Source organism: Microtus pennsylvanicus, chromosome 1, assembly GCF_037038515.1.
Source record: "Microtus pennsylvanicus isolate mMicPen1 chromosome 1, mMicPen1.hap1, whole genome shotgun sequence".
Lineage (NCBI taxonomy): Eukaryota > Metazoa > Chordata > Mammalia > Rodentia > Cricetidae > Microtus > Microtus pennsylvanicus.
This window is the reverse complement of record NC_134579.1, coordinates 24,213,867-24,502,224: the sequence shown is the minus strand read 5'-3', so window position 1 is coordinate 24,502,224 and position 288,358 is coordinate 24,213,867. Positions and strand designations below refer to the sequence as shown.

Here is a 288,358-nt window from a genome sequence, read left to right as displayed (position 1 = left end):
AGGAAGTTAATGAAATTTACAGGACCCAGGAAACTCAGGAAGCTCTAAAATCCACAAGGCACCCCCCCTTGGTTATAAATGAGTAGCAACATTTGGAAAAAAGAGACTCTCTTTAAAATTGGGCAGAATCTCCTTAGATGCAGCATTGATGATTCATTACCACATGCATCTGGGCTTTTTAGTAAGTCTGTGAACTTTGAGTCATTTGTCTATTCTCTTTTCAGTAACCCCAGTGCTTTTCAGTAGCATCAGTAAACTCATTGTTTCATCATCTAGTCTTTAGTGGGATCATTTCTTTAAGCTATTGTCAATGCCCTGCCTGGGGTGAATAGACTCTTGTTCATGTCTCTCCAATAAAAGCGACAGAACAAGAATAGACAATATAGAAAGTCAGCACTTTCTCAGAATGGCATTGTAGGCTGTGTGGGGTTCTGAATTTATATCTTGAGAACTTACTTAAGAATAGTCACCAAGGCCAGATGGCCTGGGTCTGATAAAGTATGGTATAAACCAGACTCGCTGAACATAGCGGGCAATGAGGACCACTGAGAAGTCAAGAGCAATGGCACTGGGTTTTTGATCCTACTGCACATACTGGCTTTGTGGGAGCCTAGGCAGTTTGGATGCTCACCTAACTAGACCTGGATGGAGGTGGGTGGTCCTTGGATTTCCCACAGGGCAGGGAACCGTGATTGCTCTTTGGGCTGATGAGGGAGGGGGACTTGATTGGGGGAGGGGCAGGGAAATGGGAGGCAGTGGCGGGGAGGAGGCAGAAATCTGAAAGAAAGAAAGAAAGAAAGAAAGAAAGAAAGAAAGAAAGAAAGAAAGAAAAGAAAAGAAAAGAAAAGAAAAGAAAAGAATAGAAGAATAGCCAGACATGGTGGTACATGTCTATAATCACATCACGGAGAAGTGACAGGCAGATCCTTGGAGTTCATTGACTACAAATTGTGCTGAACTGATGAGATTTCGTTTCAGTGAGAGATGCTGATCAAAAATTAAGGTGAAAAGCAATTAAAGAATAGCCTCCAAACCATAGTAACATACACGCACACCCACCCACACACACACGCATTTGTGACACATATGTAAACACACACACACACAAACCTGTGATTTGTCAATTTTTAACAGCAAATACATTGGGAACAAATTGTTTCCCCAAATGAATTGTCAGTATCCACATTGTACTAAGCTTCCCTGAATGATGGTAAATACATTGAAGCCAAACTATCACAGAGGAAGAAGAAAATAAATGGACTATTATATCCAGAGCTTTCTTAAATTTCCTTAAAAAAGACATTAAAATACAGCTTTCAACTCCAGGCCTTCAGTCACTCCTCTTTCTTTGTTTCCTAGGAAGTAAGAATCTTTGTCTCTTTTCTGGACTGTGGCATTCATTTTGCTCAAAGTGACAAATCCCAACTTGTTTCTGAGTTAGTTCCTGAGGGTAGTGTGGCCAAAACAGAGTTTTGGAGGGCTATTTTCATCTTCATTGGCCTCACCGTGACTGATCACAGAAAGAAGGACTAAGTAGCCTTTCCTTTCTTTCCCTTTCCTGTTTCCAGTTTGCTGTTTTGTTTTGGTTGGGGTAGGGTGGGGATGGTGGCATTCATCATTATCAAGACTGAAGAGATGACAAGAGGGAATATGTCCTGTTTTGAGCGCTCACTGTGAAGTAAGAATGGTTTTCTTCTGATGGAAATAAAATACCATCCTCTTTCTTTCTTCAGCTCCTTGTCTATCCTGTAAAATATTTTAGAAAAGGTTCATAACTGCAACTCAGAAACTTTTGTCGTGTCTGAGCAATGTCTACATATAAACTGGTTCTACTGAACCATGGATCATATCACAAGCTTGTGTGTAGAGTGGGAAAAGTAACTGGATCAAAAATTCCTCCAATGAACAGGAAACCTTGTCCTATATGTTTCCAACTAAACCACTGACAGTTTGGTAAGTTTATGTTACAGATGTGATGAAAAGTTTTACGCCCATAACTAAACTTAATACCATACTGAGAATAGCCAAACATTCTTTTTTTTACAGAATACTAAAACTTCTTAATTTCCTACACAAATATATACAAATTGCTGAATTATTTTATTTCAGGATGACCCTATGTTTACATAATATACTAAGTCTGAATTAATTGTCATGATCAGATGCAAACTGAATAAGGTAAACTAAAAAAGTAAAGTAAAAGTGATATCTCCATGATAATATCTTTATGTTTCAGTGACAATTGAAAGGACTATATTTGAACAGAATGTTTATGTTAGAATTTCTAAGGGATAAAGTAGGAGAATGTTTGTTCATTTCCTGGCCACCCAGACTCCCAAAATAACCACACAGTAATAGTATTAATTAAATCACTGCTTGGCCCATTAGCTCTAGCTTCTTATTGGCTTCCTCTTACATATTAACTTAACCCATTTCTATTAATCTGTGAATCACTACGTGGCTGTGGCTTACCAGGTGAAGTTCCTTCTGGCATCTGTCTCTGGCAGGGCTACATGACTTCTCCTTAAACTCCACCTTCCTTCTCCCAGCATTCAGTTTAGTTTTCCTTGCCTCTGTCCTGCCTTGATGTGCTATAGGCTCAAAGCAGTTTCTTTATTCACCAATGGTATTCACAGCATACAGAGGGGAATCCCACATCAAAGGAATGCTAAGGTTGATTGATTTTCAAATACATTAAATCCAAGGCTTTTAATAATTCAAAACCAAGCCTAAGTCTTGTAAAATATGTGGAAATTATTTATCAACACATATTTATTAAATATCCATGAAGTATCTGTGTTGGTCATTGTACTTATAGCTTTCCTCAAGAGAAGGGCTTAGGAGACTGAATTAAGATCACCATGCAGGACCTCCTAAGCTTTTGAGTAGGTTTCACTCTATCATATCCATTATAGAAGGCTTGGCCATACATTATCACAGAAATGGGGAAAGAAAGGTCTTTCAGAATATCAATAGTGGGTCATTGCCAAATATTACTGAGTATTCACAAGTCAGGAAGAATCATCAGTCAGGAAGAAAAAAAGTATAGATATGTATTTTAGAACAGTGCTTCAGTAAACATCTCTTCACTGGTCCAGCCGTACTGCTCACACCTTGGGTTGTTTTAACACTTCCTTGTTTCTTCATCAATTCTACTTAATGTCTCAGGAGCAGAAATAGATATGTTGACAAGGTTAGGTGAGAAATCTTCTGAAAAGATATGAGTAAGACTGACAAATTACTTATATTTGCATTGCTACTATTTTCTGTTCTCTGGACATTGGGATGCTAGGGTCAGAAATAGAAAGATGCACAACTTTCTAGCCATGTGTGCTGGAACAAATTACAGAAGTGTGGAGGAGACATGGACTCATGAGAAATGAATCTGTGTTCTTGGTTTTCCAAAATCCTAAAGTACTTGATAGAAGCCACTTACCTGGCTCTAGAATTATATGTTTTAATCTATTCTACATGATATATGATTTTTAAAATACAATACTTGATCGAAATATAATTAAAAATGCATGTAATATTTTGATTAAGAAAAATCTCTCAATTTGGTTTCAAGAAATTATTCTAAGAGCTACATTACTACTGCTCATCAAACATGAGCAAACCTGGACTATCAGTTGGCAAGAAAACACCAGGTAATAGAAATAAGAAGATCTTGGTTTGAATAATAAGTTTACCTTAAGGAAATATTTCCATTACAGTTAGACTATTTATTCAATCCTATGAATAAGATGCCAGGAAATATAATTCATAGATTATTACAAAATTTACAATGACTAGATATTATACAGTAAAAGTGTTGCTAAACTCAACTGATAGCCTATTTACTTACCAATACTTTTAATAATTTACAGAATATTTGACTAATTAGATTTCTTTATTATTTCTTAAATATATTAGAGATTGCAAGTGAATTCAAAAATTTTAATTAGTCAATTTGCATGCAATCTAGAAAGATAAATAAACATGCTACACACATGACATCTACATACTTTTAGCTGTATGAAATAGATCATAGCACTCTGCTTTCAAATTTTCTGTATTTGATGGATACAAAACTATTATATAGCATTCTAACTTTTAATTTTAATAATTTTGGTTTCACAAAAATTAATCTGTCTTTCTTTAAATAGAAAAGAGTTCAACCAACAAAGTATTTCTATTATAAAGGAAAAGATGGACCCAAAAAATTTGACAGGTGGCAGTTACTCTTAGATGAGACTGAATTAGCCCCAGCTGCTTTCCATAGAATCAAAGCCACATGCTCAGTAAAGAGGAAGATTAGTTTCCATCATATAGTCATGATGGGTAATAATATTTAAGGAGCCATGCTAATGCAAGCTAACCCCATTTGTTTCTGGTGCACTAAAAGCTCAACACAGAAAATATGCAGCATCTGTGAAAGACTTAGGAATTATGAGCCTGACCACTCTATGCTGAAAGAAAAGGAATGGTTGGTAGACCACTAATACTTTCTACAAATACTAATATTTCTTCTCATTTCTTTATGCCCTTTGCATAATTACATCTGAGAACTTGAACATTAACTAGTAATTGATTCAAATATCACTCTGTTTCATTACAAGATTTGGAGATCCTCATTGTAAATTGAGGGATCGCTGTAAACCCATGGTATCCACAGTAACTGGTAGAAGTATGTGCTTTTGGCATGGCACATTTTTCCCATTGTTTCTCAAACATTCATAATTATCTCAGCTATTAGTTTTGTTTAATCAGAAAGTGTTTTAAAGAATTATTATTTGCCATGTGTTTTACGGTGAAAGTATTACCTGTATGTTTATAAGGAAAAACAGTACAAATCTATAAGTTACAGACAAAATTTGGCTACCCTTATATAATATCACTGCAGAATTGACTTAGAACAAATAGAACATGGTTTTACTTGAGTTACCAGAAAGGAAAAATGAGCTACCTTTATAACAAGACTAACCTACATTAAAATGAGAACTTGCCTGATCCATGATTTCCACTTGAGCCAAAGTCTTAGAACAGCAAAGGGGCACTCAATCTAACTAAAGAAGCCAATTATATTTCACTTTCAAATAGTGTTGTGTTGATAAACAAATAAATAATAATGAAGCTGAATGGAAAATGAGCATCCTTTTCTCAAGAAGTCAAAACACACTGCCTTTTGTTTCAGAAGCTTCTAGGCTGTTTGGGGCAGTTGTATTTCTTCAGCAGTACCCATAGCTCTTATTGTCACATCTAGGAGCCCACAACTGAAAGTATTATCAAGTGTCCTACACTGAAAAATTAGTCAAAATACTCCTTTTTCCAAAGCTTTGCTGGTATCCTGAAGTCTTAGAGCTGATATTGTTTACTGCTACAGTATGAATCTAACAATAAAAACACTAAACACTAACTTAAGTAGTTTATTTTTATAGAAAACATTATCTGATTCTGGTAGACATTTGAGGAGAAAGTAAATATGGCCTTATCTGTAGTGAATCGTTTCAGCCCTAAACGTTCTCACACAAATATGCTTATTATGCTAATGGTACAGGAAGTGGATTCCAAATCTCAGAATAATCTCCTAGTCTATATTTTCCTTGATACTATTTATTCATTCTGGGAATATAATTAAAACTTTACTACCCTAATGACTAAAGAATGAATCAGGACCACAGAATTCTTGATCCTTTTTTCTCTACCATGGAGAACATTATATACAAAGGAACACATACAAAAATAACCACATTCTTTCTACATATGTTCTCTTTCAAGAATAATTTTCCAAATATTTTTGTTAAGATCAGTTTTAAAAGCTAAGAGAATAAAATACCTTCTTAGGTGTTTATGCTTGATGAGAATTTTATAAATTTTTTTCCATATAATTAAACTAAAACTTTAGCTGAAGATCTTTTTATCATATAAAGCACATATATATACACACATGCATATTCAACATACATTGATAGTATCCACTTCAATACTGTTAGGAGGACAACTTCCAAAAATAGAAATAAATCTAACTTTTAGCTTCTAAGGTTTATGCAGGAAAAAAGTAAAGAAAAGAAAAAAGAAACACCAAGGCCAATTCAGAGATAGGCAACAAACTTTTAATAATCTGTGTTTCAAGGCTGCATAAGTGTTTCCTACCACACCCATGGCAATGCTATTTCATTCCTCCTGGACATAAAAAGGCCCATTCAAACTTAGGGATTTAATGGAACTGGTGTAGATCTTATTTAGAAACTTGATGGAGGCCCCCTGATGTGTGAAACAGATGTACTGCTCTTTACTTTCTATACCGATATCCAAAATTGTTGAGTGATGAGTGTTTGTCTATTTTTTTCATGAAGCAAGTGGAAAACTAGAGACGAAGTGAAAGTCTATGAACAGAATTTGTGTTATGAACAATAAGACATAGTGAGAACACTGAGGAATTTTGTTAACAAATTTCTCATAATGCTTTCAAATATATACATTAATGAGGGATTCAAAAGAAACAAAGGTTATAACAATTCTACACTTCATGCCATGAAAAAGCTTTGCAATATCACCAGGAGACTTTCAATGACTTTTCTTCAAAATTCGGTGACACAAGAAAGTGAAAACAAAACAAAACAAAAACTTCTTTCTGTTTTTAATACAGAAAACAAAAGGATGGTGATCAGGGGACATCTGAAATCATAAAAGTCGGTATCAGCAGCTGAGTATTAGGGCAAACTATTAGGAATAGTTATCTATCGTTTCATAAAACATATGAGAAATCAGCTAATCCATGTGTTCCTTCATGCGCCTGAGGGACAGGGCATGCTTTTTAAAGGTCAGTATGGAAGAAGAGTCTGCTTCTCTTGGTTTAGCGTGGTTTCATGGTCAATGAAAGTTCAAGTTCTCCACTAGAGACATCTCTGTTTGGAGGACAATAGGAAGGATATGCTTAGTAAAAACTAGGTTCCTGGTTTTATTGGTACTGAGTCAGGTCTGCAGAATAAGGAAAACAAAGGAGTCTCATAGTTTCTTTGGATGTTGTGGACTTCCAATGACCTTAAGAGTTCCTATTAGGTACTGTTTTTTAATGATTCCACCACCTTTTAACAGACACAGCCGATAGCTCACTTGAAAATGTGAGATGCTCACATCCAAACTACAGTACCAGTCATGAGCTGGAATGTCCCTCCCAGAAGACCTAAGGGAGGTAACAGCTGGGAGAACAGTACAACCAGAGGATTGAGGTCTTAGAACTAGTGGATGGCATACCCTTTTCATATGGTTTTAGGTCCCTTAGCTGTACAATAGACACTAGTACCTCCTACACTCGTGTGTGACTGACTCTGTGTGTGTGTTGTACATGTACACATATATGCTTCTGTCACTTGCGTTGAGTTCGGAGAAGAAGAGTGGTTTATTTTTCTCTGGCTTATTTCCTTGAGACAGGACCTCTTATGAACCAGGGCTATACCATCACTTCAGGTAGAACCAGTGAGTCAGCAAGTCTTAGTGACTCTCCTGTCTCCACTTTCACAGTGCTGAATCCATGTTTGCCCCTGTGGCTGGATTTTTCTAGGGGAATATTATGCACAGCACAGTGCATTGGTGATATGATAGTGAGCATGGCTGTTTCACAAGTCTTAATTTTCATGTAATGCCAATTCCTTCCCAAGATCTTGTCCAAAAAGGCCACACTGCATTTAAATGTCATGCCTTCTTGGGCCTCTCTCATCTGTGATGATTTATTGCTGAGCACTTTTAATAAACAAGTTTCTTATTAAGTAAAGGCAGAAGTTTATAAACTTTTGTCAAATAAATGTGATTAAACCAAATGAATTGTAGCTGTGTGTAGCTTATGTGAAAATCATGTTTGTGGGAGAAAGGTGTGTCATGAATGTCCTTTATTTAGAAAACCTAATGGCTAAACCAAGGGTTTTGATAATATTTGATAAAAGTTGATATTCATATTGTTCAAAACTACCAAAAATGTGTTACTAAGCTTAGTGTGATCTTGAGTATATGCCTGGTAGCATCCTTGACAGAGCTCATTTTAAATCTTTGAAAGAGTCCCCAAAAGAATTCAGATAGGGAACACAGCTCTTCTAGGGTCATTTTCCTTAGTATATCTGCAATAAAGTGCTCACATGCTCACACAATGACATATAAATATGCTTTGCATGCAACATATGCATCGGCACACACACCCATCTACACACTCACACGCACACACATATTTTAGAGTACTATACTCTGGATAATTGAATCTTTAGGCAGTAGCCAAGAGTATTGTTTTCTTCAGAGAGTGAAAAGATTTTCACTTTGTTTCAACTGGTATAATCTTTTGTTCCTTAACCTCCTTTCACATCTACAAAGTTGCTTTACAACTTTTAAATAAGTAAGCAAACACATGAGTAAATAAACCACCTTTTCTTGAAGCAGAGGACAGTATTCTTATAAAATATTTTCCAGGAGATTATCCATGCTTTATCACATAACTCATTCGTCCTTTACTTTCAAAGAGTTGCTCTTATCATGGAGTTTCATGAAGAGATTCCCTACTCCTTAGACAGAAGCAAATCTATGGCCCAGTGAAAAAGCATTAGGCAATTTTGTTGAGCAAATGTTTCAGCTGAGTGTTAAGGGTTCATAATTATTGGAATAAAAACAGTCAAAATAATGTTTACAGGATGAAAAGAAGTCGTGTGAGGTAAGAAAAAAAGAGGTAGCCAGAATCAGCAACAGAAACACTTCAGCTATTCTCTCACATCATGACCTGGGACAGAAAACAGGACAGAGAGAGGACATGGACCATATCAAAAAAGACAGAGAAACAACAGACGTGCTGGTGGACTAGTGGGAGACAGTGGTTCATTAGAAGCCTCTGGCATCAAGGTAGAACCATGACTAAGATTAACGATGTCACCAAGGCAGCACAGAATAAAATCTTAGTTTTACGTGAAGAGCAATCCTCATTTTTAAGTTTAGTACTCACATCAGTCAAAAGTTTGACCTTTTGGCTACAAGTGAACAGATGATCTCTTTGATGTCACTCTTTTATACACACAAAGGAAGCAAAAAACATATATGATAATGAATGTAATTCCAAAATTACCTGAGGAAAATTAGTACACACATCATCTTAATAAAATGGCTATTACTGTTACTAATAAAATTAAAATATGAAAATGGAGAAAGGTATGAATATGGAAAGGGACTAAATTATGGTCAGTCCTCTGATAAGTGTTTTGAGTGGCATTAATACATTTCAAAAGACTTTCTAAAAGTAAGTGTGCACTAAGCATTAACAACTCTTAAAATTTCTCTTGAGATGATCTCCTGTTAAAAAGAGACATGCAGTTAATTCCAATCCTCTGAGCAGAAACTTTGTTTATAGAACAACTTATTTATTGCATATTGACATTTGGCCATACATGCTTGGTTTTTAAATGTGTTTTTTTCCTACTATGAGATATATCTTAAAATTCCTTTACTAAAACAGAATAGCTCTGATTTCTGACAATGTATTTGAGATAATAAGGAGCAAACAAGACACAGCTAAAGATGATTACTTTATAGATATTTCTCAAACTCTGTACATGAAAAAGTACATCATCTGTAGGCAGATGATGCTTGTTCATTTCCTGACTGCCCAGACCTGAAATAATCATACAGAAACTATTAATTAAAATATTACTCAGCCTATTAGCTCAGGCTTCATATTAACTAGCTCTTATGTCATACATTAACCCATTCTTATCATTTTGTATTTTACCACAAGGTTAGTGGTTTACAGATAAAGTTCCAGGACATTTGTCTCCTTTGGCAGCTACATGGAGTCTTCCTGACTCTGCCTTCTTTCTCCCAGCATTCAGTTTAGTTTTCCCACCTAGATTTATTCTGCCCTGCCACAGTCCAAAGAAGCTTCTTTATTAACCAATGGTAATAAAACATATTCACAGCATACAGAGAAGAATTCCACATTATACTACAAACATAAAATATCTGGTGTTGGAAATTATTCAAACTTGAGCTTATGCCTGTGACATAAAAGGAGTTAAGATACCTCAAAGCAAGACATCTAGGGCCATATTGACTGGAATATATAAATCTCTAAACTGGAATTCCAGTGTATACTTGGTGACTTACTTAGTTCATGTAGACTCTTGTGTGGGTGGGTTTCTTGTCTTGGGCTGGGGTGTGCTATGATCTATATTATACTAGATAATCTGTAGGTGCTTGCCAGTTTTCTAGCTGTCCATATGGCCATAGTGTCATAATGTCATGTTAGTTATACTTAAGCTAGAAACTACCTGTGTTTTCTTAATTCTAACTGCATATTAGCTGTGGAAATACCACTGAAGAAAATGTGTTTTGATGGACATCCTAAGATTAGAATGTACTCAAGCACAGTCAAGCCTTCCTCCCCATGCCTAAGGAATATATCTCCAACGAACCATGGAGGTGCTATGTGATTGGAGCTCTTCAGGCATGAAACATAATTTTAGGGTTCACATAATAGGATTAGCCAGATAGGATGTGCAAGCCTGTATCTTTGGATACAATTCAGAAAAAGCAAATGGGGATGAACCCTAGGAAATAACCAACCATTTCAGAGAGCTCATGCTCTTGGTCTAACAGTCATGAAATGTCACCTCAGATTTCAGGTGAAATCCATTTCAGTTGGAACCTTACATTCCTTCCTTGTAGACTCCATATGCATTCCTTGTTTTTTTTGTTTGTTTTTTGTTTTTTTGTCCTCTACAGTTATTTTCCTTCAGACTGAATTAAGCACCAATATAAGTGAAGGAAAAGTTCTCCACCCTCATGGCTTCTGCCAGATAAGGGGTTCACCCTACCTGCCAATGAACTCCCAAGTAAATAAATCATGTTGAGTCAAAACCTTGGATTTCTACAAACATTTCTAATGCACAGCTATCAACCTGTCACAAGTGTGGAGGCAAGTAGCCCTTGCTGTCTGGCAAGCGTTAAAGAGTGCTTGCTGAATTGGTTTTGCTACCAGTGTATCTCACAGGAGAATTGCGGGTTAATAGGCAAAAGCTTTATTGGCAGGGAATTTCTGAGATATTCCACTACATACTCCCTAAGTTTATATTATGCTGGAGATGTCTAATATGGTTTTGAAATCCATTATTCAGGAATGGAGGGGAAAAAGTCTACATCTTTTATGTGCCAGGCTGTGAAAGAAAGTAATCATTGAACAAAATACAAGCAGTCTTTGTCTGAGGTATGTTTCACATAAAATTCTAAATACAGGAATTTGGAATTGTTTTGGGCCTGGGCCAGACACCAACAAGCCATGGGGTGACAGGAGACAATAAAGAAGGCAATGCACTGTGAGAACTCAGTATGTTCATGCATGCTTCTTAAATGGATCCTACCTAAAGCCAATCTAAATACATGACCATCCCTTCATCTCCAAACAATTTTGAATAATATTTATATTTATTCAACAGAAAATAATTCTAGCTTAGTATGACATACGCTGCATTTCACAAAGCAAACTATTAGGTTGTAAACATTACAGCTAAGCAAAGAGAACTAAAATCTTCCTTATATTATTACATTATCATAAAATACATAGGCATTTAATTATTCTGGACATATTGAACAACTGATTGATATTTCTGAAACAGTTCTCTCATTCATTTATTTGTTTATTTATTAATTCATACAACAGTATTATTAAATGTGTGAATACAGAAATAAATAATCTTTAAGTTCAGCCAATTTATAATCCAATTTATTTTATGTTCCTTAAGTTAATGTTCTCAGTATGATTCATAAAAGTCAGAAATATACCCAGTCTTCAGAATTTATCTAAAGCACAACTCTAGCCTAGGAAGAGAGATTTACCATAAAAACATATACATATTCCATGAGAATTTTTATTGTAGTTTTATTTTGCCAAATATATGTTTCTTCTGATATTAATTTTTTAGTTGGTACTGTAAATGCCTGAGGTAAATAAGAGAGCTAAAAGAAAGGATCATTATATAATGAAGGTTTATAGTCTATGCATATCAGATGTGCTTATTTTTCCCGAAGTTGGAAATGTACTAGTCACACTTGGCTTCTTTCTGCTCCTTGGTAGCCCTTTAGTCACTTAACATGTAACCAATCCAACTGCTTTATTTACACACTTCACAAACATCAAATCCAGTCTCAACCTTTAGCTATTCTGATTATCTTAAAGCCATACTAATGTCATTGCACTAAATTAATCATCATTGTATATATGTATTGTTCTTTCTCTGAATATACTATACACACGGTCATTTGCAGAAACTAAAATTTCAGTTAGATTTTCCCCATATCTTTCCTGTGTTTTCATAGGAGACACAAATTCTGTGGCATAATATTCCAGAACATGTCTGTTCCATTCTTGTATAAAACAAGTACTAGGGTGTCACTGCCCCACTGAAATCCATTTACTGTGCATATTCCTTTATCCAGTGCTCACTGAAAGATGTGATAAAGAAACATTTCCTTGTCCCCAAAACTTTACTCCATTTTTAAATTAGTATTGTGTTTTGCCTACTAATAACTGGAGGAAAATTGGTATTTTAAAATTTTTAAATATTTTGGTTTTTTAAGATCTGAAAAAGAAATAAAGTATTTTTCAAATATATTTTATTTAATCTAAGTAAATTTTTTGGTTTATTAGTATATGCGTCCTTTACATTTTGCTTTAATTCCCCAGGTGCATTTTATATTTTAATGTTACTCTGACCTTTTTATTTTGGTTATGAGACATTCCTCTGTTGTTCATCGAAAGTTTTAATAGGTATTACCTCTGAGAGGTTTTGGCAATATGAAGATTCCTCTCTCATAAATAGGTTAATGTCATTGTTTCAAAATTAGATCAATATAAAGGGAGATAAACTTCTTCCCATTTCCTCATAACCCACTTCTCACTCTTTTTCTCCCACTCCCTCTTTCCCCCTTCTCTTCTTCCTCCCTCTCTCCCCAACTCTTGCCCTTTCTCTCTCTCCTTCTTCCCCTTCCCTTCCTCCATCCTACACTGCAACATGCAGTAAAGAAGCCAGCGTTAAGTGTTGGAAGATGCTATACCTTGATATTGGTATTGGGTTTCTTAGCCTCCAAAACTGTGAGTTAACAAGTTAATGTATGATGGAGATGGACAGACAGCCTGTGGTATTCTATTATAGCATTGCAAAATAGACTGAGACATTCTAATTTAAATTAATTCCATTCCTAGGTATTTTTTTTCTGTTCTGAAATTTCATCTAATTCAATAATTACCCAAAAGAGAATTTTTAAATATTTTCCCAATATTAAAATGTTTTTCAATGTTTTTATTGATTTCTTTTTTTTTAATTTCACCATATTCAGGAAATAAGATTTTAAGTTCACACAATCAAATTATAGACCGGCAAATTATTTCATGCTTGAAAATTCAGAGACTTGTTTAGGACGTGTAGTATAGCCTATTTTGGTCAATTCTGTATGCTCATTTGAGACAAACAAGTATTATAAACACAATTCTTAATTAATGCAATCAAGATGAACCATTAGGGTGTTAAATACCTTAACACTTCAGAGTAATTAATACTCTGTTACAGAGGAGCAATCCTCAATATGTCTCAAAATTGAAACCATTCATTTCTTTCCTGCTGCTTTGCCCAAAGGCAAGCACTCATGGGAAACAACATCACAGTCTTTGCAATTTAGATTAAAAATGAGATAGATTAAAAAAAAGAAACAGTGAGAGACAGACAGAAATATGATGAAAAGTTGAAAGTGGTAGAATAGTTGCACAATTGGCTGCTTTCCCTAAATGCCATTTTTTCTATATAGGATTTTAGTGCACACAAAACTCATAGAAAAATGAGCACTTAAGAATTTCCATCCTTAGCTGGGAAAATAGTGGTACACACCTTTAATCCCAGTGTTGGGGCAGAGTGGGCAGAGGCAAGAGGATCTCTATGAATTCAAGTCCAGCCTGGTTTGCAGAGTTCGTTCCAGGACAGTCACAGGTACACAGAGAAACCCAATCTCAAAAGACAAAAAACAAAAACAGAACAAAACAATTATTTCCATTCTTACCAAGAAACTAAAATAGATGTCTTCTCTTTTGACATTTAAAAAGATTGCCTCCCCAGAAAATATCAAAAAATCAGCAGAGTATACAGAACCATATAGTTAATCATTTATTTTTTTGAATCAGTGAAAACATAGCAGAAACAATACCACTGTTTCATGTTTTCTAATAATGAGTTCAAGATGTCTTAACCACACATTACAGAATTGTTACAAGTTCAGGGTTGTCCGTGGGACAGCAGACATCCACACTCAAAGTATGTTTTTCTTCAAGAACCCTCCAAATGCTGAAATTTTTCCCCACCCTTCATGAAGCTCACCAAGGAATGAGTCACTGTGGGTGGGGAGTGTGGACAGTGCTTCTCGTGAGCCCACCAATGTATTCTTGGCAGTCATTTGAATCTACGACAGAGAAAGGTCATCACTTTATATTTCTTGTCACATCAGAAATGGGCTTGCTGGAAATATTGTCCTGATACAGAATGACTTGGAAATGTACAAAATACTATTTTGATGTTTCTGCTTTAAGAAGATTTATGTGGATAGTGGGGATTTGTCAGTAATGAGCATCTTCTTGGAAGTCAGAAGTGTTCTTTAAGATACTAACCCAAACATTCACATTTTAAGATAATTAATCACATTTTAAATCTTGTCAAATCAATTTATTATACATGAGGGGAAGAGCCACTTTTCTGAATATTCTAGAAAGGAAAATTACAACATGGCCCTTCACTGACCGTCCTCACTCTTTGGTTTAATCAATGACTAGTCTTTTCTTATGCTGTGGCAACAAATGATGAAACTATGGTAATAACAGCATTTCCATATTCCCTTAAACCATACGTGGAAACATCGATTGAACCACTGGTATCTAAGTATATTTGATGTCATTGATAATTGGCTAAATGTGAAATTTCAGGTTGTTCTTTTAAAGAGTTTTTATAGATTTCTATAAAATTTGCTAGATATTTACATTATGCTCATTTAGTAACTTTTGAAGCCTTGAATGAAATGAAAGAAAATTATTACCGGTTTTGATTATTTTAGATTTTTAATAATAATTTTATTTGTTTCTAATAAAGTATTAACATACATCAATGTGCACAAAGATCAATATCAATTTTTTGTAGGTCAGGGCTTTGTATGTAGCTCTTTTAATAGAGTGCTTTCCATCACGCAGGAAGTCCTGGAACAGCTCTGCATAAAACCCGAGTGTGACAGTTCATGCATCATAGTCCATATACTCATTTACCTCCTCTCTGCATCTTCTGGCTTCTCTCAGAGGGAAGTGATGTCCATTAAGAGATTGAATGTATGAAGACAGATTTCAGAAGAGACTAAACTTACTATATTTGCTTTACTGTAGTTCAGCATCTTAGCATTCCTTTTGCCTCATCTTACCAGAATAAATAAATAATTATGATGATTTTAAAATTTCAAAGCATTTGCATTTTAAAATTTTGTGTGTGTATGTGATATATACTGTGTGTGTGTGTGATTTGTGAATGTTCTTTGTGACTGTTAGCGCATAAATACCTTGACAATTATGGAAATCAGAACACAACTTCATGTGTAGGTCCCCACTTTCCACTTGTTTCAGTGCAGGATCTCTTGTTCATCACTGTTATGTAATGCTAAATTTTAAAGCCACTGGGGATTGTCCTTTCTTAACGTCTCATCTCCTTATAGGAGCATTCTCAACGTAGAAGCCAGCTTTGTATCAATCTTTAAATTGACTTTTGGAATTCAAAGCTGTCGTCAATGCTTATGTAGCAAATGTTTTATATCTTTCCACTCTTAAGACAGTTGTAATTTCAGCATGAAACTCCTCTTTCTCTATCATAAGGAGATCATACAAGGTTGAAACTGATTGTAATTTATTGCCCTTCTATAAAGAGAAACATATATCAAAAGTCTAATTCTACATTTTTATGAGTAAAAGGAATCAAGTTTTGTAGTTAGGAATTTTAAGTAATATCAAATACAAAATTCTCTAAGCATAAGGTGAAGAAACCTAAGAAGCCATAGTGTGGTGCCTGACTTCCTTGAGCTCTGAGGAGCAGCAGTGGCCTTGAAACCCTGGCCTCTTGGGACACATATCTTACCTCCACCCCCACTAATTTATTCATTATGTGAAAAAGAGACATTCCTGTGGTTTTTGAATAATGTCTTAGTTGAGTTGATCTATGATGGGCCATATTTCTTTATATCCACAGTGTGTTCACTCTACAGAGTTCCAACAGGCTGTTTTGCAGAGTGCTAGAAACTCAGGCCAATGGGACTTATAAAAGTGGCTGCTCTTAATGGCCACTTCCAAGAGAGCTTCAGGCCATTAAAATTCACCTATTGTGCTTTACTGGGCACATAGCCAAACAGTTCCAAAGTCAGTGTAGCATCAAAACCCAGGAGCAAGGTAATACATTAAGCAATTCTCTGGAATTTATAGACAAATTTTAAAGAAACCAATAATTAGAAAATTAATTTCAGTGACAACAGTTTTTTGCATGATAATTTACTAATCTTGAATTTATTTAAGAAAACTGAGGTTTTAAACACAAAAACTACTTCTTATAGCTATGTAAAGGGTGTGTGTGTGTGTATCTGTGCATGTCTGTATCTGTATTTGTGCACGTGTGTGTTGTGTGATATGTCTAAACAGCATTGTATCACTAAATACCAGAGCAAATAAAAGGTAAGCTGTTTTTTAAGGCTCTGGCAAAGAATAGACCATAGACCCATCTGGCCATAGGTACAAAGAGTAGGCGATAGATAGACTCATGAGTCTGTGTTCTATGTTCACTTGGGCAACAATTTGGGGTAAATTGATTTTACTGTGATTATTCAGATGTCCCATTCCACTCCCACTTAAACTTCACCCCACTTCATCCTGCAGAATACTGTCTTAGAGACTGCCAGAAAGCTAAAATCCAGTGGAGGAAGCTTAATAAGGCTTATATTTTGTTTTAGTTGAGTGGTCTCACATACCTCCTTATCTATCTGTTATACTATCAAGTTTGTGCTAGCAGAGTTATAGTCTAGTAGATAAATGAACTAAAATACTAACCCAGACTTTTCTGAAATCAACAGCAAGTATCTTAAGTTCTATAGGTAAGGATATAAAGATTCTTTTTTAAAAAAAGAAAAGGATAGAAACTACTCTAGGCTTTCTGGACCACATCTGGGTATCATATAAATATTTTTCTTATTTTATGTAATCTTTAAAATCTGTACGTCATGATTATCTTGCAACTTTCCTATACTCATTGCCCCTACCCTGATGTTTGTTTCATCCTTGTGACAATTCTGAAAAGCAGTGTGCCCCATAGGCTTTGGAATAAAACCCCTGAAACCAAAATTTATCTTTCTTGTTTAGTCTGTGTTTTTTCATAGTGGTGGTGGGGGAAGCTGGTATAGGTTAGAAGAAATGAGGCCTTTTCTCTATGCTTGCCCACAAAAATCAATAGCGGTATCTGTGAAAACAGGCAGTATCAACAAATAAATATACACTTACCAGATATGAGACTATATGTATTGCTGAAAGGTAGCCAGTTAAAGACTTTATTTTCTTCTATTCCTTTTTTTTTTAATTGATTCTTTTTATTAGGCTGTGCCACAGGTCTCATAGAGAGCAGAATGGCCTCAAACTCACTGTGTCGCAGAAGGTGACTATCAAACTCTACATCCCCGTTTTCATCCGCCATCTGGTGTTATGGATGGAAACCTTTGGGCCTTGCATATGTGGTGCTAGGGGAATTTGTTATGAAGCCAGGGCATTCTTGTATGCCAGAAAGGTGCTCTGCCAAATGATGTGAATCCCTCATGCAGGCTCAGAAAGTGTAATTCATTGTTTCTGGGTACTGTTTGCTTTTTCCCTATGGCTACATGTCTTTCAATTTTCACCAATTTACATCTGTTATTTTGTTTTCAGAATCACCAAGTAGTAGACGAAAAGAACTTGAGGTTAGAGACACTTATCTCACATCATAATTTCAGAGAGATTGCCGTTCATAATGACAGAGAAGACAGAGCAGATTTGTTCTTCACATGGTGGTAGGAAGAATCTCACATCTATGCAGACCCAGAGGCAGAAGTGGAGTTTGACAACCTACAAACGCCCACCCCTTGTAATCCCAATAGAGTCCACTTTTTAAAGACTCCATGGTCTTCAACATAAAACTATTAAATAAATACTAAATATCAAAACATGAACCTGTGAGAAAGATTTCAACACTGTAACACAGAACACTTACTTTGGATATGTAATTGGTCTTAAAAATTCATACTGTATACTTCCAATCTTTTCTTGGAAATTCTTGATATTTGAAATTTATCTTTTTTGTATTTTACTTAATGATGAGAAATGTATAGATAATATATAATAATTGTCATTGTTATTACAAAAAGTCATCTTCAGTGTTGAATCCAGGGAATGAGATATATATATATCTTTTCTAATTGACTTTACCTTTTTATTTATTTGTGGTGGAGGGGACAGGATCTCCTGTATCTTTATTAGGATTGAACTGATTGTGGAGTTAATAACAGCTCTGAAATTCTGGTCTCCCCGACTTCACTCCCCAATCCTGAGATTGCAGGGCTTATAACCACGTCATATGATGCAGTGCTGAAGGATGCTGAAGACTGAACATGAGGCTGCATGCATTCTAAATAAGCCCTCTACCAACTGAGCCAAGCCTCCAGAACTCTGAATGATTCCAATATGGCTTTGTACTTTTTATTTAGAAATATTGTTTATCATTTATTAGATGTATGTTAGGTATCTAATGTTCTAATTTTATTTCCTTTCAGTGTGTGATCATTGTTAGTTTATACAAGTAGAAATTATTTAAATGTTGATATTATATTCTACCATACTGTTAAATTCACTCATCAATTCTAATCTAACTTGGAATAATTGTGAATTTTCCAGGTACGCATATTATTGTCTGAAACTATGATTCATACCTCATTGATAAATCATTCCCTTTCACTGTCATCGCTCATCTGACAGAAAGATCTCTGGAGAAATGCTGGGAATGGGTAGCAAAGATATCTTCTTGTTTGTTTTTCTATTTGCATTCTTTCTGCAGTTGTTGTAAAAAATTTGTCACTGAATTGCTCTCTGAATCCTGTATTCTTTTTGCAGCAAGGATTTTAGTGGGAAATACAATTTCTTAAATATATGAGAAAATTTTAATTTAAACTCCCTTTGGAATTAGTAGTAGGTTTTTATTTTAGAAGGATTTATTTTTTATTTAGTTGTTAATCTACTAATTCAAAGTTTCGAAACATTTTTTATTTGTATTTTTACAAATTAACTTTGATCTATTTCATACATATATACAGTGCCTTGTATCTGTGTCACCTGTCTTCTACCTTCTTATCTGTCTTCCGCTCCTGCTGACTTCCTCCTGTTTTTTTTTAAATATCTGTAAGTTACTTGTATTACCAATATTGGTAACATGATTCTGTCGTCTTTCGTATATGAAGATCACTTTGGATGAAACTTCAGTATACACCACAAATGAAAAGCCTAGCATCCCAGGGACATTCAGAAACAGCTCCCTAGGGAAGAGGTAGGCTCTGACACAGGCTCTGCATTTCTATGTGTGTTACATGCATATGTTGCCTCACATTTTCCTTCTTTAAAATAAACGATTGACCATAAGAAAACATTAAGGACTGAGAGACGGCTCAGCTGGCAATAGCACTTAACGCCAATCAGGATGACCTGGAACTTATGTGGTAGAAGGAGAGAACCAGCTCCTGCAAGTGTCCTTTGACCTTATTCTTGTAGTATGGTATACACTATGTATGTCCATATACACAGGCACACACCACAGCCACCCACCTTCCCCTCACAAATACGCTGCACATGTGCACATACACATATTTACATACACACATATATAAATATAAAAAATAAGCAAAAAAGAGATAGATATAAGAGTGATGCTTTCAGAATTAAATAGGCTAATATATGAAAAAGATATAAAATGCTTTCTTCATGATTATTGCTCTCCAAAAAAAGAGAAAAAGACACAAAATTTCAAGCATCAGTGATTCCTACAGGTTTTAGAACCTGGGTTCCTCACGTATCAGTTCTCAGTAAGATAATTTTTTGGTTCTATTCTATTATTCTGATGTACCCAACTTCATTTTAATTCATAGTGAAGGGAATCAAAATTGAGGAAAGCTGATGCTAAGTGCATTTGTGGGCAGCTCTTGGAAGAAGCTTCTTGTGAGTATTCTGTTTATAATGTGATCCAGATTCCTGGTGGGGCTCACAGACATTTACTAGTGCACTATGATCAAAGAAACATGCTCAGATGTAATCTCTAATAGTACTCAGTGTGTGTAACAATATGTCAAGAGAGAAAGTATACAGACACAGCTCTACCGAGGATGAATGGTTGGAAAACACTCTGTGCACTTGTGTATACATATCTGCAATCATGTCCACACACACAGAATCACACATACAACAGAGCAACCAATCAATAGACAGAACTGCGTGGACTCTTGGCAGTGCCAGACATTTAGAATTTTTAAAATTATGTAACTCTTTTCTCAATCTTGACTTTTCCTGTGAAATATGTAACATCAGCCCTCATATGATGAACACATATGAGACATGGCTTCTGAATGTTCACTTCTTATGTTCAGGCAGTGATGTGGGATTACCCTCTATATGCTGTGAATACAGTTGGTTAATAAAGAAGCTGCTTTGGGCCTATTGAAACACAGAATAGGGCAAGTCAGGAATTTCAAGAAGATAGAGGAGCAGAGATTATGTGGAGTCAAAGAGAAACCGTGTAACCACCCACAGGAGACAGACGCCTCCACTAGAGCCCACGGGAATCTTGCCAGTAAGTCACAGCCATGTAGTAATACACAGATTAATAGAAATGGGTTATTGTAAGATATAAAAATTAGCCAGAAATATGCTTACGTTATTGGCCAAACAGTATTGTAATTAATACAGACTTCTATGTGATTATTTCGGGTCTAAGTGGCCGGAAACGAATGAGCCACCTTCACCAACAAGGCAGAGTCCAGTCTTTTGGTGGAATATGAACAATTGTAGAAATTAAACCTTCCAAGCAAAAGCATGTGTTTGTAAATCCTTGAAGAAGGAAAAACAAGATGACTCTTGGGATGAAGGAAGATCTCGTGGTCTCAGGTCAAAATGGAATTTCATCCAAGTAAGTGTAGAGAGTTACATCTCCTATTAAACTATTTTGGTCTTTGATTATTTTCCCCTGAGACTGCCAATTACAATGTTCAACGTTCTGTGTCAATTGCAGAACTGAAGATAGACCAGATAGCTGAAAATGCATTCTTTCTGGCTGTCTCTGTGAGGATGATGCCAGAAGAGATTAGCATTTGAATCAGTAGACTGAGTAAAGAAGACTTACCTTCACCAATATAGGTTCTCATCAACAAATCCACTGAAGACCAGAGAGAAGAAAAGAGAGAAAGTAAGTGAACTTCCTGCTCATTCTGTTCCATTTTTTCCTGCTCTGCCATCAGATGTTGGTGCCCACAATTCTCATGACTTGTTCATAACTCCATGCACAGGCCACAGCCTGCTGAGGGAGGGTGCACATCAAGCCGAGTGCAATCCGAGCTGGCAGCAGGCAGCAGAGCCAGGGGATTATAAAACCAAACGTTGGACGCCAATTGATGCCTTAAAACAATCCCACACCAGTTCAGAATTAGGATAATGAAATGGTTATTTATTTAAGGGGAAAAACTGACAGATCTCCATCCTAAACAGCAGTCCTCTGAGTGCAAACAGGAACAGAATCCAGAAACCGGGAACAGGAGCCAGAAGCAAGAGAGCAGACACAAGGTTCCTGATGCTTTTTAAACTATAAAAGACCATGACCAAGTGGGCTGGTATCTTAAAGGCTATTGACTGAAGGATCAGAATGTGCTCCCTCAGCAATAGACTGAATCATTACACCCGCTCGCTGGATCTCCAGTTGGTGGGTGATAAAACAGAATGTATTACTCTCCATATTCACTTCTTCTAATTTGAGAATCCTGACTAATACAATTTAAAAATATGCAAAATGATTATTTTATATAGAATGCCAAATCTTCACAATTGCTACTCATATGTTATAGGAGTATATAAACATGTTGTAGACCCTCAAAAAATCAAGAGCAAAGAGTCAGATGATAGTCATGTGTGCCAATGTGATTCTCATGACTAAATCAAGAGAAGCACATGAACAAAGAATCTGTGTCAGGATGGGGATTGGATGCTGATTGTATAATTGCATGTATGAGAGGATATTAGAGATGTCTGCTTCTTGGCCAAATATCATCATATTCACAGCAAAAGGAAACCCTGTACTATAAGGCACCAAGTTTCATAGTGGTGATCCATGAGCTCAAATTTAGACCTACTTAGGCTTCTAGTTCCCAAAGGACCTGAATAAAGAATGAAGAGAGTTTTATTCCCTTCTGATATGAGACTATATAAGCTACATCATATAAAATGTTTAAGAATTATCTGAATATTTTACTTATAAATTCCTGGAAATAGGTAAAATAAAGAAGACTCATGAAGAGAGAACAGCAAAGCACAGTTGCACTTAGACTGTGTAGGATACAGGCATCATCACTGCAGACGACCTGCCAGGAGCATGAAGTAGGGGAAATTTTTTTCAGTGTGACATACCACCTTGAGTATTGTTTAGATATTTGACTGTGAGTATGTGTCCATTTCAGTAAAATGAAATTTTCCTGGACATGGATGCAGTAATAAAAGAGATTTAGGAAGAAAGAGAGGGAGAGAGAGAGAGAGAGAGAGAGAGAGAGAGAGAGAGAGAGAGAGAGAGAGAGAGAAACAAGTAATATGTATCTGATTTGACAGTCAATTCTCTGTATACATCACTTTTCTCTACCTTGTGGCTTTACTATTTATACTACACAGCACTGTTAGTACTTCCCTCCCTGCACTTTAGCTGATACTAAAGTCCCAGCAATGTGGTCTTCAAATATTACAGTCAAAATGCCACTAATCCTGCATGCTGTGATTTGTTTCCTCTGAGAATATTCATATATTTTAGTAAATGCACATTGTATTTAATTCACTGTTCTTTTTACATAAAAGAAATTTCTTTAATATAAACCCTAATAGACAAAAGCAACCTCCCCCCCTTTAATTCTTTGAATCCATTGTTCTGGAAATGGAAGAAGCTTCTTCTTCCTAGGTAAGGAAATAGAAAACACTTTATCTTCTCTTCATTGTTAATATTTTTGTTGTTGTTGGTGGTGGTGGTATTAAACATATGCATAAATATTCAGTAATACTTCTCTTATAAGAGAAAATCTCATTTAAATTTTTTGTTCTTTCTCTTTGACCATAATTAAATAAAAAACACAGAGCAAGTGTTTGCACAAACAAAAGATCAGATACCACAAAAAACAAGGAAAACTCTCTCTCTCTCTCTCTCTCTCTCTCTCTCTCTCTCTCTCTCTCTCTCTCTCTGTCACACACACAATGACAAAGAAATAAGTACTTGTAAGCATAGCTAGAAAGGTCTGACCATACTTGCTGACTCAACCACATAAGATGGGTCTCTTTTTCAAAGGTTATCTACTGTAAAGCAATCCTTGTTTTAAGCCCATAAGCTCATGTCACTTGGATGATTAATATGCCTTTGTCTAGACTACATTCCCTTCATCCTTCTTACATAAAAAGAAATGTGTGGAATTGATTCATAATTTATTTTCTCTACATGCAGCAAAGAAAAGGGGGCAGGGTGCAAAGACACTTATATCTTCTTTGTCTCTGTAGTCACACAAAGAAGAGCAGCAAAAGGCAAAGAGATATATAACCAACAGCTATCTAAATTGTCTTAAGTTCCATTTAATAAGAGGGAATTCATGCCTATCATTATAAACCCTTCCAATTTTCCTAAAACAGTATAATTCTAAATGCCTGTCTCATATATATTTAAAATATATATAATTCTAAATATGTGTCCTATAGCTTTTACCCCTCATCAAAAATGCTTATTTTGTCACATATAGAAATTCTTACAGATATCCGCAACTGGTCAAAAAGTGGAGAACCAATGGCCTGGTTATTCAGTGACAATTGCTGCATCTACAATGTAACTTCTATATGCAAGCATCACTGATCACAAAACATGAGCCCATGATAATAAGAGCCAGAGGATGGGGAAACCTGCTGCTGATGTCATGTACTGGTTTACACTTTACTCAAAAATACCTTATAACATGTGTAAGTGTATGGAAATATTTAATTTACATATATGACAGATAACTACACCATAAAATCTCAACAGCATGGGTGCCTAAGCAAGCCCCACATAATGGTAATACCAGTTGACATGTCAATGTGGATTAGGGAAATCTCACAAGACTCTACCAATAGATGAAGTGTATAGGCAATCAATGAACACAGAGAGGGAGAATCAGACTCCTCCAGGAAACCCTTTTATAATCTATCCAATTCCAATCGCTCATCTGAAAACACGTATTCATATGAATAGCAAAAAAAATGGATCAATAGCTTGTGTGTGTATCTGTGTGTGTAAAAGTAGTAATTGAAGAAGTAGAGATCAAGAATTTTAGAGGGAAGCAGTGGAAATAGAAGAAACTGGACGGGGGTGTGTGTGGAGAGAATATAAACACACTGCTCATGTTTGAAATGAACAATTAAATTTAAAATGTCTATACTTTCAGAAATATATATTTTGAAGTAATTTCTTAGAAAGAGTATAAAAGAATAGTTGACATCTTAGTTTTAGGCAAAACACTAAAGGATCATGTGGCAGGAAGAAAAGAATGAAATGCAAACAGATTGTTTTACAGATAACTGTTGAGTGAATGATTTTCTAGAATTTTATCAGACAAGTGGCCTGCATAAAAGACTCAAAAGTGCAATTATTCTTTCAGGGCACCAGAAAATGAAGTTTCTGTCGATCAAGATAAGTGCATATTTAATTTCACACTGAAAGAGAAACTCTTAGAGAAAATGCATGTTGGTCAAAAACAATGAAACAAACATGAAAAATTTAGCAAACCTTACATAAAAGTTCAGTTTTCTTCATTTTGTTTACCATAGAAGTTAGAAGATTCTTGAACATGGAATCTAGGGATTATTCTGATCTCTTAGAAGAAAATTCATTATTAATCTTACTAATTATTTCTTATATTGAGAAGCTTCTTGTTGTGAATTTTATATATTCATTTAATTTTTAGTGTTTTTATCAGGTAAGCATTAGTATTTTATGAAATTGTCATACATAATACAGTATAGGCTAATGTATAATGAATTCGTGATTTCAAGATAGAAAAACTAGGACTCTTGAACATTTAAGAATTGTGAATGAAGCTATTTAGAATTGTCAATAGTTATTATTATTCAGACTAAACAGCTTCTGTTCTTCCTTATTATGCCAATGGTATGTAAGCGAATATAAGGAACTAAATATAAAGAGTATATACATAATAACTGTATTTGTTTGAGACCACATATGGTGATGTAGTTAATTACATTTTATTTTATATTACTTTCAGCAGTGGTAGTATTAATTTTGTTTTATTTAGAGATAGTGCCGTACTGATCTGCTTAAGGTGGGCTGGAACTTGCGATGTCATCTAGGCTGGCCCCAATCACAAGAATCCTCCTGCTAGAGAGGTAACACAAGATAGAAATGGAAACTGGGATGAACAAATAACACTAAATACTTTTCAAAAAGATTCCCAAGAAACCTACTACTATAGACTATCTTAAAATATCTATGCGAACACATATGAAAAGTTGGAATTACTCTATAATGGGACAACAATGCCTCTACTAGATACTAGAGTCTAACAAATAAAAGGCCAGTCTCCAGAGTAGGTTACTTCTTTTGGAGTGGCTGGCCAATGAGTTCTCAACGACCCCCAAACAGTATAGCTATTACCAGTGCTTTTTGTTACTTTTAGAACTTGATTATAGGACCCTTTTACTGAAGATACCACATACTTGAGTCATAGAACATGGAAAACTCATTCTGGTAGAGACTTGGATGCTTCATCCCTACCGTTTAGCATTCATAGCAAAGGAAGGTTTTTTTTAATTTATTTATTTATTAAAGATTTCTGTCTCTTCCCCGCCACCGCCTCCCATTCCTCCGTCCCCCAATCAAGTCCCCCTCCCTCATCAGCCTAAAGAGCAATCAGGGTTCCCTGCCCTGTGGGAAGTCCAAGGACCACCCACCTCCATCCAGGTCTAGTAAGGTGAGCATCCAAACTGCCTAGGCTCCCACAAAGCCAGTACGTGCAGTAGGATCAAAAACCCATTGCCATTGTTCTTGAGTTCTCAGTAGTCCTCATTGTCCGGTTTTATCCCAGGCTTTTTCAGACCCAGGCCAGCTGGCTTTGGTGAGTTCCTGATAGAACATCCCCATTGTCTCAGTGTGTGGGTGCACCCCTCGCGGTCCTGAGTTCCTTGCTCGTGCTCTCTCTCCTTCTGCTGCTGATTTGGACCTTGCACAGAAAGGTTTTTTATTAACAGAATTAAAACATTCAAGGCTGCTTCTTCACCATGTTACATAAAATCTTCCCACATAAATAACCCATTTCATTCCTTGTTCATCTTCATTTTCAAACAAATTATGCATAGAATTCAAATACCAAAGTACCATTCTCAAGCAAGAATAAGCCTCACTCTTGTTTCTTCTAACATGTTCCTTGGTTTTTGTCTTACCTTGGGTTTCTGTTGCTGTGATATAAACCATGACAGCAAGCACAATGAATATTGTAGTCTATCATCAAGAAAAGTGGGACAAGCAAGGACAGCGAGTGGGAACCTGTATGCTAGTCTTGGATCAGACACCACAGATGAATGCTGCTTACTTTCCAGTTTCTCATTGGTTACTTAGGCTGCTTTCTTACACAATCCAGTGCCACACAGCAAAGGGTGGTCCCATCCCTTGTAATATAGGACCACCCAATCTGTGACAAACCAGGAAATTTACTACAAACTTGCCCACTACCAATCGGTTGGAAACATTGATTCTTAATTGAGGTTCCCTCTTCCAAAGTAACTCTAACCTTTGTAAAGCTGACATAAAGCTAGCTTGTATACCTTTGGAGCATGATCCAAAAATGTTGTAAGAACAGATAGAGATGCATGCTACCAAATGAGAAGAAAGCCTCAAGCTCATCCAGGTGTAAAAGTTACAAACTACAATAACTGACCTCGGGAAATATGCCCATTGGTACAATAGTGGAATGAATATTATGAAAGTAACCAATCATTTTAAAGTTGGGCTTAAGGCTGGATCTACAAGATGAAATCCATACCTGACACGATCATTATCAGGTTAAGAATCTCTGTTTTAAAATGGTGTAGACTCTGGGAAATAATCCAATATGCTTATTCAGTTACATATACATAGTATTAAATCAATCCTTTGTTGGGTTTTTGTTTGTTTGATTTTTAAGACAGGGTTTCTCTGTGTAGCTTTGGAGCATGCCCTGGAACTTGCTCTGTAGGCCAGCCTGGCCTTGAACTCAAAGAGATTCACCTGCCTCTGACTCTGATTGCTGGGATTAAAGACATGCACCACCACCTGGCTAAACCAATTCTCAATGACTTATCATTGCATCCATAGATTAAGATATCTCTTAATCCTCATTAGAGAAGCTTCCCTTTGCAGTAGGTAATGATCAACACAGAGCTTCACAACTGTCCAAAGTGCAGACAATAAAATATCACTGAATGTCCATTTCTCAATGGGAGATATATATATATATATATATATATATATATATATATATATATATATATATATATCTCCTGCCTTCCTCTCATGTCTAATGGATAATTGAGAAAAAGACTGCAAAAGGGTGTAGGAGCCAGAGTACATAAGTTACTACAAGAAATCAGTGTCATATAGACATTGTACATGGTAACTCACACATGGCCTATGAAAATCCAAGAGAGGCAAAAGTCCCGGGATGGAGAAGGGACTAAGGCATGTTATGTGGGGCTACTGGCAAATGTAAAGGTCTGGGAGAAGGAGAGTCATTTCCTGTAAAGACAGAGCTCCTGATAAGTCAACTATGCATGCTAAAGAAAACCATATAAAACAAGTCTATTTGGGCAGCTCAAATTGGCCTTGAAGTTGAAAGGGGAAAAGAAGCAAAGTTGGATGGCTAGGGAATGGGGCAGATCTGGAAAGAGCTGGGGATAGAGGTTGAATATAATCAAAACATACTATATAATGTTATCAAAGAAATAGTTTTAAAACTTTGAAGATTAAAATAAAGTGACTTTAAGACAAAACAAACAAGCAAACAAAATCTTCTGCTCTAACCTCCAAGTTAGGAGATTGTGGGTATAAGCCAATATATCTGACTTATAATTAATTAAACCATTTACCAGTTTTTTCTAATTCTGTATAACAGGAAGTACACATGCATAGCATAATTTACCATATTTATATCATTGTTACCTAAAAGAAAAAAGCCATACCTGATTTTGAAGAAAATCAGCTGTTTCATTTATGAAAATGATTTTATTTAAAATAATGAATGATAAACTATTTTTATCAATACAGAATATTCAAGATATTTTCACAAAACTACATTGAGACTTCAATTAAAATTAAAATAGCAGGTGGTGTTTACTAAAATGCAGTATTTCAAATGAAATTTAGAACTTTTGTAAATTTGATTATTGGTTAGCTCAATGCTTTCCAAATATCTGACTTTTCAAGTGACAGCATCAGCATGACTGTCAGTAATTGCTGGGTTTTGATAGTATGAAACAACGATCTACACGTGGAAATTTTGCCCGTCTCAGTGGATTAGTATTGTTTATGTAACTAATGTATGATGAGGCAAAGATAAACTTAAAAAATGGGCAATTTACCATGCCACAAAAGCCACTGGTTTTGAAAACAAACATAAAATGTTCGCAGATATCCTGGCATTTCTCTCTGTGTTTATCCTCTATCATCTATCAAGTATCTATTGTCTATCATCTATCTATGTCTATTGTCTACCATCTATCCATCTTTACCTATCATCTATATATACCATCTATCATCTATCTTTTTCTTTCTTTTTTTTTAAGACAGGGTTTCTCTATAGCTTTGGAGCCTGTCCTGGAACTAGCTCTTGTAGACCAAACTGGCCTCAAACTCACAGAGATCCACCTGCCTCTGCCTCCCAAGTACTGGGATTAAAAGCGTGCACCACCACTGCCTAGCCATCTATCATCTATCTTTATCTATACCTATCCTCTATCCCCTACCATCTTTATATCATATATGTATATTTATTTATTGTGTATAACTATGTGTGAACATATGTGTCTACTTACAGGTTGGTGGACACATATGTGTATACATGTCAAGGCCAGAGTTAATGGCCAGTGTCTTTTTTCATAACCTTTCACTTTGCTAATTGAGGCAGGATTTCTCACTGAACTCAGTCTTAAAAATATAGCTAGTTTCCCAAGTGCTGGAATTGCAATTAGCTGTCACACCTACCCAGTAGTAGTATTTGGCAACTATGAACCCTACTCCTCACACTTTGACAATTGCTCTACCCATGTACCCATAGCCTGCCCTAGGAGTAATGTTTAACAATCTACAACTTATCTAAATTGTGATATCAAAAAATAGTATCATCTTTATTAGAAAGTATAACCTAAAATTGCTTGTTTTTCCAGATATATGATGGTATGATACTGAGTTTTCTTTTCATGCATGAATAAAAATAGAAAATTAATACAGTAAGTGTACCAGAAATTGAAGCCTCCAGTTCTCTTCCATTAAATTCATTCACAACTTCTTCAGATATAGAATATAACTCTTTTCACTCTTTTCACTAATACTTTTGAAGAATAGTTTTCATGAAAACATATAATGCAATTCTTCAGTTAATATTTGTTACACTGTTTTCAAATAAGGAAACATGCATATCTCAAACCCCTTGTTTTAATTTCTTATATGCTTCACCTTGACACAATGTTTATGAACATGAAATATTATGCAGGTCTAAGAAAGTAATAAAAGAGTATAAAATTTATTAAAAGCATTTTTATATAAATAACCTAATAAAATGTTTAGTGTTAAATCCAAACCATAAATGCAAATGCTTGTGTGGAGTGGCTCTGTTCTGCCTTGGGGAAATTAGCAAAGTTAAGGTGAGTTTAAGTGTTGTTCCAAAGCTGTCAGATCTTGAGCTTGAGTCTTCTTTAAAGGATAATGATGTTTGAAGCTAATACACTTTGCATTTAACTCTGTGTATACATCTGGGAAGGGAGAGTTGAAAACCCAGCATAGACATATAAAGCATGTATAGTAGTTAAAACTCAGGTATATTTCAGTTTTTTTTTTAATCTTTCAAATGTGTGAGTTAGCCGCACTTTCATCTTACTACAGAGTGTTGTCAAACATCTTGGCCTGTCACCTCAGCTTGGACAGCTCTCTTCAGAGTAGCTGTGATGTTACCAGTTGCAGCTGGTAAGTGAAATGCTCAAACCCCAAATCCTAGCAAATGAAATCTGGACTTAGTGATGTTATGAAATATGTCAGTGGCCACATCACCCAAACTAATACCCGGAATTCTTTTCATTTTTAAGCAAATTTCTTAAAGTTTAAGCGTTTTAAAAATATGATTTTTGAATTATTTTTTCTTTTTTTTCTTTTTATTAATAATTTCCATCTCCTCCAATTTCCTTCCCCTTCCTCCCTCCCCCTTCCCCTCCTTCTCCAGTCCAAAGAGCAGTCAGGGTTCCCTGCCCTGTGGCCTCCCTCCATCCAGGTCTAGGAAGGTGAGCATCCAAACAGACAAGGCTCCCACAAAGCCAGTACGTGCAGTAGAATCAAAACCCAGTGCCATTGTCCTTGGCTTTTCAGTCAGCCCTCATTGTCAGCCATATTCAGAGAGTCCAGTTTGATCACATGCTCCATCAGTCCCAGTCCAGCTGGCCTTGGTGAGTTCCCATTAGATCAGCCCCACCATCTCAGTGGGTGGGCACGCCCCTGGCGGTTCTGACTTCCTTGCTCATGTTCTCCCTCCTTCTACTCCTCATTTGGACCTTGGGAGTTCAGTCCAGTGCTCCAGTGTGGGTCTCTGTGTCTATATCCATCCATCTATCGCCAGATGAAGGTTCTATGGTGATATGCAAGATATTCATCAGTGTGGCTATAGGATAGGGCCATTTCAGGCTCCCTCTCCTCATCTGCCCAAGGAACAAGCTGGGGACATCTCCTTGGACACCTGGGAACCCCTCTAGAGTCAAGTCTCTTCCAACCCTAAAATGGCTCCCTTAATTAAGATATATACTTTCCTGCTCCCATATCCACCCTTCCTTTATCCCAACCATCCCATTCCCCCAAGCTCTCCCCATCCTCCCCTTCTCACTTTTCTCTCCCCATCTCCCCTTTGCCCCACCCCACCCCTACCCCCAAGTTCCCAATTTTTGCCTGGCAATCTTGTCTACTTCCAATATCCAGGAGGATAACTATATGTTTTTCTTTGGGTTCACCTTCTTATTTAGCTTCTCTATGATCCCGAACTATAGGCTCAATGTCCTTTATTTATGGCTAGAACCCACTAATGAGTAAGGCCCAACTTCTTAAATAAGTGTTGTTAATTTAATAAGAAGACTTCAGAGACAAAAATATGAAATTGACAGTCTTTTAGGAATTTCATTAAAAAGACAGACAACAATAAAATATAAATGAATAACACTTAAAAGAATGTACTCATTAAAAGTTGGCCAAGCTTAATTTCTAGAAATAAGCACAGGGTTTTTTTTTCTTTTTTTCTTTTTTTGGGTTTTTCGAGACAGGTTTCTCTGTGGTTTTGGAGCCTGTCCTGGAACTAGCTCTTGTAGACCAGGCTGGTCTCGAACTCACAGAGATCCGCCTGCCTCTGCCTCCCGAGTGCTGGGATTAAAGGCGTACGCCACCACCGCCCGGCAATTTCTAGAAATAAATACTGCATTTTTCAAAAGAAATGGCTCTCAGTTCTAGCTATAATTATGTGACTTAGTTATACTTAAAATTACCAAAAAACGGTTCTTTAAAAAAATATTAAGACACAATCTCACAGATAGCTCTTTGATCCTCTTGCACTTATGATCTTTCTTTACCCTGTTCCAAAATGTTCCCTGAGCCTTTTATTCAGGCTTTGTTTGCAGAATTATTTGTGGGGACAGGGTTCCACAACACTGCATTTTGATTGGTTGTGGTTTTCTGTAATAGTCTCTGCCAGTTGCAAAGAGACTTTTCATTGATGAGGAGAAAAGACTTCATTTATCTTTGGCTTTAAGGATGGAAGTTTAGATTGTTAATAGGAGTTATGCTGATTTAGTAAAGTGGTGGTTATAGGTTCTCATCTAAAATCTGAGAATTCACTAGCCTTAGGTAAGCTAGGTTTGCAGTACCAGTGAGAGGGTCTTAAGTTCAATCAGAACTGTTGGTTATCATCAAGGTATGTATGCCACTACTGCAATCTTGGGATGTATAGATGTACACACACAAACATGAAACAAAATAATTTAAAAATAGAAAATGAATTTGAAAGAAAGCAAGACATGGTTTTGGGGAGCATTTAGAAGGAGGAAAGGGAAGGAGAAATGCTACAATTACAAGCTCACAAAATAAAAGAACTATATGAAAAATATTATTTCTGATTCCCAAATTTTCCAAGATATTTTCATTTCCTTACAAACATAACTTCATGCTCTCCCTCCCTCTCTCTCTCTTTCTCTCTCTCCAAACAAAAAATAAAATAAAAAAAAACTTAAAAAACCCAATAAGGTGAAAACAAAACAAAGTAGAACAAAATGGTTGAAATGTTATGGAATATTACTTTAAATATGTAAAGGTATGTTGCATTTGCTTACGTTGCTTTAGTTTAACTATGTAAAGATGTGTTTTCTTGCCTACCTAAGACTTATTGATCTAATAAAAAGCTCAATGGCCAGTAGCTAGGCAGTAGAAGGATAGGCGGGGCTGATGGGCAGAAAGAATAAGTAGGTGGAGAAATCAAGACTCCAGAAAGGGGAAGAGAGATCAAGAGAGAAAGAGAAGGAGATGCCAGACTTCAGCCAGGCAGGCAAACACCAGACAGACAGACACAGAAGAATTGGGAAAGTAAGACATGCAAAAGGAGAGAAAGGAAAAAAAAATCCTGAGGCAAAATGAAGAAAGACAGGTTAAATTAAGTTACAAGAGCTGCTGGGATAAGCACAAGATGAGTTTGAGCTTTCATAACTATTAAGAAGCCTCTGTGTCATGATTGGGGGGCTGGTGTTTGAAAAAAAACTGCTACACACATTTACAAAAAGACAGTCTTCCAGACACAGCAGGACTGGCGTACATATAAACTCACAGAGACTGTGGCAACACAAACATGACCCTCATTATTTAAGACGACAGAGAAGGTGTGTACCTTCGATCTCTAAAAGGGGGAGCTGACATGGGGTCCCACTCCTAACCAAAAAGCTACCTGCAATTAATTCCTTCTGCCAAAAGGAAATTTTGTTTTCTCATTGGAGTCTCACTGGCTATATCAACCACAGACAAGAGCAGGCCCTATGTGAAGGGATCGCTGACCAGCACCAAACTAACACAGTGGTATTTTTTTGTGAATTGATTGCTTAGTTTTTGCCTTATTTGGGCATTTCTTGACTTATTGGCCTTGTGCTTGTTCAGTTTTTATTTTGGGGGGATTTTTACTTGTTACCTGATTTTATATACAGTTTTTTTTTTAATTTTTAAAATTTGATTCAGTTTGGTTTTATTTCTGAAGAGAGAGAGAGGAAAAGAACATAGAGTTGGGTGGGTATGAAGGTGAAGAGGATCTGGAAGGAGTTGGGGGAGGGAAAAAACAATATATATTTTAAATAAATACTTTAAAAATAAACCATGAGGAAAAAATGACTTTTCATTTGAGACTTTTGTATTTTGTATCCCTATGAATTTTGAATACATTGTGATTCAAACTAAAATTATGTTTATTTGCCCTAGTGAGTTCATCCATATTAAAACTGTCAAATTTTGAAAAAGTAAAAGCTTTGAGAATTAAAATTAGATTAAGTATTTGCACTGTTTCTCTCTTACAACTACCAAGTTTGTTACAGCAGTTTGCTGCTGTAAGAATTCCTACCACCAGTAGCCTTTAAGTACCTGACCACTTGGACGTGGCCTCTTATACTATTTATGCCAATTTAAAGTGCACGTCTGGCCTCTTTTCCCGCTGTGGGATTCAGTTGCTATTCTCTGTTCCAGCAAATGGTTGTGATTTGTGAGTCTACCCCTAAATAAATAGACCTCTATTATTCTCAATTCTGAGCTAGTGTAGGATTTCTTTTAAGTATCCTTCTACAGTTTGCTACTGTGAAGCCATAATATTATACATAGGGCTTTCACTGATATGTGTAAGATCCTTAAATAAAAAATTAATGTAAAAGATTAGGGAGGCATGGTGGCATGCAACTTACTCCCAACACTTGAAGGTAGAGGATGATGAGCAGCTCAAGTTCATCCTCAGCTGTGTAAACATTAGAGGCCAGCCTGGTTACTCGATAAACTGTAAAACATAAAAATAAAAGCAGAAGACACTCAAATTTAGTACCTGTGTCAGTCAGTTTGTGGCTGACTGTGAGTCCAGATTCAGAGCATCCTACATCTCCTTTCCTTTCTATGAAGCTTTAAGCATACAGCCCACACTCATACAGATACATACATATAAATTTTAAAAATAAAAAATAAAAATTGCAATAGAAACAAAGAAGATAAAATGATTCTGTACCTACATATGCTTTCAATTTTTTCTGTGTATTCAAAAAAGTCAAAAAAAAAATGTTCATCTAATAGTGTGCAATGAGTTTGGAGATATAGGTCAGCAGTTGCATAGACATTTTCTATGCACCAACACAGTGTTTGATCCCTGCCAAACACACAGAAAATCTTATGAATGATATGGGAGTTCCCTCTGTGTGCTATGATTACCATTAACGAGTAGATAAATGGCTTTGGACCTACTGCAAGGCAGAACTTAGGTAGGCAGGGAAAGCTAGGCTGAATGCTGGGAGAAAGAAGGCCAGAATTAGAGAGAAGCCATGGAGCTGCAGCCAGAGTTAGACATGCAGAAACTTTGTTGGTAAGCCACTGCCATGTGGCAATACACAGATTAATAGAAATGGGTTAAGTTAATATGTAAAAGTTAGTCATTGAGAAGCTAGAGCTAATGGGCCAAGGAGTGATTTAAATAATACAGTTTCTGTGTGATTATTTCAAGCCTAAGCTTTCTGGGCCGCCAAAAAGAACAAGTGACTCTTTCCTCCCAGCAGAAGAATTTGGATCTTTTAGATTGTTTTTAAATGCTTTAAATTTTATTACATGAATAACATATTTCTATAATAACATATTAAAGATGTTTTTACTTTTCAATATTTAATAATTTTAACAAGCATGAGAAACAGAAGGAAATCTGAAAATGCTACTGGCATGGAAATGGGGCTCTTTCTCAGCTTTACAGCACGTTAAACACTTGGGATCACAGGTGCAAATACATTCACACTGCTGAAGTTAGAGGTTTATTTCGCTTGTTTTTAGTCTACTTTTATCAAAGCACATGCTTACTGTTTTAATGCAAGACCACCCCTACCCCTGCTGCCAAGACTTATGTGTTTGAACACTCAGTTTCCAGAGGATAATAAACTTCTGGGAGCTGGAGAGTTGGGTCATAGGAATTAGATAATGGAAACAAATTCCTTGGAGGCATCCTATCCCTAACTCTTTCCTGTCCCACTCTCCTTGCTTCCTGAACCTGCAGTCATGTGAGAAGTTATCTTGGACACACAATTCTGTCATTTTGGGTGTACCTTCTTGTACAATTATGTCACCACGAGTAGATATGCTGGTATATCTTTGGCTTCTCAGGCCTGATGAAGTACATTGTCTAAATCCACGAATCAAAGTATGTCTTTCCTCTTTTGTTTCTGCCAAGGTAGTTTGGTTAAAACAATGAAAAAATTGTAATAATTAGTATATTATATTTTATAAATTCTTTTCTTTTGACTTCATATTAAAGAATAAAATACATTTAAAATACATTATTCTGTATTTCCAACTTAATGACATTTAAGACATCATTAAAATACTATGCCTCTCAGTTACTGTCTGTTGAAGTCTTAAATAACTTAATTCTGTTTATTTAATGAAGTAGTTTAGAAGAAACAGGCAAAAAGATGGAAATTAATCTTAAACTAATCTAAATTATTTTGAACCAAATTTGCATCCGATAAACTTTTTCAAGTAAGTATAGCCTTTTTAACACATTTAAATAAAATTTGATATGTGTATAGAAGCATCAAGAAAATAACTCTAATGGAGTATTGGCTATAATTTTAATAATGATAGGATATGAAGTTTTGCTTGAGTAATATCTTTATAATAAAATTAATTTCTTCTTAGTACCTTGCCAATATATGCTTGAATCATGTTATGTCAAGATTCACTCTTACACACAAATACACACTGAGTGTCTTTCTGGGTTGCCTTCATACCCCAGGCTTCAGGGAGGAAGATAGTTGTGCAGGGAGGAGAAGGACACTGCAGACTACACCCTCCTCAATTGTGCAATGTAGAGCTTGTCACCCGGATTTTCTGCCCTTTGGTTCTCACAAGTGTGAGATGCAGCTGAGCAATGCTCTTAACGACCTCATACAGCTGTCAGAAGAAATAAAAAGCATTATGTACGGCTCACTTTACCCATGTTTCTATTTTGTTCTCCAAAGAGCAGTAACTGTACTCATAAAAGCACTCTATGGAGTCAGTCCTGTGACTAAAATTCTGTAATTACTATTTAATAAAAAGGCATTAAGCTAGAGATTTTAAATTTCTCTCATGTTATTTTCCCAAAGTGGACTCTTTTTTAAAGGAAATGGCTAATATTGTTGGTGTAGTTGACAAGGTCAGTCTTCTTAGCTCATTGTGATCTTGATCAGATGTTTGCCAATAAAAAAATCATGACAAAGCTATTTCATGGGTGGGAACCACGAGAAACTACTTCAGTATCAACTTTTTTTCTTTGACTTGTCACTTTCCATAGTTCTTTTTATTTATTTTTTGTTTTCAAATTCAATAACATTTTTACTGAATAATCAGGCCTCCTACGTAATCATTTCTTTTAGTAAATATCATGGGCTGACTGTTGATGCTTTTACCCCTACAAAATGATCAATATTTCAGTTTTAAAACATCCTTTGGTATCACAGTAACTAAACGTAGTGTTCCCTACTTCCCTTCATTTGCACCATACATATTTTGTTTAATAGATGTTCAATAAACTACTTTGAACAAAAATAATTTGTGTAGAGATAAACAGTACTACCCTTGTAACCTGGAAATAGAATTTTTGTTTTAACATGAAGAAAAAGTATTTAAAACCATAGTAAAAAGCTCAATTATTTTTTATGTAAATTCCATTCAAAATAACAGGGTGCTGATGAAAATTTATATAGTGTTAAAAAAGCTGACAATTTTTCTCTCCGTGTGTGGCAGGGTCAGGATGCTCTCATGTTTGAGCTCTAGTAAATATCAGCTATGCAACATTAATACAGATTTCAGTGCAGCTTAGAATAAAACTCCCATGTACAGGCAAGGTGTCTACTCCGTGATTCATTTTCAGTATGAAGACAGGTATTTAGCAGAATTCTTAAGGAAAACAATAATACAAAGCTTTTTCCAAAGGGTAAATACAGATTATTTCAAGCAGGAAAACTAACTTTCATCCTAAAATTAAACACCTTCTCAAATTTAATTTTTTTCTTAGTATAGTTTTTCTTTGCTCCTAAGTATAAACCAATGTAATTAACTGCACTTGCATGATAATACTTAATTTTATATCTTTATTTATTTTAAAATCACAAGAACTCAGGATTCATGTTTCATTTTGTAATGTTGAGTGTAGTACAGAGGAAAATCTCATGTTCCCTCATCTCAGAGATCATAACCAAAATAATTCAGTATAAGAAAATACCCAGAGTTATCCTTGTCAATCAAGTCAGATGTCTAAGTTATTTAAATATTGTGGTTTTTTTTAAATTTAATTTCTATCCAGTCTCACTTTTTAGAAGGTAATGGCAAAACTTAGCAGTATTACAACCCCAGAATCTTAGCTATGTGGTAAGAGCGAAGCCAAAAGTGATGAGTAACAGCATAACCAGGCCAAAATCCATAACTGATGAACCTAAAAGAAAAAATTCAAGTCTTTCAGTGAAACCTTCCGCACTGGCTCTGCTCTCAAACACAAACTTAAGGGTGTGGACAGTCATTATTTTTATTAGCTGTTATGTATTTAGATTTAATATTAATTAATGTTGAAATATAATACACAAACTCTTGTATTGCGTGTAGTTTGGAAAGAAGGAATTAACCCAATATGCATCGAGGTGGTTATTATCAAACTCATTTAAAAACAAGATTTTTTTTCCAGGCTGAAGAAATAATTAACATTTTACTACAAATAACTACTTAATTTTTTAAAATGTTCGATATTGTATTTTTCTCTAGTGCAGTGAAGAGACCTCATGATAAAATCTCCATGACCATGGCAATTCTTAAAATGGAAAATATTTAATTGAAGTGACTCACTTACAATTCAGAGATCTAGTCCACTATTCTCACGGTGGGACATGGTAGCATGTGAGCGAACATGGTGTTTGAGAAGGAGCTGAGAGTTCTTACAGCTTGATCCAAAGGCAGCAGGAAGTGAACTAAGACACGGGTTGTCTGAGACACTTGAGCATATATGAGAACTCAAAGCCCACCCCCATAGTGACATACTCCAACAAGGATATTCCAGCAAAGCCACACTTTTTAATTGTGCCTCTCCCTATGAGCTGATGAGGGACAATTACATTCAAACTACCAAAATAGTATAATGAAATCAGCAGAATGACCATTACTTCTTTTGTGTTGGGGTCACTAGTTAATAAAATAATTGTTACAATAGCACAAACACTGAGGTGCTGCAGAAGCCAATCTGATATCTCTGACAGCCACTAACACAGAGACACCATAGCCAGAGGAATTTGGATGAAAGAAAAATAAATGTTAGGAGATTTTATCAAGCTACTGAGAACAGGACATGATTTAAAATTTACATATTACTGGTTTGTGCAATTTTCCATTTACTATCTCAACTAGAAGTATATTATTCTAGTTTCCATGTGTATAATGAAATGCCAGAGCTGGATATGCTTATAAGTAAAAGAGGTCACATACAGTTTTGGGATCTGGAAGTCCAAAATTGGCCAGTTCCATGTGTTTGACCTGTAAAAAGGCTCCCATGGTAAATTCCCTCATGGCAGGAGCAAGCATGGGACAAAGTGATTCTATATAACAACACCAAAGGGAAGGGAGTGTTCTCTCATAACCCTGCCAGGGACAAATTCCCAGTTGACCTAAAGATCTTTAATTAGTTGCACTTCTTAAAGATTTGACACTACTTTCTAATACTGTTAAGCCAAGCAGCAGGTTTTCAACACACAAATCCTTCAGCACAATCCACATAAATCTAAGCCACAAAGTTCAGGTGGAAGTGGGTATATTACGTGCAGAAAACCAAATTTTAGACAAGGGGAGGTGACAGTAGAGCTTAATTTTAATCCTGTAGACTCTTCACCTGTGAAAACATCTCCCTGGAGTAGTTCTAGAGCCTGTAACAGATAGACTAATATGAGAGAAAAAGAAATGAACAAAAGCGCTTATCCAACAAGAGGGTTATAAGATATGCTGGATTTTGATGATGTCACAGCTTTGCTGCCGACTTAGAAACCTTCAATTTTATCATGAGGCTATTTTTATTTTATTTAATGAAGACTTAAAGATATGTCCTAATATAAAAACTGGCTGTGAAACACTTAGGAGAGAGAAGCCTATAGTCAGAAACATTTTTTTTAAAGAACACTAAAACTTTAAACCTCTCAGAGATGTTTTCTTTTGTAGAACAGTTACCCAAGAAGCTGCTGCAAGAGCTAGACACAAGGACCATGATGTAACTGGGATTGGGCAGGAACCAGAGAGCATTGATGGAGAAGGAATTCAGACCACAAGAATTCCACAACATGTTTTAAAATGAATTTTAAAAGTAAATCTCAGTGCTATGTTTATACTTTTGCCAGTGACCAGGTTGTAATACACAAATGAAAGATGTTAAAATAAAGTGTGGATTCCAGTTCTCCTCTCACAAGCTAGTGGAACATTCTATTTCCCAGCAGCTGTGATTTGAGTACATAAACAAGTTGAAAAATGAACTAAGTCAGAAAGGCAACATACTTCACTTCCTCTTGCTTTTTAGGTGAGAATTGTAGAAGATAAATTCAAAACATATTTAGGGAGAAAATACATGCATTTTGTTTTATGAATGTACGTGTGTGTAAATCAAATACATGGAAAGATACGTGGATAAATTGATTTAAAATAGACACTACAAATGAATGAATGAAGTTTCACAAGTGTCTATTTAACAGAAAAAATACGCCCTTATGTACAAGAACTCTGCTCTCACCCACTACACATGTGGGAAAAAATTCTCTTAGGAAACAGCTACTACTATGTCTGTGGGCCTCTGAAGTCCAGTAAATCAGATTCCTTAGGAAAGGGGCTCCATGCTAAAATCCAGGGAAGAAAACAGTTGCCCTAGTTTTCAGCCTCTGCGATATCTTAGGAAGAGACTGGGTGTGTTCGAATACTTTTGGGTATGGTTTTGAGTACATAGACACCCAAAACTGAAATCTGGCCAATCATAGCAGTTTCCTACCCACACATGCAATCATGGCATCTTGGAGTTCAGTTTGATGGTTTGACTGTATGCTTATAATGAAAATACACAATTTTTGTTCTCAGGATGAAGAAATTTAAGTGACGAGGTGGCCTTTTTTCCAAGCTGCCAATTATCTCTAGAATCTAACATCACTTTTTAATAGTAATAATTGCAAACAATTCAAGTAGAGCTCACAGATCCTCACCCCTCAGTATTTCCACTTGAAAAGATGAAAGTTACAACTTTATTGAAAAGTCTTTCATCAAAATCTTAGCTATTTGCTAAATCAAATCAAGCACAATCTTCCTTTTAAGAATCCCATGATGGCCACCATCTCACAATTTGCTCTAATGCAAAACGTCTTACAGGCATAACCAAACATAGTCAGAGTCCATGACATGGTCCTCCTGATGATTTCCAGAGGCCTGCTATTCTCCTCATACATGATTCTTATATCCTGTATTCAGCACATACTTACAACATTTGAGAAGTCAATGGACAGGTTACTCATGATAGTTTCCTAGTCCTCAAAGCATTTGTAATGTATGAGGAAAAGCATGCTTGCAAATTTTTGTAGACAAAAATAGACGCTCATGTGTGCATGCTTAAATGAAACAGATGTGTTGTTTTCCTGGTTATGGCTGCTAGGGTCTGAAATATTTCTATCTCTTTAAAAAGTCTTATGCTTAAATTTGATCCCCCAGGTCAGGGTATTAAGCAGTAAGGCCTTTGAAAGTTGACTATGTCAGAGGAAAGCAGCTCCCTTAGGGGAAAAAGTGCTTGATGTGGTTTGGCTTTGGTTTTAGTGCATCCTCTGAAAAGTCTATGTGGCTGAAGATCAGTCAATGTTATGGTAGTGTTAAGATGAGGGAGAGGTTTTACTGGAGAGATCCTAGTGAAAGGTAATGAGAAAAGTGGTGACTCTACTCTAGAGAGTGATTAATAAACACTTTTAAACAAAGAGGGTTTGAACTAAACAGGTCAAATAAAGCATAACATTTTTGTTTGCCTGTTTTTATTTAGTATAATTTGATTTAAAAAGTGAGAATCTATATCCAAATGTATGTTTCAGAAGCTCATTTTGTCAAAGTGCCTTCTTAATATTTATATTTACATCCAGAGATTGGGCCCGATCCAAACCTTGATCAGAGAAGTTTCTTCATGCAAAAGATGCAGAAGGCACACTACTGTTATAGGACTGAGAAAGCAACAGTGAGTAGCCATCTGTAGATGGGGCATCCACATATACACATCTCAGGATAAGGGATGTGAGATGACCCCAACTTTAGCTGAGGAAATACTAGGAATTGATACCTGGTGGGATTGTTGGTATCTCCCACATTCTCTCTCTCTCTCTCTCTCTCTCTCTCTCTCTCTCTCTCTCTTTCTCTCTCTCTCTCTCTCTCTCCTTTTCTTTTTAGTAGGGTGGCCAGTGGTAGGTTCCCCATACCACAAAGGATGACCCTATGTCCAAGGACATATAGATAACACTAACTGGACACCTTCTCCCCTCCTCCTATTTCCCTCCTACTCCCCCCCACTACCCCTCCCTCTCCAGTCCATAGAGCAGTCAGGGTTCCCTGCCTTGTGGGAAGTCCAAGGTCCTCCTCCCTCCATCCAGGTCTAGGAAGGTGAGCATTCAAACAGACTAGGCTCCCACAAATCCAGTACATGCAGTAGAATCAAAATCCAGTGCCATTGTCCTTGGCTTCTCAGTCAGCCCTCATTGTCAGCCACATTCAGATAGTTGGGTTTGATCACATACTCGTTCAGTCCCAGTCCAGCTGGCCTTAGTGAGCTTCCATTAGATCAGTCCTGCCTTCTCAGTGGATGGATGCACCTCTCATGGTCTTGACTTCCTTGCTCATGTTCTCCCTCCTTCTGCTCTTCATTTGGAATTAACCAGCTTCACAGCCTTTATAATGCACCATATGTATTTCAATTAAACTGATATTTCAAAGGCCATGTTTTACCTCTTCATTATGCTATAACCCATACCAAATGATGGAAAGTAGGCAGCTGGAAATCTAGGTAGACTTTTGCATTTTGTAAACAATTCCTACCATGATTGGTAAAGAGTTTTATTCCACACAGTGGGTGAAGGAGAGTACTGTCAGCTTTTAATGTGTCCCATAGCTGGGTATGTATACAAAATGTGGGGCTATGATACAAGTAATTCTACCTCTACTCAAATTACTTTGCAGACCCCAAGTTGCAGGAGGTATTTTTGGTAGGTAAAAACAATACATTTAGTCTCTGATGAAGCACAGATAAGAACACAGCACAAACTTAGAAAGTAGAACAAAGCAATATTTTTAAAAAAATCAAAGCAACAAAACATACTGCCTTTTAAAATTCAGTTTCCTATATACTATTGTGATCTACGAGAGATGGAGGATCAAACATAAATTACAGTGTGATGAGGTGTCCATAAACATCTCCATACCCCTAAAACTACCAAACATAGTTAAGGTCTGACACAGTGTAGTCTGTTATGCAGTGGAAATTGCATTTAAATTTAACTTAACAAGTTCTAGAAGATATAAATGTTAAATACATACTTAGCCAAGATGTTGTGTCACCTACATATATTTTCTGACATCAATTTTTATCTTTTTTTCATATCTTAGAAGGTAAAAATTTACTGCCACAGGTTAAAAATGGTCAAAACAAAGCATTCAGAGATACCTCCTTGGTGTGGGAAGTCCTTCTATATATGTATTGCTTTTATTGGCTAATGAATAAGGAATCTGCCTTGGCCTGTGATAGGGTAGAGTAGAACTAGTCAAGGAAAACTAAACTGAATGCTGGGAGAAAAAGGGTGGAGTCAGGAGAAGCCATGTGACCCCGCCAGAGACAAACACTACACAGAACTTTACAGCCAAGTGGCAATACACAGATAAATAGAAATGGATTGAATTAAGATGTAAGAGCTAGCCAATAAAAAACTATAGCTAATAGACCAAACAGTGACTTAATGTGTACATTTTCTGTGTAATGATTTCAGAAATGAACAAGCAGCTTCCTGCAACTCCTCTTAAAAGATATTTGAGTGTGGACTGAATGCTTACAATATATTGTTTATCACCACAACATAGTTTCACTTCATTCCAACTCCTCAGACAAAGGTGAGTCTTTAACTAGATATTGTAGTACATGGCATTGGATGATCTTACTTCTATACGCAGTGTATCTACTTAGAACAAAGATCTATGTCAATGTATATATCATGATCCTAATAACAAGTTTTTAGGCTTGGAAACCAATGAGGACAAGAAAGATCTTATACCTTCATTTTCGGTTGTCAATTAGTAGAAGAATACCTCCCTTTGCAAAAGTGAGAGTTTCGCCTGAAATATAAATACTATTGTTTAGGTGCGGAAGAGGCACAGGGGCAATGAGTACTTTTCTCTCAGAAGAAATGTTTTAATATAAAAGAAAATCAATTACTTCTACTTGATCATTTTAAAGTCCTGATTCTTGTGCCTCTTGAGTGAGGGGAAACTAGGGAAATGCATGGAGAATGGGGATGAACAGAAGCCCCCTTGCCTTTAGAGTTCCTAGCATGAACACAACCTTTAGAGAGACTCTCTCGTTTTATGATATGCAACCTCCATATGTTGTAAATAGTAAGGTAATATTTCTGTATGTGAGATCGTTACCAATTAAGTGGCATTAAGCAACATAGAGTTACTTAATTGGTAGCAATCTCATTCAGCAGCAGTAAGGAACAAATAGAAAATCCGTATAAGAGCCAAATCCACAGTGTGGTTTGAGGAAGGAAGAGGGTTTTAAAGAGGTACTTTGGAGAATTCAGCTTCTAAAGAGCCAAGGAAAGGCAGCAAAGCAAATATGCCGTTAATAGCTTCATAAATTAACCCAAGTATTAACACACACACTTCAAACTCAAATTTGACATGGAAGGAAAGAGTTGGCAGAGCAATTTAGTTATTCTTTGTGTGACCTTTTTCATGAAGATTCGGTGAGCGTTACTTCTCATGGTTACGAAAAGTCACACTGAAAAATACTTACAATGAAGATCAAGTCTCTTGAATGACAGAAAGGATGAAAAATTGTAGATAATAAAAATTACGTGGAAAGAAAAGCAAATTAAAAATCTACAAAGCAAAGCTGGGAAGAACCGGATAGGCAGTTTCAGGTTATCATGGACTGTGCTACGAATTTCCTCATTGGGAAAGCACTAGAAAGGCAGGTTACCCCAAGGACAGCCAAATGAGTTCTTGGTGCACTGTGTCCTTGCCCAGATCTATATTTAAAAACATTCTCTCTGAAGTTAATGTCAGAAGTCTGTGGTTGTAGCTGTGACATTAAAGTTTGCTTGTCCCAACTTAGAATGCCATGTCAAAGGAAATTAAGGACATCAAGATTTCTCAATCTCATATTTTCTTGTTTACTTCAAGTTGAATGCAAAATTTTCACGATTTTCTCTCAGCACAAGACTCACACATATAGTACTAGAGCCTGAAGGAAAAAAATCAAAAAAGTCAAGGAATATTTCCCAGTACTTTGTAAATTTGCCTCTGGGAAAGGGAGGTTCAGCCAGGCAGGCAGAGATTGAGAAACTGGTTTCAGAAAGAGCCTGAAAAGAAAAATCAGAGAGACATTTCCTTAAAATTCACATTTTCACTTTGATGATTTGATTTTTCTGGAACACCAATAAAGAAAAAGAACTTTAATTAATGCTTCCCCACCTCCTATAGAGGATAGGGTCGTGCCAAAGGGAGAAAATTAAACACCATGGGTATGGTAGTAATGAAGGGGTTTTAGAATGGGAGCTACTTGGGTCTAAGGTAGCAAGCAAGGCTCTACAAAGTTTCTCTCTCATTGATGCTCCTCACAGTTTGTCCTTGAGATACCTTACACATTTCCTGTCCTAATTTGAGAGTTCCTGCTTCAGTGAGTGGCATAGCTAATCTCAGTGTCATCTTGACAGGATTTAGAATCACCATGGAAACAAAAGCATGTCAGAATTTCAACTTCCCAATAGATAAAACATGACCCCAGTTGTGTAATATTGTCATGAATTTGGGTGGGGTCCTTAACCAACTACTCAGATACTCTGATTAGACTCTGAGACTTATTAGACTCCACAATAGGGAATCCATGCCTAGTACTGTAATTCCAGTCCGAAGTCTAAACCTGGTGAGGACATAGCTACTAAGAGCAAACTTACAACACTTGTATAGCTAAATGACATAATGTTAGGTTACCTTATAAATATTAATGTTTGTACACATATACTCAGAGAACTCATAGAAACAAGATTGCCATAGTTAGGTTTCCATTGCTTGGTAAACATAATGACCAAATGCTATTTGAGAAAGAAAGGGTTTAATTCATCTTACACCCCAGTTCATTATTAAGGGATATCAGAATAGGAGCTCAAGGATCCTAGAGGCAGGAACTGAAACAGAGGTCATAGAGGAATAGTGCTTATTGGTTTATATCTCATGGTTTGTTCAGCTCACCTTACTAAATAACCCAGTACCAGTGCCCATGAGTAGCCCCATCCATAGTGTGCTTGGATGCCCACATCAATCTTTAATCAGAAAAATACCACATAGAGTTGTCTATAGGTAATCTCATAGAGATATGTTCTCAGCTGAGATTCTTCTTTTCAGATAACTCTAGCTTGTGTCAAGTTGAATCAAGCAAACATAAACAAAATGAAGAAAAGCCATAACAGTTAAGTTTAAAAAAATGATTAAGAACTCACAGACCTATTAAGGCCTAAATGTCCTTTAAAATCATTCACCAGAATCTGTATTAGCGAAATCGCAAGGTGGACCTTTGGAGTAAGGTGCTTTGTGCACCTGGAGGCCTTATTTCAATATCTGTGATTCACATGGTGAGAGGAGAGAGGAAATTGTCCTCTTGCTTCCACATATATGCCATGGCCCACACATTGCAGGGGGAGGAGGCTTGTTTGCTCGTTCCCGGCCACCGGACTAGTTTAGACCTGAAATAACCACAAAGAAATTGTATTAATTAAATTACTGCTTGGCCCATTAGCTCTAGCTTCTTACTTATTATTGGCTAACTTTTATATTAATTTAACCCATTTTTATTTACCTGCATATTGCCATGTGGCGGTGACTTACCGGAAATGTTTCGGCATGTCCAACTCTGGCCATGGCTTCATGGTGTTTCTCTGGCTCTGCCTTCCTCCTCCCATGCTATAGGCCAAGCTAGTTATTTATTCACTAACCAATAAAAGCAACACATAGACAGAAAGACTTCCCACACCAACAAATGTTTATATGATCGCATACACACACACATACACATTCACACAAAATAGAAAACAAATAAGTATAATAATAATTTAATCTTTGAAAAAAACATTACTATATTACATAAAACTGTCCCAGTAAGTAACATGTTTACTGACAAATGCCTTAGGTTCCTAGAATTGACTTTTGCATGAAGGAGGCTATAAAGAAGCTATTTTAATTAATCCATTAATTAATTAGTGACAAGTGAGGCGAAGGTTTTTAATACAGGCTTTGTCTTCCAGAAGTTGAAAAGTACAGAGTACATGGTGAAATCAAGGTAGACTCTTGTATGCTTGTGTGACCTCTCTCAGGTCAGTGAAACATGGTTTACCAAATCACTATTCCAGATGCTTAGTTGTATTTCAACAAATTGAAAGGGTACGTACATTTATTAATAACTTATTAGTAGCTTATTTAAATGACAACCACATAACACAAACCAAGTTTTCAGTACATTTAGTTACTGGAATCAAGTGCTTGGAACATCAAGATCATTTTTTTGTTTTTTTTAGGAAAATAAAAATTCTGACGATGATGACAACGCACTCATTTCGTTGCTCCTCACAGCCAGGTTGGAACTGCTACTTTGTAATTGCATCTAGTTACTTACGATGTTTATTATGACTTCACCTTCAGTAGATTTCTCATTGAGGAAACTGAATTTAAGAAAATGATAGGTTTCTAGAACACGCCACTTCCATGGCTGGATAATGAACCAGAACTCTGTCTGCATCATCCACACATAGAACTTTGGAACTTCATCCTGCTTGTTTCTCCACCTACACTTTTTCTCTTTCTCAAAGGACTTTCCTCCCTCCCCCTCTTGCTGTTTTTTTCTTACTACTTGTTCCGTTTAAAGAACTTGTTAACAAGTATTAGTGAGTGCAGTGCAAAGCTCCAAAGCAAACAAGTCGCAGAAGAAATGGGATGAAAGGAGAGGGAATTCACATTTCCTGCCAGGTCTCTGATGGTTCTCAACAGCAGCCAGAGTAACCAGCCAGTTCTTGCACAAGCATTCTAAGGCCACCACCCAGCTGTCTCTGTACAAGTATAACTGGAACTTGGTAAGAAATGCCCAAGTATTAAAAACCTACCAGTCGTAGGACTGATTTCTACTGCAGCAAAATATGTTTCTTCTTTTGAAAGGTCATTTATCCTACTTACTAAGTACATTCCCTTTGCTCTACAGATGGCCCCTCCTTAGCCCTAATTTAGAAACATCTTTAGCCTTCAATATTAGGGAAAGGAGTCATAAAATACCATCAGTGAAAGAATTGTCATTTTCAGACACTATTAGACTATATTTTATTTTATATTTATTTATTTATAGTGGTTTCATTTCATCTGGCTTGTCTCATTAGAAAAATTGAATTTTTGACCTTTAATTCTTTAAATAATAACACTCCTCTCCTATGCATGGTGCTTAATAAAAGAGTTTTTATATTATGAAGATATCACAGTTATACATTTAGAAAATTAGTCACTTTCTTTAAGAGAATAGTTAGATTAATGATTTATGCCTTTGACCTTGGTAGATGTTGGTAATATATCAATAAAAACAGGGAATATTTTGGCCTCAGGAAGTACATTGCTAATTATGGAGATTAGCAATGAATAAGATATCTGTTGAACAATATTGGAAGTTGGAAATAAAATAGGTAATGTAAAGTCTTTAGAATGGGAAGAGAGTAAAAAAAATGGGAAGAAAGTGACAATTTTCAATATTACACTAGAAAAGCAAAATTAGGTATAGTTCAAACAAAGACCTAAAATAGAAAATGTTTCACAGCTATGTTTTTCTGGTATTAAATACACATTCTCTGAAAAGATAGATAACAGTGAACTACTACGAATAATTCTGATAGGGTTTAAGCCCATATGTTCAGAAGAATTTATCTTTCTGGATTTATAGACCATGGGGTATGCCTATGCTCAGTGAGAGCTTATACTCTCAAGTAGTTCTTAGAGTAGTCTTGTCACCTCACCACAGGAAGGAGATGAGATTTGTGTGAGTCCCGTGCTGTTCATAGTCCATATCATAAGTATTATTCCTTCTGAGAAATTCTTGTTTTAATCACTATTTTTCTAAGTGTTTTGTAAATCTGTTTAGTGTGTATGTGTGTCCGTGTGTGTGTCTGTCTGTGTGTCTGAGTGTGTCTGTCTGTGTGTGTATATTTTGCATGTGTACACATGTGCATACGGAGGCCAGAGGTTTATGCTGAATATCTTTCTTGTATATTTCCACCTTAGTATGTGAGACAAGTTTTCTCACTGAACTGAAGTGCAAAAGCCTGGACCGGATAGCCAACATCCATGAGTTTGCCTGTCTCTGCCTCCTACACTCCCCAGTGCAGAGGTTTACAGACTTGTGTCTCCTGTTTAGCTTTCCTAGGGTATTGGGTTCAGAACTCTGGTCCTCATGCTTATGCGGCCAACACCTTCCAGGCTGAGTCATCTTCTATCCTTCATTTATTTTTTAACTGACAAAAGAGAAATATTGTGCATACTAACAGAGTTTTATGTGATATTTGATGCAAGTATGTGGTGTGTCATCATTAATCAGATTACAGATACCTGTCATTTCAAACAACTACCATGTTTCCATGGTGATAACATTTTTGTTAAACATAAACTATCAATGTAATTGAATCTACTCTTAACTGAAGGTTTAATATTATTAAGTTTTTCTACTTATTATTTGAATCTCACTCTGATTAGTTTTCTTTATCTGTGCTATTTTGTTACTTTATTCATTGATAAAACATATTACATAAAAAGGTATTCTTTCAATATAAACAATATTTTTCTTTATTAAGAATAAGAATTTTTCTACCTATATCCACCCCTAAGAGTATAGATTCCTTTTAACAAGCAGATAAAATTTCAGATTTCTACATGAATTATCTTCCCTCTAATCTACCACATGAAAATGATACCTGAATTCAAGTGCATATCTTATAAACATGGAAGTTCACCCTGTCATCTAGGATATCAAGAGTGCATTCCACAGACATTAATGGGCATTACTTTACCTATTCCGTGAAAACTGGGTGCAATTGTGAGATCCTGCTCTTGAAGTCTTTACAAATGGAAATCATAAACTTGTGAATTTTTCTATGTCAAACCCTATAAATAGGGAAGGAGAGGTTTTGAAGTACAGTCTGTGGATTTTACATTTCCCTGATTACTTTACCAAGGGACTCTGTTCCCAGTACACTTGCAGGCATCCTATAAACTGGTTTCCTGCAGACAACACTTTGAAAGGCATTATTTGAATCCCCAATCCAATCAACTCTCCATTTCACTACAGATGCCCTTAACAAGCCATGATTAAATTATATTTAAAACAGTACATAAAATCAGGCTATCAAAATTAAATTAGTCTTCTTATTCTTTTCTGTAACTTTAGGTGAAGGACAAAGTTAAAAGAATTAACTCAAAAATGCCCATATTTAAGCATGTTTAGCTATTTTTATCCTAAACATGAATTTTTCTAATTTGGATCAGAAGTCACTAGTTCTCGTATATTGAATTTGTGAAGAGGATTTTATTTTAATCTATCTTCTCAATGTCACATCGCTGTTTCCTCAAGCATTAGAATCAGATGTTGTGGCTGGCAGCCAAGGCTAATGTGCGTCTTTACAAATACATACAAGATGGAAAGGAGACGACAGTAAGTAAATGCTACAATCGAATATCAAGCTCACGGGGCAACATGTCAGGAAACGTGAGCACGCATGGTTTGCTTGTGGCCTGCTTCTCCAGGATCAAAAGTTGCACTTGTCTGTGCTACACGCATTACAGATTTCCAGTGCCATGTAGTGTTCTATATGCTTTCCACTTAGTAATGCGTTTCACATCTCCAAGCAATAACTTAGACTCTATGGTGAATGCTTTTTGAGAGCTGAGGATACTGAGATTATGGGATTCTAAGTAGGTGACCTGACTAAAATTTAACAATTGGATAGAAATGTATTCTTTTATGTCAGATTTGTCTGTAATTGCTCACAGAAAATTTTATCATTGGAAATACCATAACTAAATACTCAAAAGTCTGAAACTGGAAACAGTGAAGGTTGAGATTGCTGTACACAGACTGGTGTGTCCATATTTCAGTATGAGACTGTGTTCCTTGAGGACTTCAGTTCACGAGGCTTTGTTAGATCTGCCTTCCCTACAGACACAGAACGACAGTCAACCACATACCACCAATGTCAGATGAGGGATGACAGTTTTTGCTTAATTGGCAAAGAGTAGTTGTGATATATTTATATGACACGATTGATGTCTTCATCTACATATACATCTAGATATATATCAATTGAAGCACTTAACATGTCTGTTTCTTCTTTTGCCCATCGACAGCAGTGTTGGTATTTTGCTCCAAGCAAATTCCTTTCTCTGCACCCCCAAGTACTTCCCCTGTGTATTATCCCTATATCATAATCCTAGCTTCATCCTTTAGACTAGAGGTTTTTCACTCTGCTAATGCTGCAACCCTTTAGTACAATTGCTCATGCTGTGATAATTTCCACCATTAAATTATTCTTGTTGTTACTTAATAACTAAGTTTGCTATTATTATGACTCGTAATGTAAATGTGTTTTCCAATGATCTTAGGAGACCCTTGTGAAAGGGTCATTTGGTCCCTCAGAGGGTGGCAACGCACAGGTTAATGACCACTGATTTAGAGAAACTGGCACATACGCTCTTTCTTTTTGATCGTTTCTAGTTAGCAGTTTATCAAATAGGTTAAGGCAAGTGCTCAAGCTAGTATCTTGCCACTAATTTCCTGGACACACATGTCATTAAATTTTAAATATTGAGAAGTAAAGTGGCCTGACATTAGTCACAAAAGTATATTTAGAGATGAAACTCATGGACATGGTGACAAAACAGATGTCTAACAACAAATATTCAGAAAATGAAAACTTCACAATCTTAAGTATGGTCACCAAATCCCTGATGTGGCCATGACTTCAGTGACCATTGCCAAAGTCTAAAAGGAACCGCTGCTTAATTGTGAAAATAGGAAACAGAATATTTTTTTGTTATTTTTTCTTTTTAAGCTTTTCTTTGTTTGTTTTAATCTCCTTACAGCTTAGCTCTGTGCAGGGCGTCACAATTCATGCAGATATCTTCAGTTGAGACAATACTTTGTTTCTCCACACTAAAACCTGTAAGATAAAGCTGCTTGTTGTAAATTTTCTTGTATGTTTTTGGTTTGGGTTTTGATTTGTATTTATTTTTCCTTCTGACCAAGTATTTATCAAGTACTTTTACTGAAATAAGTGCTTAGCCTGGATTGATTAATTCATCCTAGCTCTGAAGTGGGCATTCATTATAGTGTTGAGACGTTACAGAATCCTGCCTCAATCCCAGGGCCAGAACTGATCAGGCAACAATTTGGAATTTACTTCTTCCCACCACTCCACACTGCTCGCAAGAACTCATGTTTGGCTTTAACTCTGCCCAACCCTTTCCTTTCATCTGTTCCCTGGAAGCCCCAGGAACTCCCACTCCCACTCTGGCTCGCACTGGGGTCAATTCCCCATTGCTAGTCAACCCTGTTGATTCCAGCATTTAAGATGTTGCCGTAGCCTTGCAGCCTCCACCACAGCAGCACCACAGCAGCCTTCACTGCCTGAGCCTGCAGCATGGAAAGAATGTTTGCTGCCCTCTGAGTAAGTCCAGGTCTGTACTTAAGACTGCCCACAGTCCCCACATGTCCCTCTGAGTAATGCAGTGACTTCAATTTCACAGTCATCCCACTCTTACACAGGGAGAGAAAGGGAAGTAACTAAAAATAATACCAGGACCAGCAGATCATCATCAGCTTCTGAAAGTCAACATCGTAAATGTAACTGTTTTTCAACATTTGGCATGAGGCACAGTTGTATATATGGGAAGTCTTCAGAGGTTATACAGGCACACACTGACACACAAGACTTTTCCATGGGTGCTCAAAATCTGAACTTAAATCCTTATGATTACACATCAAGAACTTTCCCCAGTGGTTAACCCTGAAAATGTTCATACAAGTAACAGTATAAAGACAGAGAGGTTATATTTGGGAAAACAAATGTATGAATACACACACACACACACACACACATATGCATGGAATAATAATACATGAAAAAATAAGCCATGAATTTGAAAGAGAGAAAAGAATGTTGTAAGTAAAATAAAACTTTTAAATGCTCACTAATTTGCCCACTGAAATCATCTAGAGGAATGATTGGTTGTCTGCAAAACACAGTCAAAGTCTACAAATACATTAGTCACTTTTATAATGAACTACTGCCGTGAAGCTATTAAAAGCTTACAGAACCAGTATTCCTTAGTCAAATTTAACTGATTTTTCTGACACACTAAGATGGATACTTTTAATAATGGTAAAGCTAAAACCTGACAACCCACTTGATTCAACATTTTCCACTTTCTCAAATTCATTGAATTATTTTCTTACTTAAGTTTTGAATTATTTATTTTATTTTATGATTATACTATCCAAAAAATAATAGGCATCATTTTTAAAAATCGTTTTGTAAATTATCAACACTTTATTTATTTTCTTTTAATTAGTTAAAAATTTTCTATAAAATTTAATATACTGCCTCAAAATTTCCATGTGATTCTTAACATGTCATTACTTATTGACAAAAACCATTTTCATGATTTATGAAATATTGGATCAAATGGAATGTATGCTCCAACAGACAAACCTGCGGAGAGTGGGATTAGAAATGTCTCTGAAGGGGTGTAAACGACCAGCAACTGGAATTAACCAGGCTAGCTTTATTATAAAATATTTAGCTTTAATAAGGGTAAGAAAAGGGAAGACTTACAAAGCCAGAGTTCCCGTGAAGCACAGGAGAAAACAAAGAGGGAAAACAAGCGCACATTGATGGTTTTATAGGCTATTTGGGGCCCCGGGGGAACACACCCCACAAACAAGGTGATTGGTTGAGATTCCCCATCATCTATCATTCCTTCTATGAAGGTTGAGAGAGATACGTACCAAATATGTTCAGTAGTCTTTTTGTTTTGTTTTGTTTTTTTCATTTTGATGAATGATTTTGCAAAGCAATACTAGCATACCAACTCATTTCTTATTTCAAGACAATTGCAATGGGCACTGGAAAAACGGCTTAGTGTTTTAGAGCACTTGGTTCTCTTACAGAGAATCTGAGTTTTGCCCAGTTCATATATTGTAGTTCAGAACAACCTGTAACACCAGTTCTAGGAGATCAGACACCTTTTTCCTGCCTCCATGAGCAATGTGCAGGCACACATATGATACGCTTACATGCACATAGGCAAGACACTGATATATATAAAATAAAATAAAACCCTTAAAAATTAAATATCTGTGGCTTAGTGGTAATGATGTTCACCTTTAATCCCAGCACTAGAGAGGCAGAGGCAGGTGGATCTTTGTAATTCAAGGCCATTCTCGTCTACAAGAGCTAGTTCCAGGACAGGCTCCAAACTACAGAGAAACTCTGTCTCAACAAAGTCATATACACATATGCAATGAATTTTTAGCCTCTATACTTTTTTTTTCTTTGATTCACCTTTATTTTTTATTTTTTTCGTTATTCTACATTCCAACCACAGTTCTCCCTCCCACACCTTCTCCGGCCCCCCTTACCTCCCTTCCCAGCCCACTCTCCATCCCTTTCTCCCAACGGGTAAGGGCTCCCATGAGGACTCAACAAAGTCTGGCACATTAAGTTGGAGCCACACCAAGCCCCACCCCACCCCACCTCCGCATTAAGACTGAGCAAGGCAACCCACCATAGGGAATGGCTCCAACAAGCTAGCTCATGTACCAGGGATAGATCCTGGTCCTACTGCCAGGGGTCCCTCAGATAGTTCAAGCTTCACCACTGTCTCCTACATATGGAGGGTGTACTTCTGTCCCATAGAGGCTCCACAACTGTCGGTAGAGCTCACTAGTTTCCACGAGTTTGGTTTAGCTGTCTCTGCAGGCTTCTCCATCATGACCTTGACCTCCCTTGCTCCGTATTCCCTCCTCTCTCCCTTCAATTAGATTCCCAGAGTTCAGCCTGGTGCTTGCTTGTGGATCCCACTCTGTCCTTCTCCCACCTCCACCATCCTGTTCTCGATCCACTTCCCTTTATCAGCCTCCTCACCCTCGTTTACCCAGGACATCTCATCCAGTTCCCCTTCCCAGGGCAGTCTATGTGTTCATCTTAGGGTCGGTGATACTTTAAGTTTCAGAAGCACAAACAATGAAATGGATGATAAAATACACAATAGGGATAGACAGATGGCAGATAGATGGTTGATAGACAGGGAGACAAATAGACAGCAGGCAGATAGACAGAGAGATAAGGGATAATCATCCCAGGGGCTCTCATCCTGTGGGTCGAGACTCCTTTGGGGATAAGATGATCCTTTCACAAGGGTCCTGCATACCCAAAGATTACATTACAATTCATAACAGTAACAAGATTACAGAAATGAAGTAGAAATGAAATAATTGTATGGTTAGGATCACCACAACATTGAGGAACTGTATTAAAAGGTAACAGAATTAGGAAGGTTAAGAACCACAATTCTAGACAAACTTAAGAATTAAAAGTTAAGGTGCAAAAAATAGCTTCGTGGTTAAAAGTACTTGCTGCTCTTCCAGAGAAACAGGATTATCCTGTAGATCCACACAGCTGCTCACAGCTAGGAGTAACTACAGTTCCAGATGACCCAGTGCCTTTTCTGACCTTCACAGACATTTCATGCACATGTTGTACATACAAAGATGCAGGGAAATACACGTGTAAATGACAAAAAATCCCTTTTGAAGAGAATTAAAAGCTAAATGAAAAACAAGATACATTTGTTATGTTTGTCCACAAGAAGTTAATATACTAATAACCTTCATTTGTGACTGCAATTCAATAAAAAAATGGACCTCTTCTTCTCATAGCACCCTAAGCAAGCTGCTACTAGGTATCAATCCCATGTGACAAATTTTTAAAAACAGAACAAGTTGGGACTCTAAAATTGGCTCAGTAGTTAAGAGCACTATCACCTCTTCAGGAAGACATAAGTTCTGTTCCTAACCTCCACATCAGGCTTCTCACAGCCTTGTGTAACTCCAAATTCAGAGATTAGGGCCCTCTGACTTCCTGGGACATCTTCACATATACATATGCTGATGTACACATAACTACATATGATTAAAAATAATCAAAACAACTTTTAATGAAATAGAACAAGTAACATGAAAAGAGCAGTGTGATCACTCTGCATGGGGAAGGGCTTTGATCTTTTCCTGCTCAGTCACTGATGCAGGCTAACTGGGGAGAACAAGCCTGCAGTTCTAGAACATAAATCCCACTGCCTAGTGCTGAGAAGCCAAGGGAGAGTTACCTAACTACTGGACAATCTCTGAAGTCAGGAACTAGTGTTAAATACATGTATGTAGTAGCAAGAAATTAAAACCAAGAAAATAGGAGATCTGAGTCAAATGGACAAGTCAAAAGTTTTGTAGGGGTCTCATGATTTCCAAATCTGACATATAGATGACAGGAAAAGAAACATCTCCTTGCATGAGCTGTAGCTACTACTTCTTAATCTAATCAGTATGTCAGTATGCATAAAATATATCTATGATGTGTCAATATGGCCATCTTCTTTTTCCCAGTTTGACTGAATCACAAGTTTAAGCTCACAATCTGGAATCTGCAGGAGAACCTGAAGATATCAGCCCTTGCCTGGTACTGTGTCTTCTGATAATTGTTTTGGCCTATGCCAGAGCATCTATAAGGCCTCTTCTGAGGTGAAAAACCTTTCTGCAGGTCTGAAGACTCATGGGACTTCAGAAATTTCTCCCTCTTTATAGAAACAGATATGGTTTCCCCCAAATCCCTCTGTATATCAGATCTGAGATACGTGTTTACCATTGCCATTTAACTTCTTGATACCTCAGGTCAAATACTCTCTTTGGATTTGAAAGGGTTGTCACTATGCTCTGTAGCCCATTCTGTCTGTTGGCTGGCTTCATTCCCAGAGGCACAATGCATGTGATAGGAAGCCAATGCTTGGATGTATAATTTGTGTCTTCCTTTCCATATGCCACCCAGGTCCCGCCAAGTTCCTGCCCATGCAAACCTACTTGTTGGCTGGAGATCCTGCACAGACAGACCTCCCAGAATCTTGACCTCACACACACTGAATTCCTGGAGGTAGTGACCCACCCACAAAACTGGTTGACCTTCCCAGTTGTGACTTTTTCCTGGACTTAAATCTAAAACATTTCACCCTCTCTGAAAATGACCCGACACCGCAAGGCTCTACTTTCTAAACAACCCTTGGGCCAGATCAGTTTCTGTCATGACTCAAATCTGAAAATCTCATTATGCCTGTAATGTCCGGATTTTCTAGAGAGACAGAAGCAATAAAATGTGTGTTTATAATATAATATGTATTAAAAGGGGAGATTTATTGCATGGACTTACATGATAGGGGCTGGACAATCGAACAACAGCTGTCTGCACTCTAAGCTGTCAGAGAACTACATAGCTGACCCATTCAAGAAGCTGAACTCCTCAGCAGTCCCAGTGTGGTGTGAAAGCACCCTGGGAAACAGTTGGTATTGGAAGAGCTGAAGAAGCTGACCCTGATATTATAAAAATAGTGGGAATAGACAAGCATGAACTTATTCCAAAGAAAGAGGAGGGGTGGCTGAACATGTGCACTAGGCCTTTCTGCAACTTCTTCCCCTTCGGACTGGCACCCCATTTTAAAGCGTTACCCACACCAGGACAGGTCGTCCCCTCCATTCACTATACCACACGCCAATCCCCTCTGGAAAAAAACTCTGCTGCACCGTGAACATGAGGAGATGCATTTTCACAATCCAAGACCTTTCTTATTCTAGTCAGGAATTTAGTCTAAGGTTAGTACCAACACACACACATGTGCACACATACACACACACACACACACACACACACACAAGGCGTGTGATTATATTACACAGATTTGGTGACACAAGTTATATGTCTAACATGTTGCCTGAAAACTATAAGTTTTAGTTCTATTTATTATTTTTAATAAATCCCTGTTTTATGATTTGTGATTATGTAATTTGAATACATGCACTAGTTATAAATGTATAATTTGTAATTATGGACAGTAGTCATTCTGTATCATAGGATCTCCAAGCAAATATTAGATTAAAAATATTTTCTAACAATTACACCTGTTTTAAACATGCATGCCACGTTTTTTCTTGGGCATACATTTTGACAACATGTCCATTGAATAAAACAACAGCACTGGATTTTCCCCATTGAGGCTCAGGATTTTCTAGAGTATCAGACATGAGTCTTACCTGTGGAGCCAACCTCAGATTCAATTAAAAAAAGTGATTGGTTATCTTCCTAACAGTCATGCCATGTACTAGTGAGCTTGCCTTGCCTCAGGTCAGTTCTGTAGTATACAGAGTCTGCTGTTAGGTAAGATGACTCTTTGCAGCCTGCATAACATTATGAAAGCTAGGCAGCAGGAATAGAGTCTCTAGAAAATATTTTAATTTATTGATAAATGTATAATGATGAATTATTACCATAATTTCAATAAATTAATCAAAATTATTAAAATTTGTGTTATTTAATAATGCATAATTAATTGTGACATAATGGAAATAAAACCTTCTAAAAAAGTGTTCTTACTAATCAACTTGTATACTAAGTATTGTTACTTTTCCTCCTCAGTGCTAGAGTGAATGGAATTAAATGCTATTTCACTAAAAAACAATACAAGTACCTCTTTATTGATGATAAGTACTCAATTTGCATTTCTTTTGCTTTTTTTAACCTTTAAATTAACCATGTGATTAAATTAACAACTTAAATAGATAAAATTGAATGAAAGAACTTTTTTCAATTTTGATTTCAATGGTCTATTTACCACTTTCATTTGATCTTCTCCATTTTACACAGAGAGAATGAGTTAATTAAATGGGGATTCAGTGGACTAGTTACTAAAAACAACCACAAACACATTTGTGATCATCACAAAATCAAAGTCAATTATCAGAATAGCTTAGGGAGGCTCATTTCCTGTGAAATACTTCTCAGGTTTCATGGTCCATTCACCCAGACTTCTTTGTTCTTTCAGAGCCTTGAGGTGTTTCTGGAACAAGACAAAGACTTTACATGCAAAATTTTCCAATATCACACGCAATGTTAAAAATAAAACTGGACTCACTGAACATAGCAGACAATGAGGAATACTGAAAACTCAAGAACAATGGCAATGGGTTTTTGATCCTACTGCATGTACTGGCTTTGTAGGAGCCTAGGCTGTTTGGATGCTCAACTTACTAGACCTGGATGGAGGTGTGTGGTCCTTGGACTTCCCACAGGTCAGGGAACCCTGATTGCTCTTTGGGCTGATGAGGGAGGGGGACTTTATTGGGGGAGGGGGAGGGAAATGGGAGGTGGTGGCAGGGAAGAGACAGAAATCTTTAATAAAGAATTTTCAGGCACACCCATTCTCCTCTACACACTGTCCTATGTTGTTTTGTTCATTCTACGACCTTTCTGCAACTCCTTTGAAAAGTGAAATCCATTTTTACTCTGTTGGATGAGAAATAGGCTCAGTGGTCACAATTTAATGACCCTGGGCATAGGCAAATGGTTCATGAAAATCATAGGTTATCCAAGTCATACATGCAAAAAGCTGGTCAATGTAGTTACAAGATGTGTGTTGGTTTGAAGGGGATGTCCCCCATGTCTAGGATATTTGAATACTTGGTCCCCAGTTGGTGATGTTGTTTGGGGAAGTTTAGCAGGTATGGCCTTTTTGGGAAGTATGTTGCTATTTGGACTCTCAGTGTTTTAAGTGATTTCGAATTCACTCTCTGTTTCTTTTTTCTTTCTTTCTTTCTTTCTTTCTTTATTTATTTATTTATTTATTTTTCTTTCTTTTCTTTTTCTTTTTTTTTTGTAGCCATAAAATAACTTTATTTGTTCCAGGTCAGAACTTCTGGGACTGCTTCTTGATGCCAGCGGCCTTGGTGACCCTGAGCACGTTGAAACGCACTGTCTTGCTCAGGGGCCTGCACTCTCCCACAGTGACAATGTCGCCGATCTGTACATCCCTGAAACAGGGGGACAGGTGCATGGACATGTTCTTGTGGCGTTTCTCAAAGCGATTGTGCTTTCGGATGTAATGAAGATAGTCCCGGCGGATGACAATGGTCCTCTGCATCTTCATCTTGGTCACAACACCGGACAGGATCCGACCTCGGATGGAGACGTTACCAGTGAACGGGCATTTCTTGTCAATGTAGGTGCCCTCGATGGCCTCCTTGGGCGTCTTGAAGCCTAGACCGATGTTCTTGTAGTACCGAGGGAGTTTTTCCTTGCCGGTTTCTCCAAGCAGAACACGGTTCTTGTCTTTTCCTCAGGCTGCCAGGAAGATGGCGGACATTCAGACCGAAGGTGCGTACCAAAAGCAGCCCACGATCTTCCACTCTATTTCTTGCTTGTGGCTTGAGGTATGAGCTGTCACAGCCTGCTGCCTCCATTCTACATCATGAACTCTGGAAAACTAAGCCCAAATAAAGAGGTTAAACAGTCACCCTGGTCACAGTGTTCTACCTCAGCAACAGAAAATTAACTAATACAAGATAATCGAGTATATTCAACAGAAGCTTCTGGGGAAGAAATGGCCTTGGAAATAACCATTGTATTGACAAGGGTTAATCCTGTGAAAATAATAAGGCATGAATGTAAAACCTTGCCAGGATCAAGATATAAAGAGGAATTATTGGAAATAATTCAACTGAGTAACAAATAACAAACAAATACTTACACAACAGTATGCCAATGTTAAAAACAAAATAGCTTAGTGGGAAAAGATCCTTGCTACCATGTCTGACCTGAGACTGATCCCTAGGACACGTGGGGGAAGAAAAGAATCGACTTTGGACCTCTACAGGCGAATGCTCACCGGCACACTCTCTTATGTGTATGTATACACACACACACACACACACACACACACACACACACACACACACACACACAATGTGTTAAACAATGGGAAATAAGCACTCGACCTTCCTTTTTTAATTGCCTTATTTCTAGTTTTATTAAATCACCTTAATTTTCATGTTTTTTTCAAATGCTCAGTAAAGAGTATATCTGGAAAACCTCCCCTACTCACCCTCACAAACCTGAAAGACTATTGTATAATAAATAAATAAATAAATAAATAAATAAATAAATAAATAAAATGTTGAGTAATTGTGACTATGATCTGTAGATCATAGAACAGACATGTATTAAGAGTTATGCTAAGAAATTAATAGATGCTATTAAAAACTATGAATAAGAGGAAAGAATAGTGATGCCCTAAACCCAGGAATAGTTATCTCATATATCTCACTGGAATTCAAAATATTGATTGAATATGTGAATGCTGTTTTTCTTAACTGGAATGGGCAACGGTTGTAATACCATATTCTCTATCTTATTCTCTATGTGATTTTGCTAAATTTCACAAACTGAATATCACGAACCATCTGTCTCTGAAAGTCAGAATTTAATGTCTCTGAGTATATCTAGCTCATACTGGCCACATGGACTTCAATAATTATACATTCTGTCCATGATAAATTTCACATATCATGAACTCTGCATCTAATACTGTTTGCTTCCTTCCCTGTAGGTAGAATTCCCATCTTTGAGGACACTAATAACTGCCTCTGCAAAACTCTTCCTGGAAATTGCCACAGGTGACCTGCAATATCTTTTAGTTTTCTTTTAAACAATAGATACTTCTAGTCCCACAGAGCATGGCGAATTATAAGGCGTTATAGCTTGGATTTGAAAGCTTACCACAGGCTTAATTGTTTCCCCGTTTGGGATGACATTTTGGGAAGCTGTGGTACCTTATCAGATGCAAGACTCTTTGGCAGAACGAGAGCACTAGAAAAAGAAGCTAAATAAGAAGATGAACCCAAGGAAAAACATATAGTTATCCTCTTGCCTATGAACCTTCATCTGGTGATGGATGGAGATAGAGACAGAGACCCACACTGGAGCACTGGACTGAGCTTCCAAGGTTCCAATGAGGAGCGGAAGGAGGGAGAACATGAGCAAGGAAGTCGGGACCACGAGAGGTGCACCCACCCACTGAGACTGTGGAGCTGATCTACTGGGAGCTCACCAAGACCAGCTGGACTATGACTGAAAAAGCATGGGATAAAACCGGACTCTCTGAACATGGCAAACAATGAGGGCTGAGGAGAAGCCAAGGACAATGGCACGGGGTTTTGATCCTACTTCATGTTCTGGCTTTGTGGGAGCCTAGCCAGTTTGGATGTTCACCTTCCTAGATATGGACGGAGGGGGGAGGACCTTGGACTTTCCACAGGGCAGGGAACCCTGACTGCTCTTTGGACTGGAGAGGGAGGGGGAGAGGAGTGGAGAGAGGGGGAGAGGGGTGGGAGGAGAGGGAGGGAAATGGGAGGCTGGGAGGAGGGGGAAGCTTTTTTTTTTCCTTTTCTCAATAAAAAAAATAAATTAATTAATCAAAAAAAAAAAGAAAAAGAAAAGAAACAGGCCGCTGAAGGTTAGAGATGGATTCTGGCTCTAGAATGTTTTCTGGTCCTTAACAATACAATTAGCTGTTGCTCCATGATCTTACTGCTACTGAAGGCCACACTTGTGACTCCCCTGTTATGATGGAGTGAGACTTTTGAAACCATAAACTATGTTTTCAAGAAAGGAGAAAGTGGACAATTGTTCAATTTAGGAGAATAAGGGCACTCTAGACATTCAAGGTCATTAAGGGCTTTCTCCTTCCAAGTTTCTATCTTTACAAAATCCTTTACTTTGTCATTTAATGAACAGTGGATCTAGTTCTGACTGATCCGGGTATTTAAGTAGATATTAAGGTTCGTACATTTAAAACACTGCCAGTGAGGACTCTGGACATTCACGAGTCATTTTGATTTTGTATCCTAGTCCATAATTTCTATCTTGTAGTCATGATTCCGGGTCACCAAACATCATGTTTGGTTGCTCTTTCTCAATCCTCAGACACATTGCACCTGTAGTTATGCCTCTTCCAGTTACTTTTTTCTCTCAGATCACTATGAATCAAAGAGTTTAGTAATTTTGTTAACAGTGTTCTAAGGAATAAGACACTCAAAATCCCTATCCGCCTTCGGTGAAGCCATCCCACTGTTACAGCCAGTGGGAAATTTATCCTAAGAGAGTGCCTCCTCAGGCCACTCTTTGAAACATCTGTTTTTCATCAGATGTTTTATAAGCAGAGCCTAACACAGACCTTTGGATCCCTATGGCGCATTACTGGGTTGATTCTAGGAAAGGAAAATCAAATGTGCTAGGATGTGGAATAAGTGATGCATGAGGAAGAAGGGCAGAGCGAGAATGTACTCCCGAGAAGATGCTCCAGAAAAGGTGCTCCCAAGAATGTGTTACCAAGAAGCCTAAATTTGATTTGCTTCGATTCTTGAGGTACACTCAGTGAGAAAGAAGCCAATAAAGTGTTCTGCTTTGAGGCAGGGGATCATCCCTTGTGACTGAACACTGGGAAATCATTTCTGTAAGCAGACTCTGCCTGGTGCTGGTGATGTTGCAATGCACCTTTCTTTGCCAGGCATTTTCTTCCATAAGGGAAGAGCAGGCTTTGTCCTGAGTCACACTTATAATTGCTGAGTAAATTTATATGCTACATATTAAAGGGAAACTGGGTAGAACATATCAACACATAGTATCACTATCAGTATACTTTATTAGCAGAATCTTAAAAGCAACATATATTTAATGTTTTAACAATATGGATCAATTCCTGAGATGATATATCAACTCTGGCAGCAATATTTATTATTTCATCTAAGAAATATTTATTGAAAAGTCACCTTATACTAGCATTACTTCACATTCTGATCCAGCCCTATAACATAGATCTTTGCCAAATGGAGTCAAGTAGTAAAAATGATATATATCTTTGGGCCTGGAAGTCCTATACATGACCAAAACATTTTCCAATACAATATTAAGCTTGCAACTTTGGTAGTATGGTAATACATATTGAAATAATCCACTCAATAAAGATGATTGCACTTACATAGTCCTCAAAATGAATGTAGGCAGTCAAGTCATCAACACAGCGTATTTTGCAAAATATATGCACAACTCAATATATTATACCAAGTTAAACAAAATCAATAAATTGATACAATTTACTAGCCATCACCAACACAAAGAAATTCAAGTCATGGCTTTCTGAAAATGATAAAGAGGAGATAGATATGTTGCAATTTTGCTGGTAGGCCATGACCTCGTGAAGCTAAATGAACCCCATTTGTAGAATTAGTTAGTATTCAATATGACAATTAGTATTACATCAGAAAAGTGTATATATATATATTATGATTATATATGTAAGATCTAATCCATAAGTGCAATTATAACATAGATCTTTCTGTAATTGCTTGCTAATCTGCTGCTCATAATGAAGAAAGTTCAGCATTAGTAAAAGTTACCACAATATCTGATGGGTCTATTCCTCTTAATTGATGAAGTCTCAACTTTATTTGAAGAATCAGTTCAGAAGCTTTTTTATATAGGTCTCTAATTTTTTACTCTGCGTGGAAAAAAATTCATTTGAAGATATTATTTTCTTTTTGAGTAAGAATTCCTGTACAAAAATGCATAGAGGATACTATGAACAGAATAAAACCAAGGTCTGTATCTAAGTGATCCACATGTACATACTGAAACTTTTTTCTAACAGAGCCAATTCTCTCTATACCTCAGTTGATATTTTTTAACTATTTATCACCTTGTAAGGTTTGAAATAAATTGCTTAGTTCTTGATTTGTTTATCCAGCTGTGGGTCATAGACAATTAATATCTCCCTGCAACTTTTGAAAGTCTTTAAGAGTTTGCAATTGATTTCTCCTGATTTGTACTTTCTGTGTTTAAGTCTTTTGTAAACCTATTTTATACCCTAGGTAATAAATTGAATCTCCTCTTTGTAAAAAAAAAAAAGAAAATGATAAAGAGGTATGTTAACAAGGCAGTAAACACTTATAGTTAGTATACTGCAATTTAAAAAGCCATATGTCACAAAAATAAATATCATGACAGTTATAATAGATAATGGACTGTCCTTAGAGAAAAGTAGAAATGGAAGTATATTTACTAATTTTAGCTTATGGATATAAGCTGTGGTTAAAATCTGACATAACATTCAGTTTTTAAAATATTCTAGCAGGATGATATTGAGGTTCTACATTATTCAAGTATCTTAGAGACTTGGCCCCAAAAGACTGACCTTCCTGGGTACAATCTTGATAGAGTCTTTGAGAGCAGTCATTCTCTGTGGCCTTAGGTTGCTGAAGGGCTCATCTTCATCATGAATTTGAACAAATCCAGGTTAGGGGATGAGTTGGGACAATGAAAACATTGAGATGGGTGACTGGTTAGGTAAGAGCTCATTTGCTCTTCCAGGAAACCCAAGTTCAGTTCCTACTTCCCTCTTCAGGTTCCTTATAACCTGGAGTAACACAAGCTTCAGGGGATCTGACCCTGTCCTCTGTCCTCTATAGAGTTCACACACACACACACGCACACACACACAAATAAAAGTAAAATAAACCTTTAAAATATTTAAACAGTGATGCTATTTTTAAAGTATGGTTAGTAAATGGTACCAAAATTCTATGTTTGAAATAGCAATTGTATTCTAGGTAAGTTTAATTAGAAAATAGCTGTAAAAAGGAGAGAGAAGAAACACCAGATAAGAAAATGTAAGTTTTTATGCTTTGTAAATTATTCCTAATTTCATATAAAGGAAATGATGGAAGGTGTGAGACATGCTTATCCAAGCAGTAAAATAAACAGAGAAAGGTGATGCTTAGTAATAATAATGGTGTTTTAAAGAATATAATAAAATATAACATCACTGAATCACAAACAAGCATTTATTTGACTAGGAGCTTGCATTCTAGTAATAGGCATAATTTTTTAATTAAAAATGTTACTTTAAGCTGGACAGTGGTGGCACATAACCTTAATCCCAGCACTCAGAAGAGAGAGTCAGTTAGATCTCTGAGTTTGAGGCCAGCCTCATCTAGAGAGGTAGTTTCAGGACAGCCATGGCTACACAGAGAAACCCTATCTCAAAATCTCAAAGGAAAACGTTACTATAATTTCTTTGAGATTACAATTTAATTATATTATTCTCTTCTTTTCCATCCAAATCTGTTAGAGGGACATTGCTTGTTGGTTCCCACCCTCCCAGCTAGCTTAGACCTGAAATAATCCCACAGAAAACTGCATTAATTAAATCACTGTTTTGGATCATTAGTTCTAGCTTCATATTGGCTATCTCTTACATATTAACTTAACCCATTTCTATTGATCTGTATATTGCCTAGAGGCTGTGGCTTACAGGGAAAAGTTCCATCATCTACCTCCAGCGGGGCTACATGGTGTCTCCCTGACTCCGCCTTTCTTTTTCCCAGCGTACAGCCTAGCTTTCCCTGCCTATTTCTGTTCTTCCTTGCCATAGGCTCAAAGCAGTTCTTTATTCACTTACCAATAAAAGCAACACATAAACAAAAGGACCTTCCAAACGGCAAATTTTCCCATGTATCTTTCTTTACTCTCTTTCAAATTCATGGCCACTTTTTTGTGTATTACACAGAAAGAGAGAGAGAGAGAGAGAGAGAGAGAGAGAGAGAGAGAGAGAGAGAGAGAGGTATATGTGTCCATAAATACTCCTAAATGCACAAGGATAGCCTATTCAGTCTATGTAATGTTAATTGCATATATGTTTTCAGAGCTGACCTTTTGATAATCGATAACCAATTGTTATATTCTTTCCTAGGAAAAACAGCTTCTTCTCTGCTCAGCATTCTGTTGTTGCCTGTAGTTATTTGTGTAGAGCTTACCCCCATTCTGTATACATTGTCTTTTGTTGCTATCCTTTTTCTGCTCTCATCTGGGGAAGTCTGACATTCCTAAAAAATACACTCTCCCAAAAAACTCCTTGATCTCCTGGCTCTTACCTCCCCTTCTACATTGGTTCCTAAATTGTAGACATAGGAGTTGTGTTGTAGATATTTCAGTTGGGACTTGGCTACACAACTGCATTTTGATCAATTGCAGTTTTCTATAATGCTCACCATCTGTTTCAAAGAGAAATCTCCTAGATGAGAAGTACTCTTATCAGACTAGACCCTAGAGAAGGGTCCGAAATATTAATTTTTGAAACTTCAAGAATAAGTAAGTAGATTCCTGAGAATTTAGTGCCAGAATTTAGGTTTCTTGCTAACCCCTTAATGGTACCCTCAATCAAAATATTTCTTTCTTTCCTCTCCATCTCTGTATTTCTCCCATCTTGACTATTGCTTTCCCTCATGTTCACCTCTCTGCTTCTCTTCTCTCCTTATTCTACTCTTCCACCCTCTTTTCTCCCCCACCCCCATGCTCTCAATTTTGTAAGGAGATCTTGTCTATTTCCCCTTCCCAGGGAGAATCTACATATGTTTCTCTTAAGGTTCATTTTGTTACTTGGCTTCTCTAGGGCCATCGTCTGGACTCAAACATGGAGCGTAACAGTTGTTGGACACCACAGCTGCTCTTCAGATGAAAGTCTTCATCAACTTTTATGGAATATCTTCACAATATTCAGAACACGGGATGAGAAAATAGTTCCAAACCACCTCCTTATTCCTGGAAAGTTGTTTCACATGGAGATAGGGTTGTCTCATTTGAAATTATGAAATGCAAATAAAGACAGCCAAAGAGTATCAGTCTTATTCAACACAGTAAGTAGTATGAGTCATAAAAGATATATTACAGGACTGTTTAGATTGGTATTGAAAAGTGAGTTGCTTTATTATAAGTGTTTGTAAGGAGAGTAAAATAAATAAATTTGAAAGAAGAAACACTGCCATCTTCAACCATGGAAAAGCAATTTAACAGCTGTGAGTCTCAGTTTCCTCATTTGTACATGACAAGTCTTGCCCAAGTTCTGAAAACACAGAGCCAAATATGAAACCGAACATCAATATTGAAGGAAAAGTTAGAATTATGGGGATTTTTCAGAACTGACAAAAACCAAAGAAGCAAATAAAAATGATAAATTATTACCACAACTAAAAAATAGTCTGTTGTTTAAACAAGAAGAATATCATTGGTACAGAATAAGTCTGTCCCTATATTTCAGAAATAGTCAAAAGACAGGAAATGGGGAATGTATGTTATAAAAACTCTTCCCAGTGACTGCCCATTTACCAGTGAAACTTTGCCCTCAGGGATCTAAATATCCCCCATACATGTATTTTCTCTATTCTAGTCTCTAGAATTTTCACTAGAGATGCCAGATACAAGTAGTGACTTTTTTTCTGAGCTCAGAAATGGATAACGGAAATACAGCATGTATGGGTGCAGGTAGGTCAGACAGAGGTGACAGAGGTGACATGTCATCCAAGGCACGACAGACTGCTAAGTGGCAGAGAGAGAGCCATGAGGAGTAGAAGACACACTTGAATACAGCTGATCAGACACATATGTGATGATGTTCAGTTTCAAGAGTCTGTGACCGTATCTGTCTCTTCAGATAAAATACTAGAATATTCAACAATCCATCAGCAGAGTCTACGCAGTAATTACAGAAAAGTCCATTAATTATCTACTGGCACTATCCCAGTCATTTGGAGTTTATTGTGCTTTATTTTCTGCCGTAATTTCTGACTTTCATGAAAGCAAATGGAGAAGTGAAATATGGTATCAGATATCTTTAAAAAAGAAAAGAAAGTTTCCATACAGAGGCAAATTTGATAAGAATCCTGAATTTCATAGACAATTCTTCATTGTTAGCTATACAGGTTTGGATTTACATCAGAGCTTCAATATTCTCCTCTATGTGTAACATTCTAAGCTACTAACACAAAGATAAGGCTTTTGTGTGTCCATTACATGTAGTAGCATGGAAGGGTGAGTGATTGTACTCCTCAGAACAGTACAAAAACTGTGCTTGTATTAATGAGGTTTTAAAAATAATCTTTTTAGTTCTGGAATCCCTCCCTAAGTAATGTCCAGGGCTGCGTGTACATCCTCAATTCCAAAGAAGCCCCTAAAGCCCTTCCATTTAAGGATTAAGTGGTTAAAAAAAAAAGAAAGTGAATCTATTAGGTATGCTTGATGAGCGCCTGTTCCATGGGTCATTTGTGGAACAGGGCACAAATCATTTCATTAATGCACCATCCTGTCAACCACGGGACAGTGTCATGACCAAAGAGTCTCGCAGCGGGTTGTTAAACCAAGGCTTCATGGGTGGATAAAAAGCAGTAGACAAGTCTACCTCCAGTGAGTTTCTGTGAATTGCACCCCTGAATTTTATAGCACACTGCCTGGAGAGAATGTGAAAGAACTTTCTAAGCCCTGCCACCAGCATTAATTCTAAAATAAACGATTAAGTTACACCTGAGTCAACTGACATCCGGGAAATCAATATGACTTAGTCACTGGAAGGGCAGGAAGCCGAAGACACCCCAGGTCATCTGTTTGTCATCCTTCTTTGTCGGAGTAAGACTTCAGAGAAATGAAAACTTCATTAAGTATTATGTATTAGTAAAACATGCATTGGGATTAGCATAAGTCACCAAATGTAACATTATAGTTTTTGATATTAAACGGTTAAGACTTCTTTTATGGGAATGAAATGTAGCTCAATGTTAGAATGCTTTCTAAACATGCATGAAGTTCTACATTCAATCCTCAGCACTGCAAATAAAATAAAATAAAGGTTTGCACATAAAATAGTATTTCATGCCTAATCTAGCCACCATCCAGGGTGACCCACACCTACTTCATGGAAAACATTGTGGTTTAAAAAACAGAGGATAATGCTCTCTTTATTTTTTAACTATGTTGTTTTTATCATAATTATGTATCCCTAAAAGCCTTGAGATATGCTCTGAATTAGACTGCTTAGTTGATGTTCAATTAAATGGTAACTCAAACTATAAGACTATAAAAAAATTAGCACAACATTCGAAGAAATAAAGAAGCTAATCCAGTTTCATTTGCTCTTTAAATGAACTTTCCACTAAAGACACTACCACAGAATTTGAAACCATGAAGACAAGTAATAATAATAAGAACAATAATAAAAGTAAGGGAAACAGCAAACAAAAGTGAAAACAGCTATTCAAGTCAAAGGTTATCCTTAATGGAATGAGCCATTAAGGTAGCATATAGTTATATATTTGATATATGTTATTTTGCTTCATCCATTTGAGAAATTCCTGCAATACAGACCATTACTTCTTTAATAATAAAGGTTAGGCCAAATCAAACTGCAGGGCTATTGGGGCAAGTCTAATAGGAGATCATTTCAATTTGATCTAACTTTATTAAGTATCTTCTGTAACATATAGAGCTTTATACTCATTGTTGTATAAGACAAAGATAAATGAGACAGAGCCTCAATTCCTATGCTCTATTGTCTAGAGAGTTAAAAGGCTATGCTCTTAATTATACAACTATGGCTTTAATGTATTCCTATTCTCACAACCACCCATTATAATGAAGCATAAATGGTCTGATTATAAAAACTAAATGAACTGTAGTTAGGCCTGATGATGGCTAGAACAATAAGTAAAATTAATTAGCCCATTAGAGACAGGCTTTAGAGAAAATTCCACTGCTGCTCTAATAAAAGCATCCTAATAATTTTCCTTTACTCCTCACAAAAAATGAAAGAAAGAAAAGAGAAAATACATTTAAAAATGTACAGTTGAAATGATAATTTATTTGAAAGATATCTGCTCTCACATTACCCCAAAGCAACGTTGTTAAATAAATGGAAAGCAGACATAAAAGAAGAGATTTTTTAGGAGACATTAACTCCAGACAAACCAGATCAGTTACTATGTAGTCGTATCACATAGCCTCTGAAAAGCGGTGGCATTGGGAAACTGATGGCTGGTAATGAGCGTGTACCAATCTTCTTCGATTGACTTGAGTCTCGTAAGCCTCAAAGAGAAGAAAGTGTTGAGAAATGACTCCAAGCTGTACTATTTATCTCACTAGAGACTTGAATATCACAGCATTCAGATGAGTGTTGCATATATCTGAAAGATATCAACGAGACTAAAATCCCTAGGAAAATCTTGGCATCATGGGTGTAAGGCAATCACAGTCCTTTGACAGCAGGATAAGAGCCTGTCCAACATAAATCTGCCACGAACAACCCAGACACTTTTGTTCCATTGCAACATTGCGTTTGATATTTACTAAGAGTGACACACTTTACAAGAGTTTAAATTGGGTTATTTAAATATTTTTTTCTGTTTTGGGGAAAAGAAAAATAGATTAACAAAATATTAATGTTATTTTAATATTAGGGGGGAGGAAGACATGCTGCTAAGAGGATAGTGTTACTGAGTAGCAGCGTAGTTGCTCCTTCAGCAGACAGAAGTAAAACTGCAGACTCTCTAGTTGTCGCAACTAAGTCACGGTATCACAGTTAACCTTCTATGAAGTCGGTTGACCAATACATACAGACTTTTTTATATACACTTTTATTTTTCCATTCAAAAACTTCCACTTCCTTTCCTCCTCCCATTCCCCTCCCACTCCCCCATTTGCCCTCTTCTCTCCCCCCCCCAGCCTTAAGAGAAGGCAGGGTATAGGCCCTGTGGGAAGTCCAAGGCCCTCCCCTCTCCATCCAGGCCTAGGAAGGTGTACATCCAAATAGACTAGGGTCCCCAAAAGCTAGTACATGCAGTAGAAACAAGTCCCAGTGCCATTATCAATGCCCTTTCAGTCAGCCCCCATCGTGAGCCACATTCAGAGAGTCCAGTTTGATCACATGCTCATTCAGTCCCAGTCCAGCTGGATTTAGTGAGCTCCCATTAGATTAGGCATACTGTCTTAATAGGTGGACCAAACCCTCATGGTCCTGACTTCCTTGCTCATCTTTTCCCTCCTTCTGCTCTTCAACTTGACCTTGGGAGCTCAGTCCAGTGCTCTGATGAGGGTCTCTGACTCTATCTCCATCCATCGCTAGAGGAAGGTTCTATGGTGTTATTCGAGATATTCATCAGTGTGACTACGGGATAAAGACAGTTCAGGTACCCTCTCCTCTGCTGTCCAAGGTCCTAGCTGGGGACATCCCCATGGACACCTGGGATCCCCTCTGAAGCCAAGTCTCTTGCCAACCCTACAATTGTTCCCTTAATGAAGATATCTTCTTCCCTGCTCCTATATCTGCCCTTCCTCCATCTCAAAACTCCCACTCCCCCAAGCTCTCTCCAGTCCTTGCCTTCTCCCTTCTCTCTTTCCCTCTTCCCTTCCTCCACCCCACCCCCACCCCCATGCTTCTAACTTTTGCCCAGCGATCTTGTCTACTTACAGTTTCCAGGAGGATCTATATATGTTTTTCTTTGGATTCACCTTATTATTTGACTTCTCTAGATTTGTGAACTATAGGCTCAATGTCCTTTGTTTATGGCTAGAGTCCACTATTGAGTGAGTATAAACCATATTAATCTTTTCAGGTCTGGGTTATCTCACTCAGGATAGTGTTTTCTATTTTCATCCATTTGCATGCAAAATTCAAGATGTCATTGTTTTTTACTGCCGAGTAGTACTCTAATGTGTATATGTTCCACACTTTCTTTATCCATTCTTCCATTGAGGGGCAACTAGGTTGTTTCCAGGGAATATACCCAAGAGATGCCTAATCATAATTTGTTCATCTATGTTCATAGCAGCATTATTTGTAATAGCCAGAACCTGGAAGAATACAGACTTTCTTATAAGCTCACTCATAAAATAGAAGTTAACAGCAAAAAAAAAAAAAAGAATGACCATCACTATATTAAAGTAATAGTTTTCAAAGTTGAGTTTATAGGCCAGAAAAAGGAAGGATCAGAAAGGTGGACTATTTTGAACTTTTGCATATCCCACCCACTGTAGACCCTCCACGTCAGAACCAGAGATGTCAACATTTTCTGTTTAAACTGTTTCTTTAGATGATTCAGATACAAGCTAAACTGTGGGAAACCCTGCTCCAGACACTTGACTCCAGAATTCACTATTTCTATTCCAAAGCTCTCAAAGACCACAAAAGATAAACAGATTGTCTTGGAAAATACAATTTCCTTGGCTCTCAGGAGCTTCAGACCCAGGTAAAAGTGCTCATAATGGAATTTTGCAAATGACTGTACAGCTTGTCAGCTGAATTTAAGCCACCAACTTTACCTACCTTGCAAGTCTCACTGAACAGCTTGTTTTTTAGCAGTGCGATTGACAGTTTAAAAGCAGGTTGATCACAATTTATAAGAAAAATGTTTTTATTTCTAGCTTGCATTCTGAAACTCACCTTGAAAGCTTAATTCAATTTTTAGGTTTTCCAAGTTGCTAGGGGTCATTTGGAAAGGTAAAATCTGGGGAAGGGTTAAAGGGGGCAGCCATAAAACTGAAATAAAAAGTAATTTCAGAAGACTAAAAACTCATTTTACTCTGACATTCTTCATAAATGAAAGATATTCTGTATCCCTTGATCAATATTTCTTGGTAATTTACATTCTCGGGTATTTATACAAATCAATGCCCTGCTTTAAAGATTAGATAATAAAAAAATCTGATGTTTTGACAAAGATAACTAAATTTGCAGTGAAATTGGGATTTAATAGAGATTATTCAACCTCCAGAACATTGGGAATTTGGGCTTGTAGCCATTTTCCAAAGGAGGATGTTTTATCATGGTTAAATCTCAAAACCAAAGTCCATTCTTCATCTGCTTCCTTTACACTCAATGATGACTTTCTTAAAAGCGCATTTGAAAAGAACTTTTCCTTGTTTAGTCACAAGTTGGGAAGACTTATTTTTAGTTTTAACCTAAATCAAATAGTGTTGAACATAGCATTTTCTAAAGTGAAAGGGAGCAGGGAACCGTAATCTCACCTATTTTAAGAAGTTTGAACTCCATTTGCACTCAGAGAAACAACCCCCCCCCCCAAACCTGAACATGCAAACCCCGAACTGAACTTGGCATAGGAAGAATCTGATGAAGGAAAAAGGTAATGAAAGCCAAATCCTACAGGGGGGAAATAGCCTCATACTTTAAAAGTCAGCCAGATTTAAACCAGCATGTCTGACATCAAAAGAAACACAACTTCTAGTATTAAAATAATGCTATCTCCATTTATAATGGTTCAGAGAATGGTAATTTGCTTTAGTTACCATGCCAGGATGAGGACAGTAGAAATCAGGAGGAGGGTGAAAATGCCTGAGACATTCAACAAGGAAACAATCTCCAACTACCTTTTCGACACTGTCCAAAAGGAATGGAGTTATTGTCAGTGTGCAGTCTAAAAAATGGCCTTGATTTGTGGGGGAGGTAGAGGGGAGATAGAGAGAGATAGAGAGAGAAAATGGGATGAGGTGGGGAAGGGAAACTGTGATTTGGATGTAAAAGAAATGAAAAATTTTAATCAATGCAAAACAATTAAAAATCTCCACAAAATAGATTCTGAGTTCTTTGAGCATTAAAAAAGTTAAGTATCTGAGATAATTGTCTCAGAAATATAGAAATCATCTCTATTAACCTAATAAAAATGACATTTTGATTTTGAATACTAAAATCTAACTTCAGCTATCAATATCTCACAGAAATCACTAGATGAATTTGCATTTTGAAAGACATACCAAACTATTCTGTATGTTGTTAGCATGTAAGTGAATTTGTACTGGAAACCAGGGACTGACTGCTGTTTTTAACTCTATTTTTTTTTTGTTTAGTTTATTTTTAAATTAATTGATAAGTATTAATTACTAGTTAGGTAAAAAGCAAAAGAGTGAAAATAAACTTGAAGTCCCCATGAAGATTCTTTCCAAAGTGACTAATCAGAATGGAGGGCTGAAGTTGGCTAAGACAAATTGAATACTCGTTTTAAAATAGAATCTAAGAGAAAAATTGCCTCTTTATTTCTCTGTCTGCCTTTGTCTTTCACTGTCTCTCTCTGTGTGAGTGTTTGTAAATCTCTCTCTCTCTCTCTCTCTCTCTCTCTCTCTCTCTCTCTCTCTCTCTCTCAGTGGTTGTGAATTTACTTGGTCAATATCTATCATCTTAACCTGAATTCATTATGATAATGAAGCAATAAAAACTCGGGCTTTAACGTTAAACATAAGAGTGATTGAATTTTACCTCTTCCCCTTGTTTGTTAGCTCTATTTGCAAAGGTTCTAGAAGCTTCTATTTCTCCATGTAAAAATGGGAAAGGTTTAAATATCTAAATCTCAACTGAAAAAGAAAAGAGAATAGGCAGATCTATGAATGTTTGATGTGGATTTCAGCACACGCAGCACAGAATTCCTCTGACGAAAGCAATAGTAGAAGCTGATTGAGGTGAATGGCTGAGAGAAATAATAAAGGAAGCAATGGAGTATGTACTTTAGAATGATTCACATTTAGAATATGTTATAACAAAATTATCTCCAGGCTAGGTGTGAGAACTCATGCTTATAATCCCAGCCCTCAGGAAACACCAGACTTCTGAGAAGATTAAGTTTTGGACCAGCCTGGGCTATGTAGCAAGATCCTGTCCAAAAAAATAATAATAATAATTCCCCATGACATCAGAGGAACTCTGAAGCACAGGCTGTGACTGCACAGAGAGGACCAAGAGGTAAGTGATCACCCGCACCGCTGGATACCCTACTCTCTAGACTCAGTATTGGGGCAAAACCCAGTGCCTCTCCCCTTCCTCACTCAGCTTCTGTAGCCAGCCACTAGGCAAGCTTCATGCAGGTAGGCTGGTCCAACGCCCCTACTCCACCGATTGAACCCTGTAAATGACAAGACCCACTCTGCCCCCAAACCCTCCTATCTCCCCACAACCTCGAAGGAATTCTGAAGCACACGCTGCTGTTGGGAGCAGTGAGACCCCAGATCCTGAATTTCATGTAGTCCCGTGATCTGAGTGCCTACAGCTGCTTTGAGCACGAGACCTTCAGGAGTTCCTGATGGCAGGAGAGTGGTTTCTGGTGGGTTTGGCTGGGGCGTGGCTATCTCTATATAATCTGCCCCTGAACACAATAAAGGGGGCATTCTTGGGGAATTCAACGATGACCGTGTAGCTGTCTCTCTATCTGTGTGTGTCTGTGTATTTTAACCTCCAGCCCCCTTGCCTGAAGCTCGCGAACTGGGTGCCAGCACACAGAGAGCAGACACGGGGGAACAGTGCGCTGCAGGCTGCAAATGTACTGAGAGGATTAAAAGGTGAGTGTTCACCTACCCAATTGGACACAACACTCTCCAGGCCGTCAGTACCTGAGCAAAACCCAGGACCCTCCCCCCACCTGTCTTATCTTCTCTAGCCAGTCAGCAGGCAAGTTTCCTGCAGGTAGTCTGCTCCAAAAACCCCAATGCATCAATCAGACCCTGAAAACTACAAGTCCCACTCTGCCCCCAAACCCTTCTATCCCCTGTGACCTCAGAGGAACTCTGAAGCACAGACTGTGACTTCACAGAGAGGAGCAAGAGAGCAGACCAAGAGTGGACCAAGAGAGTAGGCCAAGAGAGACCTTAGTGGCTCCCAGAGACACAGACAACAACAGTACAGGGCAGACCAAGAACAGCTCCCAAAGACACAGACAGCAGCTGCAAGAATTGGACCAAGATGCAAAGACACTGCTGGCACCAAAGGGAGGAAGAGAAAGGTAGGCACCAATGCAACAATACATTCAACAACCTAAAGAGCAACAACGTAACACCAGACCAGTGTTCATACAACAAAAAGACTTGATTATCTTAACCCAGAAGAAGCAGAAGAAAATGATTTTAAATGTAACTTTATGAGGATGATGGAGACCTTTGAAGAGGAAATGAAAAATTCTCTTAAAGAAATGGAGGAAAAGACCAAAAAAAAAAAAAAAGAAATCAATAAATCTCTTAAAGAAAACTAAGAAAAAACAAGCAGGTAAAGCAAACAGTACAAACTGTGGAAGACTTAAAAACTGAAGTTGAGGCAATAAAGAAAACACAATGGAAATGGAAAATCTGGGTAAACAATCGGGAACTACAGAGGCAAACATATGCAACAGAATACAAGGGATGAAAGAGAAAGTCTCAGGCATTGAAGATACTATAGAGGAAATAGATTCATCTGTCAAATAAAATGTTAAAGCCAACAAATTCTCAACACAAAGCATCCATAAAATCTGGACATCATGAAAATACCAAATCTAAGAATACCAAATAATCCAATTAAAAACTGAGATACAGATTTAAACAGAGAATTCTCAATAGAAGAATCTCAAATGACTGAAAGGCACTTAAAGAAATATATTCAACCTTCTTAGACATCGGGAAAATGCAAATCAAACAACTCTGAGATACGACCTTACACCAGTTAGAATGGCTAAGGTCAAAAACACAATGATAACTTATGCTGGAGAGGATGCTGAGCAAGGGGAACACTCCTCAAGTGCTGGTGGAAATGCAAACTTGTACAACCACTCTGGAAATCAGTATGATGGTTTCTCAGAAAATTGAGAATCAACCTAACTCAGGACCCAGTAATACCACTCTTGGGCATATACCCAAAGGATGCTCAATCATACTACAAGGATATTTGTTTAATTATGTTTGTAGCAGCATTATTTGTAATAGCCATAACTTGGAAACAACATAGAAGCCCCTCAATCAAGGAATGGATAAAGAAAATGTGGCACATTTACACATTAGAGTACTACTCAGCAGTAAAAAAACAATGACATCTTGGATTTTGCATGCCAATGGATGGAATTAGAAAACACCTCCTGAGTGAGGTAAACCAGACACCAAAAGATGAATATGGTATGTACTTAGTCATAAGTGAATACTGTAAACAAAGGATATTGAGTCCATAGTTCATTATCATAGAGAAGCTAAATAACAAGGAGAACCCTAAAAGAAACATGTACAGATCCCCATAGGAAGGGGAAATACACAAAATCTACTGAGAAAAATGGGAGCATGGGGGTGGAGAGAGAAAGGAGGGTGGAAGGGGGGAAGGAGAGGGGAAGGGAAAGGGGGTAGAACTTGAGGAAACAGGATAGTCAAGATTCGGAAAGGACAGAGACAGAGAACAAAAAACATATCTTGATTGAGGGAGCCATTATGGAGCTAATAAGAAACCTGGCACTAAAGAAATTCACAAGGATGACCCTAACTGAGACCCTAAGCAATAGTGGAGAGAGTACCTGATCTGGCTTTGCCCTGTAGTCAGGATGATTACTATCTTAAATGACACCACAGAACCTTCATTCAGCAACTGATGGAAGCAGAGACAGAGAACCACATTTCAGCACTGGGCTGAGCTCCCAAAGTCCAGTCCAAGAGTGGGAGGAAAGAATATGAGCAAAGAAGTCAAGACCATGATGGGTACACCCACTGAAATAGCTTACCTTTGCTAATTGGAGCTCACCAACTGGCCAGAGAGAGAAGGAGCCAGCAAGGGACCAAACTAGATTCTCAGAATATGGGTGACAGCTGTATGGCTGTGGCAGATTGAAGAGTCACTGGCAATTGGTCCAGGATTTATCCCTACTGCTTGTACTGGTTTTTTGAGACCCATTTTCCTTGGATGCATAACTTGCTCAGCCTAGATATAGCAAGAAGGGCCTTGGTTCTTCCTCAAAGCAATGTGTCTTACCCTCTCTGAGGACTGGATAAAGGGTGAATGGAGGAGTGGAGGCAACAAAAGAAGGGGAGGGAGTAGGCACTTGGATTGGTATTTTAAATGAAAAAGGTAGTTTCTTTTTAAAAATAAAAAGTAATTTTAAAAGAAAGTAAAGATCTGGATATGAAACTCAGTGGTAGAACGTCTTATGTTCAAGGCCCTAACTTTGATGAACTCTGATTGATTTACTCTTCTACTGTAGGATTGTTCCTTACTTGACTTATGAGGGATCTCATGTAATTTATCTCAACAAAATAGATCTGGCAAATAGGCTAAACAATTCATCATCTCCTGTATAGGATATAAGAGACAAAAGCTTAGTTCTTGCTACCGCAAGTTTCAGTCCTTAGTGGGAATAATAATAAACTATTTTGTTTGAAAAATTATTGAACAATTGTGTCTAAAATTATTGACACAACTGACAGAATGAGAATAAGTCTAATACAGGAACAAGCTGATGTACGATTTCCCTCTGTATGCTGTAATTACCATTAATGAATAAAGAAACTACTTTGGACCTATAGCAGGACAGATCTTGGGTAGGCAGGGCAGAGTCAGAGAGAAGCCATGCAGTCCACTGGGGACAGATGCTGGGAACTTTAGCCAGTAAGCCTCAGCCACATGGCAATATATAGATTAATAGAAATGGATTAAATTAATACGTAAGAGTTAGCCAATAAGAAGCTAGAGCTAATGGGGCAAGCGGTGATTTAATTAATACAATTTCTGTGTGGTTATTTCAGAACTAAGCTAGGTGGGCAGCAGGGAACCAAGCAGCCTCCCACTACAACAAGCTTCCTAGAAGATTATCCAATCACAAGTACAAATCCCTGCAAAAAAAACACTGAATGGACTCAGTAGGGTGTGTGCTTGTATGTAGATCTGTGTGTGTGATATGTGTGTATTTATGTGTATGAATGTGTAGGTATGTTTGTGTGTATGTAACAATAATAATTTAAAAAATAAAAGGTCATGACTTTAAGAGGGTGTTTAGGGGACTTGGGAAACTCATGTATGAAACCCCCAAAAAGCTAAAAATAAATATATAAATATTTTTTTTAAAAAAAAAACTAATACAAAATTTGTTAAAGTTAAAAAAAAGAAAAATTCATTTAACTGGTTGAGCCAAAAGAAAATCATGATTGAACAAAACTGAAAGAGCATTTTGAACGAGTAAGCAGGAACAGTATTAGAGACAGTCTCCCGGGCTTCTTCCATTTGCTATGGTTATTTGAGAAAGAATTTTTTTGTCCCAACCTTTTGTTAAGGATGAAAGTCACAGAGGTTTGACAAGGGAAGTGACACAATCATTATATTCATGTGATGTCTTCTGCCACAAGTAGGATACTTCTTAGGTCATATTTTGAAGCCTCTAATGCCATATTTTAGAAGCTTTACACTGGTCAGTAAGTAAGTCTGTCATTTCATTCAATGAAATAATGTTTGTTTTTATTTTGTTTGGTTTGTTGTAGGCACCTCTCTGAATCAATTTAGAAAATCTGAACTATGCCACAGTGGGAAAACACTGCATAGTCCAAGTGACTCAATACTTTCATACTTTCTATTTACTGAAAATTTGCTGGGTCACAATTGCTATCTTGAACAACAATTTTCCCTTTGGCAAACCAGAAATCAAGAATGGTTCAATCTTATGGACAACTCCCTGTAACATGACCCTACATCCTATTCTCCAGAGACAGATAAAGTCTCAAATTCAGTAATTCTACACATCACTTCACATCAGCCTATCTGAAAGGAGATGAGAGAGTGGGCTTGAGGTGCATTAGGAATGAGAGGAGAAGAGAAAATGCAGATGAAGAAGGAGAAATGGGCTCTCAGTAGTCCTCATTGTCCGCTATGTTCAGCGAGTCTGGTTTTATCCCATGCTTTTTCAGACCCAGACCAGCTGGCCTTGGTGAGTTCCGGACAGAACATCCCCATTGTCTCAGTGTGTACGGGTGCACCCTTCGTGGTCCTGGGTTCCTTGCTCGTGCTCTCTCTCCTTCTGCTTCTGATTTGGACCTTGAGATTTCAGTTCGGTGCTCCAATGTGGGTCTCTGTCTCTGTCTTCTTTCATTGCCTGATGAAGGTTAATATTCAGGAAGATGCCTATATGTTTTTATTTGGGTTCACCTTCTTATTTAGCTTCTCTAGTATCACGAATTATATCAAGAACAATGGCAATGGGTTTTTGATCCTACTGCACGTACTGGCTTTGTGGGAGCCTAGGCAGTTTGGATGCTCACCTTACTAGACCTGGATGGACATAGGTGGTCCTTGGACTTCCCACAGGGCAGGGAACCCTGATTGCTCTTCTGGCTGATAAGGGAGGGGGATTTGATCGGGGAAGGGGGAGGGAAATGGGAGGCGGTAGTGGGGAGGAGGCAGAAATCTTTAATAAATAAATAAATTAATAAATAAAAAAAAGAAAGAGAAATGGGCAATGGTGCTTATAGTCTGTGCTCCAGTGCACTTTTTTTTTTCAGGAAATGGGTGTGGATTCAGACTGCTTTTCCAGAAGAGTGATAATTGGTTCTCAACATGATACCACTTGAGAAGTTTATATCAGTAGAGTCAGATCTGGAGGCTCTCCCACTTGACCAATGTGTCTTTCACCATATATGAAAACCAGGATTTATTTTACAATTTAATCATTGCAGATCAATAGATTTTTTAGTATTATTTGCTTGCTATTTGGGACATTGAACGCTTGATATATGGTTGCCAAGAAACTAGATGAACCAAAAAGAATTTGGTGATTATAATCCATCCATAAAATGTCTTTGTATTTATAAAATGGTAATCAATTAATGTTTTATATGTAAAACTATATAAGATGTCAAGAAAGGAAACTACAAAAATTTACACTAAATAGGAATTGGTCTAAACTTAAGGCTGTATTATTTCCTCAGTTTTAATATAAATAACTAAATTATAACTTGGTATTATTTATACTAAATGCTATTTAAATGTAGTTTTCAAGATATATTTACTGAAATAACAAACCTGTAAAAATCATTGCATGATAAAATAAATACCCTATCCATGCATGTTCAACAAGAAGGAATCTATGATGCTTACTTCCTAGCTTTAACCTTATGACGTTGAAATCAAAGTTCTTTCCCTAGAAATCACAGACACAGTGACAGACATTTGGCCATAAAAAGATCAAAACGGTGCTATAGTGGAATTCCAGTTAAAGAGCTAGTGTGTTAGCATCAGCACAACAAAGTCTGTTTTAATTTGGGAGTTTCAGAAAGGTTGATGAAGTGATTGTTGTATATTTTAGAAAATTATCATCTGGCTTTGTATTCCATGGTAAATTATTTAAAGAAAGGTAATGTTTAATGAGAAGGGAGAATTAACAATAGCAAAAAACCAAACAGACTTTGACATTTGTCTCAAATGATCTACAGTTGCCTAGGCAGTGACTATAGTAATGCATGAGACAGTGAAATCTCTCTCTTCAAAAGAATGTGATTGGACCGAAGGCATTGCTACAGCAGCTGGCAAAGCCTTCATTTCCTCAGGTATCTCAATCAGACTCTCTTCAATGATTTCTGAACTATTTCTGATCTTTATTCCAATTTAATTCCATAAATGATGTTTGGTTAACCACACATTTAAAATATTCTTGCTGTCCAATCTGTTCTCTTCTATGACTTTTCTGGTTTTGTGGTTTTCTGGGATTCTTATCTTTCTATGACAAAACATCTGTTAATTTCCTTAGTTGTGTGCTCATCCCTAAGACCATACCAGAAGGCAAATGTCATGGTGTTGGGATCCCTTCATTTAGCTCACTGTCTTATTTTCTAATGCTATTTCTTCATAGAATTCTTCAAGAAAGTTTCACTTAACACATAAATACATTATTTAGACAAGATCTAAATAATCAAAATTATGGGACCTCTGTTACAGAGAGCACCTATTCGGTACTTTCCTATAAATGATTTATTTCCTTTCTGTTCTCTTCATCCTTTTGTACCCATTCTACTGGTTCATTGTAGATATAAGGAGCTGCAGGCCGCTTCCCACTGCCCAGCTCCCTGCCAGCTTTACCCAAAAAAACTACATGGAAACTGTATTCATTTAAACACTGCCTGGCCCGTTAGTTCTAGCCTCTTGTTGGCTAACTCTCACATCTTGATTAACCCATTTCTAATAATCTGTGTAGCAGCATGAGGTGGTGGCTTACCGGGAAAGATTCAGCATGTCTGACCTGGCAGCTGGCTCCATGGCATCTGACAGAACAGAATGCTGGGAAGAAGGAAAGAGAGGCAGATGCCATACCTTCCTCTCTGAGATGGACGCAGGTTAGAATCTTCCCAGTAAGCTACCACCTCATGGTGCTACACACATTAATAGAAATGGATTAATCAAGATGTAAAAGTTATCCAGTAAGAGGCTAGAGCTAATGGTCCAAGCAGTGTTTAAATGAATACAATTTGTGCATTGTAATTTCGGATGTAAAGCTAGCTGTGCAGGAGCCAGGCAGGACAAAAAACAGACCTGCTCACCTCATCACTACAGAACCATCACTACAGTTCTTGTGAAATTTGAGCTGTTCTTTGACTATCCCCCAGTACCCAGATTATCATTAATTTGTCTAATGATAATTATCTGATCCAGAACAAGTTATCTCCTACTCAGAGATCCCATACCAATGCATTATTGAGTGATCAAAGAAGAATATTCAGGCCTATGTTATGGTATTTCATATTCATATCAAATACAGTGAGTCAGTCTTTCCTTCTGAGGAGAAAGTTTACTTAAGGCTCTGGATGATTTAGGGACACTGTTCTCTTCAAAAAGCTAGTCAGCTATGAGAAAGCATACTGAAGTCAATGATCCAGAAGCTTAAGAAATAGGCATTCTTGTCTAAAAATGGAATCCTCATATTTAAAGTCATACTCTGAGCAAGAAAAATTATTTTCAATATATTCAAGAAAGAAATAAATTAGCACCTAATCATGGAATTGTAAAACACTGAAACATAATTTAGCTCTCCTAGAGCTAAGAGCAATGTGTCTATTTTTTAAACTGGGTGTAATTTTCATTAGTGCTAGCTTTAGGACTAAAGAATTAAGTCTATTCACACTGGGAATATCAAGATCATGGGTTATGTTGTTGTTGAGAGGAGAACCTGGAAGAATCTCATGTAACCAAGTGGATGCCAAACCTACTGAGGTAAATTTCATTCCATAGTGCTCAAGCTATTCGTGGAATGTTGTTTAATCATTGCCTAACTTACAGCCTCAAAGAAATAGATTAAAATTATCATCACTTTTAGTTGGTAACAAGACAATGAATACAATTATAGGCAACTCTATAACCTAGTAACTAGGCCCTAGAGAGATGATCCTATACCTCATTTTTAATTAGAGAGTTTATAAATCAAAATGGGTGGAGAATGCTTTCAAAAATAATTTCCCAACATAACAGTAAAAGATGTTTCCTTGCATCAAAAGTTTGCCAAAGATAATCGATATAACATTTTTAAATTGGTTTTATTGATATATTTTTTCTCCACTCCCCTCCCTTCATTTCCTACTCCCTTTCTATCCTCTTCCATGATCTTCATGCTTCCAATTTACTCAGGAGATCTTACCTTTTTTCTACTTCCCATGAAGATTAGATCCATGAATGTCTTTCTTAAGTCCTCTTGTTTATCTAGGTTCTCTGGGATTATAAATCATAGTCTGATTTTTTTCTTTGCTTTATGTCTAAAAGCTACTTATGAGTAAGTACATGTTATATTTGTCTTTCTGGGTCTGGATTACCTCACTCAATATGATGTTTTCTAGATCCATCCATTTGCCCACACATTTCAAAATGTCATTTTTTCCCACAGTGTAGTACACCATTTTGTAAATGTACCACACCTTCTTTATCTGTTCTTAGGTGGAGGGGCATTAGGTTTTTTTTCCAGGTTCTGGCTATGATAACTAATGCTGCTAACATAGTTGAGCACACATCACTGTGGTACAATTGAGCATCCTTTGGGTATATACCCAAAAGTGATATTGCTGGCTCTTGAGGTAGATTATTTCCTAATTTTCAGAGAAATCACCATATTGATATACAAAGGGGCTGTACCGGGTTATACTTCCAACCAGCTATGCAGGAGTGTTCCCTTTACCCCACATCCTTTCCAACATAAGTTGTCATCAATGTTTTTGATCTTAGCCATTCTTGCAGGTGTAAGATGGAATCTCCAAGTTGCTTTGATAGGCATTTCTCTGATGACTATGGATGTTTAACATTTTCTTAAGTGTCTTTCAGCCATTTTAGATTCATCTGTTGAGAGGTCTCTGTTTAGGTCTGTACTCAATTATTTATTATTGGATTATTTGTTCTTTTGATGCCCAGTTTCTTGAGTTCTTTGTATATTTTGGAGATCAGTCCTCTGTTCAATGTAGGGTTGGTGAAGATCGTTGCCCATTTTGTAGGCTGTTGTTTTATCTTGTTGACCATGTCCTTTTCTTTACAGAAGCTTTTCAGTTTCAGGAAGTCCCATTTATTAATTGTTTCTCTCAGTGTCTGTGCTACTGGGATTTTATATTTAGGAAGTGGTCTCCTGTGTCAGTGGATTCAAGTGTACTTCCCACTTTCTCTATGTGGTTTAGTGTGGGTGGTTTTATGTTGAGGTCTTTGATACATTTGGACTTGGGCTTTGTGCATGGTGACAGATATGGATTTATTTTCATTCTTCTACACTTTGATATCCAATTTTGCCAGCACCATTTGTTGAACATGCTTTCTTTTTACCATTTTATATTTTTTGCTTCTTTGTCAAAAGTCTGGTATTTGTAGGTGTGTGGATTGATATCCTGGTCTTCTTTTTAATACCACTGGTCAAACTATCTGCTTTTATGCCAATACCAGACTGTTTTCAGTACTGTAGTAGAGTTTTAAGTCAGGCAATGTGAAGCCTCCAAAAGTTCCTTTATTGTACAGAATCATTTTAGCTATCCTGGATATTTTGCTTTTCCTTTTGAAGCTGAGTATTGTTTTTCGAGGTCTGTGAAGAATTTTGTTGGAATGTTGATGGGTATTGCATTGAATCTTTAAATTGCTTTGGGTAAGATTGCCATTTTTATATTTGTTAACTCTACCTACCCAAGAGCATGGGAGATCATTCCATTTTCTGATGTCTTCTTCAATTTCTTCCTTCGAAGATTTAAAGTTCTTGTCATACAGGTCTTCCTTTGAAAAATACAACATACCTTCATGATAAAGGTCTTAGAGATAGCATGGATCCAAGGAACATACCGAAACATAATAAAGGCAATATATAGCAACTCAACAGCCACCATCAAACTAATGAAAAGAAACTCAAAGTGATCCCACTGAACTTTATCTTAAACATGTATTTAAGTCAAACAATGGTTGGTTGAAGAAAATGTTGAGTTAAGTACAACTGTCACTGAGCATCATAAAGGACATGTTCAAAGAACACCATGGAATGCACAGTCTGCAAGTAAATACTTCTATAAAATGATAGAGGATTATTATAAAACCCACCCACACTCTCCTGTGATTTATCCTCTACTGTACATCACTTTTAGCACCTGTTCCAATCATGTTGATCACATGACAAAACTTTACTAACTTTTTTATTTATTCTGTTTTGATTCTTTTTAGATGATTTCTTGACTGGCAATTCAAAGATTACCAAGGCACTAAAGAATTATACTAGTTTGTTTAATTACCTGTATGACTCCAAAGAACAGTTCTTTATAGTCATGACTGTGTTGTCTTCACCATTGTGTTTTTACGAAGGACACAGCTGACTTAGGAGCAATTCTAATAGCAAAGCATGCAGAGCATTGTTAGGTTGTAAAAGATATTTCTAGATTCTACTTTTCTGAATTTCTTATAATGTAAAGTATAATTTTTATAATGTATTCTACATATTTTTGGAACCTAAAAATTAGGAATTTGGGGTGGGCGTTGACAGTGCATGTCTTTAATCCAGCACTCCAGAGGCAGTGGCAGGTCGATCTAAGTTAGAATTTCAGGACAGCCAGTCCTACATAGAAAGATTCCATCCTAAAAGACCAAAAAAAAAGGAAGTTTATAATCAGTCATAGAATACTGAGTGCCTTATCTCATTATTTATATGACACAAATTGTTGATGTGCCTTACTCTACTTACCAATTTTTTGAGAAAATAATGTAGCTCACAGTTTGGCGGCTGTTTATGATGTGTTATAAGTATCCATGGCATTCATCATGAAAGAAGATAATGATCCTATTTAGAAAAATTAATTTGTTCATTAGTTGGCATGAAAATCTCCCTACAGTGAAATATGTTCTAAATCCTAATCATCATAATTTAAAACCAGGCATCAGTATGTTCAAACTAGTCAGCCAATAATGGCCGTCAAAACAGACTTCATGTTCTTTAAATAAAAATGAATAATTATCACAACAGAATCCAGATTATCAAAACTATAAATTTACAATGACCAGTATCCAATAAGAAGATACTTAATATTTCAACTAATAAAAAAACCTATTCATAGAAAGTAGAAAAAATCTAGATAAACAAATGCAGATATTTTTGTCATGGCCATATATTGTGGATTCTATATTTGATAATCTGAATAACTTGGATCATTTCTTTTTTATATTTTTTATTGATTTTATTGAGCTATGCATTTTTCTATGCTCCATTCCCTTCTTCTCCCCTCCTATTCAACCCTCTCCCATGGTTCCCCTGCTCGCAATTTACTCAGGAGATCTTCTAGACCATGTTGGCCTCAGACTCACAGAGATCCACTTGCCTCTGCATCCCAAGTGCTGGGATTAAAGGAATGCACCACCAGTGTCCAACTCAAATAGCTTATCTTCTTAAAGATGTAGTATACTAAACTGTTCCTCCTTGCTAGCTTCCTATTATTCTAAGCAGAAAAATGATGAATTTCCTTCCCTCCAAGTTGCCACTATCACTTTCACTACAGGAAATAACCCACTGTTTCCTTTGGATTAGAAACTGTGGTCATACAATGCTTCTTTTTTCCTTCCCTTTGGAAAACAAAGTTGGAAAAACATAGAAACTTTCTCTCTCTCTCTCTCTCTCTCTCTCTCTCTCTCTCTCTCTCTCTCTCTCTCTCTCTCTCGCACACACACACACACACACATATATAGGCAGATGGTGCAAGTCTGCTCTTGAATTCTGATTTTTTTAATTCTGATTTATTTTTCATCAGTTTTAACCATAAGGAAAATATCATTCATTTCTCATACCTGACTAGAAATCCAAGGTGAATTTTTATTTCATTTCTCATTTTCACTTCCTGTGTTGCACTGTTTTTTGTCTTGACCCTGGTGTTACATGAAATTCTACTGAAGAGTGACTGGTAAGGTCCTTACTTCTTGGCTAAACTGACTGGAGATGAAATGTATTCAGACAGAAATTATAACCTTCAGATATGGCCTTCAGTAAAATACATGTTTTGGATGTTAAACTATGTCAATTTTCATCATTGTAAAAATTTTTAAGAGAAACAGAAGAACAAGTTATTTTGGTTCATGTTTCAGAGGTTTCAGCCCACTGGCAACTGGCTGGACTATTGCCATGTTTAGGCAGAATGACCTATCATGCTGTTCGACTCCCTGGTGTGATGGCATGCTCAGAAGTTAGAGGGAGCCATGCAGGAAGAGGCCAAGAAGAGCACACGCTACAGAGGCACACCTTCCCAGGATTTGTTTCCAACATTTAGGGTACCCTTTCAAGGTTCCCACCACTAACATATCAACACATGAACCTGTGCAGACCATATCATATTCCAACCACAATGCAGAAGAAAATGGGCATCATTCTCAGTAGTTCCTTCAAAACTAGGAAAAGCCAGGTGAGGCAACATTTAAATAAATATGAGAGGTCATTCATCTAAAGGAGCTAAAAATAAAGTAAAAGTTCACAGCATCTAATCAGGGTCTCTGACAACTTGTCTTATCTATCGATCAATATAATTATTTCTATGTATGCATTTATTTACTTATTAATGAGGTTCCCCTACTAGATTTGTTGAGGAATAACAATTCTTTTCATTGAATTTTTTACATATATTAAATGTTTTAATTACTAATCATTATAAAATGGACAGTAGAATCACTGTAGCAAGCATGTCCATCCGGGTACATAGTAAACTTTCGTTTTTGGAATGTTTCATGTTTGGAATGTACTCTTTGAGAAAGGTTGAGTTGTATGGTACAATATTATTCATGGTTATCAGACAGCATATTAGTTCTCCAGAATTTGTTCCCTTTTAGAAACTGAACTTGTGCATTCTTTGACCAGCATTACTCCATTTCCTTAGCCACAATCTTCTTGCCAATTTCTTCAGTTTCTCTGAGGTCAACACTTTTAAGAGTACACATACAAGTAAGATTGTATAGTATTTGTCTTGCTTTATAAAATTAGTTCATTAGAATGGAATCTTTCTTAGCAAAGGTCTCTTACATTTGATTTGTTTCCTAATTGCTTGTCTGATAATGTAATACAATGTATTAGTTATCATATGATTTATTTTCTAATTATTTGTCTGATAATGTCATACAATGAATTTTTATCATATTCACTCTCATACTCCAGCTTTTCCCATATCCACCCCTCTTCCCTACACACCCTGCTTTGATTCCTACTCTTTAAAAAACCCATCAAGCATTGCCTATTTGTTCTTGGGTGCATGGCTCAAGCTAGGGTTGGTCAACCTAGTAGGAGTCACACCTGAAAAGAAGATGTGGGTCTACAAACTGTCAGAAAAACCAGACTGGAACCTGTTTCAGCATGATGCAGCAACTTTAGCTTAATGTGCCTTCCAAGAAACCCTTACACATACAAACTAGGAGGACCAGTGTCCCACACTATTCCACAAAGACACTTTCCTCAATTCAGAAAATTAGAAGAAAACAGAACAAAGAAAGCAATGATTTGCTCATTTTGACTTTGGCTACTTATTAGATATTAGACATTATTATTACAAATGGTTTACATGAATGTGTGTGGCTTGGTGGCTATAAGAGAATCTCAGAAAAAAAGAAATATTTTCAGAAATTATTTTTGGCTGGTAGACTGCAGTGATGGCCAAACTAATAACAAATTGTTTTATTTCATTGTTATCTGGGCTGCTGAGTGTCTGTCTTGGAACATATACAAGGTCTTCATAGATGCTGACATACTTGTTAGAAAAGAGCAATGCCTACATGTTTCCATAACTTCCATGGCTGCTTTTGAGTGAAAAAGACAAAACTGACAAGCTGTGACAAAGACTATACATTCCACAAAGCCAAATATATTTATTAGACCTTCTAAAGTAAATGTTTTCTGATTCCACAGAATTCAATATACCCAAGAACAAACTAATTACATTTTCCTATTTTTTCTTCCTCAGGAGAAAAACTAAAGTACATTCCTAGCCTAGAGTAAATTGGTAAAAGACTCAGATTCCAGGAAGATGTGATTAAATTCCCAATGTAAGATCGTGGCTATTTATAACATACCTGGGTGGAGTCTATTGACCATTCTCTGTGCTATTTTAATACCAAGAGTAATAAAATGGGTACTTGCTAATCAAAGTCTAATTGTTCCTAAGAAGACTTAATGTTTTGCTAAAAAGTAAGACATTGCCTTCTATAGCAACTGTACTGCAAAGTCAAAACAGTTTTCAATATCATCAAAATCTAATACTAAAGTATTCATAAGACTCATAAAAAGCATGCAGATTAGATACACCTCAGGGTTCAAATCTTTTATAACCTTACAGATCTGTCAAAAGCAGTATATATAAACAGATACATTATTAGCTAACCATGGTGGCTCATGTTTCTGCTCTCAGCTCTTTGGGGAGTGAAGCATGAGGATCATGTCCTCCTGGGTTAAATATGAGGTTTGAAGCCAAACTGGGCCTCAAATGAGTGACTGGACAAATTCATAGGATAAACAGTAATAACATTATAAAAGGTAAATAAGATATGAAAAATTCTATCTGAATGCAGACAGTTGGGATTATGGATAAGTGGTAAATTATATGCCTAGAATACTCAAGATTCCTTGTTTTATTCCAAGTAGTAATAAAATACAAAAACAAAAAATACCTTCCTGAATTAGCATAAAGCAAATATCTGTCTATACCTATACTTTGCTACTTCTTGATGCTTAACCCTTTTTAATCATTTTATTAATCATTTAATAGATATGATTTCTATATATCTAGATCTTATTATATAAAGTATCACATAAATTATGAAAGCCTTATCTACCTTTACTACTGATATTTATTTCTAGGCCTATGCTTTTATATCTTTCACTGATGATAAAACACATGCATCAAATACCCAATAGGAAAACAGACACCTAATTGCCATTCTAAGACTTATTCTATACAGCATGTACCTTCAAGTATGTTACACATTGATGTGGGAATCCCTGTGTATGCTGTGAATACTATTGGTTAATAAAGAAACTGCATTGGGCCTCTAGCAGAGCTATAGGGGAACAGAGCTAGGTTGGGAAAACTAAACTGAATGTTGGGAAAAAGGAGGCTGAGTAAGAGAAAAACCATGTAGCCCCACCAGAGACAGACACCAGAACTTTAGCCAGTAAGCTACAGACACGTAGTAATATATAAATCAATGGAGATGGGTTAAATTAATATGTAAGAGTTAGCTAATAAGAAGCTAGAGCTAATGTGCCAAGCAGTGTTTTCAATAATATATTTTCTGTGTGGTTATTTAGGGTCTGAGCTGCCAAGCAACCAGGAACTAACTAGCGGCATCCCAACAACAACATATTTTTGAAATTAACAAATTTAAACTCAATTTTCAATTTTCTCGTGTAGAGATTGGAAGATTGTTCAGTTGGTAACACTGTTTTCTGCTCAAGCATGAGGAGTTTGGAATCACAAAAATCATTTCAAACCTGTGGGTTTGCCTGTAACTCCGGCAGAGACAGAAGGATTCCTCGGTCTCTCTGGCCAGCCAATCTAGGCTCATAATTGAGATCTAGGTTTGGTGAAAGACCTGTGTCAAAAATCACATAGAAAGCAACTGAGGAAGACACCCAACTTTGACCTCGGGAATCAGCATGAACCTACACACATACCAACCCAAACATACATATGCACACATTTAGACATATACACAAAAACATATGTATACATATGCATGTATATGTATCCCATACAAAGTCTCATATGTGGCACAGTATTGAGTTTCACAAAGGAAAAGTCACTTCTAGCTGTTACAGAATGCCAGAGGACTACTACATTAGAGGAAATGCTAATAAGACAGAACCATTGCATTGCAGAACCTTCAATCCCTATGTATTTAACAGACTGATCTGTTTTATATGTTATATTTGGTTATAGAATAAATCAATAAAGTTACTACAGGAGCATCTCAGTATAGTTCAGGATTCTGTTTGTGTGTGAGTATTTATGTGTACAGCCTTGCACACATGTGCACTTACCTGCCCCATGTCCCTTCAAACTTATACTTAAATAACTTTTTATTATTGTACAGAATAGATACTTAGATTTTATTCCTCATTAGTAGACAAAGATAAATTTAAAAAAATACGTCTCTCAAAGAGTGTCCGTTTTTATGAAATGAATGAATATCCAAGTGTATTCCTTGCAATATTATAAGAAAGTCATCTTTCTAGCCATATTAACTTTATATTTTTATTTTTAAAAAAATGCCAATACTGTTACTGTCTTATTAATAATGAAGACATACATACAGTAAAGAGCCAAATAGATTCCAAATGTTTATGTAGGTCATAAATTCCTTTATTATTATTAAAAACAATACTTCTAAACACTTTAAAAGATACAATTGTACTAATTTCTATAGGGGACATATGATGGTGAGAGAGGGTGTATTGCACCTTACCTAGGCAAAAGAGTTGAGCTGGCCGTGATACACCACCTCGTGAGTGTGGGTAAGCCAGATCTGAGGATCTGAGAGCCGAAGTACTGATCCCACTATTTGTCACAGGCTGCCTTTGGTAGGATAGCCCAAACAGTGCTGGAGAGCTTACTGCCTGGGTAGTGATGATGAAGGAAATTGGCAGGCTGACCAACCCAGTCACCACCACGACCAGAACCAGGGCTATGAATTATCCTACACCAACATCCACCTCATCTGTGAACTCTTAAAGCATGTGAAGGGAACAAACATACAGATCCAAAACTTCAGGATATCCATGACACAGAATAGCAGATACCCTAGAAGAACCCCAGAGAGACTATTATAGATACTGTGCAGAAGCCAGAGACCTCAATCTAGACTATGTTTCATAGCAATAAACTCTTACAAGCAATGAATGGACTAACGGGGAAACTACAGCTTCCAAGACAGAATTCTTTTTTCCCTAAGTATTCTTTCATAGGTTTTTTTATTTAGTTTTTTAGTTTTTATCTTAAATTTTGTTTTGTTTTGCAGGAGAATTTGCAATGACAGAAGGTAGGTACAAGGGTATGGGCGTTGACCAAGTTCTGTCTTGCCCAATCCCGCAGGCATACAGTCCCAAAGAAACACACGGAGGTCTATATTAATCATAAACTGGTTGGTCTATTAGCTCAGGCTTTTTTTTAACTCTTACATCCCACATTAATCCATATTCTTGTCTGTATTAGCCATGTGGCTTGATATCTTTTATCAGCGAGGTATTCTCATCTTACTTGCTTTGTGTCTGAGTGACACCTGCAGACTGACTCTTTCTTCTTCCTGGAATTCTCCTCTTCTCTTTGCCCTGCCTCTACTTTCTCCCTGGTTGACCCACCTATACTTCCTGCCTGGCTACTGGCCAATCAGTGTTTTATTAAAATAATACAATGTAAGTAACAGGCTATAAGACCATTGTCTCACAGCAGATTGGGACATGAGTGTGGTTGAAGTGCATGATATGAAATCCACAAAGAATCAATAACAGTTAAAAGAATTTAAAAAAAAATAAAAATAGAAAAAGATAAAACAACAAACAAAGATATAACTGTACAATTATATCTTAAAAACCCTATTCTTGGAAGCATACTATAAGTTTATTAAACTGAAAATGAGCAAAGAATTAGTGATAAAAATAATGGACATTGGATCTCTCAGACTTAACCTAAGGAGAATTGTTTAATGGACAGAAAGCTAAGAAATAATATGTTTAAATATTCATTCATGACCTTCAAAAAAATCTATGAAAAGGACTGGTAGCTCAATTAGAATGAGAAAGGTAGAATAAGGAATAAAACCCAAAGTTCTGTATTGGTTTAATGCTATGAAAAGCATCCACCCCATCCTCTCTTTGGGGACCAAGCTGAGGGACGGTCCTCATTTTAAATTGTTGACTTTCCAAGTGGTCTTATGCATGAAAATCATGTGATAAACCAAGAAAAGAAAAAGCATGATGAGTGTGTTTGTTCTAACTAAATATGACTCACCCACTGCTCATATGAGATTGGCAAGGGTTGGTCAGGTGACTTCCTGAATACACCAAAGAACCAAGAAGTAAAATTCTCTAGGCAGCAAGACAGCAAGAGTTCTTTTGTTCCAAGGGGCCAAAAAAAAAAAAATCAAGGCTTGGGTAAAACCCAACTTGTTGCTTATTTTTTTGTGTCCTAACAGCTAAAAATGTGTTTTAGATTTTAAGTGGTTGTTACTGAAGTCCCTGCAGGATGTCCTCTATTTTGCTTCTTGGGAAGTGTCAAATATTTATTCTTTGGAACTTGACAGAAAAATCTGCTGACTTGCCTACACTATGAGAACAAAAATTACTTGAGAGGCAGATTACTGTGATAATCGGCCTTCTAGCTCACAATAAATGTCTATGAGCCTGACTTTTTTTCTCCCACAAAATCCTTACTTTTCTGAGGCAACTCCTTTAAGTGTCTCCAGTTTTTAAGTCAGGCCAAAGTCCAGATCTCTATCTTAAATTTCCCCAGGATCTAGAAAATACTAAAGAACAAGTCACAACCCTACATAAACCCATTTCTATTCTGTCAGTGTAAAATAATGGGCAAGAAAAGTTTTTAAAAAAAATCACCCTCCACAATGCAGAAAAGTAGGACACTCAGGAGTATCATAAAGAGAAATGGAATAATTCCTAGTAGTTACAAACACCTTATGACTGTAATTGGGGTTACATTCATTCTGGTGTTGGAAGGAATAGTCTTCCTTTTTGTCCCTCCATCTGTCCTCTAGATAATTGTTCCTTAAACAGCCCACATGAGCATTAGGAAGCAATGTTGTACCGGTATCCTCAGATTTCCAAACCCAATTTCTTTAGTAATTTTAGGAGCCCAACTGTTAATCTAAAATCTTAACACTCAATAATTATTTTATTTTTAATTTGAACTCATCTGCTTCTTCATAAAATACTCTCCTCAACACTCCCCTGATTTTGAAATGCCAGCTAACATGCAGGAGACCAAGTTCTTCTGTGGTTGAAAAAGTATTCATCCCCTTTTGGGGATGTAAACAAAATACAACCTTTTAAGCTAACTAATATATATTACAGAGACATGCTCCACCGGGTCACTATTTACTGCTCATCAGAAACTCAGTTTAACTGGGTGCCTTTGGGTTTTGCTGGTTAAACCTGGCAGCCTTGTGCTGAATCTTTAAATCCATGTTTCCATAATTGCATACCAAAGCTTTTCTAGATACTGCTGTCAAACCTGATTGATTCGTCAAGGTTTCAGCACGAAAGCTCACCCTTTCAAGTCTTTGTGTGACATCTTTGCTACTACAACCAGTTGGACAGGAAGATCCACGCTCAATATGATCTCTGACACTAGACTGCTTGTTAATGGGCCTTGGAGACTAAAAGCCTTTTAGGTCTTATCTCTCCCCCATTTTGGCAATGGAAGCTTTTCTGACCCCAGAGGCCCCACATTCCTGCAGTTTTATTCTCCTCTGATTGTGCTCTCAATCACTCCAAATACTTTCTGAACTCATCTCTTTCCTTGGAATAATTTGCTGAACTCAGCAAATGTTAACCACAATAAACTATTAATATCTTCCTTTTCCCAAGCCCTTATGAACTTTACAAACAAATATCAGAATGTATCATACGGAAATTTTACCAAACGTTTTGCCACTCAAATGCTTAGTTTTTCTCAACCTCGTAAGTTTTATCTTTGATCAATGCCTGCCCTTTAAGTCAGAGTCATATATTTGGGGACTTTTAGCAGCACTACTGCTGGCAACAATTTCTGTAGAAGATTGGGTAATGCTAGCTAGCTGATAAATGAGCTTTATAATTTAAGTAGTTTAGGTGATCTTAAGTAACAGTCAGATGAATTTGTCTCATCAAGAAGGCTGCATTTGTTGAGAAATTCCATCGGCTTCACTCTCTGACTTAAGGCATCAAACTAATAGAGGCTTCTTCATATTCAGAATAGTGTTGTCTTGGGCACTGATATTCAGTAGGCAATGAGATAAGAGAAAAAGAAGGCATATATGTTTCCTCCATTATTGACCAGTAAGAGTACCCTACCAATATTCCATATTATGGTCAACTATATGTTTCCCAAAATTCATGTGTTGGGAGCTTAACCCCAAATTTGGATGTTGATTGTTTGTACAGGCAGGACCTTTTGGAAGTAGGGATGCTTTTAGGATTAGATGAGTGTATGAGGGTGGAACACCACGATGGTGTCAGTGACTCTTGTGGCTGCTTTTATTTCAACTTGGCACAATATATGCTCATTTTGAAAGAAGAATCCTCAATTATGAAAATGCCACTATCAAACTGATCTGTAGCGCACATTTTTGATTTATCAATGAACAAAATATAAAAGCATTACATAAATTATAAAAGCCCTTCTACTTTTATTCCCAAATGTTTATTTCTAGGCCCATCCTTTAATATCTTTCACTGACGGTTTAACACTTCAAACAGCAAGCTGAAAAACACAAACCTAGTTGCTACCCTAAGACTTTCTCTGTACAACGTGTACTTCTAAGTATATTATACATTTTTACAATTAACAAATTTAAACTGGATTTTAATTTTCATGTGTGTAGACAGGAAGATTGCTCAACTGGTAAGCTGTTTTCTGCACAAGCATGAGTACACGAGTTTGGAATTCTAGTAATCATTGAAAACCTGGAGATTCAGCTCACTGTCAGTGGCACAAGTGCCGGGATGGTGGACCAGTGTGTTAATAAACAGCTGGATGAGCATACCATGGGGAGCAAGGCAAGAAAGCATCACTCATCTGTGACTTCTGAATCAGTTCTTGCCTACAGGCTCCTTTCTTGAGTTCTTACTTTAATTTCTCTGGAAATGACAAAGTATAAGATAAAATAAACCCTTTTCTTCCCAAGTTGATTTTGGTCATGGTCTTTTTTTTTTTTTAGAGTCAAGACTGTATTTTTTTTTTTATTGATAAAAGAAGAATAAAGAAATAAAAACAAATTTCCACCTCCTCCCAGCCTCCCCTTTCCCTCCCCCTCCTCCCACTCTTCTCCCCCTCCTCCCACTCTTCTCCCCCTCCTCCCACCCCTCTCCCCTTCCCCCCACTCCTCTCCCCCTCCCTCTCCAGTCCAAAGAGCAGTCATGGTCTTTATAACAGCAATAGAAACTCAAACTGAAACAGTTTTTAATAAAGAAATCTGAGTTAGGACATTTGCTCCATTTTACTATTATGCTATCTGAGGTAGTATAGTGGAGTAAGAAGATTCTAACCTAGTGGTTCTCAATCTACCTAAGACTATGACCCTTTAATACAGTTTCTCATGTTGTGGTGGCCAGCAACCATAAAATTATTTTTGCTGTTGTTTCATAATTAATTTTGCTACTATTTTGAATCATAATGTAAAAAAAATACATGTTTTCTGATGGTCTAAATGACACCTGTGAATGGTCATTTGACCTCCAAAAGGGTCATGACCCAGAGGTTCAGAACCACTTCTTTAACCAGATGTACACAAAATAAGAACTGTGACTTAAAGTTTATTCTTTTTAAACCATCTCTCTGCATACAGTTTTCTACAGCAACACAAAAATTATCTAAGACATGTTTTAGTAAGTATAAATAATGAAAAAAACTCACTTAGATAGCATGTCATAGGACATCTAGGCCTTGAGGAGGCAGCTGAGGAGATGAAATACAGATGTTGACATGAGGGCTGACACTTCAAACATCAGGAGGTCAATACATCCTCCTTACTCACCCTAAAGAGTTATATGCAAAATAGAATCTACTTATGGAATACCTGATGCTTGCAAGCTAATGAAATATTTACTTTTTTTTTTAAAGTAAGAAAAAGTCCAATAATGGTCTGTGCCAAATAATAAATAAATGCATTCTACATTGGTTTCTTCGGATTGACATTACAATGTTGCACAGAATGGGAGGTATAAGCCTATTAGACTCATTGCCTCTGGTGGTGAGCACTGCAAGTCCAGTCAAGATTTCAGAAAGTTGGTTTCTGACAAGTAGAAGAGAAGGCCTATCTTCCTGTCGTACACATGGTTGTCTTCATGTGTCTCTTTACATCTTTTTCCTCCTGTTTTTAGTTTTTTTTCTGAGAAGATTCTCAGTGACATGGGATTTATGCTTAGACTACATCATTATGGTTTTAGCTCCATCACTGCGAAAGTCTTATTTTTAAATACAGGGGGTCATACTTCAACAGAGGATTTTGAGATAGATTTAATTCAATTTTAACACACGTTTTAGCAAACAGATGTGCTTTTTGTTTCTTTTCACCCATGGAATTATTTACTTGGGTTGTTCTTCCCGTTTGACATCTGAAATTACTTTAGCTCATTTCCTTTGGAAAGAGAAATAACCTTCACTAAAGCAGAATGATAGTAATCCAGAGAAACAGGAAGGAATGTGATATAAGTTTTTGTCTTTATGCTTTTGAAGTGATAGCGATAAAATAGTAACAGGATATAAAGCATTGCTTATGAAAAAAGCCACAGGGAATGATGTACAATAAATAATACATTAAAATCATTGAGACAGGATTAAGTCCTTTTAGTCTGTAGTATGTAAAAAAATTGAAACATCTATGATTTTTTAATCAGGGATAATAAGATCTTTAACCATGAAAATTTTGTCTCATGCTAACCATATTGATTGTTAAAATGTCCAAGAGACTTTGAATTTTACCACCTCTGCCAACCTGGGATGTTATAACTAGCCTTGATAACATCCTGTAACCCAGGACTTCAGAGGTTATAAAATTCAAAGCCTAGTTATTTTAATAACATAATGAAATCATTCTTAAATGGGATTACAAAGCCCATTACACTAATATGTAATTTGAAAGCAGAGAAATTAAAATTCTTTAAAACTAATGCATCAGTTGCAGTTGGATGGTAATTCTTGGTAAGTAAGAAGCAAATGAAGAAAAAACATGAAGGAAAACTCATAGTACAAACTCAGAACAGCTCCACTCTCTTACATAAACAGACTGATTGTCCCACAGAAATTAGTACTTGCATTTTGAACTATTTTGACAATCATATTTGTAAAATTCTCTGCTTTATACCGTGTTTTCTTTTTATCTCTCTGCTTATACTTCTTCATATTTCTGGCATGACCCTTACATATGGTTGATAGACCTGTGGCCATAACCTAATTTCCTTGTGGCTGAAGTGATCATGCCTACATAGAGAGGAAACCTACAATTTTGGTCCATGCAAAATAATCTCCAGTGTGCAAAGTTATTTGGCTCCGTCTCTCCAATCCACAAGAACTAACAAGCAAAATAACAAAGCAGAGGGTTGAAAAGGTCCTGTTTGTGTGGCATAGCAGTTATTCAAAAGTTTACTAAGAAAACTCCATGCAAAAATTCCAGACAATGAAATGTTCCGCCAGTGAATGTAAGAGACCGAGACGCTTGCTCTTCTGCTAATAGGAAGCTGACCCAGAAGTGAACCATAGCAAGAAACATGCTTTGGCACTTGGAAAAGCTTTTCTGACCACTCAGCCAGAATTAATCTTTTCATTTCCAGCTTTTAAAATAAAAATTATACTAGTTACACAGGTGCTACTGGTGTGCTAAGTAGAGCTGCCAAGTCAAATGAGCGAGTTGTAGATCAGGCTGGTTCAATTGTTACCACACCCAACTTAGTTGTGAAAACATATACCCTCTCAGTAGGAGAAAAGTTACATTCACAGTAGGAAACATGGTATTGTGTATTATTGAACTTACCTCTCCATTTTATCATTTGACTATATATGTGTCCATATAAGTAATACCAAGTCAAATTTTCTGGACCTTGTCATAACATTTTAGACTAGGAAATTCCCTATCGTAAGGAACTCATGGGCAATGATAGGGAATCTCTCTTGTCCCCAGGGGTCTGTACATAGAGGCTTAAAGCACAACCCAGTCAAAATCACCATCCAATTCTAGGTGTTGTCAAGCACCCTGAAATGAAGATGATAATGGAGATTAGGAATGACTGGTTGAAAATTGTGTATCTAGTTAGTAATGCTCCACAGGGTTGCCAAAAAGAAATAAGAGATAACTGGGTCTCCCTGAAAAATAAATTCATGGACTCCTTATTCAAATATTAAAAATTTTAAACAAAGAATTAAACTAAATATCAGTGTCTTCAAAGGGCAAAGCCTTACATGGATTGTAATATTAGAAGCTACCTCTTAGGATGCACTATCTCAACATACACACATCACAATACTCATGACTCATGTTTGTGTAGCCTACTCCTGCCAGCGGCTAGTCAGCTGTCTGCACCCATGGACTTGTTATGATTTAAGTAGTTGTTTTCATTGCTATGTTGGTTCCAAACCATTTGTCTGTCTCTCTGTGTCTCATATTCTCCTTACCATACTCCCAGGAGAGTTAATATGCTCATTAAAAGAAAGCAATTTTTTTTCAGTACCTATCATTCCTTCAGCCAGGACTCTGATACAACTCACTGCTCATCACCAGATAACATGGGGTTTTCTTAATTTCGTTCTGTTCCTCCTGCCCTATCACCTTATATAAACCATGGGCTACCCTACCCTATCTTTGCCCTCAGAAACCATCCTAGTCTACAGTGAAGAACAGCTAAGATCACATGTTGATTCTGAGCAAAGCTTCCACTCACTAAATACTTACGAAAGAGACAGCCATTGGTGCTTGAAACACCATCTCAGCAACTTGAAAATGAAAAGAGAAAAGTTTTGAAAGGTCCTCAGATAAGCTGGTAAAACAAAACTTAAGTCCTTCTTATGTTCAATGTCCTTGACCTTAAAGATAATCTCATGATGCCCCCGCCTAACAGATTTCTTGAGTACGAATTTTGTTAGGATGATGTCCTATCTCATCTGTGAGCTAGGAAGCTATATCTCAAACCAAAGATATATTGTCACAGAATTATTGATGTGATATTCTCTGTATGATTCAATAGGAAAAAAATGCTTTGTAAAGCAGATATGACATTAATTCTTTGACCTTTTATCATCTTCTAAAATAAGACAGAGTTGAATGAGAGAAAGAAATAAATGAATAAAAGAAGGAAAAGAAAGAAAGAGAGAGAAGGGAGGGAAAGAGGAAGGAAGGAAGGAAGGAAGGAAGGAAGGAAGGAAGGAAGGAAGGAAGGAAGGAAGGAAGGAAAAGAATAAAGAGAGGGCAATCTTAGTGATGGCTCCTTTTGTGAGAACCTGAGCTTTGTTAATCATGAAAATATACTTTTCATCATTCCAGACTGTGTTAGCATTAATTTGTAGCATTTAAGTGTAGATTATTATCATCTTAAGAATGAATCTGAAACAATATTCATAGTAAAATATCAAAACTAAAGTTGAAACATAGGGATAATGTTTTCTGCTCTTTTGGCTAAATTATTTTCTTCAATCTCCAATATCTCAAATATAGAAATTTTATAAGCAACTTTCCCCTAAAATGTCTTGTAGAATCAAAGGAGTCTTTCTTGTATAATATTGCAATTATGTAGTGAAGTTCATAAGTGAAGCCTATGAGTGACTAGCAGGGTAAACGCCAGTTCTGTTGAAGGAGTTTCTGTATATTGAGCTCCTCTGCCAAGAAGCATTTGTGTTGAACTCTGACCATTAAGTTTAACCATTGTGAAAGAATCCCATGAGAAGAGAAGGGAAATGTAGAATGCAATCTAACTAATAATGGACATCTTTGTGGGTTTTCTTTCAATGCATTGAATTTCCCACAATCATCAGTAGGTCATGGGCCCTGCCAAGGAAGTGCATCACACGGACCAAGAATGTGTAAGAAAGCCCAGCCATTCAGTGCCCAGTGTCAGAGAAGTCACTTGTTTCGTGCATGTGGTCGTTCCAAAGCTCTGAAAAGTTGAGGAAAAACCTAAAAGTAAAAGAAATTCTTTCATTGACTAAAATAGCTCTGTGAGAAAAGAATCTATATGCATTTAGTGGAAAGATGTTGGCTTACAAACCACTCTATAAACACCAAAATGAACTATTAACTATGTGTACATAAATTAAACTTGAAAGACACCTGACAAAGTCTTGCAACTTGTTCTGATGATAAACCATAATGATAACAATATAGTCACTAATGACAATGCAGACAATAAAGGCAACACAGTAGATAGTAGTTCACAGGGTCAGGGTTAAGATTAAGAAAAAAGATAAAAGCAAACCAAATGAAATGCTTATTTTAAATATTTAAATCAAGAATAAATATGTCTTGCCATGGCATATTTAATCCTTTACTTTCCCTTTGAATCTTGTCTACTTCCATTTTCTAGAAATTACTAGCATTTCTCTTTGGACCAGCAGTCCATTAACTGCACTTTATTTTTGTAACTTGGTGACTATAAAATATCTCAGAAAAAGCTCTCACTCTGTTTTCTTTGTTTCTTTTTGCAAGTCTTAAATGTTTGAGTACACCTTGGCTCTGCTGGGGGTTATCTTCCATTCTTTCCACTCCCTTCTTGGCCTCACAAAGGCAACAGCCACCTACAGAAAGCTCATCATTCTCACACAGATGCCCAGCATGGCTTTTTTTGCTGAGGTCTGCATTTACATGAGCAACAGAAGAATGGCCTCTCCAACTCAATGCCCAGGGGTTCTTAGCACAATTCAGTCAACAAAGAAAAGATAAAAGCTCTGAGTTTCAGAGGTCACTCAGTAAAACAGATTTGTTTTCTGTGATCTTATCCTTTTGTCCACCAGCAGACTCTATTTTTTTCCCTATCCACTGTCACAACACGGCCTTATCATCCTAGCCATGTTATATAGGTCTAAGGTGGTAAGGAATGATAAGAATCCTCTGAAGTTCTCCTCCCTCTTGATTATCTCTAAGCCAATGTGTGACCCTGGACACCCTACTCTTCACTTGGCATTTTCTTCTTCTCCCAGCACCACAGATTCTGTGCAGCCTGTATTCTGCTTTTCCCAGATAGTTGTGAATTTCTTCACTGTTGTAATAGGAGCAGCAGGGCTGCATCCCCAGGACCCCGGCTGCCTGCTAGCTTATGCCCTGAAATAACAACACATAAATTGCATTCTTTTAAACACTGCTTGGCCCATTAGCTCTAGCCCTTACTAGCTAATTCTGATATCCTGATCAACCCATCTCTAATAAGCACCGGTCTTACCGGGAAAGATTCAGCATGTCTGACCTGGCAGCTTGCTTCATCGTGTCTGCCACGGAGAGTGGAGCATGGCCTCTGAGCTCACTTCCTCTTCCTCCCAGCATTCTGTTCTGTTTACTCCTCCCACCTATGCTTTAACCTATGAGGCCAAGCAGTTTCTTTATTACTTAACCAATGACCTTCCTCCATCATTGGGCACCTTTCTGTAATAGGAGCTGTGGGCTATGTTCCTGCCTCCCCAGCTCCTGGTCGCCTGGCTAGCTTATGCCCCGAAATAACAACACACAAATTATATTCTTTTAAACACGGCTTAGCCCATTATATCTAACCTCTTCTCTGCTGACTCTCATACCTGGACTAGTCCATTCCTAATAATGTGTGTAGCACCCCAAGGTGCACTTACCGGGAAGATTCTAGCCTACATCCATCCTGGGTCCGAGCTTCATCGTGTGTGCCCCCGAGAGCTGAGCTATGGCATCTGTCTGAGGCATCTACCTCACTTCCTCTTCCTCCCAGAATTCTGTTCTGTTTACTCCTCCCACCTAAATTTTAAGCTATGAGGCCAAGCAGTTTTTTTATTACTTAACCAATGACCTTCCTCCATCACTTCACTTGTGATTCTGTCTAGTTTTGTCCCAGCGTTTCCTTCCTGCTTCTTTCAGAGTTATTTTCTAAAACACAAACTAGTTTGTCTCATAACTATCTTTGCATGGTTTTTTTATCCCATTAGATGGTACAGAAAATAAAGTCATTTTTAGCCTCTGACTAATTTACCCACCCTCCTGATTTTCCCTCAACTGCTCAGATCAAACATGATCTCACCAAAAACTCAATTCATCTTTATAGACTTTGCCCTCCTGCTATGTCCCTTCTTTCCCAGTTGACATCAAAGTGGCTCAGAAGCCTAGGTTCTTGGCTGTCATACAACCATTTGAACATAAACTGTTTAATCTCTGCGTGTCTTAGTTGCCCATTTGTAAAGTTGTAAAGTGTAAAAACTTGTAGAAGACGTCTTCCTTGTGGAGTTCCTCTGGGGTGTAAATAACAGCCTGTGTGAAAGCCACAGCATAGTTCCCAGCCCTTAATTAGAGCTTGACCAGTGCTGTTTATAAAGATTATGATAATAGCTCATGTATGCATCATCTCACTGGAGAATAACTCATGAAAACTGCAGATAACATACTCCCTGGATGTAACAGCAACTCATGCAATGTTTGTTGTTGGGAATGTGCATGGTAAAAGGTATAATGAAATTAATATTTTTTAAAATATTTATTTATTATGTATATAATATTCTGTCTATGTGCATGCCTGAAGAGGGCACCAGGCCTCATTACAGATAGTTGTGAGCCACCATGTGGTTGCTGGGAATTGAACTCAGGACCTTTGGAAGAGCAGGCAATGCTCTTAACCACTGAGCCATCTCTCCAGCCCCCTAAATCAATATTTGAATCTGCATAATTTCTGAGTCACCAAATAAAGCATCACATAAGAAAGGTACATAGTAAATTATTCTTAACCCTCATTATTTATGATGCCTTTGAGAAGGAGCTGGGGAGAGCACAGTCTCACTATGTAGTTTTCACAAACTTATAACTTGATGTGCAGATCAGGCACACCTCAAACTTTCAGACATTCTCCTGCTTCTGCCTCTCAAATCCTAGTATTGAAGGAGTGTTTAATCATGCCTGGATGACTTACTAAGTATTATTTGATTTATGTGTTTATTCAAAAGTAGGATCTCATAAAATGTGAAAGCTTTTATAAGTCTACAGTAGTCGGGATTCTCCAGTGAAATGGGAGAGAGAAGGAGAGACAGACAGACAGAGACACAAAGACAAAGGAAGCAAAAGAAGGATGAAGAGAGGGAAAGGAAGCAGTTAAGGAGTTGATTTATACAAATACAGAAGATGGCCAATCAAACTCCATATCAAAGGACTGTATCCTTGAGACTAAGGGGAGCACTGCTATTGTAGTTCATGTCCAAGGCTGTTTGTCTGCAGGGTCTCAGAATGACCTTGTGGGGGGGAAATTTGCCTTATTGTTACAGAAGATATTTGAGAGATTCGTTCAGTTTTACTGTCTACAGTAATCATCTCAGAAAAGAACTGTACCTTGAGGTACAATGCATGTCTAGTTGTCCAAGATGTGAAAAGGTAAAAGACCAAAGAACAAACAAAGCAATCATCCAACTGAGTGAGTCCAAAGACTCCCCTTACAGACATAAAAGAGAAGGCTCTACAGGCACTTCTATGTCAAGTGGCCATGTTCTGAAGAACAAACAGAGTAAGACTCTGCTTTAAAACCCCAGAGCACAGCAGATATTTCTTTGGAGAACTCTGGAAACTATCTTAAATCAGAGGCCTAGATGGTGAGAAATACTCTCTTGAACACAATTTCTCTCCTTTTAAGGTATGTTTACAACTGGGAAAAAAATAAAAATACACTCCAAATATTTTAAGAAAGTTTTGGTTTAAAAAGACATTGAATATTTTTATGCCTGTCAAAAATGGATTCCTTCACAGCAACGAGGTTGTTGTGATTGATGAGTGACAATCCCCCAAAATACTTTGTGCCAAGGAGTGTAATGAACACACATATGAGCTTGGTTTGCCTTCCAGAACACAGCACTACATATGTATCTGGGCCTCCAGTACATCGTTTTTAGGCTGAGAGACACAACAGACAGCTGTGGTGCTGTACTCCTGTGTTCATGTTCCATGGTATGATGCTGAGATTTTCAACCAATATTTGTGGGTGAATGAATATTTGGAAATTAATCCCTACACAAATTTATTAACCACAAAGCATACTATCACATGTATCATAAAAGAAAGTTCCCAAGTGAATTTTCCATTATTTCAGTTTATTTTACTTCTCCATTTAGTTTATTAGAGTTGGGTCCAATTAAATTTTAGTATATTGAAAGAAAGTCAAACCTATTTCCAAAGAATAAAACATTTAGGAATTATGTGAAAGGTATTTAGTTTTGTATTATTATCTGATTACAACATCTTCATCAATGAAATAAACATTACACATCTAATAAAAGATGTCTCTGTGCAAAGTTACTTGTTTATAATAGTTGTTACAAAATGGATGTAGAAAACAGATGTTAGGAGTGGGGAAGTGGGTCCTTTGGAAAGGTTATACTGTGGGAACATGAAGACCTGGATTTGGAAGCTCAGCACTCACATAAAAGCAGGCATGCAGTGTGCAGCTGTAACACTACCGCTAGTAGTGGAAGTAGACGGGAGGATCCCTGGGGCTCACTGCCCAACCAAACTTGCCAAATCAGTGAGAGTCCCTGTCTCAAAAAGCTATGGTAGAGAACAATTAAGGAAAATATTCAATGTTGACCTCTGGCCTTCATACACACACACACATACACACACACACACACACACACACACACGGAGATACGCATACAAGGGAAAATGATGTGTGTAGGAATATAAACAAATTATTTTATTTCTGGAGCTTTAACTTCATAGATATCTACAGAGAAAGAGGGAAAGAGGGAGCAAGTTGATCCCATTCATTGTCAACACAACATGAAGAACTTGGTTAGTGTCTTAGGAAATGCCTTGCACACAGAAAGCACACACACTGACTTCTCTTCTCTTACTTGATGATAGGTAGCAGTGTAAAATTATGGGTGTATCTTGTTATTTAGTCATTTAAAACTTGCAAAATAATAAGCTGCAAAATCTGTGAAAGTCACGTTCAGTTCTGGATTTTGTAGTGTTGAGTTAGTCTAGGGCTTCACTTTGTTAGTTAAAACAGCTCTACCATCGAGCTACGAAACAAGGTTCTTTTTGTTTGCTTTGTTCTGTTTCAGTTTTTTCCACAAAGTCCTTGTTAAGTTGCCCAGGCTGATCTTGAGCTCATGAACTCACTGTAGCCCAAGAGAGACTAGAATTTGTCATCTTCCTGTCTTAGCTTGATGAAAAGCAAAATACTGGGATTACAGATGTGTATGGTCAATTTTGGTTCATGCTTGGTTACTGCTAAAGGATAAACAAAAACATTTATTTTATTCTCCTACCAGGCAAAGTTGGGGAGAAGAACTGGAGTTTTCTGAAGCCTGAGGCTAGGCCTCGCTTCCACCAGAACCAGTGGGTCTAACATGTATGAACATGATCTGTTGGCTCTGCCCTGATGTGCCCTGGAGCATATCAGATGCTCCAGCTGTAAAGGATGTCTGCACACACATGCAGACAATTTGCTTACTAAGAAGTTTTCTCACACATGTATCCTTTTGATAACCATAGAACTTCCACAGGATGCTTTATGGCCAAGAATGGGGATGATTTCCCCATTTTTGTTCTCTCCAGAGACATGAATATTAAGTTCTTTTAAAGATTATTTTTGTATTTACACTGGGGTGACCACTATGTCAATTTGGCTTTTCCTGGGGTCTCAGTTATGAAGTACTCATAGGGATAATTGAGCATCATGCCTGGGTGGGTGTGTGATGGGTTTTCCTTGAAGGACTGGAAAAGGGATAAAACATATCATCCTCCCAGTGTGGATGGGCAACATCCAATCAGATGTCTGAATAAACAAGAAGGAAGGGGATGGACAATAAACTTTCTGCCTACTAAAGATGAACATCTATCTGTCTTTTGCTATCAGGATGGAACTCACTCCTGACATCCTTAGCAATCGCTTTTGACTAAGTTATAACTACAACAATGGCTTTCTTGAATATTTAGTTTGGAGTCTGATTGTATGAATTCTCAGCCTTCATTGGACCATTGTAATGAATTTCTAACAATAAATACCATTATATACTCTTCATCCCCCCACCCCCATGAATGTGTTCATGTGCTGTTGTTTATTTTGCTTCTCTTAAAATGGAGAACCCTGAGTAACATGCATCTCCAAGAAGCATGTGTCCATATTGGAAGCTACAGTTCCAGGCACCTGGAGTACTGAACTTACTAAGTAGAAGGACATACTGTTAAGCAACCTTTAAGACACATAAGTCAGAAGAAAACACTTTAGATCACATCAATATTAAAAGGAAATATAAATTGTGCACATAAAATTGGTGCTTTAAAAGACATATTCTTTCATAAATTATGTTAAACTGGAGCATCAGTGTAGTGTTCATATTGTTGATACGAAGGTCCATGCAAGGCCTATCGCTGGAGAGAGGACTAAAGACTACTTCCACCAGTCTTGAATGCTCATTATATGGGGTGAAATTATATCTGAGTCTACAGACAGCAAATATTTTAAGTATGAAAAATTTGATTTGCTGCACATGAAAGCTAGATTTGGCAAAAAATCAAAATCATATAAGAAATCATATATTTTAGACAGATGTATGGCCAAGTGTTAACATGAGACAAAAAAATCATAAAACAAAATAAAAATAACAGCTATTGAATGAAAGTTACAAAGTAGATAAGAGTCTTTTTAATAGAATAAATCTAACAGTTCGTAACTATTTAGGTGAAATTAGGAGAAGGAAACTGGAGAAAGTGAGTAAGGAGCACTATGATGATTCATGATTTGGGAAGGGGGAAGATATTTTTATTCATCAACATATGAATACAAGAGTGAAATATGTATGGGTGTATGGGTAGCAAAAACCATGTTACCCTCCTCACAGATTTGATCTTGCTGTTGGAAAAATAAAGATAATGTCCATTGAAGAGCTCTATTAGGTTTTCAGGTCAGTAAGATTAAAAAACAGGATGAGAGAAGTCAGAGAACAAATTTAAAAATTTCCTGTTATCTGAACTGAGGAGTCTCCTAGGAATGAGAAAGCTGCTGATTTATAAGGAAAGGAAGGACAATGACACCAGTGGCCACCAGAAGAGTTGCCTTTTTAATGCAAACACTAAGCCCATATATGCAATGTAATAAAAACGAAACAGTTTGCCAGTGGCTTACGTGTATATTTTACTTGGCAAGACCTTGAATTTTCCATGTTGACAATATACAAGTTTCTTAAATAAAATCAGGAGGCAGTCAAAAGTATTTAATTATTTTTTAGTATTATTTATTAAATTTTCCTCAAAGAATAATCTAAATATTATCTGTACAGTTCACTAGCCTGTATTCAAAACAAAACAATACACTTAAGCTAAGCAAAAGAATGCTATCGAAATTTGTTACCCTGTGTCAGTTTTGTGGCCCCATCATCAAACAGTATCTGTTCCTTACTTCAAACATTTTGTTACCTTATATTTCTGCAGAGGAAATGATAATAAACTTGAAGTATTAGGGATTTTCACAATTCCTAGATGACAGGAGAAGGGTTAGACACTGCTTCCACTACTTTAGCCATGTGAAATTTAAAAATGTTAGCAATATTAAATATCAATTGGATACATAATGTATCAATCATATATAGAAGGCCACATAAAAGTTTCACATGGCTTGGATGCTCAATCTCTGCAAACAGGAAGCAAGGAAAGGCTTGTCTTTTATACACACAGCAAAGCACTTGTTGGCTCACAGGTCTGTCCCTGTCTGTCACCCTGCTCTTTTTGGCAGCAGGGTTGAATTCTCCAGGCACTTGCTTTCGCTGGTTTCTGGTCAAAGTTCAACAAAGAGAAGGCACTGGTGTGAGATTAGAGGGCAGCCGGAAAACTGAAGTTGAGATTTTTCTCTTTGCTTTGGTCTTGGATGGCAGTAACCTTCTACAAGCCATCAGGTCTCCATGGGTGCAGACTCAATGTTCCCCATGGAACTACGAACATGAGCCAGACGAGGATCTTCTCACATTGCTCTTCCTTCAAAACTCCATTGACTTTCTAACTCTGTTGCCCTCTGAAACATCGTAACACCTCTTTTTGGTTTCTCCGACCTCCTGTTTTCTGTTTGATTAAAACTTAGTGTATTAGGAAAATGTGATATATTTACACAATGGAGTACTACTACACAGCAGAAAAAAATAACATCTTGAATTTTGCAGGCAAATGGGTGGAGCTAGAAAACATCATTTTGAATGAGGTAACCCAGACACAGAAAGACAATTATCAGATGTACTCACTCATAAGTGGTTTTTTAAACATAAAGTAAAGAAAACCAGCCCACAAACTACACTCTCAGAGAACTTAGACAACAATGAGGACATTAAGAGAGACTTATATAGATCTAATCTGCATAGGAAGTAGAAAAAGACAAGATCTCTTGAGTAAATTGGGAGCATGGGGACCCTGGGGGAAGTCTGAAGAGGGAAGGGGAGAAGCAGGGAGGGAGCAGAGAAAAATGTAGAACTCAATAAAAATCAATAAAAAATACAAAAAACAACTTAGTATGGTACTTATATACAATGTTTTACTTCCATAAGTAGATACTGACATATGCATAATTGTACGTATATAAATACGCCACACATATTACATGGGTATGACATATATTTATATTTTCTGTAACCAAAAGAAATGAGAACAACGTTTACTGTATCTGAAGGCCTTAAAGCAGCAATCCCACACAGTTAGGGAATAATTGAACCAGGATACAAAGCCAAGTAAACAAAGTCCAGATTTTAAACTCTTAGCAGTAAGTGAAATGATGTATTCTAAAACACACTGCTTAAAGCATGTTGTCTCGCATACTAGACTAAACTATGCAGTGCTGCAGTCTGAGGAGATGATGTCAGTTCACATTTGTGGCCACTTCTTGTTTATCAGACATTGTTTCCAGTGCTCTATAATCCTCCGGACTACTACATAATATGAGTATTCTGATTATCACCTTAGAGTCAGTTTTATCTTCTACAGAAAATATTAGTTGTCATTCAGTGCAACTTTTAATTCAAGAAAGTTCTCTTTTCTATCACCACGTCTCTTGTCTCTTTTTCTGTCTCTCTTCTCAGTAAGCATCACTTTAATAATTATTTTTATAAATACCTTATTAATTAACTGAGAATTTCATGCAAAATATTTTGATCCTGTTGGCTCTGATCATTTTAGCTCCTCTCAAATCTGCCTCTGCTAGTCTATCCTCCTAAGTTATTGTTTGTTTTCTTGAGATATTTAGCAACCTATTGACTCCAGTTTATGCTTTCCACAACTTCTTGGTCTAGGGCAATCCACTGAAACTTGTTTGACCTACCAGGAGAGACATTCTTATAGAAAAGTTACTATGTCTCCCTCAGAACTCATTCAGAAGCTCTCTAGGATGTCTCAACTAGGATTGAGTACTTCCAAGTCCATATAAGAATATTGACTGGTTTAATCTTTTTTTTCAAATTATTCATTCCATTTTATGTGGGAGTATTTTCCACTGCATGAAGGTTTGTGTACCACAGATATGCTTTGTGTCATTGTAGGTCATAAGAAGTCATCAGACCCTCTGGAACTGGATTTACAGATTGTTTTGTGGGTGCTAAGAATCAAATATGGCTCCTCTGCAATAGCAATAAGCCCTATTAATGCCTATCCATTGCTTCAGGTTCTGGATTCATCTTGTGTGGGTCTTGTACCATCAGTCATAGCTGCTGTGAGTTATCAACAGTAGAACTGTTGGTTGGAAAACAGTTTTACTTTGGTCCTCTCTGACTTTTGCTTCCTATAACCTTTCCATTCCCTTTCATGATGTCTTGTGAGAAGATGAGTATGTGAGATATGTATATATATATATATATATATATATATATATATATATATATATATATATATATCCCTTTTGTGGCTGAGTATTCCACACTCACTTATTCTCTTTATTTTGACAAATTGTAAATTATTACCTACTGCAAATGTAGTTTCTCTGATGAGGTCTGAGAGCTTTCCTCATCTATGGGCAGAGAGTTAAGAACTTTACCCAGCTATGAATGCTGTGGACTGCTGAAATGACCAGTGTGGTAAATTATACCAATTAGAACTGGTGTAGGAAGTCCTTATGCTTTTTGTGTTGATTTCATCGGTTAAATAATGAAGCTGCCTTGGCCTTTTGATAAGGCAGCCCTTAGGTGAGTGGAGTAGACAGAACAGAATTCTGGGAGAAAGAAGGCAGGCAGAGAGCTGCCAGCCATGAAGCTGCCAGGTCAGACATGCTGAATCTTTCCCAGTAAGCCATGGCCTCGTGGTGACATACATATTATTAGAAATGGGTTGAATCAAGATGTGAGAGTTAGCCAATAAGAGGCTAGAGCTAATGGGCCAGGCAGTAATTAAATTAATACAATTTCTTTGTGGTTATTTCGGGGGTTAATCTAGCTGGGCGGCAGGACACAGCACACCGCACCTCTGTACTACAAGAACAATAGGGACATGGGTGTTATGGGACTAAACAAAAGCCTTCAGATTGAATTTAAGGCTCACTCCACAGAAGAATGCACATTCCAGGTACTGAAAATCTGGCTAATAACCCATGATTTGGAATTTTATAGGCCCGATGAAGAGACTACTTTATGATTTGGTCTTTCTCTCATCTGATTGCTTATAACAAAACTTGGGACCAACCAGAAGATACTGTGTTTGCTTTTCAATATGACCAGAGAAAACTGACAGAAATTTAATAGCTTGAAACAGTACCCGTTAATCTATTGTCTGAAAAAATGTTTTTCTTGGGTTAGAGACAGTTTTCCAGAATCCAGAGGCTGCCACCACTTTTTTTAATTTCTTGTTTCTTTTCTTTGTCTTTAAATACAGTCACAGCTAATGGAATTTTTTTTCCTTTTTTTTTGTGAAAGAATTCTGTTTTTATTTGATTTTACATTTGTATTTTTAAGTTGTATTTGATTATGTTTTCCTCTCCTTTCTCATTTTATATTGTTTCATTTTGTTTGTGAGGCAAATCTCCTCAATCTTGTGTATAGCAAGACTGGCCTTAAACTTACAATCCTCTTGCCTCACCTTCTTCTCAAACACCATGATTGCATCATGCACAATGGCACCTGAACCCATTCTTCCAGTTCTCAGTATGCCCCCAATGATATTGCTCCCCCAAAGACAATTTGTGAGAAAAATCCCTATTTAAAGTGACACAATTAACAATCTTCATTACAACTATGTTCTCAATTTCTGTTGCAATGTATTGAAACATAATCACAGATGCCACTGTTCATTATATGGATGAGTTTGGTAGGAGCATTACTTGCCAACCACAAGAAACTAACTTTGGTATAACTCTCCTAAGTTGTATACTACTTGTGGACACATCTTATGTCTTCTCCCTCCTTTCTCTAAACTACCTTAAACAAAATAAAAAAATTGCTGATAGTGAAACGCTTAACTACATTTATTGATGCTGACCCACCAAGGACTTACTCTCAACACAGCAAATAACAACCAAGAAATGTACAGAAATTTTAGATTAAGATGTACTTCTTTCATTTGTCCTATGAAGATTGGTGATAGATGTGTGTATATATAAACTGACTTAATTTCTTAAGCTACTTGCAATATCCAACCACAAAGAATGAGAGGAAAACAAAGAAAGGAGCCTATTAAGTGGTGCTAAGCTGCAGATGATAAAGATGCTAACAGCATCTATCAGGTCCAATCACCTATCCTGTGAAAGGTGAAAGCTCAAAAGTCAGCCCTTACCGAAATAAGATTAATTCTAACGTTAACTCATCAACATAGCAAAGTCTATAATAATTATTCCATCCAGTGATTACCGCTTCTCACTACAGTATTAGCTGATCTAATGTTGCATTGCTATTCTATGGTCTATTGCATTACTATTCTAGTAAATGAAAAGAAAATAAAAGTCATTGTTTTTATTTGTTTTAAACAAACACAAGCAGAAAGGAGGGGAGTTTTTCAAAAACTCAAAGATAATGTGTTTTCTTCTTGGAATAAGTGTGTTATGTAACTTTAGCAGCCACATCTGTGACACTCTTTTCAACTCCATGCTCTGGGACCTTGGTGACTGCTAAGCTTCCCTAAGAATAGAATTTCCTTCATTTCAGTCCAACTGTACTTGGCTCTCATTCCTGGCACAGATTCCTGAAACACAATGAAGTTGGACCCTCTTTCAGTTCTATCTTCTGAATTTGACACCTTGATATTAGCATTTATGCAAACCCATGGATCCCAAGGGGATAAATGACACCTCCTTACTGATGCTGAAAAAGACTTGACAAGTGGCCACTGGTAAAGAAAATAGAGACAAAAGATGCATATCCTGTTTCTCATGTGTGTATCAGATCTGAGCATCACTAGGGCACGGTATTGAGCTGAGTTTTGGTCTGGAGCAATACATGATGCAGCAAAATGGTCCCATTTCTACTCCAAGTAGAAACTCTGAGTTGTATGTCAGTAATTTTTATTCCTTAAAAGTCTATTTATCATTTTACTATGCCATATTATTGCTGCAAATCATAGAAGTAGTGGCGTTACTATGTAGGCCATACTCCATAGAAAAATATACCTCCTGTGGATGATGAAATGAGATATTCTGTGACATCTGGGCTTCCTGGGAGTAATGAATTTGTAAAGCAATCCTAGGCCCCATTATTTCTTAATTCCATACAAAAGTTCCTACACATCAGTATGCTCTGATCACCTTTTGTTGTGTTGTGATTTTCAGTGTGACTAGATGAAGATGTGTAGAACTAGTAAGGTGGTTATATAACTTTTACCGCACATCTCTAGCATTTTCCTCTATTCTAGGTTCCCTGAACCTAACAGAGATAAAAGGATTGACATGTGGAGTAGGAACTCCATATGGGTGTCTCTTCTCTTCTTCCTGTGAGTACATAAGTTCTTCCATCATATTAAATTTTTATGATATCACAAATATGCATCTGAATGACTTGTTTCTGTGTCATATGTATACAGTTGCAGCAATCCTAAAATGAGGAAACATGAAAACAATATCAGAAAAATAATTTTAAAATGCCCTCAGTATTAGATAGTACTCAGTCTTCTGTGTCCTAGTTAACATTGAAGATAAAGTAAGTTTTAATAGAGTCACGGCTACATTGTTCTGAATATTTTAGCATCAGAACAGAAAAAATAATTCTAAGCTCCTTCCCTGTCAATAAACACATCCAAACAGAAAAACACCTTAGAGTCAAGATGATCAAACACAATAGAATGAGAGTTAGAAAATCCCAGGGAAATATATATTGAAGTAACTATCCAAGAATGAGCTCATTCTCTACTAAATCTTCGATGCCAAACTATACTTCCATATGCATGCAATTTCATATGTGTTAATGGCACACATGTGCTGTTGGCATAAACTGGCTATTTGAACAGTAGTGTGAGTGGCAATTCTTTTTGTCACCTCTGGGTAGAAAGTACATAATGTGTCATGCCCACCTCATCTGACTTAGTAAAAAATAAAATTATGGCATTTGACGTTCTTGGCCAATTACATATTAATGGAAGTAATGTATGTCACCTGCAGGTGGGCCTTTTTAGAGCCTCTATACAAGGCTCCCTTTTATCTGCATTGCTAATTGCAGGAGCATTTGAGGTAATGACTTAACTTGATTGGACTATAATGCACAAAGCTCATTTTCTGCATTTGGCATGTAGCTAAAACTTTAAAAAATAGATATTTTCTTGTTAAATCATGAAGACGTTTAGGCTGTCCATTCATAGCTGATTCAGCTGTTCTTATAGGGCAGGAAATCTCTCCCCATTCAAACTATCAGTGAACACAGAAAAGATATTTCCAGACATGCAAGTACTTAGAACAAATGCTTCTATTTATATTGTCCTACGGTTACTTAAGAAAGTACTGAAGTGAAAATTGGGAATGTATGAAAGAGAAAGATATGGACTTCACAAGTGAATAGGCCAACTGTAAGAGCACTGAAATGAAACCAAAAACAGCAGCAGCTTGCCCAAACTGAAGTGTGAAGAGCACAGTTTGAAAAATGGAGGAAGTGGGCAGGGATGCCAAAATACAGTTAGCTGAGAAACAGAAAGGGGCCTCTAAAAGGATACATGAGTAGTTGAAACATTTGAATTATTAATGAATTAATTAGTTAAACATTTAAATTATACAAACCACACAATAAAGAAGAAAAATAATTAAAAAACTCCTGGAAGAATGTGTATCTTTAGTTTCACATTAATGTGGAATCTCAAATGTAAAACAAAACACTGAATGGCTTATAAATTAATGAAGTGTCCAAAAAATGCATTTGCCTTTGACCTAGAATACCCTTTATATCAGATAAAGGGGAATAAAATACTAGGAAATAATCCTGAACATCACAAAACAATATATCCTAAAAAAAATGTGAGTGATGAAATATATTCAAAAGTGTTTTTACTTTCCATGTATTTTTCTTAATTAGAGAAAATTAAATTCTTTTTACAACTAGATGAAAACCACAATGCCATTACCTGTTCAAATACTCCAAAATCATAAAAGCAACATGATCCATTTTCCTGGGCTAAAAGTATATTGATATAAATATTAGAGTGTGCACTGTCTTAGTGTCTAGGTTACTTTTCTATTTCTTGACAAAGCATCATGATCAACAGGATCTTATAAAAGACAACATCTAATTTGGGGATTCATAGTTTCAGAAGGCTGGAGTCCATAATCATCATGGCAGGAAGTAAGGCAGGGGAGCATGATGCTGGAGTCGCTTAGAGCCTACTTCCGATCCAAAAGAATGAGATAGAGAGAATGTTAGCTAACTGGAAATGGCATGGGCTTTTGAAATCTCAAACTCAACCCTTTGTGACACACTTCTTCCAATGAAGCCATACCTCTGAATCCTTCCTAAACAGTTCCACCAGCTGGAGACCAAGTAATCAAATATATGAGCCTACAGGGCTCATTCAAATTATCCCATTTGCTGTAGCTCATGCTGTTATAACAAACTACTGAAGACTGTGTAGTTTATAAGGAACAGGAATCTATTTTGTACAGTTCTAAATGGTGAAAAGTCCAAAAGACAAAGGACTAAATTCTGGTTAAGACAGTGAGATGCTTGAAAACAAAACAAGCAGCATGGAAGAGAGGAGATGGAAAAACCAGTTCATCTATTTATTGCAAAATCACTCTGAGTATCCACTTCTGTGGCAACCTTAATTCATTCTTCCAGTTAGGGTCCTTGTGGCTTAATTGCTTCTTACAGGTTTTGTATTTCAACCCTATTGTACTGAGGAGTTAGAAATTCTAGCCCACAGATTCTAGGGCACCATTTAAATCAATTCTCACAATGTTGCTCATTATCCTTTTGATTTTCTTCCCAAACTTAGCCATCCTTCTCACAAGTGCCACTCAGAAGTTCCAGCGACCTTTCCCTGTGAATTTATATGCAAAAGATAGGCAAACGTGATTCCATTTTTTTCTCATTTAACTTATTATCTCCTTCACCTAATTCTAAAACCTTCTGGTTTTGAGCACTGGAAGGTTAGAAGAGGGTCAAAGAGGAGCCAGAGCATTATTCTTTGGCTGACATGATTATGAGTCATTTTTATGTTCTATATGATGGGTAGACTAATGCATACTTTCCTATGTGTTTACTTCTTTCATCCTTCTTTTCAGAATGCTTTTCTCTGTTTAGATGCTTTACTATGCAGCACAAGCTTGTCTTAATCTCACTCTATATCCCATCCAAGAATGTATTATTTGAGGAATGCCTGAAATTTATGGCAAACTACCTGCCTCAGCTATAAATGGAGACTGAATATTCATTTCCTGGCCACCCAGACCCAAATAATGACACAGAAACTATTAACTACAACACTGTTTGGTCTATTAGCTCAGGATTCTTATGAACTAACTTTTATATCTTAAATTAACCCATTTCTATTATTTTATATTTTACCACAAAGCTCGTGGTTTGTTACCTCTTGCTTCTTCGGCAACTACATTGTGTCTTCCCAACTCCACCTTCTTTCTCCTTGTATTCAGTTTAGTTTTTCTGCCCTGATATAGGCCAAAGCAGCTTCTTTATTAACCAATGGTAATAAAACATACTCACAGCATACAGAGGTGAATCCCACATCAATCCTGTAATTCCACACAATTTGGTGGTAGTTACAGGAACACATCACCATTTCTGATGCATCAAACATACTTTTGTTCTTGTATGTGAATCTTTGGGAAATTCCTCATTGTTGATACCTCCAAACATATTTTTTCATAGGTAAGTAACACTGGTAACTAATGTTACAAGAGTCTAAGTCTACAGAGAATTCTATGCTCAAAGAAATATTCTTGAGCAAAAGAAAAAAAAAAGCCTTTAAGGTTATAGACATTTGAATGAGAATGGCCTGTCATAGGCTCATATGATTCAAAACTTGGTCTCTAGTTGATGTAACTTCTTGCAAAGACTTAGGAAGTTTGGCCTTGTTGGATGATGTGGGTCATGAGGGCCAGAGGTTCAGGTTGTAAAGACTTGTGCCTTTCCCAGTAGCACTTTCTTCCTCCAAGTTGTAAATCAAGAAGTGACTTTTTGCTTTTGCTTTTCTTTTAAGAGAAATAAAGTACATGAAATTGAGAGAGGGCATGTGGGTAGGGAAAGGATTTAAAAGAAGTTATGAGAAGAAAAATAATATGATAAAAATACACTGTATAGTCTTCTCAAACTTAAAAACAAGGAAAGAAAGCTATTAGTAAAATCTTTTATGCCAACTTTTGTGTTCTTAGATCCATATACAGTAAAAATAATTATTTGGAAATTCCTTCATGAAAATTATGGTGAGTAACCATGCAGTGAGTCAATAGACTAGTCAATCTTATATAATACTTTGGCTTGGACCATTTTAGGTCAGTAGTTCTCAACCTTTCTAATGTTGTGACCCTTTAATACAGTTCCTTATGCTTTGGTGACCTCCAGTAATAAAATTACTTTTGTTGCTACTTTGCAATTACAATTTTGCTACTGCTGTGAACTGTAATATAAATATATGTGTTTTCCAATTGTCTTAGGTGGCCCCTGTGAAAGGGTTATTTGACCCAAAGGGGTAGTAACCCACAGGTTGAGAACCACTGTTCCAAATGGATCAGGGATTAAGGTACCCTTTTGTATTCAGTAATGCCAACAAGAGAGCTAAACAGATAAAATTATTTAAAAAAATAGATCATTAAGTGATACATAAACATAATTATGTGATTAATATAACTATGTGACTGCTGTTATACTGATTAATATTAAGCTTGTATCATATGAATACAATTATACTGTTGATAAACTATATTATTTGTGGGGATGATGACATGTATTTTCCTGACACCTAGAATCCACTAATCAGTGCTTTGCCTTTGTACAGACTAAGGCTTCACGTGGAACAAACTGTTTTCCTGACTATTTGGGAGACTGGGGTTAAGTAGTACTTGGACCCAGGACTTTGGCACCTGCTTGAGCAACATAGAGAAATCCAGATTGATGGAGAAGGTGATGCTTTTAACAGTATAAATTCTTTCCTAAAATACAAACCAATGATTTCACTCATTAATTAACTAATAACTGTCCTCCAAGTTACTTCCAAACAGACGTGCTCTTGCTGAAGTTTCTTCCTAACATGGCATGAATGTAAGAAATTGGGGGGTGGGGGTATAGCTGAGAGAAGTAGGCAAAGATCTATTTATGTGGTTTTACCTGAAGAGCAGGCTTCCATTAGCCTCTTGACAGTTTTAGACGAAGGCTCTAGCATCACTGTGTTTCTTTCTTCCCAGCATAAATCAAAACTGACTAAGCATTGTGTTATGATTCTCCCCAAACCAAGTTTATCTTGGAGTCGAGACAAAATAGGAATGAATTACAACTAAAAAATATTTTCCAATATTTTCTAAACACATGTAAACAAAAAAGTCAGACTGAAAATCTATATGACCTCTTTTTCAACTTTAGGGAGCTCCCTCATTAAAACTGTTAGCTACTACATGGAAAATAACCAAAATGGATTAGCCTCGTGGAACAAAAGGAATGACATTATAAAGTCAAGTCACAAGCAACAAGATCCCATAGGAAGCAAATTCCATAAGCGGAACTTTCAAAATCCCTTTGTTCCAGGTTTATCACCATGAGGAGCTTAAGTTCGTGAAGCTTTGCAAAGAGAGAAAGCTGTGGCACACACTCCGCTAAGTTCAGATCCCTTAATCCTTCGAAATTGCTCCTTCTTCTTTACAAAGCTCTGCTTACAGCCATCACCGTGCAAGTGTAAACACCAATGCTCTCAGAGGGTCCTTTGTGCTTCAGATCTGCCAGACATCTCTGTCTCATTTTACAGGCTGGCCCTCAGCACCGCCATAAGCTTCTTTTAAAAACCAAACCATAATGTGTGGCGTATGGACAAACCGTTGCATGTCTGGCTTCCCTATAAGGGCATTGGGTTTTCTTCCCATCACAATTCTTGTTTATAAATCCCTGGATTTATAGCCCCCTCCTTACCATCTGCAGTCATCACACTTTTTTTCTTTTCTGAGGAAAAATACAGATCTCTCTATAGTATATAAAGCAGATATTTTTCCCATGAAACTGTAGGTGGAATTTTGTTCTCTGTTCTTCTTACTACTGAAGCAGCTCACATAGAAGACTAAACTAGGCCAAGGGAATTGGGATGGCTGACTTTGACACTAAAACCTTAACGTTTCTAGAGAATTCCATTAGTTACAAGTCAGGAAAACAAAATTCAAAGTCAATAGATTTAATAATTTAGTGTTGACTGACTATCTCTCCACTTTGTTTTGCTCTCATAGAAAAACAGACTCCTACGGCTAGGAGAAACCCTGAGATTTTATCAAACACAACACTCTGATTTTAAAGAGAGGGTCCTGTATCTCAAACCTCTAATTGATCCTCCCTGAGACTAGACTTGGAATGTCTCATCTTCAAATTGTACAGCCCACTGCCTGCTCCACCATGCTGACTCATTTTCCTCAGCCGAGGTCTAATGACAGGTTTCATGTCACAGGCACATTGCAGGGATCACACAAAGTATATGACCTGGAAGTACACTGGAACATTAGTAAGTGTAACCCAAGTGCAAGAAGCTGTGTCTTTTAAATTTAACATGGGTTGTAAAATGCAAGTATGAAAGCTCCTTTTAATTTTTTTATTGATTTTATTGAGCTACACATTTTTCTCTGTTCCTCTCCCCTCCCTTTACACCCTCCCCCAAGGTCCCCATGCTCCCAATTTACTCAGAAAATCTTCTCTTTTTGTACTTCCCATGTAGATTAGATCCGTGTATGTCTCTTTTATGGTCCTTACTGTTGTCTAATTTCTCTGGGATTGTGATTTGTGGACTGGTTTTCTTTGATTTATGTTGAAAAACCACTTCTGAGTGAGTACATATGATAATTGTCTTTCTGGGTCTGGATTACCTCACTCAATATGATGTTTTCAGATCCATCCACCATTTGCCTGCAAATTTAAAGATGTCATTAATTTTTTCTGCTGTGTAGTACTTCACTGTGTAAATTGCCACATTTTCCTTATGCCTTCTTCGTTCGAGGGGCATTTAGGTTGTTTCCAAGTTTTGGACATGACAAACAATACTGCTATGAACATAGTTGAGCACATGTCCTTGTGGTACGATTGATCATCCTTTGGGTATATAATAGCACAATTTCAAGAAAGGAATTACAGGCTGGTAACATGGCTTACTTGGTAAAAGCACATGCGAACAAGCCTCAAATCCCTAGTTCAATCCCAGGAACCTGATAGAAAGAGACACTCAGTCAACTTCTGCAGGTTGTTCCCTCACCTACACATCCCATACTTTGGCACATGAATGCCCACGTGCATTCACACATAGAATAAATAAAATAACAATATTTTAAGTGAGATTATATTTTTCATCTATCATAATTAAGAATATCTTCAATTCAATATGAGATCTTAAAGCCCTAGTTTTATAACTGACTCTCTTTAATAAAGATTTAATAAAGATTAAATAATTTCATAAGCATAAGGTTGAGTTGGATGGTAGCCTTACAAAAGGTGAAAAAGAAAAAAGGAGAGATTAGTTCGCAGGCACACATACACAAAGGTTATATGAACTTACAACACAGGGACAGACATTTGTAGACTAGGAAGAGACACATTGCCAGAAACACAAATGATAGAATCTTGACCATGGAGTTCCAGTCTGTAGAACTCTAGAAGATTCTCCTGTTGATAGATCCCAACTGGACTACTAGGCCTCTTCAGAATGAAGTCTACAAAAAGCTATTAATTTGAGAAATGTGAATAAATATGAAGTTCCTATTAATAGAAGTCAGGATACATTCTAAAAGTCAGTCATGCGTGTTTGGGTAGCTACTTTCCAGTTTGCTCCCTAACACATCTGGCTTTTAAATAATGCAAACATGACATGCAGTGAAAAACACAAAAAACAACAGTCCAATCAGGTCTTTAACATTCTGATTACATCCAACAAAAACATGTGACATGCCCTATTCCAGAGGAATAAAAAGTGTTGTGTTGTTGTTCTCATTTCTAAATATATCATGTCTAGAAAACACGATCCCATTCTTTCATCAGGAAAACCAAAAACATATTGAAAGAGAAGAATCTTTGCAACTTGCTTCCGCCCCTTGTTGAACTCTGGGCCACTCAGTGTTTGGGGCTGGTGACAGGATGCCACCACACTCAAGTTCTTTTTAGCTAGTAGAGCATTGTTCCAGCTGATGCTGCTGGAGTAGTAATTATTTCAAGTTCTTTCCCCTTCCTCTCCAGCTTTTAGTTGCAAGTATTTTCCCCCAAACTGTTTCTCTTTTGTGTTGCCAGAAAAATACAGGCTCTTTTTCAATGATTAGATTACCAGCCAGTGACTTTCCTTTGTTGAAAGGACAAGCTTTCTAACAAAGGAGGTGCCTTTCAGGGTAAAATGAGAAGCATTCAGGCACAGCACAGCCTACATGGCTGCGGTGTTCAGACAGCTAAGCACCCCTGTACGATACCTGGACTGGACTGTAGCATGAGTTTTCCTCTTCCTCTTTCTTTGTCCTTTTTCTGTCTCTCTGCCTTTTGCAAAGCAGAAAGTTGCAACTAGGGCCTCCTTGGACGAGCAATCTCTGTAGTGGGGCATCCATCAGGGAAGACTGCTCAGACATAATTTTAAGCCAATAGAAAGTCTTTTTATTAGGCAGCTGATGACTACACTGGGTGTTCAAGATCCCAGTGTAACCTGAGCCTTTCTCAAGATGAGCTTTTAAGCATAAAAATTGTATTTTGGGATAACATACTTCAGCTAACAAGAAGAGTTAGCCAAAAGCAGAACCACAGAAGTCCAAAAACAAGATTAGTACATTTAGAAACTCTCTTGTAGTTGATGGATTCAGTCTTTGTTTTCATTTCAACAGGTACTGCTGTCTTTAAACTGAGTTTTAAGGTCTGAATGGTACTTCCTTCATGGAATCAATTGTGCTAAGGTCTAGGGACCTAAGGCCTGGGAGTCTGTTACACTACCACTGAACTATATTCTTAACCCTCATTTTTTTCTATGAAAATAAAAACACAGAAAAGACCCTCTAGTCTTTATCCCAAATAATTTTCAATACTACTAATATCAAAGTTTTTAGTTTAAAAGTAAGTGAAGTGGTTGAAGAGATAGCTAAGTGCTCTTCCAGGGGACTTGGGTTCGATTCCCAGATTCGACATGGGAACTTGTAACCATCTCAAACTCCAATTCCAGTGTATCAAACACCTCTTCTGGTCTCCACGGGAACCAGATACACATTCAGGCTATGCAGACGCATATGTGTTGATGGAGTAGCGGCAGCAGGCTGCATCTTGCCACCCAGCTAGCTTTACCAGAAATAATTACACAGAAACAGTATTCTTTTAAACACTCCCTGGCCCATTAGTCCCAGCCTCTTATTGGCTAGCTCTTACATATTGATCTAACCCATTTCTAATAATCTGTGTAACACCACAAGGTGGATTACCAGGAAAGGTCTTAACCTGCGTCTGTCTGGAGTGGGAGAATCATGGCGACTGACTGACTCGGCTTCTTTCTCCCAGCATTCTGTCTGTTTACTCCACCTACCTAATTTTCTGTCCTATCAGGGCCAAGGCAGTTTCTTTATTTAACCAATGAAATTAACATAAAACAGAAGACTCTCCCCCATCACATATGCAAACAAAACATAAAATAAAATAAAAATGAAATGGAAAAAGTAAAAAGAGATCACTTGCTTTGAATAAAAGCTCCTGAATACAATTCTACTGTGAAGGAATAATGATAATCATCATGTTTGTATATCACTCTTTAAACGGCTTCTTCTTTTGTCACTGTAAATTATGTCTTAAGTTTAAAAAGTTCTGAATTTCTTCCATGCTCTTTCTCATAAAAATATTACAGGAAATCTCTTTTAGCATCAAGGGGTACAAGTTATTTGTAAAAGACTTAATAGAGTGCTAAAGAAAATAAAAGAGGAAATGTGATATCCTTGTCAATTCACTTCACTACCATTCTAAGAAAAAAATGTTCATTCAAGGGCTTATTTCAAGTGAGTGACCTGTTTTCAAAGATACGTCTCGTCTGTCCTAACTTCCACAGTCTGCTTTTGCAATTCATCCCATAGCCATTATGTCTTAGCTCTCCCCTATAAATTATCTCAGATCTGGAGGAATTGTCCTTTTAAGATAGAGACCATGGGCTATATTAAAAAGAGGATTCTGGGGAATGATATCCAAGAAAAGGAAGTGGAGGCAGTGGAGTCTGGTCCATGAGCAATACAGTACAGCTGAGAAAGTTGAGTAAGGTGCCACATAGCCACTGAAGTATAGCCTCTGATTACAAGATAAAGATTATTTTTATCTTCTCTAGGATCACTAATTATAAGCTCAATGTCCTTGGTTTATGGCTAGAAACCAAATATGAGTGAGTACATCCCATGTTCCTCTTTTTGGGTCTGGCTTACCTCACTCAGGATAGTGTTTTCTATTTCCATCCATTTGTATGCAAAATTCATGAAGTCCTTGTTTTTTATTGCTGAGTAGTACTCTAATATGTATAAATTCCATACTTTCTTCATCCATTCTTCCATTGAAGGGCATCTAACATTGAGCTTATAATTAGTGATCCTAGAGAAGCTAAATAAGGAGAACCCAAAGAAAAACATATAGGCATCCTCCTGAATATTAACCTTCAGCAAGCGATGAAAGGAGACAGAGACAGAGACCCAAATTGGAGCACAGGACTGAAATCTCAAGGTCCAAATCAGGAGCAGAAGGAGAGAGAGCACGAGCATGGAACTCAGGACCGCGAGGGGTGCACCCACACACTGAAACAATGGGGATGTTCTATTGGGAACTCACCAAGGCCAGCTGGCCTAGGTCTGGAAAAGCCTGGGATAAAACCGGACTCTCTGAACATAGCGGACAATGAGGACTACTGAGAACTCAAGAACAATGGCAATGGGTTTCTGATCCTACTGCATGCACTGGCTTTGTGGGAGCCTAGGCAGGTTGGATGCTCAACTTACTAGACCTGGATGGAGGTGGGGGTTCCTTGGACTTCCCACAGGACAGGGAACCCTGATTGCTTTTTGGGCTGGGGGGAGACTTAATTGGGGGAGGGGGAGGGAAATGGGAGGCTGTGGCGGGGAAGAGACAGAAATCTTTAATAAATAAATAAATTAAAAAAAAAGATTATTTTTATCATGTCAGTACCATATTTCAGACTTTATGTAAGTCTGTCTTATACTCTATCTTTGTCTCTTATTTGTTGTGTCTTTGTTTCGATGATATTTGGGTTTGCTTATCACTATTCTTCCTCCTCTCCCAGGCCCATAACCATGTCACAACCTCAGTTCTAAATGCATTTCCATTCTCTTCCCCAATAGGATTTTTCCCTCAATAATTGACAGTCACTCCTTTCTTACAGAATGGTGGAAATATACATTTATTTTTTATTTACTTGCTGTAGGATGGTATTTTTCTTACTTCCTTGGGATCAAAATCATGTCTTTTGTTATTATCCACTGTACATAGATTCTACTCTTTAAATCTAAAGATAATGGGACTATCGTCTTTCTTCAATTTGTACTGACTTATCATTTTATCATTAATTTTCTTTAAAATTAATTCATGGAAGCACTAAGTCATGTCATATAAAGGAAAACATAAAGAACAACTCAATAATTGTAGAATACAAATTAAATTTCATAAAGTCTGATACACACTGGAATGATATAAGCAATATCAAACTTGTTATCACAAGACATTGGTCCCTTAAGGAATACTGGCTTGTATTGTTGCTGTTTGAATTTAGAACCTTCTATTTAACTCTCCTGAGCATGTTTCATTTTCTGTAGACTTCTCATTGCCTCCACTTGGTCTGTGTCCTCTGTAAACTCGCCAGAAAAAAAAAGCCTAAATAGTATTTTCCAGGATTTCCTTTTCAAAGTGGTTTATGTTTTCTATCTACAAACATGTATTCATGATACAGCATGTGAGTGTTAGACCAAATGAAATAGAAGTGGTGACAGAAAGAACTCAGGGGGAAACTTCAGTTTCGTTTTAGCTCTATGTCAGTATGATCTCACAAGCCTGATCACAAGATCACATTACTGACTGATCAGGTCTGAAGCACCAGGTTATAGGCAATCCTGACTCAAGTTCATTGATACCATTCACTGATGGGGAGGTGATATACCAGTCAAATAGAAGAATAATGGATGATGCAACTAAATGATGCATAGATTCTTTTTTTAATTGATTTTTATTGAACTCTACATTTTTCTCTGCTCCCCTCCCTGCCTCTCCCATCCCCTTTTAAAGATGACCTGGAAACCTATAGGATAGCCTTCTTTCTCAGAAGGTTCATTGGTATATTATTTTAATAAACTTTATATTATTGTAGCAAACATTTCTTGATGAAGCCTTTTGTATCTTGTTGAAATATTCTTAGCAAGAACACCAGAAACCATGGAACTCTGTAATATGAAGACAATGGTTGGTTAATACTAAATGGCCAGTAAGTCTAAAGCCAATATACAAAGGGGTATCAATTTAATGTATGACTGTCTGATGATGTAGCTCTAGTGAGTAGTCCTTACCAGATGGACAAAGAACAAAAATAGCTGGTACTGTATAATTTTCACTGACTACTATTTAGCAAGAAAGTGGTCATTTATCTACCTCTTGAAGGTAGGATGGATTGTATAACTAGTTATGAGAAATACATCATAGGAATATATATATTAAGTGCTTCCTTATTTTCTACACAATCAATACCGTTATAGGCAGTCAACTCAGATTCCTTGTAAAGGGCTCAGAATGGCCAAAAATGTGTCTACTAGTAAGATGTGGAAAGAGACAGGAAAAGAAAGAGAATAGTTAGGACTTGCTGGCCACCAGGCTAGTTCTGCATTCAGTGAGAGACATTGTTTCAGGAGAATAAGATGGAGAGTGACCAAGCAGGATGTTTAAGTCCTCCTTTGGCCTCCATGGTGCAAGTACCTGTACATACACACGTACATTCCTATACGTATGCATGCCCATACACAAATACAGCAGAGGGTGGAAGGTGGTGTGGGAAGAGAGACAGAGAGAAGGGACGAGAAGAGAAGAGGAGAGAAGAGGAGAGGAGAGGAGAGGAGAGGAGAGGAGAAGAGAAGAGAAGAGAAGAGAAGAGAAGAGAAGAGAAGAGAAGAGAAGAGAAGAGAAGAGAAGAGAGAAAAGAGCTAAAAAAGAGTTAATTATTGAGACTGGCAGCCCAACAGTAGCTGGGCAATATCCTGATATCTGGAATGTGGTTTATATTCATAAAACCATTCACAGTAAAACCAAAACACCATATGCCTGTGAATAAGTCCAATGACAGGTGGACAAAATTTTTTCATAAAATTATGGTCTAAAAAAACTATTGAGTAAAATGAAAACTGGCAAAAACAGTATGCAATCTTCATCAGCTGGAAATACTATTTTTACAAAATTTACATCATCTAAATCATGACTGGAAAGCAACACAGTGGAGAGACATCTCACTGTGGGGTTTATATTTGCCACAGTAGAATAGAAATCAGATATAAAATATAAATTGAATGGTAATAACTTCCAAAAAAAGAAATACATTGTGGCAGCATATGGCTGTTTCAAATTTTAGATGAGGATGTATGACTATCTAGCAGTGGTGCTAATACATTCCATTGCTCATGTCAAACTTCTCACCTTCTCAAATTGCATGAGCACAGACATTCTGGACCTTTACACCGATGTCATTCTGGGAAACAGTCTTACCACTCATCAGTAATATTTTACTAGTGAACTTGGTGCAGAAAGGATCACTGGCAAAGGATGGAATTTTTTGGTGGATGAACTGTTAGCAGTCTTCCTAATGCCTGTAAGTCCTCTTTGCAACCTTTGTCCCTGTGTGAGGCATGGCATAAAACAACCATGGAGTGAAAGTCCTCTGTTATTCAATCATCTCATTTTCAACTAAAGTCTGTGAGTAAGCAAAGCATCTGGTAGGTCCAAATGTAAATAATTTATTGATGCCCCAATTAAATAATAACATTTTGTTATAATTCTGCCATGTTCTGAAGATCTAGAGAACAGAAGATCTGTGAATAGAGATAAATCAATCTGCTCTCTTTTCACTCAAAATTCCCATAACTTTTAATTTCTTAAATCCCTCTTTGAACACCTCTAGAATTTGAAATCTTACTTTTTGATGACAAAAAAACAGTAAAATTTGTATCCGTGTATTAAATTATTATAAGATGCTAGGATTCGTATCCTAGTCTGGAATATATTGTAGTGGTATATAGACACGAATATAGCTATTCTTCCTTATGTGTTCTTGTAAACATTTAATTTTAGGAGAAATCACATGCATTTTTAGATCCCTTATAAATTTAGGTCCTTTAAATAAAATCATATTTGAAAAGAAAACATGTAGTTTATTTAGAAATATATAGCATATTATTTTAATGAACATCTTTCACATTGCATGAATAAACATTTGTTTCTTCCTAGACTTGTTTTATCCTTATTTACTTTATCTACAGTAAACATAACCACCAACTCACTTACTAAAGGCAGACTTTTTGGCATCCTTTCTAACTCGTCACCAGATCAAATGTCTCCACTTTGTATCTTTATATACCACTCATACTAGTAACCTTATTAAGTGACCAACTCATGATACTTTCTAGGAGCCATCCCACGAAATTCCAGCAGTCTCCATCTGACAGTCAAAGCATTGTGTAGTTCTTCTCCCCTGAGGGGAGCATGAATATATTGATTTCTCATAAGCAGAACAGGACACAAGTAGCAGCCTGTCACTTCGAAGCTTACAATGACAAAATCTTAATCTCTTCTGGTGGTCCTTCATTATGGTCTATGATAAGCAAATTACCACCATGAGAGGTCAATGTGGCAAGAAACTGAAGATGGTCTTGAGTCAAAACCCAATAAGGCACTGAAGCTTTCCCTTCAATAGTCCTCAGGGCATTTAATCCTGCCAACAACTACAATGTCAGCTTCAAATTAGATGTCAGGTCTACCCAGGAGATGCCTGTGTTCTAAGCTCTTCACTCTATATCTGTGTCAGGAAATCTGTATTTTGGGGAAAGTACAGCTAGATTTTTACTACAGAATTTCTGAAATGATAAATATGGTTCAGATTATACTCTAAATTTGGAGTCACTGGTTACAAAGTAGAAAATTAATGTATTTTCCTTTGCTTCAAGCCCTTCATTTGCTTCCCATATAAAAATCTCTCTGGCTAACCATGCAGTCAATTCCTACTCATAAGTTTTTCTTTATGTCTCTTTGTGCACACTACTCTGGCCAGACTAAGTTTCTTCCCTTAGGTTTTGAAATAAGTGAACCTTTTGTACAAAGAAGAATTTTTCTCACTGATATCTCTATTCCTATCTTCCGTGTTTACATTGCTGAACTTTTTGCCATATTTGGTCTTCCTGAATCCTCTATGTAATGAAAACTCTGCCTCTCCCAGTACCTGTCAGATGCTTTCAACCATTTGTTACATACAGAGAACTTTCTCAATTTACATAAACTTAATTGCTTGATATTTTCTTTTTTATTTTTAATCTGAATCTCTTACTAAGGCCGGACTAAGAAAAAAAATCATCCGATACCTAGAATTCCCAGAGCATTCATTCCCCCTGTGCTATGTTGCCAACACCATTGGGTTGTACTAGTATGCAACATGTTGTAAGTGAATGTGTTTGTTATGAAACTATTGTTGTACCTGTATATGATGCAATGTAATTATATTAAAGTTCAGATGGTATTTAGAAAATTAACAATTAAAGCTACAAAAAAATGAAATAAAAAATGATGCCCTGTAATTCTCATGAGCAGAAATGTAGATCCATTCATATATACTTTGCCTTTAGTATGACTCCCCACCCTCCCACTCCCACCTGTGAGACTGCATTATAAAGAAACAGTGTAGGTACTTGAATTGTTGTGTGAAGGAAATGTACATTGTAATCAAATTTTAAGATGCATTCAAATATTGTATTTAATTGTTGCCTAATACAAGAGTTATATACATCTTAAAGAATACTTGAAGTTATTTGAAGCATATTATTATGAGCTTCTCAAAGTTATCCATACTCATATACTAAGGAGAAAATCATGTGGGATGATGAACACTGATACAGTAGATTTTTAAGAGTATTGAAAAGCCTTCAGAAAATAGATGTCATACCAAATTGTGTTTGACAATTTGCAAGGCTTGTTAAAAACAAAACAGTACTCCCTTCTCCATTTTAATGTAGCTGAGTAGTAGATAAGACAAAATTCTGCCACTTACTGCTTTTAGCCAAAAAAGTAACCTGGAGCCCACTGGCACTTTCAATGTGACTTATTAACATGATTCAAATTGAAAAATTTAACAAATTCTCATTGGGTCAACTTTATTTGCCCAATTAGAGGCATGTTAGACTGCACAAAAAAGACAGTAAACTCTTTCGATGATTTGAAAATGTCCAAGCTTTCCTTTCTCTTTTTCCTGATGCTTGCCCCAGGGGCATTTCATGAATTGATTTCTGTGCCCATTGATGCTTCCATTTGCCATCTGTTGTTTGAAGTATTTATATCTTTAGAAACATGGGAAGATGAGAACCTTTGGATAGGATAGAGAGACTAAAATATTCATTATATGAACCGTTGATTCACAATATTTGGAAAGCTAGATTACAATGTGAGCTTTTGGGACACTGGATAAAAGAAATAATAATGAAACAAGGGAAAGAAGCAAGGTTGTAAGGATCTATTAAGGGCATTAGCATATGCCAGAGTCTTTGAAAGTGGAAAATTAGAAAAGACAACTTTGCTTAATGATCTTCAACAACTGTTAGCTTGTAAGAGAGTTTGTTACTAGCAAATAAAATGTATTGAACAAGTTTGTTTTGTGATCCTGTTTAGCCTTCTAATCCAATTATTCCTATTTTGAGAGAAAGAGGAAGTCTTTAATGGGATAACTTATTCATATATGTGAAGGGAAGGCAATGAGGTTAATGTGATAAAATTTGACAAAGTTGTGAGTATAAATTATGTAAATTATAAAGAAAAGGTTAAATAAACATTTCTGAATGGTATGTAATTATGTTTCTAGGGTCATAAAACTGCCACAAGTTCACACACACATACACACACACACACACACACACACACACACACACACACAAGCCCTCACACACAAAACTCAAGAGGGAGAGAAAGAGAGGCCAATAAAAATATTATTCATGTATTTATGTGCCTGGGTCTTTTGGCATTCATTCTCCTCTTTCTTTCTCTTACTGCTTCATATGTATTCCTTATTTTTCTGCACTTCTGGTTGGCCTGTGACTATGTGTACCTCCTATGGTGGAGCTTTGCCAATATGAAACACTGTTCCCACGATATTTACTACATCAATGAAATCAGGCTCTTCTTCCAAGATTTTTCTTCCCACAGTGTGACTACTTCCCACAAAGAATTCATTTGCCTAATATGTCAAGGTCTGGAAACTCTGTGGAAGTCCTAGCTTATGATTCACAGTTACAGCCCCAATATCAGCGAGTGGATGAGGGAACGAAGAGGGGGACGCTCAGGGTAGAGAAAACATTACCCAGAAGGAGGATGTATCTAGTCCATCCTGCACTTTCTAAAGAAATTAAATGCATGATTTGTAGCTTTGTAAGGTGAGCTCTTCGGAAGAGGGAAGTCACAAATTAGTTATGAGAATCTATAGCCAATGAAGACCTGGGAGAACATAAAGGTGATATGCCTATTTCCCTGTATTCAAATAAAGATGCCAAGGACTAAAGAAAAAAAAACACTCTGCTGACTTCTGTCAGTCTGAGGTTTAATACTTACAATACAGAGCTTGAATTATATAGATATATAAAACAGCATATAAGTTGTAGTGTTCCTGGTAGGTGACACAAATTTATGTTAGATAGGTATTTAGATATCTATTTAGGAAATTAGAATATATATTCTATGTATTATATATACATATTTATACATGATATATAGTAATTATTCACTAATAATAGAAACTGACTCCATGATACAATATGAACACCAGTGTGGGAAGATACTCAAATTAGTATATGAAACAATAGATTCTCAAATAGATTCATGGCTAGACAGTTAAGAGCATTGTCTGCTCCTCCACAGAACACAGATTTGGTTCACAACACCCACATGGCAGCTCATAACTGTCTGTAACTCCAGATTCAGGGATCTGATGTTGTCTTCTGACCTCTGCAGACACTGTATACACTTGGTGCCTGTACATATATGCAAGCAAAACATTTATACACATAAAAGATGGAAGCTAGAAAATCTTAGAAAGTAGAAAAACATAGACTGAAAAGATGGCTCAGCAGTGAGGAACACTTCTTGTTTTTTCAGGGGACGTAGGTTCAGTTCTCAGCACACACAAGATGACTCATAGTGGTCCGTAATTCCTTTTCCAGAAGAATTAACCTCTATGAGCACCAGGCATGTGTGTGATTCACATATATGAGGACAAAATACACAGGTAAAATAAAAATTCTAAAGAAGAATGTTGATTTGCATATAACATTAATAATCCCATGGTCTACTTTAAATTATCACTCTTTACACATATTAACAGAATACAATGCCAACTTAGTTATGACATCTTCATACATGTACATACTGTATTTCAGTAAGCTCACCCCTTATCATATGTTGTATTTGTCTCCTCTCCTCTTCCACTAATCCCCTTCCTCTTTGCAAGTAGCCCCACTTATACAGTCATGTCATGTTTCTCCCTTGTGACTCAAGGAGTTTCCTGAGAGATGTGTACAGGAGCATAGTAAAAGTCTCTTCACAGCAGTGTGAGGCAGCTTACCAATGATTGTACTACTGAAGAAACTGTCTCTCTGTTGATCATCAACCATGCGTTTTTCATAGTATGCTTCATGGTCAACTTACTCTAGACAAAACACTGTTGATAAATAGGATTCTGTTGCTTTCCTTTTCCTCTTCCTTTCTCCTTCTCCACTTCCTCCTCTTCTTCATATTCTTCTTTGATTCATGTGATTTAAAATCCAGAAAAAAAACATCAGAATCTCTCCTAAACAACACCTAGCTTCCACTTGCATTTCAGATTTTGTAATATGACTTTATCTGTCTTAATGGGTATAAAATAACTATACGGATATATTTTTACTTTTGAGGATAAGGTGCGCATGATATTATTGTTAATTCAGATTCCAAAACATTTACTACATTCTTTTGATGCAGGAGTTTCCTCTGTATGCTGTGATTACCATTAAGTAATAAAGAAACTCCCTTGGCCTGTTGATTGGGCAGAACTTAGGTAGGCAGAGAAGATGGAACTGAATGCTGGGAGGAAGGAGGCAGAGTCAGAGAGATGCCATGGAGCCACCAGAGTCAAACATGCCAGATCTTTGCAGGTAAGCTACTGCCACATGGTGATATACCGATAAATAGAAATGGGTTAAATAAATATAAGAGTTAGCCTATAAGAAGCTGGAGCTAATGGGCCAAGCAGTGTTCTAATTAATATAGTCTCTGTGTGGTTATTTTGGTTCTGGGTAACCAAGATTAACAAGCAGCTCACTCGCTCCAACATTCTTTAAAGTACTGTTACCACCCCCACACAGTTTTGCATCTCAGCTCTCACCAGGCATTCTTCTGACTGTACCTATGATAGGTTTTGGGAGCTACCAACACTCTATGCTTCACCCCACTTCATAATCCCTTCACATTACCCACTTTTCATCTACTTCAGGATGTACATATCAGCAAAGTCAAATTGTCTAATATTTATAATAAAGATGTTTCAAAATTCATTAAAAATTATTTGAAACACAGCTGGCACTCCAAATTTTTTACATTTATGTCTAAATATCTATTCTGTTGCTTTACAATGCCTTCATTTATGCTGCCATTCCCTGGCTTTCCACTCAAATCACACTATTAACTCCTAATACAGAAAGTAAAATTCTCAAAAATATGAATGTGTTTCCAAAACAACCACATATCCTTCCTCTTTGAATGATCTTCTCAGGTTAGGTTTAGCTTCACTTTCTATTTTGTCTCATAGGAATTTCGTTTGTTAAAGTTTCAAACTTCCTTCTCAAGTTAATTTAACCAATTTTATTCAATGCATAATGCATCATTTTAAAACACTTAAGATTTATTTTTAATGTGTGTGTGTGTGTATGTGTGTGTATGTATGTATGTATGTGTGTGGTTGTATGCTTCATATGTGTGGTGCCAACAGGGACCTGAAATGAGCATTGCATCTGGAGCGGATGTTAAAAGTGATTGGGGGGCTGCTGAGTGTGGGTACTGGGAATGACAATCATCCAGAATGATCAGTCTTCTTAACCACTGAGTCACCTCTTCACCCCTTCAAAATTTTTTTATTTTATTTATTTTTAGTTGTCGCAAAATTTTTATATGGTAATTTGTTATCAACATATTTCACTCAAAATGTTTTTAATTTCCAAGTGATTTCTCTTTTTGAATTCTGGCAGTTTGAAATGCTTATTTTGAAGAGTTTCCCCTTCCTCTTGAAAGTGCAAGGACTTTGTGGGTTTTCTGTTTTGTTGTTGTTTCTATTTTCAATTTAATTTCAGTTTTGTCAGAATATATTTTATTATTCAATTTTCAAGTGCATTTTTGCAGTGCTAGAAACTAAATTAGTTTCTAATTTAAATATAGCCTCCAGCCTATATTTTTTGGATGTGTATTTTTATTTTTCCATTTCTCTTCTGCAAACCTGCTGGTAATACATTCCATTATTATTTTTGCTTTGGTTTTTAAAGGTCTTTTTAAAAATAGCAATAAACTTTTAATCTCAGAACTTGAGAGGCAGAGGCAGATGGATGTCTATGAGTTTGAGCACAGTGAGTGCCAGGCTATCTAGGGCTACAAAGTGAATATCTGTCTCAAAATAGATAATAATAATCTTATTATTATACCAAAACTATTAATCATCTTTAATATATAGTTCAATTATATTAACATATTCACATTATCTATATATGCAAAAAATAAAACATTTGTAAACTTTGATGGTATTTTTATTGTAGATATACTTTAAAACATACAGGGATTATAATTACTATTTTTGTATCACTTAAGCAATCAAATTTCACTTAGATTTGATAGTCTTTTCTGTTGTCATTCTGTTCTTTTTTATTTTTTCCATTTATTGAAAATAGATTCTTTTCCAATTGAACATATCATAATTATAGATTTTTCTCCCTCTACTTTTCTGAGTTTCTTACCACATTTCCTCCCATCTTTGTCCACTCCCTTTCTGTCTATCATTAGAAAAGGAAAGGCTTCTAGGAGATAACAACCAAGCATGACAAAATAAAATATGAATAATAAGATGAAGCAAAACTATCATTTCAAAGTTGGGCACAGCAACCCAACAGGAGGAAATACCAGTCACAAGAACAAGAGACTCCTTCTCATAGTCTAGAGTATCATAAAATCATTAAGCTAATAGCTGTAATAAATATGCAGTAGATCTGGCACTGCCTAGCAAAGGTCCTGTGCTTGCTGCTTCATTCCCTATGATCCCATAGACACCTTGCTCGTTGATGTAGAACACTTGTCCTGGTGTCCTCCATCCTATCTGGCTCTTATAATATGTTCTCCTCTTCTTCCACAGAATCCCCTTAGCTCTTCTTAGGTGAGTGATTTGATGATGACTTTACTTTCAGACTCTCTCTCTCTCTCTCTCTCTCTCTCTCTCTCTCTCTCTCTCTCTCTCTCTCTCCTCTCTCTCTCTCTCTCTCCATATAAAATCCAATTGTAGGTCTCTGCATCTGCTGCTGGAGAAAGACTCTCTGATGACTACTGGATAAGGGATCTATGTGTATGAAAGAATACCATTAGGAGTCTTTTTGTTGGTACATTTTGTAAGCCAGTAATGTTTGGTTGTATCCAGATCTTTGGACTATCTAGTCTCTGATTCTTGGTTACCCAAGTAGTGCCAAGTGTGGGTTCCTTCTCATGTAATGAGAGTTAAACCAAATCATACATTAGTTGGCTATCACAAAAGTTCTGGACACTCAGACTGAATTCTTATTTACCATTCCATGTGCTCTTCATTTATTCTTTATCTACTTTTCTTTTAAGAAATGATATTAATTACGTGTTGCAGGGGGAGGTCTGCTTGTTCAACCTGGCTGCCTGGCTAGCTTAGCCCCAAAGTAATCACACAGAAACCATATTCATTAAAACACTGCTTGGCCTGTTAGCTTTAGCTTCTTATTGGCTAACTCTTATATTACTTAGTTTCTAGTAATCTATGTATCGCCATGTGGCAGTGGCTTGCTGGGTAAAATTCTAACTGGCATCTGTCTCAGGCATAAGATCCATGGCTTTTTCTTAACTCTGCCTCCTTTCTCCCAACATGCTATTTAGTTTTGCCTGCCTACCTAAGTTCTGCCCTATCAACAGGCCAAGGCAGTTTCTTTATTCATTAACCAGTGAAAGCAACACATAGACAGAAGGACCTCCCACACCAATTACACTTTAAACTTTTATTTAGTATTTCTTCAGCCAAAGACATGACCCATCAGTTGAAAAAATCTGTTTTTACATTTTTTTAGATTTTTTTAAAGAATTTTTTAAATGCAATCTTTTCTCATTTTACATAGCTATCTCTATTCTCATTCTCTCCCCTCCTCTCTTCTATATCTAGGTTGAGCAAGATATTCCTCCAAAGAGAATGTACTCCAAGACACCAGTTCACCTACTAGGAATATATCCTGATCCCATTGCCAGTTTCCCCACAGATTGCTCAAACCTCACAACTGTCCACCACATTCAGTAGTCCTAGTTTGGTCCTATAGGTTCCCCCACTGTCAGTCTAGTGTCAGTGAGTTCACTTGCTCAGGTCAGTTGTTCCTGTGGGTTTCACCATCATGGTCTTGACCTCTTTGCTCATGTTATCATTCCTCCTGCTCTTTTGTGGCACTGTCTCAGAAAATTGGGAATCACTCTACCTCAAGACCCAGCAATACCACTCTTAGACAGACACCGAAAGGATGCACACTCATACCCCAAGGACATTTGCTCAACCATGTTCATATCAGCATTATTCTTAATAGCCAGGATCTGAAAGCAAGCTAGGTGGCCCTCAATTGAAGAATGGATGAAGAAAATATGATACTTTTATACAATGAAGTACTACTCAGTGGTTAAAAAAACAATGACAAATTGAAGTTTTCATACAAGTGGATGGATCTAGAAAAGAACATCCTGAGTGAGGTAACCCAGACCGAGATAGACAAACACAGTATGTACTTACTCAGAAGTGAATATTAGACATAAAGCAAAGGATAACCAGTGTATAATCCATAACTCCAGAGAAGCTAGGTAACAAGAACAACCCAAAGCAAAATATACATAGATCCCCTGGGGAGGGAAATAGACAAGATCTCCTGTCTTTTACTCTTTTTTTTTCTTTTGCAAACTTTTCTACTTCAGGAGCAAAACACTTGTGAAAGGAAAACTCAGAAAAGACTCACAAATACTTGTTATTGTAATAAAGGTTATAGGAGATGTCACAGTGAAAAGGGGTTGACTAAACCTTAAGCAAGACATAATCCAGAAATGGTATTAAAGGGATTATAGGTAAGAAGAACTGAAATACAACATCAGCAAAGTCAATATGTTTCAAATATTTTTTTAGGATAAAATCTAAGTTTCTACTCATCATATAAGTGATGACATGTCTTCAGATACAGTGCCTTCAGAAGGCAGTGATGCATTATTTCTATCGGTGAGTACTCTGTACAGGCAAGGTTTTATGTTGTCTGTCAGTATTTTCCAGACAAGCAAGAAAGGTTGATGGCTAGCTAGATGGAGGTTTGGGTAAGAAATGATAGATAGGTAGATAGATAGATAGATAGATAGATAGATAGATAGATAGATAGATAGATAGATAGAGATGATATATAGCAACTATATTAATATTCAATAGATAAATTTGGCTGTAAGTGGTTTATTCATGATACAAGTTGAAAAACTCCAAAAACAAAGCCAGAAACTCAGAAGGTCAATTTTTTCTCCTGGTTTTACTTTGAAGGCCTGAGAAATCAGAACAGGGGAGATAGTAAGGGTTTAATACACTGGATCTCAACTTGTGGGTCTCAACCTTCTGGGGATTGAATGACACTTTCACAGGGGTCACTCCAGACAATCTTTACATCAGATATTCACATTATGATTCATAGAAGTAGTAAAATTAAAGTCATGTAGCAGCAATGAAAATAATTTTATGGTTAGGAGTCACCATACATAAAGAACTCTGCAGTATTAAAGGATCACAGCATTAGGAAGATTGAGAACCACTGATTTAACGCAAGTTTAAGCCCAAATTCAATTCTCATAAGAGATTGATATTCCTCCCAGTGATAAAAACAAAATTATTTATCCCTCAGAATTTTATTCTGTCTAAGCCATCAGTGGGTAACATATGCTTATTCACATTAGAAAATGCAATTTATTCCACTTAAATGATCAAATGTCTCTTTCATACATGAACATCCTCACAGACAGGTTTGGCAGTAATATGGAACCAAACACTCACCACAAGTCTGACAAATTGATGCATGAAATTCCTCAGCCCACAATTTCATTTGTTTTGGAAGGTCTAGGGCTGGATAGTGTAGCATTTGTATCTTGCTGTGCTCTCTAGTCTTCTGTTTTATCTCAAGATAAGAATTGGTTGTTCTTATTGTTGTTGTTTGGGGGGGGGGGTTGTTTGTTGTGATTTCTTGTTTGGTTAACTTTGCTTTGGTTTTCTGAACCAGTGTTTCTTTGTAACAGTCCTGGCTGTCCTGGAACTCACTCTGTAGATTAGGCTGGCCTCAATCTCACTGAGATCTGCCTGCCTCTGCCTCCAAGGTGTTGGCATTAAAGGTGTATACCATCACCACCCGGTTTTTTGTTTTCTCAAAAGAAAATGTGCTGAGCACACTTACCCTGACACACCATTATAGTAGGAGAAAGTGATGGTTTTGCAGCCATTTGGATTCTATCTGGACCTGGAGTTGAGTTTTGCTGTGTACGACTAATTCATCCATGGTCAGATGATGAGAGTCTCATCAGAGATAACACGCTGGCTACTAATTGAAGAGTTGTAGAGAATTCACTGCAGTAGGTATGTTGATTGACACATTCTCTGTCCTTCCATTGCTTTCATATTACCAAAAAGAAATATTTGTATCAATCTTCAATACAAATCCTTTAAATTTGTGTTGGAATTATCATAAATTAGTATACTAGCCAAAAATAATTAAGCAGATTTATTTTGGTTAATTAAGGGATGATAAGAGTATATAGGTTGTCTCACTTGCTTGTTTGTTTTTATGCAAGGAATAACTAAGGAATTTCAAGTAGTGAAGTTGTTGAATAAATTTCCAGCTATAAATTGTTAGCACAAAAATGAGAATTGCTTTTCTACTTGCTATGAATAGTATTCTGTTAGATTTAGGGGAATTTACAGTCATTATGATGAAGGTACATCTTTTTTATGGAAGAAGATATATCTTCTCCACAAACTTAAAGGTAGTTTCTAAAATACTTTTCAGGGGGATAAAATAATACCATGATAAAAATAACAATAAAATTTTAACATTTAAAAAAGTGATGGTTTTAAGTAAATATTTCTACAAGAATTCCAAAGGACCTACTAAAATGCCTGGCATTTCTATAAAAATCTTTCTAGATATTTTTGTTCTAATATAACATTACCTCAAGGAATTTTACAGGCTGTCCCTCCCCACATCTGCTAGGAAAGTATCAAATGGAAGCCATGAAGTGTGGTTCTCAGACCTCCAACACTGTCAGTCAAAACTGATGTTGTCAGTCTAACTGTTTACACAAAAGAGTGAAGAAGATTATTTCTCTCCCTTTGATTTCTAGATGAAGAAATAGAAATATGATATTGTGTTTGCCTATCATCTTAATAGATGAACTAGTTCCAAAATGAAGCTATTCAGACTTTAAACGAAGCTATCCAGACTTTAATACTTTTCCTAAAGGTATGTTCATATTTTATTTTGTTCATCATATTGATACCGAATCTCATGTAGCCCAGAGCGGCTCCAAATTCACTGTGTAGCTGATGATAACCTGGAATTCCTGATCTCCTTGCTTTTGTCTCCCAAGTGCTAGAATAGCAGATGAGTGTCACTATGCCAACTATCCATGAGGTACTGGATGGCAAAACCAGAACATTTGCATGGTAATCAATTGCCCTAAATGTAGTGCAATACCCCAGAACATACACAATTTAAAAGAAAGAAGAAATTTACACACTAACAACCTCGAGATATAATTGGACGTGATCCCCAAGATGTAGAGTATTTCTTGGAAATGCCTAAAGCTGAATTTTTCATCATACCCAAAATATGTACATCTCTTTTAAGATAAAAAAAAATTCTGTCACACATATTGCAATTTAAAAAAGAAAGAAATTCAGATTAACATATTAAAAACTTTTAAAGTATAATAAGAGGAGTCTAAATACTTACCACCCTTGTCAATTTATATGCCTTTTGATCCTCTGTGGAATACATTAACTTATTTTAGAAGCAGACCATTAATTGTATCAACCAGTTGGAAGGAGGGAAACATAGGGAGTGAGTATGTGTATGTCTGTAAGATATTCGTAGGAAAACCAGGTAAAGGATAATGATGTCACATTTCAAAATAAACACAGGCAAATCTAGAGAAGTCTAAAGACGCTTGGTATTTTACTACATCCTACTTCGTAAAAAAAAAAAGTGTTTCCATGAATAAACTGGGTCATCAGTGCACATTTTCCTCAAAGCATGAACATATGCAATGTAGAGGGGAACAGAAGGCTTTAACCACCACTGGCTCACAGAGAGCGCTTGCTACTTACTCTTCCCTCTAGGCAACTCTTCTTCCACCACTACAGAGCCCCAAATCCAACACTCTACCTTTTCTCCTCTAAGTTATGGAAGCCAAAACTTTCGCAAGGAACTGAAGTTATCCTTTGCAAAAATAAATATACAAATAAATAAATTTAATTTAAAATTTCATTAGAAATAAGCACTGCTACATTGGCGTGGTAGCTCAGTGGGTAAAGGCTATGGCTGTTTTTAGATGCTGTAAACATGAGTTTGATCTCTGCAGCCAACATAAGTAAGCAGCGAATGGACACCACAAATTTGTTTTCATACCTCAACACTCATACAGTATATAACATGCCCTCCTCACCATAAACCAACAGTAATAATAAAAGTTTTAACCTGAGTGTTCCTCTTTATTTCTGTAATTATCATGTTGATATTAGGAAGAAAGTAATCTGGTTATATAAGGCCATAAATTCAAATAAAGAACGCATGACTAATAATCTTCTTAAATATTCTCAGGATTATATTTAGTTTGAAAGGACGGCTTATTGCTTGCTTGAATGCTTTTTTAATCAACAGAAGTCCCTGGAATTGAAGAATAATATAGGTTGACTATCCCTAAGCCTGAAGTCCAACACCTGAAATGCACCGAAATTCTAACCATTTGGGCACCTGCATGATGTCACAGGAAGAGAACCCTGCATCTGATACATGTAAAGGGTTAACAGTCAAAACTGCAGGTGTACTGAATGAATTGTATAAAATTACAGTCAGGAGATGTGTATAGAGGGTCTATGAAGCATAAGTAGGTTTTTTATGTTTAAGCTTGAGTTTTGTTTCCAAGACATTTCATTGTGTGCATGCAAATCTGAAAATCTGAAATAAGCTGGACTCTGAAAAACATCTTCCATAATTTTGGGTGTTCAGCATGTAGTAATAAGAAGGAATTGGAAGGACTATATCCTTTCCAATATTATTCAGCTGGCTGCTCTGAGAATTTCTCAACCTTTCATGCTCTTTTGATATGAGGGAAAGGGATAGCCAAGTACTGAAAGTGTCTAAGTTTTAGAAAATCTTCTAGCGTGGTCTTGCTTTCCTGTGTGCTTGTATTCCTATACTGGCTTGATGTTTGTAAGTCATGGGTGCCTACTTCCCATTAGGATAACATTTCCTATAAGATTAGATTCTCAGCCTCTTTCAGCCCAGTGCTGCTGGTGGCCTTCGGGTTGTAGAAGCCCATTTGGGAAAGTTAATTTCCTGGAGATTGTCCTGATGTAATAGACTAGTTTTGCCTCCAACTGCTTTGAATTATGTTGTTTGCATGAGTATATTCTCAGAGCTTTTCAACTGCTTGTAAGGAAATATAGCAATTAATTCTGTGTGTAAAATAAAGGTGGCTGAAAAGGGTCCCTTGATGCTATAAAGGTTTCCTCAAAGTAGAAGTTATTAATGGTGGTCGCTGACTTGAGTCTGCATGTTTTTCTTGAGAAGTTAAACAATTTAATGTGCTAACTTGCCAATGTGGATATGGAAAATTAAAATCAGGCATTTCACAAAGTATTAGCAAGCAGCAATCTGGAGACTGAGCGTGTTGACCTATGTCCACAATGCTCCCACCCTTTTGCGGATCTTGGAGAAGTCAAGAAGAAATATTGGCTGATGCTGATCTATGCTGTAAAGTGCAACTTTTGAAAAGAGCAACAATTTTCTGCCAAAAAAAATCCTGTTGTTTTAAGGAACTCAAAAAGAAATGTTGGTGTGTGTTACTCCTACTTAAGTATTTCTGGTTCAAATTATTTCGTGCAACAATCAGTTCTGGCAGAAGGGCGGGTTTACATGAACTGGTATCAAGATTATGGGAGTACAAGGCTGTTTCCAATTGCAAACTATATTAAAGAGCAATTATGTTCCATGGAAGAGATCCTTTCCAAGATAAGGCAATGACATACTCTTCAGAAACATTTTTCCTCATCAAGACTTTTTTTTTGTGGTCTACCAACAATCTGTGGTGTGGGGGTGTGTTTTATTTCCCAACCCTTAATACTTCATATTTTGAAACTTTTAATCTTATCAATATGTATTTCATGTACATAATAGCAAAAATAAAAAAATTCATTGCTAAATTTCCATACATGTATATAATGTGCTATGATCATATGTGTTACTCTGCATTTTTTAACCTTTCTCTCCCTTTTCCTTCCCATGTTAAAAGAAAAACAAAAATTTACTTTATTGTTTCTCTCTCACACACACTCTTCCTCCTTTTCTTCCTTATCTTTCTTAAATTCTTTCTTTGTTTTCTTTCTTGATACTAATTTCTGTTTGTTTGTTTTCTTGTTTGTTTAATTATTTTAAAAAAAACTCTTCTCATTTTATATACCAATCTCAGTTTCCATTCTCTCCACCTTCCCTTTCAACCTATCCCACCCATCCACTCCTAAGAGAAGGTAAAGCTTCCCATGGGGAATAAACAAAGTATAGCACATTGCTTTGAGACACGACCAGGCCCTCCCCACTATATCTATACTAGCAAGATATCCCTCCAAAGGGAATGGGCTCCAAAAAGCCAGTTCAAGCACTAGGGATAAATCCTGGTCCCACTGCCAGTGGCCCCATAGACTACCCCAGCCATACAACTGTCAACCACATTCAGTAAGTCTAGTTTGGTCCTAGGCTTTTCTCCCTGCTATCAGTCTAGAGTCAGTGAGCTCCCCTTAGCTCAGGTCAGCTATTTCTGTGGGTATCCCCATGATGGTCTTGACCACTTTGCTTATATTATCACTCCTCTCTCTCTTTGACTGGACTTTGTGAGCTCAACCTAGTGCTTCACTGTGGATCTCTTCATCTTCTTCCATCGGTTGCTGTATGAAGGTTCTATGATGACAATTAACATAGTTCAGACACCCTCTCCACTATTGCCTAGGATCTTACCTGGGGTCATCCTTGTGGATTCTGGTAATTCTCCTGGTGCCAATTTTCTTGCTAGCCCTACTAGGGCTCCCCTAACCAAGATATCTCTCTTCTTGTTCTCCTTCTCTGTCCTTTCCCCATCTAGAGAAATAGTTTCATTAAGTTGACTTCCTTGGTTTTAAACTAACTATGACTATCAAGCAGGTCTTGAACTTGCTAATAATCCAATAGCCTTCAGATCCTGAATAGCTGGGATTATAAGTCTACACCATCAGGCCTTGTTTCTTGCTTTATCTTCATGCCACCAATCAAGATTTCATTTTTGAAGGAGAAATGCAATGCTGGTCTTTATGGGAATTACTTGGTTTATTTACCATGATTATATCCATTTCCATCCAGTTTCTTATTCTACTATATGTATATGTCACATTGTTTTTGCCTATTCACCTACTAAAAGTTTAAAATACATATTTATTTGCAAGGTTGATAGTGCAATATTTATATTTCAAAACACAAATGGACAGAAATATTATACAAGGGAATCTTACTACATTTGATTCTATATTTATACAGTGATGAATATTTTACAATGTAGTTCATCTCTCTTTGAAGCAGAAAGTTTAGGATCTACTGGCATCCTTGTACACTTCTGACAATACTTTGATATAACCCAAACAACGGCTTCTCTTTTCAGAGAAACACATGTGCGTTTCTCACAAAAGCATTTCATGAAATTCATACACTTTCCAAAGAACTTGATTTCTGTTCATGTATTGCTTTCATTGGTTAATGAATAAAGAAACTGCCTTGGCCTAGTTGATAAGGCAGAACTTAGGTAGGTGGAAAAAACAGAACTGAATGCTGAGAGGAAGAAGAGCAGAGTCAGAGAAGCCATGGATCTCCTGCCAGAGATGGACACCGGTTAGAATCTGCGGTAAACCACTACCACATGGTGATAGACAGATTAATAGAGATGGGTTAAACTAATATGTAAGAGTTAGCCAAGTTAGAACTAATGGCCAAGCAGTGTTTTAATTAATACAGTGTCTGTGTTTATTTTGGGGCGAGCTAGACGGGCAGCAGGGACGAACAAGCAGATCCTCCCGCAACAGGAGCTCACTGAGTCAACACACAAGTATATGAAAACACAATCAGAAATTTATGGTGGGAAAAACTCCCTTGAAATGATCACTAGAAAAGTAAGAAGATCCAGAGGATATAGGATGATCACTCAGCAGCAATGTCAGGATAATGGATGGAACAGGAGGTGAATCAGCAGAGATTTGGATTTGGTTCCAACCACACTGAGGTCCAAGGGCATCTGTGAAATATCTTGAGAGAAGATACAACAAAAAGGTGTGAGATGAGGAACTCTTGACCTGTTAGGTGCTCAAAGGCTAAGCGTGTTTGCTCCTAATTTAGCCTGGACTATTTCTAGGCAGTGGATAAAAAGAAGAAGGACTGTTCACAGAAGACTTTCAACTTCTGTTTTCTCCTCCCATTCCAAGTAGTTTTGGCCTGCTGTGATGAAAACAATAAGCTACATTAGGGTTAGAAATTCAAATATTATTGACTTCTTAAGTTCTGTATATGTCACCTTTTTCATCCCATGACAAAATACAAGGCAGAAACAACCAAAGAAAAGAAAAAATCAGTTTGGGAGTGGCTTGTTTACATTTGGAACTGTCGGAAGCAGAGGGTAGACAGATGTAGGGTTGAGCTCTAACTGTCAAAGTCCTTCTAGTGCTTACTTCCACCAAGCAGGCCCCACTTCCAGCAGGTTCTGTGGCCTGCCAAATCAAAGCCACCATCTGGGAAATGTGTTCAAACACATTAGCGTGTGGGTGACATTTCACTTTCAAACCATAACAAATTCATTGTGAATTATTCTCTAAAAAGTAATATGACAAAATTGAGGGAAAATTAGAACTTTTGCCTGAAATATCATCCCCTGAAACAGCATAATTAAAAATTAAAATGTAAATGTCTTCTATTTGACAAGTTTCACTTTGCACACCATTACAAAGTGTGATGTGTATAATAGCACTCCTAACACTACTTAATAGCTTTCTTTTAACATATTTAAAGCTATTCTGACTTAAATCCTAATTCAGTGAGTAGACAAATATTTAGATGACTAATAACAGCAAATGAAAAATTCAGTTTGGTTTTCTGTGGATTTTAAAATTTGTGTAGACAAACAAAGTGATAATATACAAAATTCTGACTGTAAAAATGTATGTCCAGCTAAGCATATGTAATTGCTCTTTGGAGTAACCAGATTTTCATGTGTTTACTTGAAGGGAGAAACAAAGAATACCAATTCAAGTTAAGTAAGAAACAAAATAATTTCACATATTTTCAGTAGAGAATGAACACGTCTGCTCATGTGGCTAGATAGAGTCTGCAGTGTATGACCCACAAGCCTCCATCTTTATGTTTCCACTCTCTTGTTTGTCCTTCTTCATATAGTTTATTTGTTCTAACATTGCTGTCTCCTTAGACCTTGCCAAAAATCGAGGGACTGTTATACAAACTCAAATGACAAAATTAGAGTACAACTCTGGCATCTGTTACAATTACCATAAATGTGAAAAAAAAATGATCAAAATAAAGGGTCAAAATCTTCCTATTATATTTTGAAGCACAAAGTCATTGCCATCCCTTGTTAGGGAAAGAGCTTCTTGGAAATACAGAATAGGAGCTCCCTTTTTTCAAAGCATATGTTTTATTACTCTTTGAAGAGAAGGATAGGCTTAGATGCTACTTCAGCACTGATGCCAAGAGGAATTGCCTGTGACTGAGGCATACTTCACCACACAAGCCTCAAACGCCAGGTTGGCTGTCTCCATAGTAGGTCAATATGTGTCTAAAAATGCCCCCTTGTTTCCAATGGACAACATGAAGTTTAAACAGAGTCGGTGTAGGATGTGAAAAGCAATGGTATCAGAAACGAGAAAGTCCTGTATTTGGCTTCCTCTCTACAGAATTTAAAATGTGTTTGTTTCTTTTCAATTTCTGGTGATGAAAAAGAAGACAGACTAGCAAAGTAGTTCCTTCAAGGAGTTATGAAAATGATAATTCTTCAGATTTGATATTTGATTTTCATTACTATTTGATTCTCTCTCCCATGTGTGTCTGTATTAAGACATAAACACTTGATTTTAAACTGTTTAAACTGGAGAGAGATTCTGGCTTAGGGATGGGAGCATGTGACCACTTTACCTTTCAGGTCTAGGACCTTGGATTCCATATGGTACAGACAAATCCAGGCCTTGTGCATGCTGCTTCAGTAAGTTTATATGTATGTGTATTCTATATTGTCTCTTAGAAGCCTGTTTACTTACTAATGAGATACAGAAAGGAAGTAAATATAGATGAGAAAGAAGGTTTGGAGGAACTGGAAGAGGTAGAAGAAGGGAAAACAATAATCAGGATATATTATATCAAAAAAATCTACTTTCAATAAAAGAAACATGTTGAAAAAAGATAAGAAAAAAGAAATGAAAGGAAAAGAAAAAAATCTGTTTCTAGAACAATCTCCCTTGCCCTTCAGCTGCATATTGCGATCATCTCTGTGCTGACATGAGTCTCCTAACAATTCCTCCAGGTGACATCTTCATCCTCTCATGTAATTAGCTCCCCACAACGAAGAATGAAAGTGAGAACCCATGAACTCACAATGGGCTGCACAGCTTTTGCTTCTAGTCAACTTTCAGCCACTGCCATTCAGGGTTTGTCTATTTTTAAGGAATATAAAATCAAATTATTACTAATATTTAGAAAGGAGTGTTCTGTATCCCTAGAACATACCCAGGAAATGAAGAGACTGGGAAGTATAGCTTTATCAAACATTTGTGAAAATACTCTTGGGGTCTGTAACAGGATATATGCCCACACAGGGCCATTTCATACCCTTGCCCAGCTCTTTTTTTATGAACATGTTCTGCCATGTTACATTAACATTTCAGGTGCTGTTCAGATGTCCCTAGTGCTATATAGCAGAAGACTCAACTCTGAGTCCGTAGATGAGTAAAATAGAAAATGCTCTAAGCTGTTCATAATTCACTTTTAAAAAATAGAGTCTTGTTCTTGAAGATACTGGCTTACAAGGAAACTGAGTGGTTCAATTAGTAGAAAGTTATTGACACACAGTTCTTGAGAGAAGTAACCCTGAGAAAATATGGTAGAAGAGTTGGTTCATTCCCATAAACATGCCCTGTAGCTGGTGGTTTGTTGATAATACCAGATATTATCACACACTGGGCATCCTTCCCCTTTCTTTCTACAGCAGTCTCTCTGGGTCCTTGTTTACATCCTAAGCTCTCCTTTCTAATGAATGTTTAGTGGTCATGTTAGAATTTTGACCAACCATATTCTGATGTAACCTCCTCCCAACACCAGAAATGACCATATTTCCAAATAAGGTCATAAAACATGAGGCAACAGATTTTCAATAAGTGCCAAACCCTGAACAATTCTTTCGTACTGATAATTGTTCCCCAGTTCATAACTTCAGCTTGCTTGCTTCTAACCTCACAAAATATGTTTCCTTGTTTATGTTAATGGTTTATGTTTAAACTATGCAGAGACCCGATGGATTTTGCACTTTATCTACAAAGCCGGTGCTGTCATTTATTTATTCCTTAGGTAAGCAAATTATTACTAAGAATGCTAGATCATAGGAACAAAGTGCAGAACATTAAATGTCTCCAATTATGATAAATTACTATCAGGTTAGAAACAGTCAACAGAGACAAGTTTAGAGTCAACAAACACTGGACATTAAAGGAGTTGAACATTCTGCAAGGTACATAACACTAAGCATGAGAACATCCCATTTACCTTTATTTCCATGACTTCATCAAAGCTTAAGTTTTTATTTAGAGTATCTGTCTTGGTGACAATCTGACATTCCCAAAAGATTAATTCCTAACAGGAGGAAACAGACTCCACAAGAGTGCATTTCAATGGCTCACTGAGCTTCCATGGGCTTCAGTCACAGTCAGATTTTCTGGCTTGAAGCAGAGCCTTAAGGATCTGGGCAAATATTGCTCAGAAATATGAATGGAGAAAGTTCACTCGAGATGTTTTTATTTCTTGTTTTTTGCCATTTAAGCAAATCGTTCTTCAAGAAGCACAACAGGATGAGAATCAAATGGGGCAGTAGAGTTAAAATGTTACAAATAATGAGGAAACAAGGAAAAAATCCAGGCAACTTGAAGACAGAAGAAGAAATCATCATTTCTTCACTATGATTGAAAAACATCTAGAAGAAATCCATGCTTTTGGTTTTGAATTTTTGTTATTCTTTAGACTTAAAAAAATAGGACCAATTTTAAAAATTAGGAGTAAGAGTAGTGTTGTTGGAGGCTGTTTGTTCATTCCTGGCTGCCAAGACCAGAAAATAGTCACTCAGAAACTATATTATTTGCAATACTGTTTGGGCAATAGCTTAAGCATATTTCTGACTAACTCGTATATCCTAAGCTAACCCATCTCCATTGATCTGTGTATCACCATGAGGTTGTGGCCTACTGGCAAAGTTTTTGTAGGCTCTGGTGGAAGCATTTCTCCTGCAGGAGGCTACATGGCTTCTCTTTGACTCTGCCTACTCTCTCTATGTACCTCTTTCAGCCTGACTTTACTCTGTTAAGCTATTAACCAAAAGCAGTTTCTTTATTAACCAATGGCAATAAAACATATTCACAGCATACATCACCTCTCACATCACATTCCCCTTTTTGTCTAAATCAAAAGGAAGGTTTTAACTTTAACATTGCAAGATTACATATAACAAAACAAGTATCAAGTAAGAATTATAGTTACAACTTTTATATCTATTTTATCTTTTATCATAACCTTAGCCTGAGGTGAACACGCCCCCTAAGGGGCGGGACTTATCCCTACAATGGATCTTGGTTTATTGATACAAATTTAAGATCAATTTTGATATATATATATATATATATATATATATATATATATATATGTATATATATACATCAAACTCTTGATAGGTATTGGTTTGTGTAGCTCATTTAAAAATGTAATGTATAATTAAGAAGTATAGGTTAATAAGTAATCATCTATAATTGTCAAGCTTCTAGTCATGTTAGTTAGGTTTTCTAGATAGATAGAGCTATATTTCAGATATATAGTTTTTCTTCAAACCTTTCAGAGACCTTCAGAATATGGCATTTAAAATGTTTTAAGAACTTAGGATTTTCATGAAAATGAGACACTTCAAGAAGAAGATAGGCAATGAAGATGTTCCTTATGGAGTTGGTTAGCTTTCCGGGCATGTGAGCTCACAGCGCTTGCTTCTGCTTTCCTGGTCTCCGCAGGAATGGTGGTTCTGTAAATCTATTTCTCCATTAAAGCTGTATATAATTTTATTATCTGTCTGCATTAGTTTATGCTGTTACATTTTGGTGCCCAACGTGGGGCTATTTTGCCCCCCACTCAAGCGCGTAGCCCGCTAGCTAACACAGCACGCTCTCGGGTGCCGTTTTTTAGTTCATGACTCGGGCCCCAGTGCCAAGTCCGAGATACACTCAGCCAAACAGGCCCATTCTGCCCAGCCTGCTCGCCAGAGCAATTAACCCCTCCCTGCCTGCCTTGGCTAAGTTTGCAGCGGAACCCCACTGCCTGAATTAGCAGAAGCTCAAGTACCCGCGGTTTTGCAACAAAAGCCACCACAGGGCAGATTTGGTCTGATACAAAGTGACTTAGACCGGCAGTGGTGGCGCATGCACGCCTTTAATCCCAGCACTCGGGAGGCAGAGGCAGTCGGATCTCTGTGAGTTCGAGGCCAGTCTGGTCTAGAAAGAGCTAGGGCCAGGACAGGAACCAAAAGCTACGGAGAAACCCTGTCTTGAAAAATCAAAAACAAAAAAAAAAGCAGTGTTTAAATGAATACAGTTTGTGTGTTGTTATTTCGGGGCATAAGCTAGCCAGGCGGCCAGGGTGCTGGGGATGCAGCCCCGCTGCTCCTACTACTACAGAATGGCGCCCTACGTGTTTATGTCCTAATGCAGACACACACACACTAGAGAGAGAGCTTTTAAAGAGAGAGAGAGAGAGAGAAAATCAAATAGAGTTATATAGTAATGAAAATCAAATATCAAATCTGAAGAATTATTATTTTAATAACTCCTTGAAGGAACTACTTTGGGTTTTTCAGATTCACATATTGAGAAAAGAATTTGCATATAGGAATTTATTTCGAGAAAAAAACAGTCATAAATAAGAAAATTAAGAAAAGAAACAAGATAAATTAAAAACCACAGCTACCATTAATGGCACTAAACTTTACCTCCATAGGCAAAAACTCTGGGACTCAATGAACAGCACAGGGCTTACAATTATCATGTATGATGGGGTGTTACTTAAAAATGATGTCATAGCTCGAAAGCTACATTCCTGTTATTATTCCAGGTTCAGTAAAAGGCTTAAAGTCAGGAGAAAGCTCCCAGGCAGAGTGAAGAGGCATTAGACATGGGTGCTATGAAGTACATTGTTGGTTCTCAGAAGGCAAAGGCAATGGGATGCTGATAGACCAGAGATTATCCTCTGAAGCTGACGAAGATCATTACTGAGTAACCCTATTGAGTAGAAAATTAAACTGAAAAGCTCTGAGACAGATTCCTCAAGCTTAGCCAATAAATAGGCCAGTCTGAAATCCTCATAAAACTCCTACAGAGGAAATGTTATTCAAGCTCCTCTTTTGTAGAAATATTAAAGTATAAAATGGTTAGAAAATCTTGCAAGAGTTTAGACTCCAGTTTTTTATTTTTACTGTTTTATTATTTTTTTCAGGAAGTTAAGGTCATTGTAATATTAAGACAGTTGATTTAAATGTTTCATTATTTTTCTTGACTTCCAGTTGCATTTTCAAATCTATCAGGAAAAAAATCTGTCTTTGAAAAAATATACTTATAACCACTAATAACAAAAATGTTTTGTTTTTAAAAGCAAGGGAAACAGTAAGTACAATATGAATTCCAAATGTTGAATTATTTTATGGTTGAAATGTAGGAACACAAACAGGAAACATTATCCAAGCAGGGAGTGGACCTCATATTTAGTGTCCTCCCTTCTTATTTTCTCTTATTACCCACAATGAAAACAGTATTGCAAAGTTCTGACTTGACAGGATATTTACCACACTGACCTGAAAAAATCTCTCGTCTCAAACCTTTGATTGTCATTTAAAATTTAAATAATATGAGAATGCAATAGTGTTTGGGAGTTCCGTTTCCCCTCTCTAATGTGCACTCATGGTCACTCAGTATGCCCGATGTGGTGTGGCTCAATACTCCACTTTAGATCCCATGCCAGCCTGTTTGCAAAACAACTCATGGTAAGAAGTTCTGGCTGTTCTCTACCTGTACTCTTCCATTAGACTGACAGTGTGTTCTGAATTTCCCTTTTTAGGATCAATTATTTGCAAGTAATGAAAGAAGATATGCACTGCTCCTGTCCACTAAAAGCTCTTAAAATAGCACAGCTTAATTTTTATGTTTATTTTTGAATTTTTTTTTTAGGGAAAGTAATATCTCTTTTAATATTTCATATAAAAATATCTAAGTTTACGTAGACTGATGTACCCACCAATGAATTTGGTTTGATTTTTGCCTTTATTTATGCCTTTGTTCTGTGAAACTGTATTTCATAGAACTGCCTCCACATTGCAACACAGAATTTGGAGTAACCCCAATCTATGTTCCTGGGCCATAATCTTTCAAATCTACCCCCAAAGGAAACTGTAACCGGACATTCTCTTGGACCACCATCTACAGAATAATGACATGGAGACTTCTCATTGATTATGAAAGCTTTACCTTAGGCTAGGCTTGTTCCCAACTAGCTCTTATAATTTAAAGTAACCCATTTATATTAATCTACATTCTGACACGTGGCTTGTCACCTCTCTTCCGTAACCAATGTCCAACTTCTTCCATGTCTTGCTGGCAAGTCTCTGCCCCTCTGATCCTTCCCCCAAGTTTCTCCTTCTCCCTGGAAGCCCTGCCTATCCTTTCCTGCCTGGCTATTGACCATTCGGTACTTTATTAAACCAATCAGAAGGTGCTTTGGCAGATGAGGTAAAACAGACACATATATACAGTGTACAAAAACATTATCCCACAACTTTCCTCCATTTTTCCTTCAGCTTAACAGTTGTAATTGAATCTACTGACATGTTAGCTACCATCTATGACCCCACAGCCCCCCAGTCAGGGCCCTACCACTCAGGCTGTGGCCTGGTAGGTCTTCTGATGTCACCAGCATCAGCTCTGCTGCTGCTGCTGCCACCAAACATAGTTTTTAACTAAGTCTCTATCATTCTGTCTACCACTATAGATTTGGGAATCAGATGCTCGCTTGAAAACCTGCTAGTTCAGAAAGGCCTAGAGCAACAACCTGTCCTTCTTTTTACACGGAGACCCAGCAAGGGAATCTCTCTCCAGCCATCCCAAACCAAAATGATTGCCAAAACTCCGACTACCTCCCTTTCTCCTTCCCAAGTGTCTCTCTGTTCATCTGTCTGCCTCCTGTAAGATGAATGACTGCTTGTTGTGGTTTCTGTCCTGCCCAGTTCCCCAGCCATTTGGTCCCAAATAAAAACACACAGTGGTCTCCATAGGATTATAACCTAATTGGCCCATTAGCTCAGGCTTCATATTAGCTCGTATAACTTATATTAACCCATTGTTTTTATCTGTGTTAGCCATATGGCTCAGTACCTTTTTCAGAGGGAGAGGTCACATCCTGCTTCTTCAGTGGTCTGGTCAGGACTGGAGAGAAATGGGCTTCCTCCTTCCTAGCATTCTCCTGTTCTCATCGCCCTGCCTCTACTTTTTGTCTGGTTGATCTGCCCATACTTCCTGCCTAGCCAATCAGTATTTATTTAAAACATAATTGACAGAATACAGACAATTCTCCAACACCAGGCTCCTCCATACTTTCTTTGCCTAATTCCTGTCAACTAATTGCGGGCTCCACCCCTTACTCAATGTTGATTTTATTAACACAATTTCAGGTTTCACAGTGCAGTCAAATAATCTGCAATAATAAACTATCTCTTGTTCCCTTTAAGGTGAAAGCTGTGGTTTGCTTATCTTTGTTTGTTTGTTTGTTTTCAACAGGAACTGCAGAATGTCAAGTAATGTTACCATGTCTCTATTCACAGAACTTTTTCAGCAGAGGGAGACCTGAAAAGCAAAGAATGGTTTTGCAGAGACACACTGGAGAACACATGTCACGTCAACACTCAAAACTCAAATAAAATTACCAGAATCTTTTAACAAGAAAAGCAAATCTAAACCAGAAATACCTTTAAATTGTATTATGGTTATGCAGAATTAATTCCAAGAAAACAGCAAATATCATATTCCTAAAAATACATAAATTGAAGTTACTATATTAAAATATTAAAGAAGAAATATGATGTATGGTTAATTCTATACTTAATAAAATTACTTATCTCTTTAATAAAATTATTTAGTTATATGCGTATTCAAAACTATACATCTATCAAAAACTTGTATTATAACCACCAACAAATAAAACTAGTAAATAGGTCTATTTAACTTATAAATTCAACATTTTACTATAGCTAATATGACAATAAAAGATTTAAAAATATAAAAATTTATGTAATAGTACTAGGAGACCAAATTATTATTTAGAAACCTGCTAGCAGACAGGGAGATTATAAGAGCCAGTGAATTAGAAAGTTGGCTTTAAGACTTTGTGTCCTAGAAATGTCAGAGAGGCTACATTCATTAAGTCTCATCAACATGGCTGCTAAATAAGATCTGAACAATGATGGCACCAATGGAAATGCCAGCTGGGAAAGAGCAAAGCTTGTGGTGCCTTGACCCTAGAAAAAGAACATAGGGGGTTGAGGAACACTATAAACAGGAGAAATGGTCTTCTCCTGGGAAGACTCGCCAATTTTGTTATCCAAGGACAAGTGGTGAGTTCTGAGTTCATAAACTTACAGGTTACAGGATACAGACTGAGAGGTTGTATTTATATAGTTAAGAGCACACACCACACATACAAATAACTACACCTAAAGAAAAGCAGACCTTGAATTTGGAAAGATTAAGGGGTTGGAACGAGGAAAAGGAAGTAGAAAAAATGGTTTAATTATATTACAGATTATTAGATAAAAAATGTTTTAAAAAAATTCCACAGCAAATTACTACTTTTAAAAAAGAAATGAAAATGACTAGGGCTTGTAACCCTGTTTAGAAAGATACTTTGCTACAAGGTGAACACATAAAAACATCTGGAGACTCTCACCCTTTTCCCACCTCAGGGCTTTATATTCCTCCACCTCCCCTGATTTTCTTCCTTGGTCAAGAGGGATAATGTTGGTTTAGAATCAATGAACTGTCATTGATCCTACAGATGTAAACCAAGGGAATTAATATGCATATCCCCTTCTAAGTAACCCAGGCCCTGATGAGATGAAAGCCCCATGTACTACATGGATTAAAGTCTAGGGACAGTGAATAAGACACCATAGTATGGCTAGGTGCTATTCCTGACCCATAGCCATTGTTGGGTAATGCCTGAGAATGGTTTAAAGTGTATGGACATCTGTTAGATGTGCAGTTAACTATTGCATTTCCCCTGTTAGTAATACCTTCAGTATTTGCGTGTTCCACAGAAATAGGAAACATAAAACAATGGTAGTTTCAATAAAATCAGTAGCCCTGTAGAATCAGGCTGACCTTCCCACTCAGAGTTGTCCTGTTGCTGTCCACCTGATGGAGGAGTAGCAGATGCCTTATTGCTTCAACAAACCCTAGATACAGCTAAGAAGGAGATTCTTTATCTAAAAACCCAGTATTCCACTGAGATTATATGTGCATATGTACATACATACATGCATACATACATACAGGTATTCTTCAACTTCAAAGGGAAAATTTATAAAACAAGTTTTTCTCCAAGTAAGATGACAGCCAATAATATCAGGAAAAGAGATCAGTTTTGAAGTCACTGGGAGGTAGAGCTGACTCTGGAGGTAAGAAAGACTGCTTTGCATGCATGAGGATCTGATTTTAAATGGCCAAGACCCATATAAAAAGGTTAGCATAGGTGCAAGTGCCTATAACCACAGCAACTGTAGGCGGAGACAGATAAATCTTGAGAATTGGCTGACCAAAGAGTCTAGCTCACACAATAAACTTCTGGTTCAGTGGGATACCCTATCTCAAGGCCATAAGGTGGAGCATGTTAGAGAAAGACAGTCAAAGTCATGCTCTGGTGTCTAAATGTATCACACTCACCCACACACTCATTTATCATACACACACACACACACACACACACACACGTCACCATATGGTAATCAGAAATAATAGATAATTAATCCAAGAACCATCAAGAGATTCTAAAACTATGAATATAATTTTGATGAAGAGAGGAATAATTGCATAAAGTTAAAGTATCTCCTCATTAAAATCTGTATTCATACCAAAGAGAGCAAACTTGTAACTTTATAAAGATTGATAGCCATCAACCAAGTGGTCAAAGTTAGCATCACCAGTAATTGGGGCAACTGTGAGACAGCTGTTTCTCATCAAATGTAATTGGAAGATAGTGCTGCTTCTGAGAGATCCCTGTTAGTAATGCTAAAACTGAGCCTGATCCTGAACAAAAAACAAGACAAACCTGTTTGTGACTTAGGATCAAAGATAAGTAACAAATGTTGAAATGAGGCCGGCTGCTCAGCTCCAAAATAATCACACAGAAACTGTATTAATTAAATCCCTGCTTGGCCCATTAGCTCTATCTTCTTATCTGAATTAAGATATCTCTGATATCTTAATTTAATGCATCTCTGTTAATCTGAGCATGGCCTACTAGCAAAGTTTCAGCGTATCTGTCTCCAGCAAAGGCTCCATGGCTTCCCCTAACTCCACCTCCTTTCTCCCAGCATTAACTTTAGTTTTCCTCACCTACGTAAGTTCTGCCCTATCAAGAGGCCAAAAGCAGCTTGTTTATTAACCAGTTGTATTCACAGCATACAAAGAGCAAGCCCACAGCAAACAAAAATTCTTTAGTCTTCAAATTTGCCAAGATCAAGATCGTGCTAATGAAGAAAATACTAAGACACCTTTCAACGTTATAGAAAACTAAAGACACACGCCATGCTGAATGTATCTTTCACAAATGAGAGACTTGGCTACACAGGACATTTGGGGTAGGGGCTATGAAACCCTGAAAGAGTCTGGAAAGAGACTCTGATAAAATGTAAATGTGTGTTTCCTGACTTTGTGAGTATGTTTGGTTATATAGGAAAGTTAATGTATTTAAGTGATGAACAAAAATATTCTGAAGTTTGAGGCCATAAAAAACAATTCATTAGAAAACCAGCAAGAGTGAAAGAAATTTCCATTTTTGCTGTGATTTTTTTCTTTAAATCTAAGCAACCATGGCTATGAGGCTGTTAGTACGATATATCTGTTGGGAGATCTTTCAGTCAATACCTAAAAGTCACTATTACTGAAAAGGTTTAGTTACAAAACCAGAATTCTAATTAATGTATTCTGTTTTTAGTTAAAATTTATTTCATTGTCCATAGGGATGCAAACAACTCACTTGAATACAATCATGTCAGTCTCACACGGGATAAATATTTGCATATCACACAATTTGGGACAAATGCAAGAGTTTGTTGTTATTGTTGTTTGTTTGTTTTTGTTCATTTTCTTAAAAAGAATGGAAGTTTTGTGGTAAAAATAGCACTTTAACTGGAATGATTCGAATAGACTACGTTTTCCTTTCCTTTTATTTTCGGTATATTAGTAAGTTCGTAAATAAAATATCTTTCATGTTCCAAACATGCTCTGACATACACACGGGAGTATACATCTCTCAAAATTGGACAAGATGTTCCCTTGAAACCCATAGCAGCCTCTCTTAGGGCCTGCTAGATCACTAAAGTGCTTCCATAGTTCAAGCTTGAGATAGAGCAGGTTCCCAGGCTCATATGTTTTTATAAGCCAATGTCATCTATTTATCATTGGCCATTTCCTAGAGCCCACTTCCTACCACTTTTAAGAGACCCATCAAAGAACATCCATCTGGGCTTATGAGATGTAAGTATTGAAGATTGATCCTCTTTGGCAAAATATTTTGTTCTTCAAGTTTCTTGTTTTAAAGTCTGCACATCAAGAACAGCAGCAACATCCAAGGAAGAAACATCTCCAAGAAACAAATGGAGCAAGTTTTCATTATTGCTCTCGCGAACTGGCTCTATGCATTGATCCCTAGTGCTTTGCAAAGTTCTGACTTGTATTCATCAAGAAGAAGTTGATGGCTTCTGGCAAGGTTGAGGATGGGTAAAACCTCAATTTTCTTAAAGGGAACTGGTCACTAGAAGTTTGACCATGCTCCAGTGAGTATATGGGCAACACAAAATGGACTTGGTGTTTTCTTTCTTTCTTCTTTTACAGTTTTTTGAGAGGATGTGACAAGGGTGGGTGTGAGTGGGTAGACTTGGGTGGACTAGATTGTGAGTGTGATTAGGGTACATTATGTAATATTCCCAAATAATCAATAAAAATATTGTTGGACCTCCTTGCTCATACTCTCCCTCCTTCCACTGTTCAACTGGACCTTGGGAGCTCAGTCCAGTGCTCTGATGTGGGTCTCTGCTTCTGTTTCCATCTGTTGTTGTTGAGCAAGGAGGTCAAGACCATGAGGGGTTCACCCATTGCGGCAGTTTGCCAGAGCTAATGGGAGTTCACCAATTCCAACTGGACTGGAAGTGAATGAGCATGGGATCAAGCTAGTCACTGTGAATGTGGTTGACAGTTGGGACAGACTGAGGGGCCAATGACAAGGGCACTGAGATTTGTCTTTACTGCATATACTGGCGTTTTGGGATCCTATTCTCTTTGAATGCATACCTTGCTCAACCTGGATGAAGTGGGGAGGGCTTTGGACTTCCCACAAAGCAGAGTGCCTTGTCCTCTCTTAAGATTGGAGGGGATAGGGGAAGGGTGTGTAGAGGGACTGGGAGGGGAGTGGGAGGAGGGGAGAAAGTGAGAATTTGGATTGTTTTTTTAAAGTGATAAAATAAAATAATAATAATAATAAATCTCGGAGAAAGAACGAAAAAGGAAGAAAAGAAGTAAAGAAACCCAATTATGATTCTACATTGAAAAACCCATACCCATACCCACACATAAGTGTGTCTTATTTCTTCTCTGGGTATCTCTTTGTTAACTTCTGTGCTTAAGATCTATGATAAAATGTATTTAATTAACTCCAGTTCTGCTTTTTTAAAAATGCAATTATTTAGCTGCATTTTCTGTACCAGCCTTGTTCTGTGAACCTCATTTAGTCACAGAAGAACCTATAAGGCATTATTGCCTCCACTTTTAGAAAGATAAAATATATCCTTTGTAAGGTAGAACACCTCTGCTTTTGCATATCAGAACATCAGAGCCAACATTCAAGTTCAGACCCTCTACTCCAAGGCCTTTGTTTTCTTTCCTCTTGGAGGGCCACCAGGCAAAAAGTCCTGTGGGTCCTGTTCCTGCTCAGACGTGGCAGCCTCAGAAGTGATAGCAGCTGCTCTGAAAAATGAGTAGCAAAGCTGCCAGCCTGCCATGGTGCCAAGGTTACTTAAGCCTCAAATAGCTCATACAAAAGTGTCTGTCATTTCTTTGCAACTGAAAAATCCGCAAATGGCAAGTACAGGGTATTGGCATTATCGTATAAGTAAAATGATAGCAATAAATAAAAATCACCATTTAAATATTTTGAGAACATTCCTTTTTGTGATTAACTGGTTAGCATTGCTGAAAAGAAATCCATTGGAGGACATTGCTTTATTTTATTTTATTTTATTTATTTTATTCCTTTATTACATGTTGTTTATAACTGAGGCTTTTCTGCTGTTTTCTAGGGAACTGAGTGAATGACGTATTCATTCACTAGAGAGCAACTCCTAGAAGTTCTGTTTTCACTGGTCCTAAATAGATAATTTGAAAAGGGCTGATGAAGAAAGAGTAAAACGACAGTTATGGAGGTCAGGTGGGTTTTCTCTTTGACCTGAGTCTTGTGATACCACAATTCATAGAGAGTTTGACATCCTGAAGTGTGAAAGAAAACCGTTATTAGTAGGTTAGGATCCTGGGGTCTTGAATCTCTACACTGGAAGAGTAAGTAGGTCTTGGCACTGACTTGGCAGGAATAAATTGGGGAAAGGCCTTGGGAGATCTGCCAAAGCTTAACCTGAGCCTGCTTTGAGGCTGAAGTAGGGCCCAGACCATGTCAAGGCCAAGTGAATCAATTCAGTCTAATGGTCTGTTGCCAGGGGTGGAAAAAAATGGCTCTTTTGGCTATTTAAAATACTAAAGATATGTGAATTGGTGATGGTTAAAATGCATTTATTCCTGTGTGTTTGTTGACAATCCACGGACTCTACTGCTATTGTTTAGGAGTGAATGAGGTCTCTGACTTCTATTTGTGGCCTCTTTGGCATAAAAATGACATGGTTGATGTTGAAAGCTGTGGCTTGGTGTTAGTGGCACCTTGGTCCAAGTGTTTCTTGGCTCACAGTGATGTATCCTGGACAATTTAGTTAATCCCTTTCATGTGTTCAGAGGCTAGCAGCATTCGAGCACTGTTTTAAAGACTAATAATATTTTCCCTTGTATTTTGGTCTTAGTTGGGTTCCAGTGAATGAATCCAGGCATGACTGGATTTATATATATAGAGAGAGAAATGTATTCTAATATTCCAAATAAAAGAACTGTTGGAGCCCTGATTATCAGCACCTAATAGCTTTCTAGATAACTCTGACATTGGTGTTGGTAGTAGTACTGGCAGTCAGGCCTGTTTTTAACCAGTGTTCAATTTAAGAGTCATTACTCCAAACTTATTTGGGAATTTGATATCATGTACCTCATACAACTCATTTCCCAGTCCTTCCATGATCACCCTCAACCCTTGTAGCTGATGAAGCAGTAATGAAGAGGTAATCATTAACTGTTGGTGTCATTGTGCAGGTCTTATCAAGGGAATCTGATTGTTGAGAGGAGTATAGTCTCCACACCATGTCTGGAAAACACTGCTGAGCAAAAGGTATCTTGATACTCTGTCTCTTACAATCTTTCTGCCTCTTTTTCTTTGGGTCTTATCTATAAGGCTTGTATTGTAGATGTACCCGTTGGCCCTGGGCACTCTATGTTCACATATTTCTGCAGTTTGAACAGTTGTATGATCTGTGTACTAGACTATCTGCTACTCAGCTACGGGGGGGGGGAGGGAGGGAGAGAGAGAGAGAGAGAGAGAGAGAGAGAGAGAGAGAGAGAGAGAGAGAGAGAGAGAGAGAGACTTTTTGATGAGGGATAAGAGTTACACTTATCTGTAGGTATGAGAATAAGTATTTAGAATATGGTTAGAAAAAATAAAGGTTTAGGAAATGGCAGTAATAGGTTTTCCTACAGGGTCTATGAACTCTCCAACCATTAGAAGCTGACTAGTTTTAAAGTATCAGGCATGGATTAGACTGTTTGGTTAATCCTAAATTGAAAGTGCCACTATTGTACCATTGAGAGCATCTTGCTAGACTGGTAATTATTATAGCTTTTAGCTTTTAAAGATGGGTAGAGTTATCAATTGCTTTTATCCCTTGGTAGTTTGCATTGTTTCTTCCAATATTATGAAAGCTAGTTCCTAGGCAGGAGGCCTTCCAGGCCAATTCCAGCTTGATTGCTCCAAGTCCAGCATCCCAAATATGTAGTTTCATGTACAAGAGGATCTTAGCCTCAAGGTCCAGGAGATAGCCAAAGGCAAAGGTCTAAAGGTCTATATTGTTTGGGCATTTTTCTGGATTCCCCTGATCAATGCTCCAAAGGAAGTTTCCCATGCCTGGCAATGGGGTTCCATTAGATAGTACATGGCTATTGAAGGCAGCATTGTCAACCCATGTAGTATAAAAATTTTAAACCCAATGGTAACCATGCATGTGTGTGCACATGCACACTCATGTGCCTGTGTACATGTGTGCTCAAATTGTATGTGTATTTTGGAGTAAACTCATAAAATAATAGGCTGGTCTCTGGCTTTTTCAAACAATCTTGATGGTCGTTCTATCTATTTCTCTCTCCTCTCTATATCATCCTCTGTAGTATGAGCTGCGGGCCTCTTCCCACAGCCCGGCTCCCGCATGGCTAGCTTTACATTAGAAATAACAACACACAAATTGTATTCATTTAAACACTGCTTGGCCCATTAACTCTTGCCCTTAGGCTAATTCTCATATCCCGATCAACCCATCTCTAATAATCTGTGTAGCATCAGTCTTACCGGGAAAGATTCTAGCCTACATCCATCCTGGGTCTGAGCTTCATGTGTCTGCCCAGAAGAGGGGAGCATGGCCTCTGCTCCAGAGAGCAGAGCTGTCGAGTCTGAGCTCACTTCCTCTTCCTCCCAGCATTCTGTTCTGTTTACTCCTCCCACCTATGTTTTAACCTATGAGACCAAGCAGTTTCTTTATTACTTAACCAATGACCTTCCTCCATCAATCTTCTTCCCTCACCCCAATTAAGTGTCACCCTTCTTTTCCCTCCCCATTTCTCTCATAGAAAGTTGACCTGATTAGATGATATCTGTGGATATATTAATGAACTTCTCATTTATGTGAACAAATACCTCATACAAACCATGTGAAGGAGAAAAGCTTGCAGATGTTTCGGCCCAAGCTGCTTGGCCTCATTACTTTGGGAAAGACCCATTCTAGTGAAGAGAACATGGCAATGGTTCTCTCATTGTACCTGGAAAACACACACGTGGGAATGAGGTAGGGTCTCAACATCTCCATTATAGAAACGTGCCAATGGTTGAATGTTCTTCTGCCAAACTAACCTCCTAAAAGGTCTGCTTTCTTTCAATAGTCACAAGCTATTACCAAGCTTCCAACACATGTCCTGTGAAAGACAATTAGAACCCAAGTCACACAGGCAAACATTAGACAGAGTTCAGTGAATCCTACAGAAGATGGGGAGAAAGGATTGCAGGATCCAGAGGAGTAAAGGATAACACAAGAAAACTCACAGAATAAGCTAACCTGGACTCCTATGGGCTCACAGAGACTGAATAGGCAACCAGAGAGCTTGCATGGAACTCAGGCAACTGAGGAACTAGGAACTCTGCAAACATGTAATAGTTGTACAGCATGGTCTTCTTGTGGTCCTCTTGTGAGACAGAAAAGGGTCTGTCTCCAACTCATTTACTGACTTTTGGAACCCTGCTTCTCTTACTGGGTTGCCTAGTTCAGCTCTAATCCATGCAGAGGTGCTGAGTCTTACTGCAGCTTGCTATGTCATGTTTTGGTGATACTCATAGGAGACCTGCCCTTTCCTAAACAGAAATGGAAGAGTGACAAGCTTTGCACTCTGATCTTCAGACAAGCTTTATTTGTTAGATCACAAACAAAATATCATCACAAAGTTAAATAATAATAAAACAGTTTTATAATGTAAGAAAAATGTTCAAACCTAGTATGCGTGTAATGCCGTTAGCTGTGAAGATTAAAGTAGAGGAAGAAAATTTGAGTGTATGTTTAAAAAATGAAAAGAATCCTGATGAGTCCTTCCTGAGGACTTGTGTTATGTTAACTTCTGGGAAAAGTTTCTTTCTGGAAGTGGAAAAAGAGGAGAATTCTTAAATAAATGAGCCTGTGATTATGAACACAATGAGAAAAGCTCATTCCCCATTGATTTCTAACAGTTTGCATGTGTTACTTATTAGCTGTTTTAACTAACCTAAATTTTTTGGTGAGTTATTCAAAACAGGACATCTATTGCAGATAAAAGTAATACATGAAACAAAAAGTATATTTTGTCAGCTTCCCAAGGTATTGCTCTATCAGGACCAGAATTGTTTCAATGTTTTTCATCTAAATGAAAGAGATAGAATATTTCTAAAGAGACCAAGTGACAAATGAGGAATAGCATGCAGATATTGTGGATATATATAATGATTATAAACTATTTTCGTGAGTTATGTGTAAATACATAAGGAACATATGGACTATATTTCCCTGGCAATACACCCGGGTTGAAAATTAAAAAGAAAAAAAATAAGCACCTTGGCAAAAATCTGACAATAGTTTGCCAAACCTCAACAGTTGGAAAAATAGCTTGAAACATTTGAGGAACCAAAACATGGATGAGTGTGTCCTAGTTAGAAGGCCTTTTACGGTCAGACGAATGTGGGTAATAGTGGAGGAGGCAGGGTGGAGACGCAAATCATGAATAACACATGGCTTGGCATGATTCCAGTCAATTTAACAGAAACTCAAATTAAAATATTTCACAGAATGTACCTGACTCAAGTTTTCACACCAAACAAACTGAAGAATTCCCTGGGTAGTTGACCCAGTTTGGAAAGTTTTTACAAGTTAGCATCTCCATATTGTCCGGCACTCTACTCTGTTAAATATAAATTCTGGACTTAGCAGGATTTCAAGAAGCTTGAGCAGGCAGGTGAGCAGGTAGAGAAGATCACATGACTGGAAGTGGCTCATTGGAGGAGAGATTAAGAGGATTGTGGGTATATCAGAAGTGAAATTCTATGTCTAAAGTTAAGTATTGTATCCCCAGAGAAGAAAATATTAATAGATTTTAGGTCCTTAGCAAACCTGGATTAAGAACTTTTGGTAATGCGTGCTCACAAAGATGAGATGCAAAAGAGGGAAGCTGTCATGACTAGAAATGGTAAAAATGAAAATACTGAAGAAACTTAGCACAAAACTGAATCTCTTAAGAAATTCTAAAGATGCAAAAATCCTAAAGTTTCAAAGAGTCAAGAACTCTTTGATCTCCTTAAGAGAGGGATTCAAATCAAACACAGAAAGATGATCTACAGACAGATTAGATGGATAGATAGATGATAGATAGATGATAGTAGATAGATAGATAGATAGATAGATAGATGAAGATAGATAGATAGATAGATGATAGTTACATTATTTTCAGTCTTCTCTGTTAAAATGTTATTTTTGAACTCAAATAAATATATGTAGGTAAAGTCGAAGGCTTACATTGGTTGAAAATAGCAAAGGACGTTTATTTGTTGTGTTCTTTGACATCTAGGTCTACTGAATTGTGTTGTAGCAGCTTGAACAAAGCTGCAGTACGTAAGCAAAGCCTCTGGGGTATATAAGTTTGATAATTCATAGAAATGTGAAGCTAAAAGACAATGATATGCTACTTCTATTTTCAGAGCAGTTAAGAGTATATCGTGGTGCTTTCAACTTGCATTATTAAACATGAGCAAAACTAAATAACCCTTTAGGATTTGTATGATTTTAAAATTTATAAATTCTCAGAGAATTTTAGGATATAATGTGTGTGACTTATTGGAGCTTCCCTAAGAGGGAACCGGCTACCAACAGATAATTTCTCATGTTCATAACTCTGAGATTTAGAACAAAAGTAATGGCTATGAATAGTAACTAGTAAAGGTTTTCAACTGCCTTCAAATAAGTAATTATGAGGAAATTCTAAAAAAAAACTTTAAATTAGCAGAAAGATGAATTTATCTGAAGTGTGTGTGTGTGTGTGTGTGTGCGCGCATGTTAAATATTTGATACTTGGCAGATATCAGTCTTATTATCTTTTTGATTCTCACTTTCTAGTTTAATGCTTATGGCAACATGACAATGAGCCAAGGTCAGAAATGAGAAACATGCAGAATGGGTGTTGAGGAAGCATAGCCACAAGGATGAAAAGGCTCATGATGCACTATCAACAAACTAGCCATGGCATCACACACGCTGTGCTACGTATATTGGATTTACTCCAAAGGTGCCATGATTATATGAATCAGTCCTTGGTAATTCATCTATCAGTTGATCAATAAATTGATCCTGTTTGTTTTGGATTTGTTTTTTCATATAAAGCTAAGCTAGATTTTCCCCTCTGGGCTTTAAATTCTATGTATATTTTATAAGAGCTCGTGCAAGATGAATGCTAGATGAAAGAAGTCAGATAACCTCACTAAAAGTTGCCAAATGCCAGAGTCCATGAGAAGTGAAGAGATCGGGAACAACCTCCATGGCCAGCTGAAGAAGTACTGCCCATGATGACTTCATCTTGACTTTCAAATGTTATTGACAGCTGACCTTCCAAATTACAAAAGAACAAAGTTCTATCGCCCTATGTCACTGAGGTTGTGGCAACTTCCTCACAGAGACTGATGAAGATACCAGGAAAGCTGGCTGGATTTTGGTTTTTTTTGTTGTTGTTGTTTTTGTTTTTTTTTTTTTCAGAAAGATCACCACAGTCCCATCCAGTGCAGCAGTGTGTCAAAAGCAAGCAAGTTCATGCAGTGAGTATGCCTGCAGAAGTGGTCAATTTCTCCTTGAGGTAGTGAGCACTTGCCAGGAATTTTTGCAGCTGTACTTAAAGATTAAACACATTTTCACAAGATGCCTTTGACCCAGATATATGTGAGAAAGAGCATTATTATTACACAAAAGCAGAAAACACAGAAGGAAAGCGCTCAGGAGGGAGTCTGGGGTGCTGATAAACTAACACATAATCCTACAGAACTGGCTAAGCAGAGATGGTAGGCTACTAAGAGGCTGTAGAAAGGAACCTGGGGTCCCAGGTTGGCTTTTTGCATGGTACTTATGATTTTTAACTTAATACTATAAGTGTTGTGAACTCTGAAGAGTTTCAAAGCAATCAAAAGAAGATCCAAAACATCATTTTATTGGTAGTTTAAGAAAGCTACTTGGGTAAGAAATTGAATGGGGTCAGACAGCAATCAGGAGACCATGTCACAAACACTGGCAATGCTCTCTCTGCTGTGTACAACTAAAGTGACAAGGAGATAAACACAGAACTATTTCTGAGGTCTAACTGACCAAATAAATATTAGGAATGAGGAACTATTTCAGGGTACTTTGCGGCAGCAGCAACACGGGTTAGCAAACAATGCCATTACCTGAGAAAAAGTATGATAGAAGGGACTTGTGCAATCTTTACACAATCCATCGACTTTATAAATATTTACTATCCACCTACTTTGTCCGGGATCTGGGCTACTGGCATTCAATAACATCCCAGGCCCTGGGATATTGACCTGAGGAGGTCAAGTAGCACACACACCCAGGATGAAGAGGGAAACAGGTCGCTGGGGGACTGTTTAATGTTTTATTTGTTTTTGTTTTGACTTTTAAGTAGGTGTGTAATGTAGGAAGATGAGATAGAGGGTAGAGAGGCTGTTATTCGGAAGAGAAAGAGTAACCGATGTGATGGGAGAAACTTCAGTGTTAACAACAGGTTAAACTTGTAACAACGTTAATGTTACCCTAAATACAACTGGAACTTGCACTGACTCGTCAATGCCATGGCTTTCACATACATATGGAACACATAATCACCTCCTCTTATAAATATTCCATCCTTTTACTACAGAATGGTCTTTCATTAGGGTGATTTATGATCATTAAAGAACTGCAGACCAAGGTGGTATTGTAGGTGGAATCTTGTTAGGACCACTGGCCAGCTCCCAAATAACCACCCAGAGACTTAATATTAATATAAATACTTGCCTCATAGCTTGGGCTTGCTACATACTAGCTCTTGCAATGTAAATCAATCCATGTTTCTTATCTAAATTCTACCACATGACTCAAGGCTTGTTAATGTATTTTCTACATGTCCTGCTTCCTCTGTATCCGGCTCATGATTCCTGAGACTCTGCCCTTCTGGCTCTAATGCTCAATCTCTTCCTATCCAGCTATAGGCCAGTCAGTTCTTTATTAACTAATGAGAGTAATATATATTTACAGTGTACAAAGATTGTTCCATAGCAGTGGGTACTGCACCAAATGACTCCTACCCAATATGGGTGCTGTAAGGGAAATATTGTAACAGATAAGAAAACATATGTTTTCTTAATTTCACAGGCAGAAACTGTTATTTTGGACTCTCAAAGCACAAAGTCCTGCTGCCTTCAACTTGTAAACTATCTTATGAACAGACAAGTGAAAAATCCCGAAACAATCAACACATAGATATATTTTGGTAGATTTGACCACATTCAGTTCTTTGGGGAAATAATAAAATTTTTGTCCTGTTGTCACATTTTTCCATGTTTATAGAGATTGCCTTTTGTTACTTTAAATGAGATCAGGGTCCTCAATTAGGGATGTCATGCCTTGGAATTCAATGTGTATGTAGTTCTTTTTAATGAATTCAAACAATTAAACATAGTATTAAGATGAACAAAAAGTCATAGTAAGGGTTGAAAGAATGGCTCAGCCATTAAGAGCATTTGATGTTCTTACAGAGGACTCAGGTTCAGTCCCCAGCATCCATAACATGTCTCACAGCCATGGTAACAACAGTTTCTGTAGCCTGACATCCTCTTCCGCCTTCCACAGGTACCAGACAGGAATGTGCTGAACATATGCATACTCATCATTTGCATAAAATTAATAAATACATTTTAATTCATAGTATATATGGTGATTTCTCTGTGTGTGTTTGTGTGTGCATGTAACATGTGTATCTATAAACCAGCAACTCCATTTAGTGCTCCCACTGGAAAATGGATAATCTAACAGTGACCACATCCCGAAAGAAGGATGACTATCCCTGCTACAGCAGCTATCTACTGCCAATACATTCTCAGTTTGAGGATGGAGCTTATGAGTTCTGCTCCACATATACTGGAATTTTGACAGTATCTTTCTTGTAAAAATATTTTTTGATGTTTTTGAACCACGCAAGGATCACCTTCTGTATTTATCACCTGTCACTTTTCAGGCATACCCTGAAAAGATTAACCAAATATTAATCTGTTTTTCTTGATCATTTTTGTATTCTCTCTCTGCTTATACAAAGATCTCACCTTTAGCCCCCCAAAAATATTGTTTCACAAATACTGAGTAAGGACAAATCCCTCTAAGTACTAATTTTTGGCACATTTTTCCTGTCCCAATGGATTAAGCAAAGTCAACTTTTCCTCCCGTAGATACAATATTATAATAAGGAATAGTTCCCTAATGTGTCGTCCTTTTCACAAAAGGATACCAGAATCTCTATTAACATTATTGATTTGTAATTAAGCCCTAAACTTACAAACTTTATACACAGTATGAAGCTCTTATATTAAGTCCATGAGAAATATATGGTTTGTTGAAGACACCCTTGAAAGAAATATCAGGAATAAAGGTGAATAGCAATGGGCTTCTTGAGGAAAGAGTGTGTGATCCATAGAAAGAAAACAGAACTTGGAGTCAGGAAACTTGAACAGCTGTTCCTTACTCTGCTGTATATGAGCTCTTTGCCCTTACTCTAGTCACATATTATTTTCACACCTAAGTGCACCCATGAGCAAAATACTATTAGTCATGACCTCATCAGTTGAAACAAATACAGTCATCTATCCATAAGCAGACAATATGTATTTAGTTACTAATGTGAGTGTGATATTAACAAGATGTATGCAAAGGTATTTAGCACAGTTTCGGACAATATTTCCTATAGTGTTTTTCCCCAATAGTGTTTTAGAGACAGAAAGTATTTAAGACAAAATAACCAAAAAGTCAATCTGAGGAAGCCATGTGAGCTGTCAGGAGGCCAACTGAAGTCAAGAAGGCAGTTCAGAGTGTCTTAAGTGTCATGAACATCAAGAAGCAGTGGCGATCATGCAGCTGTGTGTGGTCCCCTGCCAGTACTCGGAGGAGCTGGCAGAGTAGAGAGCTTGTGAGTCATTGGTAGTCAACTTGCTCTAAGAACCACCTGTAGTTAAGACAAGTGTCTCATTGAATTTGTTAGAGCCAGAGAAAATTCAAGGATCTCTTTGATGCAAAGTACATAGCCCTCAGTGCTTGCTGTCGGTGCTTTCGAGGAATTTCTTCCTGCTGCATATATATCATATAAAAGTGTCTCTTCTATGCTTTCTTTTGTAGGGAAGTGGGATTAAGGAACTGGATCCCAATGGGGTAAGTGTCCTGTATTTAGTGCTTCCCTTTCCTAAATTCCTTTCAGTTTTTAAATTATGTATCAGTATTCATGTACGTATCATATCCATGCATATGAGTATAGATGCCTGAAGAGGCAGAAGAAGGGGTAAAGATTCCTGAGGGCTGGTATTACAGAAGGTTGTGAGTGACCCACCAGATGTGGCTGCTGTGACCCAAACTTGGGTCCTCTGCAAGCGCAGCAAGGAGTCCTAACTGCTAAGCCATCTCTCCAGACCTGATCCCAACTTACTTACAAAGTAAAGGAGAAACTTTAATGTCCTATGTAAATTGGAGATGGCAAAGTTCTGTCTCGGGAACAGACAAGAAAACCTAAATTGAGTTTTCTAAACCATAACACCTCTGCCATTCTCAATCTATTTTTCTTTCTCTCCATCTTGCCCAGAGGACCTTTCTTACTATCAAAGTTAAATCTGGACCAGAAAGATTATTTAATGGGTAGGGATGTTATCACTTAGGCCTGAAGACACGAGTTTGATCCCAGGGACATGTGTAGAGGTGAAAGAAAAGAACAATTTCCATAAAGTTGTCTTCTGACCTGCACATACACACACCTTTCCATGCATGCCTCTATAAGCACACATGTGCGCGCACATGCACATACACACACACACACTGTGATAATAAAGTTATAGTATTTATAAAAGTTATATCTTGTATATGGACACTTAAAAATTCTTTGTCTCTTTTTTTTCCCTGTTAAAACTACTAAACGTGGTGCATTCTCTATTCCCTTCTAACTAGTTCTAGATAACTTTTCGTTTTCTTTTTATGTATTTACATTTTAATTTCAATAAAAGCCTCATGCCTCTTCTATCTGTTCTTTTTTTGTTTTTTAAAATACCACAAATAAAAAACAGACACACAAATACACTGTTTCTGGGACTATAGTTTAGCCCAACCACTGTGAAAATCAGTATGACAGTTCTTCAAAAATTAAAAATGAAAACACATATCTTACAGTTACACTACTTCTGTGTATCCACACCCAAGAATCATCTAATATTCATGAGTGATACCTGTATGTTCATATGCATTGGGACATTACTCACAATAGTATCTAATATGTGAAATGACTTACACATCTGACAATATGTGAATGAATACAGAAAATGTGTTTGTGTGTGTATGTGTGTGTGTATATATATACTCACATAAACACATAACAGTTTAATTTGGATATAGACATAAAATTCCATTATTTGCAAGAGAATAAGAGGAACTGAGATTGTAATGTTGATTAAAGTAAGATTCGGGAAGAAAAATAGCTCGTAATTTCTCTCATAAACATATATTATATATATATATATCACATTATATATATATGACTTCTTTCATATATATATATATATATATATATGACATAATATGGAAGGAGATAGGTGACTATTTGTGTAAGGAAAGTGGAAGAGTGAAACAAGTGGACAACAAGGGTAGCATTAATGTGAATATTAGCCAAGTATCTGATAAATATACATGAATATGTAAAAATGAAGTCCATGATTCTCTCAAAGGAAATAGTGGATAAGTGAATAACAATGTAATTGATAGTGGAACATGCCAGTGTAAAACCTAAGTGAAGCTCTTTGTTTGAGAATGACTAGCTGCAGGCAAGGCCACAGAGATAAAAGTATTTGAGACTAGGAAAGTGTTTGAGTAACAACCTTAAGCTAGTTGTCTGATGGTTTTATTTATTATTTAGAATAAAGCAATTTAAAATGCCTGAGATAATCAATATGAGGAGGTAAGATTTTTTTGAGTTCTTGCATTGGAGGCTGCAGTGCTGGTTGGTTGACCCTACTGCTTTCAGGGCTGTGAAGAGGCGCACCATGGAGGCACAGTGTGCGGACAACGCTGCTTTCTTTGTGGTTACGAGGAGGAGAAAGGGAGGGGATGGGACCCAAACCCCTCATGGGCGTATTTAAGGAACACTTACTCAAACCAAAATGATGATCGTTACATATTAAACACTCCCAGCTGGGAAATGCAAAATAGTGCTTCTCTGTGGCTTTCCTTGGTATACTGTTTCTCAGGAGGAGAATCTGTAGGAGATGAAAACAAAGAAAGCAGTGTCTTTGCATTTATTAATGTCGATGAGCAAAATCAGGGGAGTCTGTGAAAATGCATCTCCTTCAGCAACCTTGGAACTACAGCCTAAGCTTACAACTTCTGGAGAGGTCTTTTGTAAAAGGAGATATGCAAGATGTGTGTGTGTGTGTGTGTGTGTGTGTGTGTGTGTGTGTGTGTGTGCGTGTGAACCCACGAGTACACAAAGAGCAGAGACAGGTGTCGGGTAACCTGCTCTATTATTTTTTAACCTTGTTTCCCTGAGACAAAGTCTCTTACTGAATATAATACCAGTGGGTAACCAGCAAGGACCTCCAAGCCTCCTTTCTCTGTTGCCTCCCAATTCACTCCCATACTACTAGAATTACAGATGCCAACAGACATACCCGATTTCATGGGTTCCGGGAATGTGAACAAAGCTCCTCATATTTGAGCAGGAAATGATCTTACCTGCTGAGATATTTCCCCAGTTCAAAAAATCAGAGTTCAATAGAGTCTCACAGAGATACTTATCAGATTATTACTATGACTAATTGTCAAAGATAGAATAAAAATCCAGCTATATTCTGTAAAGAGACATGCAGAAGTATAAAATAATGTTACTCATTTCCCTTTTTCTAATTTAGAAAATACAGTTATTTTCATGATTATTGCCTGCATTAGCATACAATAGATTTATTTTAAGATAAGTCAGCAGATAATTATGTTTCCAGTACTATATTGTTTTTTAATATGGTAAACATTAGTAGATGTAACTCACAAGACCAATTTGGGAGACTCTACAGTAAATTTTAAAGAAAAGAGCCTAGAACCATTAATAATTTACTGATTTATGGTTTATTTTCCCTTGTTTAGAAAAAACATGAAGAAAAATAAAGAATAATATCCTACTTTATAACTATTTTTTAAAAAAAGAAAGAATGAAAGAAAAGAAGGAAGAAAGGAAGGAAGGAAGGAAAGAAAAAGAGCAGTACCTGTATGATTTATAGAACTACATTAACAAACAATACTTAATACTTGTAGACTTTTTTTAAGAGGAAAAAATACAAAAAAGAACTTGGCTGTGTCTGTTGGTTTTTGATGGAAGGTCAATAAACATCTACCAAGTTCTTGTTCAAGTTCCTAATGCTGGGAAATGACAGAACAGGAAACCAAGTGAGTCCTAATCCCAAAATATGTTATTCTGCCCCCAAAAGCTGATGAGTCAGTTTATCCTTGGCTTCCATGAAACCTCATGTTTTCTTGTTCGACTCATGTAGAGTATTTGGGAAGGACATTTCATCCAAGGCAGATCACTATTTTCATCGCTGAACTTTCTGTTTCTCTTTTAAGCATTCCTTCGCTTCATGGGTGTACCTGTTGAATTATCCTAAGGTGTGGATCTGAACTGTTCCCCATACACAGGCTTGCTTTTTGAATGTCTATTCCCTAGCTATGACTCTAATGGGGAGGTATGAGAAGCATTATGAAATGGGGTCTAGCTAAAAGAAGTAGCTCACTAGGATAGGGCCTTTGAAGGGTATACGCAGTCCCTGGTTTCTGCTTGCCTATCTGCTTCATTGTCTACTGTGGGATTCTGCTATCTGCTCTCACCTCCATGAACTGAGGGGCTCGATGTCATGCCTTTCTTGACATGGTAGACTTAATCATAATGAAATTCAGTGCAAAAACAAGTATCGCCCTTCCTTAGGTGGTTTCTGTCAGTATTGGGTCAGAGGTAGGCCAAGTAACCAATACAAATTCAAATACAGCAAAAATGCTTCTGGATGCTTCAACACAAAATTTATCCCAAGTGTTATTAGTTCAATGGCTGCATCTTGGCCTTACCACTTGAGCATTATTGAAATGCTAAGGCTTTTGACTCTCTATGAGTTCATTTTAATGGAAGTTAAAGACATGGATATGTATCTACACATTTCACCAGTTTTCCAGTTTTCCCAGTGTTTCTGGTGTACAAACTGTACACTGGATGAATTTCTCGAAGATTGTATTTCCTTATTTCACCCACTGACAGCATATGTGAAATTCTTCACAAGCACATTGAGCCATTACTTCATTTCCTTTGTAAATGGACCCACTTTATTGTGTGCCTGAACACACAACTGCCTTGTTCTTATTCAAGCTCTCTTCTCTCTGCCCTCAACAATAATAGCCTCTTTAGGAAGACTTCTTTTGAATTGAAGAAAAGTTAGTTTTCATTTTAATCTCTTTAGCTGATTGTTTTGTAATAAAAGGTGTTATTGGCTTTCCAATACTAAACGGTCAGCCCTGAGAACATATGTTCAAAGTAACATTATAAAGACGGAACAAGTTTTGCTTACTTATTTAGAGAAAGAAATTTATTGCAGGTAATAACAACTAATAAAAAGAGGTCAAGAATTATAAAAAGAAGAAGGAGGGGTGTAGAGGAGGGTTTGTGTGGAGGACAGGGAAAATGAAGTAATTATAATTTCCAAAATAAAATTTTTTTTTAAAAACTTAGAATTAAATATGCAAGACAACTGCAATATTCAAGTTCTTCAGGAATTTTCTTAGATGTTGAGATGTCTGAGGATAACACAGAGAGTAGGCGTTAAAAATGCTTCAAGGTCCCTAGCAGTAGTAGGCAGGCAGCGGGCCCTGAGAGCAGCCAGTCCCAGGCAGATACAGCTACCAGTTCCTGAGCGGTGGCTGGTCCCGGGCAGGCTGGTCCCAGCAATTCCGGAGGTGTGAGCAGGTGACGGGTAGAAGGTACATGGACAGATACATCATACAGAATAGAATTGGATATTTATTACTTAGAGGGGAGAGAGTGGGGGGAAGAAGGAGAAGAGAAAGGAGAGAGACAGAGAAGGGAGTGAGAGGGAAGGAAGCATGCATGCTAAAAGGAAGAGTGAGAAACTAAGATGGCAAGAGGAGGGCAGGGGTTGCCAGGAGTGGGTGTGACTTTTCTCTTAAAGAGACAAAAACCATAACAGTAGGGAAGGTTATTTTGTGATACTTCGCTCAAGCAGAAACAGTCAGCACTGATTTTCTTCCAGGGCAGGGCTCTATAATAGAATTGTTATTAAAACTGAGATAGCAATTGTTCTGTTCTTTTTTTTTCAATTTTGAGCAAGATTAAATAAATGATTATGATGATGATGAATTGTCATTCACTCCTCAAAAAAGATCATGTTACATGAGGTTGACATATTAGGGAAGCAAACAAACATGAAAAGTCTCTAAGGTCAGTCATTCAGCTAGTGGGTGTGGTTGACAGTCTGTATGCCCTGCAGCAAGTCTGTGCAGTATATACAGAAACTTAAATTGCTTAAAAATTTTTCTCACAAACAACTTTAATACTATTGATGATTCTAGGAATAAGAAACACAAATAGGAAAGTTATATTTTTATAGTTCTCATAGATGTCAGAGATAACAGTCATCAGAAGTACATTCTTCAACCTCTTTGAAAGTGCTTCCCTGTGGTATCCACTGTTTATTTTTAACCTTGGTATCTAGAACAGAACATCTTGGTCTTAAACCTTTTTATTCCTCTCTTGTTTATGATTTCCTTTTAAAAGTTTTCTTTGGGGACCGAGTCGGAGATAAAGTCTGACTAAAATGAGATGCACACGAGAAGCATTAAGACATAGCCATTCAACTACTGTAATGGGCTTTCTTTAAACTCTTCCTTATCTACTTAAATAGAATTTGAGCCGTTTTGTTGACTTATACTGTTGGAAGTCTAAACTTTGATGTCTGTTACTGATAATGATACATTTGCTGGTCCCTTAAACTAGTTCACCAGAATCTCAATGCTTCATCCTCATAAAACATGGCAGCATAAGGACTAAAGTTGCCTCTCATTTGGAAAGGAGAAACCAAGAACATGAAGTACCTAACTGGCTTCCACAGCATCACAGTGTCCAGCCAGGGATACAAACCTGTCTCTTAACTTACTATTGTTGCTTGTGAAAGATGTGACTAACCAAATAGAAAGTTAGTACAAAGGAATCTTTTCCAAAGTTTGAGAAAAAAATACAGAAGCTAATTACATCAGCCTAACTAAAGACCACAGCTTTATTGATCATACTGGGTCCCAGAATATGGATAATTCTCTTTTGATATTCTCTCTTCTTGTTTGTTTGCCTTTATTCCTCCCTCCCTTTTTTCTTCTACATTCTCTTCTTTCCTCCCTTTCCCTTTCCCACCTTTCCACTTCTTTCTCTCACATTTCTACAGCGATTTATTAAAAATTATTTTCATATTGCATTTTGTGACACTCAGAGAATAAGATGACATTGAACAGAGTCTAAATATAGGCCCTATGCTTTTACTACCATGTAGCCGGTATTTTTACCAATGGTTATAAAAATGCATTTTCTAGGAAAATACAAATAAGAGAGAAAGTTCCCTTCTACTTTCTTCTTATCTTCCATTTCTATGTCAGTCTTGGGAATAACAAGTTAGGAATTGGGCAGAACCACACGATGGAATAAGATGGTTCTTTGATGATGGTGTGGGTTAGAAATATGTTAGCTACTAAAACATGCTGGACTGAAACATGAGCTAAGAATACTATGAAACCACTGAACCACCGGAAACTTAAGGGTGTTTGTCAAGCAGATAGACTCTTTCTTTCTTTTCTTCTTATTTTGGGGATTTTTGCATGTTTGAGTTATATGTGCATATCTGAGTAGGTGTGTGGAGACTTAATTGAATGTATGCATGTGTGTGTGCACGCGTGTATGTGTGTGTGTGTGTGTGTGTGTGTGTGTGTGTCAGAGATTGATTTTGGGTATCTTCCTCAAATGCTGTCTATTTCTTTCACTGAATGTGGAGCTCACCAATTTGACTCATCTGACTACTAACTAGTAAGCCCCCTGGTTATAGCTAACTAGTGGGATCCAGGAATTGACCTGTATCTGGCTTCCCATCACTGAGATTACATACACACACCACTGTAACTGGTTAGGTATTCAGATTTAGGTCTTCATGCTTGTGTGACTAGGTCCTGTCCTCTAGACTTTCCTTCTTTCTGTGTGCTCCCTAGATCTCCTGACTCTACAAACAATGTGTATCCAGCTGAAGGTAAAAATGAATGTTCCAAGGGGAGCTTCGGTGTGGGAAGCTCTTTTTAGAATCAACTGTTCCTAACATGTGTAAGGGCATCTGTGTGGCCAAGGTTCATATCCTGGGTCCATATCTATGGGCAAAGGATGGAAATTTTGAGTATATGATTAGATTTACTGAAGTAACTACAGTTTTTGCTATTAGACAAAAGATAGTAAGGAAATGGTAAAAGAAATATCAATAAATACGTAAATATGTAATTGTGTAAAATAGTTAATGCAAATTTTTGTTTCTTATTCCTGCCTCCTCTTTCCTATTTATTTTACTATTAACTGGAGGCACACTAGTGAGGAAGAAAAGAGAAGCTTATTTTCAGAGAGTATATTCCAGTAAGGACGGGGATGGAAGAGAGACAGACATAGCATGCTATAGAGCCAAAGGTGAGATGAAAAAGAGAGCAAGAAATTGAGAAAGAATAACAGAAAGAGGGAGTAAAGAAGGGAAGAGGAAAGATTGAGGAGGATGGAGTGTTGCAAGGAGGGGCTGCTTGTTTATCCCAGCCCACCCAGATAGCTTAGCTCTAAAATAACCACACGGAAATGTATTAATTAAATCACTGCTTGGCCCATTAGCTCTATCCTCTTATTAGCTAACTCTCACATCTTGGTTTAACCAATTTCTATTAATCTGTATATCACCACGAGGTCATGGCCTACCAGCAAAGTCTCAGCTTATCTATCTCCTGTAGTGGATCCATGGCATCTCCCTGACTCTGCCCTTCTTTCTCCCAATATTCAGTTATTTCTTCCCTGCTGACATAAGTTCTGCCCTATCAACTGACCAGGCAGTTTCTTTATTCATGAATGCTAACCAAAGCACAAAGGGCACTCCCACATCAAGGGAGCGAAGCAGACAAAGAGAAGAAAGAAAGAAAGGAGGGAGGGAGTGAAGAAGGGAAAAAAGAGGAGAGAGGGAAGGAAGAAAGAGAAAAGGAGTTAAAAGAAAACAGAGATGCCAACTGAAAGCCAATTATGAGACTTCAAATCAATTTTTAACCTACAGGAATTTTACTTAATGTAGGATTGCCTCAGCCTTAGATGTCTATCAAAAGTCAAAAATAACAGAGTTTAATAGTCTCAAGACGTCGTCAAATGGTTCTCTGGAAGCTAGGAGACACTCTGATGGGTTTATTTGTCCTTTAATCCTCTGGCATTTTTGAAAGTTATTTATGTATTATCTGAAATTTTTTGTCAAGTTCAGCTGTGGTTCTACATGAGAAGTCTTCTGTACTTCATACTAACCAATTTCCTTCTGTTAGCATTTCCACATTCCTATGGCTCAATTGTACCATTCTCCAAAATAATGAAAGACATCTCCAAAGGTGATAGATAGCTGCAACAGTTGTGTATTTAATTGTACATGTCAGGTAGAAGTGGGTCTTAACTGAAGACAAACTAGGTTAGAGGTTATATAGTTAATTGTGAATAGGTACAAAGAAATATGAAATCCACTATTAGAAATTAGTTCTATAGACTTCTAAGTCAGAACTCTTTCAGGTATGATGTGGAAGTCCCCTCTGTGTCCTGTGATTACCATTGAGAAATAAAGAAACTGCCTTGGCCTGTTAGTAGGGCAGAACTTAGGTAGATGGGGAAGACTAGATTGAATGCTGGGAGGAAGAAGGGTGGAGTGGGAGAAACACCATGGACCCACCACTGGAAATAGATGTGCTGGAACTTTGCTGGTAGGCCACAACCTCGTGGTGATACACAGATTAAAAGAAATGGGTTAAATTAGGATGTAAGAGTTGGCCAATAAGAAGTTATAGCTAATGGACCATGCAGTGATTTAATTAATATGGTTACTGAGTGATTATTTCGGTTCTGGGTGGCCTGGACGAACAAGCAGCTTCCTCCTCCACAGATATGATTACACAGATACCTGGACCATTTGGTGCCAAACTAGCAGGGCCATCAAGAATCCAGTGAGATTTGTGTGCAGACTTATGGATATCCTCAGGGGATGCTTTTGAACTTGGACAATAGTAGCAGCAGGGACAGTTTAACTACCTCTACCTTTAGACTTATCTTCATCTTCATGAGATTTTGATGCCCCATCTATCTGTGCTAGGGAACATGGTTTCATTCCTAACATAGTCTGACAAGGGTGTACACAGATGCAAAGAAGGTTTAAAGGAGAACAGGGGAATCAGTAACACACAAGGTTGGCTTTGTAGAAAAACCACATGGAGAACCACTAACCAGCATTAATTCTCTAAACTGCTAATCTGGAAGGCTGTATTTCTGCTGACCTTTGGCTCACATCGTCAAAGGTCAATTATCAAATCTGTTGTGATCTTGGGATACTTCAGCTAATAATAAAATTAGGGAGTTTGCAACAGTGCCATGTATGGTCTCAAGGAGGGGAAAAGTTGAGGAGTTGATGATGAACCTTTGCGTTTTCTTAGACCTTGGTCAATTTTTTTTTTTTTTTTTTGGTAAATAAGTGTGCATTATTTCCTCCTTCTTCCAAGTATAATTTGGGAGTTGGGAAGTGAAGATTTGGAAAGAAATGGCATCACTAAGATTAAATATATTGAGTAATAGTTGCAGCATCTTCCCCAGACACTCATAGAGCAGTGTTCCCTGCTGCTGCCTCAGAAATGCATGCACTAGGGCAGGCGGTTGTTCACTCACATCCTAAAGAAGAGAAGCTGTACAGGTTTGGTCGGGCCAGAACACAGACCAGGCCATCCTTTTCTCCATTTCTTTACCATCTCTGGATGAATAGGCAGTTGATGATCGTCAGCTTTGTTTGGACTGTCCTCAGCTTCTTCCTCGGCAGGAACAGTCACATTGGCAGCTACAATTACAGTTGCATCTCCATCTACAATTCCTACTCATTGGGGCTTGGAAGTATGTCGCTGGAACTGAATTCATGAGGAAGAACAGGGAAAAGAAAGAGACCTCAAATGTTTCAAATTACTCTGGGTGGGAAATTCCTGGATTTCCATGTATTTCCAGTAAGGCCTGATTTTTTTAAAGATAATTCCAGGAAAATAAAGGAAAAAAAAACAGAATTTGGTTAACTCATAAAAGCAAGCAATATGTGCATAATTGTGTGGGAAACATATAAACAACATTTTACACTTAGCATAAAAATCACTTGGCAGTTTTCTTTACAGATAACACCTGTATGTCTTGAATAGTATGTGTGTGCATTTTTAATTCAAAGACTTTTATACAGTATAAAATTCCTGCTATAAGGAATTAAAAATCTAGCTTTTCTAAAAATGTATTTTTTAATGTTAAGTAAAACCGACTTGAAAACACATGTGGCCAATCACAACAAAAGATTGTTCTGTCGTATATCCTATTCAGTCAGCAGAGGAAATGACAGAGTTCTATCAGGCATGAAGTAAATTCTTTGCTTAGGACAAAAAATTCTCTCCAGACAAAGTCTCAAGAATATTATCTTTGCAAGGGAGAAATAATGGAATACAAGCTCTTCTATTTAAGTGAGTTCTGAGCAGGACTTTGTATCAGCAGTTAGCAAGGGGACCATGAGCTGTGGTGTGTGTGTCTGTATGCGCACACACAGTGACATGTATTAAGTATGTTTGCTGCTTGTGAAATTCTGGGACTTCACTAGTCATCAGATGCATGTCTGCATTGTGGAATACAAGAGATGGCAAGGGTGGAAAGTGAAGAGGGACATTATTCGGCAACAGGTTCTCTAAAAGCCCTCTGCAGATCGGGGCTTGTGTCAATTCTAGAAAGCATATATGCTCATTGCCTTACTGCCAGAACTTTGGTTTTGAACTGCAACTTCTAAGAGCTAGAATATTGCAAATTAAAGGGACATAGGAAGAGGAGGCTAGCTTCACATCATTTAAAAATGGGCCATGCAGCACATTTCCATTCTCAGTATCCGTGCTCGCTGCATCTGTGCTCTCTGCACCAAGGGAGAGCGTTCCAAATGCAGCAAGGCCTGAGGTAGGAGACTTGATGTGGGAAAGCAAAACATAGTTGAGAGGCCGTGATTCTTCCATGTGGGAGGTAAAAAGCAGGTGTTTGGCTAGAGGGGAATACTTTACTGTCAGGTATTTCCTCCCTCTTACCATTAAAGCCGTAGTTTGGGGTAGAGGTGAGGATTTGACACTTTAGCAAATGGAAATTTGAGAAAATACTACTTCACCCAGGTTCCAAAATTCTGTGGAGCGCAATGATGCTGGAAGCACCGAGTGTGGAATACCTGGATGTGTTACTCTTTCTCTCTTCCCCTCCATATGTGTACTTTTCACGTTAGAGTCCAAGCACCTATTGATCTTCTCGTCTCCATCTTTGAGTCTGTGAATTCCTTGCAAACATCAATGGCACCTTGTTCACCTTCACAAGCCCCCAGAGAGTCTCGCAAAGTCCTTGACGCCCTGACTTGTCTTTTCCTAAGCTGTGCTGGTTTTAAGAGGTGTTGTGGATTGAACATAATTGAGAGTTAGGAGATTTTAGTTTGGGGAGAGCCGGTCACTAGAAGGCTTTTGATCCTCAGGCAAGTCATTTTGGCCTGGAGGTCTCAGCTTGTGACTGACTGGTACATGGTAGATGCCTTGCAAAATCCCTATGGTAAATTTGAACTTGTAGCATTCTACAATAGAAAATCTTTCTTTGGAAAAATGTAAAGTTCATGTATCAGTGACTTGGGAGCATATATTCAATAAATGTAATAAAAAAAATATCATTGCGTATGCACAAAATTAGCCGTTAGAGCAAAAAGTAAAGAACAGCTCCATCTAAACATGGTGGACAATATAGTGTGCCTTCCTCTTGTAAAACTAAAGACTGTTACTTGCACACACACTCAAAAAAGAAAATTTCTTCTGTGAATTAATGGTGATTGATTTCTTCTGTGGAGCGTCTCAGCTAGTGCTGGTTCACTGATGCAGTATCTTTGTTTCACACAGTAACAAAGTAACTTTCTACAGTGTATAAGTACTTTCCACGGAAAATGAAAATATGCCCAACAAAAACTTGCTTCAATAGGAATTTACTCATTTTTATCTTGAGCTCTGTCTGCCCTTTTCGCTGTGACAAGTGTTTTCAATAAATATTAACTAATCAATCTTTACCTTTTGAAACAGATCTACTCAACAGATTTCCAAACATTTCAATAATTCCTCTGAATTCTTATGTCATTCATTTATCAGAGTTGAAGGCATGAAATTCAGATTCAGGAGTCCTGTTAGAAGAGCAGAGTTTTTGTTAAATGACAAAGGCTTCAATGAGGACAAAGTCATTGGGAAGTTCCTTAAACTGCATAGGAAAACTGATTGCAAAAGAAAACAATTACAATTAAGAACCCTAGCCTAGCCTCCCTGAAATGATTCTTTGAAGGATCATTTTAATAATCCTTGAGACACAGTTGAGGAGTCAGTTAAATGTTTCAAATGAAAGCTGTTTTAGAGACTGTGTTTGATGCCAAATAGTGAATTTTTTTTTCTTAAAGTGGTATACAAGAAATAAAGTTTGTGTCTGAATTAGTTTTCCATTGTGGTGACAAAACATCATGATCAGGTCAAAATAAATAATAATTTAGCTTATGAAGCAGTTTAATTGGGCTTACAATTTTAGTGTGTTAGAGTCCTTGTTGGAAGGAACAGCTGAGAGCTCACATCTTGATTCCGAAATTGGAAGCAGAGAGAGAACCCTGGTAAACTTCAGAGCTTCCCATAAATGATGCACCATCTCTACTAAGACTGAACCCCCTAAACCTTCCAAAATAGTTCCATCAGCTGGAGATCAAGCATAAAAGTTTCCGGAGGCCATTTTCATTCTGACCACTGCTGTGTGCAGAAGCACAAGGTAGTCTTCCCTGGAGGAATTATGTCATCAAGGCTATGGAGAGATGAGATTTCTGGACCTCCATTAAAGAATGCCTTTAATGGCAGCTCATTGTAGTGATGACTACAGAAAGCTATAGCCTTTGGGGAACTGGAATGCAAATGTTTACAGCAGCAGCCTCCTTCTAGGTCCAGATATAGTTCAGGATCCTTCAAGGATACTAGGTGTTCCTGGCATCTCCATAATCCTCTAAGTGCAGTGATGGTTAATACCAACAGGATCTAACATCACCTGTACAGAGACAATTCTCTGTACACGCTTGTGTAAGTAATGCTAGATTTAGTTGATGCCAAAGATCTATCCTGAATGCCCGCAGCACTATTTCATGAGGTAGGATTCTGGAGTGAAGCAATGGGGAAGGTGAAGTGAGCACCAATATGTGTCTACTTTTGCCTCTTAATTGCTGATGCAGTGTGACCAGCTGCTTCATGCCTGTGCCACCATGTCTTCCCATCAGAAGAGGGTACGGAATACACTGTATCCCCTCATACCACGATCCAAAATAGGTCTAATTTTAAAGTTCTTCTTGAAGGGTATTTAGTCACAGCAGTGAGAGAAACAGCTGATACAATTTCTGCGTGAGAACCAGATATCTGGATTGGGTTTCCTTGTGTACCAGAGGCCCCACAGGGACACATCACACACAAACGTGATGAACATCACAGCTTGAAGGTTCTTCTGTTTTATTCTTAAGAATTTTTAAAATTGGAGTATAGCAACATCATTTCCCCTTTCTCTTTTCTTTCTCCAACTCCTCCCAATGCATCCCCACCCACCCACTTAGCTCTCTCTCAAATTCATGCCCTCTTTTATTTTAATTGTTGCTTTGCCTTCCCAGAGAAGAGAGGAACTGTGTAAGTATCTCGGCTATCCTCCGAAGCCAAGAAATTAAAAAGGGTGAAAACGTGTGGATAATATGGGGTGTATGCAGAGATTCATGGTGGACCGGCTGTGCATCAGCTTGATGTGAGAAACTCCCTGAATTTTCTTTTTGCCTTCTTAGAATTGATAATTAGAGGAAACAAAGAATGGAGAAACTGAGTAGCAGGGATCATGCCACCTGCCTACTAATGACCACAACCTTCCTCCCCTAAAACATTCTTTCATCCTAGTAGGAGCTTTTGAAACTGGGCAGGGGAGGGGGGAGCTGGCCAGGAGTGGCTGACTTAGGGGAGACCTAGCAAGTAAACAAAGGCGCGTTTGCCATTTAATTACCTTTTAAGACATAGACAGGAAAGTCTGAGCACAAAATTTCAAAGTCTGGTGGGGGGGTGTGTGTGCAGAATTGCTTTCACCAGTTAACCCTTTCCCACCCCGACATTCTACAGCCCCAAAAGTTCCAGTGGCTGGAATAGCTGACAAGTTGTGGGCACTGACCAACTCTGCGCTGGAGAAAGCTGCGCCATTTATACACAAAGCCAAGGACTTCCCAGGCCGCAGCCGGCCCTGTCGGGGTCACCGCAACACTGCCTGCCCAGCGACGCGCCAGGAAGCGTCCGCTGCTGCTCAGTTGGTGGCCGGGAGAAGTTAGTCACCCATAGCCCGAAGTCAGCAAGTGTTGGAGCTTGAACAAACTAGGAGTTGAGAAGTTTAGAAATCAGCTACCGGGAACGGCTGGAGGGAGCCTGGGGAAAGAGAGCGGGACTTGGGAATGCACCGGCGGCTGGAAGCCTTGGCCAGTGGATGGAGTTGCCAGGTCTGCAAGACCAGAGCGCACCAGTCCGCAAAAGGACGCAAGAACTTCATATCCCACAGCAAGGGGAAGGAGGCAGGGAGAGACTTTTTAAAACACCAAAACACCCTTTCAGGAGATGAGGTAAGCCGAGGTTAGCCAACTCCGATTGGTTGTGAAATATCACACGGACCCAGAGTTGCTGTGGCTTTAAATGAGGCCAAGGAAATTTCCTGTTTTCCTGCTCAAATACTTTTTTCTCCCTCCCTCCCTCTCTCTACCTCCTTTGTCCCTTCTTCTACCTTGCCAGGTCCTGGTCCCTTCCTCCTTCCCGGTCTCCCTTTCCTCGATCACCCTCCTCCACTCCCTGCGCCCTCCCCTAGGATTAGGCGCGGACCGGGAAGGGTGGGAGTGGTGGGGGAAGCTCTCCCTTTAAGAGGCAGCGTGCAGTGACGAATTGTTGAAATTGCCATTGCAGGATGGCACGCCGCTATAAATTCATTGTCCCACCTCCTCGCATCTTCACAGTGTTGGAGCCGCTCTCCGCGCCCGCAGCAGCCGACTGGGGATGACCACGGGCGGGAGGACGCGGTAGTGGAAGGGTCCCGGACGCCCCGCCTGGCTGGCTCGCCGCAGGCCGCCTCCTGCCTTTTGATTTTAAGCATTTTAGGATTTTTTTAATTTTTTTATTTTTTTTCCTTTCCGTCTCTTTCCCCTCTACCTTCGGGTTCCAGCAGAGCCGAGGAAGCCCACCGAATACGAAAGGAAGTGGATCGGGGCTTGGAAGCTCCTCCGCAGCCGGCGAGCCTTAGGCTTCGAGGGGGCGGGAGCCGGCGCGAACTAGTTGCGGCCGGGGAGTGCGGTCGCCCTCCTTACTCTTTTTTCTCATTTGTTTTGGTCGGTTTGTGCAACGATCTTGTCTGCATTAGTCTTCTCTCCTTTTTCATATTTGGTAGCTCTCCACAGCCTGGCTTTTGCTTTTTGCTCCCCCTCCCCTCCCCCTTTTTATTTTTCTTTCTCCGTCTCTTGGAGCACAATTCCAAACATTTTCCAAACCAACAAAGAAAAAGTTCGCACGCTGGCACGGCGGCCAGGACAGGCTGGCGGTCTGCTGCGGGTTCCCTCTACCCTTCCCTGGACACTTGACCCAACTTTGCACGCGAGTGTGTAGAGTGTTTGGGTAGGTGGGTGGGAGAGTGAGTCCCCCACCCCCGCCCCTGAAACTTCCATAGCAAATAGCAAACATCCAGCTAGACCCAAGCGCGCAGCCCCTCCCGGCGGGCAGCGCACTATGCGGCTCCAGTGGGCGTCCCTGCTGCTGCTGCTGTGCGCCTCCTGCCTGTCCCTGACCGCTGACAGCCCCACCACGGCACCTGCCCAGGATAAAACAAGGCAGCCTCGGGCTGCGGCAGCTGCAGCCCAGTCGAGCCAGCCGCAGGGGGAGGAGATGCAGGAGCTGGACCATCTGAACCTGCTGGCCAGGCAGCGCAGGAGCAGCGGGCTGGTGCAGAATATAGACCAGCTCTACTCTGGAGGTGGCAAGGTGGGCTACTTTGTCTATGTGGGCGGCCGGAGGTTCCTGCTGGATCTGGAGAGGGATGACTCAGTGGGCACCGCTGGTGGCATCCTTACTGCAGGAGGTGGACTTAGTGCATCATCTAGCCACCGGGGTCACTGCTTCTACCGGGGCACCGTGGATGGCAGCCCTAGATCCCTAGCTGTCTTTGACCTCTGCGGAGGTCTCGACGGCTTCTTCGCGGTCAAGCACGCTCGCTACACTTTGAAGCCGCTCCTGCGTTCCTGGGCAGAGGCGGAGGCCAGACGAGTGTACGGGGATGGGTCTTCACGCGTCCTGCACATCTACACCCGCGAGGGCTTCAGCTTCGAAGCCCTGCCACCACGCGCCAGCTGTGAGACTCCCGCGTCCCCACTTAGGCCTCAAGAGCGCCCCTCGGTGCACAGTAGTTCTAGGCGACGCACAGCTCTGGCCCCGCAGCTCCTAGACCAGTCAACTTTCTCACCCGCTGAAGATGCAGTTCCTCAGACTTGGTGGAGGCGGAGGCGCCGTTCCATCTCTAGGGCCCGCCAGGTGGAGCTCCTTTTGGTGGCTGACTCCTCCATGGCGAGGATGTATGGCCGGGGCCTGCAACATTACCTGCTGACCCTAGCTTCCATCGCCAATAGGCTGTACAGTCATGCTAGCATCGAGAACCACATCCGCCTGGCCGTGGTGAAGGTGGTGGTGCTGGCCGACAAGGACAAGAGTCTGGAGGTGAGCAAGAATGCCGCCACGACCCTCAAGAACTTTTGCAAGTGGCAGCACCAGCACAATCAGCTAGGCGATGACCATGAGGAGCACTACGACGCAGCTATCCTGTTCACCAGAGAGGTAGGTGCAGCGGGTGGGTGCCCAGCTCCGGGATACGGAGGCGCAGGTGGACGGGATGGTCTCGCGGGTGGCTCTCTTTCCGCAACAAACTACCTGCCACTCACTGTAGATTTGCTTAACTGCACCTGTAGGAAACTCAGCCTCCAGCACCACGCAGGTGTCCAATCAGCCTCTGTAGTGCATCCTGCTTTTAGTGAGGGGACCTGTTTTAGGAGAGCAACATTCAACAAAGCTGGATGCCATCCCGTCAGACACAACAGCATGGTGTACAAGCATGATAAGAAGGCATGTTTGTGCTTGAGGAAGGTGAACAGTTAAATGGGAAAGGGGGAAAGTAAAGTTGCCTTTGAAATCGTGTTTTCTGCTTCCCAGTGAAGACAAAAATGCTGCTTTGTGCAACTTAATGGGAAAGACTTGAAAGTTGGCAGTCGCTTTTATCTGATTGATGACCTCCCTTGTAAATGTCCTTATGCGAACCCTTCTGCATGCAACACTAGCCCTTTCCAAAGGACTCCTTTTCTAATGTGGCTTCCAAATGGGCTTCTGACGTGTCCACCTTGGAATCTGAGTTGCTGAGAGGGAAGGAATGTGGGAGGGCCAGCAGGATGCAGAAGTCCAATCAGCTGAGAGGACAACCCCGAAGGTCCCTGAGCAAGGCCTTCTCCTAGCACATCCCAAGTACCACCCTCCAACCCAGCTGCCAAACAAGGGTCAAATCCAGTTGGAAGGTTTGGGTTTCGGATGAATGTTTCTGAAGGTCTGGGCAGAGCTTCAGGATGTGGGGAAAGAATGTTTTCCAAGGACTTCCCCCACGTTAAGGAACATGGTTAAAGGGAAGGAAAGAGATGGGTCATTATAAACCCAGACATTCTGGGAGGAACAAATCTATTTACACAGTTACCAGACCACCACGTTAGTGTGACATGTCAGACACAAAGTCGGGTCTTGCTGGCAGTTATGAGCTGAGCCCGTGTTCACATCCACAAAGCCGTCTTGGTTGCCAGCATTTCCCTCCATTACCCTTATCTTATTTCCTCCCATCCCTGTTGACACTCTTCTTCCCAACTGATCCACTTGTATTGTGTGTGTGTGTGCATATGTGCGTGTGTGTGTGCATTATGATGACAGCTTCAGTGTACGCATAATTGTCATGGCCATCAGACACCCAAAAGTCACAAAAGTCAACTTAGGATGAGTAGTCCACTATCCTCCTTATTCCTAGCATTTTGATGTGTTTTGAGTCTGTGATTTAAGCCTGGCCCATTGCCAAAATACAGTCCCCTGCCTAATGTGGGCCTCTTCTATACCTGGAAGGTACTGGTGTTTAAAACTCATACTAGATATATGAGATCCATCCAGAACAAATGAGGTAACTACAAATGCAAAATTGCAAATTATAGGAAAAGAGCAAGGGTAGGAAGTTCAATGGCACACTGTAAAGGATTTAGGGTACTACATTTTATTGTTACTTAATTTTCTATTTTTACTAAGGGAACCATGGTATAAAGGAAATGACGTTAATAAATTCAGAAGAGAGAAAAACTTGTGGTTCATGGGGTGGACATAAATGTAACCCACATGCAAACAAAGCCACCAAAGGCAGCATTTAGGGAGAAGTGGGCATCACAGTCTTGTGTGCAACAGAAAACCTTTCATGTCATTGAGAGATGCTCCGGAAAGCGTCCCTTAAATCCTCTCCTCATGGCTCGTCTTTGAAATGGCAGAACATTCATTTTGTAGGCTGCCCTGTGAAATTCTGCTGTAAAACTATCCCTTTCTCTTGGTTTCCAAGTCTTCTTCTTTTTTATTTTTTTCATAAGCAACTTTCCACGTCTCTGTTTCCTGGTGTTGCTATGTCATGAGTGCTTGCCAAGAAGGAGGCTTGGGACGGTTTGTGGAAGGAGGTTCCCTAAAGAAAGAGGAAAAAATACTTTTGTAGGCAGACCACACCAAAAGGCATGTACTGCCAATCATCGTAATAATTTTCTCTCGGCTTTAATACAAAAGTGTAGTTCATAATTCTAAAATCAAACTGAAGGCCTCTCACTCTTTAGCCCCTTCCACATTTTTTTCCCAGTTATTTCCCAACTGAAAGGGAACCAGCCTGTGATTCCAAGTGGTGTCTATTGCTTTTTTGAGGCTTATTTTTCACTTGGGTAACTGACAGTCACCTTTTTCCGATCTGGAAAATGCATCACTATAGTTTACCTAGACAAAAGCAATGCAGAAATAAATTAATTCTCCAAGTTGTTTTTAATCTAAACATTCTTAATTACATTCTATTGATGGAGGAGGTCATGTGCCAGAGCATGTAGGCAAGCATCAAAAAGGACAACTTCTGGGAATTAGTTTTTTTCCTCTACCATGTGGGTCCCAGGGATCAAGCTCAGGTTCTCAGACTCTGTGACAGTGTCTTTACCCACCTGAGCCAGCCCTAACTTAGCTTTACTAAAAGTTACTAGATTCGCCAAGATGGTTTTCACATGGGACATACTTCAGTGGCGCCCTCTCTGACTTCCTTGCTAAGCAGAAGCATACTTAAATACAGCAAATGCCATTTGGCTTGTGGTTGATCTCTAATATATTCATCTAACTTCACAAGAATTAAATCTTTGAAAAGCATTGATAATATGAATCTATTATTCTAATTTAAAAGAGAACTATTAGGAGGCCAGTGAAAGCATTTCAATGCTGGGTAATACTCACTTAAAAGTACTCAACATGCAAAGTTAAACTCTACCTAATGCTTCAAAAACTGGAAAAAAAGAAGTCTAAAAGAGAGACGACCAAGACTCCACCATCCAGGGGAAGTCAGGTATTTTCAGGCTGGCCCATATGAAAGAAATAACTCCCATAGCTATTTCTCTTCAATGAGAAATACCCAGAGTTGGCACCCGGATTCCATTTTTACAACTCTGTTTTGAGTGTAAGATGTGTGTTGCTTAGCAGCCAGACGCTCAGCCATCAAATCCATGTTTTGATGGGCTCAGAGTTCTGTTCAAATTTTGTGTCCAGATGTCTTCTGCTAAATTGCTTGTTTTTCAGGCGTGAAGCAAATGTGTGAGGAAGGGCTTTCCACTCCTGTTTACTAGCCAGTAACACCTTGAACATTGTGTCTAGCAGTCGGCAGAAGAGTGTTAATAATTCAGCTATCACGGTAGCACACTTCACTGCCCCGGCTATGCCCTGGCCTTCAGTAATGTTCTAATTATAGAAACAACACCCATTATTTTTCTGGCACAAAGTCACTTCCATTGTGAATAGAATTTCTGCTGGAATTCACACTATTTCTGCCACCAAACATTAGAAATCCAGCCCCCAGGGGTTTACTCTTTGCTTCCCAGAGTCCTCTTCTAATTTTGATTTCCTCCCTTATTATACAATGAATTTTTAAAGACAATTGTGAGTTTATTGTCCAGACCATTCACTCCTCTTGAAAAAGACATCTTTCTGATTGATGTCGAAATCAGAAATTATTTCACATCTTTCTTTACAAAGACCAGCAACAAGGAAGTCTTTACTACTGCATAAACTAAATATATTGGGTTGCATGTGAACAGACTAAGAAATTGCAATCAGAGACCTATTAATTTTCATTAGTTGCTAAAGCATGCTTTAATGAGCTATTATGCGCCACCTAGACCCTCTCTTCTCCCATGCCTGTCTTAGGATTCTTGATCCAGGATTCAAACATTCCCCTCTACTATGAGCTTCCTTCTGAGGGTGGGCAAGTAATGGACACTAGGAGACAAATACCTTGGAAGAGAGAGAGGGTTGCACTCTTTGCCATTGGTTTGCTGACTGGACCAACTAATTAAGTCAAAACCACTCTGAGCTTACAGTGACCATTGTCAAAGAATTACAGCTACAGACCAGCCTTAAAGATTTAATAATCCAGGAGTTACAAATCAACCTAAAAAAGATTTAATAATCCAGAAATGGGGAGAGTGCTCATGGATTAAACAGTTCTAGCTTATCATGCATGAAAAAGGTATGAGGTTTTTTTTTTACAAACTTGAGCCATAAAACAATAATCACAGCAAGACAAAGGACTTAGATTGTCTCATAGTAGGCGCTGTGCATGTGCATGCACATTTGCTATGGAGAGACAGTCTGTTTGTGAGATCAAAGCAACAAGACCAAAAATACCTGCTTGCCATCTGCAGGCTTATCAGAAGCAGAGAGGATGTATGAACAAATCACTCATATCAGGAAAGCCAATAGACTCTCACCATGGATAAACAAAGTCTGTGGCAAGAAAGAGAAGAAAACCACTTATTCTTCCTTGGTGGCTCTACCCAGGTCTCTATATAAACATATAATTGCATTGTTTTCAATAGATGGACTGATTTGATTTGGATTCAACTTCCTGTTTCTGAGCATTTCTTAAGTACTGTTGTCCACAGTATGAACCATTTCATCCCTAAACAACTGAACAATCAGCAGCTATTATGCTGTTTTGTTTTGCAAGTAGAAACATACATTTGAAGAGAAACACAGGTAATCTGAAGACAAAGTCCCGCCAGTTGGTCTTCAAACCTATTGTGATTGGTTTATTCAAATACCCAATCAACAATGATCTTTATAGCCAGATATACAAAGTTTTAAAAAGTCACCACTTCCAAAAACTCTATTCCAGAAAATATAGCATTGATGTGAATGGGTATATACCCCATAGAGCTTCTGGTAGATACGGCTGTCAGATGACACAGGCAGAGATGAAGCTGTAGAACTCAGTTCTGGAGAAGGCAGTGTTAGTGAGACACATGTCCAGGAGTTAACAGCAGTCACACCAAGCTTCCGCATGCCATGAATGGCCAGAGGCAGTGTGAAGAGCTGGTAAAGTGTAGAAAGGGGTTGTAAGAAGACAGAGAACAGAAGGTTTGAATGATTATTGATGAAGTAAAGATAAATGTAACAAACAGATTACTGGGGAAAAATCATATATTGCAGATATTGGTTTGCTAGTGCTACAATAACAAAATACCAAAGGAGAGGCAGATTTAACAAAAAAAAGAGAGAGAGAGAAATTCACACTCAGTTCTGGAGACTGGAAAGTTCAAGATCAAAGATTGTGCTGGTACACCTTCTGATAAGACATCTCTTCTTGGTTTATAGGAGTCTGTCTTCTTCCTGTGTTTACATTGTCATTCCTATTTCCCTATGTCTGTCAAAAAGAGGAGGTGTGACAGGGGAATAAGACAGAAGGGATAGGAACAGAAAGAAAGGAGAGGGAAGGAAAGAGGTCATGAAGAACCCTGTATTATCAGAGCTGAGTTCCATCCTTGTGAAGTTATAGACCCTTTCTCCAAATACGGTAACACCGGAATACTGGGAATTGGGTTGAAGAATTTAGGGACAATACACTCAGATCATAGCATCATGCTACAGCATCTCATCCTGTGTACTAATTGCAGTGGAAATCAATGGAAAGAGCATTAGTGGAGGAGACAGCTGAGGAGTGCTACTGATTGGCTGACTGACTCTTGTGGGCACAGTGGTCTTAGGGATTGAAAGATGTGGGACAAGAAAGGTTTATGAAAAAGAGAGAAATATGGGTAAGTTAAGATTTTCTGGTAGTTAGAATATTTCAGCTTATTGTTTGAGGATCAAAATACAAAGGACCTGTGCAGGAAGTAGTTGCCAGAATAGGTCATAGAGAAGTCCAGGCTACACTGTGTAGAGTTGTGTGTGACAATCTGTGATCAAATGGAAGAAAAAATTAATCTTATATGATCCATGCTCTAAGGAGTTAACTGATCACAGCATATAGATTTGGAAATTTCAGGTGGCAAAAGAATCAGTATGAAATCTTCAGTGTTAGTCCAGGTAGGAAGGAATAATGAAAAGCATGAGAAACAGAGGACGGTTACTGTGACTGAGATTTTGTTCGTGTGTGTGTGTGTGTGTGTGTGTGTGCGCGTGTGTGTGTGTGTGTGTGTGTGTGTGTGTGTGTGTGTGTGTGAGTGAGAGAGAGAGAGAGAGAGAGAGAGAGAGAGAGAGAGGAGTAAGGGAAGAGGGAGAGAGGAGCTAGTTATATCAGAACATTTCTTATCTCTCTCTTGTTTTCTAGAACATCTTTCACAGTGTGTTTTGTGTATTTTGTATGCTTCTCATTGCTTAGCTTCACCAACATACCTAATGCATGAAGACCACCATGGCTGTTTTATTTGCAATAAGAAAAGAAATTCATTTGATTAAGTGCAGATTGTGATTGTAAAAGATAATGTTCAGGTCAGGAATAGGATTGTTATTTAACAATGTCATGTTGTGGAGTACAGGGAGTGCAATGTTTAGCTATAATTAAAATTCAACTTCACTGTGCTGAAGCTAAAGACTGACATGCTTACCTCTTCTGATCTTTAATTTCTTCGTCTATATTTCAGATGTTTTAAGTTAATACCATTATAGGTGTAGCTGGAGCCCGTGCATGAATGATGTGAAGAATGTTTGTCTCAAAATTCATAAATTGTTTGTAAATTGTGTCTTATAAGTAGATTTGAAATCTCAGAAAAAATCAGCCTTACATTCACCATCTTTAATAGCCTGGTTCCCATCATCAAGGACTGGTCCAAGCACCTGTTCCCCTCAGTCCACAGTTTTCTGTTTCTCTTCATCTCCTGTCTCCTTACCTCATACTTACCAGAGTGATGTCTGCTCTTAAAATTCTTCATTCAGATTGTTCTTCCAGACTCCCTGTTAGTCCACTACAAACTCTTGGAACTGTAGTCTCAGCAAATGTCATGTCATGTCATTCCCAAGTCAGAGCTTGCTTTCCTGAGTCCTATCTTGCTAAGATGCCCTTCTCAGAACATTATACCCAATCCTGTGGAAACCGTGCTGATTCCCTCAAGGAGGGTCTATTCACCCCTCTGTGTACACGCCACTCCCTGTTCATCACAGCGTGTCAGTTTGCTTCCTCGCCACACTTCCATGTCGGTAGCTCACTAAGCTACCTTCCTCACATGCTTCCTAAGAACCAGCATTTGAGCTTTGCCTTCTGTATGCATGTGTGAGACTGTAATACAGAAATCACCAATGTGCACAGTCAGTACAGAGTAGTCAGGGATGAAAAATCCGCAAGGCAAATCCATATGTATAAATATCAGTATATATGTGTGTATGATACTTGTGATTAAAATATAGATCCTAGTGTTAATTCTTCTGACACTAGTCTCTTTGCAGTAGAATTGTATGGAAAGATGAGCAGGCATCTCAAACATTGTGATGTCTTACCCTTGCTTCGAACTTCACTGCTGGCCTGACAAGTAGATAATACTATATGAAGTGTTCTTTTTTGACCTAAGTGACTGCTACTGCTGTCTTTGGGCAGGTATCTGCCCTTATCAGAATTTATATTTCCTCCAATTCCTTAACTCAGAATATTTTTACTGCATGGAAAAACAATCGCTCAATCAAGACCGGAAATTCTTCCACTCCTATGACATTCTTGGATAGCGATGCCCTCTCAGTGCTTGGCCTCTTTTCCCATCCGGTACTAAGCACAGGTGTTTGCCAAGCTCCCCTCCGAGCACTGAAGTTCTAGGTGGCATGTTCTGTTGCCTCCCCATCCACTTCTCTCTCTCTACAAATCTGGTGGGGGCACTACTAGTATTTCTGAATGGCATGAAAAGTCACACGATCCCCACATTCACATATTCACGGTCCCTCCGACAGTAACAGGCCTAATGACTTCCTTATGGAAGCTTTTTGGTCCTGAAGACTCTCTCAGATATATCTTGAAGTTAAGTCCACTGTCTCCGTCCTGTAACCTGGCTAACACCACACCATGGGACCACAGTTAACTCCCCTAACACTTTCAGAACACTTATATTTTACTCAGTCTTTCACAGTATCATTCAATAACCAATAATAATAAGTTATTGATCCTACATAGATAACTAGGGCCAGAAAAGCAAATCTATAGTTTGCCCTGTGATGGATGCTGAGGAAGCAGAAAAACCACTTGCCAACTCTTTTAATTCAGTTACCTCTTTCATAGATGCTGAGCTGCCTGCTTTAGTGTCTCTTGCCTTCAATTTTAGAAGACATGTCACTATATATGCTATAATGTGTATACATTAATATGTGATCACCCCAGTACTATCCTTACCCTTCCTCTGGATTTTAAAAATCCTATCAACTTGAAGGCTAACTGTTGTAAAGGGTCACCAGAAAACAAAAGGTATGGATGCAATGGTCTATATTAATAGTTTGATATATAGTCTTCATACCTTAAGGAAAACATTGGCTCGCAATGCTCTTATGTTCTTTGTACATCTTAGGGTGAAACCATAACTGCACTAAAACGTTTGAAATTACGTGAGAGAAATGGAAAGTTTCCCACTTTATAATTACAGCTGTTGAAGTATAATGGCATGGCAATGTCGTCAAGGGGCTTAATCAGTATGGTTAATAAAATAGCAAGTGCTTCTGTTCATCATTTAGTCACATGCACAATTTCCATGGCAAAAGGCCAAATGCATTTAATGCAATTCAAAAAAAAAACAAGAAGGGCTGATGGCCTCTAATGAGCAATTGATTAGCAGTAAACAGAGATAATAGACTTCCGGTTTCCACTCCACCGGGGACAGGAAGGCCATTTCCTTCTGCATTGGCTCCAAGCTGATTAGTGACACAGGAGTGGAAGTCAATTCTTGGATTTTACTATTTGGAGATAATCAACTTCAAATTATGATTATAAACATAAATCTTGGTTTAAAACATATGTGTATGTAAAAAATAACCTACTGTGTACGGATTTAACTATGACTGGGGTTCTACTCCTAAAATTGCTAAAATGATGAAAGAGAGGATTAAAAATGTGTTATACTGTATTGCTTTCCCAAATAGAAATTATTATGCAAAAGACTATTTGAGTTTCAATATTTTAAAACGACTTGTTTGTTCTTAGCTGCTGTAATTTGGAATTGCATGGGATGACAAGAAAAGATGTCCGGGGACATTTAGGGCAGTGTTGTTGACATGAGGCTGCAATTCACAGCCTGCTGGCTGATAAGAAGCTGATTTTCATTATCTGGAACTATAATAACATTGTGGCCACTGGGTAGCAACAGCACAAGAAAGACCTAGAAACATAGATTTGAGAATTGGGTATAGCTTTTAAGTCTTGCTCACGTTTGTTGGACTTCTATATAGCAAAAGGGAGAGAAAGGAGGAGTGCCTTTGGGCCTGAGTCTATACACTGGACATGTAGGAACACTACCTTGCACCTGGGTGCCTGAAGGCAGCTTAGGTCCTACCAGCAGGCAGCACAATAAAGATGTATGGAGAGCATTTCATGGAGTCTGACTGTATTTCACTATTCATCTTAATTAGAAAAATGTTTAATTACTCAAATGGTTGAATACCTACTGTAGAATACACGTTGTGAACAGATGACAGCTATAATAGAAACAATACTTTTCGAAACTATTATTTTAAATTTCTTTTCAGGGTTAATTATTAATGTATGGCTTACTTAGGAATGCTATATTATTCTTTTGGTTGGCAAATATATATGTTGAGTTTAATGACATTCATAAGTATCCACAAGAAATCTTTATGTCTACTTAATACTTAGTTTAACACTTAAAGAGAATGTTATTAGACATGGTACATGTCAAAAGTTCTACCTTCTATTATATTCTTCAGGCTTCACTTCTTTAGTGTCCTGTTGATGTTCTTCAAATGTTTTTTAAAAATTAATAAATGACCATTTATGCTTCTGAAAATCTCTTAAAAGCTGTGGCACTTCTCAAAAATAAAACGAATACACTCATGTCTACCTGCACAACATACTTGTATCACACGTTTTCTTGTGTGCAATCAGGTTGAGACACACTGTACTAAAACTATGTGCAAAATGTCTCAATGGGTAACAGTGCTTGATGCCAACTGTGACAAACTGAGTTTAATCTCCGGGGCTCACATGATGGAAGAGGAAACCTGATGCCCACAAGTTGTCCTCTGGCAACTTTATGTGCACTATAGTACACAGATGTTCACACACACAATAAATAAGCATAAAATGATTTAAAAAGCTGTGTGTGACCCCCACATAGGTTTCTGAAGACACATAATATGAAATTGCAATTCAATTGGGAAATTTGAAACTGATCTTTCAAGTAATAATGGACAAATAAGGGTTTTTCTTTCTATAAAGTTATTCACATAAATTTCAGTTTAGTTTGTTTCTTGTATAAATGACTAAATGTATGCATATACACAAATATATGTATAAATACAAATGTCTCTGTGATGTATATTCTATCACAAATCTGTGGTTATAGATGGACTCAAACAGAAAACAAATTATTTGCCCTCTCTTCTAAGAAGTTCAGCTTGAATTTAGGGGAGAATATTGGACTTTGCTATGCTGAACACATGCAACCCTTGGCATTTGTGTATGGACTGCAGCTTTAAGGCTCTAAAGTTTAAACTGTAATGGGCAAACTGTAATCATGACATCTTCTAAAATGTCGTTGAATTTCTTTATTCTTCTGTGCTTCTGGGTTGCAGAGTAGCTCAGAAGAGTTTCTGCTTTGAATTTGTCTTTGGAAGGCTTCCAACACTGAGCAGGTGACACCATAAACATATCCCAGTCTTGCCATTTGGGGTGAGCAAGTGGCTGTCCATGGTGGCTCCTTCTGGATGCAAATTGATTTTAATGATTTCTTTCTTTCTCCCGGGCAGGATTTATGTGGGCATCATTCATGTGACACCCTGGGAATGGCAGACGTTGGGACCATATGTTCTCCGGAGCGCAGCTGTGCTGTGATTGAAGATGATGGTCTCCATGCAGCTTTCACTGTGGCTCATGAAATTGGTACGCAGCGTCTTTTCTCTTCCCTCGCCAAATCAAACACTTGTAACAGCTGCAACAGGACCCAAAATACTTGGCAATTAATTCCAGATTCCTTCTGGTTCAGATGTACCATTGGGTATTACATTTGTTTATATTTGAACTTTCAGGGTTTACTAATGCAGGAAAAGGAAGGCAAAGTCAGCAGCACAGTAGATGTTTCCTTTTGACAGTGCCATTTTAACGTTAAGGAGAAACTTGCTGCAGAGTTTTTTCTCTCTCTTTAAGCATCCCTAAAGGACTCCTAGACAGAATTTGTCACAGTTGCCCATGGAATGCAGAAGTGTCCCTTTTAGAAGTTATTCAGGACAGTGTTGACTCATCCAAGGATAATCAGTTTGCACAGAAATTTAACATGTTTTGTGCCATCCTGGGTGGTAATAGTAGGTTCCTTTCAAAAAGAACCAGCAGCTTGAGGTAAATATTCCTGTCTCCTTCCCAGTAGCCAGGCAGCTGGATCCAAGCTGGCTCTCAGCATAGTTTACTTTATAATATCACATATTCAGTTTGCTTAGTATACCAAATATTTCTAAATCCTATAACTGTAAATTGAGGGCAGAGATAAACAGTTAATCTATATTCCTGGGATAAGAAACTTTAACCACTAAGCTTATAAACTGATGTACAAGAAACTTACTTAGTACTTAGGAAAAAATGTTATAATCAGATACTTACAACTTTGTCTCTTACTGAAGTAATTTCCCCAATGTGTCAAATCATTCTATTATTAAACTCTTTGAGACCTGCCTTCATTTCTAAAATATAAGGAGAGCCCTACCTTCTATATGGAATTGTTTTAGGAACTAAATCGGGTGGATTGTAGATAGTGGGTATTGTAGGCAGGGACTACTAATTTGTAAGAACCCGAGTAATAACACAGAAGCTATATTAATTACAATACTGTTTGGCAAATAGCTGAGGCATATTTCTAGCTAACTGTTAAATTAACCCATTTTTATTAATCTGTGTATCGTCACGAGGCTGTGGCCTACTGGTAAAGTTCTGGCTGGAAGTTGGCATCTTTCTCCTTCAGCAGCTACAGGTTGTCTCCCTGACTCTGGCGACTTTCTCTTTATACCTCTGTTCAGATTTCCTGCCTGCCATTGGCCAAAACAGCTTCTTCAATACCAATGGTAATAAAACATATTGATAGCATACACACGGGAATCCCACATCAGGGTATCACTTACATTCCTATCCACATACATCAATTAAATATCTCATTCCCTTTCTTAATTTATGCATAACCTCTTTGCATCTTTGTTTGTGGTGCAAGGAATCATTCAGTCATCATTGCACTTAGATTTTTTTTTCAATATTTTTGTTTAAAAGATTCAGCTTGTTAAAGCTACAGTCATAACTATTAAGTGAAAATTAAAATTTCTACCCCACTTTCCTAGTAAGCTGTGTTTACTAACCACATTTCTTTGAAGAGCTGAATAATGACTAGTGAAAGGGACAATTTTGTAAATCCAAAGATTATAGCAGTTGACCAGAATTAAGTAATTGCATTTCAACTATTGTATTTCAAGTTCTGAATCTGACATTGATGTACCGACAGTCTCCTTAGCATCAAATATAACTCTTTGATGAACACAGCATTCCCACAGCATTATTAATGTTAATTCGTTTCAAAACATTTTGAGCATCTTTCACGTAATCCAAAGTGCTGAGATGAAGCCCAGTCACTTTCAGTTCCCTGCAAAATCCTATTCATCAAGGTCATTTAGACACCTTGTATCTGTTGTCCCTATATGGCCAACCAATAATAAACTATAGTGAATCACACATTATTTAAGGAAGGCTACTGCTTTTTTCTGCCCTCCTCTCCTTTACACAGAGTGACAGAATTGGCAGGTTTCCCCACAAGAGAAATGCTGATATTTCTCCAAAGTACCTTCATTGCTCCTTTTGACTCTCATACCACACCACCTAGACTAGAGTGTCTAAATCACATTCCCAGTCCTCCTAAATTCTTCAGCAAGTCCTTTGAGTTGTACAGGCTGATGAAGCAGTGAGAGACATGGAGCCAAGCAAAAAAGGACAGGCATAATTGCACAGAAGAACAATGTAGGAGCATAGTGAGCGCTTATATGCAGAGTCAAACTGATGTGGAATGTCCTCTGTATATGTGTTGCTTTATTGGTTGGTGAATAAAGTTGTTTCTGCCAACAACTCAGAAGAGTAAAGCTAGATAGAAAGTCTAAACAAAAATACAGAGAGTGAGTAGGTGGAGTCAAGGAGACACCATGTAGCTGCCGAAGGAGACAGACGCCTCCAGGAACTTACCGGCAGGCCACAGACTAGTGGTAATACATAGATAAATAGAAATGGGTTTATTTAAGATGTGAGAGTTAGTTAATTAGAAGCTTGAGCTAATAGGTCAAGCAATGTTGTAATAAATATAGTTTCTGTGTGATTATTCGGGTCTGGGCAGCTGAGAATAAATAAGCAGTCTGTTTACATCAAACCTGTGTCTTTGTATATCATTACATCCTGATGTCTCCTTTAATCTCTTGATTGAGTTATCTCTTTTTAATTCATTATAACTCTCTGTGATTCATTTTCCAGTTAAATATTGTCTGCCTAGTTTTTCTTTCTGTACTGCAAATGGCCTAAAGAGATATTTAAAGTCCAAAGGTCCAAAGAATATGGATTTTATTCCTTTTTTAATAAAAAAATCTCTTATTAATTTCACTTTAATAGCTTTCTTATTCTATTTTAATTTTACCTAAATATTCTGAGGATATGTTATACAATGTGAGCTTTAAAGTTTTAGAAGTGATAATCCTACCTAAGACTTTATCTCTGTGGATGACCATCTCTAAACATCTTAACTCACCAATCTGTTCAAAGTGTTTATTTCTTAATTGTTTCATGAACTGTCAGCTCAACCTATGCTAATCATGGACTAGATTTTAATTATGCTCTAATCTTAGATATTTCCTACCTTCTCTTTTATTATATATTTGCTACTTTTTAAGATGTGGAAATTATACACACAGTCAATGTATTTATAAAAATATCATTTTCAAGCTGTGGCTTTCAAGTATTTAGAATCTGCTTGAATCTCATTCCAAAATGTGCAGTTTCCTTCTTTCCAAACAAATGCTGTCAATGTGCTCCTGCACTGAAAACATAAACTAGAAATTCAGAATGCTAGCATAGATTGTCTTTTTCATAGGAAATAAAGGAATGTATTTGATTAAGAATAGCTTCTATTAACTGACAAAGGATTTCATAGAGTGTTGTACACTTTCTTTTGCTGTATATAGTGGTTTCAAATACAGGGTACAGTTCCTTTTATGCACAAAGAAATCAAAAAGTTTTCCCCTCACATAGTCTACATAAAAAAAAAAAAAAACTCTGAAGTCGAAAATTAGCACATAAGATAAAAAAGGGGATGGTGGGCATGATGGCACACTGACACCATTAACACTGCAAAGGCTGACACAGAAGGGTCAGTTTCAAGCCAGCCTGGGTCATATAGGGAGACTCTGTCTCAAAAAGAAAAAACACAAACAATAGAAACCTTGTGATGCTACAGCGCAGGTCGTGGAGCAGCATGGGTTAGATTACCAGTTCTGAGAAATTCTTGCCTGTTATACCTGTTAGCTGGGACTCTCCTGTCATCTGCTAATCCATTCAATCTCAAAATCAAATGAACAATGAAGTGCAAGAAGCTGAATTACATAGTTACCTGATGCCAATACCACTGGTTACAGGCTTCTGCAAGAGCAATGTTCACTAACATGGACAAGACCCATAGGCAGTTTTTAATTGCCTTCTGCCTTCTAGGCTGTGCACAGTAAATACTGACTCAATTGCTAGAGCATTTCAGAATGTTGCTTCAAATCATCCAAGTGCTTTGGGTGAAGGCAGGAACGTGTTTACAGCTATTTTACAATCCAAATGAGAACGGCAGAAAGTTTTCAAGTTGATGTAAGTTTACATTCTAAGTTTATATTTTTAAGTTGTCAAGCTTTTATTATAGACTTGTAATAATAAAGATTTCACCTGCTGCACATATGGTCATTAAAGACAACCATTTTACTGATGTTGAGCCAGCTTCTAATATACTAAGGGGAACAATAGGATTTTATTGCGATTAATGAAATTCATAATTTCCAAACACACGAAGGGTTTGTGTTATAGTAGTTAATTATAAAATGTGCTAAGTGAATTTCTCCACAGAGAGAGACCGCAATGTGTTTCCTAAGCTGAAACTAGGCAGCTTGAAGAGCCAGACTGAGGAAGTGGTTGAGACACAACAGGGGTCTGCCTGGATTGTGCTGCGGTTGGAGGCTGCCCTGGTTGTGCTGATCAGTGTGTGACTCTGCCCTAGATGGCTAGATTAAACAAGCCTATGTTTTAAGAAACTGCATGTCCGCTTCCCCCAAACACTTGGTAGACCAAAGGCAAGTCCGCAGAATCAGACGTTCCGTTGGCGAGGCAAGCGAGATGTGAAGTGAGAAAAAAGCCGGGCTTCGACTTATTATTTATCTTCGGACCTGTCACTTTAATCAACCAGACTTGGCATATTTGCTGTCATACTTGAATTAGCACCTCACATGTCTTTCTTGGACCGGGGATAAATGGTAGGGATAGGTATGGGTTACATGTCTCAAGCACTGCGAGATTTAATGTTTACTATGACTTTAAAAATAAATTTTAGCCCAATCCATGTTTCTCTAGGGCAGGCCTGTTAATTTTTTTGCCACATAGGTTGACACCAGCTACTTGAGCATGGCATTGAAAAGTAAATTGCAGTCATAATATGTGGTTTGTTTCTCTTTTCAAATTAGGGGATTGTTCTCTCCCTCTCAATCAAAGTATTTAGTAATATTAAAATTTATCGCAAATACTAACAGAGGGCTAGCTTCTTGGTAAAGTGTATGCTTGTAAACACAAAGACATGAGTTCAATGCCCATAATCCACATTAAAGTAAAACCAGAAACAAAACCAGACATTGTTGTACATACTTGTAATCCCAGGACTAGTGAGGCAGAGACCCCTGGATTTTATTGGTCCACTTGGAGCATTCCAGGCCAGTTACAGACAAGGTATCAAAGAAAAAATCTAAGGTGAATTGTGCCAGAAGAACATGAGCCAAATTCTCCTCTAATCTTTCACAGGCATGTGCACACAGGCACACATATACTAGCATACACATGTGCACACACAGCACACATGCACAGCAAGAAGTAAATACTATAATGGAGCACCCAACAAAAGAGGAAGTTAACATTCAAAGAAATTTCTAGACCTGTGTAATATTCATAACTAGCATAGTTCAAGGGTCAGATTCAAATTCAGCCCTCTGGTTCCAGAATCTAATATTTTAATAGTACTGCATAATGAGTTTTGGAGATTGTTTAGTGTAAAATTCATTTAAACGAAGAGATCGTCATAGGGTAAAAGAGTAAATTTTTTTCTCTTCCTAAGTTACATGCTCAATACCACATTGATCATTTTTACACAATGTTTTCTTAAAGGGATGTTTCCAAGTGTTATCACCTCAATATAAATGTCCATGTTAGGAAGAGCATGTCCCGTACAGCTATTGGAGGTCATGATTCCTCTCTGTGGTGGTTCTAGATTCTGTCCCCTGTGAGCTGTTGACTCAGTTTTCAACTCCTGGCCAGACCTTCTTGCACCTCCATAATCCCAGCTGGAAAATTAGGTAAATGAAAAACATGACCTCATTAAGAAACAGATGCCTTTTCTGAGCTGCACTTTCCCAAGTAAACACATTACAGGGCTTCTTGGGACATTTTTGTAGGATGTGGTGCTGTGTTCCCTTGACTATTGGTTAGTTTGGGAACAGGAGACAAGAACTTGAAATTCTGTTTAATTTGCAGACCAAAGTTTAGCAAAACACTCTGTTTCCTTCCTGAGGTCAGTGCTGCCCAGTAATACCTGAGTTGAATGAGCAGCCAACCCAGCGGTCCCCTTGAACGTAATGTGTCTCGGCTGGAGATGTGGCAGTTGGTGTAGCTCTTCTTGCCTTCACGGTGTCCTGAGCTCCGTCTCCAGTGCTTGATAAAGCAAGAGTGGGATAACTTACCTGTGATCCAGCCTTCAGGTGGCAGAGACTGAGGATCAGAAGTTCAAGGTCATCCTTAGCTTTGGATTAAATTTAGTGCCAGACGAGGATAATTACAAACTGTCTTTTAAAAAAAAAAAAGTCTGCATTTCCATGGGTATGTATTTTGTGTTCCCTTCACAGCTATTTGAAAGCCATGACTGTCATCTGTGATGGCAGAGTTTAAATTTCCTAGATTCTGGATTTGCACTGCCCTACTACGTCACCTGTTGTGCAAGCACTTCAGGCATTTGTATGTAATGTATCATTCAGTTCTCAATAATGCTGGCAAATTCCAGACTGACATTAAATGTCTTCACATCATGACGGGTGACACAGGCTTTAAACACACACTGCGCTTACTGTTTGCAACTTTCAGTAGTGTGTCACGTCTTCCCTGAAGAACATCCCACACCCTTCACATTGTTCTTCCTTTTTGACTCCTGCCCAGCCCTGGAGGGAAAATCACATGTGTCCCTCGCTGTACCCTGAGTCTAGCTGCTCTGGAACTGGCCACCTGTTTGTGGGGTGCTTCCCTGTTCTTCTAGAGTCATGACTCCTGCAGCCCTAGAGAGCATGGCAAGAAACAGCTTTTCTCCATGGAGGATGGAGTGTTTTTAAACCTCAGTCTTCCAGCCAGTCCTCAGGCAGTGTTTCTGCCTGATGGGAGGATTCTTACAAAACTCTCATCTCCTTTAAGCTGCAGCAGAGATGGAGCTTTGATTTCTTAGTGCTCGGATCAGCAATCTGTTCTGGCTGAACTTGCTTATATGTGTCTGTCTTTTGTGGCAACCTTTAGCGATGATAAAAATCATTGTATGATATCAAATAGCACACTAAATAATTTATTAAGTCATGCCAAATATTTTCAAAACAAACTGCCCGATTGATATTATTTAAAATTTTAAGTTTATAGGAGTTACTACTATGTGTGACAAAAACAAAAACGAGACCCTTCCTTTAGCTCCTCAAAGTGAATCTGATGTTTGCCACACATAATATCTTTTAAACCATAAATCCAAAATACACCCTCCAAATGAAGTGAAAATCCCTTGACGCACTAATAAAAATGCTTTTGGAAAATGCTATTTATATCAATTTGGAAGGAAAAAATCTGGCTTCATTACACATGTGTGAAAATCTTAGATAATATAATGCAAAAAGCACATATTGCCAAACGTAATCCATGGATTTGATGAGATATCCCACGATGGAGATTCCACTGGGCACATTTCCCTCTTTCTTTTCTTGTGACACAATACAAATCCCCAGCATGAAGCTTCCAGACAGGCTCCACTGTGCTGGCTGTTAAAGCTCCTACCTTGGAAAAATCCAGGGACTGCAGGGTGAATTCTCAGCAACTGCTGGATAGATTAGGTAATTTTTAACAATCTTAATAAAAATGTTTTCTGTGGATGGTGACACCCTTGAAAAACTTCTCTGCACACCACTGACAAATGAGAGGGGTGATCTAGCTTCCTGTGCTATGTGGGACACACTTCCCAAACGGTTCCCAGCATGAGGTGTGATGGAGAGACTTTCAGAGACATCTTGCTTGCCTGATAAATTTTGTGAATGCTGCTGAAGGCAATAATCAAATAAATAGCATGAATCTGTGGAGAATTGGAAGGTCACTGAATCATAGTCATTTCACTTCAAGCACAAGAGCAGACAGCTGCACAGGGAATAATTTCGTTATGAGGTGCCAGTGATTTAACAAGTTGGCCCAAAGTAGCTGGAATGTGGAGCGAGGATCTCATCTCTGTTGGGCTGGGTTGCTCTGCATTGACTGGACTCTCGATCAGATGGCCAGTGTTCGTGCATTTGCTGTATAAGAATCTGAGGGGGGAAAGTGACCAGTCTGCTGTGCTGTCTTATTCTTGATGTTGGGGAGTTTATTTGATTCTGAAAGCTTAGCTGAAATAACTACCTACTTCAATTCTTTTCTAAAAAGCCTTTTAGATTTATAGAAAAATGTCAATGTACCCCTTAGGCTATGGGAAAAATGAAATTGAGTAACAAGAAGCAATTTGAGATTCTTGTAATCTAAGTATTCTGACACACTCTGAGAACTGATACTCGGATAGATGAGAGGGCAATGGTCTAGACTGAAATTTCAGGAAGTACAGAAGGAAGGGTTAAGTGTACGCACATCCGGGCCAGGTGCCTTGGAACTGTTACTCATCTTCCTGGCATCCTGTTCTTCACCCATGTCTAGCACTCCAAAATGAGTAAATTGTTTTTTTTAACCATAATACAATATAGATGAGCATATTTTCAAGAGGTTCTTTGTGAGACTAGTAACTATATACAATTCACTAAATAGCTGTAATAAACAATGCGTGAAGAGGGATGATATTTCACACAACAAGAAAGTATCTAAACGGTACTTTTTATTTTTTTTTCTCTCCTTGGGTCGTCTCAGAGAATTACTTATGTACTTGACAAAGAAAACAGAAGTCATTGACATTCAAAAACCATCTACTGTTTGCTGTGTGCACAGCATTAAGTCAGATAAAAAGGTTTTAGCTGTCGATGTGGGAAATGTACTTAGATCTTCTGAGGCTTGCAGTTGATCAGAGAAGGCAGAATGCTAACAATAAAAATAATACGTGGTGAGGGCTATGACATAATCCCATAGAGGCCTCCGAAATTCATGACTCTAAATGAGGTTTTACATGTCAGTGAGCATATGTGATCCAGATGGACTTTGGGATTATCTACTTCATTTACGTTTTCAATTTTCATCCAAATGTTCACCCAAAGCAACTTTCATATGCCCTGAGGATCAGTCTGGATATGCAGACTGTTAAAGTCGCCATTGATTAGGTGCCCAAAAAAATGAAGATGTGGTTGGTAATGTATTGTTAGGTGGAAGTAGAACTTTCGAGTCATCTGTAATCGGCAATTCTTTTCTTTCTCATGTCATTTTCACTCTCTCTTCTCTTCCCTAGGACATTTACTTGGCCTCTCCCATGATGATTCCAAATTCTGTGAAGAGAATTTTGGTTCCACAGAGGACAAGCGTTTAATGTCTTCAATCCTCACCAGCATTGATGCATCCAAGCCATGGTCTAAATGCACTTCAGCCACCATTACAGAATTCCTGGATGATGGTCATGGTATGTAGCTTTAAGGACAACAGAGATTCATGAAAACAGGTTCAGATTTTTGCATCATGATGGCCTCATAATGCTCCAGTCATCTTGTGAGACAATGGTTGCTCAGACAGTTTCAGAAGAGAAGCAAGCAAATTGATTGCCTCTTGGCATACAATGCCAGCATCCCTGGTGGCGTTACAGCTATGGTAATTTTGCTGTTGACTTAAAAAGTTCAAAAGGGAAACAGTGCGGAAGACCACACAGAACGCCTAGCAGTGGGTGCTCTGAAAACCTATCTTTTATTTCCTCTTTCACCAGTAAGTTCCTGTGAGAACATTGATTGACATCTTGGCTTTCATGGTATTAATGTATCTCAGAATCATCTGTTGCATGTCTATTATAAGGGTTTGGTTAAGAATCCATAATTCTATTGGATTCTCTTTATAGTAACATAAAACCAGGAAAGGAAGCTCTTTAGATATTCATTGATTAAAAAATTTTGAATTCATCCTGACAACAGATTCTCCTGGAAGTAGAATAAAAACTACAGGACAAAAATAGCAAAACCATGGTGGGAAGCGACTTTAAGAACTTCAAAGGAAATTTGCTGGCTTTATCCTTTACAGGCAGTTCAAGAACATAACATACTTTATTAAACTCTGTAAGACTAGGATTAGCGCTGTAAGTCATATGAAAGTACAGAGGAAGTCATAATTTCTAGAAATAATAAATCCTGCCCCCTAAGTAGTCCACAGAACAAGCTGCTGCAAATTTCCTCTCATCTTTTACTGTTTTAGCATCATAGATATGAGGCAGGCTGGACGTGCACAGTTGGAAGGAATCCTTGAGATCATAGAATTCAACTTGCCCCAGCTTTCAGGAAAGAGTGTGTTCTGTCTTCTTTCTGCTCTCTTAAAGGGTGTCTCTTTCTGAAACAGGTGGCTAAGTCTTGGATTTTGAAGATAATAACAATTTCCATAAATGTTCTATGAGTCATTGTTCAAAGCAGGATTAAGGGAATCTATACCCTTAATCTTTACCCTAATTTTCAAAAAGTTTTGATTTATAATCACCTGATATCTCAATGTGTTAGGCATTTTTAACTTCAACTAAAGAGTGCCAAAACAATCAATAAATTAAATTCATCTCAAATACAGGGATGCTTTCTACACGGTGCCTTTTATGCTGTGTACTCAAAATGTGTTCATTTTACTTCATACTTCCCTATATTAGTGTTGAACTGGTAAATCTCCCATGGATTCTAGAATTTACATTTCATAATCTTAAAAGTAATCTATCTCTAGCCTTGCTTGGAAGTTCTTCTGATATTAGCATCATGGTAGTGCAAACCTGTAAACCTGGCACTCTGCAGCCTGATACAAGATGACTGGGAGGTCCAGGGCAGTCTTAGATGCAAAGCAAAGCCATGACTCAAAAAACAAAACACAAGAATACAAAAAAACACAATTATTTTTATCAATAACAAATAAATACCTTTAATAGTGGAAAACTCAGTCTATATTTCAAAGACTTAGTAACATTACCAAGACCCATCTATTTTTCCTTTTCACTAAAATAAAATGGCAATTCTCTTTAATTTGGTTATTGTGCTGGCCAAATTCTGAAGTGGATGCTTCTGTAATCATTACTGAACAAGTCACTCCCTGAGAAGGTCTCTCTCTCATAGAATCTTAACTCTCTACTCCTGATACTAACCTTACTGCTTCATCTTTTAAAAAACAGCAAGAGTATTTTACTTCTGAATTATGTATTACACATTCTAAAAGGCTGGTCTCAGCCATGCATCTCTAAATGAATGGATCAAGTTGTTAAGGCAGCAAATTCTGATGGCAAAAATAGGCCAGCTTTTCCCCTCATGTGCATATTAGCTTGGGCATAAAGCAGTGTGGAATTGTATTCCCTTGTCTGTAATTTTAGAAGGATTTCTTTATTTCACATTTGTGGAACTCAGGGTCTTACTTTCAATGCAATAACTATGATTCCAGAATTGCTTTACCTTTTAACAGAATTTCTATATTTTAAAAGTCTATAATCTTGGTTTTTAATTTCACAAAACTTCCATTTTTGGATCAGTTTCTATTCAAAAGGACTTCTGATAGAGACCAGCTAAGAACACAGTCATAGTAGAAACAGATCATATTCGCTTGCACTAATAAAGATTGTCTGAGTCTCCCAGATGTGAATTAAATAAACAAGGGAATTGCCAGGGTTCTCTGGACAAGAAAATATTTACTTATTTAATCAAATCTAGATACTTTCACTTTTGAATATGTTGATTTCTGTTAGGTGGTCTTTCATTTCAACCAAGAATGAAAAATTATATGTTTTCAATCACTTATAATGATGAAGGTAATTTCAGAATAAGGAAAGGTGGTGTGCAGTGCAACCTCAGCCACAGCTCCCGTCAAAAGATCATTCCCCGATATAGTATTCCAGAAGTGGCTCTCTAGCTCTGTTATTTAAATTAGAGCTGAAAAATGCAATAACCTCGTAATTTTGATTTTAAAGTACCTATAAGTCAGTTTAAGAGAAAGTATGGTAGCAGGAACTGGCAAGCCCATTTTTTCAGATGATTAGAGTACTGACATTTGAACTACTAACTTAGAAAATCAAGGAAAAACCTTAAGTCCAAGATGATTTAAAAACAAGCACACAGACACACTTGGTTCAAAGACTAACATTTCATCACCCCATAGCATACCACTTATTTTACATGTTCTTTATAGGAAGCCAATGAAGTAACCACTCAAAAACCTTGTGCTTGGAATTTAATTTTCTAGGTCACTAAATCTTTACAGCAACACATAAGGAAGATAAACTGACAGAGATAAACTGAGGACAAGTGAGCTCACTTGACAAGAAAGAAGGAACAAAATCGGTAAACAGCAGACCTAAAACCAACCAACCAGCCAACAAAAAAATGTTTAGTAACCTGGTGCCACTTTTCTACACATCAACAATGTGACGTCCATCATACTTCTCTCATTCCTAGAGAGACTTTGGCCAGATGCAGTGATTCCTAGAGAGATAAGATGGACTTTCAGCTACTTAGGAAAGTTAAATTGAGACACTTAGTAAAGGCAGCAAAACTTGTGTATTTAAGTCGGGACTGTCACCAAACGTGTCCAATGTTTTGGTGGTGTCTACAGAGCACATGATCTGAAAACACATGTTTTGTGTGACATCACATCCTTCCTACTTTCACCTCCAGCAGTGTGGAAGCAAAGAGAAGCTAGAGTAAAATTAAACTCAAAGCATTTGATTTATTTTTAAAATTATTAGCCATAAGTAGCTGAGCATTTGTAGCACTCTACTGCTGCCAGATTTAAATTCATTAGTACTGAGTGTTTCCTGATTTAGGTCCAAGGAGAAATGTGCAGTGGTTCGGTTATGACTGGGAAGCCAAAGTGCACACTCTAAAGTAACTGTATCTGGAGACTTGTGATTCGGAACAGAAGTAACCTTGCCTCATGGGACTCCCCCACCCTTGCAAATGTTGCAGTGTTTATACAAGTTAGCTGAAGGCAGGCTGGCTGGGAGTGTGAGCCTTGGAAATAGTGGTAAGCACAGGCAGAGAATTTGTGCAAGGAATGCAGGTTATTGAATTTCCTTTACCAAAGGTTTCCTAACCTTGAATGAGCCCAAGGAGATAGTTTTGTTTGCTACATCCAGAAACTATGAGAAAGGCCATTTGGGTACAGCTCAATAACACCAGCAACCTATGCTGATAAGGGAAATGTATGAGGGTTACCCAAATTTTCTTATCGTTTACTTAAAGAACTAAGGTTACAGCCACTCAACAAGCAAAGAACTTTTGTTAGAAAATAGAAATGGAAAGCTATATGTCTGATTTCTTTGTTAATTTCCAACTATAGGAATAGTAATAAAGATATAAAGCCAGCTTTTAGGGTGAAATTAAGAAATGTGAAGCCTATTATTGCTATATCTTGGTTTCTCACAGAGAGTATGTTTTTGAAAATATGAGCAAATAAGGCATACACTAAGGCCATAATTTATAGCTTTGTATCAACATATGTTGTGGAGCATGCTTGACCTCATTCCTTCACTGTTGTATATGATGATGACCATATAATGCTTCCAACAGCTTCAGAGTTCAGAGTCATTTTCAGTCAGCATCATCAGTTCCTTTGGCAATGTTCTCATAATGCACTTCTCATTGTTAACGTTAGACATGCATCCGAGGACCTCAGAGAAGGTATGCAAAGACTGGAAGCCGAAGCTAGAAACAAACAGGGTGAAGAGAAAGCATTGTGAGGTCTCAGACACTTTCCAGGGTCATTCATTGCATTTGTCCAACCTGCAGCTATTTGGGTCAATGCTCAATCTTATACGTGAGTGTCACAAGAGAAGATGGAAATAACTGAAGTACTAAAAAAGAGAAAAAGATGAGAAACCTCAGCCCATAATTTCTTCTTATTATTAACAAAGCAGACAGCCCTAAACAGCATCTAAATGTTTTAGGTACTATTTCCTGGAGGCAAGTTGGACCTTTCTTTATTTACTGGTGGACTATAGAGCCCAAGGAAAAACAATCGTTCTTCCATTTAACCATTTCAAATGATATTTTGATTTTGAGTTGTTGGCCTTATTTCATATTTTTAATGTTGTATGCATGGGAAAACATGCCTGGTATGCATATATGCCTGCTGACTTTATATTTTATATACGCCAAATGGGAGAGTAGAAGGAAGGAAAGTAGGAAGGAAGGAAGGAAGGAGAAAGGGAGGGAGGGAGGGAGGGAGGGAGGGAGGGAGGGAGGGAGGGAGGGAGAAAGGAAGGGAACGAGGAAAGCACAATTTGACAGTCGAACAAAACAAAGCCCAGGTAGAATTTCAGACTAATATTAACTTTTTAAACATGAAGTAGTTATGAAGGAGTGACCAAAAGTACAAAAAGAACAGATAAAGGAAAAGTCAACCATCAGTGGCCTTCCAATAAAGGCCAAAGTTAAAATGTTGAGAGTGGGCATTTCTAGCTTCAGTATCCCACCAAACCAATTGTACTTCTGAAAGTGGAAGACCCAGACTGGATAACCCATGATTACATCGTTTTTGAATATTGTGTGCTGTGAGCTTCAGAGGCAAACACAGGAATGATCTTTGTCATTTCCTGGCATAAGGTTTCCATGTGGTAGAGATGTCTGTACTATTTTGTTACAGAAAGGCATCACTAAATATAAAACAAAGTTACTAAAGTGCTTGCTATAGAGCAAGCAGAATGAGTGCAGACACAAATCTTTTTTTTAAAAAGTCAGTAAATTGATGTCAATCATTCGAGGAAGGAAATAATTTTATTTCAAACAAGAAAATGTCACATCCGTGTTACCTCTTTTAAAAAAACTGTTATTTTAATTGTACTTGGATAATTGTACTGTATTACACTTTGAAAAGACCTCTTTCATCTTTAAGTATCCATAGCAAAAAATCAATCCCAAATTCTTAGCAATCTACATGCTTCCTTTCTCATGTCCTGTGAAGTATGGTGGGTATCAATCCCATCTGGAGATGATCATGTATTCTGGTTCACTATAAATAAGATAGACCCATGCCCTGTTTGTTTACACATGGCTTATGAAGTCAGTCTATGGTCTGGACTTCTCAGGAGAAAAAAAAAAGAACCACTGGAAACAGCACTTTTGAAGACCTGGAAGGCATTCCCGCTGATTCTGAGATTTGTCCAGTGTCCTAGCATCAGCAATCTGCTAAGGTTTCTCTCTGATTTACAGAGCAGCCATTTCAAACAAAAGAAAAAAAATGAAGATGACATTTTTCCCAGAGTTCCAAAGTGCCTGCTCTTCCTCAGTACTGATGAGAACACTTAGTGGAGTTTTACTATCATTCCTTCCTCTTGACTTGAGGCTAATGTTTTCCTTTTAACTTGATGTTTTTCTCCAAGTTCTCTTTGGCGAGATTCTCATTTCTAATGCTTTTTCTGGCTGGCCAAAAAGAGCTTTACCTCTTCAAATGCTCTGGCTTGGTTGGTTAAATGGGAACTTTGCTATTTATTCATTTTCACATAATGCCTCTAACACAGATGGACAAATAGGTGTGTTTCTTTGTAGAAACTTGAGTGCAGTTGTAAAAATGTTTGCAGTACTCTCAAAATATGCTGAACACTTATTTTCTCGATATAAGCAAGGATTTTAATATGTAAGAGCTTTTGTTGGATTGACTTTCAGTTCCGATTGAACACAAAACCAACTATCATTGTTTCATCCATTTCTGTCTTTTTTGAACTTTCAAAACCAATTCTACCTTTACAATGCATAGTGAAAACAGTAAACATATCACAGAATCCTAAAATAAATTGGGGAGAGGTTAACTAGCTTGGCTAAAAGCACACAAGTGCATGGTTGTGTCATCATAATTAGACCCTAGACCAGCTCTTTGTAGCATTGGGCACAAGATCTATCATTTTAAGATACCAACATGTGTCAGCCCCTCAGAAAGGAAATGACATATCGTTCTATATGCCTAACAGAGACAACGTGGTATGGCAGGAGGATGGCAGCCCCTGAGTGCAACATTGGATAAGAAATTGACAACTCATATTTATATTTATTGACAATTTATATTTCTCGACTTGTCTTTAAAATGAATAAAAAGAGTAAGTCAACCTCCCTGCAAGCTGATATATGGAAAGAGCTCTGAATGTATAAATGTTAGTTGTTATCACTATTATAATCAGTGTGTGATTGTATAATCAAGTTGGAAGAATCAGGAAAACACAGAAGCCAGTGAGCATCCATGCTTAAGTGTATGGTAAAGGAAAACAATGATTTCAGTTCACTGGGTCTGCATTCTTAAGGAAGCATTTTGGGTGAAAAGGGGAAGTTCCAGACTTTGACCTCTGATGCCGTTATGTGTTATTGGTGGCAAGGAGACAGACTACCGGCACATGGGAAGAGGTAATCTAGAGCTGGTGAAGGGGGTATGCCATCAGCGAGGTATTGCTCGTAGCTGTAAATGGCATAGTTACTACAAAGTTTGTCATTAGAGTTCCTCCAAGCCCTTCCTCATCACCTCTGTGATGGTTTCGGTGGCTGAATATTATAAAACAGTCATATATATAGAACAGTAACACTGGCAGTCTTAAGTCTGTCATCATATCCACTCCAAGAGTACATCATTTTAAGAGAATCCTAGAATCCAAATAGAGAGTCAACCCTGTTCACTGCATCCCCATGAGCACAACTCTGCAGACCTGTACCTGTAGGTATGTTATACTTTGACACCTCCTGGAAGATTTAATTTTTAGATCCCTTATCATCAAAGTTTGAAACCTAAACCCAGGCTGATTCTAAATCTTGATTGCTCTCTTAGGTAACTGCTTGCTCGATCTACCACGGAAGCAGATTCTGGGTCCTGAGGAACTCCCGGGACAGACCTATGATGCTACACAGCAATGCAACTTGACATTTGGGCCTGAATATTCTGTGTGCCCTGGCATGGATGTCTGTGCCCGGCTGTGGTGTGCTGTGGTGCGCCAAGGCCAAATGGTGTGCCTGACCAAGAAGCTGCCTGCAGTGGAGGGGACGCCCTGTGGGAAAGGCAGGATCTGCCTGCAGGGCAAGTGTGTGGACAAAACTAAGAAAAAATATTATTCAGTAAGTGTTGTGTTTTTTTTTTTTTTTTTTTTTTTTTGTCAACTGAAGCCTCAAGACCCAACAGAGGAAGTGCTTTTCAGGACATGCATGGTCACATTCATCAGAAGGCTTCATTTCCTAGCCAAGAGATTTTGTCCTTCCATAATCTATTCAAACTTCATTCCCCATTCGCAGCAGCCCTACCAGCAGCCAAACACAGGAAAACCTGCCACCAACAGGGATTTCTTGGCAAGACGTGTATTTCACGCATAGACCCATATTCACACCTCAGAGCAGAGCCTCTGTGGTGCATTTTGGAAGCTCACTTTTAAAATCCTCTTACTAAAGTTACCAGAACGTGTCTTCCGAAGTTTGTGTGGAAACAGTGACAGAGCAGACACTGTGTTCCTTGACCATATCTTGTATTGTCCCAAATGCTCACTTTTTCCTGACAGAAATTCATATAACGTTAGCAGCTATGGTACCCCAGAGGCTGCTGCCAAGACATGTGTTTACAATGCAACACACAGTCCACATGTCTGTGTCTTGTCAGGCAACCTGAAGCAGGCAATCAGGAGCTTTTTTTTCCTCGTCAAAATAGCTCATATTGTAATATGATAATAATAATAATCTCTCAGATTCCTCCTGTAGTATCTCCACAGGAAGAAATTTAGAGTTTTGTGCCTAGGGCTATCTTCCCACATGAAGTGTGTAGGCATAGAGGCTGAGGGTGCCCTTCATTGTCTATTGCATCTAATTGGGAATGCAGCCAGGCTCAGCACAAATGTATTCATGTATGAGGCAGAATCTTCATAGACAGATTGTGTGATATCAACAAAGGCACCAAAGAATGTTAGGACTAAATAGAAGGAAAGAAATGTAAATGACCAACCAACATCTTACAAAGCCATCAGCATGAAGCATTTTATTATTGGTCCAAGATGAAAGTAAAAAGAATATTAACAAGGGTCTGTGATTATAAACAAGAGCTTTACAGTATCAGAAGGCAGAATATAAAATGACCAGAGAAAACAGGACGTAATCCTTGCCATGTGCTCACAACTTAGGGTGATTGTTTTGATCCTGTACTGGTAGAAACAAGGTCCTGAAACAGATGACATGCTTAACCCTAGAAACGGGCTCAAATTCTTTAATTGGAGCCTTAGCTTCCACTCGGATGATATATGCGTGTGACTCCAATGTACACGTGGGAAATTTTTCCCTCCAGAGTTAAAAGATCTTCTGCTTTCTATTTCAGACATCAAGCCATGGAAACTGGGGATCCTGGGGTCCCTGGGGCCAGTGTTCTCGCTCATGTGGGGGAGGAGTACAGTTTGCCTACCGCCATTGCAACAACCCTGCACCTCGAAACAGTGGCCGCTACTGCACAGGAAAGAGGGCCATATACCGCTCTTGCAATGTCACACCCTGCCCACCTAACGGTACGATGCTCCCTGACATCAGTAACAGCATGTGTCATGTGCAGTAGCCATTTTAGTAGAAATAAGCACGGGAGGCTGGAGAACCCGCGTTAATCTCATAATGGATAGATCCACTAATATGTAAATTAATATCAAATATGGGAGTGATTTTTAAATTATCACAGACAACAGTGTCTCTAAAGGGCTAGGAGAAAGCACTTTTGTTTTCAACTATGTTCATACCAAGGTACTTTAAACACTGCTGCATAGAAAGCGCTTCAGTACAGAAATCATTAACATTTTCTTTTAAAGTCAGTAAGGTATGAATGCTGCCCGTTTTGTTTTCTAGGTAAATCGTTTCGTCATGAACAGTGTGCGGCCAAGAATGGCCACCAGTCTGATGCAAAGGGACTCAAGACATTCGTGGAGTGGGTTCCCAAGTATGCTGGAGTCCTGCCAGGAGACGTGTGCAAACTCACCTGCAGAGCCAAGGGCACTGGCTACTATGTGGTCTTTTCCCCAAAGGTCTGTCCAGAGCAGTAGGCATCTTGGGTAGCAATTACTTCATAGAATAAAGTCTATGACTGTCAAATGAACACAGTCACAATTTCAGAACAGTTACATTAGAAAGGTTTTCATTTTCATCTCTATTATTTCTGTATTGTCAAACTTTATACAATGGGCTAAAAACATTTTCACAGAACAAGTACATGCTTTAAAAATGCACTTTTGAGAAGTGCAGTTTTCCCATTGTTTGGGAAAATAAATTAGGATACTAACTTCAAAACAGTCTAGAAAAGAACTTCCACTTTCCAGGCAAATTTTGTAAAAGGACTATTGGGAAGAAAGAGTTCTCTTTTCAGTTGTTTACTTAAAAATTCATATATTCAGTCTTTTTTTTGTGTGTGTTTTATTTTTTTTATTTATTTTTTTATAACTAATTTTTTTTGTTTTTTTTTGCCTTTTTTTTTAAATTTATTTATTTATTAAAGATTTCTGTCTCTTCCCCGCCACCGCCTCCCATTTCCCTCCCCCTCCCCCAATTAAGTCTCCCCCCAGCCCGAAAAGCAATCAGGGTTCCCTGGCCTGTGGGAAGTCCAAGGAACCCCCACCTCCATCCAGGTCTAGTTAGGTGAGCATCCAAACTGCCTAGGCTCCCACAAAGCCAGTGCGTGCAGTAGCACAGACATTAAGGACCTCATATATTCAGTCTTAAAGAGAGGTTTCAAAGTCATTGTCCTTGGCACAGGATTTAGAATTAATCTTAGACCTTCTCCATGAATCAGAGTCCTGCTAGTTGCTTATATTATGATAGATGTGTATTTATTCCTCACATTCCACAGGTAAACATTTTCTAAATATACTAAAAGAAATACATATTATTTTCGGTATCATGCAGCAGTTTAGAAACATCTATCAACTTTTCAAATGGATAACACATTTAAAACTCGTCTGCCATCAGCCTTCAGCTGTATCTGTACACCTGTGTCTCTACATCCTAGACCGCTGAAAAGTCCGTCCATGTCCAGTTTGAACATATACTAATATATCATATCTATTTACTTATGAATTAATACATTTCATTAAAAATTACAAAAAATAAAAACAAAAACCTAGAAATATAACTGTGAAGAGAACTCTTAACACTTTAGCAACATTCTACTTCAGTTTACAAATAAACTCACAAATTCACATACTTATATGTCTGAAAGAGTCATATGCATACAAATTTAAAGTGCATATATGAGAAATATATATATGAGTATGCATGAACATAAGCACACCACAGTTTCTGTACATGCTGTGTTTAAATGGCTTTGGAAGAGCAACATAACTCTTTCCTTTATTCAGAACCAAGTATTCCGAGACCAAGTATTTCCAAAACTTTTGGAAATACTCCTCCCAGGTACTCTTTCCTGCACAAATCTGTTTGTCATTACTTTGATGCCTGTAGGTCCAACATACAATGACCATGGCAGGGCTTTAAATCAGTCTAAATTTTCCAATTTGCTGCTATAAAAATTGACAAAGAAGAAGAATCTTTGTTTTCTAAAGTCTGCTGATGTTCAGATATCTATAGTCTTCCATAAAGTTAAGAGTCTTTTCATCAATATAAAAAGTTAAGGTGATACAGTGGGACTGTTTTATAAATGCAAAAATGGAGATTAGTAACTCAGATCATCAAACATATTAGGCAAGAAGTTCAAGAGAGAAAGTGTATAACTGAATCTTCCTCATAAAAATATGTACTGTTTTTTCCCATTTACAATTCCTGGAAACTGAATGGTTGATTGCTTTTTGATGGTTTAGCTTTTAAGATTTGTTTTATTATTTTAACTCTATTGTATTGGTATGTGTGCATGAAAGCAGGTGCCTAAAAAGACCAAATGTATTGGCTACAGATTGCTATGAGCCATCTGTCATAGGTGCTAGGAACTAAACTTGAGCCTTCTGCAAGAGCAGTATATGCTCTTAACCTCTTAGTCATATCTAGTCTATTTTTGAATGCATAATTTATTACAATAAAAGGTTCAAAATTATAACTTTTATTTACATCAAAGAACCAAATACCAGACATATCTATTGCTGTTATTTTTGTCATTCACAGGTTACAGATGGGACTGAATGTCGGCCATACAGCAACTCTGTGTGTGTCCGAGGAAAGTGCGTAAGAACTGGTTGTGACGGCATCATTGGCTCAAAGCTGCAGTATGACAAGTGCGGAGTATGTGGAGGGGACAACTCCAGTTGTACAAAGGTTATCGGAACCTTCAATAAAAAAAGGTAACGTGATAGCAGCACCTTAGCCCTCGTGTGAACTAAACACGGTTTTAGATTCCTGTGAAGCTGATATGGGAGACTCGTATTCCCTCATCAGCTCTTTGTAGGAGAAGGTCTAATGTGACTATAGCAAATCTTTCCCCATATGATGATGGGAGGAGAATAGCTGAAGTGGTCTCTATGGCTGATGGAAACTTTAAATGCCTCTGGAAGCAAACTACAACAGCTGTGGAGCCAAGATCTTAGGATTAGAGACAGAAAGAAACAGTGGCTGCTGTCCCATAAACTGGTACCCAACACATCTGAAGCCTCACTTAGAAGTGGTAATTGGCTTCAGTTTCAGCTATTTTTATATTTTTAAGTTCTATTTTATGTGTATGGGAGTTTTGTCTGTGTGTACGTCTGTGCACCGCTTGTGTGCCTGGGGCTGGAGGAGGCAGTAAAAGAGCATTTGATCCCTTGGGACTTGAAGATACAGAAAGTTATGAGCCACCAAGTAGGTCCTGGGAAGCAAGTCCTCTCGAAGAGCATCCACAGTGCTCTTTCAACCACTGAGCCATTCTTCATTCCCTTTATGATATTTTTTAATTTATTCTGAATATCTTTGAATATCTCATACATGTGTACAATGTAATTTGGTCACACCCACATCCACTCCTTCAAGTGCCACTGGACATGTGTGCTTCCCAACTTTCACGCTTCTTCCTTCTCCCTTCCTCTCTTCCTCCATTGTTTCCACTGTTTGTTTGGTTTTTCCTTTTTTTTTTTTTCTTTTCGAAGCATGGCCTTGCTATGTATACCAAGGAAGCTGGTTCATCTGGTCATCTTCTTCTTGCCTTTGCGCTAAGATTTCAGGTGTAAGCCACCATGCCTGGCTCCCTTTGCTATTTTTATAGCAAACAAATTCTCATTGGGCAGTGTGCTTTTCTTCAGAAAATATTGTTCCCTGATAAGTGTAAGTTAATTGAGGTGCTATGACAACAATCCCATTTTTTTCTTAAAATAATAGTAAGTACTCATGATGTAGTAACAAAATTTTACCTTACATTTAATTTTTTTGTCCCATAAAATCTAGGAAGGCTTTTAGAGGCAGAGTTATTCAACAAATGACCAAACCTGTGCTCTTAAACAAGTCAGCATATTGAAGCAATATGAAGACCTCTAAGAATAGCCCCTGCAGCCCGTCTTAAAAGACCAAGAGTCACCTGGCTTGGGGCACACTAATAGGGCTTATTAATATCTGCTGGTGAAGGCAATGTCAGAAATATTAATATTTCTATGAAATTAACTGAGGACAGATTTGTCATTTATAATCTCATTTAGTCTACCTTGTGCCTGGAGGAACATAAATATCTTTGTAACTATGGAACATATGGATAAAGATACAATGATTGTACAAATCTCTTGATCCACTTCTAAAATAAGTAAAATAAAAAAAAGGTTGCTCGCATCATCTTAATTTTGAATATTCCAATAAAAACAGATATAATGCAATATTTTAGCACGTTTTGTCTTTGTCCAATCAAAAAGATTAAAGTCAATTTAAACTTAAGCTCTCAAGTACACTAAAAGTTAAGAGGAGGGAAATCTTTTAGAAAATTTCTATGTGTTTATCCATGTCTAGGTATATACTAATTCTATCTCATTGTCTCTTTCTTTTCTTCACCTCCCATGTGGGCATTGTTGCCTACAGTAAGGGTTACACAGATGTTGTGAGGATCCCTGAAGGAGCAACTCACATAAAAGTCAGACAGTTCAAAGCCAAAGACCAGACTAGATTCACTGCCTATTTAGCCCTAAAGAAGAAAAATGGCGAGTACCTTATCAATGGCAAGTATATGATCTCCACTTCAGAGACTATCATTGACATCAACGGTACAGTCATGAACTACAGTGGGTGGAGCCAGAGAGATGATTTTTTGCATGGGTTGGGCTATTCAGCCACAAAAGAAATTCTGATTGTACAGATTCTTGCAACAGACCCAACTAAAGCACTAGATGTCCGTTACAGTTTTTTTGTTCCCAAGAAGTCCACTCAAAATGCAAACTCTGTCATTAGCCATGGTAGCAACAAAGTGGGATCACACACTCCACAGCTGCAGTGGGTGACCGGCCCATGGCTGGCCTGCTCTAGGACCTGCGACACGGGCTGGCACACCAGGACGGTGCAGTGCCAGGATGCAAACCGGAAATTAGCAAAGGGATGCCTTCTATCTCAGAGGCCCTCTGCATTTAAGCAATGTTTGCTGAAGAAATGTTAGCCTGTGGTTTGTTCTCATGCACAAAGATAACTGGAGGACCATTGTAGACATACTTGGGTTTGAAGACAAGGACTGCCCAAGGCATAGAAAGTAGTGTCTCGGTGTCATTGTCACCAGGAGTCGAATTATGGGCAGAATCTGCTCTCTGTGACCAAAACATGTACACTACTTCATGTCATGGTGGTGACCTTGGATACAGAAAACGTGGGAGGTATGGAACATCCCTGGGCCTACGCAAAGGAGACACACCATGATGAATGTAGAACCGAGGACAGTTGAAGAAGGCAGAGAAGTTTTGTCACCTACCTCTTATAGAATGTCTTCAGAGGCATCGTGATCATGTTCATTCATGATACACAGCTTACTTTTACTGTTTGTAAATGCATCGCCCTTGGAATGTCACTTTATGTACTTGGTTCTATATATACATATATGTATGTATTATGTGTATGTATATGTATATTTCTATAAGAAAGTATTTGACCAAAGTAGGTCTGCAGCTATTTCAACTACTAGCTTCCAGAAAGAGCTGTGGAAGATTTACTGGAAATTAAGAACTTGCTGCTGTTAAATAAGATTTGTATATTGTCTGACTGCAGGAGATAATGTTTTAGTCAAAAACACATTTTGACAGCATGCATCTTCTGAGAAACGCTAAAAGGAGAAAGGATCTGTATGTATCTGGTCATTTAAACACATCCTCAGGTCCACTACTCTAACCTTTGACTGTCTGTATTTTTTTCAGGCAGCCAGCCAAATAATTGTATCATTGTGGTGTAAAGATTATGTTTTCCTGTGTATATGTGATCAATATCCAAGGGTCTTTAAAAAATTAGTTTGCTTGTATTGGAATTTAAAGGAAAAAATATGTCACTGTGTTTTCAATTTATATTTTCACAACTGCTTACTCTGTGGCTCGCAGCTAAGAGTTCACAATGTGTAGTAGACATACAGGCCACACAGCATCAAGTTATCTGTCACATCCAGCACCTTCACTACCGTCATACCTCTTCTCAGCCAGCCTTTAAACGTCTTTGTGTCTGCTTGTTTGTTTTCCCCAAGGGTTGGAAAGGACTTCTGTTCTGTATAAACTGGGTCTAACAGTAATATTAAAACCACCTCGTGTTTAGTCTTATCAAGAAGGAACAATTGGTATTAATTCTATTATTTCAAGAAATCAAACTCATTAGCATTAATAAGACTGTTTCCACACCATAGAAATCATCTCATAATTTAAAAAATATAAGCATATATTCACCATTTTAGAGAGTTTTCCCAGTTGTAAAGTTCTTGACTATACCAGCGAGTGTATAAATAATGGAATGTAAGGGTTTTCAGGAAGTCTCTTTTCTGTGCAGGAAGGTCACATATTGAAAATATTTAATAATCGTAAACAGAAAATCTCCTTTAGACTGCACAACCACTGAGAAAAGTCACATAAAATGATGTGTTTTATTCTACTGGGATTTTTTTTTCTTCTCCGTGAGATATTGCAAGCAAATTGTTTTATGTAAATTTTTATAGCGATCATACCTAATGTGCCTACTGTTAAGGGTTTGCATAAAAGGATTTTAAGAAATCCTGGCTGAAATTTCACTAAATGTATTAAAACTTATTTTACTATAGGATATTTTAATATAAAGAATTATGTAATTGATGAATCTATATCACCTTTATCTCAGCAGACCAGAAAGAAACCAAAAGGCAATTTTACTGTATTTTTTGTTTTAAAGAAATTATTTTGTGAAACAGATCAATGCTCTTCCAAACACATCACTATCCTTTAGTCTGGTCTCTTTACATAAAGAAATTCAACCTACACCAAACTGGTGGCTGGTATTGATTGGATGTCTCTAAATATAAAACAGCAAATGAATCCAGTCAAACTGGTCAGAAGACAAAAGATTAAATATCACACTGATTATTTAACTGTACAAAAAGAATGAATAGAGAGTTTAAGGTAAATTTTTCATGTTTTGCAAACAATATGAACCAAGTAGTTCAAATGTGACAAAATTCATATTTTTATCTTTTGTGGTTCTATTAAAAGAATAAAGAGTAAACATGATTGTCACCCACTTTGCTTCCCCATGTAATCTTCATGGATTTTAAGAAGATTTTTCAGGGGTTTGCTTTTCCCTCCAATAATGAAGCTCTACTCTTCACACTTAAATAGCCCCAGAGAGGACGGACCAAATAAACCACTATTGTATGTATGACGGAATTCTCTCTCCATTTTAAAAGGAGAATCCTCCATTGAGGGGGGAATGTATATAAAACTCCTAAGGGAAGAAACACAGCAAGCTGAGATTCAGAAAAGGGGGGTGTCAGAGAGGGAAAGAGTGATTCGTGATAAGGGTAAGTGTGTGCTGTGTCTTCCATCTCTCCATGTCTATCTTGAATTTTCTTAAAAACCTTGGGTTTAGGATGATGAATAAATGTGGGGGAAGATAACACTCAGATTACAAACTCCTCACCTCACTTGCATAAAAGTCACTTAGAATAAGTTTCATTAAGTACAAGAGAACCCAGAATAGAAGAGCACCTTGTCCTTTTAGAACAGAAAACATCACATGAACCCTCCTCGTTGCTTGGAAGTGTTAGAGCATTGTTTTAATGTATTTAACAGATTCAGCATTCATTGCCTTCCTGTGGAAACAGTTTTAAACTAAGAATTGAGGGATGAGTCACAAATGAACAAAAAAAACGTTGCAGCACTGAAAAATAAGTAATTTATTGTTTTTCCAACTGCTATGTGAATTTCTGTGTTGAAATTATTTATTTTTATTTAACAAAAATTATGTGCAAATTCTTCTATGTTGAAAATGTTTTGCTATTGTCCTATTTTTTAATTTATGCTTCCTGTTTGTGTATAAAGTGCACTTTGTGAGTTTATATACTAGACACTACTGGTGGCTTTTGTATTGTTCTTTTTCTTTTTTTATAGAAAGCTTTCTGTGTGCAACAGGTGTATGTGTGCATATTCCTCGTGTACTTGTAATCTGCCACTCTCTTAAATTTAATCTTCCGTGGCTCATAGTACTCCTTACTCACCGCTATTTTAATAGGTCATTTAAATCTTAATAACATAGGTTTTTTTCAGGTCACAAGTTTAAAAATGCCTATTTAATCTAGCAAGTTGCAAGTTTTTAACTAGAGGGCATATACAACTTGCAAGCACCCCGGAGAAGTTCAGCCACAATAAAGAATCTGATTTAAAATAGACCTAGTGGTACAGGCCTGCAATATCAACACTTAGGAGGCTAAGGTAGGAGGATCGTGAATTCAAAGTCAGTCTGGGGTATATAGCAGATCCTTATCTGGGGAGAAGAAACAGACTCAGTTTTGTTCACATCACTCATAAACACATACAAGAGGCTGTTAATGCATTATATGAAATATATGTACACCCTTCTACGTGAATAAAAAAAATGAAGACAAAATCTTCCAGTTTTAGAAGCAGCTCCCCAAAATACTCTGACTTTGTATCTTCTATCTCTAGAGATTGATAGATGATTTCAAACAAAATGGATTTGTGTGATTCTGATAGTATGAGTGACTACATTGTCTCTGGATATAGAAAGACATTGTAGAATGTGACATTTTACAACTATTAATCTGTCCAGAGTGATAGGACCTGGAAGTAGCAGGAACAGCTCTGGTAAAAGCAGCTTGTCTGTGACTGATTGCACAATCCAGTTGTAGCAATAAGGCCAAGCTCTCTTGGACCCACTATGCAGCTCATTGGGTCACCCTGACTCTGATGTTCATCCATTGATAACTTCTTTGTTAGCAAGAAAGCAACATGAGTGTAACAAACAAGAGCTATAGGCTGGTTTGGAAGTCCAAGGTGTTCACTATGACTACAGCTCATTGTCAGAATTATGTGAAGTACAACAACTCTACAAAGAGTTGAAAGCTCTCTGTGAAACAGCACTGCCATAATGTACAAATGTCACTCATCTCTTTACTGTGAAACATGCAGTCATACAAAGGCATTACAGTTATTTTTAGATTTCATGGCTTCAAAATAAAAGAAAGAATCATAAGAGCAAAACAGATCATTCAAGACAGATGCAAAACAATATTTAAAGAATTTCATCAGTGAAACACACAGAAAAGAGCTTTTATGGTTTGTATATTAATTTTCTCAATGACCAACAATGTATAGTTCTCAAGAATCAAGCAAGAAGATCAGTCTGAACAGTTAGCTAAAATGTGCTAAATAATTTCTTATTTACATGAACTATAGAAATGGCTTGCTGAATAATATTACCACAAAGCACATCGCTCTATAATCAACCTATAAGTTCTATTCAGTCAAACTATGGGGACATATTGCAATATGAGTCCATGCATTTTTCAATCAGTACACAGGAATACAAACATCCAAATCAGTTAAAAAAAATGCACCTAACAAATTCTTGGTGTGTAATATAATTCTAATGCAGGATATAATGAGGATATATAGGGGATTTAATGAGGCATTTATTTATGTTGGGAGAGAATAAGACTTTGACATGCTTATTATTAGTAGTACACCCAGTTAATCGTTATCTGTTACTATACCAGCACCTTTTCAATATGTTTACTCTCTAGTCCTTAAGTTATGGTTCTACTAATCAGCATGTGTGGACTGCACAGAATAAGAGAAAATATAATACTGCCCCGTCTGATCCATCTCCCTGCAAAGCAACACTCCCAGTGCCTCGGGAATTAACTCCTAGGAGATCTGTCCTCAGAACAGACTTTTCTTCATTCCGTTTTCCTTTGTCTTGTCCAGTGAAAAACTGTTATTGTAACAGAGGTGCTAATAGCTTTAGTGGTTAACTGTCAAACCTACAGTATCTCTGACTTAATTTTTCATTTCAACATGATTCTACAATTTACACAATAGTTGTCTAATCTGTTTGTCAGAGTTTGGGAAGACAGCGTATGGAATGTCCATTTTCACCAGAGGTAAATCTGAAGGTACTTACCATGTTATCAAAACTTGAAAAGAAAAAAGTGAGCACCTGATCTTGGTGTTTCTGAATCCCTAAGCTGTCAACAGTCTCCTGAAATATGTGTGTGTGTTTTCTTTATAAACTTTGTAATATGTCATGACATAGTCATTATTTAATGCCTGTTTCTCAACATCTTCTAAGCTTTGCATTGGAAGTCCTGGTACCTGTACAGAGAGGATATTTAGAATAGGACTACTCGCCAATGTGTAGTATTGCAAGTTAGACTTCTGGCTGAGGAATGCGTGGTCTTTTCATGTCAGTTCTGCAGTGTGCATTCAGATGTGACACAGACATTGCTACAATCACGAATTAGCAAACAATGCTTGCATTTTAGTAGTGGCCTAGTGACCGAATGGTGAGAAGTCTTGAGAGTAGACATTGCAAGTAGCTAAGTCAATGACAGAAGTACATCCCATGTGGCATAAGCGGTGATACCAATACTGAAATTCTATATTAGTGTATACTAATAAAGCCAAATAATAAACCTGGATAGGTACAACTCAGATTTTAAAGTCTTGAAACATATTTTCCCAATAAGAAAAGAATTATGAGGCTTTGCACACTTTCACATCCTGGAAATGATGGGCATGTGATACAGCTGACTGACCAAAAATCTTAGGACAGTGAGACAGGTCTTGATGAAAATGCCGTCTTAGTTTTGACAAACTTCAGATATGAGGCACCTATTTAGAGCGTCACTTTATCTCAGTCTACTGCCCACACCAACTCTGCTATGCAGGAAATACTTGAACCGAGTAGTTTGAACTTATACTGTAATAAATTTTCATTGAGGACTATTATCCTATTTTGTGAAGCATTTTCCTGCATGAAATTAAACTGTAAATCTAAATGCTATTTTGGTGGGTATAATAAATAGAAATTATAAATTAGGTCAAAGTATGTGCTGTATATGTATATAATGTGACTTAGAGTTGGAAAGTATTATCTCTTTGTTTTTAAATATCTCATGACATTTTTAGCATGAAATCAGGTCTCTGATATTTCTCTCATTCATCATCTATTTGCGCACAGACAGGATGTTTTTCTTAGCTAAAACAGTGGATTTCTGGCATGTCAGTATACCAGTATAATACTACAGGTATAACCTGCTGCGCACCGTGCCCCCGTGTCTGCGCTCTGTGCCCTGGCACCCAGTTCGCGAGCTTCGGTCAAGGGGGCTGGAGGTTAAAATACACCGACACACACAGACAGAGAGACAGCGACACGGGTCATCCTTGAATTCCCCAAGAATGCCCCCTTTATTGTGTTCAGGGGCAGATTATATAGAGATAGCCATGCCCCAGCCAAACCCACCAGAAACCACTCTCCTGCCATCAGGAACTCCTGAAGGTCTCGTGCTCAGAGCAGCTGTAGGCACTCAGATCAGGGGATTGCAAGAAATTCAGGATCTGGGGTCTCACTGCTCCCAACAATAACCTTAAAGCGTTAAGATTTTTTAAGTAAGCCTTGATTAAGTAAGCCTAGATTCTTAGGAGAAATTTATTAGAAGCTCTACAATATTTTACAGTAAGTTTATGAATTAACTTTTCAGTGCACAATGTTTATTTTAACTATAGCCATTGATGCATAGTGAGCATCACACTGTATTTCCTTCTGATATCAAACAATATTTTAGAATTATGATACTCAAAATTTCTTGCACTATTTTATTAATTCTTTGAGGATTTCACAAAATGCATTTTAAATTCCTTCCCACTCAACTCTTCCCATTACCACCCTCTCAGCCCGTTCTCCATTCCTTCCCCAGAATTTGGAGATTTTGTTTTCTCCCCTGCCCCCATTGAGTCCAGTGAGTGTTGCCCAGCTAGTTTTAGGAGTAAGATAAGCCCTGGTATGTGGTCAAACTACAGGGTGCCACACCATATATTAAAAAAAAAAAAAGCATCCCTGCTTTCCAGCAGCTATCGCATGCTAATGGCTCCCCAGGTAGCAGCAAGGTTGCACAGCCACCTTTCCTGCTTCATGCTGGGATTTTGTCAGGCTGGAGCCTGTGGAGGTCCTGAGCATTCTGCCAGCAATGTGAATTCACATTTGCACATGATCTGTTGTATCTGGAAAAACACTGTTTTTTTTTTTTGATGTTATCAACCACCTTTGGCTTTTACAAGCTTTCTGCCAGTCTTCTCTGAAGACTCCCAGGCATTTCAGGAGAAGGTGTGTCCTAGGAATGCTCCATTTGGAGCTGATGGCTTCACAGTCTTTTATTCTCTACACTTTGACCCTGTGAGTGTCTCTGTGTTAATTTTACATACTGTCAAGCACTGAGGAATGCTCTGATCTGTAGGTTATCAAGTCATTAAGAAAGAACTTGATACTGTTATTCTACTAAATGGACAAAATATTGATATTAATATTCTTAATGTGATTTCTCTTAAAGAAATTAAAATTTAAACAATCTCATTGATTTTACAGGTGGCATATAACTTATCCATTCTAAAAAGGCTGAAATTTCTTGAACATTCTATTGGCTGAGGACCAATAGCAAGCGCTGCTTGAGCTTCCTAATAAGCTTTATCTCTATGACCTGATCCCAGCATTGGGAATGACTACGGCAATGTGATAACTATACCCCAAATGACAAGCACTGCTGAGCACTGCTGAGGTAATCATTATCCATTGCCAGCATCTTTAAGGGTGGGAGCTCCTAACTGCGAGTCCGAGAGAAGAGCTGTAGTATGAACAGCAGGCTGTGTGAGCCTTATGATATCCTTACAGTATCTAATGTGTGGGCTCCTTGGTTCCAGTGAACTAGTGAAGAAACAACAGAAGACCATGCAAGTTACAGGGATGGACTCATGTGCCATATGCAGCACAAGGGACGACTTTCAGGAATGAGAAGAAAGAATTTGACTCAGAAAACTAATAAACTGATGCTAGGCATTTTAAAAACCTTCAGTACTTACCCTTCCCATTGCCTGTGTGACCCACAATGAGCTGGATCAGACAAGGTCAAAAACATAAAAATGAAGGGCTGCTTTTTCATTACAATGAACAAAAAAAATGCCTAGAAATGAAACTACAGATCCTTGTGACACCCGATTGTCTGTAATGCTTAGATCCTGCCATGTCTTTCTAGATATTTTACTGTTTTATCTGTGCAATTAAAGTGAATGTTTTCAACAAACATGAAATATTGATTATGGGCCATGGCGCATTTCCATAGATTTACATCCTAGGATGCTGGTTTCAAAGTAAGGTCCTAGACTCACTATAGACGGTAAGATGGGCTTTCGCTTAGTAGATGAAGGAATACAGCAAAAGTCTTGCTTTTATTAGTTCCTTTTGATGTCTATTATGTAGATAAAAAGAATGAAATCCCAGAATGACCAGCTATATGGGTCAGTTCCCAGGTTGGGGGGAAACAAATAGACCAAAAACCACTATCACATGCATTTATAGACTGTAATATAGAGTTCTGTTTTTTTCTACATGTCAACAGAACCTTTTCTTCATCTTTCTGCAGAATTTGACTTTAAGTAGAATGACAGTCCTTTTGTTGCTATTTGGGTTACCATACAAAAGTATCTAAACCTGTGGCTGCAGAGATGGTTCAGTGATTAAGAGCACTTGTTTCTTTTGGATGGGACCAAGGTTTGGTAGCTCAAAACCACTCATAAGTCCAGTCCCAGAAGAGTCAATGCTGTCTTATGACCTCATTACATATGTGCAGGAAAAATATTCATAAACATAAAATAAATAAAACTAAAATTTTAAATAACTAAACCTTAAAGGTAAAAGTATATATATATATATAATATATATATAATATATATATAATTATAAATAAACTGAATTTGTAGTGACTAAAGTGGCTATGAGGTAAAAAGAATGAAATATTGAGAGACATTAACATATTTATCTTCCAAATAAATCTTTTGGATGTTCCAAATTGATGTAGGATTCTCCTTTGTATGCTGTGAATATGTTTTATTACCATTGGTTAATAAATAAACTGCTTTGGCCTACGGCACGGCAGAATATAGCAAGGCAGAAACTCCAAGCAGAGGTAGAATAGGAAAGAAGGCAGAGTCAGAGAGATGCCATGTAGCTGCCCAAGAAGCAAGAGGTAACAAACCACTAGCCTTGTGGTAAAATATAAAATAATAGAAATGGGTTAATTTAAAATATGAGAGTTAGTTTAAAAAAAGCCTGAGCTATTAGGCCAAAGAGTATTTAATTAATATTAAGGCTCAGGATGGTTATTTCATAAGCAGCTGCAGGAGTTAGTGAGCAGGACCTGATGGGTGGAGAGAAACTCGTCCAGGGGGAACAGCAGGATGGAAAATATTTGTAGTTACACCAAATAACTTCTTAGATTGTTTCTTCACTCTTGTGCTCTTTACTGCCCTTTAGCTATGCAACAATATGATACTGATGATGTATTTTCGTTGTACATTTTAGGCAGTTGTAAAATGGGAAGTCAAACTTTAGCTCAAGGAAGGATCAGGCAAAAGAAAAGACACAAGAGCCTTTGCAAACAGAGTCCTGAAGACGTTATCCGATATGAGAATACTACACAAATATTAAGCTGAGAATATGCAATAGGTGCCTATTCATTCAAGCTTGTGTTACAACCTCCTCCACTGCAGCCAGTTGAATCTAAACTACCACCTATCCGCTCCACTGCAACAGCAGCAACTGCCTCCTGGGGGGGAGGGGGCTTCCTGATGCCAACAACAGCGAGACTGCTTCTGGAAAAAACATTTAAGTCAAATCCTTTCACTTGTTTTCTGAAAGTCCTCTAATATATTTCTGTCCTACTTAAACTTGAAAACAATGTCTTCCCCTGGTCTCCAGCATCACACAGGATGAGATCCCACCATTTATGTTCCTAAATCTCCAGGCAGCTCCGGAGTTCGGCACCCAAGCAGCAGCAGGTTCCCAACAGCAAGCAGGCGCGTGGGTACCCGGGAGAGCCAAGGGGGCGGGGGTGTAAACAGGCGGGTAAAAGGCACATAGACATATAAAATAGGCATAAAGCTAAACATTTATTAAAGGAGAGAGAGAGAAAGAGAGACAGAGACATGTGTGCACACGCCAGAGGGGACAGTAAGAGAGTTTCAAGATGGCGAGGAGAGATCAGATGTCGCAGGGAGTGGGCATGACTTGTCCCTTAAAGGGACCAGAAGAATAACAACCATTGTCTCTAATATCTACTTCTTTTCCCCCACCCCTTGACTCACCATTCCATCCTTGTTGTACCTGCAACTGTTCTTCACTGTATCGTTATATGGACTATTTCTAGAAGTCTTGACCAGAACCCTTTTTTCCAGATACACTACACTCTTCTTTAATCACACTGAACGCTAAGGAACATAGCCATATTCATACCATAGCATCTTATACAATTCATCTTAATCAGGGAAATTTTGCCTCTTGATAAATATTCACCAAGTTTTGGAGGTATTTAGAGTTACCACTGTAGCAGAAGAGATGCTACTGAAATTCAGTGGCGGGGGAACTGAGGAAGTTTTGCCAGACAGGAAGTAACGTCCTAGAGCAAGGAAGGATCTGTTTAGTGTCCATGGAACTGAAGTGATTGAAGAATTTGCCCTGATAAATCACTTCTTTCTGGTTTGTCACTTTCATAAACTTTATCAGAACACTACCCCTTCACCTTCTACTTTGATGTCAGCCACCTTAGAGCTATCTCTTGTAGGGCAACATAAACTGAGAGCCAACCCATCATTCTTACAACATTGGCAGGCACCAGGTGCGTGTTTCCTGAGAATAAAATCTAGGTAGATTATGAACTTGGCATTATTGGGACAGTTGATGAATTATGCAGGTGACTATAGCATAAACATATGATAGACAATTACTATAAATCACTATTAGTCTGATTTTTTTAACTAATTGCAAGAAAAATCTGCGGAAATCTCTCTGGCCCAATCATTTTATAAAATTAGTTCTACATCCAAAGCCTAGAGTTTTTGAATGAGTTAAGTAGAATTTTTTTTTGTAGCCAAACAAAAGACTTGAGAAGAAAGAATGGAAGTTTTGTTTCTTCAGGAGTATTTTTTAATCAGTATCTAATTTTTATGCAAATGGAATATGTTTTTAAACAGTGACTACTTTAAATAAAGGGACTCTAGTTTCTAGGGAAATCTAGGAACTCTGAAAATTTAGTATTGCAATCGATAATCACAGTTCAGGTTCCAAGTTTCAAGGGATCAGTATCCATTCATTTTAGAATCTTTTGTTTACAAGTTCTTGAACTTGCATGGAAGAATAAGAGCTTTACAAAATGTTGAAAGCTGATATTGTTGCCAAAGCATGCTTTCTTAAACTTGGTCACTAAGCATGGCTACAATGATGCTCTGGATAATTAAAACAGAAGATGTGGGCAAGGTAATTTTTTTCATTTTGTTTTTTTTATAAACCAGAATATTCTAAATATAAAAAGGCATTTTTAATAATATATTAGATGAAAATATTGCAAGCCCTCGAAAAAGAAATACAATAAGCAACATGTTATAGGTTATGAATGAGAATAGACATGTAGAAAAGCAAAGAAGAGTCAGGAAAGAGAGAGAAGGGGCGAAGCGATCGAAAAAAGACCAGAGACAGAGAACACAAGCATGGCATGCGTGCAGCACAGCATTGCAGCTGGAAGCAGGCAAGCTCAGGGGAGGGCAGACTAGACTATGGAATTCTCCTTACATTTTCATCAAGTTATTTATTTTTAGATCTATTTAGTATACTTGCCATTGGACGGCATTCTGCCAAACCAGAAGGATTCCGGAGGTTCTCATTTGTTTCTTTTGTCTAAAGCTATTACCTTCCACCTCCTAAAAGATTTAACACCACAGCTTTCAAGTCCATTCCAAAGATCCTACATCTCCAGAAGCCAGTGTGCACTTTGAAAAATGACAGCACTTTGATGCACTTTGCCTTTGTCCCATGGAAATGACTCTCAATCATCACAGTCAGTATCGGCTAAACTCAAAATCTGATTCACAGTGGCAGGTACAGCAGGATCCCTGAAAACACATTACTTTTGTTCTTATCCACTGTGTGTGTGTGATACAGAGGGCAAAGGAATAATTCCTTTTGTCAGTTCAAAGCTAACTGGAGCCAGCATGTTTTTCTGCATACTTAACAAAATTCTTTGGCTAGTTTTAGTAGGTCATACTTACAAAAAAAGTCCATTGCACTTAGAAGCATAGAAGGATTCCTCACTTTCAGATTATTTCCAGCTCATTTTCCTCATCCCAGAATGGCTGAGCTGGATGTCACAAGTGAAGAAGGCTCAGAACATTTACCTTCTTCCTACAGTTATACCTAACCATGCTTAAAACTCTGCCACAAGAATTCCTCTTTCCTGAACTTCCTCCTAACATGCCTAAATCTCACATTGTGCTAAGTTAATCTTCAGCATAGGTGCCGTTCAACAGTCTGTCTTAACAAAAGTTGTTGTTTTCACAAAGATTACAATGCTGCTGCAACTACTCATTTACACAGATTTGTACATGAGTGTGAAAACACATACTTCTAGTCAAAATGAAAGACCTAGATTTCTTTACTCCTAAAAAGTCTTAATTAGATTCTTTCCCTTACTTATTGCACTCCCTCTCTCTCTCTCTCTCTGTCTGTCTCTCTCTCTCTCTCTCTCTCTCTCTCTCTCTCTCTCTCTCTCTCTCTCTCTCTCTTCTTAGTCACTCTCTTCTTACCATGAAATACCCAAGTCCATGAGTGTTAGCTTTCAAAAAAGGAAAAGTAATGAAGGGCAACCAGTGTTTCTGCATCTCCAGCAGCTGAGTGACTCCTCTTTCTACATCGCTGTACCTTTACTCCCCTGTTTTCCCATGTCTCAACATTCCTTACACAAGCCTGATTATTTCTCCTATTTCTCAGGCCCACATTGTATCTCATTGCCTTTGTAGACTACGGTCAAGTTAATCCTTCATGAATATAAATTACAAGCCTGTTGCATGAATGATTAATACCACTGAAATAAATTATATTGAACAAACATAATGGAATCATTTACCAAATCAAATAGATAGTTTATTAACAAGATCTGATTTTATTTATACACATGAGAGTTTTATTTAGTATATATTCTGATTTTTTAAATGTATTATTAGTGTATTATTTATCTTGATAACTGTTAACATGTAAGGAAAGACCTCATTCCTAAGGGCAAGCTCTTCACTCACCTTATTCTAAATGCTGACCTAGAATATCTGCTCAATACAAAGGAACTGAAGAAAAGTTAGAGTATTTTTTGGTTCAGTTTACTCTCCTTAACAACTATGAAACCTTGGCCCTGATGATAAGATGTGTCAGAAGCAAGAAAGCTGATACCATCAAATTTAAATTTGAATTTGGCCCCACGTTGGGCGCCAAAATGTAGCGGGCGTAAACGAATGCAGACAGTTTGTAAAAATATATATAGTTTTAATGTAGAAATAGACTTACAGAACCACCGTTCTCGTGGAGACCAGGAAAGCAGAAGCGACAGCTCAGACCACGCTCGCCAAATTTATAGGCAGACATTAGCCTGAGGCAAACACGCCCCCTAAGGGGCGGGACTTATCCCTACATCTCCCCTTTTTGTCTAAATAAGACAGAACTAAACCAAATACAACTACATACAATAACAACAAATAATAAATATAAAAAACAATATTGAGAACAAAAGCTTTGCTAAAGATTCTATCTCAAGGAGTCCAAATAATGTAAAGAGTAACGACAATTATATAATCTTCAACTCAGTCAAAGATCTGAGAAGGGAATAAACACTACTCAACAAACTAGATATATCCAAAATGTACAACAATTGACAGAGACAACTGACTACCTGGGCAATCACCCAAAGTCTCGTTTGCAATGTTGAGTCAACCAATTTTGGCTAAGGCCTAACATAACTGACATACCATTATTAAAGGCAAGGAACTTTTCAAAACTATCTTACCCTGTCTTGGCAGGATATGACAGTCCTGTTTTATCCATTGATGCCCGCTCTGTATCTGTGTCAGTGGTTGAGGTATGGGCATTTCTTTGCCCAAAGGCCAGTTCTGCCAAATAGAAAGGCTCCAGGTGGAGTGTCTTTGGTGCTCAACATTCTCTCGGGAATAGAGTGGTGTTGCCAGGAGCAATTGTGTCTCACTATCACGAAACTCTGAGTTAGATTAAAGGCCATTTTCTACAGCTCTTTGAAGAGGTTGAAGATTATCTATCTATACTGAGTATAATCTCTATATATCTAAAGAACCTGATTAGTCTGATTATAAATGACAAACTTAGATGACTATTTATCTATATAATTCTCAATATCTATCTAACTTAAAGACTAAGACAATAAACAACTGTGTAACAAATGAGGATAATGACCTCCAAATATAAACACTGTACAAATATACATTGCAATATGGCAAATATATATCAATACACAAACATTATATAAGTATCTTAATCAGAGGTAGAAATGTACATTGCAATATGGTAAATATATACAATATATATATCAATACAATATATGTCAATACATAAAAATGTTTTAAACAGACAGAAACATGCATGCATAAAATAGTCAATATAATTTAACTTTGTTTCAGTATACAAGAATTGATACCAATATATTTGTCTAAAAGCAGTAACTCGCAATTATAAATCTATTATCCCATCCTTCCCTCTTTTTTTTTTTCAAAATGATCCCTGAGCTTATAAAATTCCTCCCCCAACCCCCCAACCCCTAAATGATGTCCCTAAATCCAGGGGTAAACTTTACTGGGAGAGGGGACGTCGTCCTCTAGAATTACTTCCAGCTGTCATGGGGGCGACGTTCTTTCTGGGGGATCCTGTGAAAGTAAAATGATGGTTAAATTTCAAGATCAATGTCTTTTAAAATTGCAAATAGTCTCTGAGTATTTTGTGGAGGTCTGGCCAGAATGTTGTACAAGATGTGCACCATTTCAGCTAACCAAGTTGGGATCGTCTTGTGCAGCTGGTATCCAAAACAGGTCTTGTAGTAGTACTATCAGTATCATGACGTCATATCAACCAGGTAGAGTTGTTGTTGTGGGGCCCCATCTTCTTCCTGGAAACTTCAAATGTCACTTCAGGAAAAACTCATTGTTCATTGTGAAAAACTTAAACATTAATCATATAGACATATATATATATATGTATGTATATATATTCAATAAAAGGCATGATAGATATATTCAATGAAAAGTATGATAGATATGAAGAAAAGCAAAGATGTTTTCTAAACTCATATTTCTTTCTGTCCCATATCATGGCTCTTGACATGAGACAGAAACTCCAGAAACTCTGGGTGTTTCTCTTACTAACAGGCTTGGAATTGGAGAGGGACTGAGCCAGAGTCTAACTTCAAAACCAGCTCTATATATTTATAAAGAAATGTTTAATAAGACATATAAATAAAAATTAATACTTACAAAATGTGTCCATCCATCAGTAATTAAATATTCAGGGTCCCTCAATTTCTTTGAAGATGAGTATTTTCCTGTGGAGATAAGAAAAGAACCCTGCCTCCAACCTATCTGTATTTCTTACCATCAGTATGTTCGCCATCCTTATGAAAGAATTGTTATTTATCTTTTCCAAGTGGCTTCTCTTCTTCAAACCGAACCTTTATTAATTTTGATGGTATCAAAAATTCACGTTGGTATCAAAAATTTAAATTTGAAGGTATCCACATCATACCTTAAAAACCCCTCTTTTCAAAGATTATGCAAGCTGAGGGCAGAGAATTTTGGAGAATTATTTGAGTAACCTATCTTTCTTTGCTTCATTGTTAGTAGTGTTGGCCTCTGTGTAGGACTTAAAGGTGTGGCCATGAACAAAACCCAGTAATCTTTCCCATGATGTGTTCCAGCTCACAGCTCTGACTTCATCAGCACTACTCTCTGCCAGCCTGAACTTAGCAGCCTTGTGTGACATATTTGTGTTTGTGTGTGTGTATTACACAAAAAAGTAATCTTAGAATATACAAAATTTTCAGATTTTCACACACATTTTTTTTGGAAAAGTCCATATAATAAACATTATAGAAAAGTGAAGGCATTTCTAAGAAAATGGAAAGGAAACAATGATCCATTGATTTGTTGAAATTTTCTCTTCTACCAGAGAGGTAAGGAAGAAAATGACTGCCAAGAGATGTTAATACTCTAAGTGGGTGATTCTCAATCTTGGCCAAGTGCAACAAATGAACTTTAAAGAGCACATGTGTTTGTGCACGCACATGCATACACACACATTTGGAGCACTGAGAAAGTTCATTGTTTGCTTCTCACATGCAAATGCTATGGTTACTTCGGAAAACAGTTTAGTAGATTTTGAAAATAACGAAACATACCATTATAGTCAGCAATCATACCCTGTGGAACTTACTCAAATGGGTTTAAAAATCTTTCTGTGCACATCTTATTGCTTCTTTATAATTCTCTAAACCTTAAAACAATGAACAATGGAATTATTATTATCATTATTATTCAGATTTACAAAGATAACAAAGTTGTGAAAAGATACATAAGAAACATAATTAAATATTGCTAGCTAAAAGAGTCCAATTTGAAAAGGCTACATATTATGTGAGTGTAGCTATCTGATATTGTAGAGAAGGAAAATCTGCAACAGTAAGATAGTATTGGTGGCCAGGTTTGTGGCTAGGAAGGGTTAAATAATGGTGCACTGATGGTTAGGGCAGTGATTATCTGCAGGAAGTTGAAAGCTGAGTTTGTGTGCTATACAAGGAACACAAACCACCAAGACTGAATGCTACTGCAGTCTGAATTCCAAGAGATGAGAGGATGCTCATTCATTATCACGAGGGTCCCACTCAGGAGGTACATGTTGAAGATCAGAGACCCTCAGCACGTAGGCATGGGAAATCACTGTGACTTTTCTTAGGCCTACTTCTGAATATAATATAAAGTTTTTAAAAAAAAATAACAAATTACACTTCAATTAATTCAGAAGTACTTGGGTTGAAGTCTAAGTGTTGTTTCATTTTCTAATTTCTTTAGGCAATTTCACAAGGAAGCGTTTTTACATATCCTTATATGAACTACACATTGTTTATCTACTAGGTTCTTTGAATAGGTTGTCTGCTTTGTTTCACTTGGTTTTCAGTTATACATCTTTGAATACAAAATGAAAGCTTATCTAGACATTAGTTTTCAAATTAAAAGGGTAAGCTGTGCCCATTTGTATTCACTTGAATTTAGGATATGGTCTTTGAATGAGTAAATCAATAAAGTCTTCATATGCGTCTGATCATCTTGTACAACACAGCAGGTCTACACTTTGGAAGCCGAGCTTGAGACACCTCAGTACCAGCAGTAAAGTGAAGATGGATGTTAAAAAGAAATCCCACATTAGCTCAGAATTGAGTGTAATAAAGGATTATTTATTTAGGGGTAGACTCACAGATCACAGTCCTCTACCCAAACTAGGAACAGCAACCGAATCCCACAGCCAGAAGAGAGAGCAACTGTGCTCTTAGATCAGCATTTATAGTATAAGAGGCCACACTGAAGGTGGCGGGTAACTTAAATGCTACTGGCTGTAGGAATTCCTACAGCATCTCCCCCTTTTGTTTAAATAATAGAGTTCTAAGCCTAATACAAAATTGTATACAATAAGCACAAATATCAGGTATAAAAATTAGAATTACAACCAACATAAATAATATCAACCAAGAAACATGTGATAAATGTTTCAATAATTATCCTATCCTAAGGAGTTTAAGTCTTCAATGACAAATATATCCTAAAATTTTATCAATATACAAAATGTCTGAATACAAAATGAGGTAGAAGCTTGCATGCAAACAATATGGCAAAATAACTTTGCCTTGGTATACAAATACTGTAGATGAAAATAGGAACATATTCAGTATAATTTAAGTTTATCAATATACAAGAATAATAGATCACAAATATTCACTCTTTTAATCACTATTATTATTAGTGTGAGTAAGCTCAACTAATCTATTATCTCATCCAATTTCCCCCCTTTTTTTCCAAAGAGATACCTGAGCTTACATAATTTTCCCCAAATCCCCAACCCTATAACAATTATAATCAACCTCTAAATTATGTCCCTATGACAAACTTTGTTGGGAGAGCGGACATCATCTTCTAGATTTACTTCCAACTGTCATGGGGGTAATGTTCTTTCTATGGGATCCTGTGGAAGTAAAATGATGGTTAAGTTTCAAGATTACTGTCTGGTATAATTGCAAAATTGCAAATAGTCTCTGAGTATTCGGTAGGGATTTTCTGAGGTTCCTATTTGGAGTTCTGGCCTGAACATTGTAAAAAAAACAGTGCACCATGTCAGCTAACCAAGTTGGAACCACCTTGAGCAGCTGATACCAAAAACAGGTCTTATAGTAGCGCTATTAGCATCATGATATCACATTAACCAGGTGAAGTTGTTGTGGGGCCCCATCTTCTTCTGGAAACTTCAAAGGTTACTGCAGGAAAATTTATTGCTCATTGTGGAAAACTTAAACATTATTTACACAGACATATGTTCAATGAGAGGCTCAATAGAGACAAAAATAAGTATGAAGAAAAGTAAAATTTGTTCTAAATTCTTTCTTCTTTCTCTCCCATATTCTGGCTCCTGACATGAGACATCCCCTCTATATGCTGTGATTACCATTAATGAATAAAGAAAGCTGGCTTGAGCCTATAGCAAGGCAGAACTTAGCTAAGCATGAAAAACTAAACTGAATGCTGGGAGAAAAGAGGCTGAGTCTGGGAGAAGCCATAGAAGCAGATTCACACATGCCTCCCTCTTTCTCTGGCAGACTCTCTTTTTTGTACTTGAGACTAGAACCTTGTTTGCAACCCAAGACCTTTATTTTGAATATCACACCAGAGAAACAATTAGAATGATGCTTTGTCTGTGTTTTAATACAAAGTTATGAAGAACTATTAGTGATACAGGAAAGGTGTAGTATGCTTGAATTTGGTGGAGGGATTTTTCTCTACCATCAAGTGTGCTTAAACTAAGGAGTTGGGGAGCCAGGAGCTCACAGGGACACAGGCTTCTGAGTGGGCAACCTCCATGTTTTCTCTTACTAATTGGATGACTGAAATTCATAAGCAACAGAAGGATGAGTTGGAAATGAGTTTTATGACACATTCAGAGACGGGAGCTTACCAGAATGAAGGCAGGGCTCCTGTATAGCAGGATTGGTTTCCTAGAGAAGAAGACCATTGACCTACTAGTCTAGGAGCTTTTACAGAGCTTATAACAAGAACTGGGCTGAGACACAAAGACTAGAATGAGTTGGTCAGTCCAGCTGTTCCAACAGGGGTGATCAGGCCCTCCTCTCAGTTTCAGACACATCCTCCTGTCTGGATTCCAGGCAATTGTGTTCACCCACATATGTGAAAACAGATATAATAAAGCCAGAAGAACTGGGTCCAGACCCCCTTTCTGGCATTCTTGGACTCCAGATAGGGCAGGAATGAAGTCCTGTTTAGAATGTCCAGTTTCTAGCCAGAGATAAGGATCTGCCAAGGTGCCTGGCCTATACTGCCTGGCCAGTTTCTATATCCTGTTATTTGCAAGTGTGTCTACTGTGATAACTGACACAATTTTGTAATATCTCCCCTCAAAATATTAATAAAACTTAGATTCTGGTGCTTGTCCCATGTTCTGGACATCATTGGCACTTTGTGAGGACCATCAGGATGCAATCTAGACTCTCCGGCTGGTTCTTTCTGCTGTGCTTTCCTCCCATCCCAAAGCATCCCTTGCATCTGTGTTCAAAGCTTAGACTTTGCTTACTCATTAAACCAAGTACAGGTGGTTACTCGGTAAATTTTAGTATATTTTTAACATCTCTGAACCATAGCTCCTTAATCTACCTGCTTGATGAGTAGGGTGATTTGACTTCAAAATGTAGATCTCAGAAGAATATTCCCATAAATGTCTGACCTTTCTTCACTACTCCTGCTTCTTCAGTCCCCGTTGATGGAACTCTACTGCAACTGTTACCATTCATCAAGAACCAATAAGTTTAAAGGATCTGGTCCTGGTGTCTCATATTGTGAACAAGCAACGATCCTATATCACCTTCGTCTCTGCACATATCCTGAATGTATGGTTATCCTCATCTACCGCTCAACATCTGACTCTTACCCTCACCTCCTCACCTACACATTCCCATAATCCCTTCTCTGGCGAAGAATTTCTTAGCCTTTTAAGGTCAGTATTGTACCTTTTCTCTAAGGGCCAATTTTGTTGATGCTTTCTCCATGAATTTAGAGAGGCCTCACTTTCACGACATCCTTCCACAATTATAGGCTAAAATTCATCCCTTACCCATTTCAAAAAAAGTCAAATAAACAAGGAGCCAAAAACCTACTTAAATTCATGGTGAAGTCAATAAATGAAAGAAAATAAATAATCCACAGAAAAAGGAAACACTTTATTTTAAGTAAAAGAACTAATTCTCATTCATGCTTCGTATTTCGTTTTTAAGACAGATAAGCTAAATGCCATTCATTTCTTTGCAGCTCATGCTTTCCTTCCTCATCACAAGGGCCTTGTTTACATCCGTCATCCACACAAATGAAATTATTAGACTTCTAAGGAGTCTAGAGGACTTCCTGTTTGTAAGCTAATATTTCTTTATGAATGGAGAATAAAATGTGTGTGTATATATGCCTGTAACAGAGCCCTGGCTTTGGGGCATCGCTGTTATTCCAGTGTTTGTAATTGCATCTCTAAAATGTTCCACTACATAAAGCCCATTTTCATAGTTCCCGCCCAACCTGTTTCCCTAATACACTCAGATCAGCTTGATGCCAGTGAGTGTCTGTTGTGTTTATGACATTCTGCCTTCTCTGCACCCAGAGAGGCCCTCACCTTCAAATCTCAATTATGAGTAAGCTTTTGAGTAACCAAAAGTTTGTTTGCAAATTTTATAGCAAATAGCATCTTTTTTCTCCCACCTTTGGCTGACGGATTTTACCTGAAGTAAACCAGCCGAGTTTGTGTGCTTGTTTTAATAGGACTTCATGTACACTCACAGGAGATGAAGGAATAGCAAATGGAACATATCAACAAAGTCAAGTCATAAATACAAACAGTGAGAAACCAAGAGACACCAAGTAAAAAAGAAGGAATGTGCCACTGACCAAAAAAATGAATAATTTAAAAAGTCAATGAAATGATTCCTAATGATATTCTAGTATCAGTGCCTAGCCGGATTATCATCAGAGAGGTTTCCTCCAGCAGTTGATGGGAACAGATACAGAGATCCACAGCCAACCTTAAGGTGGAACTTAAGGAACCCTGCAGAAGAAGGGAAGGAAGGATTGTGGGAGACAGAGGGACTACGGACACCAGGAGAACACAGCCCACAGAATCAACTAAGCAGGGCTCACAGAGACTGGAGGCAATGGCAGAGCCTGCATGGGTCTGTAGTAGGCCTTCTGCATGCTTACTGTGGTTATTTAGCTTGGGGTTTTTCTTGGGCTCCTAACAATGAAGGGGGGGTGTGTGTCTCAGGCTCTTTTTCCTGCTTATAGGACCTTTTCCCTCCTACTGAGCTATCTCAACCAGCCTTGATATGAGAGTTTATACCTAGTCTTATTGCATTTTGTTTTTGCCATGTTCAATTGATATCTCTTGAGACATGTGCTTTTTTCTGAAGGGACACAGAAGAGGAGTGGTGGGGGAAACTGGGAAGAGTGGAGGAAGGGAAGGCTGTAGGTTAGAATGTGTTGTACAAGAGAATAACTTTTTAAAATTTTTCTTAAAAGGCAGAATTTCAAGGCCAATCTGATCTACATGAGACCCAGTGTCCAAAATAAAAGAGTCTTCCTCAGGAAGAAAATAAAAAGGTGGTGGGGAATGTAAAAGGCAAATTCAAAGAGAGAAAATTGGTGCTTGTTCTTGTGACTCCTATAAGCAAAACTTCACAAACACCATTCACCATATCAATATGAGCACTCTAACATCTGAGGAAAATCACTTAAGAAGACATTATCTTCTTTGGATCAAGTCCATAGTCATTGGCTTCCACTACTGGCATCCAAATGCTGATAAATGTATGGCTGACGTAAGTGGTAACAGCCCCAAAGGAGAAGATGAGATCACAGTGAACTGAATTCAAGTACTAAGTCAGCTTAGTGAGGTGAGCAGAGAGCCACAAAGAAGAGCTTTACCAAAAAGGCAGGTCAAATAGAAGCCAGACTCCTAAACCCTCAAGAGTCTATACTCAACTGTAGTTTGAGCCTCGGCTTACTTATTGCCATGCTTCCTTTGGTCCTGCGTTCTTCCCTTCTTCATTAAGTCTTGTTTTTTTCCCTCTCTCCTTCCTCTGTCCTTCATCTTTGTTCTTTATTCTTCTCTTTGTTTCTCACATCCTCGCTGCCTTCTTAATTTTTTCCTGACATCACCCTTTCTTCCTTTCCTCTCTGCCTGCCTCCTTTTATCTCTTTAATTTCCTCCCTTCCAGTCCTCTCTTCCCTATTCTTTCCCTTCCATTCTCCTTTCCCATATATCTTTTCATTTACTATATTAACTGTTCATTCACCTTCTTAAAACTGTGTTAAAATATTAGTTTTCAACAATGAGTGAACCAGGAGGGAACAGCCAGTCAAATTAAAGCTGCTTCTTTGAGATGGAAATAAATTTCAAGTATTCACACTCTTGAAAGGGAAGATTACTATGGAACAGAAGAAAACAAAAGTTGTTTGCAGAAAAATAGGTGGAGCCAGAGAATATTTTTTTGGGTTTTTTTTTTTTTTTTGGTTTTTCGAGACAGGGTTTCTCTGTGGTTTGGGAGCCTGTCCGGGAACTAGCTCTTGTAGACCAGGCTGGTCTTGAACTCACAGAGATCCGCCTGCCCTGTCTCCCAAGTGCTGGGATTAAAGGCGTGCGCCACCACCGACCAGCTTCAGCAAATATTATGGTAAAAGTAATATACTGTATATTTTCTTTCACGAGTCAGCTAGAGTGAGGTATAAAACTGAAAGAGGCACTGGACAAAAAAGAATGAAAAGAGGGAGGACAAGAGAGGATCGCAGAGGAGTTCATATGATCTACGTACGAACTGTGTATTTGAAGATATCTCAACTAAACCATTTACTTTGTATAACCAACATATGCTAAAAGAACCTTTAGAAAGAACAAATCACCAGACTAATGACTATAAAAGTAATATGGTAGGTATGTTTATAATGCTTTTGAACACAGCTTTATGTTTTGTCTGGCTCACACAAAGAAAGTGCCGACTTCAAAGCTTGCTTGGTTGAATAAAAAGGCACTGGAGTCATGTGTATTACAGACCTAGGAAATGAGAAATAAAACCAAGTGTTGTTTCGGACAGCATTGGGTTTGTTTGCAGCCGAATCAGAGCTAAGGGCCATGCTTGCTAGGAGTGTTGACATACCAGAATAGCTAGTGAGTTTATTTACCTGTGGGAGTAAACACATTCCCAGAATGGTGACCAGGAGCCAGTGATGCCAAAATTAATTAGAAAATTTCTGGTCACCTGCCCCAATTCATTTTTATGGGTGAAGATCAATAATTCATGACGAGAAGCCAAGCTGCCTGCCAGCAGCATTACAACACCCTTTCATTTATTGATCCAAAGGGACCTACTCCACACTTCTGTCCTCACAACAGTTCACATCTCCAAGTCACCTGACAGCCCTCCCTTCCACAGCAAGCAAGGTAGCACAGCCAGCCTCTCCAGTGACTTACCCTCCCACAACAGTGACTGAAATCAACACACCTCTGATATTGACTTCAACACATACATAGGATCTTCTCGTCCTTCCTAAGAAATAGGAGATTGTCCCACATGCAGACTTCTGGATTGCCTGTGTGATGAAGAGTCAGTCTGACTTAAAGCAAGAGCAGACAGCTCCTCAAGAGAAAGGTAGCAGATATAGGATCAAAGTACAATTATGAGCAGAATGTTGGTCATACATGACTATGAATGGAAGGAATGGGTCCAACCAAGGTACAAAGTGGTATTTATAGGTTCCAAGACAAACACTGAAACTCAACTCCATGTATTATACGGCAAAAGACAGATGCTAATATTTAGTTTTCCTTTTGTCCATGTGTATTCTGATAACAAAATCACTTATAAAAAGAAAAGCATTCAGATTCGATATAAAATATTTTCTGAATTTGAGGCAAAAATATGATTTTAGTAAATAAAATAAGAAAAAGGAGGGGAACCCACCAAGCAGCGGAAGTGCACTGTAAATGTACGTTCTACAGAACGTGAATTTTGATGCTGAGGTGTGATTCAGTTACAGAATGTGTGCCTTTGACTTCCATCCCCAACACTGAAAAAGATGGGAATTTTATCATTGAAGCTACAAGTTCAGCGACTGGGGAGAATACTGGGTCTAAAATGGCTCAGAGAGAAAGAAGGGGGAACCAGAAAGTAATGTGTTTATTACATGAGACATGATTGCAGTTCATTGTATGGATATATGAAAGAAAGGACTTAACAAGACTGTTTCTGACACCTGTGGCACCACCATTGGGAACAGATTTCCCACTAACAATGAAAAGCTGTCTGAATATGTGAAGCATCTTTGTCCAATCATTGGACAATTGGCAGTTTAGGACTGTGGTGGCTGAAAGAGTGACAGCAGGGGACTTGATACAATCTGCAACATTATTGAGAGCACTTTTAAAATATCAGCGCTAGGAAGGAGAGTTGAAGCCAATGGTAGAAATCTCTGGGAGTTAATGGGACAGGAAACAGAGTTCAAGGTTGTTGAGGAGGAAGAATTTACAAGGCAGAATACTAAAAATGAGAGACAAAGACCAAAACTACAGCTCTAGCTGTCTGAATGTCTGTGCCCTGGTAGAATGACTGACCACCAGCAATGTTTGTTTGAGTTAAAATAAACCTAAGCATTGCACAGCCATTTGTGGCGTTGGAAGAACTACAGAGGTAGTGGAGACTGTGTAGGCTGAGTGAGTCCCAACATTTACACAAGGCGAAAGTCAAGTTTGTCCTGACAGGAGAGCTACAGAGACGCTGGAAAAGACCTGAGATAATGAATAGCAGTCTTACAAAGAAGTTTCGTTACACAGTTCCTCAATGTCAGCCTTATAAAAGTGAAAACATAATTTCAAAATAAGAAGCAACAATGGCCTGCCCAAAATGAAAATCAAAAGATCCGTGTGATTAGCATTGGGAGGGCCCACAGTTGTGAGCCTGTTCCACCTTGACTGGAGGTCAGAGAGTTTGAGCTTATTTTTGTGTTTTCAAAGTTGTTGACAACTGGTGAGGCTACAAACAAGAGATTTTGACTTAGGGTGTGGTTAATTAGGTTTTTTTTTTTTTGGAGGGGGGCATATAGAGATGGGTCTGTTCCACCTAGACCAAAGGTTGGAGAATTCAAGTCTATTCCTTATATCATGTTAATAAAATTTGTTACATCCTCCCTCCTTTTTTGCATCAAGTATAAAAGCACTTGAAAAATAAACGCAAATGGATTCAGGATTCACTGAATTTCCCTCCCAATGCTATTCTATGTTTATGTCTCTTATTTCTCTCATATCTCTGTTCCCTTTGCTTAATGACTCTAATTCTCACACTCCAATCCTGGAATATATGAATTTTGTCAAGGCTGATTTTCAACATAGCATCACATTCATAACACCCAAAATCATATAAAACTGGTTAAAGAAGAATTCAAAAAATCTAGTTTATTGTGAGATAAAAAGTTGATCAGTAGAAGCAAACTGAGAAATGACAGAATCAGTGAAAATAACAGTCAATTACAAAATGATCAAAAAGTATAAACATTCCCAAGAAGTAAAAAGAAAAGAGAATAATATAAAATAAATGGAAGGTTTGTATAAGCAACAACATCTTAGAGAGTTGACAGATAAAATACCTAAGCAGATATCATGAGTATCCTAAACAAATGAATAAGAAAAGACCGATGAACTGGAGGACTGAACAAGTGAAGGTTTGCAAATTAAAGTATGTACTGTAAGAGGAAATGTGGGGAAAATAAATAGGAAGAACCTGATTAATGCTCTTAAACAAAGAAAAACAAAAGCAAATTGAAATAAAAGTAATGGTCTAATTTTCTCCAAGTTTTATGACAACTATAAATCCACAGATCAAAAAATCTCAACGTTATGAATGAAGATAAAGGAAAACAAAAAGAACATATAAATGTCTTCACATTTTAATTACATAAATCCCATAAATTTAATTATAAATGCACATAAATTCAAAAATTGAAAAAAGAACCATTTCCATCTCATTTTTATAACACCCAAACCACACATAATTATCTGATATGCATACACATAAGATACAAGATCCTTATCAAGGATTATCAAGTCAAATACTGCAACGAAGTAACATAGCGAGCGCTTGCTCAGTGGGGGTTTGCCATGGTATCATCAATTTGTCCTCTGTGGGACAGCAGCTTTGATAAACCAAGACACTGTCTCCATAATAGAGAAAGATGTTGGGCAGCGTTCAGGCCCTACACATGAGAAACGCTCTTTGCCTCTTGTGAGCTACAACAAAACTCCTTTTACCAGAAGGAAATGAAAGTGTGTAAGGCTACTTAAGGAAACTGCAAAACTTTCACTTACATTATAGTGAGAAATGTATAAGATCGTTGGTAGATGATCAATGTAAAATAAATCAAGGCTTTATACATTAGTAGCAAATAAAGGACTGTTTGAAGTTAACATCTTTTTGAAGTTTTGAAGTTAAGTTTGTTTAACATGTGAATGTGTGTGGAGGCATGTATGCCACGGTAAGTGTAACAGTAAAAGACCAACCTGGAGAGTCCTTTTTCTCCTTGAATATCCAACTCAGGTCATCAACTGTCTTTACCTGGACCATCTCACCGGCCCTAAAGAGAATAATGCTATAAAAATCATGACATAAATAATTATTGCTACAAAATAATGAAAGATTAATGTACTGAATGTCTTAAATACTCCTGAATATAGATAAATCACATGAAGAGATACATAACTTTTGTGAAATAATAGCTGTAATGTTGAGGGAATGGAGAAATAGATTTATGATGAAGACTGCTTTATACTGCTTGATGAGCACCTGGCTTCAGGCCCCAGCACCCACATTGTGGCTCATGACTTCCTGTAACACAGATTTTACAGGATCTAACACATTTTTCTGACCTTCCCTGACTCCTGGGTTTATATACATGCACTAAACATACGCACACAGAAAATAAAATAATAATTTTAAGATATAACATTGAAACTGAATATCATTTCCATCTTTTTAACTGAAATTTTTATGGTTTTTAAATTAACAAGTTGATTCATGAATTGAGCTTAGAACATAAATGATCAAAATAACCAAAAGAGTGAACAGAGTTGGAAGTATTATAATAGTATAATTAAATAGAAAGCTGTAGAAATTAAGATTGGGAGATTATTTAAACATAAATATATTGGCAAATGGGCAAAAACAAAACTTTTAGAAGTATATCTGTATATATAATGCTCAACTGATTTTCAGCAAGTGGAAGGCATAAATGTAATGGAGATGTTTAGTAAATGGTTCTGAAACAGCCTGGATATTTATGTGGACAAATATTCAACTTCGATCCTTACCTTGAATCTCAATGGATTATAAACTTAGATGTAAAAGCAAAAGCTGTAAGATTCCAAAAAGAAATAGAAAAAGTCCTTTGAGAACTTCATTAAGGCAAGGTTATCTTAGGGTGTGAACAAGCTATTACATATCTTCACTTGTAATAGGATATTACTTTTATTTTATTGTTGGTGCGATAAAATATCCTAACAAAATTGACTGGAGAAAGAGGTCTCTGCAACTAGCAATTTAAGGGTACTTTCCACTGTGGTAGTAAAGTCATGGGTACAGGATCAAGAGGCAGCTAGTCACATCACATCCGCAGTGGAGATGTAGACAGTGATGAATGCTAGTCTGCTCAGCTCCCTTCCTTCATTAACCTAATTATAGTCGTGTCTGGAGGCTGATTCTAGAATCTGGTGTGTTGACAATCAAGAGCAACTGTCATGCTACCCAACAATAGAAAGAAATAAACTTCTTTGAGAAAAAAATACATTTAAATACCAGTGACCAAACCCCACTATGATTACTGAGTAACATGGACACTATAATTTATTATTGAATAGGAGGTGTTTAATATATTTGAAGAATCTTCTATCAGAATGGAATAGTTAATGCATTATGAAACTTATTTCAGAAATAGAATTCCATAATATCTGTATTAAGATACCATCTCTTTCTTTTTCATTCATTCATTAATATCATATATCACCAGTACTATAGGAAAAATGAAAGAAAATCTGTTACTATTAATATTCATTAATTATCTCATAAAGAACACCTTTTATACAGAATACATGGCTTTGAACTTTTAATTTGTTATTTAAACTGTATCACAAAATATCAGTTTTTAATTTACACAATATATTAGTAAACTGTATCTCTGAAATAAATTGCAAAAAAAGAAATGAGCTTGTAGTAATATGGAGTGGCGGCGGGGCTTCGTCCTGGTGGGGCTGAGTTCCCAACACCCCAGCTGCCTGCCCGGCTAGCTTTTGCCCCGAAATAATTACACAGACACTGTATTCATTTAAACACTGCTCTGGCCCATTCCTATCTAGCCTCTTCTAGGCTAATTCTCACATCCCAATCAACCCATCTCTAATAATCTGTGAGCACCGGTCTTACCGGGAAGATTCTAGCCTAAGTCCATCCTGGGTAGGAGCTGGGCATGGCGTCTCTCTGAGGTGTCTGCTCCGGAGAGGAGAGCTGCGGAGTCTGACCTCACTTCCTCTTCCTCCTGGCATTCTGTTCTGTTTACTCCTCCCACCTATCTCCTAACCAATAAGAGCCAAGCAGCTTCTTTTATTTTAACCAATGACCTTCCTCCATCATTTCCCCTTTTTCGGTTTAAACAAAAAAAAAAAGGCTTTAACTTTAACATAGCAAAATTACATATAAAAAAACAGTTATCAAGTAAAAGTTACATCAGAAACATTTATACATATAACAAAATTGACCGTAAATCTCTATCAATAAAGCAAAATCTATACTAATGCAAATTATTCATATCTATATCATATCCCCCTTTAAATGTAAAAGAACATTTATAAACTATATTTGGGAACATGGGCGCAGTTTTTTCTCTCCAAACTGCTTCCTGCTGAATGGGGGCGTCGTTAATTAGGTCTTTCATGGCATAACCTGTGTGCTAGTTTCATCTCAGTTGGCAGTTGAGCGAAGCAATTTTCTGAGGGTGTTCACAGGAACCTTTCGGGAGGTCGTGGTCTATCATACCAAATCGGGATAGAAGAAATCCAAAGGGTCTGGTCCTCTGTGAAAACAAAAGAAGACTCTCTCCAAAGCATCATATCCTTAGACCCAAATTCTGAAATCGTAATACCCTTATATCCATTCTGGTTCCACTTGGCAGCCCATATAATGAAATGTCTCTCTGTACTTAGCTCCTTCACAGCCAAAAATTTTAAAGAAAACACAATGTACATAATCCAGACTCTCTGTGAATTTTTCATTTTTACGTGGCTTATTTTTATTTATATCTATAACTATCTGTACTCTGTCTCTTTAAAGACTTTACTTTTACTTTTTTCTTTTTAAACCATTAACTTTATTCTCTATATTCTTTTTCTTCTCTCTCCCAAGCCTACGTACATTCATCCAACAGTGTGACTCATTTAGTGGTCTGAATCTGTCCTATTGTGAATCTGCAATTTTTTACTATCCAGGAGCACTTTTGATTTGCGCCTTTAAATCACTAGGCACTTAAGAATCTAAGCTGTGACATTCCTAAGTTAACTTTTTGCTTTTTGAGCGTACATCTGTAGACCAGGCTGTCTTTGAACTCTCAGAGATCCGCCTGTCTCTGCCTCCCAGGTATTGGGATTAAAGGCGTACACTACTACACCTTGAACTCACAGAGATCTGTTTGTCTCTGCCTTCTAAGCACTGGGATTAAAGGCGTGTGCTACCACACCTTGAAGTCACAGAGGTTTACTTTAAGAATTTTAACTTTTAGTCTGCATATATTTTTAACACACTTTAAATCATTTAAAAATTTTCTTTGTCTTTGAATCTCTCTTTTTACTGTATCTCTCTCTCTTTTTCTGACCACATGAGGCTTTAATTTACCAAGCAATATCAGTAGGACTAAAGGCGTGGCTTTGACAGCTGGATCCTTAGCTTTCCAGCCTCATGGCTGAGGTTCTGGCTGTAGCCATGTTTATAGCCACACCTCTATGGTGTTTCAAGGTCCCTGCCAGCCAGCAAGCTACAACAGACAACACTCAAGTCCTCTCAAGTAGCCGGCCCTCCTGCCTCAAACAGTCAGAGTTTGCCCTGGCAGGATGGCCCAGAAAGCCGGCATTTTTAAACGGCGCAGCTTTTTTTCCTGCTACAGCTGAAAACCGAAAAGCATGTGTTCAGCTTTTCATCAACACTGTTTAAGTGTTTTGTGGCAGGACCTCTTAATGAGCCGCAGGGTTTTGCAGCTAAAGCTGAGTCAGGAAGCCTCTTGGGGCTACCAGGTAGGAGCGGCACTCAGCATTTTAATTCTGAGACTGAGCGTGCAGCACAGAAATTCTTTTCATCCAAGTTACATCCAAATCTGACATGCAGAGCACTGCGCAGTCTGAAAACACGTCCCTGTGTGGAGGCAGGAATCTGCCATGCTCTTCCGCCTGCCTAAGCCTGATTCTGCCTTCTGCCCAGGAGCAGGCGGGGAGCTCTGAGTCATTGTCACGATCTCAGAGCACTCTCCTTCCGATCCCAAGCGGGAACACAAACATAAAGCCAGAGTTTGCACTGGCGGCACAGCCCCAGGAAGCCACGCTTTGAAATGACACAGCGTTTTTTCTGCTGCTGTTGCTGAATCAGGAAATCTCTCTACAGCACGCCACCAACAAACAGCAAAAATCTGTGTTAAACTCTCTCTCAGGTTTTTTAAGTGGGTTTAGCCCATCACGTGGGGCGCCATTTGTAGTAATATGGAGCGGCGGCGGGGCTTCGTCCTGGTGGGGCTGAGTTCCCAACACCCCAGCTGCCTGCCCGGCTAGCTTTTGCCCCGAAATAATTACACAGACACTGTATTCATTTAAACACTGCTCTGGCCCATTCCTATCTAGCCTCTTCTAGGCTAATTCTCACATCCCTATCAACCCATCTCTAATAATCTGTGAGCACCGGTCTTACCGGGAAGATTCTAGCCTAAGTCCATCCTGGGTAGGAGCTGGGCATGGCGTCTCTCTGAGGTGTCTGCTCCGGAGAGGAGAGCTGCGGAGTCTGACCTCACTTCCTCTTCCTCCCGGCATTCTGTTCTGTTTACTCCTCCCACCTATCTCCTAACCAATGAGAGCCAAGCAGCTTCTTTTATTTTAACCAATGACCTTCCTCCATCATGAGCTAGTATACAAAGTATATACAAAGATATGCAAAGTAATTTCTTGAACTTCAAAGCATTGTCTTACATTTTTTTCGAATGTTTCTTTAGAATTTGTAGATGGATGATAGATAGATAGATAGATAGATAGATAGATAGATAGATAGATAGATAGATAGATGATAGATAGATAGATAGATAGATAGATAGATAGATAGATAGATAGATAGAATATGTACATAGATTGAAAATGTATATAGATGCCTTTTTAGAAGAAACATAAGCAAATGACTTAGGTTGGTACAAGTTGAGGAACTCACCCATGTTCAGATTTGAAAATTAAAGAGACAAGAGATGGACTTGAGAATGCCTTTATTTTACAGCTACAGACACATGCATGTTCCAGGGCAGCAGTTACGAAGGTAGCTAAATAAACATCCAGAATAAGAGCTGCAAGGAGAAGCAACTGCAGCAGAGCTACATAGAGTACTGTCCTCCCTAGATCTGAGTGGGGGCACTATCAGTGTCCCTACACTCCTGATACCTCCCAGTTCCCTTTGTTCCTGACAACTTCCTAAGCCTAGATTCTGTGCTTCCTCATAATTTTTCCTCTTAAAACAGTACCTGTCAGCTTTACCGCATCACTGCTAAAAGTTCTGATTAGGATAAACTGGAAAATGGACCATGTAGGTGGCAAGGATATGTCATTTTTATTTCAGGTTTTAATTCCAGTGGTGTGTATAAATGCTCCTCCCTTAGTACCCTCAGACATGCAAAGTGGAGTTCTTTATCCTATTCCACACTGATTAGTAATTGGCCAACCAAAGCACAGAGAGATCTACCTGCTATCAACCACTAAGCAAGAATTTTCCAATTTCATAGATACTGAATAACACATGTAACCTCTTTTCCCTGGGATCCCTCCCTAAAAGTATAAAAGTATTAACAGACCTAATTCCTCAGAGTCCACATGGTACCCACATCATCACTGCTTCCATCTTGTTATTGAGTGAACCAAATCCCAAATTCTGTTTTCAGAATTGACTTCCTAGAAGCAATCCAATGGTTCCAATTATAGACATGGGAGTGGATTCCCCAGAGGTGCATACTGAGATGAACATTTTGAGAAAGTGGTTTATTTTAAATATTCCTAGGACTTATATAAAGGAGTAAGATGTGGGCCCAGAAGAGAATGGAGGGAAATAAAGGCTGCCACAGCAAACAGAGCCTGTAGACTATAATATAAACTCAATGCTCCGAGGTACTGCATTCCATGGGATTCTCTTCTCAGAGGTGTCCTGGTTAGGGAGTAGAGTGGTTTGGTCCACTATGCAACATTCATTGATTAATGATAGTTTTCAAATACCTTGCTATCATGCTTGAAGGAAATGATTTGTCCAAGCTGTCTCTAAAACAAATGAGACATTCAGAAGTCAAGACCGGCCTAGGTACTAGTTGGGGACACAACTAAAACATTTCACTAAAAGCATGAATAAATTTAACCCTGGAAGTGTCAGTGCCTTGGGTGCTGGTCTTAATGGCTTGGAGAATTGTTGAGAACAGAAAGAATAAGACTGTGGAACATCATTGCACCCCAACTATTTGCAAATAATTGATTTATTCTTAGCAAAGACAAGATACTTTCTGCAAAACTGAAATTTCATGGGAGAATCAATAATTTCTTGAGAAATCACCAGTTAATTAAAACAAATGTCTGCTATCATTATACAGAGGAGGAAAATGAAAAATGAGATGGTATGTGTGAGTAAACAAAACACCTTTGAGCCACTGAAAAATAAAGAAACACAGCACAGGACACAGAGGCAACTTTAAATATTCTATAATCACATTGTAAAAATGTTTAAAGCAACATTAATGTGCATGACCCAAATACTTTCATTTTTGTCTGATCAATAAAAAGTTGCTAATAAGACATCCTATAATGAGCTATTTTATTCAAATGCATGAAATTTTTTTATTTTAAAACTTTGTTTTTTCAGTCAAGTCTTCATAGTTGAATGCGGCTGTTATCTGCTATGTTAGACAACATGACTAAGATACACAGACAGCTAGGGTATGAGGCATTTTGAAAAGCACACTGAGTGCACTAAACACCTGCCCAACGCTTGAAGGCAGTAGAATTCTTTATCCTTATTCAGAAAGACAACTTTTTTCTTTTACTTTTTTTATTGATTTTCTTGAGCTATACATTTTTCTCTGCTTCCTTCCCATCCTCTTCCCTCCCCTTATACCCTCTCCCATAGTCCCTATGCTCCCAACTTATGCAGGAGATCTTGTCTTTTTCTATGTCCCATGCAGATTAGATCCATTTATGTCTCTCTTAGGTTTCTCATTGTTGTCTAGGTTCTCTGGGATTGTGAATTCTAAGCTGGTTTTCTTTGCTTTATGCCTAAAAGCCACTTATAAGTGACTACATATGATATTTGTCTTTCTATGTCTGAGTTACCTCACTCAATATGATGTTTTCTAGATCTATCCATTTGCCTGTAAATCTTAAGGTGTCATTATTTTTTTTCTACTATGTAGTATTTCATTGTGTAAATGTACCATATTTTCCTTATCCATTCTTCAGTCAAGGGGCATTTAGGCTGTTTCCTGGTTCTGGCTATGACAAAAAATGCTGCTATGAAATTATTGAGCACACGTCTTTGTGGTAGGATTGAGCATCTTTTGGGTATATACCCAAAAGTGGTATTGCTGGGTCTTGAGGAAAGGTGTTTCCTAATTTTCTGAGAAATCACCATACAGATATCCAAAGTGGCTGTAAAACAGCTTAAAGACACTTAAGGAAATGTTCAACATCCCTAGCCATCAAGCCATCAGAGAAATCTAAATCAAAACAAGTCTGAGATTCCATCTTACTCCAGTAAGATCAAAAACACTGATGACAATTTATGTTGAAGAGGTAGTGGGGTAAAGGCAACACTCCTGCATTGCTGGTGGGAGTGCAAACTGGTACAGCCCCTTTGGATAGCAGTGTGGCAATTTCTCAGAAGGACAACTTTTAAACATGAATAAGTAAATAAGTTCACTTCTAGAAATTATCTCAGTGGGAATCAACAGCAAGCCTGCTGCAGTAGCCAAAACAACCTTTATTCCTTGCTTCTGTTTAGAATTGAGGGTGAAATGATTCTGAAATTTTGATCCATGACTTGAACCAATTTCCACATATGGATGTTGTTCATCCTGTAAATATAAGAGCATTTTGGCTTCATACACATAACTTAGTTCTGAATCACATTGATGTAAGTGTGGAAGATTGGAGGTAAAGTTCTTAGACTTCCAAACATGCCATCCGTATTACTATTTCCAAATCAAAAACTAAAATACAGGAATTGTGCTTTCTAAAACTATGGCAGTATTTTTAAATGTTATCAGTATTTATTTTATTACAATCCTTTCCCACTCTTCCTGCTCTTAAAAAAGAACTAGCCATGAAAGTGAATTTATTGCAAACTGAGATGAGGCTGAGAAACTTCTTGCAGTTAGAACGACATCCTCAATTTAATATCAGGAGCAACTACTACTTATGAAAAAAAATCAAGCAGTATGATCAAGAACGTAGTGCAATTTTGTATGCTTTAATAAACAAATAAAAATTTAAAACCCTTTATTAGGTCACTCCAGGTGGCTTTGAGTCCAACTTTTACTTCAACCCACTTTTGAAATAAACCCCAAATATACAGAAATTCACAAAATGTTTTCATTTGTCATGTGAATTGAAAATAGGAGCTTCTCCAAGTAACTACATGTGTGGTTTGTACCTATAGACATGATAGGCTAAAAGAAAAGTAGCCTCGACTGTGGGGGGATATGTGCCCAGGCCCTTGCTGTCCTAAAAATGGACTAAACTGGCTATATGAGCATGCAGTATGTAAGTAACTTCCCCAAATTGACCAAACCTAGGTCTGCCAAGAGAGCTCCCAGCAGCAGCTGCCTTGCCATGAGGCAAGACCACCTGAACCAGTCTCTAACAGCCAAGAGAGACACTGCCGTTTTCCCTCCCCTGGGCAGGTAGGGGCTACAGAAAGCTATAGAAAGCTTTCCCCTTGCACAAATAAACTGTGTTTGCTACACCCAGCTTGTCTCCTGGGAGTCTGAGATGTTGACCCCACGCCTACTCAACACCCACCCCCAAGGGGGAAGTTCAGTGGAACAAAGCAGAAAGCAGATCGAAGCAACACTTGCTATGTTCATCAGTTACAATTTTCCTTTTATGCTAACTCCGTGGCATTAAGACTATCAGCTCAGTCATTGACACTATTTGTTAATGAAACACACACACAAATACCTTTTGCATACTCGAGTGAAACACAATTAATAAAAACTCAGAGAGAGAAATTGAGGTTCAACTTGAAGATCTGAAAAGCAAAGCAACCTAGACCTCAGTCTGAAATGGCGATCCTGCCTCCAGAAATCTCAGAATAAGACTGTGCCTGAGATCGGGTTCTTCCATTTTATAGTGCTCTCTAGGGCTGGAATTAAAGGTGTGCACCACTGGGATTAAAGGTATGTACCACCTGGTTTCTATGGCAACTAGTGTGGCTACTGGGATTAAAGATTTGTGTTACCACTGCCTGGTCTGTAAGGCTGACAAGTGGGGCTGTTTTACTATCTGATTTGCAGGCAAGCTTTGTTTATCAAAATACAAATGAAATGCCACTACACCCAAGACCGTGTATTTTTGTCTGTGTATGGTTATATTTACACACATCCATAAACACTCTAAAGATTCTTTCCAGAATCATCAAATAAGAAAGCAAGCTTTGACCAGGCGGTGGTGGCATGTGCCTTTAATCCCAGCACTGGGATGGTGGTGGGGCAGAGGTAGGTGGATCTCTGTGAGCAAGCCTGGTCTACAGAGTGAGTTCCAGGACAGGCACCAAAGCTACAGAGACCTTGTCTCAAAAAAAAAGTATCATTTCTAGTATTAATAAACTGATATATGTAGATATAACCCTTCCAAAGCCATGTGTTTGAATTTATAAATAAAAACTGGTACTATAGTTGAAGACTGAGATTCAAACTCATTCAATTGTCTCACATCTTTGACTTCAACAGAATTATCTTTAGCTAGAATTTGAGGCCTCATCTATTCCAACTCAAAACCTTATGTTGAATGGCGTCTATACATCCCTGAAAACACAACAAATTCTATTAGCTATGAAAGGAATAAAACATTTCCTATGCAGTATTGCTGGGTCTTTTTCTGTAATGGATTAAAATCATTTTATTTCTCCTAAGGACACTTTGTCCACAGACCTCGCATGAGGAATGACCCTTCTTGTCTACTCTCCATGACTGTTTCTATACAGGACCCGAAGTGAATACCAAATAAGAAAGAAAGCATACCCAAACATTCACTTCTGTTGTCTCTGTAGCACAATTCTCACAGAAACGACTTAAGGAAGGAGCAGCTTGTTTGGGCTCAGAATTTCACACTAATCTCAGTCCACCATAACAGGGAAGGCACAGTGGAGTAGCCCCAAGGTGGTATGAGTATATCCCAGCCACCCACTGAACAAAGACCAGACTGGAAGTATGCATGAGATATAGCCAAAAAAACATGCCCTTGGTAGCTTATGTCCACTAGCTAAGTCTGACATCCCTCTGATGACATGGCCTCTCAAAACAGAATGAGCATCTAGGGTACCAGTGACTGAATGCATGAGTCTCTGGGAGATATGCTACATCCACCCCATAGTAGACACCGCTCTAGCTTGAAGAAAGTAGAAATTGAGCTCTAAGCTTCTTCATGGGCTTTAACTGCCTATAGCTAGCAGGGCAGACTACAGTGTGTCAATGCTTGCAAGAAAAGAACCTCATTGCTGGAAGAAAGTAATAAGCACAATTCCAAGCTTCACCTTTCCCTCATCCTCTTTATTTTATGCTATCCTACAAAGGAATGTCAACTTTCTCAGTGTTGATCTCTTCCTTTTACATGTGTACACATACACACACACACACTCAAAAGGAGAAATGGGTATGCAAGGAAAACAGTATTAGAAATGAAAGAAAAGAAAAGTATTATCAAAACTATGATTTGAAATAAAGCTCTGTTTAAAATCTTTAATCCCAGCACTCAGGAGGAGGCAGAGTCAGGCAGATCTTTGTGAGTTCGAGGCCAGCCTGGTCTACAAGAGCTAGTTTCAGGACAGGCTCCAAAAGCTACAGAGAAATCCTGTCTCAAATGTGAGACATTCTGCAGGACACAGAAGAAAGTGAATGAACTGTCTTTAAAGTTTCCTTCATTGTGGAAATGTCTACTGGATACTATGGGCCTGTAGGCTGAAGATGGATGCCCCAACGGTACAAAAAAACTTTGGGTGACTGTCCAGGCAGCGACATGACTCTGTCATTTCTAGAGATTTGAAAGTTGCTTACTTCTTGTTTACTTAGGTAATATAATATCCTTCTGGATTCTTTGATGGATTTAAAGAATAGATAGTTATAATTTTCCACTGTTATGATAAAAGATAAAATAGTTATAAATATTATAACTGTAATTCTTGTGAAAGCCTTTCTTTTTGTTTAAACAGAGAAAGGGGAAATGGTGTAGGAAGTTCTCCTGTATTTGTGTTGCTTTCATTGGTTGAATAAAGAAACTGCCTTGGCCTTTTGATAGGGCAGCCTTTAGGTGGACGGAGTAGACAGAACAGAATGTTGGGAAGAAGGAAGTGTGGCAGATGCCATGAATCTCTGGCTTGAGAAGGACGTAGGTTAGAATCTTACCAGTAAGCCACATAGGTTAGAATCTTACCAGTAAGCCACAGTCACATGTGATACACAAATTTAATAGAAATGGGTTAATCAAGATGTGAGAGTTAGCCGAGAAGAGGCTATATGTAATGGGCCAGGCAGTAATTTTAATTAATACAAAAAAACAAAACAAAACAAAAATCCTTTCACAGGTTTCAGAATCAGTTTGTTTTTTTTTTTAACTTATTTTCTTGGAAGAGGAGACTTCGCAGCAATCTCAAAGCAGAAATTTTGACCAAACTGGAATCCTGTTCCCCACATTTGCACAAACAGCCTTCCAGTGAACTCACGTTGCAGCACCAAGTCTGTCTGGCAGAGCAAACAAAGCCGTAGCTGGCACAGGTATCCCCTAGCTCTGGAATGAGATTAGATGGAAGATATATCAACATTTACTGAGGCCAGGGGAAGTAAATTTAAGCTCCCTCCTACCACCAAACAAACAAACACAGCCACATCTTAAACCCTGCCATCAGGATGAGGGATGTGGGGGCCTCACAGCCCTGAAGTGGCTGCTTGCGTATCTCAGTCCTGTAATTAGTAACGGGTGTTCCCTGAGGATGCTCAGGGTTGGAGATTTGGTTTGAGTGTTGTTCTGAAGTTTGTCTGAGAAGCGCTGGAGCTTTCTCTGTGTCTGCTCCCATTTTTCTCACATATTTGCTTCCCTGTCCTTGGCTTCACCAGTCCAGTTTCTATCCCACAGAATCTAAATGGTGTTTTCTTCCAACTATCAAATGTCCTATTGTGTCTCATTCATTCAGTATCAGTGTGATGCTGTTTTTAAAATGTCCATTTTTTTTAAAGCTGAAAGTACTATTTTTGGATAAAATGGTAGTTGTGTTAAAAGAAATCTACATTCTCTAAACTATAAATGAATTTTTCATGTCCATACTCCATAAGATTCCATTTCACTTTCATGACGGTTTTAAAACAGAAAGCAAACAAGGAAGGTTAGAATCACCTTGAAGTGGGCATTTGTAATTTTTGTCTGGCTAGAATCCTTTTTTTCTTAAGAGTAGAGTTCTTTCCAAATGTTTGAGGAATTACCACCCCCTTCCCTTCTGTAAAACTATAATTAGGGGCCCAGTCCTCTCTTACCTAAACAGTAGAGATGTTACTCATGATGGGCAATAATTTTGAGATCCGTGCAATTGAAACCTTGAGCAGACGGACAAAGAGCCTCCAAGTTGTAGTGGCTGAACCACTTCCACAGTGGCTCCCTGAACAGACCCTCAAATTACAGAACGCCTTCTAGGGCTCTTCTGTGGCCCTTTGTATTGGCTTTTATTTCTGACTATTTCCAAACCAGTTTCTCCAGACATGTATGTCAGGTATAAGAATTCCCAGTGATTCACCATAATTGCCTTTGACTCATGTGAGTCAGAGGGAGCCTCAACAGTATACAACCAAAGATCACCAAATGATATTCAGTTAACATCTGTTAGTCATTCTTAAACCAATATCTTCAGATGCCAGATTCACCTAAATGTAACCAATTCAAAAGGTAGCTGATCACATTCTGAAAATCAGTACTTTTCTTAGCAGAGACCAAGACTCTGTGCATGTCAGTCAAGTGTTCTATCCTGAGTTCTATCCCTCCTTCTACCTCCATTTGGTTTAAGATGCTCTCATTAAGTTGCCTAAGATGTCCTTGAACTTCAGCCTCCCTGTCTCAGCTACCTTGTAGCTGGGATTGTAGGTTTGTGTCACCAAATCTGTCCGTGGTAAGTACTATTCTTGAGGAAAAGATTAAAAGAAGAAAGCAATGGGCTTAACACCTAGAGTGTTTACCCGTCTTCCATGCCCAACCATTACAGTTCCCAGACATATAAAGATGCAGAAGGAATGACTTCACTATCCAATCATTGACTTTTCTTGTTACCCACTCTATTTCCCAAGCCTGAACCTGCATCTCACCCTTGATTTCTCACTCTTCCTCACCCACACATCTAATTAGTTGAAGACCACGCCTTGAGAAAATATTTATCAGTAAACCATGTTGATTATGCCTGTAATATTCATCTTCTTTTCCATCACCAAAGGCTCTATTTTAATTCAGTTTGTCCTGACTTGTTCCTCAGCTCACTAACTGCAACAGCTTGTTAAACATCCTACTCTGTCTCTGTCTTTGCCCCTCATAGTGCATCCTCCCTTGAGACAGAACTCATACTCTATGATGGAAATCATATCATGTCCCTGTTCACTTGTTGTCTGAGAAGATCGAGGCACTTGAAAACAAAGTGGAACAAAGTGAACTCGAACAAAAGGGCAGAAGAAGCAGGGACCAGTGTGATTTGACTCCAGTTTGTCTCTCCAGCTTCATCTGTCAGCATCCTGAGCCACAGGCACATTGAACTCCTCACAGGTCCTCTCATCTCTTGGCTGTCCTCCCTGCCCTCCTTTCACCTCAGCAACCTTTTCTCCCTCCTTCCAGAGATAGAAAGTCCATTCACCCTGTGCATTAGAATAGAAGTCACTCTGTGTGTACTTCCAACAAAAACCAAACCATCCTATATGTGATTTTCCTCTTTCTTTGTGTCTCTTCCTCCTAGAGTGCACAGTCTGGGGACTTTGACTCATATTTTAACTCTTGTGTTTAGACTAATACCTAGCACATGAGATCTCCTGGCCAAAGCCCACCAATTGATGGAGAACACATGGAATAATTTTGTAAGTAGTAATACAGCATCATTTTTACAGAACCAAATAACTAAGAAGACTCAGATAGAATGCAGCTGAGATAGACTTGGGTGATAGTGCTGAGATAGACTTGGGTGATAGTGATGTCAGTCAGTGATGTGCTTGTCGTGCAAGCATGAGGACCTGAGTTTGATCTTCATTGATAAAGTAAAGGAAATTAAAAAAAAAAAACACACCCTCACACAGAGAACTTCTCTCTATTAAAGACCACACAGATACAGCTATCACACATGGTTAACAGATTGACTACCTCTGCCCTCCTTCCTCTCTTCCATTCTGGATTCTCTAGAGTCCTGTTAGACTTCTAACGCCTGCCTGAAAGAGCCCCTCGTTGTAGGACACCTCCACTTTCGTGCAACTTGGCCCTATGCTGGAGATGCAGAATCCCCTTGTTCTTCCTCAACACTCCCTTCAGTCATGACTCCTAGGCCATCTTCATTCTGCTGGTATTCTTCACTGCAGAACAGATGTCTATAAGGGATTCCACATTTGACACAGTTAGCTCCCAGGTCAGCTGTCTTAGAACTTATTACTGCCTGCCCCACCACAGACCCACCTCTTAGTCCATATTCCACCACCTCAAGATTCACTGCTATCCAGTAGCAGAGCCAGGAAATCTATGGTTCTGCCTCTATTCCTTTCATGGAGCAGAACCCCAAGTCTTGCTCAAAAATCAATCCTTTTCTCTTGTCTGCCAGCTTATCAATCTTTCCACCCATTTCATTAATCTGGGATTGCTTAATTCTAAACCCAGAGCTCCAAACAGAACTTTAGAACTGGGACTAGTTGGAGTCTGAACCCTAAAACCCCGTATGATCCCCAAACTGGAAACCAAGCATCATTCTTCTGATCTATAGAATGTCAGATTGGGAAAACAGAAATCAAAAACCAAAAACCCACATAACAATCCCCAAACAAGAACTATGAGGTAAGGTTTAGCACAAGGCTAAAAGTTTAAGAGATCCCATATTAGTAATTCAATGATATGCTTGAAAACTCTAGAAAAATAATAACAAATGGCAACAAAATAAAGTAGATAGGAAGAAGAAATCAACTCAGGGCTAAAGTCAATGAACTAGGAAAAACAACAAAAAATAAATAAATTACAATAATAAAAAACAAATAAATAAATAACAACACATATATAAAACAACAAATATATTTAGTTGAAAAGGCTTTCTATGTATTTATATTACATATTATATAAATACATATGCATTTTGGAAAATATTATATGTATATTTGGGGAAATATCCCACCCAATAATAAACCCAGAGTCAGATTGATTCAGTACTGAATTCTGCCAAACTTTTAAAGAAAAACTATTGTTTATAATACTCCTCAAATTATTCCACAATTAGAAATTCAAGAGACACTTCCAAATATTTTCATATGGTGCTACTATCACCCTGACACTGAAACCACACCAAAACTCAAAAATTAAAAAAATAAACCAATGTCTTTTATGAAAATACATCCAAAAACTTTCAATAAAAGTCTTCCAAGCCAAATTAAAGAATATATTAGAAAGATTATTCACTATGATCAAGTTGGCTTCATCTCAGAGATATGGGGACGGTTCAACATATCTAAATAAGTCAATGCAATCCACCATATAAGCAGAAAAAAAGACAAAATCATATAGAAATCTACTATCACAGAAGCTTTCTAAGATATATATTTTTTCATATATATATTCATATATATTTGAAAGTAATTCATATGCAGTTTCCAGATAACAAAGAAAACAATGACCCATCAAGACATCTTATGATAGTAAATAGAAACTCCAATACCAGGAATGTGATTCATCTTGTTGAATCATTGACCAAGCAGTCCTATATGTCATAGGCTATTTGTTACCCTCTCCACCTTGACTGTAAGTCATATTGCTGAAGACATTTCTTACTTATGTCATCAAATGTGGAGAAATCAACCTGGTGCCCAACTAGAAGTTTCACTCCAACTACCAGCATTCATGGTTCTAAAAGGCACTATACACGCCATAGGATGAATCTTCAGTATGAATCCTGTAGACCTACCCGTAATATACATGGGTATAAAAGTGGCCCAAATGGTATGGTAGTAACCAACCATTATTTTGTGTGTAACAAATTTTTTGTGGTATAACGCCTAACATAATAGTTTGTGAGCTAGTCCAACAGAAATAGTCTAAGAAGAAATAGTGAACCAGACCAGTGACATCCAAAAGGATGCACTGCAGCATTTGCTGACAATTTCTGCATACATTAATGACAGAAATACTGGAAAGCTGCGCAAGCAACCAGAGAATAGTCAGGCTTTTGCAGCAAGAATAGAGTCAAATTGAGGATATGTCACAGTACATAAAAATGGATTAATTGACACTGTAACAAAAACAGCAGCAATCTTATGGGGAGCAAAGGACATTTGACATCATCCTTTATGAGTTTATCTCTAGCCACTAAGAGAAGCCGAAGATGTCATGTCCACTTGCTCAGATGATCTGGGCAAGCTAGTCTGTGAGATTAACCTTCTCAGTGACCTCAACTATTTATGATTAAGTGTCATAGTGAGGGGAGCTGACAGTCTGGCATCAAAGGAGTCCTCCACACACAGAAGAAACGACAGAGAAGAAAAACGTTCCTTTTCATGGCCACAAATGGTCTTTTTTTAGATTATGATATAATCACATTTATCCCTTTTCTTTCTTCCCTTTAAATGGTTTCTCTAGTGAGGACCTTCTTAAATACTATGCAACAGCCTTGTATATCCTCCCATAATAGGACATGAGTCACAGGGTAAGTTTATCTCCTAAAATGTTTTCCCGAAAGAAAATAGGTTCTTACAAAGCATTAAATATGCCTCCACCTTAATTTTGAACTCTCTGTTCTACAGAAATAGATTTTTCTTCTTTATAAAACAACCCATTAATGGTATGTTTGTGATAGCTGCCTGAGAGACTAAGACAACACAACTATGACCAGCACCCACTTTCATTGTTCTCTGGGTGCTAGTAATAATTTTACTTTATCATATCTGATTTATCTAGAACACCTTTATTAATTGGTTTACTGCAACATTAAGTAGCAGCTATTAACTTGTTGAAGAAGTATCTAATATGCCTTCCAGATGATCTGAAAGTAAGTTGAACCATGGGCCATGTTTTTATTTTCTCATAGCTGTGGGTAGTGGTAGTTGTGTGTGTGTGTGTGTGTGTGTGTGTGTGTGTGTGTGTATTAATTGTGATGATGTAATAATCAGGAAGTCCTCAACAGGAAGTTCCTCTTGCTATGCAGTCTGTGGTCCACCTGCAATGAGGCAAGACCATGTAATGTCACTTCTGATGAAAATCATGACTGTTCCCAGAATGGTTCCTGTACTTCTTTCTTTCTTCCCTTGCTATAACCATTGGAGACAACATAGAGAAAATAAATACCTTCTAGAATTCATTTGCTGAGTGTGAAGGCTTATCTTCATTATCAACCTGACTGGATTTAGAATCTCCTAGGAGATACAGCCCTGGGTACCTCTGTGAAGGTGTTTCCAGCCCCCCCCCCCTTATGTGAGTAACACCATCCCATAGACTGAGGTTCTCTGTTGAATAAAAAGGGGATAAAGGATAAGGCTACCAGAGAGCTGATTTTTTTCCATTAGCTGCTTTTTGATGTGTCCAGATGTGAGCAAGCTCCCATGGCCATGTTTTCCCCATCATAATACCCTCAAACTATCAGCCAAAGTAATTGCTTTCTCCCTTAAGTTTCTCTTTGTCAAGTTTTTGGTTGCAAGAAGAAAAAGAAAGATTAATACAATGATTACCAAGAAGTAGGTTCATTTCTGTGGCTTTGAGAAACTTCACCACAAGATCTTTAGACTTTGGAAATGCCTTACATTAAAGGTAGGTAACAGGCCATTATCCAACCCCATCCACCGGACCCTCCAAGTTACTAGCCCCACCAACCCCCAAACTCACCTATCCCCCTGCAACCTAGGTGTAACTCTGAAACACAGCTTGCTCTAATTCTGAGTGGACTTAAAAGGTGAATGAAGAGCCATGCAGTGGTACACCTTACTCTCTAGGACCTCCACAATGGGACAAAACCCCAGGCCTTTCCTCCAACTCCCTTGGCTTTAAATGCCTTACATTAAGAGTAGGTAACAGGCCATTACCCAACCCCATCCACTTGACTCTCCAAGCTACTAGACCCACCCCAACCTCAAACTCACTTAATCCTGCTGCAACCTTGGTGGAACACTAACACACAGCTTGCTATAAGACTGAAGGGACCAAAAGCTTGCTACAATATTGAGGGGACCAAGAGCTTGCTACAATACTGAGGGGACCAAGAGCTTGCTATAACGCTGAGGGGACCAAGAGAGAGGAACAAGATGGGGAACCAGGAGAGAAGACTGAGACAGCCGGCTTAAATAGACCTCAGAGGCTTCTTGAGACACAGACATTGTTAGTACATAGCAGACTGAGAAAAGTTCCCAAACACTCAGACATCCATTGCATGGATAGAATCTAGTCACAAAGACATTGCCAGCCTCATTTGAAGGAAGAGATGGGTAGGCACCAATGCAAGAATTCATCTGAAGAAGAACACTTAAAAGAAATCCCATACTAGCTCAGAATTGAGTATAATAGAGGGTCCTTTATTTAGGGGTAGACTCACAGATCACAATCCTCTATTGCAACGAGGAACAGCAACTGAATCCCATAGCTGGAAAAGAGGCTGGATGAGCACTTTACATAGGCAAAAATAGTATAAGAGACCACACCCAAGTAGATGGGTAACTTAAAGGCTACTGGTGGTAGGAATTCCTACAGCATTCATCCAACAACCTAAAAATCAACATGGTAATACCAGAACCCAGTGCTCACATAACAGGAAGACTTGATCATTCTAACCCAGAAGAAGCAGAAAAAAAAAACCTTTAAATGTAACCTTATAAAAATGATGGAGACATTTAAAGAGGAAATAAAAAATTCTCTTGAGCCAGGCGGTGGTGGCACACGCCTTTAATCCTAGCACTCAGGAGGCAGATACAGGCGGATCTCTGTGAGTTCGAGGCCAGCCTGGTCTAGAAGAGCTAGTTCCAGGACAGGAACCAAAAAGCTATGGAGAAACCCTGTCTCGAAAAATCAAAAGAAAAATTCTCTTAAAGAAATGGAGTAAAAGAGAAACAAAAAGTTGGAAGAAATTAATAAATCCCTCAAAGAAACCCAAGAAAAAAATCAAACAGGTATAGCAAACAGTTCAAGACTTGAAGCCTGAAATAGAGGCAATAAAGAAAACACAAACCAAGGGGATTCTGGATATTTAAAACCTGGGTAAACAAATAGAAACTACAGAGTCAAGTATAATCAAGAGAATACAAGAGACCTATAAACTGCAAGGAAATAGAAGCTTTCATCAAAAATCTCCCAACCAAAAAAAAAGCCCAGGGCCAGATGGTTTTAGTGCAGAATTTTACCAGAACTTTCAAGAAGAGCTAATACCAATACTCCTCAAAGTGTTCCACATAAGCAAAACAGAAGAAATGTTGCCAAATACTATTTATGAGGCTACAGTTACCCTGATACCAAAACCACACAAAGACTCAACCAAGAAAGAGCATTACAGACCAATCTTACTCATGAACATCGATGCAAAAGTACTCAATAAAATATTAACAAACTGAATCCAAAAACAGGTCGAAAAGATCATCCAAGTCGCATCATCCCAGAGATGCAGGGCTGGTTCAACGTATGAAAATCTACCAATGTAATCCATCATATACATAAACTGAGAGAAAAAAATATATGATTGTTTCTTTAGATGCTGAAAAATTATTCAACAAAATCCAACACTTCTTCATGATAAAGGTGATAGATTTGAGAGATCAGGGATACAAGAAGCATATCTAAATATAATAAAAGCAATATACAGCAAGCTGACAACCAACATCAAATTAAATGGAGAGCAACTCAAAGTGATTCCACTAAAATCAGGAACAAGACAAGGCTGTCCACTCTCTCCATATCTCTTCAACATAGTGCCTGAAAAAGTTCTGGTTATAGCAATAAGACAACAAAAAGAGACCAAGGGGATTCAAATTGGAAAGGAAGTTAAACTTTTGCTATTTGCAGATGATATGAGTATAAGTGACCCCAAAAACTCTGCCAGAGAACTCCTATAGCTGATAAATACTTTCAGTGATGTGGCAGGATACAAGATCAATGCAAAAAAAAAAAAATCAGTAGCCCTCTATATACAAATGATAAAAAACCTGAGAGGGAAATCAGAGAAACATCACTTTTCACAATAGCCACAAGTAACATAAAATATCTTACAATAACACTAACTAAAGATGTGAAGGACCTCTTTGACAAGAATTTTAAGTTTTTGAAGAAAGAAATTGTAGAACATACCAGAAAATGGAAAGGTCTTCCATGTTCTTGGATAGGTATGATCAAAAATGGCAATTCTACCAAAATCAATCTACAGATACAATGCAATCCCCATCAAAATTCCAACACAATTCTTCACAGACCTTGAGAGAACAATAATTAACTTCATATGGAAAAAATAAAAAACCCAGGATAGCCAAAACAATCCTGTACTATAGGAGGAGGCTGCTTATTTATCCCAGCCACCCAGCCAGGTTAGCCCTGAAATAATCACACAGGAACTGTATTAATTAAATCACTGCTTGGCCTATTAGCTCTAGCTTCTTATTGGCTAACTCTATTAATCTGTATATTACCATGAAGTCGTGACCTACCAGCAAAGTTCCAACATGTCTATCTCTGGCAGAGGATCCATGGTGTCTCTCATTCCACCCTTTTTTTCTCCCAGTATTCAGTTCTGTCTTCCCTGCCTACCTAATACAGTAAATGAGTTTACATGTGGAAAAGTAACTCTTCCTGCAGTTCAAACTGAAGTTTTAAAAGGTGCTTCTGCCTGACTTGAATCTCTGTGCCCATTACAGCTACATGACTGTAAAGACCCAACTTGGTCTTATCTTTACCATGCTCAGTTCTTATTTTTCCTGCTAAACTGCATATGTGCACGTTTTGTTCCACTCTGCTCATTGTTCCACCTCATTGTGTGTCTGGAAAATGGAAGTTAATTTCAAGTGCTTTGTGTTTAGTTGAAATAGAAGGTAGGATATAGGACATCTGCTGTTTAATATTTAAAAGTTTGCAGAGAAGATAACTTCAAGTTTCTAAAATAAAAAAGAATTGGAACTTATCTGTAATTCTTCCACTCACTAACTTTCTTGTGGGTCACGTAATGACTGTCTGCTTATTAGTGTCACCTTTTGGGTGGTCTTGCTATTACAAAACAGCAAAAATGGAGAGCTGGGAATCTGATGTATATCTGTGTGTCTGTGTGCTTGAGAGAGTGAATGTTTTAACTCAACCTCAGCAAAATAAATTTTTTCCCACTGCTATTTTTCACAGTAACTATATAGTCTTTCTTTTGTTCAAGTATTGACTCTATTCACTTCTATTTTATGGTAGGAGCAGAGAAATTTCCTACCTAATAGTTTTTAGTCATGTGATTCATCTTCTGTCAATCTTATCTGCCATTTCCTTGTCCTGCAACACCAACACAGGCATTCATATTAACTTAAACAGTTTTAACTTAAATTATTTCTTCTCATTTTCTTTTAGCTAATTTCAAAGTCAATTAAAAAAAAACTGTGTAGAGGCAAATGTCACTGATTCAACAATGAGAGAAACGTGAGAACCTTCCTAACACCTCAGGTTTGGAAGGAAGGAAAGTAAAACCTGAAATTCTTCTGAAATTGTAATTCCAAATATTATGTTCACCTGGGCCAAAGAAGATGCTCTCTAACTGATATCTCTGACTACCTATCCCAGAAGAGGTACTTCCACCTGACATCTCTGCTCACCTATGTCAAGAAGGTACCTCTAACTGACATTCCTGTTCACCTGTCCCAGAGGAGGTACCTGTAACTGGCATCCCTGCTACTCTATCCCAGATGAGGTACCTGTAACTGACATCCCTGGTCTCCTATCCCAGAGGAGGTACCTGTAACTGACATCCCTGGTCTCCTATCCCAGAGGAGGTACCTCTAACTGACATCCCTGGTCTCCTATCCCAGAGGAGGTACCTCTAACTGGCATCCGTGTTCACCTATTCCAGAGGAGGTACTTCTAACTGGCATCTCTAGTCCCCTATCCCAGAGGCAGTACCTCCAACTGACACCCCTGTTCACCTGTCCCAGAGGAGATACTTTTACTGACATTCCTGCCAATTTAGCACAAAATGAGCTGATGGAGGTGAGATGAGACATCTGCTTCCCAAGTTTCACAGCACAGTCACAAATCTATCTGCTGCCGCTGCTATATTAAACTGATAGGGATCCGAATCTGACCAGAGACAGGGATTTCTCTGCTGGAGGTTATAACTGGGAAGTGTGATTGCCTGGAGTGTGGCACCTGCCATAGTATCACACAAATCACTCAGAGAATCTACTTGACGTATTACTTACTCATTCATCTGAGTTCTCAAGGTCCTGGTCCTATTGTTAAAAATATGAAGCCAAAAAAAAAATATGAAGCCAAGATGATCCCAGTTAGTTCCTGGGGCAGCTGAGGATAGGGAACCTGAAATGACCCCAGCCTATAGCAATACTGACGAATATCTTGCATATCACCATAGAACCTTCATCTGGTGATGGATGGAGATAGAGACAGAGACCCACACTGGAGCACCCGACTGAGCTCCCAGTGTCCCAATGAGGAGCAGGAGGGAGAACATGAGCAAAGAAGTCAGGACCACAAGGGGTGCACCCACCCACTGAGACAGTGGAGCTGATCTATTGGGAGCTCACCAAGGCCAGCTGGACTGTGACTGAAAAAGCATGGGATAAAACCGGACTCTCTGAATATGGCAGACAATGAGGGCTGCTGAGAAGTCAAGGACAATGGCAATGGGGTTTTGATCCTACTTCATGTTCTGGCTTTGTGGGAGCCTAGCCAGTTTGGATGTTCACCTTCCTAGACCAGGATGGAGGGAGGAGGACTTTGGACTTTCCACAGGGCAGGGAATCCTGACTGGTCTTCAGACTGGAGAGGGAGGGGGAGAGGAATGGGGGGAGGGGGAGAGGAGTAGGAGGAGGGGGAGGGAAATGGGAGGCTGGGAGGAGGCGGAAATTTTTTTTTTCAATAAAAAAATATGAAGCCAAAATAAATAAACAATAAGAAATGTGAGATAATTTTAATTATTAGCATCAACAAACACAGCATCCTTTTATAATTTTAGAGTCTCCCTTTAATGGTAAAGCTACAAACATCCCGCAAATTAGCAACATCTTTCTGGTTAGATTTAATCACTGTTGCTCAAGATGACAAATCTCTGGCTCGACAAGGCTTAGGTTCTACAGGAGACACTACTACTGTTAGTCTTCTAAATGGCTGTAGATTTAGACTCCCAATGACTTAACATCTTACCCATTGATTAACATATCATTCAACCCTCATCAGAAAGGCTATATTCGCAGTATATTATGACAAACACAGAAATCTACATCTGGCCCAAGTTTTGAAAATAAAACACTGTAGAATTCTCAACCCTAAATAAAAAATATGCACCATACCATTTCTTCCAAGGTTTACGATTAACTGCAGAAGAAGACATGAAAAGAGTGTAAGTAACTAGAGGTGATGTGAGATTACAAGGGAAAAGTCTCTTCTGAGCACAGTAGGCAGCTGTACATGTGAAGTTATAGCAGTTGTGACAGCATGCAGAAAAACAGAGCAAGCCCAAGCCAGAACAAAACCCAGCATGGAGAGGAGAGCTGGACACAACACACCAGCCATAGCCAAGAAGGTGTTTGTAATTGCTAGCTGCTAGAAGAAAGCAAGTCAAGTTTCTCTAAGAGTGTGGCCTCTGGTAAGCCTGCCAAACGCTAGTGGAAGGCTACATGACCAAGAAGATACATTTGGCAGCATTGATTACTGACTGGATAGATTTTTAGCCTCCATGCTGAGCTCCTTGTGGTACTCTAAGGTACACCAGTCCACGAGAACAAATGGAGCAGAAGTGGGGATCAGGGCTGACTGTATGATGGAACAACACTCCTGAAGTGAGGGTCAGTGAGACAGATCAACTTTATTCTAGAATGAAGGGAATATATAGGATGGGGACAGCTCATAGTGTGCTTTATTTGCACTTAGCAGCATGGCCCCATCATACAGATGAGAGTATAACACCTAATTATCATGTGTGTATCAGGGGAGAACATTTGCAGGGAACTGTGTCAAAGGTCATACTTAAATTAGGTGTCAAAACTCAGAGTCAGATATGAAATCAGGTAGAGTAGTATGTCCCTGGTGGAGAGAGGGATTTTTCCATTTTGTACCGAGCTCAGAGAGCTATCCCTACTCGGTAGACTGTACACTTCAGCAGCACAGTCTTCCAACAGCTCTCAAGTTTCCATGTGATGCACTGTGATCCACTGCCTGGAGTTGAAGGGAGAATGGAGCGAGCTCAGAAGCCACGCGATGGAAACATGAAGGCAGAAATGGTGTTAGCGAAGTGGCTGAGAGTTCTACATCTCAATCCAGGGAGCAATAAGAGAGGAAGCCACTACTCCTGGTTTCAAGCCTCAAATTTGACCTGGAGTAACACCCTTCCTCTAACAGGATGAGGGCAGTCAAGAATTTGTATAAACAGAAAACAATGATGGTGGTAGCTGCTGGCACCTGTTGCAGAGCTTTGTGGAGTCTGAGAGACACGTGGAGGCTCTAAAGGATAACCCAACAGAGGAAAAGAAGTTTTAAATGCCTGCAGTAGCACCACAAAAATGGAAAAAGAAGAAAGATTTATGGAAAGATGCTTTTTAAAAAGAGGACTCTCAACATTACAAAGAAAGTGATCAGAACAAAACTACATATTGGAGAGAATGGTAAATCCATATGCTTTGCCAGGGCATCTCAGCTAAGAGGTGGCTTGCAAAAGTTCATGCCCAATGAGTCATGGGACTGCTGGAATCAATGGCAGGGAAATGTGCAGCAATCTAGAGCTCATCTCCATGGTAACAATGGGGGAGAGCTGACCAGAACAGCCACCACCCAGGCCCAGGACATGGACTATGAGTTAGCCCACCCCAACAGGACCCTCATCTATGAACTGTCGGGTGTGAAGGGATGAGTCTACAGACCCAAAACTGCAGGATCCCCATGACAGAGGACAGCGACAGGATACCCAAGAGGAGCCCCAGTGTAAGCACAGTTTCAATGGTGAACAGAAGCCAGAGGCCATGAACACTTGCAAGTGCAGATGAAAGGATGCAAGCCTTAACAGTGCAACTCAGCAGCTTCCAGGGGGAGATCCTTCTCCTGTGCTTGTTTGGTTTTTGCTTTGTTTGTTTGTTTTTGCTTTTGTTTTTGTTTGTATTGGTTTTTTGCTTTGTTTTGTTTGTTTGCTTTGCTTGGTTTTTAGTTTTCCTTTTAAATTTTGCTTTGTTTTGAGAGGAGGCTGAAAAGGTAAAGGGGATGCAGGGGATTGAGGAGAGGGGCAATATTTCTAAGCATGATGTGAAATCTACAAAAAATAAGTAAAAGTTATAAAAAGGGAAGTTATTTTTAAAAAGAAAGAAATGCCTTACCAGTTAGTGAGAAGAAAAGTAGGATTTCAATATTTGATGTGAAGTCTGCAAAGAGTTAATAAAAAAATAAATTAAAAATTAATTTAAAAAGGAAAAGTTAAAAAAGAAATGCCATATGAAAACCTACTACTATAGAAGTTTCATAAGATATATACAAATATCAAAAGGAATCTAAACGTAGTAATCCTATAATGAGGGAGAAGTCACCCCTGAATAATTATGCTACAAGTAAAATCTCTGATATCAGGAATGGGTCATGTCTTGTAGAGTCATTGTTCAAAGGAGTTCTATAGCCACCCCACCCCCAAACATTGCAGACTATTTACAAGGTTATTGCTTACCCCCCACAAGTTGAAGGTAGACTGTTGCTGAAGACATCATTTGTCTTGTTGAACATGTAGAAATCAAGCTGGTACCCAACTAGATGCTGGTGAGGAACAGCCAAAAGAATGTGAGGTGGATAGCAAGAGGAATCAGGGTATCAGGAGAGGAACGCAGAAAAGTTTACCCTCTGAATTATTATTACTGGTTTACTAACTAATGAGCAAGGCAAAATTTATATAAAATTCAACAACATTAATTTACAACTAACTCATGGTAGCTAATAACTCTAGGAATCTCTCAACTTCCCTAGCTTTTCAAAATTGTTTTCTTGGGGTCTGCTTATTTTGCCTTCTCATCCCAAATCTCAGGACGTTTTGCTTTCCCTTAGTTCTGTGACAGTTAATCATGAATGGCCTCGTAGCTCATACATCTCATTTCTCTGCTTTGTTATCTGATGAAACATCAAACACCTTCACCCACTGAAAGGTAAAAAACAAAAACACAACAACAAAAACCTGGCTAACTATTTCACTTTCATGTTCAGTGCAATACTGTTCGTCATGCCTTCAACTACTGTGCAATAAGCAAGAGTTCATTTCTCCTGCCTTTGAAATTTTACACCCTCTGTGCAAATGAATTTTAATTAGCGGAGTGTGAGTATACGTATACATAGATGAATGTGGTGTGTGTGTGTTTGTATGTGCATATTTTATGCACATACGTATGCATGATTGCTTGTGCCTATTTGCCTGTGGAGGCCAAGGGGCAATGCTGGGGAACCCACATTTGCTGTGGAATAGAATATTTATTTAACTATGTAAAGACGTGTTGGATTTGTTTATGCTGTATCTGTTTATCTATGTAAAGAGATGTTGCTCCGTTACATTGCCTTCCTACGGCATGTGATTAGTCTAATGAAGCTGAACGGCCAATAGCGAGGCAGACAAGGGATAGGTGGGACTGGCAGGTAGAGAGTAAAGGGGAGTCAATCAACCAGCCAGCGGCCAGACAGACAGACAAGGAAGAAGCAAAAAAGCAGGACGGACAGTATGTAGATGAGGTAAACAAGTCTTAGGGCAGTCTAAAGATTAACAGAAATATGTTAATTTAAGTTAAAGAAAAAGCTAACTAGAAATAATGCCATTTGGGATAAGAAGGCTTTTAGAAACAGTGTTTCCAGATGTGATTGTGCTTAAAATACACAATTTGCTGTGGGTAGGAAAGATGGGAAGTGCAGCGCAGTGACTCTGAGCAGCCGCCACTTCGAGGCCCTGGTGTATCATCTCAGGCCATAGCAATTCTCATCTTAGCTACCAGGTATCAGAGGAGGGAGTACCTCAAAGTCACAGGTCCTGCTGGCCTTTCAGGGCCTTGAGGTGAAGCATTTTTAAGGCGTCTGGAGCAAAACTCACCATCAAAACATTCAGAGACTGGACTTCCAGCCTCTGGCTAGACATTGGAATGGAGGCTTGGGGATGCTCTCTATTGGCTAGTCCACAAATCACTGGCTTGGTGTAGGAAAAGGCTACAGCAAGATAGTTCAAGCTCTGTTTTGAAGTCTTGTGTGCCTCCTGCTGACTGACATTACCTGCTTTTCATTCCAGTATTTATCAAACTAATGAAATTGTGCTGCTATTAGCTTATATTTAGTAATAAAGCATATTTATATGATTTTGAGATCTTAAGGTATTGGGTAGTCACTAACATTTCGATAATGAAACACACTACAGGAAGAACTGGCTGGTTAACAGCTACTTTAAAATTTGTCTTTTGTCGCCCCCTGGCGGATGAATGTTTCCCTCACCCCTGCCCCCACTCTACACCCAACTTTTTTTTTCATCTTTTTTTTTTTTCACTTTTAACTTTTTTTGTTGTGGCCAAGGAAAATACTGTAAACCTGGAAAAGCAATTAAAGTCAGTATCAAGATTCAAGGAGCAGTGTCCACTGAAAAAAACATGCATAGTAAATGAGTGAACAGAGACGTAATCTGTCCTAGTTGACTGCAAACCCGTGATTTCTTCTCTCATTTAAATTGCATAGAGCTCTCAACTGTGACAAATAAAATAAGCCTAAGATAATTCTTATTTTTTAAAAGCGTAACTAATATTTTAATCAAGCTAACTAAATCACGTGATTAAGAATTAGCTGGGGACTTGGAAATATGTGACTACAATTAACATTGCAATGTTTTTAAAATTAGTTTATCAGATCCTGACAACAGTAAGAGAAATTGGTTATCTATAATCGAAGACATAAAACCTTTGCAAATTTCTGACTTAACTGGTAAAGAAAACCAAGAACCATTTGTTGTACACTATCGCCACCTTGTGGCCAAGAAAGAGGTCATAAAGGTGGTGAAACTTTTAAGGTGGAACTCTTTCTACTACTTCAAACTTCTTACTTATAATAAAAAATTAATAATTTATAAAGAAACATAAGTCATAATTCTTATACTTACCTACCAAACACTTAGATTAAAATATCAAAATATATTTGATTAAAAAGTATGACCAGAGTAATTTGTTTCTGAGATCCCAATGTTATACTACATCATCTCGGGCAAGTTAATTAACCTTTTTAAGGTTCATCTCTGCTATAGTTTTTAAGACAGTAGATTAGAAAGGTACTGCCCTCAGATCTTCAAATGCACAAGTCTGTGAGTCTATACAAAACTAATGTCCACATAGAATTAGTATTTTCTCAGGTTCAATATTAATTAAACTCACAACATGCTTAAATAGATGCTTTCTTTCTGATTTCAACATCAGGATTTTAAGAAAATCATTTGCCCAATGTTGACTTCTGTGTGTATGTGCTCTAAGGCGAGACTAATGCCAAACAGCTTTCCCGTTCCTAATTGGCAAAGCGTGTGGTATGAGCCGTGAATCAAAAGCCTTCCACGGTTAGGAAATAGGCTCATTAGCTGTTGCTCCAGACAATATTTACACTCCAACAGTCCTAATGGCTCCCCCATAGAACCAGACTTCCTCAGTCACAGCTGCCTGTGTGGCGCTCTCTTTGAGAAAGACTTCATGAGAATTATTCTGTCTGTAATGTGTGGATCCTTGAAACACACCAACATGGAAGGTGCAGACCGAAGTGAACACTTTGATTCTTCTTCTGTTATCTTTAAAATACTTGTTTGTTTTTCCAGGGACTCGGTCTATCCATAGAGAACAATCATTCTTTTTAGAAGGTCAAACTTTTCGGTTTGAGATGGATGGTTTAAGGACATCGCTGCAAAGTACAAACCTATGTATTCAGCTTTGTAAAACTGGTGTTCCTACAAGCTCATATGGGAAGAAATAAACTCAACAGGAAAAAGACGAGGAACTCCAAGAACAGGGGTTAGCATGACTTCCGCATGAGTGTCCATACCCAGTAGCAAGGCTGTTCCACAAGTCACACTAGGACACTTACCACAAGGACTCCATGTTTCACCACTGTCCCTCCCGCCATTAATAAACAGAACCCCTATGACCTTGCTTCTTCATTCAGATATTTTCTTTCAGTGTACATTTGCTTTTGAAAATGTGCCTGTGTTATATGCTTGTCTTCCAAAAGCCACAAACATCCCAAGAGTTCTGGTCTTAAAATGTTAAATGGGTTCGAGACTCTTGTGAATGTGCACTTTTTCAGTTTAGTAATTGGCAACTCCAACACCCTTGTCTCTGTTGAAGCGATTAAAAAAGAATCATTTCCCAGAACTACAGGTGCACAACAGATTGGAGCCATTATGCAAAAGAACAGAAATCTGGAGAGAAGCACAGAGAATATAAAAGCCATGTTCCTGGCAACCCTTTCCCCTCTAACTCTGGGCTTTTTTTTTTCCAGCTCTATTTGGATACAGAACATGAAATATGAAAAAATTATAACGGATTTGAAGCAACCCATTTGAGATTCAGAATGTCCTCCCAAATGAAAATACCTTCCAATAAGAACACACACGAGATAGAAATGGGCTCAATGCCAAGCCTGCATCTACTTTAAAAGCTAAAGTTTCTGTGGGAGAGTAGATAGATAGAAATATATTACACATTGACTTTAAAGTTACATATTTTTCTGATGGTCTTGTGAATTTTCCTTGTTGCCTCAATTTATGGACATCACATATACATTAAGGATCTAATGGAGCTCCCAGCGCCTCTGCCACCTCAAGTATCTTTCAGTCTGCATCCCCCACTAACATTTGTTCTCTGCATTCTCTAAGCAAGGAAGGGGTTTGTAAATGCACTGGTGACTCTGCCATCTTTGGATTTGTTCTAACAAGTGTCTGTCCTTGCTTGCTAGCAAGCAAGAGACAACAGAAGGGAAGGAAGCCATACAAAATGCAGTGATAAAACAAAACAGCCTAACACAAAATGGAAATGTCTCTCCAAAAAAAGTGGGCCAACCAGGAAACCTTGGGCACTTTCAGGAAAGCCCACTTGTAAAACAGGTTCTTAGACAGAGTTAGGCTAGACACCGCACAAATGAATCGGCACACTCCTCTCTGTGGAGATAAAGAGGCAGAAAGGAAGATGGATAACATCTACATTTTCTGGTGGAAGCTCAAGGCTGCCTGTTGTTCTTAGTTCAGCTGTGAGTGTGACATTAAGAAACCAAAATTAGGATTGAGACAGGACTCCTCCGGTGGGTACAAGCACCAAGAAGTGGTTTTAGCGCTTTGAAGGAGGGTGAAGTAGCCTGGTTTCTCAGGGGCACTTTTTATTTTTTTCATTTGATCTTCCCGGGAGTGGAAAACAAAGTTTTTGTTTATGTTTTTCATGTAGGCTATCTAGAACCCTGAGAGAAAAGACATTGGAAAGTATCCTGGAAGAAATTTTTGGATAAAGGACAAGGACGCCTTGGAGGCCTCCAAGGAACTGTCTGAGGCCCACAGAGTTAGGAAGATCTGGGGGAGGAGCAAAGGGGACGTGATCAACTAGAAGCGGTTGGAGCAACGGATGGGGGTGGGGCAGCAAGTCAGGAGCTCAGAACTGGGAAGGGCAGGGAGCCGGAGCACGCCAGTGTGAGCGCGCCAGTCTGCCTCGGGAGTTGGACTGTCGGTCTCTACATTGTCTTAGTGCCTTTCCGCCAGTGAGAGCATTGTGAACCATTTCCTTCCTCTGGGTCACGGAGCCCCTCCTTCTTTTTAGTGTTGGAGCCTCTAGGCTGTTTCTTAGGGGCCAGGAGTTGGAAGCGCTCAGGATTTGTCACTTTCGTAACGCGGATGCAGCCTTTCCCTTCCCGGTAGGAGGAACCCGATTTCCTCCTCCCCTCCCCCCTCGTTTTGGCCCTCTTAGTAAAGTGGGGCTCTTAGACGCATCTGTCCCCCTGGCCTGCGGCCTGCAGCAGCTGCTCTTAGATTTTGGAAGTACGCGGACTGGGCGGGAGTTACTTCTCCAATGAAGAAGAGAAAGCCCAAGTCCCTCCTTAGTCTCTAGGGAACTGAAGCTGGCTCCAGCTCGCCTATTCAGGAAAGAAGAACCAGGGTACCCCCCACCCACCCTCAACCTCACCCAGACGTCTCTAAGGTTTGAGGAAACTGGTAAAGTCATTCCACGTGGATTTTTTAAAATCCGGAGTCTTTACAGTGTTCCGTGGCTCCCTCACTCAAACATTCTTCCTGAGAAGCGCAGAGCCCAAGAAAAGCTGGGGTAAAAGGAGAGGACTCTGTAAGTTGAAGTACTTGTGAAAGGGTAGGAGAGAGACGGAGAAGTGGGGTACATTTTTAAAGGCAGCTTTAGCTCACATCCCACTTTAGGGGAGAATGGGCTCTGAGTAGAGGGGGAGAGGGAAAGTTGAGAGGTAGCCAAGGCGCGGGGGAATCTTGATGAAGGATCTCTCCCATTCGAACCTCTCTCTTGGAAACTTTAGCCCACCCCGGGCACAGGAAGGGTGGCAGGAAACAGGGTGGTCCGGGAATCTGTAGCCAAGAGATGAACTTAAAAGTTCACCCTTCTCCCCAGAGCAGCCAGGGCTGTACAAAGTGCTGGTCATTGCGCTGTTACCGCGTCTTACACCCCCAGAGTGACGAGCGGTGGCGTGAGGCCAGCGCGGGGGCTGCCCCCACCCCCTTCGGGCCCCGCGGCGTAGAGCGTGGTTTAGCACCAACTGAGATCAGGGGGCGGTGTCGTAGGGATGGGGGAGAGAGGGAGGAGTTCTTAAGTGGCTGGCTATAAAGGGGCTGCCTGGGCTGCCTAGATCTTGCACTCCCTGGAAAGCAGCTCAGAGCCAGGTGCTATTGCAAGGCCAGAGCGCACAGCACGGCGGAGAGAGCAGATCCCTGCTCAGATCCAGGCACACTGCGGCCAAGGCTGAGGGCGAAGAGTCCAGGCTTCTTTCCTGGACTTGGTCCCCAGCCCCGGAGCGCTTCTCGATCCTACAGCAGCCTCTTGGCAGCTGCAGCCTTGTTGGTGCCTCCAACTCGGTGCTGGAATAAAAAGTTCCCGCGCGCCGGCCGAGCCGAAGCGCCTCTTTCTAAGAGACCCGGAGCTTTGGCTGCCAGCTCTACTCGAACTTTCAAATCAAAGTGATCGTGAATTTTAAGCATCCGGAGGTCAGCGAAGCTCTGAGCGCCTAACCAGAACAAGGGTTCGCTGAGCTGCAGTGTGCGGTGTCATGCAGCCAGCAGTCCCTTTGGGGTCACGCAAGCAGAGGCTCTGCTCCGACATGGGGCACGTCCAGCCGGCAGCTAAGTCTCGGGCCTCTCTGCCTTCACCCACACTATTCTTGCTGCTCGCTTCCGTAGCAATGCTGCTGTGTGTGCAGGGCGCACAAGGGCGACCCGCGGAGGAGTACGAGGAGCTGGTGCTTCCTTCGCTGGAGCGCGACCCCGGCCACGATTCCACCACGCGCCTCCGTCTGGAGGCCTTTGGCCAGCAACTGCACCTGAAGCTGCAGCCGGACAGCGGTTTCTTGGCTCCTGGCTTCACCCTCCAGACAGTGGGGCGCAGTCCCGGGTCCGAGGCACAGCATCTGGACCCCACCGGGGACCTGGCGCACTGCTTCTACTCTGGCACCGTGAATGGTGACCCCAGCTCCGCCGCCGCCCTCAGCCTCTGTGAAGGCGTGCGTGGTGCCTTCTACCTGCAGGGCGAGGAGTTCTTCATCCAGCCAGCGCCTGAGGTCGCCACCGAGCGTCTGGTCCCCGCGGTACCGGAGGAGTCGTCGCCGGCACCGCCGCAATTCCACATCCTCAGGAGAAGGCGGAGGGGCAGCGGCGGAGCCAAGTGCGGTGTCATGGACGACGAGACCCTGCCAACCGGCGACTCGCACCCGGAAAGTCGAGACCCCCGGAATCAGCGGCCACTGCGGGACCCCACGCAGCAAGGGGCGGGAAAGCCAACAGGTATAAGAACGCACCCCCTTCCCCCGCCCCCCACACACTTAAATCTCTATCCACCTCCGTTCTCTACGAGACGTGACTTGAGGGCATACTTTAGTTCTTCTCTGGACCTGAAGGACTCAGACCAGCAGTGGTTCAGGGTCGTGACCCCCGCCCCCAAAATGGGTGACCAAACCCTGCTAGAACAAGTATTTGCCCGAATAGTTAATGATTTAAGAAAAAGGAGAAGACTCGGAATCCCTGCCGATAAGGGCTAAGCGTTTCCACCGGGGAGTTTGTAACCCGATTCCTTAAACTCGAGAATCCATTCCCAACCCTTTAATTCCTGTAGTGAATGTATGAGCTCACTTAGGCTGAGTTGTAGTTTCTCCCTGAGTTTTGTAACCTAAGTGTGTGCGCTCAGCAATCAGAGGAGGGCGGAGCAGAGGAGCGGTGGTGACCTCGATGTGTGTTCAGGAGCCTAGGCAACGGCGCAGCGATCTCAGTTCTGTCCCCTTCCCCCATCTGAAAGGCTGACCCGGGTCGCCGGCAGCGCGGGGTCCCTCAGTAGAACCTGCCTGGGAGGTCCTTGCCCAGCTCGCCCCGCCTCCGCGCGCCTCCCACTTCTGCCTCGGGTCTTGGGCTCCCTCTCCCGGCCGAGGTTCAGCTCCCCATCGCGGTGGAATGTAACCCGCCGCGGATCTCCCTGCTACACTTCCTCCTACCTCTGGCGTGTTCAGTACTTGCTAACGAGTTAGTTTATTTGGTCACTCAGCTTTCTTGTTCTCTTTCACTTCCTTAAGTATCCTGCCCTTATCATTCTGCTCCGGGGAGCAGGTAATGATGGGTCATAGCCCACTTTACGACTTCTCTGACCGTTGAATCTCGGTCAGCTGCCAAAGAAGGACCGTTTTCCAAACAGGCGACCTTGGTTTGAGACAGGAACTTATTTCTCCCGGGACAATGGGAGTGGGGGTGGGGGCAGAAATAGACTGCTGGGCAGAGTGGGTGGTCCTAGTGCCCGGAACTGGATAGAGCAGAGAACCCCCAGGGACCCCTTGAATGAGAGAGCTAAGTCTTGCAGACTGAGATTCCTCAAGCCCCGCCCCTTGGCTAAACCCCTCCGCACCTCCCACTCCGCCCCCCCGCCCTGTCCTGTGCCTTCCACGTGGAGCAGGATGATCTCATTCAGGATTTCAGCCCTGGCTTCAATAGTGAAAGGGTGACTCAGGGCGCTGTGCCCTGCCCTTGCCAAGTTTTTACTACAGCTCGGTAGGATGATATCCATACGGCCTTGCTTGGGCTGTGGATTTCCACAGACCACGAAAGAAACCCTGCGGACACATACACAGACAGTTTGATGACTCTAAGAATCCCGTGTTGGTTTTTTTGTTTTATTTAAAGCAAGACAAAAATCTTTTAAAAATAACATTCACAGTTTTTAGAAGGCACAAATATTTGTTTTATTGTTATTCCAGGTATATTTCAGTTTTATTTACTTTGACATGGTTAGCTTTCCTAATATACTCCAGGAAGGTCACTATTCTGAGAGAGACTGCCAATAAGTAAACTGTCTTTTCTCTTCACAGGACCTGGAAACATAAGAAAAAAGCGATTTGTGTCCAGCCCCCGTTATGTGGAAACCATGCTCGTGGCGGACCAGTCCATGGCTGACTTCCACGGCAGCGGCCTAAAGCATTACCTTCTGACCTTGTTCTCCGTGGCAGCCAGGTTTTACAAGCACCCCAGCATTAGGAATTCAATTAGCCTGGTGGTGGTCAAGATCTTAGTTATATACGAAGAGCAGAAGGGACCAGAGGTTACCTCCAATGCTGCTCTCACCCTGCGGAACTTCTGCAGCTGGCAGAGGCAACACAACCCCCCCAGTGACCGGGATGCAGAGCACTACGACACAGCCATTCTGTTCACCAGGCAGGTGAGGCAAGATGCTGACCATCACTGCATCAGCTTGTGGCATAAGGAGGGATGAAAAAGCCATCTCATCCATACTGCCTCGCTGACTTTGCTTAACAGGCTAGCTTAATCTATTTTGCTTACTTCTATTTTAATTTCAACATCTTAACTGGCACAGTCCTATTTTAAAAGTAGTAGAGAAAATCTTGCTTAAAGTGGCATGTAGTCTTTCGGGGCCCCAACAGTAATGAACGGACAAGTTCCAAAGCACATGTAAAGACTCGTCCGGCAGAAGAGCTAAGTCTCAAGTCCACACTGTCCTCCTTAAAAGGAATTTCCCTTGGTTCTTTGTAGGATTTATGTGGCTCCCACACATGCGATACTCTGGGGATGGCTGACGTTGGAACTGTGTGCGACCCCAGCAGAAGCTGTTCAGTCATAGAAGATGATGGTTTGCAAGCTGCCTTCACCACAGCCCATGAATTGGGTAAGTCAGATTGAGAGCACAGGCTGAGCCCAGTGCGTAGATTCAACCCAATAAGACAGTCTGATTCGAGAGAAAGGAAAATATCCCAGACTATATTGCTACTTTGGACACCAGCAATGGTAGAAATGGTAGATCATATTTTCCACTATTTTAGATATGGTCTTATTAGAACAAGAAAAAGCACTCTGAACATTTGAAAACTGACATTTTTCTATATACCCTGATCAAAGTAGATAATATCCCTGAAACAGTTTATGTTCCTTCCTGTAGAAATGAGTCCCTTACAAAAGAAGGGCCAGGCTTATGTTCATATTTTATTATGGGTCTTTTTTTGCTTTCCAGGCCATGTGTTTAACATGCCACATGATGATGCCAAGCACTGTGCCAGCCTTAATGGTGTGAGCGGGGATTCTCATCTGATGGCCTCCATGCTTTCCAGCTTGGACCATAGCCAGCCGTGGTCACCCTGCAGTGCCTACATGGTCACATCATTCCTGGATAACGGCCACGGTAAGATGCCAGCTACTCTCTCTAGATGGTATCCAACCCTCTTGTGTAGGGTTCCAGTTAAACTGGCTACATTGTTCTTGCTCAATTCATTTTCCCCCCTTTCAGAATCACTTTCTCTGTCAAGATCTTAAGTTGTAGATCTTTATCCTCTGTGTTTCCTGTTGCCAAAATCTATTTATGTATATTTTGAACAGAATAATTTCTTGCAATTGTTAATCCAGAAGTACGCCATTGAGGACAATGTCTTAATAAAAATCTACGTCTCCCTGGCATTGGTTTTCCTAAAATGCTACCATCACATAAAATGATGTGTATTGTTTCACATAGCAAATATCTTGTAACACCACAATCAGACCATTTTGCATGTTTTCACCAGCTATGTTTTAATAATTAATTGCCTTTTCTTCCCCCAGGGGAATGTTTGATGGACAAGCCCCAGAACCCCATCAAGCTCCCATCTGATCTCCCTGGTACCTTATATGACGCCAATCGTCAGTGTCAGTTTACATTTGGAGAGGAATCCAAACACTGCCCCGATGCAGCCAGCACGTGTTCTACCCTATGGTGCACTGGTACCTCTGGTGGCTTACTGGTGTGCCAAACGAAGCACTTCCCTTGGGCAGATGGCACCAGCTGTGGAGAAGGGAAATGGTGTGTCAGTGGCAAGTGTGTGAACAAGACCGACATGAAGCATTTTGCTGTGAGTTTGTCTAATGAATCCTGTTTGTTTACAACTCAGAACTGGAAAGAACAAAGTGATATTTAAGGTTCTTACGCAGACAAGCTCCTGCGTCTGTGTCCCAGGGTGGAGAGAGGAGATGATAGTGTAGTTTGAGAATTGATTCTCTGTTTTACATTTTCTCTAATTCCCTAAAATGTCTCCTAAGAGTTCTAACAGTGATATTCATATCTCCACTTAGACTCCTGTTCATGGAAGCTGGGGGACATGGGGGCCCTGGGGAGAGTGTTCAAGGACCTGCGGTGGAGGAGTTCAGTATACAATGAGAGAATGTGACAACCCAGTGCCCAAAAACGGAGGGAAGTACTGTGAAGGCAAACGAGTACGCTACAGGTCCTGCAACATCGAGGACTGTCCGGATAACAATGGTGAGTCACACTGACCTTCAGCGCTCAGAAACGGGGCTGTGGAGAAGAGGTGGAAACTGGTAACATCCATCGTACCATTCTCTTTTCAGGAAAAACTTTCCGAGAGGAGCAATGTGAAGCCCACAATGAGTTTTCAAAAGCTTCCTTTGGGAATGAGCCCACTGTGGAATGGACACCCAAGTATGCTGGCGTCTCACCAAAGGACAGGTGCAAGCTCATCTGTCAAGCCAAAGGCATTGGCTACTTCTTTGTTTTACAGCCCAAGGTAGATACTTTTACACTTGGATCTTTGCTAAGGAGCCAAAGGCCTTGGCTTGCTGCCTTTTCATGCAAATGTTTGGGCTCTCTTTACATATTAACCTACATTCAGTTTTGACTTTGGAATACTTCTAAATGCAGGAACAACTCCTTGTTTGGAGATTTGTGTTGCTCTCAGTTGGAAAGGAAGCTTAGATCCAGTAATCATGTGAAAGTCTTACATGTATTTAATATTGTTTCTTTATATCCAAAGAAAAACCCTTTGAAAACTCAAAGACCTCCCCGCATAACTAGGTTTCACATACAACAGTTCATGGTTAGATAAATTATATATTAACACAGCATCCAGGAGTATTAGAAACTAGTCCAAAGTACTGGTTACTGGGTACCCAGCAGCCTCACGTACAAACATACTCATTAAGATGAGAGTCTAAGCGTTGAAAATTTATTGTTGGAGCATGTACTTTGGACAAAGAGACTCACCATTTCTTTTGACGTTTTGCTGAGGGGATCAGTCTTGCTCTGAAGCAGAAAATCAAATTTACTTAAGGTTATCATAGATCCTTAGCATTGTGAGATGGGAAAATATGTTCAAGTTGCAGATGAAATCTTTAGCAAGTGATTTATGAAGTAGTTTCTACCTCAGCCTATTATGCTAGACACTGAATATGGAGCAATAGTCAAACTGACAGTGAACACTACTTCCATTGACCTTAGCAGCAGGGGAGAGAGACCAGTAAACAAGTAATCAAGGCATTTATAAGCTTCACGGGTTGCTATTGAAAAAGACAATGAAGGGTAACGTATGGTGCGTGAGGGAGAATAGCAGCGTGGGAAGAGAGCACAAAGGAGGGTGCTCACAGCTGCCACCACACACCTGCCTCGCGTTAGACATTTAACCACCAGGTGTGTGCTGTCTTCACAGGTCGTCGATGGCACTCCCTGTAGTCCAGACTCTACCTCTGTCTGTGTGCAAGGACAGTGTGTAAAAGCTGGTTGTGATCGCATCATAGACTCCAAAAAGAAGTTCGATAAATGTGGCGTTTGTGGAGGCAATGGGTCCACATGCAAGAAGATATCAGGATCAGTCACTAGTACAAGGTAAGTTTCAATGCACGTAGTTCAGGAATAAAGATATAACTCAGTTGGTAGAGAGCCTGCCTAGTATCCACAAGACATTGGCTGAGTTCAGTGCCCAGAACTACATAAACCTGACGTATTGGCATGTACCTGTAATCTCAACATATGTGAGATAGAGAGAGGAGGGACAAGGGAGTCAGATGTTCAGGCCATCTTTGCCTATATAGTAAGTTCTGAGATCAGCTTGGGTTACATAAAACCCTGTCTCAAAAAATAAACACATAAACACACACAAACACAAACCAAATACTTCATATAATTCCAGTGTTTGGGAGGATGATTGTTATGAGTTCTAGTCCAGCCTGGACTATATAGTGAGTTCTAACATAGCCTGGGCTACAAGTGAACTCTCATCTCCAAAACCTAAAACTATTTAACCAACATATGAAATAAATCACATACTAATTTTGACTTACCGTTAAGTATGACTAATTAAAATCATATTTAAAACAATTGCATATTTTTAAGCAAAGCAACTGTTTAATCAGGGATTGAAAGACATAGTAGGAAAAGTCACATGTAAATTAATTACATATTTTTGCTGGGTGTGATAGTTCATGCCTTTAGTCCCAGCACTCAGGAGGCAGGCAGATCTCACAGGCCTGCCTGGTCTACAAAGCAAGTTACAGAATAGCCAGAGAAACCCTGTCTCAAAAATACTCCCCAAAAAAGAAAGAAAAAGAAAAAGTCAAGGAAAAAAATGTGGCTGATTAACCAGTGATTGAGAGACATCTACCTATTTTCTTTGTTCACAGTCCTGGGTATCATGACATTGTCACAATCCCTGCTGGAGCCACCAACATTGAAGTGAAACACCGGAATCAAAGGGGGTCCAGAAACAATGGCAGCTTTCTAGCCATCAGAGCTGCAGATGGCACCTATATCCTGAATG

At 38.3% G+C, this 288,358-nt stretch overlaps 3 protein-coding genes across 3 annotated transcripts in view; 2 read left to right on the top strand and 1 right to left on the bottom strand.

Annotated features, from left to right (window-relative positions):
• Nucleotides 1-60,176: 60,176 nt before the first annotated feature.
• On the bottom strand, nt 60,177-181,846 carry LOC142837884 (small ribosomal subunit protein uS17-like). Its single transcript, XM_075953284.1, has 4 exons — nt 181,699-181,846; nt 180,569-180,690; nt 73,605-73,668; nt 60,177-60,625 (listed from the first exon to the last, which is right to left on the bottom strand). Exons 1-4 carry the CDS (start codon nt 181,844-181,846, stop codon nt 60,198-60,200), a joined length of 762 nt encoding a protein of 253 aa, XP_075809399.1. The 3' UTR covers nt 60,177-60,197.
• A 3,977-nt stretch (nt 181,847-185,823) lies between these two features.
• Nucleotides 185,824-222,754, top strand: Adamts5 (ADAM metallopeptidase with thrombospondin type 1 motif 5). The gene is made up of 8 exons (XM_075959260.1): nt 185,824-187,753; nt 198,449-198,581; nt 207,658-207,825; nt 215,169-215,452; nt 216,690-216,873; nt 217,202-217,377; nt 219,461-219,636; nt 221,327-222,754. The coding sequence occupies exons 1-8, from the start codon at nt 186,656-186,658 to the stop codon at nt 221,892-221,894; spliced, it is 2,787 nt and encodes a 928-aa protein (XP_075815375.1). The 5' UTR covers nt 185,824-186,655; the 3' UTR covers nt 221,895-222,754.
• A 58,176-nt stretch (nt 222,755-280,930) lies between these two features.
• Adamts1 (ADAM metallopeptidase with thrombospondin type 1 motif 1) overlaps nt 280,931-288,358 on the top strand; it is a 9,577-nt gene continuing 2,149 nt past the window's right edge. The window contains exons 1-9 of the mRNA XM_075959252.1: nt 280,931-282,074; nt 283,640-283,986; nt 284,319-284,451; nt 284,794-284,961; nt 285,375-285,661; nt 285,882-286,068; nt 286,158-286,333; nt 287,252-287,427; nt 288,222-288,358. The exon at nt 288,222-288,358 is cut by the window's right edge and continues 2,149 nt beyond it. Of these exons, the coding sequence (XP_075815367.1) occupies nt 281,345-282,074; nt 283,640-283,986; nt 284,319-284,451; nt 284,794-284,961; nt 285,375-285,661; nt 285,882-286,068; nt 286,158-286,333; nt 287,252-287,427; nt 288,222-288,358 (2,341 nt within the window). The 5' untranslated portion in view covers nt 280,931-281,344. The remainder of the gene's footprint in view (nt 282,075-283,639; nt 283,987-284,318; nt 284,452-284,793; nt 284,962-285,374; nt 285,662-285,881; nt 286,069-286,157; nt 286,334-287,251; nt 287,428-288,221) is intronic.

Excerpts from the sequence above, each read along its gene's own strand:
- LOC142837884 (XM_075953284.1), bottom strand. The coding sequence starts at position 181,846 with ATGGAAGAATCACGGCCTCTCAACTATGTTTTGCTTTCCCACATCAAG. Across the intron at positions 180,691-181,698 it reads GAATGGAAATGTGCTGCATG|GAATTGTAGATGGAGATGCA; the intron begins GCCCATTTTTAA and ends CCCAATGAGTAG. Across the intron at positions 73,669-180,568 it reads TGCCTATTCATCCAGAGATG|ATTTTACCTTTCCAAATGAC; the intron begins GTAAAGAAATGG and ends ACCCTTCCCCAG.
- Adamts5 (XM_075959260.1), top strand. The coding sequence starts at position 186,656 with ATGCGGCTCCAGTGGGCGTCCCTGCTGCTGCTGCTGTGCGCCTCCTGC. Across the intron at positions 207,826-215,168 it reads ATTCCTGGATGATGGTCATG|GTAACTGCTTGCTCGATCTA; the intron begins GTATGTAGCTTT and ends TTGCTCTCTTAG. Across the intron at positions 215,453-216,689 it reads CTAAGAAAAAATATTATTCA|ACATCAAGCCATGGAAACTG; the intron begins GTAAGTGTTGTG and ends TTTCTATTTCAG.